This window comes from Drosophila ananassae, chromosome 3R (assembly GCF_017639315.1).
Source record: "Drosophila ananassae strain 14024-0371.13 chromosome 3R, ASM1763931v2, whole genome shotgun sequence".
Classification (NCBI taxonomy): Eukaryota; Metazoa; Arthropoda; class Insecta; order Diptera; family Drosophilidae; genus Drosophila; species Drosophila ananassae.
Genome location: NC_057930.1, coordinates 22,039,072 through 22,273,656, shown reverse-complemented (window position 1 = coordinate 22,273,656; position 234,585 = coordinate 22,039,072). Strand labels below are relative to the sequence as shown.

The 234,585-nt window shown below is 39.6% G+C and overlaps 48 protein-coding genes, 1 long non-coding RNA gene and 2 other non-coding genes across 93 annotated transcripts in view; 27 read left to right on the top strand and 24 right to left on the bottom strand.

Moving 5' to 3' along the window:
• The first annotated feature begins 2,812 nt into the window (after nt 1–2,812).
• LOC6502454 (fez family zinc finger protein erm) lies at nt 2,813–24,498 on the top strand. 3 transcript variants are annotated; one of them, XM_032451748.2, is made up of 2 exons: nt 2,813–3,478; nt 21,837–24,498. In XM_032451748.2, exon 2 carries the CDS (start codon nt 21,849–21,851, stop codon nt 23,691–23,693), a length of 1,845 nt encoding a protein of 614 aa, XP_032307639.1. In that variant the 5' UTR covers nt 2,813–3,478; nt 21,837–21,848; the 3' UTR covers nt 23,694–24,498. The 3 variants fall into 3 exon arrangements, with proteins under 3 accessions (XP_032307639.1, XP_001962135.3, XP_032307640.1); XM_001962099.4 differs by lacking the exon at nt 2,813–3,478 and adding an exon at nt 19,892–20,186; XM_032451749.2 differs by lacking the exon at nt 2,813–3,478 and adding an exon at nt 21,636–21,776.
• Nucleotides 8,038–8,110, bottom strand: Trnar-ucu. Its single transcript has one exon. It is a non-coding gene; the product is annotated as a tRNA-Arg (tRNA).
• Nucleotides 24,499–28,658: 4,160 nt separating the features above from the next.
• LOC6498128 (protein lifeguard 3) lies at nt 28,659–29,686 on the top strand. Its single transcript, XM_001962100.4, has 3 exons — nt 28,659–28,885; nt 28,957–29,205; nt 29,270–29,686. Exons 1-3 carry the CDS (start codon nt 28,775–28,777, stop codon nt 29,633–29,635), a joined length of 726 nt encoding a protein of 241 aa, XP_001962136.2. The 5' UTR covers nt 28,659–28,774; the 3' UTR covers nt 29,636–29,686.
• Nucleotides 29,687–29,738: 52 nt separating this feature from the next.
• On the top strand, nt 29,739–30,212 carry LOC6498129. The gene has a single exon (XM_001962101.4). The coding sequence runs from the start codon at nt 29,811–29,813 to the stop codon at nt 30,153–30,155; it is 345 nt and encodes a 114-aa protein (XP_001962137.1). The 5' UTR covers nt 29,739–29,810; the 3' UTR covers nt 30,156–30,212.
• Nucleotides 30,213–32,973: 2,761 nt separating this feature from the next.
• Nucleotides 32,974–33,640, top strand: LOC123257312. The gene is made up of 3 exons (XM_044715969.1): nt 32,974–33,210; nt 33,270–33,397; nt 33,460–33,640. The coding sequence occupies exons 1-3, from the start codon at nt 33,055–33,057 to the stop codon at nt 33,494–33,496; spliced, it is 321 nt and encodes a 106-aa protein (XP_044571904.1). The 5' UTR covers nt 32,974–33,054; the 3' UTR covers nt 33,497–33,640.
• LOC6497412 (CD109 antigen) lies at nt 33,551–42,719 on the bottom strand. Of its 9 annotated transcripts, none has more exons than XM_001962102.4 (9): nt 42,571–42,719; nt 42,367–42,450; nt 40,533–41,804; nt 40,219–40,480; nt 39,886–40,153; nt 39,548–39,749; nt 35,763–35,941; nt 34,800–35,698; nt 33,551–34,737 (listed from the first exon to the last, which is right to left on the bottom strand). In XM_001962102.4, exons 2-9 carry the CDS (start codon nt 42,426–42,428, stop codon nt 33,643–33,645), a joined length of 4,239 nt encoding a protein of 1,412 aa, XP_001962138.2. In that variant the 5' UTR covers nt 42,429–42,450; nt 42,571–42,719; the 3' UTR covers nt 33,551–33,642. The 9 variants fall into 9 exon arrangements, with proteins under 9 accessions (XP_001962138.2, XP_014761695.1, XP_014761692.1 ...); XM_014906209.3 differs by lacking the exon at nt 39,548–39,749 and adding an exon at nt 38,286–38,463; XM_014906206.3 differs by lacking the exon at nt 39,548–39,749 and adding an exon at nt 37,228–37,390.
• Nucleotides 42,720–43,639: 920 nt separating this feature from the next.
• LOC6498130 (CD109 antigen) lies at nt 43,640–51,815 on the top strand. The gene is made up of 15 exons (XM_001962103.3): nt 43,640–44,065; nt 46,508–46,685; nt 46,750–47,228; nt 47,286–47,616; nt 47,676–47,959; nt 48,021–48,132; nt 48,195–48,341; nt 48,403–49,078; nt 49,153–49,284; nt 49,354–49,772; nt 49,839–50,186; nt 50,252–50,429; nt 50,488–50,843; nt 50,902–51,358; nt 51,416–51,815. Exons 1-15 carry the CDS (start codon nt 43,977–43,979, stop codon nt 51,643–51,645), a joined length of 4,416 nt encoding a protein of 1,471 aa, XP_001962139.2. The 5' UTR covers nt 43,640–43,976; the 3' UTR covers nt 51,646–51,815.
• Nucleotides 51,816–52,706: 891 nt separating this feature from the next.
• LOC6498131 (sodium- and chloride-dependent glycine transporter 1) lies at nt 52,707–55,631 on the top strand. 3 transcript variants are annotated; one of them, XM_014906498.3, is made up of 9 exons: nt 52,710–52,955; nt 53,568–53,863; nt 53,922–53,980; nt 54,061–54,157; nt 54,215–54,548; nt 54,601–54,752; nt 54,816–54,944; nt 55,002–55,202; nt 55,267–55,631. In XM_014906498.3, the coding sequence occupies exons 1-9, from the start codon at nt 52,772–52,774 to the stop codon at nt 55,567–55,569; spliced, it is 1,755 nt and encodes a 584-aa protein (XP_014761984.2). In that variant the 5' UTR covers nt 52,710–52,771; the 3' UTR covers nt 55,570–55,631. The 3 variants fall into 3 exon arrangements, with proteins under 3 accessions (XP_032307357.1, XP_014761984.2, XP_001962140.2); XM_001962104.4 differs by having other exon boundaries at nt 52,711–52,955; nt 54,034–54,157; XM_032451466.2 differs by lacking the exons at nt 54,816–54,944; nt 55,002–55,202; nt 55,267–55,631 and having other exon boundaries at nt 52,707–52,955; nt 54,034–54,157; nt 54,606–54,746.
• On the top strand, nt 53,286–53,477 carry Trnay-gua. The gene is made up of 2 exons: nt 53,286–53,322; nt 53,442–53,477. It is a non-coding gene; the product is annotated as a tRNA-Tyr (tRNA).
• A 28-nt stretch (nt 55,632–55,659) lies between the features above and the next one.
• On the bottom strand, nt 55,660–58,507 carry LOC6497411 (sodium- and chloride-dependent glycine transporter 1). Its single transcript, XM_001962105.4, has 9 exons — nt 58,172–58,507; nt 57,811–57,942; nt 57,587–57,750; nt 57,429–57,529; nt 56,897–57,372; nt 56,695–56,843; nt 56,349–56,477; nt 56,081–56,287; nt 55,660–56,014 (listed from the first exon to the last, which is right to left on the bottom strand). The coding sequence occupies exons 1-9, from the start codon at nt 58,332–58,334 to the stop codon at nt 55,727–55,729; spliced, it is 1,809 nt and encodes a 602-aa protein (XP_001962141.1). The 5' UTR covers nt 58,335–58,507; the 3' UTR covers nt 55,660–55,726.
• A 576-nt stretch (nt 58,508–59,083) lies between these two features.
• Nucleotides 59,084–61,782, bottom strand: LOC6497410 (sodium- and chloride-dependent glycine transporter 1). Its single transcript, XM_001962106.4, has 9 exons — nt 61,443–61,782; nt 61,106–61,237; nt 60,880–61,043; nt 60,728–60,825; nt 60,198–60,673; nt 59,991–60,139; nt 59,798–59,926; nt 59,535–59,741; nt 59,084–59,477 (listed from the first exon to the last, which is right to left on the bottom strand). Exons 1-9 carry the CDS (start codon nt 61,603–61,605, stop codon nt 59,196–59,198), a joined length of 1,800 nt encoding a protein of 599 aa, XP_001962142.1. The 5' UTR covers nt 61,606–61,782; the 3' UTR covers nt 59,084–59,195.
• Nucleotides 61,783–62,707: 925 nt separating this feature from the next.
• Nucleotides 62,708–68,333, bottom strand: LOC6497409 (sodium- and chloride-dependent glycine transporter 1). 3 transcript variants are annotated; one of them, XM_014906203.3, is made up of 11 exons: nt 68,042–68,333; nt 65,659–66,306; nt 64,987–65,118; nt 64,748–64,923; nt 64,647–64,687; nt 64,473–64,593; nt 64,072–64,411; nt 63,853–64,010; nt 63,667–63,795; nt 63,397–63,603; nt 62,708–63,334 (listed from the first exon to the last, which is right to left on the bottom strand). In XM_014906203.3, the coding sequence occupies exons 2-11, from the start codon at nt 66,035–66,037 to the stop codon at nt 63,074–63,076; spliced, it is 1,944 nt and encodes a 647-aa protein (XP_014761689.1). In that variant the 5' UTR covers nt 66,038–66,306; nt 68,042–68,333; the 3' UTR covers nt 62,708–63,073. The 3 variants fall into 3 exon arrangements, with proteins under 3 accessions (XP_014761689.1, XP_001962143.1, XP_044571903.1); XM_001962107.4 differs by having other exon boundaries at nt 65,659–66,298; XM_044715968.1 differs by lacking the exon at nt 68,042–68,333 and having other exon boundaries at nt 65,659–66,745.
• Nucleotides 68,334–70,167: 1,834 nt separating this feature from the next.
• On the bottom strand, nt 70,168–71,261 carry LOC6497408 (adult cuticle protein 1). Its single transcript, XM_001962108.3, has 2 exons — nt 71,160–71,261; nt 70,168–70,969 (listed from the first exon to the last, which is right to left on the bottom strand). The coding sequence occupies exons 1-2, from the start codon at nt 71,163–71,165 to the stop codon at nt 70,571–70,573; spliced, it is 405 nt and encodes a 134-aa protein (XP_001962144.1). The 5' UTR covers nt 71,166–71,261; the 3' UTR covers nt 70,168–70,570.
• Nucleotides 71,262–73,584: 2,323 nt separating this feature from the next.
• Nucleotides 73,585–74,843, bottom strand: LOC6497407 (adult cuticle protein 1). The gene is made up of 2 exons (XM_001962109.4): nt 74,724–74,843; nt 73,585–74,553 (listed from the first exon to the last, which is right to left on the bottom strand). The coding sequence occupies exons 1-2, from the start codon at nt 74,727–74,729 to the stop codon at nt 74,122–74,124; spliced, it is 438 nt and encodes a 145-aa protein (XP_001962145.1). The 5' UTR covers nt 74,730–74,843; the 3' UTR covers nt 73,585–74,121.
• A 2,335-nt stretch (nt 74,844–77,178) lies between these two features.
• LOC6498132 (ATP synthase subunit g, mitochondrial) lies at nt 77,179–77,863 on the top strand. 2 transcript variants are annotated; one of them, XM_001962110.4, is made up of 3 exons: nt 77,179–77,252; nt 77,331–77,373; nt 77,428–77,863. In XM_001962110.4, exons 2-3 carry the CDS (start codon nt 77,334–77,336, stop codon nt 77,715–77,717), a joined length of 330 nt encoding a protein of 109 aa, XP_001962146.1. In that variant the 5' UTR covers nt 77,179–77,252; nt 77,331–77,333; the 3' UTR covers nt 77,718–77,863. The 2 variants fall into 2 exon arrangements, with proteins under 2 accessions (XP_001962146.1, XP_032307483.1); XM_032451592.2 differs by having other exon boundaries at nt 77,214–77,373.
• Nucleotides 77,864–82,280: 4,417 nt separating this feature from the next.
• Nucleotides 82,281–83,154, bottom strand: LOC6497406 (adult cuticle protein 1). The gene is made up of 2 exons (XM_001962111.3): nt 83,045–83,154; nt 82,281–82,740 (listed from the first exon to the last, which is right to left on the bottom strand). Exons 1-2 carry the CDS (start codon nt 83,096–83,098, stop codon nt 82,330–82,332), a joined length of 465 nt encoding a protein of 154 aa, XP_001962147.2. The 5' UTR covers nt 83,099–83,154; the 3' UTR covers nt 82,281–82,329.
• A 1,014-nt stretch (nt 83,155–84,168) lies between these two features.
• LOC6498133 (probable DNA double-strand break repair Rad50 ATPase) lies at nt 84,169–97,346 on the top strand. Of its 2 annotated transcripts, XM_001962112.4 has the most exons (8): nt 84,169–84,379; nt 84,439–84,527; nt 93,344–93,494; nt 94,930–95,064; nt 95,125–95,315; nt 96,194–96,340; nt 96,401–96,791; nt 96,850–97,346. In XM_001962112.4, the coding sequence occupies exons 1-8, from the start codon at nt 84,320–84,322 to the stop codon at nt 97,000–97,002; spliced, it is 1,317 nt and encodes a 438-aa protein (XP_001962148.1). In that variant the 5' UTR covers nt 84,169–84,319; the 3' UTR covers nt 97,003–97,346. The 2 variants fall into 2 exon arrangements, with proteins under 2 accessions (XP_001962148.1, XP_044571901.1); XM_044715966.1 differs by lacking the exons at nt 84,169–84,379; nt 84,439–84,527 and adding an exon at nt 86,420–87,072.
• A 566-nt stretch (nt 97,347–97,912) lies between these two features.
• Nucleotides 97,913–106,682, top strand: LOC6498134. Of its 3 annotated transcripts, none has more exons than XM_044715967.1 (5): nt 97,913–97,931; nt 103,132–103,478; nt 104,788–105,014; nt 105,133–105,326; nt 105,766–106,682. In XM_044715967.1, the coding sequence occupies exons 2-5, from the start codon at nt 103,190–103,192 to the stop codon at nt 105,959–105,961; spliced, it is 906 nt and encodes a 301-aa protein (XP_044571902.1). In that variant the 5' UTR covers nt 97,913–97,931; nt 103,132–103,189; the 3' UTR covers nt 105,962–106,682. The 3 variants fall into 3 exon arrangements, with proteins under 3 accessions (XP_044571902.1, XP_001962149.2, XP_032307651.1); XM_001962113.4 differs by lacking the exon at nt 97,913–97,931 and adding an exon at nt 99,244–99,354 and having other exon boundaries at nt 105,790–106,682; XM_032451760.2 differs by lacking the exon at nt 97,913–97,931 and adding an exon at nt 99,244–99,354.
• Nucleotides 106,683–107,566: 884 nt separating this feature from the next.
• On the bottom strand, nt 107,567–109,716 carry LOC6497405. The gene has a single exon (XM_001962114.3). The coding sequence runs from the start codon at nt 109,636–109,638 to the stop codon at nt 107,590–107,592; it is 2,049 nt and encodes a 682-aa protein (XP_001962150.1). The 5' UTR covers nt 109,639–109,716; the 3' UTR covers nt 107,567–107,589.
• A 1,501-nt stretch (nt 109,717–111,217) lies between these two features.
• On the top strand, nt 111,218–112,477 carry LOC6498135 (uricase). The gene is made up of 2 exons (XM_001962115.4): nt 111,218–111,838; nt 111,908–112,477. The coding sequence occupies exons 1-2, from the start codon at nt 111,268–111,270 to the stop codon at nt 112,390–112,392; spliced, it is 1,056 nt and encodes a 351-aa protein (XP_001962151.1). The 5' UTR covers nt 111,218–111,267; the 3' UTR covers nt 112,393–112,477.
• A 310-nt stretch (nt 112,478–112,787) lies between these two features.
• Nucleotides 112,788–113,868, top strand: LOC6498136 (39S ribosomal protein L4, mitochondrial). Its single transcript, XM_001962116.4, has 2 exons — nt 112,788–113,511; nt 113,568–113,868. The coding sequence occupies exons 1-2, from the start codon at nt 112,841–112,843 to the stop codon at nt 113,785–113,787; spliced, it is 891 nt and encodes a 296-aa protein (XP_001962152.1). The 5' UTR covers nt 112,788–112,840; the 3' UTR covers nt 113,788–113,868.
• A 20-nt stretch (nt 113,869–113,888) lies between these two features.
• On the bottom strand, nt 113,889–114,932 carry LOC6497404 (NIF3-like protein 1). Its single transcript, XM_001962117.4, has one exon. The coding sequence runs from the start codon at nt 114,799–114,801 to the stop codon at nt 113,938–113,940; it is 864 nt and encodes a 287-aa protein (XP_001962153.2). The 5' UTR covers nt 114,802–114,932; the 3' UTR covers nt 113,889–113,937.
• Nucleotides 114,933–115,604: 672 nt separating this feature from the next.
• Nucleotides 115,605–128,525, top strand: LOC6498137 (NF-kappa-B inhibitor cactus). 5 transcript variants are annotated; one of them, XM_032451727.1, is made up of 7 exons: nt 115,605–115,792; nt 117,007–117,606; nt 118,448–118,625; nt 118,837–119,047; nt 126,681–126,769; nt 126,827–127,084; nt 128,159–128,525. In XM_032451727.1, the coding sequence occupies exons 2-7, from the start codon at nt 117,329–117,331 to the stop codon at nt 128,228–128,230; spliced, it is 1,086 nt and encodes a 361-aa protein (XP_032307618.1). In that variant the 5' UTR covers nt 115,605–115,792; nt 117,007–117,328; the 3' UTR covers nt 128,231–128,525. The 5 variants fall into 5 exon arrangements, with proteins under 5 accessions (XP_032307618.1, XP_032307619.1, XP_032307616.1 ...); XM_032451728.1 differs by having other exon boundaries at nt 115,660–115,796; XM_032451725.2 differs by having other exon boundaries at nt 115,697–115,796; nt 116,846–117,606.
• Nucleotides 128,521–130,747, bottom strand: LOC6497403 (cell division cycle protein 20 homolog). The gene is made up of 3 exons (XM_001962119.4): nt 130,237–130,747; nt 129,831–130,155; nt 128,521–129,765 (listed from the first exon to the last, which is right to left on the bottom strand). Exons 1-3 carry the CDS (start codon nt 130,546–130,548, stop codon nt 128,813–128,815), a joined length of 1,590 nt encoding a protein of 529 aa, XP_001962155.1. The 5' UTR covers nt 130,549–130,747; the 3' UTR covers nt 128,521–128,812.
• A 276-nt stretch (nt 130,748–131,023) lies between these two features.
• LOC6498138 (protein cornichon) lies at nt 131,024–132,246 on the top strand. 3 transcript variants are annotated; one of them, XM_014906499.3, is made up of 5 exons: nt 131,024–131,121; nt 131,184–131,366; nt 131,424–131,536; nt 131,697–131,840; nt 131,905–132,246. In XM_014906499.3, the coding sequence occupies exons 2-5, from the start codon at nt 131,217–131,219 to the stop codon at nt 131,930–131,932; spliced, it is 435 nt and encodes a 144-aa protein (XP_014761985.1). In that variant the 5' UTR covers nt 131,024–131,121; nt 131,184–131,216; the 3' UTR covers nt 131,933–132,246. The 3 variants fall into 3 exon arrangements, with proteins under 3 accessions (XP_014761985.1, XP_001962156.1, XP_032307621.1); XM_032451730.2 differs by having other exon boundaries at nt 131,074–131,121; nt 131,167–131,366; XM_001962120.4 differs by having other exon boundaries at nt 131,073–131,366.
• Nucleotides 132,247–132,487: 241 nt separating this feature from the next.
• On the bottom strand, nt 132,488–134,483 carry LOC6497402 (syntaxin-5). 3 transcript variants are annotated; one of them, XM_014906201.3, is made up of 3 exons: nt 134,381–134,483; nt 133,439–134,289; nt 132,488–133,377 (listed from the first exon to the last, which is right to left on the bottom strand). In XM_014906201.3, exons 2-3 carry the CDS (start codon nt 134,103–134,105, stop codon nt 132,641–132,643), a joined length of 1,404 nt encoding a protein of 467 aa, XP_014761687.1. In that variant the 5' UTR covers nt 134,106–134,289; nt 134,381–134,483; the 3' UTR covers nt 132,488–132,640. The 3 variants fall into 3 exon arrangements, with proteins under 3 accessions (XP_014761687.1, XP_014761688.1, XP_044571900.1); XM_014906202.3 differs by having other exon boundaries at nt 134,385–134,463; XM_044715965.1 differs by having other exon boundaries at nt 133,439–134,416.
• Nucleotides 134,484–134,617: 134 nt separating this feature from the next.
• Nucleotides 134,618–135,771, top strand: LOC6498139 (transmembrane protein 147). The gene is made up of 4 exons (XM_001962122.4): nt 134,618–134,808; nt 134,900–135,041; nt 135,101–135,209; nt 135,265–135,771. The coding sequence occupies exons 1-4, from the start codon at nt 134,735–134,737 to the stop codon at nt 135,624–135,626; spliced, it is 687 nt and encodes a 228-aa protein (XP_001962158.1). The 5' UTR covers nt 134,618–134,734; the 3' UTR covers nt 135,627–135,771.
• A 63-nt stretch (nt 135,772–135,834) lies between these two features.
• LOC6497401 lies at nt 135,835–138,188 on the bottom strand. The gene is made up of 8 exons (XM_001962123.4): nt 137,918–138,188; nt 137,706–137,860; nt 137,366–137,649; nt 137,140–137,311; nt 136,684–137,080; nt 136,318–136,628; nt 136,126–136,257; nt 135,835–136,070 (listed from the first exon to the last, which is right to left on the bottom strand). The coding sequence occupies exons 1-8, from the start codon at nt 138,061–138,063 to the stop codon at nt 135,946–135,948; spliced, it is 1,722 nt and encodes a 573-aa protein (XP_001962159.1). The 5' UTR covers nt 138,064–138,188; the 3' UTR covers nt 135,835–135,945.
• A 177-nt stretch (nt 138,189–138,365) lies between these two features.
• LOC6498140 (glia maturation factor beta) lies at nt 138,366–139,413 on the top strand. The gene is made up of 4 exons (XM_001962124.4): nt 138,366–138,536; nt 138,701–138,794; nt 138,917–139,107; nt 139,173–139,413. Exons 1-4 carry the CDS (start codon nt 138,534–138,536, stop codon nt 139,299–139,301), a joined length of 417 nt encoding a protein of 138 aa, XP_001962160.1. The 5' UTR covers nt 138,366–138,533; the 3' UTR covers nt 139,302–139,413.
• A 157-nt stretch (nt 139,414–139,570) lies between these two features.
• Nucleotides 139,571–141,200, bottom strand: LOC6497400 (zinc finger protein 629). The gene is made up of 2 exons (XM_001962125.4): nt 140,969–141,200; nt 139,571–140,908 (listed from the first exon to the last, which is right to left on the bottom strand). Exons 1-2 carry the CDS (start codon nt 141,098–141,100, stop codon nt 139,748–139,750), a joined length of 1,293 nt encoding a protein of 430 aa, XP_001962161.2. The 5' UTR covers nt 141,101–141,200; the 3' UTR covers nt 139,571–139,747.
• Nucleotides 141,201–141,364: 164 nt separating this feature from the next.
• On the top strand, nt 141,365–144,760 carry LOC6498141 (ubiA prenyltransferase domain-containing protein 1 homolog). The gene is made up of 2 exons (XM_001962126.4): nt 141,365–142,522; nt 142,926–144,760. Exons 1-2 carry the CDS (start codon nt 142,049–142,051, stop codon nt 143,562–143,564), a joined length of 1,113 nt encoding a protein of 370 aa, XP_001962162.1. The 5' UTR covers nt 141,365–142,048; the 3' UTR covers nt 143,565–144,760.
• LOC6497399 (probable cytochrome P450 303a1) lies at nt 144,231–146,605 on the bottom strand. The gene has a single exon (XM_001962127.3). It carries the CDS (start codon nt 146,455–146,457, stop codon nt 144,943–144,945), a length of 1,515 nt encoding a protein of 504 aa, XP_001962163.1. The 5' UTR covers nt 146,458–146,605; the 3' UTR covers nt 144,231–144,942.
• A 96-nt stretch (nt 146,606–146,701) lies between these two features.
• Nucleotides 146,702–148,591, top strand: LOC6498142. The gene is made up of 2 exons (XM_001962128.4): nt 146,702–147,751; nt 147,924–148,591. The coding sequence occupies exons 1-2, from the start codon at nt 147,741–147,743 to the stop codon at nt 148,522–148,524; spliced, it is 612 nt and encodes a 203-aa protein (XP_001962164.1). The 5' UTR covers nt 146,702–147,740; the 3' UTR covers nt 148,525–148,591.
• A 144-nt stretch (nt 148,592–148,735) lies between these two features.
• On the bottom strand, nt 148,736–151,683 carry LOC6497398 (A-kinase anchor protein 10, mitochondrial). Its single transcript, XM_001962129.4, has 4 exons — nt 151,493–151,683; nt 151,139–151,378; nt 149,750–150,793; nt 148,736–149,688 (listed from the first exon to the last, which is right to left on the bottom strand). The coding sequence occupies exons 1-4, from the start codon at nt 151,518–151,520 to the stop codon at nt 149,183–149,185; spliced, it is 1,818 nt and encodes a 605-aa protein (XP_001962165.1). The 5' UTR covers nt 151,521–151,683; the 3' UTR covers nt 148,736–149,182.
• Nucleotides 151,684–152,038: 355 nt separating this feature from the next.
• Nucleotides 152,039–153,208, top strand: LOC6498143 (60S ribosomal protein L44). Its single transcript, XM_001962130.4, has 3 exons — nt 152,039–152,158; nt 152,397–152,570; nt 152,962–153,208. Exons 1-3 carry the CDS (start codon nt 152,156–152,158, stop codon nt 153,097–153,099), a joined length of 315 nt encoding a protein of 104 aa, XP_001962166.1. The 5' UTR covers nt 152,039–152,155; the 3' UTR covers nt 153,100–153,208.
• LOC6497397 (WASH complex subunit 3) lies at nt 153,083–154,005 on the bottom strand. The gene is made up of 3 exons (XM_001962131.4): nt 153,876–154,005; nt 153,397–153,818; nt 153,083–153,338 (listed from the first exon to the last, which is right to left on the bottom strand). Exons 1-3 carry the CDS (start codon nt 153,909–153,911, stop codon nt 153,299–153,301), a joined length of 498 nt encoding a protein of 165 aa, XP_001962167.2. The 5' UTR covers nt 153,912–154,005; the 3' UTR covers nt 153,083–153,298.
• A 2,704-nt stretch (nt 154,006–156,709) lies between these two features.
• On the bottom strand, nt 156,710–164,162 carry LOC6497396 (striatin-4). 12 transcript variants are annotated; one of them, XM_014906199.3, is made up of 6 exons: nt 164,018–164,162; nt 162,110–162,745; nt 158,903–159,398; nt 158,624–158,842; nt 158,257–158,313; nt 156,710–158,095 (listed from the first exon to the last, which is right to left on the bottom strand). In XM_014906199.3, the coding sequence occupies exons 2-6, from the start codon at nt 162,497–162,499 to the stop codon at nt 156,984–156,986; spliced, it is 2,274 nt and encodes a 757-aa protein (XP_014761685.1). In that variant the 5' UTR covers nt 162,500–162,745; nt 164,018–164,162; the 3' UTR covers nt 156,710–156,983. The 12 variants fall into 12 exon arrangements, with proteins under 12 accessions (XP_014761685.1, XP_014761681.1, XP_032307332.1 ...); XM_014906195.3 differs by having other exon boundaries at nt 162,110–162,750; nt 164,018–164,158; XM_032451441.2 differs by having other exon boundaries at nt 158,624–158,818; nt 162,110–162,750; nt 164,018–164,158.
• A 528-nt stretch (nt 164,163–164,690) lies between these two features.
• Nucleotides 164,691–165,371, bottom strand: LOC6497395 (barrier-to-autointegration factor). The gene is made up of 2 exons (XM_001962133.4): nt 165,124–165,371; nt 164,691–165,031 (listed from the first exon to the last, which is right to left on the bottom strand). The coding sequence occupies exons 1-2, from the start codon at nt 165,247–165,249 to the stop codon at nt 164,885–164,887; spliced, it is 273 nt and encodes a 90-aa protein (XP_001962169.1). The 5' UTR covers nt 165,250–165,371; the 3' UTR covers nt 164,691–164,884.
• A 445-nt stretch (nt 165,372–165,816) lies between these two features.
• Nucleotides 165,817–167,697, top strand: LOC6498144 (inactive pancreatic lipase-related protein 1). 2 transcript variants are annotated; one of them, XM_014906500.3, is made up of 5 exons: nt 165,817–165,982; nt 166,430–166,592; nt 166,656–166,998; nt 167,058–167,346; nt 167,403–167,697. In XM_014906500.3, exons 1-5 carry the CDS (start codon nt 165,937–165,939, stop codon nt 167,633–167,635), a joined length of 1,074 nt encoding a protein of 357 aa, XP_014761986.1. In that variant the 5' UTR covers nt 165,817–165,936; the 3' UTR covers nt 167,636–167,697. The 2 variants fall into 2 exon arrangements, with proteins under 2 accessions (XP_014761986.1, XP_001962170.2); XM_001962134.3 differs by lacking the exon at nt 165,817–165,982 and adding an exon at nt 166,185–166,366.
• LOC6497394 (annulin) lies at nt 167,645–175,058 on the bottom strand. Of its 2 annotated transcripts, none has more exons than XM_001962135.4 (3): nt 174,600–175,058; nt 170,001–171,967; nt 167,645–167,971 (listed from the first exon to the last, which is right to left on the bottom strand). In XM_001962135.4, the coding sequence occupies exons 1-3, from the start codon at nt 174,733–174,735 to the stop codon at nt 167,747–167,749; spliced, it is 2,328 nt and encodes a 775-aa protein (XP_001962171.1). In that variant the 5' UTR covers nt 174,736–175,058; the 3' UTR covers nt 167,645–167,746. The 2 variants fall into 2 exon arrangements, with proteins under 2 accessions (XP_001962171.1, XP_014761677.1); XM_014906191.3 differs by lacking the exon at nt 174,600–175,058 and adding an exon at nt 173,556–173,908.
• Nucleotides 175,059–175,155: 97 nt separating this feature from the next.
• Nucleotides 175,156–176,876, top strand: LOC6502455 (glycine-N-acyltransferase-like protein 3). Of its 2 annotated transcripts, XM_014906764.3 has the most exons (5): nt 175,156–175,427; nt 175,738–175,960; nt 176,020–176,267; nt 176,328–176,501; nt 176,567–176,876. In XM_014906764.3, the coding sequence occupies exons 2-5, from the start codon at nt 175,763–175,765 to the stop codon at nt 176,781–176,783; spliced, it is 837 nt and encodes a 278-aa protein (XP_014762250.1). In that variant the 5' UTR covers nt 175,156–175,427; nt 175,738–175,762; the 3' UTR covers nt 176,784–176,876. The 2 variants fall into 2 exon arrangements, with proteins under 2 accessions (XP_014762250.1, XP_001962172.2); XM_001962136.4 differs by lacking the exon at nt 175,156–175,427 and having other exon boundaries at nt 175,738–175,967.
• Nucleotides 176,877–176,944: 68 nt separating this feature from the next.
• LOC6498145 lies at nt 176,945–178,068 on the top strand. The gene is made up of 4 exons (XM_001962137.4): nt 176,945–177,206; nt 177,271–177,515; nt 177,569–177,742; nt 177,810–178,068. The coding sequence occupies exons 1-4, from the start codon at nt 177,003–177,005 to the stop codon at nt 178,018–178,020; spliced, it is 834 nt and encodes a 277-aa protein (XP_001962173.1). The 5' UTR covers nt 176,945–177,002; the 3' UTR covers nt 178,021–178,068.
• A 17-nt stretch (nt 178,069–178,085) lies between these two features.
• Nucleotides 178,086–179,219, bottom strand: LOC123257310. Its single transcript, XR_006507351.1, has 2 exons — nt 179,091–179,219; nt 178,086–178,947 (listed from the first exon to the last, which is right to left on the bottom strand). It is a non-coding gene; the product is annotated as an uncharacterized LOC123257310 (long non-coding RNA).
• Nucleotides 179,220–179,289: 70 nt separating this feature from the next.
• On the top strand, nt 179,290–182,142 carry LOC6498146 (serine protease inhibitor 28Dc). Its single transcript, XM_001962138.4, has 2 exons — nt 179,290–180,281; nt 181,122–182,142. The coding sequence occupies exons 1-2, from the start codon at nt 179,446–179,448 to the stop codon at nt 182,050–182,052; spliced, it is 1,767 nt and encodes a 588-aa protein (XP_001962174.2). The 5' UTR covers nt 179,290–179,445; the 3' UTR covers nt 182,053–182,142.
• Nucleotides 182,143–182,380: 238 nt separating this feature from the next.
• On the top strand, nt 182,381–186,760 carry LOC6498147 (WW domain-containing oxidoreductase). Its single transcript, XM_001962139.4, has 6 exons — nt 182,381–182,583; nt 182,642–183,151; nt 183,225–183,404; nt 186,014–186,143; nt 186,209–186,337; nt 186,395–186,760. The coding sequence occupies exons 1-6, from the start codon at nt 182,492–182,494 to the stop codon at nt 186,569–186,571; spliced, it is 1,218 nt and encodes a 405-aa protein (XP_001962175.1). The 5' UTR covers nt 182,381–182,491; the 3' UTR covers nt 186,572–186,760.
• Nucleotides 186,688–187,861, bottom strand: LOC6497393 (succinate dehydrogenase assembly factor 4, mitochondrial). The gene is made up of 3 exons (XM_001962140.4): nt 187,725–187,861; nt 187,236–187,651; nt 186,688–187,154 (listed from the first exon to the last, which is right to left on the bottom strand). Exons 2-3 carry the CDS (start codon nt 187,288–187,290, stop codon nt 186,853–186,855), a joined length of 357 nt encoding a protein of 118 aa, XP_001962176.1. The 5' UTR covers nt 187,291–187,651; nt 187,725–187,861; the 3' UTR covers nt 186,688–186,852.
• On the top strand, nt 187,847–188,973 carry LOC6498148. Its single transcript, XM_001962141.4, has 3 exons — nt 187,847–188,587; nt 188,640–188,747; nt 188,805–188,973. Exons 1-3 carry the CDS (start codon nt 187,847–187,849, stop codon nt 188,919–188,921), a joined length of 966 nt encoding a protein of 321 aa, XP_001962177.1. The 3' UTR covers nt 188,922–188,973.
• Nucleotides 188,974–189,234: 261 nt separating this feature from the next.
• LOC6502456 lies at nt 189,235–190,689 on the top strand. Of its 2 annotated transcripts, none has more exons than XM_014906767.3 (5): nt 189,235–189,385; nt 189,447–189,503; nt 189,560–189,631; nt 189,690–189,755; nt 189,819–190,689. In XM_014906767.3, exons 1-5 carry the CDS (start codon nt 189,333–189,335, stop codon nt 190,414–190,416), a joined length of 846 nt encoding a protein of 281 aa, XP_014762253.1. In that variant the 5' UTR covers nt 189,235–189,332; the 3' UTR covers nt 190,417–190,689. The 2 variants fall into 2 exon arrangements, with proteins under 2 accessions (XP_014762253.1, XP_014762252.1); XM_014906766.3 differs by having other exon boundaries at nt 189,236–189,385; nt 189,554–189,631.
• On the bottom strand, nt 190,648–191,574 carry LOC6497392. Of its 2 annotated transcripts, none has more exons than XM_001962143.4 (3): nt 191,420–191,574; nt 191,243–191,367; nt 190,648–191,191 (listed from the first exon to the last, which is right to left on the bottom strand). In XM_001962143.4, the coding sequence occupies exons 1-3, from the start codon at nt 191,466–191,468 to the stop codon at nt 190,688–190,690; spliced, it is 678 nt and encodes a 225-aa protein (XP_001962179.2). In that variant the 5' UTR covers nt 191,469–191,574; the 3' UTR covers nt 190,648–190,687. The 2 variants fall into 2 exon arrangements, with proteins under 2 accessions (XP_001962179.2, XP_032307336.1); XM_032451445.2 differs by having other exon boundaries at nt 191,243–191,380; nt 191,420–191,542.
• Nucleotides 191,575–224,914: 33,340 nt separating this feature from the next.
• LOC26514660 lies at nt 224,915–225,270 on the top strand. The gene is made up of 2 exons (XM_014906868.3): nt 224,915–225,006; nt 225,055–225,270. The coding sequence occupies exons 1-2, from the start codon at nt 224,970–224,972 to the stop codon at nt 225,216–225,218; spliced, it is 201 nt and encodes a 66-aa protein (XP_014762354.1). The 5' UTR covers nt 224,915–224,969; the 3' UTR covers nt 225,219–225,270.
• An 8,672-nt stretch (nt 225,271–233,942) lies between these two features.
• The window catches only part of LOC6497391 (V-type proton ATPase 116 kDa subunit a1), a 5,174-nt gene continuing 4,531 nt past the window's right edge, over nt 233,943–234,585 (bottom strand). Inside the window, exons 3-4 of the mRNA XM_001962144.4 lie at nt 234,240–234,411; nt 233,943–234,180 (exon numbers count right to left, since the gene is read on the bottom strand). Coding sequence (XP_001962180.1) covers nt 234,087–234,180; nt 234,240–234,411 — 266 coding nt within the window. The 3' untranslated portion in view covers nt 233,943–234,086. The remainder of the gene's footprint in view (nt 234,181–234,239; nt 234,412–234,585) is intronic.

The following is a 234,585-nucleotide window of genomic DNA, read 5'->3' as shown; positions in this document are numbered from 1 at the left end:
TTTGTGGCAATTTTGGGGACTGACAAAGCGATGGGCAACAACAAAGGGCACACATGCAGAACACTTAATTCATAACAGACGACAGCACATAAATAAATAGTGAAAATTTTGGTTTATTTTCGGCAACTTTTTTGCGGTATCGGTATGAAGATACCTTTGTTACCTTGCATCCCTCCATCCTCCATACTCAAAAAATAAAAATCGGGAAAATAATAAAAAATATTTGACAGGTAAGAAGCGTGTGCCACTCATTCAGGACACACATCCCCGTACCCGGGCGTATACAATTGCAATGCAGTGGTGCGAAATTAATCAACGTCGATGCTGTGCGCTTTTACAATATCATGATTTCTTTAGTGGACGAGATTCAGATACTTTATTTTCGATGATGATTTTTCTGAAATGAGTTTTGAGCTAATTGCTACGTAAAATGTATTTCGCATTACCCCAAAATGAAAGTAAAAGCCGGATTTTAAACTAAGTTTTGAATTTGGAACAAAAATGCCGTTGCATAGACCCTTTTTGAGAGATAGAAGTATCATTTATGCGGGTGCCTGTTGAATTTCCCATGGAATTTCCCATGGAAGAGAAAGTGAGTGGGATGGATTGAACGAATGGGACAGGGCTATGGCCACGAGAGAGCAACAGTTACAAAATGTCGAGGCTAATCAAGCTGAGGACACGCCCACCGATTGGCCATTCAAAGATGGATGCTAGAGCAGTATGGCGCATGCGCTGCCCCCACTATTTGATACGCCCACTAACGGTTCTTCCTTATGCTCATCATGGGGTAAAATCCCCACCATTCCCACCTCCATCTTCCTTATCCACACCCACACAGATGACATTACATAGGTGAGGCTACGGCAACGGTTTTATTTACTCACCCGTTGAGCCTTTTGCCTGGAAACCCACCAGGTTCAGTTGGCTCTGTCATTTTGTTGTTGCCGGAGCAGCCATGTGGAGCCAATGCACTGGGATAATAATGTCAAATTTTATTATAAACTAAAATAAAAATACAGTTTATGTACCTTTAGGCATAGAATTGCTTATAATAATAGGAGAAGTTCAGGCTTAATCTTCAGGCTTAATCTACAATTAAAAAAAAAATAACATTCTCTCAGTGTCCTCGCTCATTTCGTTGCGTTCTATGCAGAGAAGGTATCCTACTCTTCACCCTGCATCCCTCTAGCCGCCTCCTTGGACTCCTTCGTTGCGTCTTTTATTTAATATTTTATATGCAAACATTTTATTATCCCTTTTTCAACTGCGAGCTGTGCTATCTGGCAGAGTTGTCGTTTTTTTCCTGCCTTGAATTTGGCTTTTGTCCATTTCAATTGCTGTAATGAATGCCATATCTCCTCTCCTTCCATATCCTTTGTCTTCAGGACATCCCTGCTCCTCCCAGCTCTCCTCTTTTTATTTTTGCAGACACTTGAGGTGTGGAAAATGCAAAAAGTTGATTTCTTCTGGGCGTCTTGTGGAAAATTCTTCTAAAAAAGTTGTCATTACGAAATGGAATCTTTTGGCTAAGGAATCTTAAAAGTTTTTGGCTGTTGGACATAAAATTAAAAAGGATAACATTCTTTGCTGTAGCTTATAGGGAATATTAAATTTTTAGATCATAGATCCTTTGAATAATGCAATAAGTTCCTATAGTAAACCTTAAAAAATCACACCTCTTGACTTAAAAATTTCTCTAAAAAATGTCTTGTTTTATTAAAAGACTTTTTCAGATCGGTTCCCAAACTAACGGGACTAGGGATCTCCCTGTAATTTTGAATTCTCTGTACTGTTCCTCACGCATGGGAATTTCGTTGATTCTTTTGACATTTGCCTTGCATCTAATTACTGTAATTATTTGATTAAAAAATCTCCCAGGGTGCTCAATCGTTTCACCTTTTGCCATCGACGCCGCCCCTTCGCCCCCTTTCACCCTGTCTCCCTCTGGCTCGTTCTTTGTGCCAGGATCTCAGTTACAACAAAACAAAGGACCCCTCGAACACACACGGTTGTATGTGTGTGTGTTTATATTCGGTTGTCATGGATTCGAATGAAAATTCAGATGCGGAGCAGATTTCACATGCCCTCTCGTTGAAAATTGCACAAAAATGTGATTCCAATGGGTATTTTTAGTTTTTTTTTTGCTTTGGCTGTGCCCTCGGAACACGATAATGTCCCAGCAGGATAACAAAATGGGAAAAGCCTGAGGGGGCACCCAAAAAAAAAGGCAAAACTACTGCGAATATTAAGAGCAGTGTGCTACGTCATTAATATTTCATATATACGTTTTAATAAATAAAAAGGAATATATAAAAAGATCCTGAAAATTTAATAGATTTTAGTTTAGATTGAAATCATATCCTTCGATTGTGGGATCACTGTACTCACCTGTGTAAATGAGAGCGCAAAAAGAGGCAAATCAGAAGAGCAGCGGCAGAACAGCCAGCGACGATGCCAAATTGCAGTACAAATATGTACACACCCATCAGGGGCGTAGGGGGAGGGAGAGGGGGCCTCAAGGATATGATAAGGGGAGGTGGGCCGCATGAGGTTATGTAGGGGCAAAAACTTAGTAAAAGGACAGTCAGCAGCTGCCAAATCCTGCAGAGAGCGGGTGGGCGGCAATAGGGTGACGGTCCGCTGAAGATGACGAGCATGATGGCGTTAATAGCACACACACACACACACACATACATAGGCGCACAACAAACACTCACACCAACACATTCAAATAGTCCTATGTGGCATACGGTGCGAGCGGGATGTAAAGATGATAATGATGTTCCGCCTCTCCCGCAGTCGACGGCTCAGCGTCATTTGAACCAGAGCGAGAGAGTGTGTCGGGTGATTTTTGTTGCCTTTCGCATTGGACTTTGCCGTCGGCAAAGGCGGGTGTGCTGAAGTGAGACAGGACATCAGACAGGACGACGAGGACACTGACGAGGAGCAGGCGCGCGCGCTCTCTTATTGATGAAATTTACCGTTTCGCCGTCGCCATATTTTCCGTGACTTTCCGCCAGGACATCGCTGGGGCAACTTTTGCTCCTGGGGTTTTTTGTTTTTGCCTTAATTTGCTTTGGCGCATAAATCAAATATTTACATTCCGAAATTGACGTCTTGAAAGCGCGGTCGCAAAAATCCAGCCATCGTCCTGCCAATAGAGATCCATCGCGTGTGAGCCTGCCTGTTTAACCTGGAGGTGTGTGCGTGTGTGTGTATGTTTGTGTGGGCTTTAATACCAAAAACAAACATTAATTTGACCTGCAGCCGATTAGTGAATAAAAAAGAAAAGGAACAAGACTTGAAAGGAGCTCCGACCCCTAAAATATAAAGACGCTTTGATGTTGAAGAAATCAATTTGCCACGAAATTTCATCTCAATATTAACTCAAGCTCAGGAGATCAAAAAGGATATTAATTGCTGTGGGTAAACATCCAAAGTTTGGATCCTGGCTGGCACTTTCCTCTTCCCATTGGTAAGTTGGCTCCTTCTGTTTGATTTTAATTTGTGAAACTTAATTGTTGTTTATGCAAGAATGCCATAAATTAGCACTCCTAGGTACTTCTTATTGGACGCTACATACTCTAATATTTTTCAAGAAAAATCTCAAAAGAAATCCTTTCAAGAAATGTTCCCCGCTGACCCAAAAGTAGGTCCTTACTTGGCTTGAATAGTGGCCAGAAGTAGGACTAAAATATTTAAGACTCCGCCTGTTAAATGCCAACTAGCCGCTAAGCCCGCCACTCGAAGGGTTTGCCGCTTTCCACTTGCCACCTTCCACTTTTCACAGTTGCCCCAAAAAAAAAAAAAAACCAAGAAGAGAAAAGGGTTGCATAGCGTTTTGGGAAAAAAAAAACCGGGCCACTCGAGGAGGCCAGTGAGTTGCCCCTGAGGGCGGCCAACAAGGATCAGGCGTGTGTGCGAAATGAAATGGAAAGTGCCCTCAGAAGCTGCCAACTGAGCGCGACAATCTGTCAAATGTTGAAATGTTCAGTTCTTGTTGTCGCCTGTCGTCGTCGGTCGTCTATCAATTGTTAATGTCACAGACGCCCAGCGTGCGGAAAGGATGTGGTCCGCCATGGGGGTGTAGAGGCCTCTAAAGTCAAAGCACTGCTCAAAAAAAGCTATTCAATATTTCCATCTTTTTTACTTTAAGAAACCATGAGGGAAACTTATTAAATAAAACAAGTTTCTTAAGAAAGAATAATACGAGTATATTTTTAAAAGTTATAGAATACTATATATTTTAAGAAAACTAAGCATCTATTTTTAGCTTAAGAAGTACCTTAAATAAGTTCTAATATATATATTATTTAATACAAATATTTAATCCTTAATTATCCTTTTTCAAGTGTAAAAGACTAAGCATCTTAACGTGATGTTTTTGGCCTGTTTAACTTTCGCTTGACTGGCGTTGGCTTTCTTTCTTTATTTTTAATTGGGATTTCTGCTCCTGGTGAAGTCCAATGTCTTGGCGGGCAGGATTCGCAGTCGTGGCAGGACTCGCACTCCTGAGGACTTTCGCCCTCACCGTCGCTGTCGCTGTCAATCTTCGATTCAGTGAACAAGGAACTTGGGCCAGAGTCCACGCCACGTGGTAGCTCCTCTTTCCCTCGCATTTCTTACCCCTCCGAAATGCGCTTTTGAATAAAAACACAATGTGCAGTCCTGAGTCCGTGCGGCAAGGACTATGCAGAAGCAAGGGGGTGCACAAAGCGTTTACCGATTTCAACTTTCCATTTTTGTGGTTTCTCGCATTTTTTATTTGGTTTTTGGATTTTTGATTTTCTGACACGGGTACGCTGGCAATCGTTGTGACATTTTAATTGTTTATTTGCGCAGAGTCCTCCGGTTCTCCGGCCTGTCCTCACTTACTCCGCATCCTTCGTGGCCCGAAATCCTTGCATTCGCATCCTGCATCCCACTCAAGTGCTCCGTTTGTGCTTCCGTAAACCCAATACATTTTCCTTCTTTTTTATCCGGCGGGTGAGAGTTGTTCCTCTATTTTGAATTCCCCTCTGAGAAATCGAAATTTGCCTTGTCCTGTGGTGGAGAGTCCTTTGCAGAGTCCTCCAGTTTCGCGTTGCCGGTTAGCGTACATTGGTTAATGTAAATATTTGGCTTTTGTTGTCACTTCAAGTGCTCTTTGCTGCTGTTTATTATTAGTTGGGGTTTTTTTTTATTTATAAGGAAAGGTTTTTTAAAGTCGTCAGGGGAATTGTATAACTGAAGCATAAAGGGAGTAACAAAATGTTCAAAAAAAAAAAAATATAAAATATTACTCTTGCTTATTCAAGTATCCTTGACAACAAGTCTTTGTTTTAATTTATAAAAATTTTAAACTTACATATTTCTAATAACCTTATTCCCCTACCTTAACATGTAACCCCATTTTCCATTTCATAATTCCTAATATTAATAACTTATCACACTATTAATAAAAAAATTGAAAAGAAAACTCCACTACCCGCTCAATTAAACCAGCTTAGCTGCTGTATCTTTTACATGTCGCTGACTTTTTATGATATCAATATTTAATAAACGAAATCCCCGCGCCCCCCTGGCGGCACTTGAGCAGCAGCCTGCGGATAAAGAACTGTTCAAAAATCAACATAATCAACCGGCAATCGCAACAGTGTGCCGGAACAACCACCGAAAACCCTGGGCGCCCTCATAACCTCCTCATAGGGCTTCAATCAAACGGTTCGGGCCTAATAAGCCCAGTGCCCAGTGGCTTGCATATGGCAGTTTATTAGATACAAATTTTTGAATTGGAATTGAGATTTTTGTAGCCACCCTAAAAAAAAATAGATGTCGACCATTTTGCAGCTGGAATAGTTGCTCTATTTATGCTTCGATTCGGTAATGGGTGCAGCAGGGTGACGCCAGCAGGGGTTTGCTGTTAAAGATCGCCATGTGTAGCCATTTTTTCAGTTTTCAGGATTCTTTTGTGATCCTGGAACAGGACTAACCCCTATAAAGGACTTGATTCAAGTGCGCAAAAAAAAACTAATAAAAAGGGAAGTCGCAACATCGAAATCGGGGTTCGTTCGGTCGAAAAACCAGCAATTAAATCAGCGTTTATTTAGTTCTCGGGTGAGACTCAGATGCTCACTCCCCTCTCCGATGGTTGTAACTTTTTGTTTATTATGCCTAATTGCAGTTACTCCATCATCACCATGCCACCATCATTATCATCATTATTATCCTTGTGCGCTTTTGTCGGCTCTCCTTTTGCAGCTGCTTTCATTTTACTTTACTTTGTTCTTTTATTTGCATTCCAGCCGTCCCACATGGCGCATACTTGATATTCTATTTGAGGCAAGTTCTTTTCGAGGCGTTTCCTCGCGCCACTTGCATGCTTAGATATTTGCATTATTTGCCACTTTTTGCGGCACTGCTCTAAAAATAATTTTAGAGCTCGTTAAGGGTCTTTTTTCCTTCTCTGTGCCTCTCTACATTTTTTTCCTGTGGCGCAAATTGTTAGTTTCGAGTAGAGGATAGAGTGGCGAAAAAAATGACTGGCACAGTGGGTGATAATATTTTCTATTTTTTGGTAGTGTTCAGGGAAGGGTTACAAAAAGGGAAGCTACATTATGGCATGTGAAAATTGAAATCGAAGCAGCAGGCTTCTTAGGGGAACTTCAACTTGTTTCGCAAATGGTTGGGTCGACAAGTATTGCGTTTTTAAGGATGGGAATATGTAATTATTAAAATTATTTATTTTATATATATTTTTTGGTGGTATAGCTGATTTGAAAATTAGAACTGAAAACCTGTCACTGGACTGGAAATAATTAATAAACTATAATGTATAAAATTTATAAGAGCTTATTTGAATATTTTGAACATATTTCTTTGAAATATTATTATTAAATCCTTCTAACTGCTTTTATAGACTTATACTATTTAGTAAAAATGACAAAATCCTGGCCCCCCATTTCCCATTTAGTGCCAGACCTAGTCTAGTCCTTGGAAATCATTTAAATAAAGATTACCAACATGCACGTTGGCAGCCCCCATTCCCTCCATAAGGAGGTCGATGAAAAGTAAATTATAGAGTACAATACCACTTGGAGGCGGGACCGAGACTGTCGGCAAATTACGTGGCCGCAAATGGGGGATTTATTTTTAAAACCAGAGGCTAGAAGAACATCGCCGGTTAGAACTGAAATTGGCTGAAAAGTGGGGTTCTATGGTTGCACATTTAAAGGCAAACTATGGGGAAAACAAAATGGCGGATCTGTATCTGTAACTGTATGGGTAGATGTGTGTATGAGTGTGTGTGTGCGGGTAATTTGCGTGTGCGCTGATCATTTGACAAGCGAAAAAGCGACAACAAATTGCCGTGGCACGAAGGAGAGATTCTATGGAATCTCTATGGATAAACCAACAACCCCCTTCCGTAACCCCGTTCCGGTAAACTCGATGAAATGCGGCGGGAAATATGGCTGGGGTATGGCATCAGAGGAGTGCATCATCGTGTCAATATTTGTATTGGTCATGTAAACATTTTTAATAGGCTGTTTATCAGCTAGTTTGCCAATGGGTTCCTCCTGCTCGTCCTGCTTGTCCTGGCTGTACGGATACTTACGTATCTGTTAGATACTTGACAGCTGTTGCAATTTACGCTCGAACTGCGCGATTCAGAAATTTTACGCTTTATTTGCGTTTGGGCTTGCGGCATTCGAGTTTTCTCCACTTTTCTATTTTGTTGAATGTATCTTGTAGATACTTATTTCACTGTTTGCTCTGGGCAAATAGTTTTAAAGAGGGCGCCAATTTGTTTGCCGTTTGTCAGTTTGTTTTAATTGAAAATTACATTTTTTAAAGAAGGATTCCCCCGTGGAAGCGAAGACCACAAAGTGATTTGTTTGCGTTGCTTAATGAGGTTGAAAGTGGGTGGTGTTCGAGGGATTTTTATCCATAAAAAAATAACTTAAAAAATAAATTTAAAAAAAATCCCTGCTCTATTTCCCAACTTAGTATATCAGAGTTACATCTTTTAAATATAAGTAACACAGTTTGTGTTTTCAACCCTTGCGGGGATCGAACCCGCGACCTTTGGATTAGAAGTCCAACGCGCTATCCGCTGCGCCAAAGGGTCTTACAACTTCCGCCCGACTTTTTGCTCATTCATATATTCTACAATTTTCGGACAAATTAAATTTTAAGTATAACACCAACAATAACAAAAAACCAACAAAATTCGAAAGAGAATCTCTTTGTTGAGTTTATTTTTTTCGAGATGCGTACTCTCAGCAAACATCAGACAGCTATTTAAATATATGTTTGTTTGCTGGCTTGTGAGTTTCAATTATTTTTAGAGAAAAGTGAAAGAGATATTCTTTTGAAAAAATAATCTATCTTGGTATTGAAAAAATTCAAAAATTGTCGCCTTTGAGAAGCGTTCTTTTCGGTTAATCAATAGATCTTCCCTGATTAGAGTTTCAAGGAGCCATTCAATCACCCCTCATGGGGGAATCCTTTCCAGTAATTTTGTTGGCGAACATTAAGTGCTCAATTTTTGCCTTTCATTTAGTTTCTTTACAGGCTTCACTTTCTTATCAACTCGTTGGGATCTTCATGCGCTTTTGGCTAATAAAAGGTGGGGGTTGGATTTGGTTTGCTTCCTTTTTTTGTTCATAGGGGTAGCTGTAGGGGGTTTCCTCTCGTGACTCTGAACAATTACTCAACTTGCTTTAGCTGCTGTTGCTACTTTCGGTTTGTTAACGAATTAATCAAATTGAACCAGACCAGGCCAGGCCAGGCCAGGTCAGACCGACCGAGTCAGACAACCCCAAAAATAGAGTAATTTACCCATTTGCAGTCCTGGCGATTTTTTATCTCTCAGCCCTTTCGTTTTCAAGTCCATTGGAAGTGTCCCCTCCTTGTTCCTTATATATATTTTTTTTTTTAGATCAAGGGGGAGTTTTCTCACTTGTTCGGCATTGTCGTCCTGCGTGATTTATCTACACCTTCCGACGGCTTTATTTCGCTCCTTTTTTTTTTTTTGGAGACAACAGAAGAAAAACATGCATATGTATGCTAACCTGGGGGGCAGATTATGCAAAGTATTTCTGGTCGCCGTTGCTTGCAACTCTCGAAACGGATATTAAATTTTATTGCCCGTGTTGCCATGGAATATCCTGGCCCGGAAGGGGAGGGAGTTGCTGATTTTATTGTTGAGCTCATTGAGCACTGAAGTACCTGCCCGGTCAATTAGTCTGTTACAATCGCAGTCCGGAATGTGCGTGCATTTTTAAGTGAGGAATTTCAAAAATTGCATCACAAACTGAATGGGGTTCTTAATACCAGAGCGGCTATTGTCCGAAAAAAATATTCTTTTTTTCGTTGCAGTTTTTTTTACAAATGATTTTTTATACAGAATGTGAAATTCCTAAATCCTTATTTAAAAAGTGATATAATTGAAATAAATTTACTTTTTTAGGCTACTGGTTGATCTGAATATACAACTGAATATATTCAAAAACCACATTTTAGATTTTATTAGTTTCCTTTTTGTTAGAAGCTTAAATTTCATTCAGAAGGTTTCATAAAATTTTACTTATTTATAGACTATAGATTTATAAATAAATTTAAATTACCTATAAATTTCTGTTTGTAAGCTGTATTTATAATTTTTAAAAACAAATCTCTTATAAATACAAACCCTCCGGGCAACAAAATCTTACCTTGAACCGGTTCTCGGCTAAGGACATTCTTAAGGAACTACATCCTGTCGCCCACTCGCATTACAGCAAGCTGGCACGAGCCAAATTATAATGCCAAAATCGTCACCGTCACCGTCACCGCCAACATCGTCATTATCGTCGTCGGGAATGTGAATGAAAAGCGCACAGACCTAGCAATTAATGAGCAGTTGTTTGCCTGGCAAAGCACTCAAAGGACAATGCCAGGACCTGAGTCTGCGAATGCTACTGACAGCCAACTGGTACAATGGAATTCGAATCCAAATAGGGAGCAGGGAGTACAAAAAAAAAACCGAAAACGTAAAACATATGCATTTGATTTTGAAACTGGAAGCGACGATTTTCGCTTTCATTGCGGGGACTTTGTACATTGCGGAATATAATTAACCGGAAGCGCGGCACACGCGCCATGAACAGGACGATGAACAGGACTCGAGGACAGGATGATCAGAACACCGACGCAGGATCGAAAGCAAGGCAGGGATAACAAGGATCGCGTGTCAACAACCGTAGAAAGAAAAAGCATTTCCGCTGCCACGGCCGCCGAAAGCGAAATCAAATGTCAGGACAGTGAAAAAGGACGAATTACGCCCCGAAGGAGCAACCGGTTTTGCGTGAAGGATAATCAAGGCTAGAGATGATCATACACTGAATGAAATCATACCAATTTCATCCGTTTTTTATGATTTTTTTTTAGAAATTGGACTTTGAATTTACTCTACTTTTATTTCACTTTAAGTCCTTTATTCTTATTTTTTTAATAAGTATTTCTCTCGGTGTATTAATGCTCATTCAACATGATCAAGGCAATGGCAAACAAGTCCTTTGATTATCCTTTTCTGCCCACTTCTGCCCGAGAAGCCAGAATCTCTGCCGGCAGCTGCCACAGGATGAAAATAAGCAAAGAAACGAATCTCGATCTTGGTGGCTAAAGAACAATTGTTCGACTGCGCACATTGCTTCCTGTCGTCCTGCGAGCCACCGGAAGGATCAGCGCCGTCTTCGAGGGTTGCTCCTTGGATTGCTCCCGGACTTCTATGCCTCAATCTTTAGAGTACACACTCCCGGATCCTAGCTAGCTCACTTCATCCCCCTCCTGATCCAGATTTCTAATATATTTTTTTTGGAGGCGTGTTCGCTGGTGTGTGTCGCATATGTAGCAATTAACAGGACATGTGCAAAATCCTACCCGCATGTCCTTGAGCGCGTGCCTCGCGTCCTTAGAAAATAGGCGTCATCCGGGGGGCGTAGCGCCTGCTGCAATTCCCTCCCCGAGCCACCAACGTCATCCGATCTCCTTGCAAGGATACGCATTGAAGGAGGTGTGGTTGTGATGCCAAGGAATGATTCTTAGAGAGAAGCAGCTGGCACTCTGTTTAATAAATTTCTTATAACCGGGAAAATCCTTTCAAAGATTTCAAGTAAATAGTTAAGAATAAAGTTCTTTTGGGAGAATAATAGGGTTTTTTGGTTTATTAAAAGGGTTTATCCTAGTGGAGGTTCTGTTAAAATTTTATATATTATATTTATAAACTATAGAACTTGCAAATATTTTAACCAACAAATAATGGCAATCAATTTCAAATCCTTTAAAATCCTATTTCAACTGTCATAACCACTCAGGCCGCTTTCCTCTTCCGCTTAAGCTAATTATCCTGTTAAATATTTCCCCTTTTTTAACGCCGCTTGCCCTTTCACCTTCTCTGGCCTTAAACTGAAATGCGTTTAGCGACAAGCCCTAAAAAAATATTTAACTATCGCGTTGCATGGCTGCAAGGAGGAAAAATAATTCTCCCACGACCGAGGGGGACAAATCATAATAGCAAATAAAACACTTTTCGACCGATTAGCATAAGGATATGAAAAATGTTTCGTGTTCGCTGGAAACATTGTTGAGCCGTGTGCCGCCGCTTCGCTTCCTGTCATAAAATGTAACAACAACAATTTGTGACACTTCCCCCTTCGCGGGCGGGTCACAGGTCACGGCGCTGTTTAGCAGGTCGACGGGTACAAGGGTTGAGGAGTTTGCCGGAAAGAACAAGGAAAAAATAAATATGTTTTTTGAAAAAGTTAAGCGCGTGTCAACGTTTTGGGCGGGAAATTATTAACATGCTCATGTTGGCCGCACCCAGACCCCGTTTCAACCTGCGGTTAAGCGTATTATGCAACATTGTGCCCTGTATCCTGAGTCCTTGGACCTTCGTCAGGACTGGACACGCGACCAGGGCCAATACAATTATAATTGCAACAAATTGAACGCCGCCGGTGGCACGCGTCTCTATTAGCTCATCATCCGGTGGCACGAAAAACAGATTGTCGGATGTTGGGCGGATTGGGTGGTTTTTTTGGTTGATGTGGGCGGTTGGGTGGTGCAACTTGGAAACTTTGTTTCTCCCTCACGGCTCGACTTTTCCCATTTTTTCCTGCCTTCCTCATTGGCTGTTTGCCACACTTCGCCTACGGTTGATTTATTGGCTTTTACTTATTTCCGGCCATGTCCAATGTTTCGATGTCCTCCGGACGGTTTAAGGGCAATTTGGCTTAAGCACTCTTTTATTGGCTTTCGCTTGAGACCCCTCGTATTTTCGTCCTTCCTGGTATTTGACACATGGTGATGACTTTTGGGTAATAAATGGAGCGATTATGGTGACAAGTTTTTATTAACTGTCAGTTATAAATAGACTTGAATGAATACTTAACTCCAAAAATATGAGTTGCAATCCTGGTGGTCTAGCTCATCATATTTGCATAAATAATTACTAAAATTATCCAAAAATAATCTGCAAAAGTAAAACCGCAGCTGGTGGTTGGTCAGTCGAAACCGCAATTAGGTAATTAGTTTTATCAGATCATTGATCAATGTTGTACAAGAATTTTAAAACCCAGTGGCCAGCTGAAAAATCAAAACAATGATTTATCCGGAGTGGAAACGCTCAAAGGATTTCGGCAGTAATTTGTGCTAATTTGGGTCCACACGGATGTGGGTATTGAAAATCATAGAAAGATATATCCCATACAAAGGAGTAGGGATTTATGTTGTGCCGCTGTCTAATAACCCATCAAAATATAGTGGAAACATGTCAAAATACTGTCAATACGTTTCCCAAATCTCTCTATCCAGCCATCTCTTCCCAGCACTTGTTCTATAATTGTTCTCTAGAGAGCCCCTAATAGGGAACTACAATATCTTTGAAAAGGACCGACAAAGGACCGAGGCTACCTACATACACCCGCTTCCATATCCACTAATCTCTATGTGTGGGTCGTGGGTCTCGGTATTGTATCGGACCCAAGTAGGAAAACATGCTTGAAGGATAGGTTCTGGCCGGGATTATACCTGTAATTTGGACTGCTTAGATGCTTAATTGTGCTTAAATGTATGCATAGCTTATAAAATATTTGCCTTAAATATTTTGGTTAATCATGAAAGGGTACAAAGCACTCCCGGCTATACTTCTCAGCATATATCCTGAGGAAAGATAGTGTTTTTGGTGAAATGTGCGGTTGAAAATCCTTTGAAAAATACAGGCTAAAGTTTGTTTGAAAATATTTATAAATAAAAAGAAGAGTTGTAAGAAGCTATGATTTTGTTTAGATAATTATTTAATCCTGTAATCTATTCCAAACATTTGGCTTAATGACAATTGCAGATCTCCAAACAATTTGCGGATTTCCTATTAATAATTCGCTCCCCTTCGCAAAATACCCTTGAGTCCAATCCACTTAACATTCTACCAAACAAAAACCCAATGCGTATAAATTCTGAATGAGTCTTCACAGTCAATTTCGCTAATAAAAGTGTTTTGGCAATGCTGGCGAAAAATAATGCCGCCATCCCCAACTCAACCCAATCTTCCACCCATCCATCCATCCACCCGCCTGATATTTAATTTCCTTCGGCTAAGCCACAATTTCCGGTGACACCTACCTAACGGGAAGCAGAAGGCAACGCCCCCAACAGACATCAAATCAAGGACTCGAAGCTGTCAAAATGCGGCCCACAATACGAAATTATGACAGCAGGGATGGGGAGTACTATTTTATTTCCGTGTATTCCACAAAAATAGGGATGTGTGTTCCATAAATGTGCGTGTGTGACAAAATGCCAGCATACGCATCGAAAGCCAATTAGGGAAAAAATAAATCACGCTTCGAAGGCAGAAGGACTTGTATGAAAAGGCAAAGGATGCACTGGGAATAAAAGTGTCAAATATGAGAGCTTGAAATATGATATCTGAACTACTATATATGAATGTTTAAAGTTCCTTTAAATTTTCAAATATTTAAATTTTTAGTTTTTCTTGCCAAAAAGCCACTATTATATATACTTTGCCCTAATTTAAGTATTTTTCTCAGTGCACTTACCACATCAAACAGCCTCCCACAGACAAAGAAACCCACGAAACCCTAATACACATGCAGAAAACCCGCACACATAGATGCACAAGTACAGTAGACAACGCGCCACACCTCCACCCTCCCGAAAAAAAGGAAACCAAGCAAGTGCCAAAAGCTGATTTCACTGTAATTACAATTCACACTCCCTTAAGGGGGTGGCGGGTTTTTGGCTGTGGGGGGGGGAGCTTGTAATCCCGGCAAGGGGAAATAAAAACATCCTGCAAATGTGTTCTTTTTGTTTGGCAGCACTTAAGCGATGGCCTCCCCCGCAGCCACCGCCCTGGCAGACGTTTTTTTTTGTCAGAAGAGTGAGGGACTGCTTCTGAGGTTTGCTGATGATGATGATGAGTTGGCGAAACCCGCAAAACAGACACACCCACCCGTTCTACGAGGATGTGGAGAAAGGGTGGAAGAAATGGGTGGTTTTTGGGTGGAAACTCTTGCCAATGCACTGGGATTTCTTTTTAAAAGTTTCAAAGGGAAAGGGCTTAGTTATATGATTTAAAGGATTAAGTTATAAGTTTTAAAGGATTTTTTTTTAGCTATTCCAGGTTATCATTTATAAAAATATTATTTTTAAAAGGTATATAAGTTTTACCTTGAAATGTACTTCAAGTTCTTAAAAAAAAGTATTAGTTCATAATATTTATCAATAGTTCTAGACTTATACTCTCCCAATATTTTTTTCAAGTGCCTGGGTTTTTCCACCTTCCTTGTGGGAGGATGAACGCGTGTTAGGCCTACCCACTGAATAAACAAAGACCAGCCTGGGTTGGTCCACCTTAAACCCAGAGACACCATAAACCACCCAATCCCTGGGGGATGCCCCGGCGTTCGGGGTGTAGTGGGGTGTGGGTGGGCAATAGAAATGTCACAAACAAACCGATTAAACAAGTACTTGGCAAACAAACGCCCACAAAAAACCACCAAACCAAACCACCGCCCGACACCGCCCAACCGGCAGGCGAATCAAAGCTGTAAACTGTAGTCCTTAAAACAGAATCAAACAATAACCGAAAAGTTTCCAAGGGTGACGAAGCAAATCTCTCACCTAACTGGAAACCGGAAGGCCCAACAACCCTTTTGTAAAATTCAACTGGTCTATATGAAGGTCCACCTTTTTTTTGGCAGGACTTTCGATTAAGTAGATGGTGACATCGTTTTGTGGGTCACGCGACTCGGCAAAGGCTTCCATCCATTCCATTTTATGGTAATGCCTGCTTAAGCCTATTAGTGTCAATTAAAAAATTATTTCCAAAGGGTTTCCGTAAAGGTTTTGAGAATTGAAAAAGTTTAGAATGAAGTTGGGAAAGTGTCAAATGCATTTTTAGGATGTTTACGAATTTAAGATGCGATTAGACGATTAGTCGGTCAACTGGCTAATCAGTTGTGTGGGAATAAAAAATATAAAATAATGGATTGCTAGGATGGTCTGTCAAATGCAGGATGGCCATAAAGCAATCAAACAATTCCCTACTACGGTCTGAGAAAAAGAGAAAACCCTGTCATGAACTCAGGACTGCCTGACCAGCCACTGGCAGTCTAATTTGTGGGTGTTATGGGGAATTAACCTCTTAATGAACTAATTTACTCAAGATTAAGATGACAAACAAAGGAGGCGGCCGCAGCTAATTGTAAAAAAGGATAGACAGAGCTATAGAGAGAGAGAGTGGGATGGCTGGAGGAGTTTCTGTAGGTAGGAGATCCTGGATCCGAGATAGGAACCTTGCAAATTGCCAGGCGGTTAATCTATTTAAACGCGCCAAATACGCGCGACACAAAAGCAAATCACCGAAAGCAAAAGAATCGCACGGAATAGTGCACGGAGGAGGAGAACATGGTCGAGTGAACAGATTTAAGGATAGAACGGATCAAAGGACGATCGGCCGAGGGAAATCTGTCTGTGTGACCGGTAGCGGACAAAGGACGAAACTCGTCTAATTGCGCGCCTATGAAGGAAGCAAAAGAATCCTAGAACCTAGAACGGGCTAGGATTCCGGCAGAATGCAGAGCGGGAAGACGAAGAGAACCTGCCAATTGTTTGGGAACATCCCTTAATCTGTGTCGGTAATCGGTAATCGGTGAAAATCGCAGGACACGCAGGCACAAAAGCAGAGCGGTCGAGATCCTTTTGAACTTTTTTCCATGGTCGCAAAAGAAGGTTAGCAAAATATTATTACAAACCTACAGAAACGTAACCCACATAAACAAAGTGGGTACACTTGGAGAAAATGATTTTAAGAAAGATTTAAATACATTTAAAACTTATATTTTTAATATTGTTAAAATCACTATAGACGGCAGTCAACGAGGTGACGAACTGCATGCCTTGGCGAGGAGACTTTATGTAAAGCTTTATAATAATGTCTATAAAAATACTACAGAGGTTAAAGAATTATTTAATCATCAAAGAATTAGATTTTTAAATATTCTTAAATGCAACTTTCACCCACACATTTTCTCCATGTGCATCTGATTTCGCATGTGCCTGTGTTTACTCTTGAATGAACTGAAAACATTTCAATTTGACAATCGTAATGGAGGCAAGGATGCTGAAGCCGCTCAGCGCTAATATAGGCGATTTGGGGGATTACATCAATTGTAAAATTGGTCAAACACCGCAATTGTTTCATTCGCAAATCGGATATACGACTGCCCCTGAAAACGCGCTCACCCACACGGTCACAATAGGACGAAAAGGACGAATCCCCGGGCAGCTGTTGAGTTTCCCTTTGAGAGGCCTCTCATCACCGGCCATTGTCCAGTCGTGTTTTCGTCCTAGTTACACATATATGCGTATGAATATGAATGCATTTATGTAGTAGCACTGCTTACGGATGCTTAGGATAGTGAATGTATCTCATGGATACGCAGGACATACAGTCCCCTTGTTCAATGGCATGTAATCGCTTCTGGCTTACCGCAGATTATGCAAGCCGTGTTCTCTATTTCCCATAGAATTGATTCGATTTTCCAAGGAAAAACTCGGCCAAATCTCTGTTGCAATCTGGCATCAGGACTCTCTCCGTCCCGGAGGTGTAAATCTTCAATTTTAAGGTTAATTTTTCGACGAGGTGCGAGAAATGCGAAACTATTTTATTGGTTTAGTAGAGCAGTCAGGGGGCGTAGGAAGGACCTCGTCCACGAGGAGTAGATTAGAACTAGGATGTATAGGGATTGGTATTTTACGGAAAATTAGCAAAATAAACCTTTTGAAACTATCTTCTTGTCATAAAAAATAAATATTAAGCTTTGATTAAGCTTCAAAATATGAAAAAAAAGGTCCATTGCAGCCATTTTGTAAACTCATTAAAAATTAAACAAAAAAGCGCAGAACTTGGCAGCAAAAAAAAAAGGCTTTAAAAAGGACCTTTTTTTTTTAAATTGCACACTTTTGCCCTCTCTTTTTCACTCGTTTATTTACCATTGCACTCTGCACTATTTGCATCCCTTTGCTTTTTTCTTCGATATTTTATTTTTGCACATTTTGCAGGATTTTCAAGTCTTTTTTTCTCTCTCTTGTCATAGTTGTTGTTGTTAAGCTTAGTTCGTCCTGTACTGTTCTGCATTTACAGTTAGTCCACTCTGACCGCCTCTTTTATCCTTGCCACCTTTCCAGCTCCCCAGCTTCCCCTGCTTCCAGCATCCTAGCCTTTGAAAGTGTGTGTTTGGTCATGCTTGCATGTCCTTTGAATGGATGATGAAAACAGAGATAAAAAAAATGGCCAGAGATAGCAGGAGAGATTATATGAAAAGAGAGAAGATGGACAAGAAAAATATATTTAACTTTTTTTATTATATTACAATTATTAATTAAAATAAAGAATGAAAAGCGAGTAGTATTATCCTTCGAAACTTTAACTTCATACTTCAAAATTAGTTAAAATAAGTTAGGAAGCTCTTTATTTTCTCCCAGTGTAATTGAGCTTTAGAGGCCTGTGACATTTTGTTTGTTGAATGTCCAGTTTGTTGTTATTTATGCTGTCGTTGTTTTTTTGTTGCATTTATTTATTCAACTAAATGCAGATTGCACATTTCTGCATCATGTGCAGGTCATTTCGTTTCCAGTTAATAACGCTGTTGTTTTTGGTTCTTTGGCCATAATTGCGATTATCTGCCCGTACTGCCGGGCTTTTTATGATGAGTGACATGTGAGTTTGTTTAAAAAGCACTCAGACATGAGTTTTCAACAAACAAGTGCTCACGACTTGATAGTTATCCAATGTCAATGTGAATAAAGCTTTGACCTTTTTGTGCATTTCATAGGCTATGTATTTTTTAATTTAATAAAATGATATCCCTGGAGAATAGTTAGTCCATTCCTGCTATCTAATCAACAAAGAAACCCTATTTACATATCGATTTCCTTGCACAAAACCAACACAATGAGCCAGTTTACCTGAAAATGCAATGAAAATGGCGGCCAAGGATCCCCCCGTTATCCTGAGTCCCTGAAGGGTTGTGCTTTTGTGCGATTCTGTAGCTGCAACTGCTCAACTCAACTCCTGGAAAGCCAGCCACGGCAGCGATGTGCATTGCAATGCCCAACCAAGGTCCTAGCACTGTAGTCCTGGCTTTGTCCTACACAAGGGGTGTAGGGGGCAGGAGTAGGAGTAGGATGACAGAAACGCTCCAAAAGCAAACAAAGTCAAGAAAGCCGCGCCGGAGACATCGTCAAAATGAATATGAGATTATATTTGAATAGTGCCGGGGTTTCAACTTAAAAGGGTACTTGCAGATACAACAATTTAATGTATATATTTAAGATTAGAAGTTATAAACTATAGTTTGTAAATATATAGTTCTATATAATCTATAAATTCATAAAAAGGATATTTTTGCAAAAAAAGTTTATTTGTTTTTAAACTTTTTAACTCTCTAAGTTTATGTTTAATTTAATTTATCTTGAATTAAATATATTTAGCGTATAATATCACAAATTTAAGACTATATAGTCTAATTCCTTTCATGTTTCGAGCTCTTAGGATGTAAGGATGAGTCTGCCAGAGAATCCTTGCCCGCTGGCGGGCTAAAGGTGAGCAAACAAAGACGCTGATAAAACGAAATGCCAAAACGACAATTGAAACGCCCAACAAAAGGCAGCGACTGTCCATGGGGCGGCAAACGGGGAGGGGAATTAGGGGGATCGGGGTCTCGGGGTCTCGGGGTTTCGAGGATTCAAGGATTCGGGGTTGGGCTACTACATAGAGTAGTGCAAAAAGTCAACTTGTGACGGGAGCCTGGTCTGGTGGCTGCCATTTTTTGGTGTCTGCATCGCATCCAAATCAAGTGTGAACGGAATCCGGCCAAAGGTTGCTCTCCAACGCTCGCCATCTCTTTCCCCATGTAGCCTCTTCTTCACCGGCACTCCAGCACTCCGGACTCTTCAGCATTATCTCTATATAAATATTTTAGGGGCGGTATCTTTGCGCTGCAAGCACGCCTCCCGCTCTTCGGGCTCGCACTCTCTCTGTTCCACCATAATATTCCAATTCGACATTTTGTCCTTTCATTCATAATGCTCTGCCATCGTCGCTGCCGCCGTCGACGTCAGGATATGTGCCATCCAATCTGAACATGATGATGAAGTTCTCCTTTTGCCTGTCGGTCCATCAATCCGTCTCGCTCTGCCATTTGCAAAGTGTTTGTCTCTCTTTTTTATCAGCCGAATACCCTCTCTCACTCTGGCCAAAAGGATACCAGGTGGCAGCGTTTTAGGGGTTGATTCCAGGGGCAACCCTCCGACCTCAGTGTGTGTCCTTTTCATATTTCTTAAGGCCCGCACCGCTCGTTGTTTGCCTTCATTCCGCTTCGGTCGCTTATCCTGTGCTGAACGCATCCTGAACGCGTCCTGTTTATCGCGTTTCGCATTTTCGGAATTTGCATTTGAATTCCACAAACGAACAAATAATACAAAAATATATATCTTTTTACGAAACAAGTGAACTTTAACCTGAATTGATATATAAGTGTGTGTCTTGATAATTATCCTTATACATCCGTGGAGACTGGTCTTCTCCTGCCCAAGGAATTGGATACTCACATAGGCAGTGCCTAAATATGGTTTACTTTGTACGTATTTTTAAATGATTTTTATGAAACTTAAGGGAGAATGTATTAGTTTTCAAATGCCGTCGGAAATTTTGAAATGGGGAATACTTTAAAGGGTCCAAGTGGATTAGTGTCTAGTAACTAAATTTGTATATTAAAAAAAGACAAATTAGTAGTGTTATCTTGAACTATGAAATTGCAACATAAAATGATATCATGAAATATTATTTTTTGTTAATATATCGGAGAACTATTTGAGAATACTACCATATAGAGAATGTTAGAGGAGAACTATATAGAATATTATAAACCTGACATAATATTAGAACCATATAAGTCTATATATTAAAACCAAGCTTTTAAGTCTGACTTATGGAATTGAAGGTTTACTTTGGAAAATTATTCAAATTTTTTACTAGATCAGGATCTTTAATATATATTTTTTCAACATTTGTTATTTGTTCTTTCTTAAATGAACTTAAATGGCTTCTAAAAAGTAAAGTTACTTCAACAAATATGCCATTTTCAAAGTTTTCTTATAGCTCTTCCAAAATTGTATCATGAAATCAACTTGAGACAAAATTGTTCCCCAAAACTTTCTAACTTTATAAGAGCCCACACATTGTTAATAAGCTTGATCCCACATATTCACACTCCTCAAGAGTGATTTCTAAAGTGGCCACTAGAACACCAGCCTAATTCCGACTGTTCAGAAACCAAACTGCCCCAAAACTTATGCGATTATATTATAGTCTGGATGAAAGTTCCGAGGTCGAGGGCTGACCGTTGCTGCCTCCGGGTCAGCGTGTGAAATGGGCTACGCCCCCTTTTTGTTTTAATAAGATTAAATGGCACTGCCAGAGGCCGAGTTCCAGACCTTCCAGAGGAGCGGAGCTTGCCTTGGCGGGAGCTTACTTAGTGAGGCGTCAAATCAAGTTAATTAAAATCGGTAAGGAAGTCGGTAATCGCAACGGATGTCGCACATTAGCCACACTCGAGGGCACATGGGGAAGATGGAGAAAATGGAACTCAAACCCGAGGTCGCAATCTTACACTTGCATTCGAGTGTAAACGATTTAATGATGTGCGAATAAAGCCAAGACCCGCGCCAAAAATAAAACACACATAAAGAATGTTATGATTGATGGCAATATGCTGCTGCTGGCAAGGATTTCCTCCAGCTCTGTTAAAGGATTGGGCCAAAGGATTCAGGTCCTCCTTTGTTTGGGTTAAGTGGACTGTGAGGCGGGGACAAGCACGGGTTAAATGTGAATATGCAAAATCGATTGGGAATAATATTAAACGCATTGCGGTTGCTTTTAATTGCAACCCGCTGACTGGCCATGAATGATCCTGGGTAAATGTCCTGCCGGTGGGAGCACGCCCTCCACTGGCGTTTGTTTATGTGTTTCCACATTATTTGCACTTGACTGATCCGCTTTCAGACCCTATATAAGTACACCGGGGGGGCATTCAAATAATTTATGTCGAGTTTTGGGGTACATTATTGATGAAAAATAGAATTTTAATGTTTGAATTATCCTGCTACCCGCTGCTGTGAGGTTTTTGGCACAAACAAAGGAGGCGTGTCCTTCGATTAATTGATAACCCGTTGCTAAGTTTTGCATACTCAGTTTTTAACCCCATTTTTATTGCCTCTTTCCATTGTAGAGTCCGCGTGGCATGCAACCGTGTAGTCCAGCGGGAGAAGTCGCAATGATGCCGCCCTCGAAGAGTCCTGTCATGGAGAGTGCCGCCTCTGACCAGAATCCCGGCCAGGCCCCGGCAGACCAGAGCGCCAAGCGGGCATGTCCTTTGAAGTTTTCGATCGCCAAAATCATGGAGCCGGATCACAAGCCCACTCAGGCGACAGCAGTGCCGCCTCCCCCATCGCAGCTGCCCCCATCCCTTGTGTTGCAGGACGACAACGAGGATGATGAGGATCCAGAGATCGATGCCGATTCGGAGCGATCCTGCAGCCCCATTGAGGTGACCAGCCTGGAGCAGTCGCCCGTGAACTACGATTCCGCTTTCAAGAAGTACGTGCCGGCTACGTGCGGAGGCGCCACCAACTCGGCCACAGCCGTGCAGCAATTTGTAAACACCCGCCACCAGGAGCTGCTTTCCCAGTATCCCCTGCTGTACTACGCTCCCAACCAGCTGATGTGTGCCGCCGCCGCCGCCCAGTACGCCGCCCTGACTGCCCAGCAGCAGTCGCTGACCCACCTGAGCAGCTTCACCGCCTCGCTGAACGCCAGTCTCCACCACTCGCAGTCGCTGCGCCGCAATCTGGGCCATCCTTTGGCTGCAGCAGCCGCCGCAGCGGCCGTGGCACAGTCCCAGGCGGTAGTGCCGAACATCCAGCAGAGCCTGGAGAAGTCACCGGTGGGACAGAGGGCATCCGGCGGAGCCAGTCATCAGGCTAACCTGAAACGCAAGCGGTCGCCGCAGGATCAGGGCGAGGTCACCCCACCCCCGGTAGGAGCTGCCTCAGCAGCTGGTGGCTCCAATCGCTCCCGATCTCGCTCCCCACGATCCCCTTCGCCGCACGGATCCATAGAAGACAGCAGTCCTGGCTCGGCCAATGGCGGCAAGCCAAAGACCTTCTCATGCCTGGAGTGTGGGAAGGTCTTCAACGCCCACTACAATCTGACACGCCACATGCCGGTCCACACCGGAGCCCGGCCCTTCGTGTGCAAGGTGTGCGGCAAGGGATTCCGGCAGGCGTCGACTCTGTGCCGGCACAAGATCATCCATACGTCCGAGAAGCCCCACAAGTGCCAGACCTGCGGCAAGGCCTTCAATCGCTCCTCCACTCTGAACACCCACGCCCGCATCCATGCCGGCTACAAGCCGTTCGTGTGCGAGTACTGCGGAAAGGGCTTCCACCAGAAGGGCAACTACAAGAACCACAAGCTGACCCACAGCGGCGAGAAGGCCTATAAGTGCAGCATCTGCAACAAGGCCTTCCACCAGATCTACAACCTCACCTTCCACATGCACACGCACAACGACAAAAAGCCCTACACCTGCCGTGTGTGTGCCAAGGGCTTCTGCCGTAACTTCGACCTGAAGAAGCACATGCGGAAGCTGCACGAGATCGGCGGTGACTTGGACCTGGATCTGGACCTGCCGCCGTCCTATGAGCGGAGGAGAGAGTACACCCGACGGGAACCGCTCTCCGGCTCCGGAAGCTATCCCCACGGACAGGCTTCCGGGCAGTTAACGCCAGACTCCAGTTCTGGCAGCATGTCACCGCCCATAAATGTGACCACGCCGCCGCTTTCCAGCGGAGAAACCAGCAATCCCGCCTGGCCTCGCTCCGTGGGAGGAGTTTATCCCACGGCGGGAGGAGCTTACCAACTGGGAGTGCCGCCACCACCGCCGCCACCGGACTACGCCACCGGCTCTGCCTTCTTGCATCATCATCCAGCGCATCAGCAGCAGCCGCAGCTGGCACAGCAGCAGCCTCCACACTTGCCGCAACAGCAGCGGCTCTCCGAGACCTTCATAGCCAAGGTGTTTTGACAGCGCTACTATGCCGATAGCCTGAACAGCTCCACGACGGCCACGTCGAGTTCCATGGCCGCCAGTACCAGTACCAGCACCAGCAATTGCAATTCCAGGAGCGATCTGTTGATCGACTGACTGCAATTTGTGGCAGCGGCAGCCGCTGCAAGCAGCTCGCAGGACACCACCCACAGCCGCAAGGAGTCCTCATCCCCGGAGCTGGAATGTACAGCCCTGGGCAGTGCGGTGAGAGCCTTGAACGGTCTTTTCTAGACGACAGAGGAAGCATAGGAATTAAATCCCCCGAAAGTAAAACCTCAACAGCCACTAAATGGTTTCAAACTGTGCAATATCCCCACACTATACCACCACCAGCTCAAAAACGAATTACTGCAAAACCACAATTATGTATATAGAGAGTAGTCTTAAGTCCGGCCAATGTGTTATCCTTAGACGTAGAATCTCCGAGTTCTCGATGTGTATAGGCTATAGATAAAGCGATTTAACTAGTTAGTTCTAATGGTTAAATGTGTAGCCCCAGCACTGAGTGCCGTGTATCGAAGTACACGGATATTCTCGAGTGCGTTTGGCATTGTGTTTTTTAGCTTTCAACCGAAAATACATAAGAGGATGTGTATCTTAGAGTTGTACTAAATATCTGTACTGTATGTATTTGCATATATGTATCCCTAAGTGTCTGTTTAATCGAAGAAATCAAGCAAAAAATTTTGACGATCGACGAATGCATTGAATTTGTTTAGTCCCTAAGTGATATTATTGATAGTGTTTAAGCAATAAATCAATTCTTCAATCATTAAATGTACATGTGCCTTTTAAATTTGGGGGGTTTAAAGGGGGAAGTTAAAGGTCCTGCAACTCTTTATTTTTGCATATATGCAAATTGCAGAGCAGCGGCAAGGCGTGTCCTTGAGTTCCCACTGTCTGCTGCGATTTAAAACAAGAAGTAGAAGAAAAATCCAGATCTATATGCAAATGAATGCGTAATGAAAACAATTATTGCTGAGCCGCGTTTAATGGGCTCTAAACTGTCGCCATGTCTGCCGCATGACATTTGCAACTTAATTAGTGGCAGCCAGCCCCCTTAAGAGACTCTCCCCACTCGGAAGGAGCTCTGCAGGTGGCAGGACTCTCAAGGCTCACGCCTCAAACATTTGCATACCGCTTTGATCTGCAAGGAATCACAGGATATGGAACTGAAACTGAAACGGAGTTGGTAAGGCGATTCGAGGCCCTTAAAAATATGCAACAAAAAATGCAGCTTTCGTTCCTAATTCTCTGTTTTGTTTAAGGATTTTTCCTTGGTAATTGTTTTATAAATTAAGAGAGATAGTACAAAATATTTTTAATTTAATACCTTACAATGCCATTTTAACAAAATATGAAATGCCAATTTTTTTAGCTTTTGTTTAAAAAACAAAGTCAATTTCATAATCATTTCAAAACTACTTTATTTTATTTATGTCAGCTCCCTCTTTTGTTTATATTTCTAAACACAAATATTTTTCGATTGACTTTGATTTGGTTGAAAAAAGTGGAATCACCCCCGCTTGGGTGGACGCATGTGATGTGACACTCGAGTTGACATTTTTGATTTCTGCTTTTTGAACGGCTTTACGAGTACGTATGAATAATTCAAAGCGAATCGAATCTCGAAAATGGGAACGAAAAGCGAAATCGAGCAGTGAGATGCGTTTGTGTTTTTTTTATGCGTTTTTTATGCAAATAATCAAAGACTGACGTACAGTGGGCCCTCAGCATATGCTCAAGCACACCGCCCACTGATAGTCCTGTCCCCATTCCACTTTTTCCCTTACAGCCATTCAGTTTGAAGGAAGTAGAAGCTTGTGCCCAATTTTTGGATGACTTTTGACACCGCCTTGCGGCGTTCTTTTGAACCCGATTCCTATCATAATGCGATGGAAGGGGGCGAATGTCGAAGGACAACCCCCAATTGTGGAATGACTGTGAATGGTCCTTGAGCTGTTGTCATGTTGTTCGCTTTGGCCAATGCCCCCCTCGTCAGTCGCCCATCGCTCCGTTGAATCCTTTTGATGTTTGCCTTATGCACGCCCAGTCGACCATTCGAGTATCCATCTGTGCTCATCCACAATCTATCCACTGACACAGACTACTGACTTATTTGGCTAATTGAACGCGGTTGGACGGTCGGTGACGCCAGGACATCCACCGACTCGCCACTCCCCACTCACCAATAACCACCCATACACCCACCTCATGCAGATCTATTCCAGATAATTCCGCACTTTTTCCACTTTACGGCTTGCTTATGCATGAAGCCTTGGCACTCCATAAAATCCGCTTCTGGTCACCCAGTCGAATGACATTAATTAAGCTAATTAATAGCCATTGATACGCGACCCAGGCGAAAGTTTTCCATTTATCGATGAAAGAGGGAAGCTGGTAATAAGTTCTGGGCCAGGTGAGAAGTTTATCAAGTGGCCTGGGAGAGGCTTGACAATTGGAATTAATAGGTATCTATACAGATTTTATCTTATTTCACTAGTAAAGAAGTAATTAATGCTTCAAATATATTGATTTAAATATTTAAAGATTGAATATTAATTTGTTTATCTTACATCTTAAGCTTAATAATCTGTTGTATATTAAATAAATCCGTTTTAGACCTTTAATTTTATTTTTAATGCTCTTCACTTTTCCTCCAGACTATCCTTAAGATAGATTTTTTGTTAATCCTCTTCTAGGTCCTATTTGTATTTTAAGGATTTCAAAGATAAATCAATAAGAATCAGTAAGAAAATATCCTTTCTGATATGAACTCTCATACTGTTTCCACTCGCAGTCCAGTAATCTAAAGATTTCACTTCCTTAACAAAGACTCTTTCCAATTTTAATATTAATAGATTGTAAATTATTGAAACCTATTTGATTCATTATAATTGGCTTCATAATTGCAAGACTACCCACCCACTTAATGTTGTATAATAGCTTTTGCCATATTTTCAGGCTACCCACTTGAGAATTCCGTGAATTGTTTACCCGCCATAAACAATTTCCGGAGGCGCCATAATTTCTTGCCCCCACTTCAAAATAAGCATAATAATTTTGTGTTTTGTTTTTAGTATATCAATAGCTCTTATCATCGCTTCGGGCCACCGACAGTGGCATGCCCCTTCGTGCTTGCCACATCAACTCAAGCACGCAACAGGGGCAACAAAAAACCTCGATCGAGAGGAAAAAATCGTACAATAAAAAATTATAATCCAATTCCATTGTCTGGCATCGGCGATGGGGTGGGAAAAACTGCAGACAACGACTGCGCTTATCATCCAGGACAATGAGGACACCCTGGATGGATGCACTGGAGGGGATGCGGCTTAATCTCTTCCGGATACTATAGCTGATGCTGCTGCTGCTGTTGTGACCTATCAGCTTTGTATCTGTATCTTTGTATCTGAGCCGGACTCAGACGCCTTCGGTTCAGCGCAATCTGCTGTGATTACAATTTCTTAAAAAGCTAAAGCTGCATTTTCCTTTCAATTATGAGGCATCCTCGGCACCTCTTAATGGCCATATAAGTGTATCTCATTCACCAGCCCCTGGTGCTCCTTCTCCTGCTCTTGCTCATAGTCCTGTGGTAACAAAAAAAAACACTTAACCCACGCCAGAGCATTCCGCTCAGTAATTGTGCCGTTAATTGTCGACTCTCTGAACTATGACATAATCCCCGGACCGCCCCCGTCCTCCTCCTTCAACGCCTCCACTTCGAATATGTCCCATGCCATTAAGAAAAAAAAAAACGAAACCATGAGGGCTGAAGAGTAGAGCATTATAACATTCTATATGAGTACTTATAGTTTCCAAGTCCTTTTTTAAAGCACCTGGGATGAGGATGTGTGAGGATACACTGTCTGAAATTCAGGTGTTAGAAAAGAAAAGGTGTTTTAAATTCATATATTTAATAACAAGCTTTTATTACCTTTTTTCATTCAGCAGAATATTATTCAAACATTTTATTTGAAAATATGTTATAATGAAATATGGCTAGAGACTCTTTAGAGAGATACTATAGAGAATCGAACATTTTAAAAGTCCTTGTAAACTATTTTATTTCCGTATAACATCACAAAAAAACCAGTCTCAAAATTATCCACCGGATTACTCTATCATTTGGCTTATAAATCTGAAAATTATGAATTCATTACAGCTGACATGGGTCAAGGAGTGTAAGCCATCCTAATCTTTACCTTTTTGAGCAAGTGCAGCTGACTGGGATCAGGAGCTATAGGATATTGGGTGGGTGAACCGGATGGGTCAGGATGTTGCGGTGGTTACGGTGGTGTTTCCGGGCCCCGGCGAGCAGTTGGACGACTTCCCAGACCGTAGAGCGAGGCGAGAAACTGTAAAATGATGACAATATGTGTGATGATGGGCTTGCCGCGCTGCTCGGCAACACTGACACATTGAAATGCATTCGACTCGACGTAACGCGGCTCAATTAGTGCGGTTCAGCGGCTTCCAATGCAGCTTCTCGGGGCCTCATAGTCCTCCGGATATCATTCTAACATTCTGCCATCCTGTCATGCTGCCATCCTGCTGCTACCATTGTCTGGCTTTGTGTCAACTTCTTGCACGCTTTTTCACACCTGAGCACAAAAACCGTCCCGCAGGCTGGCATATTGCTGGGTTTTTTCTACGTTTTTTGCTGCCTGACGTATCACGAATGCCTTTCCGAGAGTTTTCCGGGCCGCATTTTCATATTGGCGGGCAGCGAGGCGTCTCTCATTACGGGAAAAGCCGAGGGCTCGGAGCCACCCACTTTCCATTAATTAGTCTACATATTCATTTCAGTATATCCTACTCAAAAATTGTTTCTAAAAATGTTTAAGATTCTATTTTAAGGAGTGTCTTTTAAGGCAAACCACTCTTTATGGTTGGATTTTTATTGGCTTATTGGTATACATTGAAGATAAAAATCTTTGCATTTTTTGTCACTTAATACTCTTTTTATTACAATTAAATATACAAAATATAGGTTACACGTACATAAGTACATACTTTGGTCAATTGGCTATTGAATTGGACATCTAGTAGAGAATATGGCTTGTTGCGGGGGAGGAGATGCAGATGAAGACACTGGTAGAGTCAATCCCTTTGAGGATCGCTTTACAAGGCGGCAGTTTATCCGAAAAGTTCTAACCTTGGTGACTGTAAGTTATGATTATATAATACTTGAATATCTTGGATATCTAATACTATTTTCTGAAAAATATTATTTTAGATTCTACTGGTGATTACAACAATCGTTACTACTCCCTTTGTGTTTTTGAAAGGACCTCGTCAGTGGGCCAGACGATTTTGGTGGATTTCGTTTATTGGCATGGGGGTTATAACTGTAATACACTTTATTATGTGCTGTTGCAGAAACTGTTTCACTTCGTCGCCTTGTAAGTGGATCCTTTTCGTCCTCTATGTCCTGGCCCATAGCATTGTGGTAGCCATTATGGCAGCCAGGTATGCACCGCGCATTGTAAGTGAATTTTAATTATTTATATGGAATATAATATATACCTTTAATCTGTTTTGATAAACAGATCTTGATGGCCTTTGGGGTTTGTGCAATTTTGGTTCTAGCACTGACCCTTTTTGCGGCATTTGCTCCTTGCGATTTCACAAGCTGCTGGGTGTTTCTCTTCATCTTGGGCCTCGCCATGATGATTATTGGCATTGTTGCCATTTTTTTCTACAGTCGAATTCTGCATCTAATATTTGCCAGCATCGGGATTCTGCTCTATTCCTTATATCTGGTGGTGGACATCCAAATGATAGTCGGTGGCAAAAACCGAAGGCATCAGTTCGATGAAGATGAATACGTCCTGGCAGCCTTGTCCATTTACCATGATATTATATTTTTGTTTATTTACATACTCCAGATAATAGGTCTAATAGATGATTGTTAAGTACGCTTTATTTGTGATAAGCCTGAAAAAATTGAAGAGTGATTAAATTGCTGAGGTATCTAGTATTTTCTTTCTCATATCCCAGTCTAGGAAATATACTTCAAAGACTCTCTAGAATGTCAATATATTATAATATTCTTGAAAAAGAATATATCGATTAATAAAAACTGTAAAAATGTGCGAAGTCCAGGAGTTTCTCGATGGCCTCTGCAAGACCTTTCGGAAGTTCAAGGAGATGCGCCGCCTGGAGATGGTCCAGATTCTTAACCAGGTTCGTTGCTGCGAATGTGGACACAAGATGCGAATGCAGAAGGTGGAGGTGCAGAACTCCCTCGCCCTAAAGACTTCCACTCCGGCCAGGATTAGGAATATCCTTCTTATCAGTTTTCTACTGGTACTCCTGCTCTATGGCTATATCCTTCATGCCGTGAGGCGGCACAATCGCATCAGGACATATGGCAGCAGTGCCTGCGAATCGACATTTCTATATAAGTATACGGATTGCGAAGTGATTTACTGACAGTGTTGATAACTTATATTTTTTATAAAATGGTTTGAATAAATTTTTTAAATCTTATGATTTTTTAAAGGTTTTAATATTTTTTCTCCAATACATAAATGTGATGATTCACCTTAAAAACCAGGCCAGGGCGTGTCTGACACTTATGGAGAATATTTCGTGTACAATTTTTGTCTTTTTTTTTGCACCAGCTTTACGATTGGGCGCTGCCATAAATTATGCAAAAAGCATAAGGCCAGACAGAGAGCGAACGATGTAGCGGAGGAGCTGGCGGGGTGGATTCCCATTCGAGGGTGAGTCCCAATCATCGAACATGGCCATACAGTTTTATTGGGCTCCCCATACCAACCCGGCCATCCCCAATCCACATATTGTCCGGGTTGTTGGCCTAGCTCAATATTGACACAAGTTAATTGAAGCCCAACGGCTGCCAAAAGTATCAATGGCCGCATCCCTTAGCCGTTGGGTCAGCGATGAACTGAACAACCATTGCCTGCTCACATTTTGCAATCTGGGGGATGGGGTGCCGTTATTTCGGTTTGCAGGCTAGACTGGGGTGGGCCTTGGCAGTACACTTCCAAAAACTTATAGATATGAATGTATAATTTAAAAATATCAAGAAATAATATATAGAAAATTTAATTAATGATATTTCAAACTACAGACTGTGGTCCTATATTTCGTAACACATACACACTGTTAAATGAAGCCCAGACACTGAATTTTTTCACTGTCGATAGTACCACCTGCTGATTTCATCCATTCTTTGCTGGCCTAAATAATCCTTATACATATTGCCTTTGGAAACTTTAAACGAACTCTATTGGCTCTTTATTCTGCTTTAAAATTATTGAAAATTCGATACATTATGATAAAGTGGCCAATTGTGCAATTTTTTCTCTCTTTCCCCCTCAAAAGCTAATTCCAAACTACAATTTATTGATTTGAGTCAAATTTTATTGTAATTTTTTGAAAATTAAATGTTCATAACTTGGTTAATACGGGGCCGATCAAGGAATGTTACACCTTCCCGGTCTTAAATGGTCAAGTATTGGCCATTCTGCATCAAAATCTGGCTATCCAAAATCGGAACTATTTTTCGTAATTTTCTAACATCATGGTTTTGGTCAAAAATCGACCCAAAATTTTAATTCTCGATTTTCGTTATATTTTGATGCAGATCGACGGCAATTGGAACCCCGATTTGTAAATGGTATTCCTTTTCCAAATGCGGTGAGAAATAACTAAAATATTGGCTAAAAAGTGTCTCAAGAGTTCCCATTTTGGCCTTCGTGTTCTTAGCTTTTCGTCCGCGAATTATTTCAGAAAAATAGCCATAACTTTGCTAATACTCATCTGATCGACGAATGTTAAACCATACTGATCTTAGATTTTCCAGTAGAATCATTTTCCATCAAAACCTGGCAACATAAAATCTGAACCGATTTTCGTAAATTTCCAAAGGGGTAACATCATGAATTTGGCCAAAAATTTTGTTGTGAGACTTTTACCATATTTTGATGCATATGAAGGGGATTAGAATTCTGATTCATAAGTGGTATTTCGTTTTTAAATCGGCTGTGAAATTGATAAAATATTTGCTAAAAACGAAGTCGAAAGTTAGTTAATATTTTAGTCAAAAACAAGAAAGGAAAGCTAACTTCGGGCGGAGCCGAAGTTTATATACCCTTGCAGTTGAGTCGCAGTTCGCTAGGTGGCTCCACGAATCTTATATAATTAGATATATAGCGGATCGTATTTAGTTGGCCGATCCTTATGGAATTTGGCAAATCGAATTATTTTGCCAAAAGAGGAATCCTTTAAAACTCCCATCCTCCTAACTTGAAAACCAACGAAGTTATAGCATTTCCGATCAATCAGTTATACGGCAGCTATAGGATATAGTCGGCCGATCCTTATGAAATTCGACAAATCAGATTGTTTTTCCCAAAATAGAATCTGTACCAAATCCCATCTTTCTAACTTAAAAAACAACAAAGTTATGCCAATTTCGATCGTTCTATGACAGCTATAGGATATAGTCGGCCGATCCTTATGAAATTTTGTACAGAAGATACTTTGGTTAAATATAACATGTGTGGAAAGTCCCAACCCTCTAACTTAAAAAACACCAAAGTTATGGCATTTCCGATCAATCAGTTATATGGCAGCTATAGGATATAGTCGACCGATCCCGGCCGTTCCGACTTATATACTGCCTGCAACAGAAAGAAGGGTGTGTGCAAAGTTTCAACTCGATAGCTTTAAAACTGAGAGACTAGTTTGCGTAGAAACAGACAGACGGACAGACGGACAGACGGACAGACGGACCGACGGACAGACGGACAGACGGACAGACGGACAGACGGACATGCTCATATCGACTCAGGAGGTGATCCTGATCAAGAATATATATACTTTATAGGGTCGGAGATGTCTCCTTCACTGCGTTGCACACTTTTGACCAAAATTATAATACCCTCTGCAAGGGTATAAAAAAATAAATTAAAAAAAAGCGGAAAAAGTTCCATAACTTGGCCAATAAGTAGCTTAATTAAAATTTAACCTAATATTCGAAATCTTCAAAGGGATTTTTGTGATGAATCTTTTTTATAAGGTGCGATATTATATGATTCTCTGATAAAGTAACCATAATATAACATAAAGTAATTAACATAATGACTAATAGCCTACTTTTTAACTTTTAATTATTTAAACAATAAGTTTTTTTCTTTATTTAAAAAATGTAATGACCTATTAAAATATACCTTAATATTGCTTTTGTACTTGTATAAAGTTTCATTTGTTTGCTTTATTGACTGCAAAAAACAGCTGCCGTGAATCTCAGTTTTAGATTAAAAAAAAGTTTCGCAGTTAAAAAAATTGCAGTCTAGTCATAATGAAGCACTTGATCGCATTCTTATTATTTGTGGCTTGTCTATCCAGGACATTGGCGGATCCTCGCTACTATGACAACTATACGGTTTACAGGGTCCATATTAAAAACTCCCATCAGCAAATAATAATTGATCAGTTGCTGGAACAACATGATAATGTAAATTTTACTATTTAAATACCTCTTATACATATATAATATATTTTATATTTTTCAAGTACAATTTATGGCATCGAACTGTCCGAGAAGTCCATTTGATGGTAAATCCAAGAGTTCAAAGTGAATTTCGCAAAATAATGTTGAAAGAATATATTAAGATTGAAATATTGATACCAAATGTTCAAGCGTAAGTCCAAGCTAATATATATTTTAGTTTAATTTTATATTATGGATATTATTCTTTTGCAGACTTATAGAAAATCAAACAGGATATCGAAGGATATGATAGAACTATAATTTACAGCAATCCTGGTTCTCATTAAAAATTAAAAAAAAAAAATTCATTTATTTATTTTATTTAAGCTTTATTGTTTTCAAGGCCAGTTTATATGACTTTTAACATTATTAAAAAAATATTATTTATTACGGATCTTAGGCACTCTTTTTGCAGCCCTCGCCGCAATCGGATCCTTGGCAAATATCGCACAAGGAGGAGGCCACCTGATAGTACTCGGTGGCTCGGCGCTCGGTGTCGTAATAGTCGTATAGGGACACGGAGGCGGGCTTCTGCTTGGCCACCGCATGGGCCTTGGTGGCCTTGACTGGGAGGCAGCGGACATCGCCGGGGGTCAGGCTATCAAAGTAAACAATAACCGTCGAGTCGGAGTTCTTGGTCTCCACCCTCTTAACCCTGTCGACGTTCTGAATTCCATCCAAAGTATCGGAATCGCTCACAAAACCGGATGGCAGGGCGATCTCCATGACAGCCATGTTTGAGTCCTTCTCCTTGTCGGCCTCTTCCAGGGGCACAAACTCGGCACAGATATCGACGTCAAGGAGCTGGGGGCTGGGGGAGTTCTTCACCGTTGGTGTCACTTTGAAGCTGGGCTTCTTCTCCTTCTCGGCCAGGTTGTAGCGATAGGATAACTGCACCATGGCAGATCCTGTGCCCTTCGCTGTGAAGTCGACCTTGCGCGTATTCTTGGGCAGGACATGAGTCTGCAGGACCAATGAGTTTTCGGGGTTCACTTTGATGGTATCCTTAGTGCCTCCGGCAGGAGTAAATTCAATGTCCATGCTGCCTGAACCAGATCCAGTTTTGTAGGCGAATTTGGTCAGAGCCTGCAGTCCTATCACCGTGTCCTGGGTGGACGAGAATCCTCCGTTGCTGTTTCGCTGCGCTATCAGCCACTTGATAATGGGCAGGGACTTATCCGCCGCCTCCTTTTCGAGAAGAGCCAGCAGGACGTAGGAGGTAATCTCTACATCGTTGCTACGAGGCTTCCAGTAGACGCGGGCAACTTCACTACTCGATGTCGGATCCACCTTGGACCACCATTTGCGATCGTTCTCCTGCCTGGCCAGGGTCTCCAACTTGGCCAGAACCTTTTCGGCCTGCGGATGCTTGGCCAGTTGCAAAGCCACCACGGCGATGGCCAAAGAATAAAGATCATCCGACTTGTCCACCTCCTCGGCGACGTAGTTAACTCCCTTCTGGATGGCGCTCTGATACTTCTCAATGAGTTCCTACAATAAATAAGTATTTTAAGAAATTCAAATCATTTCTAATATATCCTGTTTCCACTTACGTAATTCTCGAAGAAAGCCAGCAGTACAAAGGATGTGAGAGCTAAGGAATTCTGATTGGCGTTGTCAAAGAGTTTTCCCACCTCGGGGAACTCGCCGTTCTCCTTCTGCTTGGACACGAGGAAGTCGAGGCCAGCAATAACGACCTTGGGATCCACATCGGTGTACTTTCCGGCTTGGTGGAAGGACCTCATCACGTAAGCAGTTAGCCAGGTACTGCCAGACTTATCCGATTTTCCAAAGGCACTGTAGGATCCATCGTCGTGCTTGTAAGTCAACTCCCGCTGGTAACCAATCTCCAGGAACTTCTTGGCCTTGGTCTCTACAGCGGGCATTCTTCGTCCCGTCACTTCCAAGTACTTCAGCACCAGGATGTTGGGCACAAAGTTGACCATGTTCTGCTCGCCACATCCGTAGGGCATCCGGACCAGATTGTCCAGATTTTGGAGTGTGGGACCCAGGAGATCGCCCACCACGGAAAACTCAATGAACTCCGATTGAGGTACTGCCTCCTGGGGTATCTCTGCATCCACGGTCTGGGAGAACTCTGGCTGATCCTTCAGGTTAATGAAGACAGCACGGTTCTCAAATTGGGTCACTCCCTCAGGTTCCACCTTCAACTTCTGATGGATGGTATCTCCGGCTAGGGGTGAAGTGGCAGTAATCTTCAAAGTCGTAGTTCCCACATTTTTGGGACGAATCATAAACGAAAGACTTTTGCCACTGTTGGCCGGAACTGTTTCTCGCTTAGTCCTTTGGACGTCATCGCTGGCCTTCTCCAGGACATCGTTGGTGGCCTCCGTGAACTCGTACTCCCCGTCCGAATTGTCCATTGTCACATCGACATCAAGGGCCTTGTCCAAATAGTTGAAAACCACAACAGGCACAGAAATAACCTCACCTTGAAAGGGTTTAAAAAATATTTTCTTAAAAATTGTCTTAAAATAGAGAATATTATAACTTACCCCTCTTGACGGAGTATGGCAAATTGGTGGACACGAAGAATGGCTGGAACACTCGAATCATGCTGGGATTCTTGGTTAAAGCAATTCCGGAAGTTGGATTCAGGGAAAAGCCGGTAATCACCCATGAGGTTATCGTATCAGGTATCTTCTTTGTCAGGGTGAAGCCGCTATCATCGACACTATAAAATTATAAATAAACCATTAATCTTTCAATGATATTAAACCATATTTCCATAAAACAGGACAACAAAAACACGTTGGGTTAAGTATGTGTGCTATTGGGTGTCAGTGGATTAATTTAATTTAATTAACAGACAAGCATGCATAAGGAAAAAAGGGTTAAAAAGCATTTGAAGGGAATTAGTTACTCTGTGAGGATATCTTCTGCCAATTCGTATATCCATGTTTCTGAAAATTTTGATCTCACGCCAAAATCATTATGAGTTTCTTGCCCATCAAATGGGGTTTCTTTTGTGGATTCTGTGGGTGGTTTAATTGTGGTCTTTCGTTTTTTGTTAGAGCCCTGTCTATCCGCACTGGCCTTCATGATGGGAACTGCTGGCAACTGGTCTCCTTTCTGGATATTCCCTTAAAATAATCGAAGTGAAATATGCCCTTTTAACTACTACTTGCTACATGGGAATATAATTGTCTAATAAATCTGGAAAAATAAAAAAAAAGCTCCTTATTCCTTTTTTTGTCGTAGTGGCATGCAATGAACCCCACGGATGGGAATAAAAGCCTTTATAATTAATAATTACTCATACATATTCGCAAACATCCAAGTATCGGGGAACTCTTTTCGTATAATTTCAGGAATTGGTGCTGGTTTTTGAATTTTGGTAGTATTCCAATTAAAGGAAGGCACAAAATTATGACTTCGATCAGCATAAGAATATGAGGAATAAGAAGATGCATAGCTCCTAGAACCGGTATAAGACAAACGGTTTCGAAAGCGTCTACCGGATGGTCTGGTTCGCCATCTTCCATTCCCTGATGTGCTTGGATATCTCACATTGAATGGTATGTTTTCACGGCACCCATGCACGGCACCATAACAGTTTGTACGAAAAACTCCTCCCCCTGGAAGATTTATTACTCTTGGTCCGCCCCACGTATACCTGCGAACTAAGAATTATAATCTTTTTTTAAATATTTAATTTAAATTTAACAATGAATTGAAGTAAGAGCATGCACAACAAATTAGCAATTTTTTAAATAGCAAAGACTGTATTGAATTGACTGTAAGTAAATTCTTGATGAATTCGTTTCTATAGTATGTACTTAATATTTCTAAATTGTATTTAAATAAAACTCCTTAAGGCTCCTAGAAACAACTTCAATAAAAAAAACCCCAATGTATAGATTTGAATTCTGTGTTTAAAGTGTAAAAACAAAGGAATGAGGGCGGTGTTTTGAGAAGCAATTAAAATAATATACAAATCAACGATTAGGTTCGTCATACTTTTTGAAATTCAAGAATATCCAAGTTTCAGGAAACTCTTTACGAATATGGATTTCTGGGATGGAAGCTTGTGTTGCGATTCCAGATGCAGTTAGTCGGTTTATTAGTATCTGATTTTCAATTTGAGGACGCATAAATATGGGTCTTGGGAAAAAGCGTCTCTCTACAAAGCATAAATAGATTCTACCATAAGTTAATAGAAAAGTTTTAATAGCAATGATGTAAGTTAAACTTAAAAATGAACCTCGAATAATTAGTAAATAATTAGAATGCCAGCTAAAACTGAGAGATTTAGAATCCTTTTCATACTTTTTGGCATCATAAAATATCCAATTTTCCGGGAACTCTTTGCGAATTTGCGGAGCCGGCATTGGGGCCGACGGAGGACCCATTGATCCGGGGATTCCTGTTTTTTCATATAAAACAATACCTGGTGCAGGAGCCGCAAGGGAAAATGCTATAGGCGGCCTCATGCCCCAATTGAGTGGGCCACCACCAATAAACCATGGGCGGAAATAGATTTCATCTACAGCGGGGATATATGTGTATGATATTAAGGGGCATTAGTAAAGTATAAAATATGTATCTAGTTTTTCTAAGGGATTCTAGAAATTTATTGACTTTGGATCACATAATGTAACTTGTCTTCTACAACTTGAATCAAGCCCTAAACTTCTACTCTCAATATGTACATTAATTAATTAATTAGATAAATTAGAATAAAGTTAGATCATTTTCATTATTGACAAATTTTGGATAGAACATGTTTACAGAGGGATCATGCTTTATTTAAAACATATTTAACGCACCTTCCATTATTGAAGGATTCCCAAATCCAGACATTTTCAAAATTGATGCGAACCATATCTTTTCGTGTAGTTATTGAATCAACCTCATCATAGTTATTAGGTCTCAAATACATAATACAATTCTCTTCGCAATACAAATACAATCCTTTAAAATAATAAATTAGTCAGCCCTTTACCAAAGAATCTTAACAAATTTTTAGTGATACCCAGTGCCATAATTGTTTTGACGAAAAAATTTGGAAAACCCACCTCCCATTTAAAAATGCTTGCCATATCCAGACTTCAGCAAAATTCTTTCGAACTACTTCCAATATTTGTGGCACTTCTTCTGAATCTAAAAGAACTTCAATTTCTTCATCTTTTTTGACATCCTCTGCATCTTCATCCAAAACAGCGTCTAAGTATTCGTAGTCTTCTAATATTTTAGCTAAAATTATTTATTAGCAACGTGCATAAATGAGAGATTGTGAATGTTTTTGGATAAATTTTAGAAGTTTTGGAAAAATGTGAAATTAGTTTGTAAATTGTATGATATCATACTTTTTCACCTTGTTAATATATGCTAAAATCTCTGGAAATATTTTCCAGACTACTCGAAGCTTTTAGAACATATTAGAAGGCATTTTCCTTTATTCTACTATTACCCATATATGTATCTTGCAAAATAAAAATTATCTTTAATTGGGAAAATGAACGGGCTAATCCAATCGGCATAAACATATAAAAGTTTTGCGAATATGAAAATGGTTTAATTGCGCAGACAGGAGAACTTTTAAATATTAAAAAATTTTAAGCCGTACTTTTCCGTATTTTGAAAAATCCATGTTTCTGGAAACTCTTTTCTAATTTGATCAGTTTTCAAATTTTCTTCATCAAAAAAAATCTCTGGTGATAAATCGGCATCCATTACGGCACGTAGTTCCAGCGTTAAAACTTCGTTGTCATATACTGAATAGTCTTTGATGTGGGATACATCTTGTGTACACACATTGTAAAGTACATACATATTAATATATATTAGGTAGGTTTTATAAGTATGATATTAGGTCCTATTTATGGAAATATTTTCTAACCCACTTTCCATTTAGAAATCGTTGATCATATAAAAACATTGCAAAATTCTTTCAAACTAATGGCACCTGTTCTTCTGAATTTAAAAGCCCTTTCTTTCTAATATAATAAATATATTCAATTATTTTTACATTCTAGATAAAAAGTATATCAACAACTTGCATGAAATGAATATCAATAGGTTCTATGTAGATATTATTGTATTAAAATTTTCGCGAGTCATTGGATTTTTCTTATCACATTCAACAAAATAGTCAAAACTATCTTCACTCCGACTCGTTACATCAAAAGAATCTGTTGGGATATCCAATTATTAGTAAAGTTCGTTTTTTTTTTGCATAAAAAGCCTCATCCTTTTGCAGAATAGTTGAGATTAAAAAGCAGTAAATAGTAGTAGTTGTTAAAATGCTGATCTTGCGAATTTATATTCGAGGACCCACCGATCGTCGATCGATTGCCAGATCCAGATCTCGGCAAAGTTCTTTCGAATTGTGACTGTTTCAGCAGGAACAGGATTCTCTTGTGTGTGTGGAACATAAGCATAAACAGAATTGTCTAAGCCCTCTGTCTGATACTCTGCAATCTCATATTCTTCCGCAATTGGAAAGACTCCAGGGTCATCTTCGACATAATCGGGAAAATCTGGTGATTTAATGAGATTTAAATGCCTTTTTCTCAAACTGTTTCCCTTTAAAATCTAAAATCTTTCTTATTATTAGGTATTTAGGACCAGAAACTTCATTGTGTTACCCTTCCATACTTTTAACTTGAATCTTACCCGTATTGTAGGGATAATTGGCATTGGTGAGTGTTACCAATCCGGAGGTTTGTCCAGGATAACGTCCATATCCACGGAGCCAGGGCGTTGATGTCTTGTACTTGTTGAGGCTATTAAAAATGTCATCCTTATTAAAATCATTGCCGGATTTCAGCAAAAGGACACTCTGGTCCACTCCAAGGAGACCCACAAAAGAGTCGGCATCAGTTTTCACTTTTAGTTTAACTTCCTCACTGGGCTTTGCATTGACAGGAGCCACAATATCGATCTTTTTGAAAAAATACATGAATTTAATCCAAACTTAATATGGAGTTTTAAAAGTCTAAGACTTACAGAGTTACTAAAGTCCTTTTCGAAGTCAATAGTTTTCTCTTCGAATTTGAGATCGTTGTCGATAACATAATGTATGTAGATCGTGGCCTGGGGAACCATATCAAATGTGGGTGTAAACTTCACAGTGTACTTCTTAGTATCTTCGGGAACTACGATATAATCACTAAGGACAATATTACCCCTGGCTACAATTGTGTAGACAAAATAGGGTATATTTCCAGTTGAAATCACATCAAACGAAACTTTCTCGCCCAGTCGAGGTCTGAAAATGAGTTAATCTAAAAACCATTCTAAGTGAAGAGATAAAAACTTACTTTTTGGTGTTAACCTTAATTGTTAGTGGTTCTCTATTCTCCGATTCCTGGAATTTTGAGATAGTTCCGAAGTGTCCTTGTACACCATCAAAATCTGCCAAAATTGCATAGTAGTTCGAAACATTTGCGGGAAGTGTAACCTGGAAAGTGGCGATGCCATTCTCGTTCAAAGGCTCTTCATATTTAATTTGGTGTCCGCTATAGTGAGGCGAAAAGTATCGACCAGGCAAATCAAAAAATAATTTAACCTTTTTCGTAGAACCCAAAACTGGGGAATCATCCACATTCTTGACAGCAACCTGGTACACAAAAGACTTGCTTGGCTTGTAGGTGGTTGGACTATCTACCGACTGCAACTTGTAGCGTTGCTGATGGAGGTTCACCGTAGCGGTTGCATTTTGTTTGTTGCCAGTTAGCTCCTCTGTGACAACAGCAAACAGTTTATAGGGCGGTATATAGGCGGAATTTGCTATAGATCCCGGCAGATTAAACTCAACATGGCCCTTGCCATCGACATCGATGGTCTTCTCTTGCTTGGATGTTGAAGACCAACCATAGTTCGATTCTAGCGAGACTGTGGCCTTTCCCTTAACCGGCTTTCCGTAGGTGTACTTGGCCCGAATGGTGGCCTTGATCAGGTTATCGGCTGCAACCACATCCTTGGCTGTGTCAATTTTTACTTCGAATTTGGGCAGGACATATTTGTCAACCTCAAAGGTTTTGGTTTCCCTGGCCTCTCCATCCACATTGACGGCCAGCTTCCAGGTGCCCAGGACAGGCTGCTCCGAGAGCTGCAGTTCCCCGGTGTACACGCCTTTGGTCAGTTTGACATTAGAAATCTGTTTGATCCTGTTCTGAGCTCCATCGGTAATCACCACAGAAATGGTCCCATCGATCCTGGCCGGCCGGGTGTTCTCATCGAGGAAGAGGACACGGAACTGTACAAGATCAGCCGGCTTATAGGTGGCCTTATCGGTTTGAACAAACACTGAGGGCTTCTCGTCGGCATGATTCAGTTTGGTGGTGTTACGGAACACAACACCCGACACTCCCACAGCTGTCAGATTGTAGTCTCCCGATGCCAGCTTGGGCACTTCGAACTCCACATTCTCAGTAGCCATTGGCAGGACTTCAATCTCTTTGGTTTCATTAAAGGAGGGTCCATTTAGGCTGACATTAATTTTGCTGGGACCCTCGGCCTTGTGGACGGAAACAGCCACATTGTACTTGGAGTTCGATCGGATAGTGCCCGGCCCCACCACAGAATATAAACTGAAAAAAAATAGAATAATCTCTTAGCTTCAGCAGAATAATCATTAGCGGATTGCCAAAGCTTAATTGCAAACTCATGTACCTATATATTTTTATAAATATAGCTAATTAATTATTTTGTTTTATTTTGTTTGTGATTGATTTCAAATGTTCTGATAATGAAATAATAAACAAGCTGGGATTTCCACACTTCCCAGAAATGTAGGTACTTTTTCAATTTTTTGTTATAATGTCATGCCTCATAAAGGAAGAGTGTTTAAATTTTCCATTCATTTGTTTTATGACCATTGCAATTAAATTTGAATATTCTATTAATGTAATGATCTCCCTGTACGATTTCCCCGTTTTTCGGTTTAGAAACAAAATTTTAACTGCAAACCAGCAAGGCTTTCCAACCGGTTTCAAGGGAATCTGAGTCCAAACATTTCGATACGTGGCCAGTAAAATAAATAATCTATATAATATAAACACAGTTTCATATGTATTTTTTATAATATTTGATTTCTGACCCCTGCTTCTTTGTTTGATGATAATGGTGGGCAATTTTCAAGTATAAACTTACCCAGTGGCATTGATAAGCAGGGCATATTGCAGAAGAAACACACACAAAATGAACCTCATCATTTTGAAGTGGATCACACGCGAACTGAAATATAATTTTAAACTATAATTACGGCATAATATGTTTCACTATTGTTTATTTTATCACATATATAATATTTATTATTACTCTAGGCACACAAAAAATCAATAAAACTGAACTGACCTGAAAAAAATGAACCGATCGCCAGCTAGCGACGATCTACAATGAGCTCGGCTTCAGTCCCAGACCGGCTTTAAATACAATCGGGGATCTCTCGTCGGCTTATAGAGATAATGAATGAATCTCGTCACTCTATATTTCTCTCGGGTTTCTCTGCATATACTCGGGGAATTTGGCCAGACATAAAATATTCGTGTCTAATAGATCGGCACATGCCGGCTCACACATTTGTTTATTTACGTCACTGATGATAAATCTGTTGTTTAATGAAATTGCTGAAAAATTGTTATTTGAGCAGGGAGAATACGTTTTTTGTAGCTTCCCTTATCAGCTACGAGTACTGAATGATTTCTTAAGAAATAATAAAGTCAATTGAACGGAAACCCAAGAATCAGACCTCAGACTTTTTGCACAACAGTGTCTTTACAAAATACGAACTTTTGTTTTAATAAATTACCATGCATTGGAACATGATTTAAAGTTTTAAAATATCAATAGCCGTTCCTTTTTTAAACAAACAATGCAGTTTTGCGCTAATTACTAAGTAAACATGCATTTTTTTGTTTACCCGTCTCTTGGCAAGAATATGAGAAAAATAGCATTGTAGAATATTTAAATGGAAATAATATTTATTTTTCCAAAGAAGATAACTTAAATGTATTTAATTAATTTTTTTATTTTATTTATGTGTAGTTGTGTTTTAAAAATAAATTTAAGTAAGATTTAAGCTGAGCTTGGAACCTTAAAACAGATTTTGCCGGTTGTGATAATGACTTAGCCAAGTCACAAACCTTAACATTGAATGGCTTGTGCTTTTTATTGTGGGGTTTGCAACTGGGAAGTTTATTTTTAATGAAAACGGGTCCCCACATTTTTTAACCCATTTTAGATAAGTCTTAAAAACAAGAAATTTGTGTGGTTTATTTTTTTTTATTTTATGTATTTTTCAAGTCCCTCACCCAGAGTGAAATACACCAAAATAACTTTTTGTATTTCTACCCATCAGACATTGGGTCTCCTAGGGTTAAAGCCAGCGTTTTTGGGGCCTGTTCGTTTTGCAACAAACAAATCAGTTGGCAGCGAGCTTACGAGCGGGCAACAGGTGATCGCGAGCGCTCCGCAACGAAAGTGAAAGAAAAACGCTCCAAAAAACGCGACTGGCGCTTCGACTCGAGCGTCTTGGGCAATCTCCGGTGGTGCTGATGCAGTGAGAGCAACAGGGAGGCAGTTATAGAGTGCAAGCGGGATAGAATATCGCCTACCCACAGTATTGAAGTTCGACTTGTGCTTTAATATGTGATGCCAATACAAAATTCGGCAAACGAAAACGAAAAAACGTGTTTACACTTAATTTGCTAAATACGAAAAAATAAAAACAAAATTAAGTGATACAGAGAAAAGTAAATAATATGCACCCGCAGGCAACGGAAATGGAATCCATCCGAGCGGTGATCTTAGTCACCGTCGTTTGTTTATTTTCTCAAACAGCTGCCCAGGGGTTAGTAATTTTTTTTTTAACCAAAACACACACAACCCACACTCTCCTAACCCCAGGTGACACAATGACACAAGCTCATAAAATTTGTTAAAAAATATTTAAAGTGCCGAGGAATGACATCATTCCATCAGATCCAGATGAATTTCGAGCTAAGAAAGCAAAAATAAACTTTGAAAAACAAAAGACTTAGGAAGAGAACTTGCCGCCGAAGATGCCGCCACCTACCGCCAAGATCTGTAATTAACAACATGTAATCAAGGAATTAGCCCTGGCCTTTATTACTGTCATAATAAGCTGACAAGTCTGAAACAAGTTCGGAGATGAAATAACCCGAAGCCAACGCGATTTTTTGGACGTAATTTCAAACTGCCTACGCATTTCAAAATCATTCGGGTGATCCATGGTGGGAAGATGGCAAAAACAAGCTGCATTCCGATTAAGCAAAATCTTTGCAATATAAAGAAAGAAACATGTTAACTAATTTCAACTAAATATGGTTTGGCTTAAAACACCAAACAGCTTGTTACAACAGAGTTTTTTTTTATAGTTATATGACTTTTTTAAGGGGGGAACGGCTTAAGAGGGAACAGAGGAATTGGAACCACCTTAAACTAAATAATTATCTATTTTTAATTTATTACTACACTTCATTACTACCACCTGAATCACCCTAATGCCGTTTATTAAGGTGACACATAAACTCGGACTGCTACTTATGTACTCATTTCCGATGGCTCACCTTGAATGCTGACCAGTCTGGGACAAGATCTTATAATCACTTTGCCAATTTATTCCGTCGCCAAGAACTGTCATTGATCGAACACTCTAGTAAGCCCACTGGAGGCGTCCACTTCTGGAGCTTTCCTTCTCTTACTTCCCAGATCGATGATCTGTCATTGAGTGTTTCGCATTCAATCCGAACTCGATCCATATATGGGCCACTTGTTCAAGGTGCTCATGTAGGTGAATTCTGGGCAATTGAACTCGGAACGAATAGCTTTTTGTGCCGATCGGAGATCGACTATGAAATTCACCTGGTTACATTCGTTTAACATTCCATACAAAAAACTAAAACAAAAAAATAGAAAAATCAATCAGGTGGAACATCTCGAATGCAGTTGCAAGTGGCAACTTTGAAACTTGAAGCCTGCATTTTGCGGCCAATTTAAGCAAAAAGCGAAATTGTTTTTGCCATTTACCTGCTGCTGCTGGTAGCTTTAAACCGTTTTGCGACCACCGGATGAAACCTGTTTTTTTAGGCTAACAAACGTGACATAAACACAAAAGAAAATTGTATTTGGTGGGAACAGGTTAGGCGCTTAGATGGCGGGATTTTTCTGCCCGTCGCCGCCGCCGCTGCCGACCAATTGGAATTAGAACAGGCGGCAAACTGTGAATTACGCCAAGTGCTTGCACAGTTAGGAGCCAGCCCATAAATCTTAAAACTACCAGTTGGCTAACTAAGAAAACACCTAAATAGCAGAGAAATTAACTAAATAAAACAGTGATTAAAAGGGGGTTTTAGTGAAGGTGTTGACTTAAATAGAATTTGAAAGGTGTCGGCTATATAGATTTACTTTCAAATAGAATTGGAAAGTGTTTTGAGACGCCTTGTTGTATCATCAAAAAATTCAGATTTTCAAGTATAGTAACTTGATAGATAAAATATTTCCCACCAAAACCCTTACTTTGTTTCTAAGATTGCGTTTTTGTTTCCCAAAACTTCAATCGCATCTCCGAATAACTGGTTATAGCCAAAGTAGCTCATCCCCATTATATTTAACCAATAATTAAACTTAACAACACAAAAAATACAAAACATATTCAAATGAGATATGAAATCTTCCACTGGCAGCTGCAATTGTTTGGTTTAGCTTTGAGTTTGGTAGCTTTTTGTTGCATTACAAGGAAGAGACAAAAGAAAGCCACAAAAAAATAAAGTATATGGTTATGGCTCGGGCCATTCGGTGGCATTTTCCCCCACTCCAAACCTCTAACCCCAAGCCCCGAAACCATTTCCGACTTCACAGCAATTGATGCTGACCCGAAGAGCCGAAAGTACATTACCCTCCGAGGGATCGGGCACTACGTACTACCACAATATATATTGTCTTCCGTTAGACGCGTGAATGAATGGCGAAGAAAAGATTCAGATAGCATAACAACATAGGTGTAATCCACTTATCTACGACCATTAAATCTGCCGCTCTTTTTGTTTGTTTTTTACCGGCTGCAAAGGTCTTTTGGGTTTTTTAAGGTTTTTTTTTCTCTTTTTGGATGGGTGTAGCATAAACATGTACTTAATTATTTTGTGAAAATTAGAAAAAGGTTTTTAAAACGAAGAAAGTCGTCTTCCATCTTCCAATCTTATCTTATATAAAAACTTTCAAAAACTAGTCAAATTTTTAAACAAGTTTATTTCATGAGTATTTTTTTCTACAGTCTTTATTCCATAATAGCACCGAATACAGTGCGTCCAAATTCACAATTCCATGTGGCAGTGAGTTTGCATAATGCTCCAGAATCTGCCCGATTTAAGGTGGGAATACTGGGCAGTACTTACACGGATTTTAAGACAGTGGAGATACGACCCTTTTCCACACAACTATTGCACTTTGAGGTGGGTATTTATAAATCTGTTGTTATATAAACAATAATTATGTTTTCATATAAAATTTTAACAGATTCCAGATCTAAAACCTGATAGATATCGGCTTACTGCCGAGGGTCAGAGCGGAGTTCAGTTCACAAATGAAACTCGACTCCATTTCGAAGCCAAGCAGCACACGGTTCTAGTCCAAACGGACAAGAGTATCTACAAACCAGGCGACTTGGTTCATTATAGAGTTCTGGTCTTGGACTCTAACTTAAAGCCAGCTCGTGCCTATGGACGTGTCCATGTGGATATCAAGGACTCGGGTGATAACATCATAAGGACCTATAAGGACATACGCCTGACAAATTCAATTTATTCCAATGAGCTTCGTTTGTCGGACTATCCACGATTTGGAACTTGGTCGATTGTTGTGGAAGTTGCAGAACAAACTCATACCCAAACCTTTGAGATTTTGGATCACATTTTACCCAAGTTTGTGGTGGACATTGATACACCTAAGAATACCATTTATAAGGATGGAAAAATTGCGGCCACTGTCAAGGCGCAGTAAGTAAAAAAACTCATTATTTATATTAATTATAAACATTTAAATAATTTCTTTAGCTATGCCTTTGGCCAGCCGATTGTGGGCGAGGCCACCCTCTCCATATACCCGACCTTCTTTGGTTCTCTCCAGCCCTTTGTCAATGATCTCATAACCCGAAAAGTGGTTCCCATTGATGGAAATGCCTACTTTGAATTCGATATTGAAAACGAACTACATCTAAAGCAGGACTACGAACGTCAATATCTACTAGATGCTTTGGTAGAGGAGAAGTCCACAGGTTCTGTGCAAAATTATTCAACAGTTTTGACTCTCCATCTGAATCATTATCGTGTGGAAACCGTCAAAGTTCCCAGTTACTATATTCCAGGAGTACCCTTTGAAGCTACGGTGGGAGATTCCAAGAAAGAAATTTATTTAAAAATTTATAAAATAACTTTATTTTTCAGGCTCGCATAGCCCGTAATGATGGCCAACCCCTGAGGGATTTTAACCCACAAATCACCGCCTATCTGACCAACGTCTATGGTAGCAGCGAAATGTATAATCGTACTACCTATAGCTTGGATGCCAGTGGCGAAATAAAAATGAAATTCACAGTGCCCCTGGGTGATCGTGATGAATTTCATTCTATAATTGTCGACTATCTGGGAGTGATTAGTGAGGTGGGAAAAGTTCCAAGAAAACATTTGCACAGCAAGAGCTTTGTAACAGCCAAGATATTAAACGATAAGTAAGTGAACACCTTTTAGCATAAAGTTATATATTTTAATTTTAAATTCTATGTTTTTCAGGCCCACTGTTAACCAGGAAATATCAGTAGTGGTTCGGACTTACGAGCCCATTAAATACTTTATGTATCAAGTAGTGGGGAGAGGTGATATAATACTTTCGCGTAATGTGGATGTAAGTTTAAAATTATAATTAAAAAATGTATGAATTTATTAAAAAATGTACTCCCGTTTTAGGTATCTCCTGGCACTTTCCATACCATCAAATTCCTGGCCTCCTTTGCCATGATGCCTCGGGCCAAGCTTCTGGTTTACACTGTAATAAATGGAGAATTTGTTTATGACGAACAAGTCATACAATTTGAAGAGAATTTATTAAATGCGGTAGGTGATTATACTATATTTTCCAAAAATTATTTGAATTATAATATATTTCTCTAAAAAGGTTCAAATCGAGGCTCCCATACGTGCTCCTCCTGGCCAGGATATAGATATTGGCATCAGCACTAAGCCCTATTCCTATGTGGGCCTCATGTTGGTGGATCAAAATGCAGCTGCCTTGCGAAGTGACAACGATCTAACCCACAAACGTCTAATGAATGCTTTAAGATCCTACGAACTCAGTGATGTTAACACACCCATGGGCTCTCCGGGCAAAGAATCTGGTGTTATAACCATGTCCAATACGGATTATTTTGTTGAAAAAGAGGCCGAAAGTAATCCAGTACAGGGACGTGAGGCATCCACGGGAGCCGAAGAGGACCGATTAACAACCGTTCGTAAAACCGATATTGGTCCAGCCCATAAAATCGAGGTGAATACCTTGCCACCCGGAAAGGGGCGCTACGCTTTCTCGTACACCCCCAAGCCCTTCTGGCACAATCCCCGGGTCCATGTGATGCGAAATCCGGCAGACACTTGGCTCTTCCTGAACATCTCCGCCAGCAGTGATGGCCGGAACTCGATACACCGCAGGATTCCCAGTGATATGACTTCCTGGGTGGTTTCTGGCTTTGCTCTGGATCCTGTTAATGGCTTGGGGTTGTCGTCGCCAAATGGAAGATTGGAGGCCTACAAGGAATTTTACATTACCACAGAGCTTCCCTATTCCATTCGGAGAGGTGGGTGTATTCTTTATAATGATGGAACAAAACTGATAAGAAAACATTAATTGATCATATTATATTCCCTTTAGATGAACTAATTGCCCTTCCATTTGTGGTTCACAACAACATGGATAGTGACCTGAATGTGGAGGTGACCTTCTACAATTCAGCCTTGGATTTCGATTTCCCGCAACTGGATCCCAAGGATACCAATAAGCCAAGTGGGTAGCATGTTCCTACCAAAAAATTTTTAAAAACTAAAAAATTAAAAAAAAAAAAACTATTTTCAGAGATTGAACTTTACAGAAAACGATCTCTGCAAGTCCCTGGGCGATCGGCCCGTTCTGTTTCCTTTATTGTGACACCGAAGAGGGTGGGTTCCCTTCCAGTCAAAGCCATGGCAGCTTCTTCACAGGCCGGGGATACTGTGGAGCAGAACTTGCTGGTGGAACACCCGGGAGCCACCGAGACGATCAATCGAGGCTTCCTTTTCGAACTGAACTCGAATGCCCAGAATAAGCGAAATGTCACCATCATGGTTCCGCGGAATTCCATTCCCGAATCCACCAGCATCGAAGTCTCGGCTGTGGGAGATCTCATTGGAAGTATTGTTGGAAATCTGGAAAACCTGATCCTACTGCCTTCTGGATGTGGAGAACAGACCATGGTCAAATTTGTGCCCAATCTTATGGTGCTGCGTTACTTGGGGGTACGTTTATTTACTAATATTTCATCCAAAAATAGTTAAATGTGTCTTTTATATCCTGAACCTTAGCGCCTTCGTCAACTTACTCCTGAAATTGAATTAGAGGCTACAAATAATTTGGCTTTGGGCTACCAGAGACTGCTCTACTATCGCCATGACAATGGTGCCTTTAGTGCCTTTGGCTTGGATGCCAAAAAAAGTTCCACTTGGCTAACAGCCTATGTGGCCAGATCCCTCCGACAGGCTGCTCCTTTCATCCAGGTGGACAGTAATGTTCTACAGACTGCTCTGACATACCTGACCAGTGTTCAGTCTTCAAATGGGGGCTTTGAGGAGTACGGCGATGTCTTTGAAAGATTTGGCGATGACGGCATCAGTCTCACTGGCTTTGTTACTCTAGCTCTGATGGAAAATGTGGTAAGAAAAATATATATTTAAAGAATGTAGCTAAATAAATAATCACTCTTTCGTATACTTTTCAGGATCTCTACCCAGAGTATCGTAATAGCATTAACAAGGCTTTAGATTTCATAACCCGAGGACTGGATGGCTCCAACAATCTTCATGCCATGGCTTTGGGAACCTATGTCCTTTCGCGAGCCAATCACAATGCCAAGGCTGCTTTCCTGCAGAGACTAGACTCTATGGCCATAAATGGGGGTATGATTGATTGCTTAAATATGGATATATTAGAACTAGAACTGAATCTTATTTTCAGATGGTCGCAAATGGTGGAACAAAACAGCTCCATCTGGGGAACAGCAATCGCCCTGGTACAATGCCACTCGAAGTGTCAACATTGAAATTTCTGCCTATGCCGCCTTGGCTCTGTTGGAAAATAACCTTGTGGGCGATGCCCTGCCTGTTCTCAATTGGTTGATGGATCAAAGGAATGCCAGAGGTGGCTTTATGGCCTCCCAAGATACGGTCGTGGGCCTGCAGGCTCTGCTCTCCTTTGCCGAACGTTTTTCGAGTCAAGGAAACAATGTCCAAGTGGGTTTCCATTATGGAGAGGGAGCCGAAACCATAATTAATGTGAATGCTCAGAATTCCTTGGCACTGCAAACTGTAGAGGTGAGTTGGAGCTAAAACAATATTAAATAGTACTAGGAATAAAAAAACTCAATTTCAGTTGCCCAATAATCTCAAAAACCTAAGCATTTCGGCCACGGGACGTGGCATGGCATTAGCCCAAGTCAGCTACAAATACAATACAAATGTCACCAGTGCCTGGCCTCGCTTTGTTCTTGATCCCACTGTAAATAGGAACTCCCATGCGGACTATCTTCACCTTTCGGCCTGTGCCAGTTTTGTATCCGTGGCCGGCGAGGCGGAGCAGCGCTCCAATATGGCTGTAATGGAGGTCCAGCTCCCCAGTGGCTTTGTGGTCGACAGGGACACACTTCCTACCCTGGAGTCTAGTGACCGAATCAAGAAGGTGGAGACCCAGAATCGTAACACCAAGGTGGTCATCTATTTCGATTACTTGGATAGGAGGGAGGTGTGTCCCACTCTGCATGCCTACAAGACGGTGAAGGTCACCAAACATCGACCAGTGGCAGTAGTCATGTATGACTACTATGATAATGGTAAGAGCCATGCAAACATTATACTTCTATACCTAAAATAATATCCTTATTTTCCAGCTCGTCGAGCTAGGCAATTCTATAGGGCACCCAAGTCCAATATCTGCGACATTTGCGAACACGCCAACTGCGGTGATCTTTGCGAGAAAGCCCAAAAACGGGAATCTGGTCGACCCGACGATTACATAGCGATAGCAGGACGAAGCTCAGGTCGTGACATTAAGGCTCTTCCAGTCCAAGCGATTTGTTTGCTGGCTCTAATGGTTCTTTTTAAAACTGTGCGCTGCTAGAAATATGTGTGAATTAACCCACTACGGAAATCGAAGCTTTAACAACAACCCACTCACATAGTCCATAAGTTAGTCTAATGAATGCCGTGAACTAAAACCTGAAAGCAAAGTACATTTAATGATGCTAAATTGTTGCCAATAAAATGTTATAACATTTACTAAAAACTTAAGTGTAACAATGTTTCATTTAAAGCGCATAAACTAATAAAAATATAGCTGATTAATTGGGCACATGAGTAAAGCATTCGGCATCATAAAAATTGAAAAAATATCGATCGAAAATTTCGTTCTGGGATTTTGATGCAGATTGATGGAGAATCGAAATACAAATCGTTTAAGGTATTCCGCTCAAGAATCGGATGCGAAATGGCAAAGATATACGCATGGCTTGGGGCCACATACGAAAAACCAGCATTTGGCAAGAGGCTCCATCAGAAAAATTGAAAAAATATCGATCGAAAATTTCGTTTTGGGATTTTGATGCAGATTGATGGAGAATCGAAATACAAATCGTTTGAGGTATTCCGCTCAAGAATCGGATGCGAAATGGCAAAGATATACGCACGGCTTGGGGCCACATACGAAAAACCAGCATTTGGCAAGAGGCTCCATCCGAAAAATTGAAAAAATATCGATCGAAAATTTCGTTCTGGGATTTTGATGCAGATTGATGGAGAATCGAAATACAAATCGTTTGAGGTATTCCGCTCAAGAATCGGATTCCAAATGGCAAAGAAACACTCATAGCCCATCATAATGTATTCCCAGGACATTACTCATCCGCCATGTTGTCTTGTGATAAGCCAGATATAAATCATAAAACCTTATAGACTAGCTTAAGCAATAATATGAGAAGTAGATCCTTCTATTGCAATAAAATAAATTTTTTAATAAACATACAAAATCTCATTCGACGCCTAAAGTAAATAGCCTTTGAGGACATTACCCATCCGCCATGTTGCCTGAAGAAAATATATTCGTTTTAAGCACTGAGTTTGAAATATTCAGTATTAGGGCAATCTTTTATATACACGTGTCACTTTTATCAAAATTTATAAAATTTTTATTTGCTCTAAATCCGAAAAAAAGACAAAAACAGATCTTATAGAGCTTGCCTTGAGTGAAAATGGCGAAGAACCAAAAACAAGCAGAAGGACCGCCACGAGCTATGAAGGAGAAGCGAATTGTGCGCGATGAAGAGCGTGGCCACTGGAATTCCAAAACTGAGTTTATTTTGACGCTCGTCGGATACGCTATTGGTATTGGAAATGTGTGGCGATTTCCATATTTGTGCTACCGAAGCGGCGGTGGTGAGTGCAGCCCACCTTTCCCTCTACCCACTTTCACTCTCTGACTCTCTTTTCAAGCAAATCACTCAAATTTGTCAAAATACACTCGTCCAGTGGAAATTGATGAGGGTTTTGCTCACTCATTTTTATTATAATTATTGTTATTGTTGTTTTTGCTCACACAATACCAAAAATAGCGCACCATTGAATTGCGTCAGCAAGACTGCAGTACCAATGGGGGGGTGTCTGTGACGGTCGAGTGCTATTTTTAGCTTTTATGTTTAGCTTTCGAGTGAAAGCTGTCGAAGCTCCAGCACTTATGAGGGGCCTTTGGATGCCCCATGGGCGTCGCCTTCGATAGCTCAGTTGGTAGAGCGGTGGACTGTAGAGTTTCCAAGACCAGGTGTTTCCGAGGCAAAGTTGGCAGGACACTGGGCCAAACAATACCACGGCTCAGGATATTGCTAAACTCTCGTGTCACACTTGCGCATTCATTTGGATGTTGAAATCCATAGGTCGCTGGTTCAAATCCGGCTCGAAGGATAATAACTTTTTTTTGTTTTTTATTTTATTTTATTAAATTTTTTATTATAAAGAAATCTAACATTGATGTGAAAACTCACCTTTACTTAGCTGCGTTTTTAATACCCTATATACTGATGGTAATTTTTGCCGGAGTTCCCTTATTTTACATGGAGATCTTGATAGGACAATTCTCAAGCACCGGATGCACTGGAATGTGGCGACTAGTGCCCCTATTCAAAGGTGCGGGAATTGCCCAAATAATCGTGAATTCATACTGCATGTGCTACTACTCGGTAATCATTTCATATCCCATCCGAATGATGTCCTATTGTTTCTTTGCCAAAGTGCCATGGATAAGCTGCGACAACTCCTGGAATACAGAAGCCTGTGTCGTAGCCGAACACGTATGTTACCAATGTCATAATTTATTTCATAATATAACCACCAAGGTCGTTTTTATAGATATCTTCAGGTGGTAATAGTTCGGATATTATAGTCACATCCTCCGATGAGTTTTTTCAGTAAGTTTTTTATCAAACATTTCAATATTTGATACGATCTTGTTACGATGCAGCCTGGAAATCCTTCGCATCTCCTCAAGCATATCCGATATAGGCGGCATAGTTTGGGAGCAGTTGGTTGCTCTAATAGTCGTCTGGATAATCGTTTACTTTTGTGTAATGGGCGGTGTAAAGTCAGTAAGTTTATAAATTCCAATTGAAAAAGCAATAAGATACATGCAAAAAATTTCACAGGTTGGCAAGGTCGTCTATTTTACGGCGCCCTTCCCATACATCTTGCTGTTTATCCTTTTCTTGCGAGGAGTCACGCTGCCAGGAGCCTGGTCGGGCATCAAGTACTTTGTGTACCCGGAGTGGAAATACCTGCTGGATCTCAAGGTCTGGGCCGATGCCTCCATACAGATGTTCTTTGGCTTGGGACCCGGCTGGGGTGGTCTCATAAACATGGCCAGCTTCAATAACTTTCGCAATAACGCCAAGTTGGACACATATTTGGTGATTTCTATCAATGTATTCACCAGTTTCTTTGCGGGATTGGTGGTATTTTCGGTTCTCGGCTTTCTCTCTGGTAACTTTTCAGTTTTTATTATCATATTTAATGTCTAACTTTCTATCCAAAGAAAAGTCGGGAGTACCCGTTGAAAATGTCGCCACTGGAGGTGCTGGCTTGGCGTTCATAGCCTATCCAGAAGCCCTGGCATTAATGCCGATTCCTCAGCTCTGGGCCCTCATGTTCTTCTTTATGCTCTTCCTGCTGGGTGTCAGCACTGTGGTATGTTTCATTTAATCCGATTTAAAATTAATAAGTTTATTATAATTTATTAAAAACCTGCAGTTTGTGATATTGGAGTCATTTGTATCCTCTATCCTGGACGAGTGGATGTGGGCAAGGAACTACAAATGGCAACTGACTCTCTGTACTTGCATAACATTCTTAGCTCTTTCCTCCGTAATGTGCACAAATGTAGGTACGCCAGTAGGGATACAAATTCTTCATGGTTTAGTTTCTTTATATTTTAAGGCTGGAATGTTTATCCTTCAATTGTTAGACTGGTACTCTTCAGCTATTGCCGTTATATGCATTTGTTTGGTGGAGATTATTATGGTATCCTGGATATATGGCACCAAGAACTTTATGATGGACGTTGAGTTTATGTTGGGAAAACGACCCAGCCTGTATTGGCAGATCCTGTGGCAATGGATAACTCCTATCGTCATAATTGTAAGTCATATGCATATTTACAATCTTAATACTTATAATTTATACAAAATTATTTCACTTTAAGTTTATATTAATTATGAGCATTGCCTTCATTCGAACCATCACGTATAATGATATTCCTTATCCTTCGTGGGCGATTATTCTTGGTTGGTGCAGCTTTGTATCATCTGTGATGTTTATACCCCTCTACATTATCAACATTATGATTCAAAAACGTGCCACATTCAAGGAAAGTATGCAAAAGCGTCTCAAGCCCCTGGACTGGACTCCGGGCGATCCAAAAGATAGAGAGGAGTACAGTGCCTTCAGAAGACAGCGACGAATGCCGGACTTTATGTCCGAAACCGATGTAGAATCTAGCCGATAGGATTTCTTGAATCTTTTTCAATCGAAATATTTATTATTATTATTACCGTACACTTATTTTTCTATCCCTTAAATTCAAAGTAGAATTTCATTTTCTTGTATATGGCAAATAAGGATATATTTTTTACTACAAAATAATATCATTTTTAACAAAACAATTAACTTAAATTTACGTTAACTTCCTCGCTAACCAGTGTATAGGTCAGCTCCGTATTGCCCACAGACAGCTCGTACCGCTGGCGATGGTCCATTTCCACAGGATACCAATCGGTGGGTCGACAGGTGCGTTTGAAACGCTCGCAAAAGGTGCCAGTGCTCTGGTACAGGTAATAAAATCCATAGCCTGGTATGGACAAAATGGGAACTATCACCAGCATAAAGGATATTGTCATGACCAAGGAGTCGGAGTAGGCATGCTCCATCGCGGAAATAAATATTCCAAAAAGCTGTAATTTTGAATAATAATTTATACTATAACTCATTTTATAAGAATAAGAACGTTTTAGGCATACCAGCGAAATAATCAAAAAAAGGGGACAAATAAAGCGCAATATGAACACTTTCCAGTTGGCAAAAGGTTGACCCAACATGAATTCTATATCTCGCTGGAAACGCACTCGTCCATAAATCCACAAAATCACCAAAATCAAATATAAGTGCAGCACACTGTGTGAAAAAATTGTGTCCAGAGTAATTGCGCCGAAGTGCAAAATTCCATGCTAAAAGACAAAAGAATTATATTAAATTTTATAACCATTATTAGATAATTTCATATCTCACATTTGAGCAGAAGATAAAGGAACACAGGGCAAGACCTCCAATGAAGCCAAAGGTAACCTCTTGTCTTTTGACCCTCAAAGATTCAAATTCATCAAACAAAGTCTGGAGAATGGTAAAGATTTGTGTTGTCTGAAAGTAAAAAATGGCAGTAAAATGACATGTTCCATATTCAAACTGTGCTATTAATAAAACGGGTAACATCAAACGGAAAAAAACAAAGTTATGACATTTTTATAACATTAAAGATGAGACCTAAATAGAAAAGATATCCTATATAGAAATACCTAATCTTCTAATCTTATAACCAAAATTAAAATACATTCCGCAAGCGTATACCATCACATACCATCACAATCAAACCAGCCATTAACAACATGGTGTAGTAAATGAATGTCCACAGATTGGACCAATGCATACCAGCCATGGCACTACCACTTGACAAAAATAGTATCCAATAGCTCATCACATAGCTGTCATAAGACTCAGCCGTTATCTCTATAAGTATATAAGAGGAATAAGATAATAAAAATCCTTTTTAGTATCCTTACCTCTAAAGTGATGCTCTAACATGAAGGACACCATGCCGAACAGGATATAGATGAGCACTTGTCCAAAGGCGGTGATCCAACAGTATGACATGATGTTCGTCTTGAATCCATTAAAACTGGATAATGCTATTACACTACCCCAGCCCGCTCCGAATGCTTGTAGGACCATTATGAAAGTGGATCCAAAACCATTTATAAGCTCTATGGGAGCATTCTTTGGAGTCACATATGAATAAAGTCCTGTTAGTGCTCCAGGCAAGAAGATAAACCGCACGAAGCAAACAACAAGGAGTCCCAGGGTTCCAATCACCATGAAACGGATAAATCTTCCAAACCTGGCAGTTTCCGAGTACTTGTAAAATATAAAGGCAATAAGGGCCCAAACCACAACAAAGTATGCCACAAAATGAAAGGATAGTTCGAAGCCCGATTTTGAATTAGGATCATGAGAGTCAATAGGGGTTGAAACGTGGTCTCTAAAACAAAAAAATAATGCAAAATTGTATAATTCAATATATACGATGTTACTTACTGAAAAAATATAACTGACGGCAGTTGAAACTCTTTTGAGAAAAATATTGTATCATTCTCACTTTCAAATTGTTCGTCCTCACTTAATGTTGTATTACAAATCTAAAGCGATACATACATAGATTGATTATGATTCAGCTAATAAAAGTAAGTCCTTACGGTCGTTTCTCTCTCCGACTCGTTATACCAGCTCTTCAGGCCTTCGCAACTCCAAGGCAAGGTGGGTCGAAATGAGTTCACCATGAAAATAATTGGAACAGCCGCAAAAATTGCATAATATATCAGCATGGCTATACTCAGAAAACAGCTCACATAGCCCATGCCTGAATTTAAATCAATTTAAACTATAATATATAGAAGAAAATATAAATTTCGAATTTTACCTTTGAAAAATGGAGCCACACGGAAGGCTGAGATAAAGCCACTGCTGGAGAATTGTCCCATAAACGAATGTATCACCAATATTGGAACCAGATATATCACCATATAGAGATAATAGGGTAATATTCCAATAACTAAAAAATAATTATTAATTAATAAGGCATTTAAAATCCGATTTGCATATTTTAAACAAAATTAAAGCATCATTTCTTAGAACAAAATGATAATAATTGAAAAATCATAAACATTTTAAATATTCAATAGGTATGTATATGTAGACACAATGACCCTAAAGAGATTAGACTAGCTCTCGAATTTCTTATCGGTCCAAAAGCGATGCCAGTCAATATTCAAGTTACTTACTGCCCATATCGAAGAAGTACCAGTGCGAAGCCACTAGAATATCCAATTTGAAGGCCAATCCGAGACAGGCATAGATAAAATCGGAGGGCTTTTCCCAAGTCCCACGCTTTAGATCGGGCGAGAAGGGCTTTTGCCCAGTGACATACGATGACTCATAGGCCATTTTCTTTGGTTTGATTGTTTTGTGGATTGTCTGCGCAAACAAGATCCGATGAGCGTCTCAGCTGGGTTTATATATAGTATTAGATTCTGTTTGTGCAAGCCGCGATTTTATTTTAAATTAGTGAACTAATTACGAGAGCCGCCGCCGGCATACTGAATCCGAAACCGACTGCGAAGAACGTTTAGCTCATCTCACTAGATTGCTGCTGTGCATACCCTATGGAAAACTATATTTTCTTTGGGAAGCACTTGAACTTGCAAATAAAACAGTTGATAATAAGAACCTAGTATCTGTGGGGTAATGCTTATCTTTTCACACACCACTAACTAAATATTTATAGAATTTACAAAGAAAATCCGACTAATAAAAATCAATCATCATGGAGAGAAGTAGTCGAATAAAATAGAACCAACACGGAAAAATAAATAAAAAATTTCAGTTATAGGGTAATCGCATGTCCATTATTCTTGTAACCCAACAGACTTTGGCAAAGTTGATAACGTCCCATATTGATCTCGCTCCATTTCGAAACCGTGGGGAATTTTTAGCTTATTGTTTTTATATTTCAATGGTTTTATATTGTAAAATATTTTCAATAAAACAGACAGACATGCTTATGCCAACAAACTAGGGGATTCTGTTTCGGTACTGCTAGAAAAACTATTTAAATATATATATATATAGACATATATTAAACTGAAATAAGAATTAGATTTAGAGAATTTAATATCAATAATGAAGAAATTGAATTCTAGAAATAGGAGAGGTTTTTAACTAATCGCGTTTTAATTAATCAAGCTACAAAAAATGTATATTTTATTATACAATAGATGTATTTTTCAATAAAACATTAAATAACAATTAATTAACTTCTTCGGTAACTTCAAAAAGTTGATGGGTCAACTCGGTGCTGCCAACAGTCAGCTCGTACTGCTGGCGATGCTCCATTTCCACGGGATACCAGTCGGTGGGTCGACAGGCGCGTTTGAAACGCTCGCCAATGGTGCCAGTGCTCTGGTACAGGTAATAAAATCCATACCCAGGTATGGCCAAAAAGGGAACCAGCACAATCACGACGGCAACTGCCAGAACCAATGAGGAGGTATAGGAATGCTCCAGTATGCACATGCTGGTTCCAAATAGCTATAAGTGGATAAAATACTTGGTATAAGATAATTTAAATAAAAACTTTAAATATACCAGGGAAATAATCAAAATAAGCGGAGAAATAAAGCGCAAAATTAACACTTTCCAGTTGGCAAAAGGTTGACCCAACATGAACTCTATATCCCGCTGAAAACGCACTCGTCCATAAATCCACAAAATCACCAAAATGAGAAGTAAGTGGAGCACGTTATGTGAGAAAATGGCATCCATGGTAATAGTGCTAAAGTAAACAATGCCATGCTAAGAAAAAAACAATAAGTTAGTTTCTAAAATTATGAAGTTATTTCATATCTCACATTAGTGCAGAAGAAGAAAGAACAAATGGCAAGACCTCCAATTAAGCCAAAGGTAACCTCTTGTTTTTTGATTCTCAAAGCCTCGAACTCGTCAAACAAAGCCTGAAGGATGGTAAAGATTTGTGTTGTCTGGAAGAAAATATTAAAGTTTCTTTATAGAAAGCTCAAGTCACTACAGAATATACCCACGCACCATCACTATTAAAGCAGCCATTAGTAACATGGTGTAATAAATAAACGTCCACAGATTGGCCCAATGCATTCCCGCCATGGCACTGGCACTGGACAAAAATAACAACCAATGGTTGAGCACATGGTTCTCATATGATTCTGTTACTATCTCTGAAAATTCATAACATTAAATACATTTATAGAAAAATTATTTTTGTTCAATCCTGACCTTTATAGTGATTATCTATCATAAAGGAAATCAAGCCAAACAGGATATAGATGAGAATTTGACCAAAGGCGGTGATCCAACTATACGACATGATGTTCGTCTTGAATCCATTAAAACTGGATAATGCTATCACACTACCCCAGCCAGCTCCGAATGCCTGTAAGACCATAATGAAAGTGGATCCGAAACCCATAAATACCTCCTCTACAGGATGCTTTGGTGACACATAAGCAACAAGTCCTCTGAGTGCTCCAGGCAAGAAAATAAACCGCAGGAAACAAACGACAAGGAGTCCCAAGGTTCCAATCACCATGTAACGGATAAATCTTCCAAACTGTGCAACTTCCGAGCACTTGTAAAATATAAGGGCAATAAGGGCCCAAACCACAATAAAGTATGTCACAAAATGAAAGGATAGTTCATATTCCTGCTCTAAATCGGGAAAGTAAGATTCATTCATACTCGAAAAATGGCCCCTAAATAAAAAATTAATGAATATATTATAAAAAAATGTTAAGCTATTTACTTACTGAAAATATAGAACTGATGGAACATGAACCAGTTTTGAGAAGTACGTGACATTCCCACTTTCATATTCTACAGAATCGCCCAATGTTATGTTGCAAACCTAAAGTGAGTCCATTATATATGTCGATTTCAGCTAATAAATTAAAGTCCTTACGGTCGCTGGCCTCTCAAACTCATTATACCAGCTCTTCAGGCCTTCGCAACTCCAGGGCAAGGTGGGTCGAAGTGAGTTCACGATGAAAAGAACTGGAACAGCCGCAAAAATGCCGTAGTATATAAGCATGGCAGTACTCAGGAAGCAGCTTACATAGCCCATGCCTTCAATTTAAGTATTTAACATAAATATTTTATTGTAAGAAAACGGAATCTATCCGGCTTACCTTTAAAAAAGGGCGATACACGGAAGGCTGAGATAAAACCACTGCTTGAAAATTGTCCCATAAACGAATGTATCACCAATATTGGCACCAGATATATCACCATATATAGATAGTAGGGTAGTAATCCAATAACTTCAAATAAATAAAATACCGTTTAATATTAACAGGTGCAATTACATATTTAAAATATGATGATTAAAAAGTCATACACATTCTATATAATTATTGGGTCGTATGTCAGCCTTAGCCGCGATGCAACGCCCCTAAAAAGATTAGACTAGCCCTGGAATCTCTTATCTGTCCAAACCAGACTCCAGTCAATATTCCTGTTACTTACTGCCCATGTCGAAGAAGAACCAATAGGACGCCACAAAAACATCCAATTTGAAGGCCAATCCGAAACAGGCATAGATAAAATCCGTGGGTTTTTCCCAAGTTCCACGCTTTAGATCGGGTGAGAAGGGCTTTTGCCCAGTACCATACGATGACTCATAGACCATTTTCTTTGAATTTGAAAAGTGCTTTGGATTGTTACAAACAAGATCGGATTAGCGTCTCAGCTGGATTTATAATATATATGTTTTGTGTGCAAGTAGCGATCCGTAAGCGTTTTTATTTTAAATTGACGGACTAATTAGTAGAGCCGATGCCGGCATACTGAATCTGAAACCGACTGCAAACGGCCGTTTACCTCATCTGACTAGATGGCTACTGTGTGTATCATAAAGTGAGGTATATCGGTTGTGGTAAGCAGTTGATATTGATGTTTACATTTTGATAAGAAAAAAAATTATTATTTTTTGTGATAATGTTTTAAACATTTCCAAACTTCTTATTAGATAATTTTTCAGTTGAACCTTAAGAAAATGTATATTTTGCTATAGGGTGTGACACTTTCCTAATCAAATAGAAAAATGCATTTATTTTCGCACTATCTGAGCTCTTATATCTGCGTCTCATTTGTGTGCCAGCAGCATCATTCATTTTCAAGTTCATTTCGATGCGGCAAATGGAAATTGATATTTGTGTACGCGGAAAAATGAGGGGAGGAAAATTCACTAGAATAAAAATGAAAATATTTGTTGATATTGACTATTCCGTGATAAGAGGAAACTTGTCTCTCTCATTTAATAGTGAGATCATGAATTTGTTAATTAATAAGCATACCTAAATTAACTCATATTAAGATTATGGAAGAAAATCACAGCTTAATGGGCTTCTACAACTAATTGAGATTTTTTTTATATTAATTTTATTTGATTTCTATTCTAGTGCAGATAATCCAAAGAATTGTGCTTTTATAAAATAAAATTCATAAATTAAATAGGTTTTGCGCTAGTTTGTCGTTTTTAGAGCCATTCTTTAAGGATATACTCTATTTAAATATAAAATAAAAATTAGTGAAAGTTTTTATACCCATTTGTATGTCTAATTTCTAATTAAGAACATTTTTCCTACATATCTTCTCAAGTAATTTATAAATAGAAAATAATCAACATAAAACAATCACTTCAAATGCCGACACCCAAAAGTATGCTAAGAATATTTCTCAAAATGGCCCTCTCAGTACCGTAATATAATATCGTATGAATATACCATTAATGTTTTATAAATAAAATTTAATTTATTTTTGTACATCTTTTAAAAGTAAACTTTTATTAATTCGTAACAATATTTTTTGGCCGAAGCTTGTTAAACTTTTAAGTAGGCAACTACTAAATATCACCAGTTTACTGTTTTTCTATAGCTAGGCATTTGGAAAATATCAGTACAACTTTATTCAAAAATCAACAATCTCCAATTGCACTTGATCTATATATACTAGTGTGCGTGTTTGTGTGTGTGTCTGTATGGGTGTATAATAAAAGTGAGTTCAGTTCAGTTCAGCTTTTACCATTAAGGGCTGAATTCTTTTTATGATTATTTTTTTTTTGTTTTGATTTTAAGAGTATTCGAAATTTTTAGGCACTATGTGGTATTGGCATTGGTATCGATCACTAGCATTTCGGAAATGCCCATGATTTCCTCGTAGAAACGTCGATTATCCGCATCCACAGGATGCCAGTCGTGTGGAGCTAAACACTGTTGGATTCTTTGGCGCCAACTTCCGTTCGTTTGGGATACTTTGTAAACCATATAGGAAAGGGCCATCGCTAAGACCAGTCCCTGACTAATCCAAATAAGAACATGGTGAATTTCATGTAAATCAATGAAGAAACTAACTTGTATCTAAAAAAGAGAAAACAAATCAGTATCATCTAGTTTTGAAGCACCGCAGAAAAAAGTCTTACCAAACAAAATCCCAAAAAAATTGGCGTAGCCAGGCGAATAAAAAATATTTTGACACTTGAGATCGTCTTTCCCAGCATAAACTGCAAATCGCATTGGAAACGTACTCGTCCATAAACCCAGGTAACCATCAGGGCCAGTATTCCCGAAATAATTATATGGGTGAACATGGCCAAGTTTGGCAATATCGTAAATTGACTAAATCCATACTGAAATGCAGATTATAATTATATAAAATTCCTTTTTAAATTAAATATTATTATTATAAATACCTGTGTGCAAAAGAACACTGACGTGCCTGCAAGTACAAAAACCAGTAAACAAACAATGGGTGTTTTCTTTGCTCGCAATATCTCGAATTCATCAAAAAGTGCAGTCAAAATGGACATCATTTGGATTAACTTTAAGAAACAAATATAATACTTTTTTTAAATGTAAAGTATCTATAAAATACTTACCAAGGCACAAAATTCGGATAAAAATATCATGGTAAAGAAGAGAAAAGCCCATAGATTCGGTGTCGTCGTAAAGCGACCAAGAAGATACGAGAAACAGAGATATAGAAATTGCAAAGAATGATTTTCATTCACGTGATAAGGCAGCAAACCGACATGATCTAAAATTATAGAAGTATGATATAGAGTTTTTGAAAACCATCATATATTCCTAATACATACCCTCAAAATGATCGTGGGCAACATTGCAACAGAGCAGAGCCATTAAACCGACCGCAGCATGGGTGATGCAGACCCAAAAGCTCATTCTTTCGGCATCGCTGCGGAAACTATTGTAGCTCGCCAGGGTGATGACGCTGCCCCATCCGGGACCCAAGGCCACGCCGGACATCAGAAAGGCAGTACGTGTTACGCCAAAAAGGCTGCCGAAGCTATCCAGTGAGGGTTTCAGGTTATAATGCAACGTCTCGAAACTGACTTTTTCGTGTATGATAAGGTATGAGAATATGGCCAAAAATATGGTAAACATCAGGACACAAGAACAACGTAGAAATTTACCAATCTAAAATCCATAAGGAAGAAAATTAAATAATGTATTTGATTTAAGTTTTTAATATACCTACAAAATTAACTGACTTGAGCATTAAACCCAAAGCTAATGTCCAAATGGCCAGAACAGATATTAGCATAGAAACGGATATCGTCATGGAGGTAGATCCTGTGGCAGTTGAGGCAATAACCGATCTAGAATAAAGAATAATATTAAAGAAAAACACGTACTGACATTATTAGCTTACCTAAAAAACTCAACTGTGGAATGGGGATCAACATAGTCTTCCTAAATTTAGAAAATAGCTTCATTTCTTATAATCAATAAATAATTAAATGAATAACTCACATTGATATCGTAATTGTCATGGGTTGAACAATCGGGAGTATTCCAAGTGTTGTTGCAACTCATCCAGGGCATCACAGAGTGGAGGGAATTTACGGCAAAGATGAGTGGCACCCCGGCTCCAATACAGTAATAAGTCAGGGTGCCCAGATTAAGGAATAATATAGAATAGCCGATGCCTAAAATGATTGAAACATTAATATTTATCAAAAAATTATACTTTTATAGTATAATAATATAACCTTTAAATATTGGCGACACCCGAAATGCTGATATTGATCCAGAAGATGAGAATTGTCCCAAAAATGCTTGGATCAGAAATATGGGAAGCGAATAAAATATCATGCCCAACAGATAGGCAGCTATGAAAAATACTGAAAGAAAAATAATTATTTATAATTAATCATTAGTCATAATATTAATCATTGTAAATATGAGTAATGAAGGCTAAGGATTATATATTCTTCTATTTCATTTCCCAGTAAGTATTTAAAAGTTGTCTAAAATATTTCGTTAATATTTGTTCAACTATCTCATATACTAGCCATTTATGTAATTAACTAATAATCAACAATGGCTGGCGATTAAATCTCATAGTAACCTGTTTTTGGAGGTAATCGCCTCCCAACTAATGATAGTTTAATTAACAGATCTTAGATTCAGGGATATTTAATTTAGTTTTTGCGGTCTAGTTGATGACAGCTATAGCTTATCGCTTTCAAAGGCGAATATTGTTCATAAAGAATCGAATCAAAAAGCCTTTGGTTGATAACCTTTGCTTTGCTAATTGAATTAAATTGATAAGTAATGGCAATGGGATCGGAAGTGGGTCTACTAAGTATAAACACCTAAAACAATTTTTTTGAAAATAAAAAATACATTAAATTAATGCTTATTCTTTTTAATATACTTACTCCAGCCACCCTGTAGTAATCCAAAGGTGGGGTATTCGGAGAACATGAGGGGATTAAAGGCATGCGTACAGCTGGCAAAATAAAAGTCCGCCGCCTTGGCCCATCGACCCCGGGATTGGTCATGTCGATAGGGTCGCTCCAGGGTATCATAGCCACTGGCGGATCTCACGGCCATACTGTGCACTTGCCGGTTGCGAATCCGGCGGGCGGCAAAAGCCAAAACACCACCCTCTCCGGTAATGCCCTCACCCGACTCCTCCTGTTCCAGGCCAGCATTTCCGGGATAATTTCCTGTCAGTCCTGGTGCTCCATTTTCACTGTCGTCACAATCCCCCACCAGAAGGCAGTTGTTGAACTGCTCACCGCAGATGCCTTTCATTATGGGCTCATCCAGGGGCCACCGGGTTCAAGATTTTATTCACGCTTTATTCTCAGCTTTGTTTTAACAATAATTATTTTTAAAAATAGACACACTGAACTTGAAGTTCATGCCGTTTTGCTCAGCTAATAGTTTTCAGTTTCAGTTTTCAGTTCTTTCTTTGCTGAATTTTTGCTCTTTTTGGCACTCTGACCCAGTTCTCAGTCGCGTTTTTCTGGGTCACTGGTGAAGTATGTAGAAATCCCGGGCACAGATAATCTTCTAAAAGACTTAATAATAATAAGCTGCTTTATAGCTGCGGGACTAATTGAAATCGAGAGACGCGCGTCACGATGCGACACTTCACCCCGGACACTGAACATTAATTCCAAATTAAAACCGATTCGAGCTCCAAGTCCCCGGCAAGCAATCGCCTCCGATGCCTACTCAGTGGCAAATGATGGGGCATAGCGATTGCCGCACTCACCCGATGAGATGTGATATAGAATTATAACCAACAATAACAACAAAGACCCCCAACAAATCACGAATTTAATTAAATATATACAGACGTCTTTTTACGTATATAATTTGTTTTTTTTCTCATTTCTTTTTTTTTGTTTTGTATGCATGCGTATGTGAGAGCGATTGCAATGATTATGGGAGAAGGACAGTGGGGCAAGATGGTGAGAAAATTAATTACAATAAAAACATAAAATCAATATTTACAGATATATATGTTAAATTTCTTGTAAAATTACTTTATATTTTTCAAATAATTATTGATATTAAAAATAAAATTATATATTTATATTAAACAATTTGTTAAAAATTTTTTAATTAGATAATTTACAAATGTTTATTGATATATAAGTTTTATTATCTCTTCATAGAATACATTTTATGATCCCCCAAAATGCAACCTAGCCCACTGTCCTATAGATTATGCTTAGCCATTCTGCTATAGATTTCTACGTATCTGCAAATAGCCCAGTATCTATTATCAGTATCTTGAAACAAAGAAACATTCCAAGTGAACGGGAAAGCAAAACAAATGGAAATTCATTTTCAGACACAAAGCAATCGAACTAAATCGAATTCACTCGCATCGGAACAAAAACAATAAAAACTCAAAGAGAGAGAATGAAAATAAAAACAAAAACCCGGACGAAACGCACAGGGGGCAATGGACAGCTGATGCTGCAGTTCCCCTTCCTCTCCCTCGATCTCATTGCTTTTGAGGTGCTCGGACCTCGGAGCGTATACTTGACATTGCTCATACGCAGCGTTTGCCGAAAGAGAGCCAATCAGGCTGTGATTCTCTCTTAGCCGAAAGTATTTCAACAAGTAAAATCGCGATAAAAAAAGGGGGTGTGAGAAAAGGGTGACATTGTAAACGGGAGCGCGAAAAATCAGCTGTTTTTTGTTTTGATTCGTCAGCATTGTGTAATTGGCCAACTTTATTTGGTTTAGCCTTCGGATTTTGGACATTTTCGCTTTTCCATTTGGTTTACGCGTTTTTTGGCCTCATACCGATGACGTCGTCGGTCTGGTGTGGCTCCGTTTATGAGTAAATTAGCGAGTGCACCGAATGCGATGAACGTGTCCAATTAGCCGAATCGAAATGTTTACAAACAAACATTGAAGTGTGCGCAATAAATTTGCAAGCCACAAAAAAATTGCTTTGAAATGGCCAAGAAGAAAGCACACACACTAAATATCAAGCATACGCTGAGAGAAAAGTGTGATGGCTTTGGAAGAATGTTAAAATTTATTTAAAAAAAGTGTCATTTTAATTCTAATGGTTTATGGAAATAAGTTGAAAAAATATAAATTTAAATATATTAAAAATTCAAATCTATCTTCAAAATAATTTTCAGTGACTGCTTAAATACATATTATTTGTTTGCCAGCCAGAGACGCAAATGGTTGGCGTCTCAAGTGTTGACCAAATCCGTGGGCAGTTCCTACACACGCCTGCCAGCTCCACCCTTTACTTCTTATAGCAAACAAAAGCGCACATACACAAGATATAGATAATCACATTGGCGCCGTTCATACTCGATGCATTTGCTTATCATCGGTTGGCAATCACTTGCATCTAAAATATGCCTGCACCTGCGGACAATGCACTTTTCTATCTAGCCCCGGCGACACTTTTCGCAAATCACGCACGAAACTCCTGCACTAAACTTTGCACTACGCGACTGCTAACAACAGTCCGAATTTCGATCCGAATCCGAATCGGTATATAGTTTGCGGCGACGACGAAGGCGACGCTCTTTGTCGGTCGTCTGCCAGCCAACGACTGAAAAAGTGAAGAGTGAAAACTCAGCCAGATAGTCGCCGAATGTCAGACCAAATGCGAAATGTTGTTTTTGCCTTGGCCGACGACTCTTATCGCAGCTTTAAGCCGCTTTTTGCTGCTCTTCGGGAGAAATGGGAAAGGCCGAGAGCGAAAGAGAGTTGGCGAAAGGAATGGTTTCTTTTCAATTGCTCTACTGGTGAAGTGAGTCAGAAATATGGGTGGGAACTAGACCCAAGGAACCATAAGATACAAGAGACCAAAGATACAAAGATACTTCCAAGTTTACTTTTTATTTACTTTCCTTAATTTATTTAATTTAATAATTTAATTTATTTTAAAATTAAATTGGTATTTATATAATTCTTTTATCATTTTTTTATAATATCTCATATATACTTATGTCTGTTTTTAATAAAATATATTCCCTTAAATAACGTTACGTGCATTTAGGATCATACATATACAAGAATTTAAATAGCTGTTTTTTAATAAATACAAAATTGGTTTTCTTTGTATTTTTAAATAGAAACAATCATAAAACTTTTAATTATATTTTTTTTTAATTTAAAAAAAAGCTCTAAATAATAGCGTAATAGTTATTGCCAATTACTTTGTCTAAAGTATTTATTTTTAAACACACAAATGCTTTGTAAATTCGTCTTGACCCGCTGACTTTCGTATGATTTACTCTTTGTTAGAAAATTACCGCCTATTGCCAAAACGAAGCCCAGTAGGAAATTTCTTGCCATTTTCGAGCTGGAGCTGGGCTCCAGGTAAGGCGAAACGGAGACTGTCGACACGATTGACGCTTGACTCTTGGCCGGCGGCGTACAATAAATCATGGCAGTCAGTTCAATACAGTCGATGGCAAGATGATGCACTGAAAATAATGGTTATAATAAATTAAATAGACTAAAATTAAATATACTTTGGAATATAAAAGCTAATCCTTTTGAAGGTCTGATTATTATGTTAAAATATTTATAGAAAATAGTCTTAGTTTATAGATTTTTTTTTCAGTGCCCTTTGGGGCGGTCTGTTGTTATTGATACACTGACGCACATTCAACAGCCAAATGCGGCAACAAAGGCGCAACATGAAAACATGAAAAACAAGCACAAAGTTTGTAATCCGCAGTTGGAACTTGAAGTGGGAAAAATCAAAATCAATCCGGGGGGGACTTGGAAATAAAATCACGCAATTGTAGCAGGAAAAATAAAGCCTTAACAAGTGTGTGAAGGAGTGGCTTGATTTGATTTGATTTGTGGCCTGCATTTTGCATTCAAGTAAAGAAAAATAAAAGGAAAAACGCAGCTTGAGACTTTGCGCATGCGCATGAACTTGACATTTCAGCTTTCAATTCAATTAACGACACTTTGGATTATTATTATGGAAAGTGGCAGCCGTAACCGTAACAGCGTTGGAAGTGACAATTTCAGTCAATGAATCAATCAAATGTATCCATTCGTATATTGGAAGGCGTGTGGAGATAATAGTTTTAAAAGCTAACGGACTTTGTATACAAATCGGTATTGGGGAATGTCCAACTCAGTAGCGGGTTTCTTTGGCCATCGGTCGTAAGCATTGAACTTGTTTTAGTGGAACCAATTATTCAATAAATTGATCTATTAGTAGCAGAGACAAGTTTGATTCGATCGGAGTCCAATATATGTGCATGTATTACATGAAAATGATCCGTTTTTTTATAACTTGTTTAATGTTAAATATAGGAATGCATAGTTTATATTGCTTCTGTCTGTCTATAGACAAAGATACAAAGATTTCATTACTCAGTCAGACTATATCTTCTTTTATCACATCCCCCCAAAAAAACTGCCAAAACTTTACAGCTTTAGTTACATTTTCTTTATTTTGCAACAAACTTAAACATTTCTCTATAGAATGCTTTCAGCATTCCATTTATAAAGGAAAGTTTTCAGTGTATTTTTCACAGGAATGCTTGGAAAATGTATGCTAAATAAATAGTTAAGCGAGAGATAGAGACAACCACTAAGAAGGCAGTGGAAGAGTGCTAGGATTCGAAAGGGAATTTGGATGGATCTGTTTTTTGGATGTTCCTGTTCAGGTGCTAGGTGCGAGAGTACCCTGTCTATATATATGAAAATATATGTACAAGTATTTACAAACAAATTAAAGGGAGTGATCTCCCTTCAAATGGCAGTTTCCAAGGCAGAGGCGTGGGTCCAATCAGCAAAGGGTTTCAATTTCTTTCGAAACTAATCCATTTACAGGGTTCCGGGAGCGGGGGCAGCGTTGATGGAGGCCACGGACTGGATGTGTCCGGCCAGAGGAGCGGTGTGCACGGCACCACGGGTCTGGGCGGTGTAGACACCCTCATGGGCAACCGGAGCCACAGCCAGTGCGGGAGCAGCGGCCACAACATGGGGAGCGGCGGCATGAACGGCCACGGCGGCAGGGGCATGGATGGCTGCTGGGGGCCAGGCACCGACGGTCACGGCGGCGGGCCAGTGGGCGGCCGGAGCGGCCCAGGGAGCGGCCACCACAGCGGGTCCAGAGACGGCGGTGTAGGAGAGACCATGACCAGCCACCTGGGACAGCAGAGGGATCACCGACGACTGGACGCCCATGGCGAGGGCCAGAGTGAAGACAACGGCGATGGCGAACTGAAAATTAAAGAATTTTATTATTAAAATTATGCTTTTGGGTTTTTTTGTTTGGGAATTTTCACTTAGAATCCTTGGTTGTAAAGATTTTTTGTTTATATATTTTTTTAGGGATTTCAGTCTTTTTAATTTTAATCCACTTGGCAAAGGATCAGGAAGATAATCCTTATATTTTTTTGTGAGGACTCACTTTCATGTTGCTGGTTGTTTGGTTTGGTGCTCTTGGTGAACTCTTGTTCTGAACTGATTTGTTAGCCGCATTGTCGGCCAGTTATATACCCCACATGCTGACCACATCAATGGCAGAACCAAATAGGAAAAAAAATACAAAAAGCCCAGACATGTTGGAGGGTTCATGAAAGTGAGAGTTCACACACCATGACACGGTGGACACCATTGACACTGCTCCGCATGCATATGATCAGCGTTAATGACATGCCTCGGCTCTGATTCAGGTCGGATCGAAGCGGATCGGATCGGGCTGTATTGATCTATCGGTAGTAATATCTCACGGTTGTGACGCAAATGCCTTGACTGCGAAAAAATTCTCAAGTACAGCAGTCGGTTTAAGGAACTAGTTCTAGTTGAATAGTTTTAATCGCCCATTAATAAATACTATCTAATAAATAGTTGTTAATTAAGAATAAAATGAGTTAAAAGTAAAATATGATTATTTATATGCTGTGGTTTTTAATAAAGCCATTTAAAGATATTTCCTATAAAAAACTAGAACCTAATACTAATTGGAAACTAAATAAAAAAGGCGTTATTAAGTCATTAGATTACAACTCTTTGAAGTTTTAATAAAGAGAGCATTTAAGATCTCTTAACCTATGATTTGTATGAGAAATTCTTGATGAAATTTAAATAGAAACTATCATCTCTCTGAACTAGCTCTGTTGAAAAAAACCCTCAACACTTATGAACTTGCACCGCCCCTTGAAAAAATGCATTATCGGTAAGTGTGGTTTCCATCGCTGTTACCATGTAACCCACCATGTGGGTCCAACTATCTGAGTGAGTGGCCCAACCCACTTTTAAGCTGCAGTTCCGGTAAGTTGATTTTCACTCCATCACACTGCCACTTTAATTACTTAATTGTTGTTTATGCCCGATTAGCATTTCAGTATGATTTATAACACGAATCCAATTATGGAGCGATCGGTATCCTGTATAAGGCAGGCTAATAACTGATTTATGTGTCTTAAGGGTTATTGCCATGCATTGAACCGCCCACTAAATTGTGTTCTAATAACATATATTTATTGAAAAATTATTATGCAATAAATTTATTATTTATTTACACAAGAAACATGATTCTAAATAAATGAAAATTATTTTTATTGTACCGTCTTTATCCATGTTACCAACTTATTTCCTTAATGATTTTCCTCATCAATTACCTAATGGTTTTCAGCAATTGACAGAAATTGTGCAACGTTCACCTAGCTAAAATGGATCGGAAGTGTGGGTGTCATTTGGCCTGGAGCAGCCCACATAAATCTGTGGCAAAACCATTAGGTGCAGCAATTAAGCCAACTTTAGTGCAAATGCAGCCCAGCAAAGACAATTCAATTATGCCGAAAAAAGCCGGGACCAAAAATATATGTTAAGCAACTGGTTTTCAATGCAATGTGTAGGTGCCAAACAAAAAAATATCTTTCTGACAAATCGAACACAAAAAAAAGAGAGAATATTGAATGGAATAAGTTCAAGTTGAATTCCTGCGATGCGATGATAATCTGTAATTAGCGGCTACTATAATTTACTCAATATGGCAATTATTTAGTTGTACCTGAAGCACAGGTGCTGACTGAGTGACTGGCACTGTGAATGCTGAGGCTAAAACCGAAACTTGGTCTCTTGCGATCTGTAATTAGCGCTAAGCGTTTGCATAATTAAGCATACGCCCTGTGCTCCCAATACGTGGCACGATCAAACACCCAGACGTTATGAGTTCGCTCCAATTAACTCGATCTAATGACCATTGGCCCCCAACTTGACTACCGTTCAGCGGTGTCTTAATATCGCCAAACAAATTAGGACTGCCACTATACTTGTACTATAATAATAAAGACACACACTTCAAATAAGCACCTTAAATCGAAAGACAAAGACAATTCTTGACAGATATGGAATCAATTGTACAATTTGTTGGCACTTCAAGGTCAAACAGGTGCAACAATGGCCCAAGGTTATAATTATCTAATATAGGTATTTATGATTTAGTTGGGATTTAATTAGATTCCGATGTAGTTGCGATTAAATGCTTTGTCTTGAAAAGAACTCGGATTTCTGGAAGTTTCGTATGAACTACAGTTTTTTAAGCTTTATTAAGTTTCAAGGATAAAATAGTTGATGTCTAAGTAAGTTTTATATTTTCAAGCAGGTTAATATAACAATTTTTCTTTAGGATTTCCTGTATTCTGGAAATGCAAACATTTTCTAAAAATAGTATGTTTTCTGAAATATTTTAGTTTTTATTTAATTTTCAGACTCTTCTGAACTGAATTGGAAGATAAGTATTGCTTTTTCGTTAAAATAAACTAGATATATTAATAAAATTCATAATCTAAGCCTCCTAAAAAACATTTCCAATAAAATACCAAATATTATTCGTATAAAAAACGCTGATTGAGTTTATTTATAACGCTTTCGTCAATCTTTACATTGTTGCAGATTACTAGAGTACAATGGGATATTTACAGGTTGTCAGGACATATCACCCAGAGCTAGGGATATGCCAGAAAGTGATAGATACAGAAAGATATAGTCATAGTGATAGAATAGAAGAGAGAGATACAGGTTTGGATAGAAGATGGATAGCATTTGAAGAATAGTTCTCAAAAAATAAAATTAACATGCTGTCGTTTGTTGGTTTGTTGTAGTTGTTGTAATTGCTGTTGGACTTATATTGCTGAGTGCGTTGAATCGAATATATATATAGATAGTATATATCCAGATCCAAGATCAGGATCGTGTTCGTATCAGGGGGACTAAGAGCGGTGTGCTTAACAATAAGTGTACAGAGAGATGGGGATTAATCCGGTTGGAGTCGTGGCTAAGTCGCTGAAGCAGTTGGAGATCAGTGGTTATCCTGCCGTCCAGCCGCTCCATTTGGCATCTGTGTATGGTGGTGGTTGTCGTCCAACTTACAGGGTTCCGGGAGCAGGGGCCACGTTCACGGAAGTGGCAGAGTTGATGTGTCCGGCGAGGGGAGCGGTGTGGATGGCACCACGGGTCTTGGCCACATAGACACCCTCGTGTCCGAGCAGCTTGCCAGCCAGAGGAGCAGCAGCCAGTCCAGGACCCTGAGCCAGGGCAATTCCGGGAATGGCAGCACCGTGCCATCCGGGAGCAGTCAGACCCCAGGGAGCAGCGCTAGCGTGGACGGCGACGGCGGCAGGTGCGTTCCAGGCGCCATTCCAGGCACCGTTCCAGGCTCCGTTCCAGGCACCACCCCACAGACCGGGTCCATGGGCCACGGAGTTCACATAGGAGACACCGGGGGCAATCTGGGCCACATTCCACGAGGCCTGAGCACCGACCAGGGCGCACACGAACATGACTACGGCAGCGGCGAACTGGAAAAGGATGATTTTCATTAAAAATCTTAATCATGGTATGTTTTTGAGTCTCTGATCCTTTGAACTGAATCTTGAGTTTTACAAACATTTTTTGAAATTTTTAGAATTAAATTTCAAAATGTTTTGTAGGTTATGTTTTCTCGCCTATATCCTTCGAATATCCTTACCTTCATGTTGGTTGTTTTGGGGTGGGTTTTGAAGTGAGGTTGAAGGAAGAGTGGTTGTTGAATACTCAGCGAACGAGTTGATTCTGATTTCGACTACCAAATTGTGGCAACTTATATACGAAAAGCTTGGCACGGACTTTGCTTGCTTTTCCAATTCAAAACCAAAAACGAAACCGAAACCTGCCCCAAGTCGAGAAAATATATCACAAAAAAAAAATTGCTAAGAGAGGAGAATTGCATAGAAAGAGAGGGCTCTGCTGTAGAGACGCCGACGCCCAAGTCTTGAGCAGAATTGGAGTACTGTTAGATTCGCTCCGGGTTTTGGCCTTTCACTGACCAGCTGCTTGAAGATCTCTGCCTTGGGTGTTGCCTTGCCCCATCCCCTCCCCATTGCACCCGGCTGCAGTCTGCCACCCACCCTACCCACCGCACCCCCACTCTCTTCCCTGCTGTCGGAAAAGGGGCGGCAGGCGTCAATGGTTGCGCAAATTACCACAGTGAAGCTTCATTAAGTTGAAAATAAGTGCAACTACGTTCTAATAAATTCATAGGAAAAATTGTCCTTTTATATCGGGATTATCAAAGATCATAAATTATACCCTTTCACCAGATTTTTAAGATATTCTTATTAAAACTTTTAACTTCAAAAATGTTCTCAATCTTCTCAAAAATGTTCTTTTCAAACTCTATATCCTAGACCATTTTAAGATTAATTATATCATAGACTATAGACTCTATAAAAAGAAACTTTTTAAAATCCATTTTAGCCAAGTTCAACCGTTAAAACAAGAATTTAAAACCGAGGGTAAAACACAAATACATACAACTAATCCAACCGACACAATCGGTTCGCTCAATCAATCGGCTTGAAAATTGCCACAAACACCAAATTATATTGATAAAACACAAACACATTTAAAAAGTCATAAGCATGTGGCCCAAAGCATTCAATTTGCAATGCCACAAAGAGCCCAGTTGTTGCTGCATTAGCTTTCAGAATTCTTTGTTGCAATTATATTGTTTTTTTCTTGATATTTTTTGTGACTTGGGGCAAGGAATTTCAGCAAAATAAAGTCGCGTGCCTACACTGCAATTGTTTTCAGCCCAAGGCAGGTTAAGAACTTTACTTTTACAATGTCTTACTTAGTTTATTAATAATTAAGTTATAAATGCCAAAAAGCCAGTCAACTGTTAAAAGTATTTAGGAAATCGATTGAAAAATATTTAAAGTATTGGTAAACCCTTAAAAAAAAGGGAAATAACACCAAACGATTTTATTTGTTTAAAGTAAAACGACCTCAAAGTCCTTCAAATCTTTTCGATTTTTCTATCATTTCTCTTAATCTTCATATTTTAACAAACAAAACAATACTGACGTCAGCAGGGTCGTGATATTGTTGAAATATTTTTTGGAATTCCTCAGTTTTTCGCAGTGTTTTAAATAAACAATTAGCCTTTGCACTTTTTGCCTTGTTTTCGCTGCCCGTTGCTCCATCAAATATAGGAAGGCAATGATCGGGGCAACGCCCAAGAATAAATATAATCAAAAGCTGTCAGCATTGGCAAACAATAAAAATGCAAAATAGCAATACGAATTGTTGGTCTACATTTCCATGTTTGCGGCTAAAATCCCTGACCAATTGCAGATCAAAAAGTTGGCCACGTTTTTCAGACCTCAGGTCAGAGTGTCAAACTGGCCAAATGTGCTGGAATATTCGCGTGAGACTTTGAGTCTATTTTAAAATGGACAGCTGTGGTAAAATATATATACGGAACATTAATCACATCCAATATGATTATGCATAGGGCCGTAACGGGTCTTAATGGAATGTCATACTCGTCTAACTGGGGCAATTAGATCAACTATGCGACAAAACTAAAAAAAAACCAGAGCAATTTTCAGTTGAAGAACGAGCCCTTCACCTCGGACTCAATATCGGTGGTGGTTCTATTAGAGCTTCATTAACAAACCCGACTGCCTAAAATATGCATTATGGCCAAGAAATCCACCCAGTTGATGGTGAAATACTAGCCGTATTATTGCATTATTTTTGAGATTTTTTATTACGATGACCAGTCAGACAGGCCCAGACAACGCTAGCCAATTTTTTAGGGCGTGTTTTTGGCTTTTTTTCGCTTCATATTCTATTTTGAGGCATTGTCTTGCCGCGGCAAGTGGGCGGGAATGCTCTGGTAATAACTATCTTGTCGGTTTGCAAATGATCGGTCAGTTTATCGCCACCAAAATCGGGTAATTGGTGCAGGTTATTTTCGACTAGTCGGCAATTATGCAAATTTTTCTAGCTCTGCATCTGGCATATAAAGTATAATAGTGTAGGCTATTACACATTAAAATAAAATCGTTAATTTTGAATTTACGTTACAAATTTTAAATATTTTATACAACCTAAAAGCCTTGTTATTCTAGTGTTGGAAACCTCAAATGTCCTGAAAATCGTATAGTTTGTAGTAGCCCTTTTGTGGAACTTCAAAGCTCTCCCCATTGACAATTCAGATTTTGATAACTTTGTAAGCACGTGTGCCAGAAAAAATTTATAAAATCCTACGGAGTTACATATTTATTTCTGATTTATTTTTTGACTCTAGAAGATGGCTCAATTGGTAGCAAAGGCCAAAGTGCTGGTCAATCGTAAGTAACTCTGAATTATACAAAATGTGAAAATAATATATGAATCTCGTTAAGAACTCATTGTGGCTGGTCGTCCCAAGTTTGAGGAATTCTTGAAGTATGCCAAAGTGGAGCTAACTCCACCGATGCCCGCTGATTTCAAGACTCTGAAGAAAACCGCCGAAGCTACCGCCAAGGAGGCCAAAAACGTCAAGAACGCTAAAGGAAAGGCCCAAAGGCTGGGCCTCGGCCAGGTTAAGGTTAGGGATGCCTGGTTGAACATCCTGGTCACCGTCGAGGTGATCACCTGGTTCTACATGGGCGAGGTCATCGGACGCCGTCATTTTGTCGGCTACAAGGTCTAAAGACTGGTCGCGACTCTGTTTTCCTTATTTTTGCGTTTTTGTATGCAAATATTTGCATACATATATTTTCTGTGACCAGGTGGTGCTGCTGCACCATTATAACTATATACCAACTCAATAAAGCGGTGCACAGTTCAGCATTACAACTCCCACTCCGGCCATTTATTTCAGCCCCGCCTTGGAATTCCGTAGAACCATTGGTTCGAAATGAGCAGCGCACTCGGCTCTGGGCAAACTGGCATTGATCTTGGCCAGAAACTTCGCGATTCCTCAAGCGCAGGCGTCCAAGCGGCAAAGCGTTATGTTCCTAAACGACTGGGACAGTGGACACCACGGGCGGGTGGTCCGGTCAAGTGGCATAAATCGGATTGACACGGTGGCAGCTGCACAATTCCTATAGCCAAACAATGGCACCTCTAGGTGGGTAACCAAAAAGGTACAGTGAAGCTTAAAAGATACCTTTTTCAACAAAAAAAAGACTAAAAGAACTCTACTTTGTAATCAGTTCGATTGATCCTTTAATTAATTAATGTTTCCCCTTAGAAAGTGCAACACAAACCTCGATTAGTTTATAGAATTTTAATATCCAGTCTTTACTTTGCCCCACTGTATATCAAATTTAACGTTTGGCCCAATTTTAATGGCATTTTAATAACAAAACCAACCTGCCTTTGTTGCAATATCACCGCTCGATTGCATCATGCTGAGGCCGTCGTGGCGCACCATAAAATCCAGCTCCTTATCACACTCGCCCCACAACCCCACAGACAACGCCCACTTTTGGCCAGAATGAAAACTAATTATGTGGACTAAAGGGAGGTAGAGGTAGTAAGCCGGCTGGAAGAGGTGGAAAAACTTGGTGGAAATCAATGTTAGCCACGCTTGAATTCAATTTGGGGCGGCTGCCGATTGTTGTAAGTTGGCACTCATAGAGGGAGGGGTCTTGCCACGAGGTGGTGGGCTCTCGAGCTTTGGTTAACTGCGAATTTGGTTGCCAACATTTGGTAACAAGCGGCGCATTTCCACCCACCCACACCAGTAACTCCTTTGGCTTGCAGCTCATTATTTAATTTGGTTTTTAATACTCTACAAGGTAAATAAATTCCAAAAGGTAAGACTGATTTTGTAAAAGGGAAGGAGGCTAAAATATATTTGATTCTTAGTTGTTATTATAAAAAATAATCTTAAGAAATATTCAAGTTATATGGTTTATTATAATTTTTTCAAAATAAGGTTAAAATAATATATCCCTTTGAAAGACAAAATATAAAATATGATAAGTAACTCCAACGATATACAAATTCTTAACATAGAGAATTAAAGTACCCACCATCTAACTTCCTACCAATTTTTTAATTGTAATCCAAACTAAATGAATTTTTTTAGCCAACTTGCATAGGCAATCACACTTGGACTCTATTAAGGAATTTCGAGTGGGCGGCCTCCAAAAGGCTGTATGCATTTATTTTTATTTTTGGCCAATTGGATTGGCTATAGTATTGTTGGTATGATGATGCAATTGGAATCGTAACGTAATCAATTGGTCAAGTGCCTGCCCGCACTGCGATCGAGATCTGTTGGAGTAATTAATCCAAGTACAATTAGTATGCTAAGCGGACTCTTAATGGTCATTAGGCGAGGCAATAATTAACCACTTTTGTGGCCAAGCTTGTCACAACTAACAGTTTTTGTTGCCAATTCAATGGGTTCTGGGGTCCATAATATGGGCTGGTTAGTGTGTTTGTGGAGTTAGCAAGTGGCTGGCTTTGGAGTTGAACCCTCGAGCACGGAATGTCTGGATTGCCAAGTGGACTCCATTCCTTCCTCCATCTCCAATCTCCATCCCAGTAGTTCAGGTGCCTTACCTGCCGCCTGCCTGCCAGAGAAAAAAATCACAAATCTGAACGAGTGTGTGCAACAAGTTTGTTTGCCGCTGCCGTTCATGCAACACGAGAGTTACTTGTCGCTCACTCGCAACCGGCGAATATTTTGGCCACAGGTTGTTGGCCGTACTATATTTAGGCCACCAAGCCACCAGTTGTGGGTGCGGATAAGAAAGCTGCTCAGTTGCCACATTACGAAATTCGCCTTGTAATGGAGCGTATTTTTTTGTCTTTTTTTTTGACTGGAAATCAATGGTCTCGAAAAAGTCCCCACCTAGTTCTAACTGAAGTTGTTTTACAAAATGAATCACTTCGATCTGCAGAGCTTGTTCAATTCCTGATCTACTGACCTTATTCAATAACTCATCGACCACGCAAAAATATAAACATTCAATGATGTAATAGCACTTGAAAAAATAAGGATTAAAAATATATACCCATTTTTTTAATTTTTAAATAAATTAAATAAAATATTCAGTTTCTCTTCTATATAGAATAGTTATTTTTTTAAAGGAAAATAAGACAGAGATAATGTTTCTTAAATAGGATTTTATTCGAAAACAGATTTTTAAAATAAATTACACATTTTATAGAGCTAGTTCGGATCTGAAATTTTAATTTTCAAAATAAATATAATAAATACAAAGCAATGCTTAAGTCTATTAATTGTCCATATTATATCATTAATCATAGCCAACTTAAAATTTACTAATAGTTTACGGTAATCTGTAGAACTCAAAATTACAAAACTATACCTTTACTAGTTAAATAACAATTACACTCAAACAAAATACTATACTTCCTGTGGAGATATCATTTAACAATTAAAAACTAAACTGCCTTAGCCTTGTCTTGTCTTGTCTTCCAATTGCGTAGACAAAAATAAATCCAAATAAACAAGACTGGGCCAACTTGAACTGGATTCTGCGCATGCGTGACAGACCAGAAACAGATAGTACGGCAGCCAGCAATGCGTTTCAGGTGCGTTTAGGCCAGGTGCATTGAACCCGTTTGAAGCAGGAAGCCACAAAGTGCGTAAACTTGAACTTGCAATGCACCACTCCTATGTTACAAAAAAAAAAAAGTAGATGGTGGTGCGTCATGCGTTGTGGATTTGCGTAAACGCAGCCACCGGTTGGCTTGAATCAAATCGCAGTCGGATCGAGTGGGGGTCTTAACGGCGTATAAAATAAAAAACAAAAAGTGAATGGCTATATGGCTTGCAGCTCTGGTACTTGGGCTCTGGCCAGATTTATGGCCAATTGCTTTGGGGCTTGGCTGCCGACACGACACCGGTACAACGGCGGCAAAATGTTTAGCTGCTGTTTGTTTAGCTGCCACTTGCTGGCCCCCCCGGCAACGCCTACCCCTACCCCTTGGATACTCTCCCCCTCTCTATGTTTTCCGGCGCCAATTGACACTTTTATTGAAAGCCACGGAATTTTTTTGCTTATCATGTTTTTCGGTCAAATCCATTTTCAGTCAACAGCTAGGGCATCAAGTCAGCAGTCAAGCAAGGATAATTGTGTGTCTATTAAATCTGAATTTTTATTACACTATTTGGTTAAGTAATCTTAGGAATTTTTATGTCTTAAGAATCACTAAAACTATGTATTAACTTCTTTATCATTGGGTTTTATTTAATATTAAAATAGGTGCTAAAAAATGTGTGTGGTTTTCTTAAAGAATAATATTAATTGATACGGAATTTCAGCATAACTGAGACTTGCAATAAAATCGATTTATTTTCCTATTTTATTTTTCAAGAAAAACTTCCAATTACCTTTAATAAAAAATCTATTTAATTTAAATTTCAAAAACTAAGTAAAATCTAGCAATCAGGAACAATAGAGTAACGGCTATTAGGAACCCCAAAGACCCCCAAAGTGGGCGTTAAGGCGGATCTGAACTGCATTACTTTGCATGGGCATTACTTAACTCCATCGGGGCCATATCCAGTTTTTTGCAAACACACACTATATATTTTTTTTTCTATTAATAATTGCAAGTGCGAGTGTGCGGCGATCAAGGCAAACCGCCCCTGCTCCAGTTCGCGACAGACTCTCGATTTCAGATCAGAGACCAGTTAGCCGGTTGGCTCAAAGGCTGTGTGTGCTGCTGCCAAGTTACCAAGTTAGCAACAAAGTTGTCCAGCTGCCGCATTGCAGCCGTATTTCTGGAAAAGCTTTTGTTTGTCAACGCCCCAACCTATGTATGGGCCCAAGTCGATGTCGAAGTCGACGCCGAGGCCCCGGAATTGATTAATTGTTGGCATCTGTAATCTAACATCGATCAAGATTGTTGTGAGCCATTTAAGACGTTTAATACTTGCTGTGGGAGTTGGCCCAAAGGTGTGGTCTCCAAAAAAAACCAAGAACACTTTTGGGGTTTAAACAAAAGCCTATTAAAGACCATTATTATTACTAACAAAGACATATTTCCACAATTCACATTCAAAAATTGTATTCCTTTTTTGTTTAAATAACATTTTTTTGTTTTATTTATAAAGAAACAAATTTCCAGGTGACAACAGTGGGTTGGATAAATATGTAGACCAGAATATAAAGCGGAAAGCATTAGAACTGGATAGGATTGACTTAGATTGCTGTAGAAACTCGATCCTCAACGAGGATCTCAGGTGTGATAGAACAAAACCAAAAAAAATAAGGAAAGATGCGAGTACAGTACAGGTCATTCATGTTCATGGAAATATTCGTGGGTGGGTCAATTTACAAAGTTCCTGGTGCGGGTTCCAGATTCACGGAGGCAGCGGACTGGATGTGTCCGGGCAGGGGAGCCACATGGACGGCACCACGGGTCTTGGCAACATAGCTAGCCTCCGGAGCAGCGACGGAAACCACGGCGGGAGCAGGGGCAGCCAGGACGACGGGAGCAGCATGGGCAGCAACCACGGCGGGAGCGTGGGCGGCAACCACAGCAGGGCCGGACTGGATGAGCACTGGTCCTTGGGGGGCGATGGCCACCGGCACGGCAGCGGGCACGGCGGAGGCCTGGATGGCAACGGAACCGGCAACGGCGGGGGCACCAATCACCACACCACCATGGGCGGCGGTCAGCAGGGGCACCACGGAGCAGTTGACTCCCCAGGCCAAAGCGAACAGGACTACGACAACGGCGAACTATAGAGGGACAGAATTTAAGAAATGATTAGTTTTTGGCTTTAAAGTTTATTAAAAAATGTCTAAGAAAACCTATTTTTTTGGGAAGTCAACTGACTAATCAGAGACTTTACTATTAAAGTTAAAAATAGAATCACTTTTTGAGAATCACTTTATAAGAATACTACGTTATTTTCAAGGAAAATAGTTTGTCTCTTCACAGGATCTTTTGTAATGCTACGTCTTTAAAACACATTTTAGAAGAAAGGGCAAAAGGGCCTCTGGAATATACACTTTATCCGATATATTTTTAATGCCTTCTCACCTTCATGTTGGCTTCTGTGATCTCAGCAACGATTGAAACGTAACTAACTGACATCTGCCATCGACCATAGAGCTTTTATAGCTCCGTTTCGATCCAGATCGATTGGTTTCCGAGATTCATAATTCCATTTAGCATATAAGGCCAGTCGGCGGATAGACTAGGTGAGATATGTATATGTTTGCTGCACAAATGCGGCAACTGGACCAGAGAACAAACAGACATAGTAACCACCGGTCAGTATCAATACCACAACCCCAACCCCAACCCCAACCCCAACCCCTTGACCTTCCCCAGATCATTGACAAGAATTCAAGTGCGCAACAATTAGCCACGCTGGGTTGACAAGACCCAACCAACAAGACAGTTCGCATTTGATTCGGCCAATCCATTCAAGCGGCCACAATCAATATACCCAACTTGCTCCATAACTCGAATTCTATATAATAATTCAATAATATATTGTATATCTTGGGGGTACCTAACAACAATGGATAGGCAAATTACAAGCCGGCTTACCCACACTATATAGAATACTATTCAGCGCCAGCACCACTGGCTGTCCATTAAAATTTCATCATCTGAATGTAATTAAATCCACTCCAGTAAGCTCGCCCTGAGATTAATTCTCGGCAGACTGAACCATTTCGGTCTCTGGCTTTTTCATTTGCATATCTAACGTTAGTCTAAAGTGGGTTTTATAAAAATATTACATGGGGGAAAAAGTTTACAAAAATAAATCGATATAAAGTATTTAAAAAAAATATGATAGGGTTGTAGGCAAAATTCTAACTTAAATTTCTAGAAAGAGATCATATTTGTAAGGTATTTGAAGAATGTTAAGAACAAAACAAAAATTAATATTTACTAATTATTTCATGTCTTAAAAAAAATCTAAATCTGTTCTTAGTGTATTCTAATTCACCTACATTAAACATCTATCCTATCCATTACGTAAAACAAACCACTTTCGTTTTTTAATGGAGGAATATTTAAATATTATAAGCAGGTATGACTATTATTTAATCTTATCTCTTAATCGATAAAATACTTTAAAAACCGGCTTACAGTAAAACAAAATTATCAAACTAGGAAATGATTTTATATTTTTCATAGAAACATTTTGAAAAGTTGTCAAAACCAAATCTTCAGTCACTCTACACGAAAAACAATTAAGTTCTCTTGCCTCCAAAACAGCTATACTTTATTTATATATTTCCTACAAGTACACATTTTTCGGGGGATTTAAAAAATAAGATTATCCTGTAAGACAACACCATGGCTCGTCTGGTATTTACTGAGAAAGATCACAATGCCTACGATCCCAAGAAGTACAAGGTAAGTCTTTTAATTTCCCCAACAAATATCATTTGTTTGATTTTTAACTTTTCGAATAGGTGGTTCACAAAAACCATTGGCGCCAAGTGAGCCTCTTGCTTCAGCCTTCAAACAAAAAATGGTGGGAGGATCCCGATGTCATTGTTGCGTGAGTACTGAACATTTTCCAAGAATTCCAAAAGACTGGAAACATTTGGGAGTTGCGAAGGTTCAGGGGGGCAATGCCACACGTGTGCCAACTCCGATTGTTGTCAAGTGTTTTTCCTTGGGTTTATGGCTGCACAGTGAGAAATAATGATATTATACCTGGCAGTAGAACCTGGCATAGACAAATTAAAGAAGTACCGGGTATCAATATAGTCAAGAAACTACTTTTAAGGATTATTATCAATTCTATCTTAAAATCTATTGGAAAATGCTATTTTTTTCTCAGTACTTTTGGTGGTTCAGTGGCTCTGATACCGAATGGCGCCGGTGCAGCCGCTGGTGCTGCCATTCAATTAAGATTCTTTACCATAGCCGTGGCCATAATATTTTATTGCATCCATCAAATTGTCAGGCGTACTCATAAAGTATGGCCCTGCCACTCCCAGAAATACTTCCATGGCAATTAAATCCGCGACGGGAAATACTCACATTCAATTGCATCACATCGTCCGATAAGATGATAGATATTTAGTCCTACTCTCATCCTCAAGTCGAAGACCTCCCACTCCACCCGCCGTGGAGTGTCTTAGTAGAGTTGTTTTGGCCAAAAAAGTTGAGTGGGTGGTGTTAATTTCCGGGCCTGGTTCAGTCACGCGATGCTAACGAAGCCTTTGATAGATGGTTCGAACTTCGGATACTCGAATGCAAATGAACACCCAGGATATGGGAGGAATGTGGGGGAGCAAGTGCAGCCATTTGATGTCGGCGGAACTTTACCAAGTAATTGGGGGGAACTCGAGTGATGGAAAAGGGAAATTGGCTGGTTATTCTCCTCAGTGGGTCGCCGAAAAGCTTCTCAAGTTTCAGGGACTGCCTTTTTGGGGGCGGTTAAGTCAGGATTTGTCGGCTGTCAAGGTTAAGATACTTGACGAAAGTCCAGGGTAGCTGGAACTTATGTTGGTTGTAGTGTTACTTGGTTTTAGATTTGATTTTAGAGTGTAAAAAGGGTAAAGTATTTTTTATTAATTAATAATATATATGGGCCAGTTTTTAATCAGGTTTAAAGGATCTTTTCTCAATAAGATTAATAAGAAAGTTCTATAAATAATAGTTATTTTAATTCGTCATAGATAGCTAAATAATATTAAATAAACATTTCTTAGAAAAAATATATGTTCTTATAAAGTAAAAGCTCTTTAAAACCATGAATTGCTGCCCTCGAAATGGGGCTAATGTGTCTCGTGTTTAAATGAGTCCTTCGTGGTGGAAGCCTATAGGACTATAGAAAGTAGACTTTCCATTAGCACTGTCATAACTCAACTTTTTGAGCTGCGTATCCACAATGTGCGAGGTGGCGGCTAGCATGGCAGCCAAAACAATAACCGAACGGGGTAATGAAAAAGCCATTTGGGTTTGAGGCATGAGATACTATACCATATAGTATACCGTATACCGATGCAATAATGCCGACACTTTGCGTGTTCAATAAAAAGGGAAATCAGAGAGTTTGGTTGGAGGGGAAAATAAAGAGAACTGTGGAAAGCGGAAAATCGGTGTCAGTGCGAGGACAACAATGGAGGAAAGTACTTAAGCGGCGCGTCACTCAATCAGAATGATATTATTTTTAATGGCGCAAAAAATGGATACAATAAACAGAACAGTACGAACGCGTGGCTGCCACGCAACGAGTAAGGAAAGTGCACCGAGGAATATACACGGATACGGATACCGATACGAATACGGATGGATAGCCGTGGTGCTGCCATCATATAAAGTTCAGTTGTCGGCGGCATCGCAGGCAGTATGAGGACGAAGTTTTTAAAACGCGAATACATAGAGCAGTAGTGTAGGAGTCGGAAACTTAATTACATTTCAATTTTTGGAACCCTAAAACAAACTGTTCCGCATATGTCACTCACAGCTGTTAAGATTGATGTTGCCGCCGGGGCGACGGCGGGTATCGGTGTTGTGGGCGTTGGCAGCGGCACTGTTGCACCATCCGAGTCGCGGGAGTGGGCTCCGCCGCCGCCGGGCAAGCGATGTGCCACCGTGACGATGCTCCTGGCCCAGCGGATCGCACGCAACGCTTGCTGGTCAGTCGACGAGGAGCCGTCGTACAGTGCGAACAAAATGAATGTCTGGCAGACATTGGAGTATCTATCGGGTCTCAGCCTCCGGAAGCGCTACAACTACGAGGGCTTCTCGGACACCCAGAATGTGATCCGCACCCTTACCCCCTCCTGGCGGCGGGACAGTTTCTCGGAGAAGGCCAAGGCCGAAGAACTGACCGGTGGGGGTGCCACCTCTTCTGTGGTAAAATATCCGGAGGATCGCACTTCCAGTGCTCCTCTAATCGTCGCCGAGGAGCCGCGTCCTCTGAGTAGTTTCCAAAGTGATAGTGTTCCTTTTGGCGTTAAAAGTTCCGGAAAAACTTCTACCGGAAATCGACGAAAGCTTAGCAGTCGGCCTCGTGGCCGCAATGGCATCCCGTTGGATCCGGAGTACGCACTTTCTCCGGAGGATCTGCAGGATCTGGTCAAGTGCACGTAAGCACGTAGATTTTATATATTTTTTATATCAAAAATAATATATATACTTTAAAATAAGTTATATTTTATATAGTATTTCATAAAAATATTCATTTTCTTAAATGCTATTTTTTTCCTCTCTAAAATGTTTTAAGTGTAGCGAATGGTGAAAAGCTACAAAAGCATTTAGCAAAAACTCAAACTCTTGCCTGTGAGGTGAAAAACTAGTCAAGACGCAAACCAAACATCAAAATTGTTTTTTGTGCTGATGGAATCAAATAGAAATTGGTTTTTCCTATTTTTTAGATTTAAAATAAACAACGTAATCTAAAAATCTAAAAAAAATGGGAAATAAATCAGTAAAAAACAAAGTGATACTGGAATGAAACAAGATAGCAAAATGCCAATTTCGGAATTCGCAAGAACTTAAATTCTGTTGAAAAATATGCTAATAGAAATCCATAGGAGGGAATAGAAACTCTGCCAAAACTTCAACGGCCTTTTAAAAGCACATATCGCGATGCCGGAAGACGTTGCAATTAAAGTTGGCGAAGCAGGAGGTTTGGGAAAGTGGGCGGACCGGAAATCGAATGACGCAACCATCGTGACGCTGATGGCTTAACAAATACTTGAAGTTTTGGCCTTTGGAAATAATTCAGCTTTAAAATTGTTCTTATACCACGCAAGAATGTTTCAAATACCTGCATGAAAGTCATACAACTATTATATGAAAAATCACGTATACGGCATGTGGTCCCTGGAATCAATATCCAACGGGAATTTCGTTTTTAAAATTTTATGGTGGAGTATTCAAATACAAATCGTTTGAGGTATTCCGCTCAAGAATTGAATGCGAATTGACAAAGATTTAGGCATGGCTTGGGGCCACATTCGAAAAACCAGCTTTGGCAAGGGGCTCCATCAAAAAAATTGAAAAAATATCGATCAAAAATTTTGTTCTTGGATTTTGATGCAGATTGGTGGAGAATCGAAATAAAAATCGTTCGAGGTATTCCGCTCAAGAATCGGATGCGAATTGGCAAAGATAAAGGCAAGGATTGGGGCCACATACGAAAATCCAGCATTTGGCAGGGGGCTCCATCAGAAAAATTGAAAAAATATCGATCGAAAATTTTGCTCTGGGATTTTGATGCAGATTGGTGGAGGATCGAAATACAAATCGTTCGAGGTATTCCGCTCAAGAATCGGATACGAAATTCCAAAGATATAGGCAAGGATTGGGGCCACATACGAAAATCCAGCATTTGGCAGGGGGCTCCATCAGAAAAATTGAAAAAATATCGATCGAGAATTTTGCTCTAGGATTTTGATGCAGATTGGTGGAGGATCGAAATACAAATCGTTTGAGGTATTCCGCTCAAGAATTGAATGCGAATTGACAAAGATTTAGGCATGGCTTGGGGCCACATACGAAAATCCAGCATTTGGCAGGGGGCTCCATCAGAAAAATTGAAAAAATATCGATCGAAAATTTTGCTCTGGGATTTTGATGCAGATTGGTGGAGAATCGAAATACAAATCGTTTAAGGTATTCCGCTCAAGAATCGGATACGAAATGGCAAAGATATAGGCATGGGTTGGAGCCACATACGAAAATCCAGCATTTGGCAAGAGGCTCCATCAGAAAAATTGAAAAAATATCGATCGAAAATTTTGTTCTGGGATTTTGATGCAGATTGGTGGAGGATCGAAATACAAATCGTTTGAGGTATTTCGCTCAAGAATCGGATACGAAATGCTAAAGATATAGGCAAGGATTGGGGCCACATACGAAAATTCAGCATTTGGCAGGGGGCTCCATCAGAAAAATTGAAAAAATATCAATCGAAAATTTCGTTCTTAGATTTTGATGCAGATTGATGAAGAATCAAAATACAAATCGTTTAAGGTATTCCGCTCAAGAATCGGATGCGAATTGGCAAAGATATAGGCATAGGTTTGAGCCACATACAAAACATTTGGCAAGGTTTTCGACAATCAACATTACGTATACGACGTGTATGCTCGGTATTGGTTTGTTTTGCTTTTAAAGTTGAGGACTATTTCCTGCACGCGTAGTGTGGGACGAAGTGCACTCAATGCCCATGGAATGTCAAAGTCAAAATTTCTAAATGTCGAAGCCGCCAGTCGCCGAACCATCAAACTCCAGGAACTCCAACTCGATGCAAGTGTTTGCTCAATTTCCGCGCTCCGAGTCGATTAGGGGAAATTATTGTATGCCTTGTTGGCATGAAACGTGGCCATAAAGCGAAATTGTTATCTGGTTTCACGGTAATGTGAGACTCCTCCCACCACCCAAGAAAGACCACCCGCCCAACCACCTTGTGGGAACCCTTCCTCCTGGCACAGATATAGTGTGCCATTCTCTTGGAGAGAACTTTCAGTCAACGTCTTCGTGCTGGAAAAACAAAACAAAGGAAGAGGGCTAAAACGAGATCTAACGGTAAAATAAACACCGACAGTTGTTGGCCATAAACAAGGGCAAAAAGGGGAAAGCCAGTAAGTGAAATATGGACTGGGCTGGAACCAAAATTGTTTTCCATTTCTTCCAATATTCAAATAGACAAATAGAGTTGTCACCTTTAGAACGCAAAGTTTTTCAAACTTTATTCAATTCAAATGCACTGGGAAAAATTAATTGTGATTAGTTATGTTACATATTTTTCTTCAATGACTTAATTGCGAAATAGGTGCTTTTGTTTAATTTTGGATTCATATAGAAGCTATTCCTTTCAGATATCCTTTATAATTCCTTCGATAGAAAGATTAGGAAATATTAGATGAGGAAAATATTAGAAAAATACAAAACCTCCTCTACCCATAGTCTTACCAAACTTTTATAACTATTTAAGTTTAACAATAAACCTTAAACTTAATCTATAAAATAAACAAATAAAAGCCACCCAAATTGTTAACATAAGCCCCTCCTCTTCCGGAGTCGGGAACTTCATGTTGGAAACTTGTTGACACACTACGCCGTACACTTGGTCGTAATATTGACATTGGTGTCATGTCATTACGCCCGGCATTAAACGCTTTAACATGCGATGGGAATTCTGAACCGTACCAAAGTCGAGGGGTCCTGGAATGGGAATCGGAACCAGAAATCCGATTCAGAGTCGAATACCGATTCGGGCTGAAACGCTTAGGGAACATGAAGAAAGAATAAAAAAGTGAAAGTCAAAAAGAAAATGTAAGGTCCTGGGTGGTTTACTTTTTACCCCACGTGCCACTCAACGCCATACACACACGTGTGTGTGGTGGGTGTGTCAACAACAAGAAACACATTCAGGATATTCAAGGAGTCCCAAGGAATTGTGGAAAAGGGCGCCACATTCGCCGGTCGCCTTTGTCGGGTGAAAGTTCCGCAAGTTGCGTTCCCGCTCAAATCGGTGCGAAAATGAGGAACTAAAGTGAACACCTGCCGGGCCTCCAAATAATATTGTTCATATATGTATATATCATGTCGAAAAAGAAGAGAAACAAAAAGATACTACCCATGATGGAGATCAGTGTGGAGGAGGATTTCCTCATTGATTTTGTCCAGTGCACTCTAGAGCCAGACGAGAGGTAATATTTGTTGGAGAGTCTACTCAGAAAATTGTTTTTAATAAATTATTTTTAAACTTTTAAAAATTACCATTTTTATAAAATCCTATCCCACCAAAGGATTAGTAATATTGATGCTGGGAATATGATTTCAATATTCTGTTAGTGCAATCGTATTGCTATAATATTTATGGCCTCTTGGCTACGTGTTGCAATTATCAATTTTAATGGCAAAATGGCGAATGGCAAAGGGCATAAATGTCAGCTCTTCGGAAAATTTATGCACGTCGCAGGCATTAATTAGTGCTGCAAGATGGAGGCGGCTAACAGGCCGAGTGCCTGTGACACGCCTCCCCGCAAGTTCGAGCCTCATAGTTCGCCTTCAATTAGCCAAAGGCAAGGCTGTAAACTAATATGGTTGCCATCGCCATGGAAAATGTCATGCGAGAGCCGCTAATTAAGTCATAAATGTTATCAATGAGACTTTTTCCTCTCGGACACATTGGGCTTTGTGCGATGTAGATGTGGAAAAGTGTGGAAAATTATCATAGAAACTGGCAAAATGTATGCTTTTTAAATAGGACAATTTTATTATTTTTTTTTTTATGACTTTATGTTATAAAAGAACCTTATGAATGTGTGGCTTAAATCTGTAAAATCCGTATCTATCAAAAGGCTTTTAGAGCCCTATTAACCCACATCCAACCACGCAATCTCCCACCACATGGAACAAAAAATCCAGGAGGGGGCGATGTCAAAAGTCGTAAATCAGGGCCCACCTGGACACTCGTGACAGAATCGGATGCGAGTGTTGCAAATGTCACGGGAGTTGCAGTCGGAAAGTTTCGCGGAAGTTGCAATAAAAAGATGTGAATTGCGGCGCCCACAAGAATGGGAAAAGGATACTTCCGTTAGTGTGTCGAAAGGGGGTTAAAAGTGAGCTTTGAGCCTTGGTTTCTGTTTACAGCGAAGGGGTCATAAATCGAAAGGGGTTTTTCTAGGCAGAGCACCCCCACAAACATGACAGATTGCTTTCTTCGGATCGGCGCCCCCTCTATCCGACAGGGCGTATACGTAATTTATGCATGTGGCTCGTATCGAGACGATGGATTCGAGGCAAACATGTGACATGATACGAGAGTTATTGATACGTCGACAACACCCATTGATGTCCTGAAATTTCATTATCAATGTCAATGCTTAAATTTAGGAGGGGAACGTGAAACGTGAAAAACCTTCTCGTAGATTGGAAATTGATTGAATTGAACTTTTGATGACTTTGAACTATTGCGGCTAACGATTTTTGTTGAGACATCAAAGTCAACATTGTATTTGCAGCCATTAAATGCGAGTGCTGTTACGTGAGTGAACGTTTTTTGATTGATACTTGGCTGTAACCTGTGACCCAGAAACAAAAAAAAAAACAAAGAAAATTGCAAACAAACAATTTATTCAACCCTAACATATAAACTAGCCATCTAATTGTCAACTAAACGACAATCATTAACTAGAGCTGACTAATCCCCCGTTGGGAAAAAGAAAGACATACAGTACCATGGGTTTATGTTTGTTGGCTGAGTACACGAGAGTCTCATGACCTGCCTGCATTAAGTTGCTTTATGGCATGTAGAAATAAAATACCTATTTACCATATAGAATACCACATACCGCAAAAATCAAGAAAAGAACAAAAACCGAGACCATGTGAGTCGTTGGTTTTTTGCTAAAAAGCCTAACGAAAGTCTATGAAAGTCTGACGAACTGTGACAGTACTCCCTCTTTATAAGAAACGTTTTGTTCTCTTATTTTTTTGTTGTTCATTACAACTCAGTTTCACTGTGACCTGCATGTCTAAAATTACGCTAAATTGTGGGTTGGAGGTGAGGATATGGGTATACTCGTATTGTTGTTATTCTTGCCGGTTGGTGTGCATATCACGTGAAAAATATGACTGGAATTTGGAAGGACAGTGGAGCAGAATGTTTGTATTTATTTCTAATTTTGAATTTATGAGAGCCTATAAATCAGCTTATTGATCAAATTTTCTAAAGTTCCAAGTAGAAGTGGTTCTTAGGTCCTTTAAAAAATGATTTTTAGAAAAGAACCTTCAGAGAGAACTCTCTCTGACAACTAAATAGTTTCCTTTGACCTACATATTTTTCACCTATTATCTCAAGACTCTTTAATGGTATACCTGGAGCCCATGGTATTTAAGAAAGCTACCAAAACAAAAAAAAGGCAAACAAGTCATAGAACGACTCCTTGTCCTTGTGTTGTCGGTTTCGGGTGTTTGGCAACCAAAATAAAATACTGGCGGCAGTTGGCGAACGCAGCGAGTGAAAAGCGCTATAGTAACAGGGCCAAAATGCGGTCCGACCTCATTCGTTACCAACAGTTACTAGCGCTAAAACGCCTCAGCGGACCCATGTGGGATTTGCCCACCGTCTAGGTGCGGGGGCGGGCGGCTCTGGCGGTTCTGGTGGCTCAGGTGTTCCCGGAGCAGGTGGTGGTACAGGTGAGAGTTCGGGTTACAACTAAACAAAAGACAAACCGAAGGTTGAGCCTGTAATTAAGCGTGAAAATTATTGACTTACATTTGCCAGGGTCATCACAATTAACTCGTCCTTCTTGCTTTTATTTTTTTTTGTTGGAATATTTACGCCTCAAATGGAATTATTTTCGCAGAAAATTTCATTGTGTTTTTCCGTTTCAATTTCAGTTTTAATTTGCCGCGCATTAGCGCTCGTCTGGAGCGTCTGATGGGCACCAATGTGGTCAAGCTGACGGACCGGGCCTACATGAAGGAGCTGCGCGAAAGGATCGACGAGGATTACCGCAAACAGCTGCTATCCCGCATCCGGGCCAGAGAGGTAAGCACCAAGAAAAGGACCCCAATTAAACCCCCGCACTAGACACAAATGTGACCAATTTGTTTTGGCTGGTAATTCAATTTTCATAAAGTTTACTCCTGCCGCCGGCCTGTGGCCTGAGAAATAAGGATAATACAAGACGGGAGTCCTAAACAAATTTTGTCGCAATTTAGAGTCACGTACAAAAACAATCTTTGAGAGGTAGAGAGGATTGTATTGGCCGTGGAAGGCTTAAAGTTTTCACAAATTTGAATATTGATAAGAAAATTGAATTTAAAGATTGGGATATTGACTTTCTGACACTATTTTCAGAAGCCCTTGCCTTTCAAAAAATGACTTTTGAATAAAAACAATTAATAAAAATTTGTTATATAAAGATTTTCTTTAAAATATAAATTAATAAACAAAAAGAACATTTCAGAAAATGTATATAGAAACATGTGACTATAGAACAAATTTGTACTAAAAATTATAATTTATATCTCAATTATATAAATTTTAAAACATTTTATTGTAACCCTTTCTTAAGAAGTATCTTACAGTCTATTTTTATTAAAGTAAGCCCTGAGACTTTTCATTTGTTTATTAGCTGTGATTTCATTTTCTGGCTTACCCTTTTCAAGTTTCCTTTTTTTTCGCGGGAATGGCGAGAAAGTGTCCCAAAGTTTTTCAATGACGCCGACACCGCCTACTTACTTATTTTCTTATATTTTTTTGTGGAGTTCTTTTTGGGTTTCCCTACCCAAAAGAGCACAAACAATTGAATTCAATGAGCCCCTGGCATGAAAATGGCAAATCCAAGCCGTCAAAGTAATAAAAATTAGACCAGAAACAAAATACAAGACTCTCCGGCAAAGTAAAAGTTGAATTTTATGTCAGTGAGACATGCGAGGAGTAGAGTAGAGTCGAAAGTGCTTCAATGCGGATACAGGTACTTAGAGATCTGTCTGTCTGTTATGTCCTTAAATGCAATTGCAGTTGCCCGGAGTCCTGAATAGGCTAAACTTTCTGACACTTCAAATTGCAATTCCGAGTGCTGCGCAATGCGGCAGAAAAAAAAGTAAATAAATAATAAACAAAATATATATTAAATGGTGTTGAAGGGTTGGGGAAATTGAAACTTCCCGAAACTACTTAATTTTGAAACCAAAGACAAAAGATTGTGAACCGCAAAAGAAGCTTGGTTGGCTTAGAAGAAACCGCAACACTTGGCTTTTGTATTTGGCTTTTAATAACATTAATAAAATGGCAAAATTATTTTTGGCCAACAGCTTGTCTTGTCATCAAAAAAGTTGTTCATAAAGAAAAATAACTATAGTATGCGGCTTTAGTAAATTTAATAAGATTTTATTTACTTTTAAGAGGCAAGAGACTCTTAGAAATCCTTGAAATTCCAGAAATTAATACCATGTTAAAATTATATATTATTTTAAAGCTTAAAGAAGTGGAACGTGAACGAATGCTGATAATCGAGGGCAAGTCGGATGTGATCCCAGACGAACTGGCCGACGATCCCATATTTATGGTCAACAAAGATGCCAATTTGGAGATAATGAAAGAGCGCTCCAAGGTGGGAAATCCTAAACAACTAATGCATATCCTAAAGACTTAATCCATTCTTCCCTTACAGCTAAAAACCGCTCGTGAAAAGAATGCCGAACGGCTGAAGCTGCAGGGCGTGAAATGGGAGCGGGAGCGACTGCAACATGCGGCCAAGGAAGCGGAACTTTTGGCCAAGAAACGGGAACGACAACGTCAACAGAAACTGTTGGTGGAGCAGTACAGGACGGAGGATGCCGAACGGGGCATGGACCTTCTGCGGTAAGTCAGTGGAGCTTTAAACTTTTTCTTAATGCCCGTCAAATTAAAAAATAAACAGTGGGCGGAGGGTGTGGGTGTGTGGGGTGTGAGTGGGTGGGTGTGTGGGAAAAGCAACAGCAAAAACAACAATAATAATACATTATTCCACGTTGTCGCTCGACGCCTTCTGGGAAGCCTTTTATCCTTTAAAAAAAAAAAAAGCACGGGAACCGGCTAAGATGCATGTATTGTTAAAAGATGAACCCACTGGCTTAAACGGGCTTCCTTGGGAAAGCAAAAAAATCTGGGTCCTTGCAGGGATATTATAAAGTTTAGGAGAAGGATAGATGCTCTCAGCTTTCAGGGAAAGTAAAATCACATTATTTACTAGTTAGGAAGAGTTCAATGACCCAAAATGCTCTATTAATCTTGATAATTAATATCATATCATATATTTTTATAATCACTCTAATAAACTAAAAATAAATAATGATATTAAATCAGTAATATACAACAAATATAGGCAAATAGTTATTTTTAGACCATTTATTATTTTTTACAATCAAGATTAGTATTCTTTCAGCGGCACTTTGATAAAATAATCAAAAATATACAACAATCATTTAGATATATTATACAATGTTTTCGTGACCCACTAAATTCTAGGTAAAAAATTACCTATATTTAGAATTAAATAGCTATTTACTACAGCCCTTTCCAAGAAAGAGTATAGCAAAAACGATGATAGCAGCGTTTTGTTCCCTTGGCACGTCATTAAAACGTTTGCTTCATCGGGGCCGCCATTAATATGCATGAGTTGAATGTTTAGCGAGTTTGTTTCAGAACCGAGGCTAATGAAAAGAAAATTCTTTCCCTTTTTTTTATTTCATATTTTGCAGCATCGAAAACGAAGACTGGCGAGAGTGCGAAAAGAACCTGAAGGAGTTCCTGGAACAGGAGCGTGCCAAAATGAAGGAGCGCTCCTTGCGCGTCTCCCAGCCGTTCTCATCGGATCCGCTGGATATACAGAATATAGTCAGAGCCAGGTGAGTATTTATTTAATTTATACATAAAGTAATAAAATTTATATTCTCTGTACCCTTTAGACAAAAGTTCCGTGAAACCGAGCTGCGTATTCGCAATCAACTGGATGACAAACTCAAGGATATTAAGACGGCAGTCACCACCCAACAACTCACCGAGCTGATCGAGGATGCCCATCGGGCCAGCGCTGAAATAGTGAGAGAACCTTCCGTAGAGGACGACGATTACCAGGGTGCAGTGCAGCGCAAATACCTGGACGATGTCACCGATGTCTCTGATGAGACGATAATCAGCGAGGATACCATCAGTCTCACACTGGCCAAGCAGCAATATGCCGAAGAACTCGAGGCCGAAATGGAGGACGAGTTCAATCGCGGGCTCCTGATTTCCAAACAACAGTACGACCAACTAAGGTTTGAGGATGAAAAAATTGTGGCTCTTCGAAATGCCAAGGTAAGATTATTGAAAAACCAAAATAATTCCTTAAATCTTATGTATAATTTTGTTACAGGACATTCGAGAGTTGTATCAATTAGCTGAGGAGATAATCATGGGCGAAATATTCGAGGAGGTGCCAGAGGAAGTCGAGGAAGAGGCTGTCGGGGAGGAGCAAGAATTGGAGGCAAGCGACGAGCCAGATCCCCCAGCGCCTCCTCCGGCTTAAGGCCGAAAAAAAACGCTTTCAAATGTTTATTTCTGGCCCGATCATTTCACGTTTTCTTTACAAAGTTTGGCCAAATATTTTGCTTCCCGTCGCAACCACTTGGAAACCAAAATATTTCACCAAATTGTGCAAAAACGTCAACTTGTTATAGAACTCAATAAGAGCACACAGATCAAAAGCGGTATCGATTCTCGTATTAAAATGACAGCGAGTCGGCGGCGTCAGTCAATCACGGCATTTCACGGTTGATAACTGTCAATGAGGTTTAATTAAAGCTGTAACGCGGCACTGATAGTGCCCGCATCCAAACAATAGTAATACGAATAAAGCAACCGAAAAATCCATATACAAACGTATGAGTCAATTCGAATATCAGCCAGTCGACAAATATTTGCTTAATGATTGGAGTCTCTGGATAAATATGCGGGTGTTTAAGAGGAGGGTTCTTCAAAAGGATATCTCCTTAAAACATAACAAGTTTCTATCATTATTTGTACTTCAATAATCATAAAAGGCGAAATCATTTCCCAGAACACCAGCCAAAAATCACAATTAGTTGGCTAATTTATTTATCATTTTTGCTAGCACGTCGAATGGCTTTGCGGGATTGCAGAAATCAGAAAATGTTGTGACGCATTCGGTGGGTGGACATGAACCGGATTGGATTCGATTGGCTGACAACAGGAAAGGCTGTGGGTGTTGGGGTGCCTGATGCAACTTAAGTCGCCCAAACCGCTTAACGTGGCCAAGGGAATGTGTCTGCCATCGAAAGCGAGACTGCCTAAAAATAGCCAAAAAAATGGTACCAAAATATAACTTTCAACGTGGAGAATGGGTGGCTTCCTGTTACGGATCCGGTGTCTCCCTCACATTCCCTCTGCCCTTCAGCACTTAAAACTTTTCAGCGGGCTATTATTGGTTTTCTGAGGGTAAGTGTCATCTTTTCGGTTGCCCCGAGCAATTGGCAAGAAAACCCTATATATGCTTATTTTCCCAGCCCGCCTTTTAGGCCAAAGCAACAAACATACGCACCACACACATATACCATATATATACCCTCGACTCTCGAAACAATAACGAAAACATTGAGGGGGATTCGAAACGAATGCAAATCGTTTGGATTGTCCTCCATTACTCACAGTTGTTTCACTTTAAAGTGTGTTTTTTCTTTTTTGTTTTGAAGCCTCAGGACGATGACGGTTGTTGACATCTGACTAGATGACCTCCAACTTCCACCCATTTGATGGCAATATGGCTAAGAAGATTTAGTTTAGAAAAGTCACAGACAGCACATCTATTTTTGGTAATAGTAATAGTGTTTCTATCACTACCATAATTGCATAATTTCTAATTTAAAACCTATGAGCTCAAAGCTTTTTTATCGCAAAAAAGCAATTAATCAGTCTGACCCAAATAATCAAATCTGATAATCATTTCCGATAATAAAATGCAATATTCAATGTCAATATTTAATTCAACATCATCGAACCAAAAATAAAATAATTGCCTAAGTGGAATATACAGGAAACATGACAATGTAAACAGTGAGTCTTCGCAGAATTTCAAAATAAAAAAAATGTATTTTATATGGAAGTATCTTGCACTCGGCAAGGATTTCCGCGGCGTCATCCTTGGAAAGTCCCCCCAGTGAGGGAGCAACCCAAAAAGCCCACGCTACTGCAGGATTCCAAGAATCTTATGACGCGTCCATTTGGCCTTTTATACCGTAAACTGTATTGTCAACAAACCGTCAATCTATTATGTTTAACCTCTGAATTTTCTTATACGTTTTTGGAGGGAAAATGGCAAGTAGAAATTGTGACGCAATTTCGCGACTTGTTGCCTATTTAACGGCGCATATCCTGGTAAATAATTGCCTGGCTTTTGGCTTTGGGCTTTTAGGTTTTTCACCATTGCTGTGAAATTTTTCATTCGCCAAAATCGCCGGGTACCCGCCAAAACTTTTTAAATCTAACGAATATTTTTCATTGATAAAAAAGCAAAACCCCGTAAATTATTCCCTTATTTCCAAATAGCCTCGGAAAAGCTTGACGAAGCTTTTACGCGAGTTTTTCATTTTTATTTTTTTTTGGCGCGCGTGTCCTCGTCTCTTTTACGGCCAATAGAGATTCCGATTCGGACTCGGTTGGGGATTCGGCTTTCTGGTTTCGGTTCCCACATCGGGGAAGGCCATCTGCGTGGCCTTTATAAAAGGAGGCGGTTTCGCGAGTCAACCACGCAGTGTTCAACAAGTAGCAAGTGCAACAGTTGACAGTTCTAGTCTCCTAGCCAGTTTCCCATTTAAAATTCTGGCTGAAAGTAATTCGAAGCGCATTTCGGTGATATTTAAAAGTGAGCATCTGAAACACAAATCGGTGCATTAAATTCAAATCCTTGGAACTGACATAAAAGACTCCCTTGAAATAAGTAATACCTTTGTGGTCTTTAAGGAGAGAGTATTTCTTAAACAGCAACGGGTACAATTACGCGGCGTGAAATCTTAGAAATGCCGTCGCTTTCGTCATCAATTATATTATAGTGCCGTCCTTTTTAAGACTTAATGAGTGATGGATAAAAAAAAGTCAAATTTTGTGGGTGGATAAATGAATTTAATTCCAAGAAAACGAAGCTAAGTTTTAAGCTTGAAATTTATTGATATTATAATGTCATTATAAAATATGAATCATTACTTTCCTGGTTTTCAATGACTTTCATTTATATTTGAATAACATTTTGTAAAAGTGAGAATTAAAGTATAAAGATGTTTTATTTTTAATCTCTTAAAAAATGTACATGCTGCCTAAAGTCAAAGACAGAGTTTTTTCTGAAACAATTTTATCTAAAAAACTAGCTAACGATAACTCAGCTTTTAAAGAAAAAAAATGTATAAAGAATTTAATGTCTTGAATATTCAGACTCTTTAAAGTTTTTTTAGAAGTTATAAAAATAACAATATAATGAAAGAAATTTTAAAACTGTCTAAAGATTTTCCCATAAACAAATTTGATGGTATATTTTTATTTAACATCCAAATATTTACATCCTTTTAGGTCATAAGCCCATAAAAATCCTTACTCAAATTTCCCTTAAGAAAAATTTTTTAAATTAATTAAACGCAATTTTTCTATGATTTTATAAATATTTTATCAATGTCAATATCAACAACTCGAAGGAATTCCCATTAAGGCCAAACATAAATGTCAAGCGCAAATAAACCAATCAGAAAGACTCTTTGGGAAACAAATAGAAAAAATATATATCAATATTTGCGGAAAATGCTGACAGGCAGGCATTGTTCTTTCCCCTTTATTCCCGTCGAGGTTTATGTGCTAGAAATGCCTTGAAAATAGGAAAAATATATATGTATATAAAAATAAATAAATTTAAAATGAGGAGAATTCGTGGCATTCCAGAGGTGTTTCTATGTCAGAGCTACTCAGCATCCCCTTTGGAATTTATCCTGAGTCCTTGCAGTGGATCAAAAGTGACATGTGTGACTTGGTTAGAGGACTTGGTTACCTTCAACCTAGCAACTAACTAAAGGATCAAATTTAACACCTAGAAGTGGCTTTATATTTTATTTATTTGTATTGAAAATGAAACAAGTTTTCTCTAGAGTATTTTTGAGGGCAAAGGGTTTAAGCTAAGGAATGATTTAAGGTCTATTTCTTTAAAGATTTTTCATCAACTGTTGTCCAATCTTTTTAACCTTTTCCTTTTCAACCTTTCAACCTCTTTGTACAATTTTCGACAATAGTCACAGCTGCCGCGTTCCAATAGCAGTATGAGTTATGCAAGAAGCTTCAATTGGGGAATTATTGCCGAAGGATATGATTCATAATTGGTAGACAACTCGGGCCATGTGTCAGTTGCAGCTGAACAACTACTATTACCATTTTCCTGGCCATCGCTACCCTAATTAACCAAGTTTCTGCACTACACCTGTAAAAGTATGTGGGCGAAAAACCATATTCGGGGCATATCGCCTGGCCAGTGCGTACTCCACTTTCAGTTACATTTCAGCTCAATTTAGCAATTAGCCGTCCGGTTATTGCGAAAATGAAACTCACACAAAAAGAAACACAGGGGACAGGTAAAAATACCGTTATACCTGCCAGCAAATGGACACCCATATATACAGGTGTATACTATACGCCCCCAGGCCACAGAATTAATTTCATTTTACCTTTGGGGACACCACACACACACACAAATGTGGGTGAAACTTCACATTTTTTCGAGTTGGCTTGGCTTGGTCCACTTTTTTTTGGGCTTTGTGTCAACAAGTTAATTAAAGCATTTTAACAACGATTCGTGTTTGCTTTGTTTACTTACTCTTCCCTCTGGTATTTGGCTTTTTCTGCTCCTCCCAGGAAAAAGGAAAGAAAATTCAGGGGCAAGTTCTTCCTTCGGAAGCAAAAGTGTTGCCTACTTTTGAGTGCCAATCAGAGCGTAGTAATTGAAAAAGTTTGTGGCCGGAAACACCCCGCAGTGTATTGCCATTTATGTTACAAATTAACTAAAAAAAGATAAAATAAAATACAGCTTATTTGCAAATATTTAAATAAAATCAGGCTCAATCAATTTCTAGAGAAACGTGCTCGAAAAATCCAATAGAAATACGTCTACGCCCCTTAAGAAAATTTGCGATGAATTTGAACAAAAATTCTTTTTTCTTTTCGGTTAAGGCGTGTCTGTGTTCATTTACTTGTGGCTTGGTTACTTGTGGTTAATTAACCATATAATTTATGGAAATTTAAAATCATTTCTTGGCAGAAAAGCATAAAAATTATATATTTAAAAATTTAACACTGAAATCCTCGTTACAAGGCAAGCCCCAAAATAAACCTCCCAAATAAAGACTAAGCTTTATATCCGACTAAAATTAATATCTTATTTTATGAAAATCTTCACACTTCTTGTCGAAATTTGTAAGGCAAACATTATTTTCAGTTGCGTTGGTTTTTCAAAATTAAACCGAGCCTAGACATCTCAACCATCGAGACCGCAAGTGCCAGAAGTTGCCATGCAGCTCATTTATACGGCTCAGGCAGCCAAAGTTATTAAACTTAGGAGAAGAAAAAAAGACAATAGGATGCTCACCCTCCAGTATCCATATCCCAGACATGGGCCTGAGCTAATGGTCTGAAAATCCGCAGCGAAAGAGTTAAGCCCACCTACCGCCCACTCGCCCATACTTAATTAAATGAAATGGCAGGGCATACACCGAAGGCCTCACAATGAAAACAGGCTGCAGTACATGAAAAAAGTGTAATAAAAACAACAACAACACCTAGGATACAGTGGCCAGGATATAAACCAAAAATAAAATTAAATTAAAAGAATTAAGAGAAAATTAAAAATCATGAAAAGGGTTAAGGTGCTTTTTGGATTAAGTAAAAAGTGAAAACTTATGGGTCTTCCAACTAAAAGTTATGAACTTTACGTTGACTATATTACATTATCTTTGAAAAAGCACATTTTTAAGATATATATATATTTTTTATTAATATGTTTCCTTTTTTTTTAAAGTTAAGTTAAGGTTAGCTTTGAAAGTGAAAATTATATATTTGAAGCAAATGGAGAAAGAACTTTGAAAGCAACTACAATGATATTTTAGGCTTTTCTAGAAGTTCTCAAAAATATCTTCTACTATATTGTCAGGATACATTTCTAGGATATTCTTCAAGGATATGAAAAAAACTCTGAAACTTAAAAATATTATTTTAATTTAATCAACCTGCACCACAGTGCATCGCGAGCTGAAAAGATTAACAAGCCGCGTAAAACAAAAGCCCAAGAATCGAGATGACGTAGAAGTTGAGGAGTCGGCCAAGTTATCTAACAAACGCCTTTTGAGCTGATACCCTCCTTTGTCCCCTTTGGTCCTCAGTATCCTTATTCTCCGACGCGATATACACTTTTTTTTTGTTGGGGTTCCTCGCTTGTTTGCGTGTTTATGTGCGTATTGTTTGCTTAAACACAAAAGGGACACCCACTCGCAGGATTGGCAGATGAGTTGATGGAGGGGATGCCTAGGGGGTGACGAGGGGGTATGGGATCCCTAGCAAGTGATAGTGATGGTAATTACCCTCATGTATATACATCTTCACTTGCCTTGCCTTGCAGATACGACATCGAGACAGCAACCCGCGCATTAATCCCGACGACATTCAGAGCGACCATCATGAAGCCAGATATCCTAGCGCTCTGCATCCTGGCAACAGCGATCCTGGGCAGTGGGACACGTCACGTAGCCGGTTTCCTGGCCCCCCAGCCACCCACAAATGGCAGGGAGTCGGACCCGGCAGTCGGTCTTCTCAAAGGACAAAGCGAATTCCAAGGCGTTGCATCCGCGCCACATCGTCTGCATCTTCCAATTTTTGGGGTGGTGGCACCGCATGCCATGCGCCATGGTCCACCCTCACAGGATGTCCAGGAGGCACAGGAACGCGCTGTTTACGATCCCGGCGATGGTGAGTTATAAACTTTTGGATTACGCCAGCCAGGGCAATCACTAGACGGTGACATATTTTTAAAGACATTTTTATTCTGAGGCTAAGAAAAAACTATGAAGTTTTCTGATTTGTTTTAAATCTCTCTGTTAGAAAGAAAATTTTCCTCATACTTTGAGCTACCTGACCTTTAAACTTTTTACTTTATTATGAAATGGATAAGCTGACGAAAATAAAAAAATTACCATAAAAACCCACCAAAACTCAATTAAAAAGTGTCGAAAACCATACTACTATTTCTAGCAATTTTCATTTGCCGACTTTTAGGCGACTTCACGCAGAAAGGGTGAACTACGTAACTGCGAGTGGGTTAGGATGGCATGTGATGTGCGTGCACTTAGCCGTAACCAACGCCCACCACCATCAATAATGGCCATAATGGTCGCCGAAAATGTTGGGTCAGTGCACAATTTCACAAGTGTCCTGGCCAACACACCAAAATTTGTTTGTAGACCCACTTAACACGCCCATCTAAGCATATGTGATTCCTTTTTTGACGAATTTGATTCGACGTTTGGGTTTTTGGATGCCCCCGCAAAAGTCCTGGCCCACTCTCTGACCCACAAAATGAAAAGTCATATCGAATTTTCAATAAATGGACTTGTTTTCCAAGCAATTGGATACATGAGTAAATGGATTGGAAATTAAACGAATTTCTATTGCTGTTTGTTGGGGTTTGAAGTGAATATCCGTTTGTTAAACCTAGACGGTAGTTTTAGGAAGTTAAGGGTAAATTTTGACAGTCTTTATACAAAAGTATATATCACTTAAAATTTACACAAACATTAAATACCTTAAAGATTTATTATTTATATACAAAATATAAGCCATAACTTAAGCAAAAAAAGGATAATAAACCCCACTTCTGGACAGTGATGTGCCGACTGACCGCTAAAACGAGACAAAAGGCTGGCAGGACACTTTCCCACTGACTGACAGACATGGTCAAAAAGTGCTGGATGCGAGGAGGGAGACGAGTCCTTTGCCAGGAGCTCATTGCCGCCAGTCAATTTCCGCCGTTTCATTGAAACGATGCCAGAGTCGTGGCTATGAAATATGTTTTTAAGCCTCTGACAGACAAAACAGAACTACACAAAACTTTCGAAATGTCAAGAGGCGGAAACTTGCAGGAGAAAATACGGATTGTAAACGGAGGAAGCTGCCTGTTGGGGGTGGGGAGTTGTCTTTTTTCATCGGCCGGATTAGCGGCAGCTTGAATAAACATTTAAATCACAAGTACCGTCTTTGGTTTTTGCTCATTTCACGCCAGAATTACTCCGCGCCTTGAATGTCGAGCAGCAGAAGGAGCAGCAGGAGCAGCGCGAACAGGAACTAGGACTGGCTGGTATTCCACCAGCGGGGCCAGACTATGCGGATCCTGTCTTAAACGAACTGGAATTGGCCAGCAAGTTTGAGGTTCTTAAGAAGCTGGAAGAGGATTTGCGAGCCGAGCAGGAACTGGTGGATAAATCGGCTTTGCTAATGAAAATGCTAGAGGTATGTATATTAAAAAAAAAAATAAAAAACTTCTTAAGCTTCTGAGAACATAAAAATTAGCTTATTATTTTGGCAATTAAAATGTTCAACTGATTGTTCTATAAATACTCCTTTTCAGGACCCTTCACTGGAAACTCTTCCTCTGGTTTATGTTGAGGAAGAGGAACCGGAAGCCCTGATAACTTCCGGTGGAAATGACGACTACTCTGATATAGATAATGCCGTGCAGGAATTGGTTTTGGGTCAAAATAAGCCCAAGCGTTCCCGCTATTACCGCCGATATCCTTGGAAGCGTCACAACAAGAATCGAGGGTATGTTGCATTTCCATATTCTTCAAAATTGAAAATAGCACTGCACATAAGGAGTTGCTTAATTTATTTAAATACAATTTTTCATTTGTAGTTAGTAAATGTTTGTTGTAGTCTCCCACCAGAAAGCCCAATTGGAAATTGCCAGGAAAATGCTTCCTCCCTTCAGCAATCCTGGTAGTTTCTAAATTATCCCCACCTATAGTCTTAGTTTTTAAATATAGAGTAGCTAGTTTAAAACCAAATCTTTTCCAACTTACTGTAATGCATTTTAAAGAGTCTCTCTAGGCCGAAGGCTCCGAAAAAAACGCAGTCACCCCCGATATTTGTAGATCCCCCGAACACGGCCACTGAGAGATCGATTTTATTCCAATAATTTAATAATTATTGATAGACGAGACGTGAACGAATTTGCTAACTACATAATCATTACCATTATCAGTTCTTACATGAATTCTATCAACAGCAACTATGAACCGGAATTACGATACGCCTGTACGCCGAGTAAGGAGGATATTTTCAAGCTTCTGGTGAACCTTCACGAGAATCGCAAAGGGAATCACAGCAAGACGGTCAACTTCTGCAATCGGAAGCGTCCCGCCAAGGCGGTCTTCACCAACATACGATTTTTGGGCTAAACTGAAAGGACTAAAAGGATAACAGATACACTAAAAAAATACACTGAAAAGACACAACTGACACAAGACACATATGTATACCAAGCATCAATTGTACATTTGCTGACCAAGTCGAGCGCAAAACTGGAGAACAACAAGCACTAACAATTAGCCTAACTAACTAGAAACAAACTAACTTACTAACTACCCAACTAAATAAACTACTTATGGTTAAAATACCTGATAATCTTGTAGAAAGTATGATAACCCCCTTGTGTGGCAATTAGAAAATCCCTCCCCCGATTCGTGCCCCAGCCCTTAATTTTAATTGTAGACGATTAAAACTTTTATAGCTCTCAATGTGTTGTATATACAAACTAAAAATAAATAAAGTTCTCTTTGTTAGAATCTTTTTTGTTGTTGTCGCACCTGCTAATCCAAATGTTAATTACCACAAAAACAACTTAAAAAAAAAAAAGAACTTAAAAAACGTTGCCATATCATAAAAAGAAAGTCTCGTAACATCTATCGGTCCATGGCATTATTATTATTATATTATAATAAGAGGAAGGCCAAATATGAATGCTACTTCAATGTGTATATACGAGAATATTGATATATATTCATATATGTATGTATTATCTATTTACTAAACAAAATATATAATTAATATAAAGTCGAGAAATATATATATTTCAAAATAAACTTATAAAATACTATTATTCGTGTGCAATTAAATTTAGATAATGAGTTTTTCAATGGTGGGTTGAGAAGAGTTAACATATCTTTAAATAATTTCATTAATTTTTATTATCGTTAAACCTGTCGATTTTAGTTTTTTAAGTGAGAAAAAATACATATTTGATAATTTAAAAACCTTAAATTCCTTGAAACAATCTTAAAAAATAATTCTAGAAAACTGTTTATTTTTAAATAGGAAACTGTAGAGGAGTTTCATAATTTTCTTTTCCCTAGAAAACATTACCCATTTCCAGAACTTCATACAATCGAATGAACCAATACCTTGAATTTTCCATTTCCCCCACAAATCCATCCCATTGTTAATCCCAACATAAGCACTATGATTGTGTTGGACTCCAGTCGACAAGCTAACACCTTCCGAGTGTGAAGCCCTGACATTGGGATTGAATGGTGCCGAGATTCTCTTCCAGCGATTTCTCAGTTTGTTTGTCGAGACAACAAGGTGGCAAAGGCGGCTATCTCTATCTATTTGAAGAGCATTTGTATCTGTATCTGTATCTGACAACGGCGTTCTGTAAGATGGGTTGGTAACTCGTGCCTGAAACTGGTAATGACCGTAGTGCGTGTGAGCCCCTTTCCGATGACTAAGCGTTGTGAAAAGGCGCATTTTTACTCATATTTTTTTATATATATTGTATTTTTTTCTACACTTACTATGACGTCAACACAATTTCAGAGATACGGATATAAAGAGGACTAAGATTGCAGATTATTACAGGGAAATCCACAAATCATTGTCATCTAATTGATAAAAAGTATGTGTGGTTTGTATTAAAGGTTTATATTCTTTCGGTTTGTGGTGTAATAGAAAGAGCTTTTTGGAAATCCCTTAAAGAAAATAAACTAAAAACTCCATTATTTTAAATATTTTAATGTTTATTTTTTATTTAGCCAAAAATATTTGGAAACCAACTTCTCAAAGGCGAAAAGCACAAGGGTTTCGTCAGCCACAGAGTGTCCACGGAGAGCTTAAGGACCTCCATATAATCAAAACTGCAGCTACTCTTCTCGAAGGCTTTGGTTACCAACTGGGCTTGGGATTGGGAGTCCTGAGGCTTTGGTGTAGCCAAAGGAGTCTTGTCCTCATCCTCATCATCCAAAGCGGCGCGAGCAAAGGCCTCGTCGCCATCAAAGTAGTAGAACTCCTTTCGAGTGGAATTCGTCTCTACCACTCGGGAAGGCTGCTGGGCATCGATGCCACGAGCATAGGAAATCCTTCGAGCCTGGCGATAGGGTGTGGCACTAAATGGAATACCACCGGGATAACCACCGCCCAGATAGCCAGGATACCCGGTTTGTACGGGCCAGATCTGAGGAGTCTGCGGCAGACCCACTTGAGGTGGCAGGCCCACTTGAGGCCATACTCCGAATCCTCTCTGGGGCTGCTGCTGCTGTTGCTGCAAGCCCAGGCCAAATCCTGGAATAGCGTCCTGACGACAGCCATCCGAGTCCTGATCCTGGAAGATCTCCAAGAGGAAGCCATTGGAGGTTGTGCTACTTGACTGTCCGATTCGCATGCGGATTGCTTTCCTGCCCTGCTGCCAGTGAGATTTGTGGACATAGCCGGAACGGCAGCCGCAATATCGCTGACCATCTAGTTCTATGAAGTCACCATTGCAATTGCTTAAGCCTCCGGAAACTCCTCCAGCGAAACCTCCTCCCAATCCTCCATTGAATCCTCCAGAAAATCCTCCATTTAAACCTCCCGAATTTTGTCCAAAATCGAAGAACTTGAACTGAATCCTTAAGCGGCACACATTTGGCGAGCTCTTCTCGATGTAGAAAACACAGTCCCTTTGCTGGTTGGGCAGCAAATAGTTCAAGACAGTCCTTGGGAAGCCAGGACTTGAGAGATAAAAGTGGTTTTGGTTAAAGCCACTGGCACAGCAGAGATCCAGCTGCCCACCAAACTGTTGGAGCGATTGTGAGTCGTAATCCTTGAGGGTGACAGGATGAGGTTGAAAGGAACTCGTTTGATATTGATCGGAAATAAGAGGCAACTCTTGTTGCTGTTGCAGGATCTGCTGGGGTTGCTGTGGCAGAAGGAGCTGTGATTGTTGTTGCTGTTGGAGGAATTGCTGTTGGTGTGGAAGTAGCAACTGTGGTTGCTGCTGCTGGAACTGTTGCTGCAGCAATTGCTGCTGTTGCAGGATTCTCTGTTGTTCGAAGAGTTGCTGCTGCTGTTGCTGAGGATTACAGGGGGCTGTTTGTTGCACTGGTAAGCCTCCAGTAAGTGGAGGATAAAAACCAGCAGGATAAAAAGGACTTTGTGGAAACCCAAAAGGAAAACCGAAACGATTAGCTTGTGTAAAATTCAAGGATGCTTCCTGCAGAGGTTGCTGGGGCTGATGTTGCTGCTGTTGGGGGTGTAGGTGTTGCAAGTGCTGGTGCAACTTCTTTGGCGGAGACTTGGCACTCACTTGCACCGTATCCCCATCCACATCCTCCTCGTCATCATCCACCAGACCCCTGGCTACCAGATCCTCTCTCTCGCAGGCCAATCTCGTGACAAGGAGTCGGAAGCCCCCGTTTGTCGTCCACGGAGAGTCGTCACTCAAGAACCTTAGACGCAGAATACCATCGGGGGTGTGATACTTTTTGATACCCAGGACTTGGCCGCATAAGACTTCCATGTCATCGCCATCATTCTGCAAGCCAATTGCCAAATAATCCCGACTGCAGTTCTCCGAAAGTTCCAGTTGAAAATCAAGAAACTGAATGTGGAATTTGGTGGGACAACGATATGGAGATCGCACCACGTAGTCCCAGCAGGTATTGACAGGATAATTATCCGGATAATTGGGGGATTCGATTAAGCTCTGCCGTTGCCTGTAGACGCCATGCAATCCACACTGTGGGAGCTCATCGTGGACCGCTCCCAAGGATTCGGTTAGAAGGAGTCCCAGAAGGATGACCAAAAAACCGAAAAACTCCATTCCAAAAAAACCCGTCTGTACGCAAAGCGTTCAAAAACCAAACTAACTTGTTGTTTCGCGGTTTGCCTGCCAAAAATTAAAAAATATTTTTTTAAATGGGTGCGTCGGGTGGTTTCACTTGAAAACAATTTGCACTTTTGTTTGCGGAGACGCAACAAAAGCGTTCACTTGTTCAACTCTCATTCATAAGAGACTTTTTTTAGGGTTTTGGGTTTTAGTTCACTGAACCTACGAGAAATTGTAGTTTCTGGTGGACAGCAAGTTTTCAAAAAAGGTGCCAAAAGCTTCATAAAACTAACATCCATTAGATCGCATTCCAAGTGGAAAAATCTTTCAGAAATTAATCATATTTTTCTGGGTATTCTTTTTACAATTATCCATCATCAAGATCATATAGTTTATCATATCATTAGATCAGTAGAATATGCCTAAAAGTTATATCTAGGCATAAAGTTTACGGTGTCTTTTTATCACGTAATCCATTTTATGTTGCACACTTCACTGACGTTGTTTTTTGGTATTTTTTTACAGATAAAATCTAAATAATAATATTTATTTTTTGAATCATTTTACGTGCTGGTTAAAAAAAAAATGAACCAAAATATTTACACCAAACTTCCCCCAACGGATCTTGCATAACACAAAAATATTAACAAATAGAAATGTTTGTTTGGTCGTGGGATCACATCTGGCATACAAATGTTTGTCATTATGTTGGTGTCAAGCCCTAAAAGAAACTTGTGCCAAGCAAACAAACTCTTAAAAGCATAAAATTTATCTGCCGCCACAGTTTGCAGAAGTTTAAAAGTGACTTAACACAAAGCCCCAAATTAAACACCCAAAAAAACACTTAACTGTAGAGAAGCTCGTTTATCTCATATAAATGAGCAGAGAACATCTGTTTTATCTAAATAATATAAATGTTTTTTATTTATTTAAAATTAAGTTAATTCTTGCGTCATCAAGAAACTACTACAAGCTTTTTATTAGACCCTCCATGGATTATTATGAGGGTATATTTTTAAGATAATTGATAATTTAATAATAAGTATTACAATATTTTTAATATATTGGAGAGTTAAGTGTAAAAAGTCTTACTCCTACAAAGGTAATTTAACAAAGTTTAAAACTTAAAAAGTTTGTTTTACATCTTTGGTTTAAAGTTTAAACTTTCAACTAAAAGTAAATTTTTTTTAATAAGTATGAATATGTTAAAAGAAGTTTATAGAAGTGAAATAAATGTTAAAATAAACATTCAAAAGAGAATTTGTCATTATATCTCTTCCTGCACCTGACTTCAAAATGCAAAAACAAGAGGTGCAAACAAGATAGAGACATCTGAAGATAGAAGCTCGGCAACAGAGTCCGAGACCTTGGAACCCATTGAGGCTTTGTCATATTTACTTTGGATTTTTGGACCTAGACTTACCGAGAACAGGCCACAAATGCGGTAAGTCCCTAAGACGTTACTAAGACCAAAAGTGAGAGCACTGATATATGATATGATAAGCTTTATTTTGCGAAAGTTTTGTTGCCCACGTAAGATGTCATCCAGATTACGCGGGTATATAATGGTGGGATGCAAGCTGATGGGTAATCAGTATTCCCGAAAGAGTGATTGCAGTCAGAATGTTTGCCATTCCCTTGAGACAGCCCAGCTCCATGAGCAAGAGCCAGAAGCAATCCTCCAGCATGGATGACCACGACAAACCGTTTCAGTATGAGATTACGGATCATGGTTATGGCAAGGATGCGGTGAAGGTGTTGCATGTGAGTCGCAAAGGACCAGTGCACACCATCCAGGAGTACGAGGTGGGCACCCACCTGAAGTTGTACAGCAAGAAAGACTACTACCAGGGCAACAACTCCGACATTGTGGCAACTGATTCCCAAAAGAATACCGTCTACTTGCTGGCCAAGAAACACGGTGTTGAGAGTCCCGAAAAGTTTGCCATTCTTCTGGCCCAGCACTTTTTAAACAAATATTCTCACGTGGAAGAGGCTCATGTTCATGTGGAGGCTTATCCTTGGCAGAGAGTTTGCCAGGACGAGACCAAGGCCAATGCCAATGGCCTGGCACCAGTTGGTAACCAGGGCTCCTGTAATTTCAGTTCCATTGACAACCGATCCTTGCACAATCATGCCTTTATTTTTACCCCAACTGCCCAGCATTATTGTGATGTAGTTGCCAGGAGGACAGGTGAGTTTCTAGTTGAATAATTATCATACAATATTATAAATCTTAAAACTTTTTAAAACTTTTTCACAGATCCCAAGCAAACAGTGATCACTGGTATTAAGGGACTTCGGGTTCTGAAGACGACCCAATCCTCGTTTGTAAACTTTGTGAATGATGAGTTCCGATCTCTGCCAGATCAATATGACCGCATCTTCAGCACAGTGGTGGACTGCTCCTGGGAGTACTCCAGTACCGACAATTTGGACTTTTTACGTGCCTGGCAAACTGTAAAAAATATCATCTTACGTAACTTTGCCGGTGATCCACAGGTGGGCATTTCTTCGCCCTCCGTTCAACACACACTGTATCTGAGTGAGAGACAGGTCCTGGATGTCCTGCCACAGGTTTCCGTAATCTCAATGACTATGCCGAATAAGCATTATTTCAATTTCGATACAAAGCCCTTCCAAAAAATCGCTCCCGGTGATAACAACGAAGTATTCATTCCCGTGGACAAGCCACATGGCACCATCTACGCTCAACTGGCCCGAAAGAATATCAACAGTCATCTATAAAAATTATATTTTAAAATTTAAATTAGATCTCCATTTGTAATTCTCAAAATCTCAAAAACTAAATAAATGCTTTAAAAATTTTAAATAATTTTTGTTTAGAGGGCTTACACAATGTTGAAAGAAATATAAAAAGAAACAGAATATTGAGCTTTTAAAATAAATAGAAAATTATAATAAATTATGTACATATTTATTAAAAAACTTATTGTAAAGTGTTACAAAATCGTTCAAACTTTACGACTATAAAAACACATTTTCTGTTATTTTAAAATAAAAAATTCTTTTATGAAAATTTCTCTTAGTATTAGTTAATTTTTTGAATTTCCGTTCCAAAGTGTGACCACTAATTCTACAATAAATTCAAAAAACCAAATCAGCTGTTCGCACAACTATTGGGTATTTCACAACATTCCCTATGCGGTCACACTGATTAGCACGCTGCCGGAAAATGTTGAAAAATATTTTGGATAAGTCCAGGCAGGTGGTCTTTCCAGTGGCAAGAACCCTGACAAGAAGCAGCGTACATGGAAATGTGGTCAACGAGTCCCCGGCGGCAGTGGCCACGCCAGCAGGAACAAAGACACCGCTGATTCTGCCTCAAAACTACGGGGAATACGCACCCGTAAGCCGGAATACTCCCCGCCAGGCATGGATCGAGAACACGGATGCTGTTCAAGAAAGGAAAGTGGGTCTTATCGAACTGCATCCGGACGTCTTTGCCGCACAGCCACGGGTGGACATCATCCAGGAGAACGTCGAGTGGCAACGAAAGTATCGTTATGTAAGCTTTGCCCAAACGAAAACCCGGGCGGAGGTGCGGGGTGGTGGACGGAAGCCATGGCCCCAAAAGGGTATGGGCAGGGCACGTCATGGTTCCATCAGATCGCCGCTCTTCAAGGGAGGCGGTGTTGTCCATGGCCCCAGATCCCCAACCACCCATTTTTACATGCTGCCTTTCTACAAGCGAGTTCTGGGCTTAACATCGACTTTAAGCGTTAAACTGGCCCAGGATGATCTACACATCATTGAGAATGTGGACATACCCACCAAGGATGGTCAGTTCCTCAAGGATTTGATAGCCGAACGAAACTGGGGACCCTCTGTCCTGATTGTGGATGAGTAAGTTATTGAAATCTAAGAATACTTCCATATTCTCTAATGTTTCTGCTTTCTAGGGATCACATGTTCCCCGCCAACATTTGCCAAGCCACCGATGAGCTGGGCTATGTCAACTTGATGCCATCCTTCGGCCTCAATGTGTATTCCATGCTGAAGCACGATACCTTGGTCCTAACAGTGGCTGCGGTAAAGCATCTGGAGCAGCGTCTATTATACCAACTGAATCGTAGCGACGCCGCCAGCAAGGGCGGAAAATTCAAGCTGGATCAAGTTTAGATGTTAAGAAAGTTAAAGCCTTTTAGTTTATTTGTTTGTAACATTATGCGAATGCCAGAAAATGCATTGTTTACCCATGAACTGAGGTTTTATTTCACGAATTATTTAGTCAACTTTACTTTATTGTTTATAACAATGCAATTATGTGCTTTATTGTAGAGCTTTATGGGAAAGATCACAAATCGTATCAGTATTGGTCACAGTGACTAAAGGATCCTTGTCCTTTTCAGAGACAAGGATCTCACATTCTTCCTTCAAAAGTTCTCTGAGTTTGGGGGAAAATTCTTTAAGAAACCCTCTTTCCGAGTTGCTATGATTGCAAAGAAGCACCGTGGTATTATTGTGATTGAATTCCAGCAGCTCGTGGTGGGACATCTCCCCAGTAATGATGAGATCTGCTTCGACGCCTTTTAAAAGAGATCCTCCGGAACCGGCACAAATCCCAACGGTCTTGATTAAGGTGTTGGGTGTGTGATTCACCGCCAAAGCAAGGTGCACACTGTTCTGGATGTGTTTTTGGAGGGACTCCACCAACTGACGAACTGTCATGTCAGTCTCTATGAATCGCCCAGATCCGGTGCCTGGGGGAGCGCCCAACTCAGGTTCCAGAGGCCTAATGCTCTGGATGACGACCGCTTTGGAGAGCCAATCGTTGACCGCGCCACAGGTTTTATCCCAGGCAGTATGAGGCGAATAAAGAGCGACATTATTGGCCAAACAGGCGGCCACCACACGTTCCTTCCAGTTGGATTGCGTGATCCTGGTCAGGGGCCTGAATATCGGTGGATGATAGCTGATTATCAGATCTACATTCTTTTCCAAAGCTTCTCCCATCACGGGCTCCGTTAAATCGTTGGTCAGGAGTATCTTTTTAATGGGTTTCTCCTTATGTGGCTCAATGAGCAGTCCCACGTTGTCCCATTTCTCCGCCAACTTTGTGGGTGCATAGTTCTCCAGCTCCTTGACCACTGCCGCCAGCTTCTGACCAGTAAAGGTGCTCATCCTTCTTAGCATTTGACTCTTATGCTCAAAGTCACTAAGCTATATTTTTTATTCAACAATTTAAGAGTTAAAATAAAAACAGGCCGGCTGAGTGCAAAGTCTTCCTCTTTCTTCTTTATTTTCAGAAAAGACATTTTCCAACACTACCATTAGGCGGGAATTTTTTCGAAACTAAAGTATTGAGGAATTTCCTGCCGTTAATCTGTTGGTGCAATATTCCAAATAAAAAAATGTCTCACATCCCATTAGTCAAAACTTTGGAAATTTTAAGATAACAAGAAATACAAAAAAAAATCCCATTAGTGTTTATTCTTTAATTGATTGTCATTTGCGAAAAAAAAAGGAAACTCCAAAAACAGTATCGGCTTGAGTTTAGAGATAAAAAATCAAGTTTGCAATGAATATTGACCTATTAAGTGTTAAAAGGCCAAATTAGTTGTATAAATACTGCTTAATTGTTACTATATCATAAAATATTTAAATTTTAAACTAAATCGCACTATGAAAAAACCAAACGATAATTGGACATAGACCTTATTCAACACATTTATGTGTAATTAAATTATAAAACAATATTGTACTTGTATCTCAATATGATACTATGTATGTATAATTAAAATTTTGGGAAAAACATTCGTTCCACTTTTGGCAGAATGGGGGAATGCCTAAGTGTTATCTCGAACTCGAAGATTTTAAAATGTATTTTACGGGTAATCTTTCATTGAATAACTGAACCAATCATTTCCGATTCCATAAAAAGAGGCACAAATGCATGACAAATCGGTATCCCACAGATCCAAGGGTAAAGTACCGAACGAGAAGAAACCCAGGTAGAAATCTCGAAAGATTATCCTTCACAGCTGACGAGACGGTCACCATGCGAGCGATTTCCGTTTGGTCTGGGGTGTTTTCCCCGATGTTTGTCCGGACGAAATCATCGAGTCATACGCAGTTTGCCCACTGAGAGCTGCACATCGACATCGCTTAGAACTTGGAACTCACCGCAAGTAAAAATAAATAAATTAAGCACTGGCTTGTTGTTGCTGCTGCAAAAGTGTTGCTTTTGTTGCTGTTGGCTGTTTTAAATTTTAAACTTTGATTGGAGCTTTCCTTTTGGCGCTTTTTTCGCGCTCTCCGCATTGGGAGCTGTAGAGTTGCCAGACTGTTTGTAACATGTGGCAGCCCTCCAGCCCCACTCTGGTTTAAGAGCGGCGATAGATGCTCTCATTGTTGTGAAGGTTTTGAAAAAAGCTCCAATCTGGGGGAAACCTATCCCCCACTATATGGATTCATATATTTATATAGATTTTGCTTAGCTCTCATACGAAAACTCTCATTCGAAACGTGAACGGAAGCAGACGTGTTGCACGGCTACTATGCAAATTTCAAAATAATTTGAACAAAAACAGAAAGATAATACCTACGAGTGTGAAAACAATTTATAACCACAATTAACCAGCAAGGTAGTGACCAGAAAAGTGATAATCCTTTTTAATTTTAAAAATTAAAATACATTTAAAACAAAGAACAGGGAAAAAATAAATCAAAAGGAAAAGAAAAAGAAAAATTGGAAAAATGAAGCTGTGCCTGGAGATAAAAGAGATTTCCAATGGCATATGCTAGTGGTGTGTGTGTTTGTGTGCGTGTGAAACAAATACGGATGCTCCACAGGGAAAAAGGCAAAAATAATATTAAATAAAATAATATAAAAAAAATGGGGGATCGGAACAAATCAAAAATAGTCCCCCGTTCCCCAGTGAATCGTTTATTTAATGTCGCTACACATGTATAGTTTATAATTTGCTTTAATCTAAAAAAATGCTGTTATTGCGTTTTCACTTGTAGCTCTATACATTTGTTTCACTCGCACTGCAGCATTGGAGCCCGAGCCCCAAAAGCTCCAAAGAGCAGTTACGTGAACTCGCGAGAGTAAAAGTTAGACTGTGTGTGTGTTTGTGAGAGGGAGTGAGAGAAGGAAGAGAGCGAGCTGAGCTCAAAAGCAAAGTTCAAAATAGCCCAGATTTTTTTCAAAAACGGAAACCCCAATCTTTTGCAGTTATCTGAAATTCGGAAAAGCTCAAAAATGTGGAACCCAAAAAACGCAGAGGCAGCAGCATCAACAGCAACAGCAACAACAAGTGATAGCAGTCAGGAGGATTGCAGCTGCGCTTCCAGTGTTGAGCAGCGCCCCCCTAATCCCCAATCCCCCTCCGACAGTAATAACGGTAAAAACGCAAAGTCAACATTTGGCGGCAAAAAAACAGAAGATCAACCATCGGCCGCCATTGGCAAGCAAAAAGAATTATTTGCACAGAGCGAGACGAGCGATTCGGGTTTCATTTCCGGTGCTCAATCCTCGCAGATCTTCAGCGGGGAGATCATTCCCGATACGGACAGCCAACAGCCAAAGGAGCCAAGGGACCAGGAAGCCAAGGATCCGGAATCAAATAAAAAGGAACAGCCACCGGTGGTTCTCGATTCCGGCATTATTGACGAGGAAGAGGAAGACGACGATCAGGCTCCAACATCCGCCGAACAAATGCAACTTAAAAATAACGCTGACACAGGCATCCCTCAATGGACGGTCCAAAGCAATCTGGCCAGTCGCGGCGAACAGCTAAACAACCTGGGTCAGTCCACCCAGAGCCAGGGTTCATCTGGCACCACCCTGGGCCGCAGCAAGGCCCACTCCACCACAGTCGTTACGCCCACCGCAAATGCACCCTCAACCGGAGGAGCTTCATCCGCTCCACTGAGCAGCATCAACATCATGAATGCCTGGGAGCAGTTCTATCAGCAAAATGACGATGGCGATACGTAAGTTTAAAAATATATAAAATATATTTAATATTTTAAGATAGTTAATATATAATTTAAAACTTGATCTGTAACTCTGGTACTGAAATATTGGCCATTCATTTAATGTTTTTAGTCTGGTCTTTGGCGCCTTTCAACTGTAATATTAAATATCTACTTGATTTAAGCAAATAATCATTAGGTATACCCCAATATGCAAATAATCTTTGAACAAGTATTGCAACTTGATTAGAACGGGAAAAAATATTCCTAAAATATGGCTATATTTTTGCCAATTAACTTTCATAAACTAAGCTTTAAATTCGAAATCTAAAAATAATCTGAAATATTTTTTGTGCAAATCAAGATTAGACTGTTTAATTCATTAAATGGGGATTATAAACCCAAAAAAATTAATGGGTTTCTTTGAAAACTCAATGTATCATTGAATGAGAATTTCCCAAAAAAAAAAAAAAAAAAGAATCTAAGGAACTGACCAAGGGGGAGAGTTTCATGAATCATTTTAAAGACCATTGTTTGAGAGTCAAGAAACGCGACTGACACATGTTTTTAGTCAGGCTTTCGGGGTTTTCCTGGTATGTGGGCAGGTATCATCATCACCTCAGCGAACGAACAGGTTTTCGGGGCACTGCTTCTTTCTTTACTTACCTTTACCTTTACTTTGCCGAACTGAACCGCACCGTACCGTACCTTACCTTGCCGTAACTTGGGTTTTTACGTCGCCATATGACAGACAACAGGTGAACGGCAAGACAGTAAGAGCGAGAGGTGCGGGCATCAGGTAAATAAACCCACAAATTCATTGTTTTTTTTTTGTTGGTTTGCATTTCTCTTACTTTAGGCCTCTGCACCTGGCTTGTATTTCGGGCTCCGTGGACGTGGTGGCCGCATTAATTCGCATGGCCCCGCATCCGTGCCTGCTTAACATCCAGAACGACGTGGCCCAGACGCCCCTCCATCTGGCCGCCCTCACTGCCCAGCCGAACATCATGAGGATGCTCCTTCTATCCGGCGCTGAGGTAAGTCTTCCCAGTAAAATCTGGGTCTTTCCCAATTTCATAAACTTATTTTTTATTTTCTGGAAAATACCTAGCAATTAAATTTCATTACTTTGTAAATAATATTTTTTGCTAGTACTGTGACAGGTTATTTCATTCATAATTTTAATAGGAAAAATTATTTATTATCTATTGAAATCTAATCATTATACAATATTTACCACCCTATTAGCCCACTGTCCGGGATCGTCATGGTAATACGGCACTCCATCTATCCTGCATCGCCGGAGAGAAGCAGTGCGTCCGTGCCCTCACGGAGAAGTTCGGAGCTATGGAGATCCATGAGGCCCACCGTCAGTATGGACATCGTTCCAACGACAAGGCTGTTAGCTCCCTGAGCTACGCCCGCCTACCCGCCGATCTGGAAATTCGCAACTATGATGGTGAGTTCTAAACTCGAAATATTAAAAAATTTATTATACATCCATAAAATATTAATATCAGACATGTTTCCTAAGAAAAATGTTCTAAATAAAGGTTCCTTTTTGCTTCCAAAAGGCAGAGAACGAAAAATATAGTCAGCAATTGGATTATTTTTGGCAACAAAATTATGAATCTGTGCCAAAATGGTACACATTATATTTTCTTTATATATCCAAGATATATATTTTTGTATATATCTTATGTCCCGCCATCGGCTAGCCACATTGCGAGACATTGTCGTCTGGTATATAGTCTATATAGTCCTATAGTCTATATAGACTTTTGAGCAGATGCCAAAAATACATTGGCCTCCCCCAGAACAGTATTCGGTTGAAAATTTTCCCCCCCATCATATGATGATTGTGGAAAGAGCCACCATTTTGGCCTTTGTGTTATTGATTAACCAAAATAAACGAAAACAGGCCATTTGCAAAGTTTCAGACGTCAGCAAAGTACAATAAAAACCCGCCGCTGTACAAGGATAGAAAAAATATTTACTTAGAAATTTTAGGAACACGCTTACATAAGCTAAGGCTATTAGATGGATTTATTTTCGCATTAATTTGGAATGCATTGCATGATGGAAGGAAATCGTTTTCAAATTTAATTTATTTTCCTTTCCACGCGCAAATACAGAAACAAAGGCGTGGCCCCCAAAAATTATCAATTGTTTCCTTATTTGAGTGTACAAACCGGGTATATGGCAGTCCAGAAATCGAAATATCGATTTGCATTTTTCGATGGGGGTGTGGGTGGGAAGGACTTGAATGAGTTCTAAACGGTGTGCGTTGTTAAAAATAATTGTGGCCTATATGTATGCCTTCAGGCATTCAAATAATTGCTTTTCGGAATCTAAAAGGGGAAGCCCAATGTAATCCCAATTTAAGTTTAAACAATAGCCTCCCAAACAAATAAGGTTAATAAACTTGTTTGAATGTATTGCAAGACTCAACCGATTTGCGTTTAACCTTTCGTTTGTTTAATCGATTTTCGGTTGGTTTTTGTTCGTTTTTAGGACTTTTCTCCCACTCGATTTAGTTTTCGGCTATGTATAGTATAACCTTGCCAAAAATAAAATCAAAATGAGTTCGTGAGTGGCAAACATTTGGTGAACAAACATTATTTTTTTTTTACACATTTCATTGGGCAGCTTTAAGCAGCGCCAACCGGTTTGAAAACAGCTGCTACGGGTCTATACTATATATAGATATATAAGATATAGATATATATGAGCTATATAAAAGCAATTCAGACATGGCACATAATGGCTAGCCAGCCGAAAGCAACATCGCAGACATTTCCGACAAAAACTATTAAAAACCAACAAAGCAAACAGAAACGAGACGGTCAGACGCTTTTGAATATTTTTGCCTGTTTGAAATCATTGGGTTTTCCCGATCGGCCAAGTCGAACATATTTTAGCAGCACCCCAGGCTGCTACCACATTGATATCGAAAAATAATTTCAAATATTCGGGGGCAGTTCTGTGTAAACAAAACCACAATATGTTCCAGACGTCAGTGCCTTCAGGGACTTGAAATAATTGTCCAAAAAATTTCATTCATATTTTATATTTTTCTTAAAAAAAATTAGAATTATTTAGTAAACAGGAAAAGCCTTTGGGACTAAGGAATTTAAATCCTACAGATTCCATTCAAAAAATTCCTCTTTTGGTTAAAAATAGGCAACATTTTTTTCGAATTGGCTCAAAGCCAAAATAAAATTAGACAATAAAAGAATGCACCCGAAAAATATATACGGAATCTAGTCCCAGAAATAATGATAACGATTAAAGACGCTCTGACAGTAACGGAAATTGGGGAAGGTTCGTTATCAGAGTCGAACAGAAAGGTGGGGACCTCCCACCTTGGAATCTATATACTATACTTATAATACGCAATTATAGTTTCTGGAAATCCCCACAAGTTGGCCCACAATAGTAATTATGTCAAAATGGAGTCCAAGCCCTAAGCCGTAATCCATTTTGGGGAACCATTAACGCTTCTGGCACGCAACTGGGAAATGGTCTAATTTATAAATAAAATCACGCAAGGCTCGAGGACAGGGCTCTCTATAAATAGGAAATAATGTTCCTTTTGGCCAATCCGGTTCGCTTCACAATTGTGTTTAGTTTGGCCTTTTGGAAAACCGAGAATAACAGAATTTCCCATTTTGGCCAATAAACACTACAAATCGATTGATTGTGATTCGTGTTATCTATGGTACTATAAAATAAAGTATATAAAGTACAATTTTGTGACGTTTTTCGGGCTTATCACAATCGCTTTAATAACAAAAAAAATTCAAGAGAACAGCCAGCTACTGGGTATTTTTATTCTGAGATTCCTTCCTATTTTGTAAAATCCCAAATATTTTAAATTTTCCCCCAAGGCGACAAAACAGTAGCTATCGGAAAGTGGGAATTGTTTAAATTTTTTTTTGGGTTAAACCGATCAGGGAATTTCAAGAAAGCCATATGAATTATTCGTAAAACATTTGTCCTGCACATGTCTGGCATACTATGTACATATATCTCCATATGATTCCAGAACTGAAATGATTCTGTAGCCTGGCAACTGGCAATCATAAGTTAGGAGCAGTCATAGCCGTACTTCCCCGCCTGATAAGCTGGCTGGAGGAAAAAAAAAAGCAAATGAGATATGTCCAGCAGTGTTCTATCGCCGGCAGACATTGGTAACTGGAAATCGGGCCTTATCACCGGGAAGGAAAACCCCATAGGTGGTCGTTTATTGTGCGATTATACGATTCTCCCGTGTGTGTATGTGCATTTGCGCACATTTCCACAAAGTGGTGGGGGCTTCAAGCGAACGTCCTTCTGCCTTCTGCCCCATTGCCATTGAAAAGATAACTGGCTATCAGTCCGTCCGTCCGGGTTTACCACATACCGATATTACCCTATTTACGGAGTGATCTTACCCATATGGGTCCATAAACTTACCGAGTTCCTTGAACTAAACCTTAAAATAAAAAATATACGGACGTAAAAGTGTAGAAACCCGCTACAAAATCATGACTTGACAGAATAAAAATTGACAGAACTAAACTGTTTACGTACTTTTCAAATTGTCACATTAAAATGAATTATAAGTGGGAATTCTAAATGAAGCACTAGATATGCGTCAGCGGAATTTTGAGGAGCAAACATCTTGAACTTTTGACTTTGATTAAAATCTGAGAGATAGACAAACTATAAGATACGGATCATCCAATTTGTTTAGGTCGATCCGATAGGCCGCCCTACACTTACTTTCCCAAAACCGGTTCCTGGCATCAATTAGTGTTTGTTATTTATTGACATATCAAATCTACGACATTCTGGAATCTGTAGTCTATCAATGACTTTACATTAATATATAACATATATAGTATATGTATCTGCCAACAACAATTAGTCATATGATATTGCCACAAGGTTGGACCTGGAACTCTCGATTCTCGCCAGAGAACCAGTCCAAGTATCTCACTCTCTGTCTCATTTCCTTATTGAAATTTTTAAATTAAAACTTAATCCGCTTTAGATTTAAGGAGAGATTCGGAGCTCGGCAAAGATCTCAAAGAATTTATTCACTTTAACGGACAAGGTTAGATGATTCTTTTAACGGAAGTGCTTTCAAATTTCTTTGCTCATTTCCGATAGCTTCAAGTATCTGAGACATCTGAGAGTTTAATGGCTTATTTTTTTTTTCAATTAATGTACTTCCTATTTTTCAATCGTAAAAAAATCTTCAAAGAGCTACCTACCTATCTGATTAATTCTTACAATGAGCTCATGCTAATTGCAAAATAAAAAACAAAAAAAAAACAAATTGCAATGACGGAAGTTAAATAATGCAATGAATAATAACCGACAGTTAAGGAAAGTCCTAAATGAATCGATGTGAGTTGGCTGAAAACAGAAAAACCGAAAACTATACAAGTCACAAAGTGATCTCTTTCCAACAATTGTCTTGACCTCTTCATATAGAAACTCATGGATGGGATTTTCCCCAAATTCCATTTACGCTTTTGTTTCCTTTTTTTTTTAAATTTTTTTATTTTTTTGCATGCCACACGTGGCTGACGATCCCCAACAAGTTGGAAGTTTTTTTTCTTTCTTTTTGGGAACCGATCCAAAACGAGACGGGTGTGATATTTGCATTTTGAATTCACAATCGAGTGTATGTAGCTCGAAAGAAAGTCAACAAGGCAAATCCGCTGACATAACCCAACAGTCAGTAAGCCGGAGAGCGGATCGAGCCAGATATATATACATACTATAATGAAGGGGGAGCTGCTTTCAAAACACTTTCATTGCCAAGTCAGTCGTCGTCGTTGTAGTCATCATGGCTTTGGAAAATCCGTGGCATTAATTGTGCTAAATTGTACTGCTATTTGTTTTCGCTTCATTTGGCGGCCACTCTGGGTTTTTCACTTCAATATACTACTAATTTCCACTTTGGGAAAGTTCGAACCGCACAAAAGATATTGTATTGAAATTGCCCCAAACGGCGCCCAGAAGTCTTGGGGTAAACAGCATTTAATTTGATATTGTCTTACCGACTTGGGTCTTTCTCCGTTTATATTTGTTTTTGGGTATTTGCCCCGACCAGGTCTTATTTAGACAGTTGGCTTTAATTTCATGGGCTCTATATATATATAATATATCAATGTTTGGGTTTTTATTGTGGATTTTGGGCCAGGTAATTCCCCCAATGGCACGGTTACTTCTTTTCTTTTTGGCACGTGCCAGTTGGGTGAAATTGCTAATTAAGTTTTACTTCAAAACTTAACAAAATATAATCAAAAATAAACATTTCTTTCCAATTAGGAATCAATGACCTGACAATTTGAAGGACAAATAAGCCAAAAAAATAATATATATAATTATAAATAAATAAATAAATTAAAGTATATAGAGAGTGGGGTAAAAACCCGTTGTAGAAATACCAAAAGGCTGCTCCAACAATAAACACAATTAATTAAATTTAAGCGAACAGCAACAGCAACAGCATTCCCCTTTAATATTTGCGCTGTCAATAAATTTATGAACTTTGCGACTTTTTCGGTGACTTGTGGAGTACTTTTAACTGCGCCGTTGGGTTTTTCTCATAAGGTCGTTTCCCGATATCGGTATATATTTTATATATATAATAATTATAGTAAATAGTAATAGAAAATCATGCTGGCTGCGATCGATTCGAGTGGGTGGTGGTGGAGCGCTGCCATTTATGAAAGTGTTAAGTTGTCAAGTGCCGGGGAACAAATAGAATTTCCCATAGTGCGCAGTTCAACAGCGATTTCATAAGTGTCATTAATTAATGGCTAAAAAACCAGATACCGATTACAGTAATCCCTGGGGAAGTAGACCTCGTTATGGATTTATGAAAAGATGACATCAAGTTTAAAAATATTTCTGGAATGAAATTTCTGGTTCAACGACGTGATTAAATTGTTCAAAAATCATAAAAACAAATGCTATAAAAAAAAAATGTTCTAATAAAAAAGTATATATATTGATAACAATTGAAAACCATTAACATTTCAGTGGCTTGTTGAGATGAAAACGAATAATGTATACTAAATTATATTCGAGAATGCATCTAAAATCTGAGATGCCTAATTATTGAGCAATCACCGTACATTTTTTATGGCTAATTACCGTGCGTATTCTGGTCGAGCTGGTTTTCGGACTCTCCACCTCAGACTATATGGCTGGCTTAAGTCCAAAGCCTAATCTTAAAGTCAGGGAATTATAACCACAAGATCTTTTTTTTTTTTTATCTTATTGGAGGTGTGACGTAGTTCGGTGATGTCGGGGGAATTCCCAAAACAAAGTTTGAAACAAACTTTTGTATTTCATATTTTATGTTTCATACTGTGAGCCTGATATCTATTAATATCTAATATCGACTTTAATCGTATGCTAACGATTGGCACGTTGCTGTGCTGAAAAGGCAACAACAATGAGGATTGTCTTTTACTAGCTCATCGCCTTCTTCTTTAGTTAGTCGTCGAGCTTTGGCTTTAAAATAAAAATATAAAAAAAAAAAAAATACACACACACTCTATATGTGATCATCGTTTATTTTTAAAACCTGTGACACAATTGTTGCTTTTGTAAGCCGTCAAGTCGGAGATACAACCAAGAAAAGACCCCAAAAACTGGACTCTAGTGGTGACTTTCTTGGATCGCTTTCTTTCGCTCTCTTGGCTTTATCTTTGGCTTAAAAAAAATATTGTATATTTTATGAGAATATATATTGTTTAGCTTGGAATATAATTCCAACATAATCTTAATTCTCAACCGATAACCTTGAACATTCTTAATGCTGGAATTATCAAAAGTTCAAGACCTTCTATATCGCTTATGCTTCTCATGACTCACGATCGGTAATCTTGGGTATGACTATGATATATCCATAGGATTGGCTGGTTCTGGTTCTCAGGCCACTGGCTGATTAAAGACACCAAGAAACTGGCCAGTTGGCTGGGAGTGTGTGTGTGGGTTATATGCAAATGTGGCCACAACCACAACTGTTTGTGTGTGAAAGTCAATCAACAGCACGTGTAGCTTAGCCGGGGAAAAAAAATACGGCAATAACAACAAAGTCTCCGACCACTAATCATAAAGCCATAAAAGCAAACTAAACAGACTGCCTTTGTTTTCAGTTTTTTTTTTTAGTTTCGTGGCTAAGTTAAGTTGAGGATAAAATTTTAAAAAATAAGAGTATCTAGGATCAAAAATAATAATATTTTTTGAAGCTTGAGATTGAGAATATCTGGCGCTCTTGTTTGACTTCAAATGTCAGTTGAAATATTGCAGATTTTATTTTTATTTTTTTGCTAACTTTAAGACACCTGCCAGGTTGTCTGTTTGTCTCTCCATATATCTGATTTCTATAATGGTTTTCAAACCAATTTGAACTTGGCCAAACTTGTTGCCGAAGCCCAAAAAGCCAACTTTGTGTTTGGTTTGTTAACTTAACTGCTTGATTTTTTTTTTTTTAACTCGTCGTCACTCGGTTTTTTTGTTGCTGTTTACTGGTTGTATTATTGCTGCTGTTTTATTGTGGGAATTTCTTGGGTTTTTCAACGCACACCAATGCCTCCATCCGTCGACACAGATACAATATACAGATACAGATACAATACACTTATACAGATACAGATACTTGAACGTGAAGTCAACGGGTTGTCATATTGTCTTATAAGGCAAAAGCCTCCACTTGGCACCCTCCAGCCCCCATTTGCCCCGTCCCGGAAAGCCCCAGCCCCCATCCCGCCCTCCTCCTTCTTCTCAAAAGTGGTCATTGTCGTAATCAAAGCTTTTTTTTTAATATATTTTTTTTTTTCGTATTTGGCTGGTATTATAAAACGCTACTTGTTTTACAACTGAAAGCGATCGCACGGAAGAGCTTTTATTTTTTTTTGTATAGTATTAGTAAGTGTGGGGGCTTCAAAAGTTTTGGAGAAGGAATCGGACATTTCATTCATAAATAAACTGTTGGCCATCTTTAATGGTAGTCACTATTTTTGGCAGCCAATATATCTGAGATGATTAAACAATTTCGGATTTCCCTTTCTATTTTCCAGGTGAACGTTGCGTGCATTTGGCCGCCGAAGCCGGACACATTGATATCTTACGCATTTTGGTATCCCACGGAGCCGACATTAATGCCAGGGTAAGTCCCTAAAAATATCTATACTAATTATAATTATTTAATAATAATTTTTTGTAGGAGGGAAAATCGGGTCGCACACCACTGCACATTGCGATCGAGGGCTGTAACGAGGATCTGGCCAACTTCCTGCTCGACGAGTGCGAGAAGCTCAACCTGGAGACGGCCACCTTTGCCGGATTGACGGCTTATCAGTTCGCTTGCATCATGAACAAGTCCCGGATGCAGAACATCCTTGAGAAGCGCGGCGCAGAGACCATTACGCCACCGGATAGTGATTACGACAGTAGCGATATCGAAGATCTAGACGATACGAAGGTGAGCGTCACTGCATAAAAAAAAAATACGTCCGTCTACAAAAATAGAAAAAAAATCTGAATCAAAGAAAACAGAAAGTAAACTCTAATGGGCCACCACCAGCTTCCAAAATGTTCAAAATTTATATAGAAAATTAAATAAGAAGCAAAAAGATCCACCCCAAAACTGAAAAAAAAAAAAACTGAACTGGTATTCAGTTGTCAAGAAGAGAAAATGTTACACTCTATTGTAACATGTATTATGTATTGTTAACCAAAAAAAAAAAAACAGAAAAAGAAAGAAATTAAAATTATAAAAAAATTAAAGCAAACAACAGAAGAGCAACAAGTTCATTCAGAACACAACAATCGATATAGAGCAGGGATCTATGTTTTAGTAGAACCCATTGAAACTGCAACCATTATAAACAAATTTAAAAAAAACAAACCAAGAACCAACAAAGTAACGAACAAACTATAGTGAAAAAAAACCAATATCTGGAACCAAATTTTGTCTACTAAAAAAAAAAAAAAAAAACAATTTTAAATTAAGAATTGTCGTAATGTAAACTTGATGTTTGTTGCTGTTTCTTTTAAAACTTTATGTATTTTCGTATGCCTGTGTGTCTGTAAGTTTGTAATTTTTGTATCTGTGTGTGTGTGAGTGTGTGTGTGTGCGTGATCCAACTAACACATATAGATTCTAGATCGTAAAATTATATATCCTTAACTCGATAATGATGAAAAATGGAATCATAAATTGTAGTATTAAGCTAGATAAATTTAATTGATGTTTTCATGTTCTGACTGAATGAAATAATGTTGCAAAATAAATATTTTACTCTCAAAAAAAAAAAAAACAAAAAAAAACTATACCTAATCTTTAAATTTGATGTGTTGTGGGTTTTTGTAAAAAAATAAAAAAAAAAGGTTTGTAAATTTGTTTAGAATTTTGTTTAATATTTGAACTGAATTTGTTTGCTTGTTTTGTTGAATTGTTTGCCTTTGTTTGCTTCTGTTTTTTAATTAACACTTATGCCTAAAGATAGTTTAAATTTTAAACTAATTGGTTGTTTAATTTTTTGTGTACTTGCAGATGTACGATCGCTTCGGTGATCCGCGTTATTTTGTCAGCTACAACGGCGGCAATCCAATGACAGTTGCTTGAATAACCCAACCACTTTGTACATACAACCTTAGACTATATATATTCCCAACCTGGTGGGGTTTTAATTGCTGTTCCCGAACGCACGCTTCCTTCTCCTCCTGCCCCCCCGAAATGTATGCAATGTTCCACACGACACACGTTCCCGAAACACCCAGCAAAAATCCTAAAACGAATGTACTTACTATCCTGTCCAGCATGAGGGATCGCCGAATACGAAATTGCTTGTGAATTGTGCTTGTTCTTGTGTAAACGAGATAGTATTTTGAAGCGAAATAAAGCATACACGGATGCCGAATGTCAAGCATTTTATTTATACGCACACAATATTAATTCTAAGTAATAAAATTATTTGACAAAAAATCAATTATTCTCACATTACAATCATCGGTGGGCCGTCACATCAAATCGTTATTTATCCTTAATTAAGCAAAACAGGAATCATCAAATTGTAAAGCATTTAGAAACATATTTGTCTAGTCGGAAAATAAACTATACTATAATCGAGTTGCAAAAGGGTAATCCATCCCTACAAAGGCATTTTCAAAAAATATATATATTAAATAAAATTGGCGGATGCAACAATTAACGAATGCTTTGCCTGAAAACGCTATTCTTTGCTTTACTGTTGGCGGTGGCAGCTGCCTTCTTGGATGCCAGTGGATCGGGAGCGAAACAATTCCACAGACGAAGGGTTTCATCAGCTCCGGCACTGATCACAGTGCTGCCATCCGGCGACATAGCCATTTGCAAGACACGCGACGTGTGTCCAGTTAGGTCCGCTTGCTTCACCATTGTCGGATATTTCCAGATGGTCAGTTGATTGTTAGCGAAGCCGTGGGCCGAAATCAGTTCCTTGTAGTGGCGGGAGAAGAGCAGGGAGCAGACTTGTGATTTGGAATCAACAGATTTCATCAATGACCCATTATTAACGTTCCAGAACTTGATGCATCGATCGGCGGTTCCGCCACCAGATGCCAGGGTACTCGGCTGCCAGGGACACCAGGCCAGAGCTCGCACAGCCGCTTGATGTTCGTTGAATTTATGCAGCGGTTCGGATGCAGTTCCCACTCCACTGCTGGCCAGGGCCCAAACATTGACGAGATTATCGTTGCCACCACTAGCCAGGTATTTGAAATCGGTCGACCACTTGAGACCGCACACCTCCTGCGTGTGGCCGGCCAGGGAAGAGATCTTGTGCTCCCGCGAACGAACATCGTGGTGGATGATAGTGCCATCGCGACTGCCAGAGGATACCAGGAAAGAGTTCCAGGCTAATGAGCCAACCCGAGCACTGTGCCCATCCATAACGCGCAACCTCTTCACTTTGGAGCAGTCCCAGAGCTCCACAGCTCCGGTACTATTGCCAATGGCCAGAATTTGGCCTTCTTGAATCCAGGACAGCGATCCAGCGTAGTCGCCCTCCTCGAACTCGGTCAGCTGCTCGATGTTACCGGAGCTTGCGTTCCACAGATAGACGCAACTTCCCAAAGCAACGGCCACGATGTTGTCGCCGCTCCAATCCATGAGGTTGAGATCTACCAGAGAGCAGAAAACAATGTTAAAAAATATTTTATTGTACGAGTAATAGGGCGAATCATACAGTAATCGTTGATGAAGTCTGGAGCATCGAGTATTCTCTCCGATGTAGTTGGAATATAGCGGGAGCCACTCTTCGTTGAGATGGGCGTCTTAATGGAGTACACAACCTTCAGAGGATTGTTGTGGGTCTCTGGAGCAGCTGGCGCCTTGTTCTGGTAGCACAAGATGCGGCCACCTCCGGTGTTCTCACCAACCTGAGCCACCTCGGAGATGAGTTTCTGCCGTTCGCCCTTGTGGGCAGAAGCCTGGACATTGGCTTGGTTGCTGTTGCTGGTGGTGGCCTTGTCGTTCTCTTCGTCCGATTTATCTCCAGCATCTTTGGTGACCTATAAAAGTTTGTTTTTCATATATTTTATAAATCAATCTCCAGTAAGCATTTGCAACCTATTATAAACCGTAATTCTTACCAAAAAATGCGCCAGCTCAAAATTGGTGGCCGCTCTGTTAGGAATGAACCTATCGCCTCCTCCGGGCGTCTTTGTGGGCGTTGTGGTTGACTTCTTGGACTTTCCCTCGCTGCTCTTGCCAGGGGTCTTGGTGGGCGCTTGCACTCCGGAGAAACTGGTGTTGTACGACACGGATAGAACCGATCTCGTTGTGTTAGCACTCCCGTTGAGTGACGCCTCCAGCTTCTTCTTCCAGCGCGGCGCAGGACCGCGCGTCTCTCCGTCCATGATCAGAGCATTTTGCAAGTCAGATACAAAGTTGAACTGCGACATGGTTTTGGGGTATCAAGTATATATTCTATTTGTATCACACAATTGTCTAGTAATTGCACTAGCGTCCTTGAAATTTCATAGATAACTCAGATTTAGATTTCTTTACGGTTTTTGAGATGCACTATAATGGCGGTTCGATTTGGATTACAGTGTGACCGTAGAAAGATAACGCTGAAATCGTGTCCTGCCAGGTCAGGATTATATAAAAAAATACTAAAAGCGGTTAAAAATTTAAATTAACAAAGTTTTTTTAAATATTAAATTAATTCTTTATAGTAATAGTAAGAGTATTAGTGACTTTTTTATTTTTAAAGATTAAAGTCTAACAATCTCCCGTCCATATCGTCAAACACTTTCGTTATGAGTTTTAGTTGTTTTATTTATTGATTAAAAAGTGAAAGACTGCTAAAAAATTATGCCAAATAAAAACAATCAATGAAATTTAAGCAAATTACTTTATTTTTAAAAACTTTTTAAACATTTTCGAGATACCGCATAAGAAACGTCATTTAAATAAAGTGTGCAGCCCTGGCACACAGCTGTCATCATCGCCGCCCTTGTAAAAAAATACAAGTTAGTTTTTACAATTGAATGCCGAAATTTTACGTAAATAATTAGCAAGTCACTTTGTTTAGAAACGTGCTGGAGTCATAGGAAATTAAGACGAGATGGCCTTCAACTTCACCGCGTTCACCTATATAGTAGCCTTAATCGGCGATGCTTTTTTGATATTTTTCGCCATATTTCATGTGATTGCATTTGACGAGCTGAAAACTGATTATAAAAATCCAATTGACCAGTGCAATAGTCTCAATCCGGTGAGTAAAGCTTCTTTCTTGTCAGATCAACTTTTAACTATTTTAATTTTAATTTAGTTGGTTCTACCGGAGTACCTGCTGCACATCTTCCTCAATTTACTCTTCTTGTTCTGCGGCGAATGGTTTTCTCTGTGCATCAACATTCCCCTCATAGCCTATCATATTTGGCGGTAAGTGACTCACTTAACAACTTAAGGGTAATCGAAAACTCACGGTTATTAGACCAGTTTTAAGGTCATCAAATTGATATGTTTTTGTCCCATATCGAAACTTGTAACTATCACTATGGAATTAGTTCCTGTATGTTATTAATTGCTATCCCCCTTCCAGCTACAAAAACCGCCCAGTGATGTCCGGACCCGGACTCTACGACCCAACCACTGTTCTTAAAACGGACACCCTATCCCGAAATATGCGCGAGGGCTGGATCAAGCTGGCAGTCTACTTGATTAGCTTTTTCTACTACATATACGGGTAATTATAATTATTATCAATTTTGTCGGGATACCGATTGTCTAACATTTCTGGCTAATTTTAGAATGGTTTATTCGCTCATCTCGACATAGAGGCATTGTGGCAGTTGCCTGGGGATCTCGTTGTTGCCGCCAGCGCATCCGCATTGTGTATTAGTTGTCATTTAACTCGGGTCATCCTCCCTGTTTGGCGGGGAGTACCTCCCATAAACCGCGAACAATACTTCACTTGTAAATTTTAGTGTAAATCCATAAAGACATCGATCCGCCTCGTTTTTTTTTATAATTTGTAATCAATTGTGTGAAGTTGGAGACTTGTAACGTATTTTAATTATGATTATTTTTACATTTGCATCTTTGGTGTAGTTGGATTTTAAGCTTAAATAAAAGTCAAACCGAAGTAATAATTATTTATTTTTCACCTTCAGCTTGAGGGACAGCGGAGTCTTTAACTAACAACGAGGAACTTACACTTCAGATAATAAAGATCATAAAAGCTACATCTTATCAGCCAAGTCAGCATAGATATGGCACTGACACACAAACATTTTTATTTTGAGTGTTTTAGTTTACCATTGAGTGCTACAAAAAATGAATATATCGAGATGTAAAAAACTAACACAATTTTCTCAAATAAAAACTCACAAATTTTTGTACGTATTTTTAGAACTTTATTTTACAATATTTCCGGGAGGCCACAGTTTGGACTAAACTATATTGTGATAGAACGTGGTTAAATTAAAATGCTGTATACAGGGGTAGGTACATACATGGGGATGCTGGGCGGGTAACTGGCGTTAATTATGACATAAAAACAACAAAGAACAGGAAGAAGAATATGAGAACGCCGAATATCTTAATCATAAGCCAGCGATTTTTGGAAACAGATTGAAAATATTTAAGAATTTCCCCATGCGCCGCCTCAATGTTTAGCTCAGCATCCGCCACATTCGTATCAATCCGTTCGACGATCTCCTCCTGTTCCTTAACCATATGCGCCAGTTGTTGGAATATGCCACCCAGTTCCACAATCGTAGATTCTATATTTTGCATAGTTTCGGCTCGCTGTTGTACATAGTTATCCGACTCATCGTAGATGGCCATCTGGGTCTGTGTTGACAGGAGAGGCGTTGTATCGCTGCTGCCGCCCATGTCTATGCTCACAGCCTGGTTCTCTTCGCTGAGTAACAGCGATCCTTGCTTTGCAGTTGACGGCGAGACGGTGTGAGCGGCCAGTGGACTTGGTCCCTGACTGAACTGATCCCTCCGTGTTTTCTGCTGCTTCAGGTTTTCGGTTCTCACCTCCAGGATCTGCTTGAAGTCGGTACTCATGCTAGCCAGTTTGGATTGCAGGGCCAGCACCATGTTTGAGGAATGTGAGACCAAATGCTTTCCACTAGTGTGTCGTCGCTGGTCCTTTGAGATGTCCTGTAGCCGGGCAATCTGTTGGTTCAAGGCGTTCAGATCTCCCTTGATGATATAAGTCAGTTCTTGGATCTCCTGCGGTCTGTCGTCAAATAAGCTCTTTTTTTTGGCCACTGAAATGGAAATACATATAAATAATCTAATTTATTGAGAGCTTTAAGGATCAGGACTTACACATTGTGAGCTTCTCTAATTTGGCATAGGTACTGGCTATATTCTTGCCAACAAATCTGGCAACCATCATAAACTCCGAGTAACTCTGCACCTGCTTGGCCTTGCGCGGATCTCGGATATTCACCGCCCGTGTTATGTTTCTCGCCTGCAGCGATCTGATCGCATTGGCGAACTCTCCCGTCCGATCTCGAGCGGCCATCACGAATATTTCTGGTTCGGGTTCGGGTTCAAAGTGTTCCTCTGATTTAATAAACTGGCCACTGGGGGGAATGGAAGCCGAATAGTTATAATTGTCCTGGTTGTTATTATTGGTGCCTGGCTGATTTCCTGTAACAACAGCAGCGGCGGCACTCAATGTACGCAGAGCCTGACCAGAAAAGGCTCGAAGATTCCACTGGCGGGCCGCTTTTCCGTACTTGTCGTCGGAGTCCGGTGCCAAAGATTGACCGGATTCTCCGATTTGGATAGTTGACTCAAAGGCAACGGGTTGGCTAGGATAAACCAGAGGCTGAGCTAGATGACCTCCCGATCCGCCAACTGCTCCTGATCCTCCGAATCCTGTTGCTCCTGCTGGACCTCCCTGCTGATCCGCTCCTGCTTGAATTGTATAGGTGCTGGTGGTGCTGTAATCCTGCTGGTCCGATTGATGAAGGCGTCTTCTTTGCATCTCATTTCAGATTGGAGCTCTTCCCCCGTAGTTGACGTTGCTGTTTTTCATGCACCCCAACACAAAAGCGATCTGTTGGACTTTCCTTCTTAGTGGCGAAATTTTTGGCGTTTGTTTTGGGTCTGGGGCGACTCCTGTTGTCGGTGTTTTTTAGCTAAGCGTTTAATATCCAGTGCAGCGTGTCCTAAGCAGAGTATAATATAAATTTTGTTTATGCATTTTTCTCTGATTTTCCTAAATGTTCATAATAATTGTAAAGATTGCAGAAAACTCACTCACACGAACACACCTCGCAGATGTCAGATGGCGATGACGTGTTGATACGTACGAACTATCGATAACCAGCTCATACAATTTTCCGCTAAAGCTTAGGCAGTTTTGTATATATTTAGTTTGAATTATAGCGTAATTTATAACTAAAAATTTCAAAAATTTAGTTACATAATCTAGTTCTTATTATGATTTTGGTTTTCTCTTAATATTTATTTTTTTGCCAAATATAAATTTATTGGAAGAGCTGGCCATCTCTGAGAGTAATAATCGATAACCGGCGAGTGCATCGCTAATTTTTTCCTGAACATTTAATTTTTCACTTAATTAATCCAAATAACCTTAGTTTATCAAATAAAATGACGCTCTATCACTTTGGAAACTGTGTGGCTCTGCTCACACCGTATTACTTTACCTACAAATACTCCGGCCTGTGGGTTTTCTATAAATTACCATGATATTTTCCCCATGCTCCCCGCTCTTAATCAATAAAAATATTTATAAACTGTCCCGGTTTCTTGCAGGTCCGAATATGGGGCATTCTGGAAGTGTGTACAAGCTGGAGGAATTTACATATTCACGCAACTGTGCAAGATGCTGGTTCTAGCCACGTTTTTCTACTCCGATACCTCCTCCTCCTCCAGCGGCGAGTTCAACTTCTTTGCGGTGAGAGGGATTATCAATATTTACATAGTGCTAAGGTTAAGTTGTGGTCTCTTTTGTAGGAGATCTTCCGTTGCAGTGTGGACATTGCCGATCTGCTGGGATTCGCACTGATCCTCAGTCGTATTCCAGGAAAAGGACACTCCAAACTTATCACTGCTGGACTTGGATGTGAGTTGGTTGTGGATTTTTGAGTGACTTACTTATTGTTTTAATTGATTTGCAGGGGCCACTGCTGAAGTAGTCCTTTCCCGGGGCATAATGCTGTGGGTTGGAGCACGTGGAACGGAATTCAGTTGGATCTACATTCTGAAATGTTTGGAGTCGAATGTGCTTCTGGTCCAGCACATAACCACGGCCACGTTGATCTGGCTGTTCACTCGTCACGACCTGAACAAGGCGCTGAAGCCGCTTGTCAGTCTGCTCCTGGCAGTGACCGTTTTCAAGGGTGTGTGGCTGGAGGGTATGATCCACATCCTGGCCATCGGACCCTGGCTGACGGTGGCGGTTAAGGCGCTGGTGGCTGCCATTATTGGATTCTGCACGCTGCACATTTACTCGGGCCTGGCCCAGCAGATCGGAATTTAGATGAAAGTGTGCCAATAACTCGTATTCCTCTTGTTTTGTAATTTGTTTATTTTTTTGGTGTTGTCACAGAGAGAATGAGATTTTGTAACAAAGACAACAATAATGGTTTAGAGAATTATAGATACGATAACGTAATAGTAACAGATAACAAGTTGTTTTTCGTAACAGGTATATGATGAGAACAATTAATCTTACTCACATTGGAGAGTAGGATAAAAGGAACCTTAATATGCTTTATTGCTTTTTAAATACCCAAATGGTAATGTGTTAAAAATAGGCTTATAAATAGATTAACAATGAAAGGTGATCCTTTGCTTCTTTACAACACAGCATCATTGGCTATGTTTCCAATTAGATTTATGGATTCCTTGCCCAACGATATTTTGTCCATTTCATTCGAATTTGGTTTTTTGGAGATCGTAATCAGTTTATTTCGAACCAGGCCTGAAATTAGAAAGGCCTTTAGTAATAGTAACTATAGGGTAATGGCATTACTTACTTAGTAAGTGACTAAATACCAAGGCTGCTTTCAAACGATCCGGAAAGGAATTAATGTAGTCACTGGCGTCAATTGTGGAGTCTGGATTTTTCCTCCATATGGTCAGCAAGTCCATCATTACTTCAAGTTGATCTATTTTATAATTTTAGTGGAAGTATTAAATATATTTCTTTTTGAATTCTTTTATCTTACTTATATTATTTTCACGGCAAGTGGAAATAGATGCTAGAGCACTAATATTGTTATTATGCTCTTCTGGAGTTGGAACTTGTTCCAAATTATGATTATTATTCTGCTCCATTAGATTATTATCTTCCATTTTAGCTCCATCAATTTCAATTAATGGCTCTAAGGGGTGTAAGTCCTGCCCCAAAATTTCCTTGACTAAATCAGGGTAGAGCTCATCTGCAAAAATGCTTCTAAGAGTTGCCTCACTTTCATCTTCCATTTGATCTACGCCTAAACTAATGGGTATTTGTGTAAGGAGATCTGGGAAAATAGAGCTGCAAAGATAAAACATTAATTATAATTTTAAAGAAGAGAATAGTATATTCCTACGTCTTATTTAATTTTGATAAAAGGAGATCTGCTCCTGGGGGTTGCTTGACGGTCACTGTAATTTTTCTTGCTTGGCAGCAATCAATGTATTTTTGCCGATGCTTTAGCAAACTATTTTTGCAATACTCTATGCATTTGTCAATAATCAACTTTCCTTTTTTAAGTTTCTTGTTACTTTTGAATGGAAAATACATTGGCAAGGGAGACATAAGTACAGGAATCGGAGTCTCACAGATTATGTTCATTTCTTCGACTGTTTCAACACTATTTAAACCATCTTTGGTCATAATAGTATTGTCAGAACTTGCGTCTATCGTCTCTTCTAAACTTTCTTCCAATCTGGGTATTTTATTGGGTAAAATCTCAGTTGAATTCAAGCACGTTGATGGACGTTTTACTGAAAATAAGAAGTAATGAAGAGCTTTTCCTGAGTAGACAACTATTTATTGGTCTTACAGGATCTTTTTCTGGGGAATAGTTCTTCATAAATACTCAAATCCGGGTTGGTTTCTCCAAAACCATCCAATGGACACATAAATGTATGATCTTCATGGATTTCAAGTTCTTCTGTGATGGTTAGGGCTTGATACGAGGTGGAAATGGAACATATTCGAGGAGTTTCAATTGTCTAGGAAAGAAGATTCATTAATGGAACAAAAACTTTAATATTTTACCAACTAACATCGTCAAATTCCTGTGTAAGCTTCTGGGGGCTTTCGATCTGCGGTACATTCACACTCTCATCCAACATACTGGCATAATATTCTCGAACCGATTCTCCTAATAAATCCGGTTCACACATTCGAGGACGCTTTGAAACTGTCACGGTAGACTTCTGGGTGATCACTCTCTTCCGATGGCGATGGGTGGACATCTGTGATTGTCTGACCACGACTGTCTCCGTGGATGAAAGCTCAAAGACTAATTTGGTGCCTTTTATTTGTTCCAGCAAATATTTGGCGTCCCCTATAGGAAACAGTATTGACATTTAAACTAGTCTAGTTCCTTAACACAATACACACCCAAAAGAATATTAATCTGGTGTCTGTAGATGCCCATGGCTCCATATGTCAAACGCGCGATGTCTTTGAAGCTAACACGAAGCCTGCTTCCTGTCAAAAAGTTCTCTTCATCTCGACTGTCAATGACTTGCTGTATTAAATCACTTATTTGTTTGCTAAAAAAAACAGAATATTTTGTTTAAATATTGCAATAGAAGATAGATTTTACTTACCAACAAGCCACTAAATCTACTGCGACGATCTCATCGCACTGGATTTTTAAAGTTTTTGATCTGGAACCCCCATACTTCCAGCATGGCTCCAAAAAACCTCTTTCGAATTTTTCTAAATCCAAATTACGTGAACGAAGCAATTCCATTATGAATGGAATCAATAATAATGCCAGGCATTATGAATCAAAGTCCTGCAATTTGATTTTTATTTGAACGGCTGGCGAGAGCTTAAAAACAACGGTACTATTTGGCAGCCCTGGAAGCCCTGGAAAATTTTTACCAAATGATCAGTATTTTATTTTATTGATTAATATTATGCCTTTATTTTTTTTACAAGACTTTCGAATAAATTTTAAACTTCACTCAAAATCTTAATTTTAAATTTTTAGATCAATTTTTAGACTAAATTTATTTTAATCAGTATTAAAAAAATATACCGCATATTTAGTATTTTTCAGCGTTCGGTATACGGTCGCACTGCAGGACAGGCAAACATTTACAGAAAACAACAAAGAACCGACACACAAATATTAAACAAAAACCCTATATCCACTCCCTAAAGACAACTGCCAAATAATTAGCAGGCTTTTCCCCTAATATTCTTTAAACTAAAACCATGGTAAGTTGTCGTTGTTGATTTAAAAATCAATTTCTAAATTAAAAACATGACTAATGGTCTGTGTGGGCGTGTGTTTTTGTTTTTGTTTCCGATGGAACGATTCTTGTTCACTGATAAGTTGTGTGATTTTTGCCCATTTATCAATTAATATCATTCATTTTCAGGGCGATAACAAAATTTGCGACATTAGCAACGAAGTTCTGGAGGAGTTGAAGAAGTTTCGCTTCAGCAAGAGCAAAAACAATGCTGCTTTGATATGTAAGTGAATATTACCATGGATACGAGGGTTCTAAGCCAGGATTCAGATACATAAGCACCTGTCTAAAAGGTTATTCCTATTTTTAATACTTTAATCACGTTTTTTTCTTTTCTATTTCAAGTGAAAGTAGATCGGGAGAAGCAATCCGTCGTTCTGGATGAGTTTATTGATGACATATCCGTCGACGAGTTGCAGGACACTTTGCCAGGACACCAGCCTCGCTATGTGATTTATACCTACAAAATGGTACATGACGATCAACGTGTGTCCTACCCCATGTGTTTTATATTCTATACACCTAGGGATAGTCAGGTAACAAATAAATAGCTCACCTTTCCATACATCTTAACTTATATTCTATAAAAATCTATTTAAAGATTGAACTGCAGATGATGTACGCTTGCACAAAGAGTGCATTGCAGCGTGAAGTGGATCTCACTCGAGTTTACGAAATACGCGAACTGGAGGAACTGACCGATGACTGGCTGCGGGCCAAACTAAAGTAAATAAATGATGGGATCAATCATTCCGGGCCGATTATAAAAGCAATATTTACAAGAACTCTTGGATTGATTTTGGAGCTTTTTATAGACATATTCAAACTGGATCAAGCCGATACCAACGATGCATACCAATACCAAACAAACCAATATTGAGATACGACAATTTTTACACTCACAAAACACAAATCAAACTAAGTTAATACATTATAATGACAATTTTTTATATAGACGAGGTACGCGGTAAGTGTGCCGATGAGTTTTAGTGATTTTAGTTTTGCATTTAAGTAATGATCTTTATAGAAGCTGTGCTTGCCAAATTTCTACATGTATTTATTGTAAAGATATAAAGCAAACATGACAAAAATATTCCATTTTAAATAGACAAACTAAATAAAAAGTGTTCAATATTATACAAAATACTGATAGAAAATAGTTTACTCTATTATAGTTTAGTAATGTAATCTCTGAGCCGCCGTGTGATGCAGCATCGTATAGCGTCCTTCGCTAGGGGTTGGCGGAGGAGGTGGCGGTGGCGCCAACATATGAGCCATTGCCGCCATGCCCATTTGTGTGGCGGGATTGGGAGGACCCAGGTGGTGCAGCGCATCATGATGATGCATAGCCGAGGTTGGACCCGTACCAGCGGGATGGTGGTGGTGATAGTGATGGGACATTGGAGCAGGGGGCAGTGGGAGATTCAAAAGATTATTATTAACAGCATGTGTGCGGAAGTGCAAGCTCAGACTGTCCGCAGTATCGAAAGCCTTGTCGCAATCCGGGCACTTAAAGTGAGCGTGATCCAGAGTGTCCAGACCCACAGGATCCGTGTCGATGGGCTCGTCATCGTCGTCGTCTACTATGTCATGATTCGTGCTGGATTCTAAGGGATGGAGTTTTAGTTTGTGGGATCGCATATCCCGCCGCCTGCTGAAGGCCTTGCCACAGACATCGCAGTGGTGGTTCTTGATTCCCGTGTGAGTGATCATATGCTTGGAAAGATCCCCAGCCGTATAGAAAGCTTTTTGGCATAACGAACATATTTGATCCCTCACTCCCAAGTGGATCTTCTGGTGAGCTTGAAAGTTACCCAGTGCTGAGAACTGCTTGGAACAGATCTCACATTGAAAGGGTTTATCGCCCGTATGGGTTCTTTCGTGAACCTTTAAATTGTACTTTTGCGCAAAGCGTTGTATGCAGTAAGTGCACTGATAGGGCTTTTCCCCCGTATGAGTTCTAATATGCTGGGTAAGTTGAGCTATGCACTTGAAACTCTTGTGACATTCGTAGCAGGTGTGCGGCATCTTCGGTACTGGCTTTGGACCCCTTTTCTTGTGCTCTTCTGGTGGCTTTCTCTGATAGCGGGAACGTCTTTTGCTGACTTTGGTATCCACCGGCTCTTCGTCATCACTGTCTCGCTGGGGAATGGACTGCTTCTCCAACACAAAGTCCGTATTTGTGGCCGCATCCTGCCGCCAGGATTCGAGGATGCCCAGATATTGGCGCAGGCGGAGATCGCTGTTTTCGCACTCTTGTTTGAAGTGGAATGCCACTCCCAATCTGTAAATACAATTATTGCAGATCACCGAAGGCAGCCCATCCGTTTTGTAAACCTAAAAAACATTAAATTTTATTTATAATTGGGTTTTGTTTGTTTTTTTTTTAAAGCATACCCTTATTTTGGCACACTGCATCAGCATTACGGAGGGCATCATCGCGAAATCTGTACTATATATCGATGTTAATGGTCCTGGGGTGCCTTCTTCCAAACAGACCCGGCATATTTTGTGAATATTGTAATCCATTTTTTATTTGTTTATTACAAAATAGAAAATTTGATATTTCTCTTATCATACAGCTGTTTATTACCAGGGCTTCAGTAATGCACTTCGATTAATAATATCGATAACTAAAGTTACAGTAAAGCTTTCGTTATCTAATACCTGTTACTATATGTTTTTGAATTTTCCACAGCTTATAGTCTTTAGATTTTGCATGAAAAGCTTCTTAATAATTTCTAAAACTAAAATAAAAATAGTTTATTTTCTTTTCGCTAGCTATGGAAGAATCACTGTATCACGTAGTCAGGGATGCACTGATACCAGCAGTGGCTGTTTAGGAAAGGTATGACCTTATTTCGGTCAGCGCTGACGTGACAGTTGATTTGTTTGATTAAAATAAATATAAGAAAAATAGATAAATATATACTCAATTAAAGAGAAATCAATCAATCAAATAAGGCGCCAGAAATCAGAGCTTCAGACGCCATCGAGGAAATCGTCCGAAAAGGAGCTCAGCGTAGTCAGCCAAGAGGTGAAATTGGGAGTGAAATTTCGTGGTTTTTGAAGCTGCAGAGGCGCTCTCCCCCACGGCAGCCCCCTTGGCAACTACGGCGCCCCCCCACAAGATGCTGTGTATACAATATTAGCGATTATTGAAAGCACACGCACATACAGCACCTGGCGAAACATTGTTGGAGGAAGGAAGGAGACGGAGGTGGCGAAAAGCAGGAGGCGGCGGAATAGGCGGAGAAGGTGGCACAGCAAGAAGCAGAAGCAGAGTCGAGAAGCAGGCAGAGCGGTAGCGGCAGTGGCGCAGCGCATGTGCCGGCATCCGAAAAACACTATTTAACATTTAAGCTTTTGTAAACAATTTGCTGGACCGGCGACCAAGGTCAAATACACAACGAAAGTTGGCGATTGGTTCTACTGAGTTATAGACGAGTGCCCGCCAGTATTCCTGTGCAGTTTGCAATGGCAGCAACTAAAGAGGCGGAGACGGAAAACTCTCACTCCCAGCTGTTGTCCAATGGTAATCCCACAACGAATGGGATTCAGAGGAGGGCAGGAAAGGTGGATGCAGAAGCCGAGGCACAAGCGGATGGAACAGATGGAAGATTCCATGGAGGATATGCAGGTTTAGGCATAGATTCAAAAGGACCTCCCACTACCGGAACCTTTATGAAATTGAAAACCTATCTCCTAGCTCTGCGTCCCTGGTCGCTGTCAGCTAGTTTGGTGCCGACACTACTCGGATCGGCACTCGCCTACCGCTCCCAGTGGTCGGCGGAGTTCTCGTTGGCCACCTTCTTCCTCACCGCCTTTACAGTCGTCACAGTCCACTGCGCCGGCAATGTGGTTAACACCTACTTCGACTTCATCAAGGGCATTGACAAGCAAAAAGCCGACGACCGCACCCTGGTGGATCATATTCTAACCAAGGATGAGGTAAGTGCCTCCTCCGAGGAGGGAATAGGTTGGATAATAAATAGAAAAATTCAGAGAAATCGGAGAATTCCAAAATCGACACAACCTTTCTTCCAAAAACAATGTATTTCTTTTTGTTTCAAAAATATTTTCAAGTTTGTTGAACTAAATTGAAACTAGAAATGCACTTTGAAGGTTGCATTCTTTTAATATTTCAATAGTTTTTGGAAAAAAGGAAAATCTATTACCTGCTGGTTTCTTTAGAAATCTTTTTTATGGACTCTGGTGTTTTGAATTAAAAATATTTGCGGCAATTATCACTCTACTAATTAGTAAGAAGGCCATTAATAAAATAACAAACAAACATATAAAGTATATGGTTTTGAGAGAATTTCAAAATTTAAAGTATTGTTTTTATTTCTAGGTGGTGTCACTGGGTGCCATTCTCTATATGGCCGGTTGCGGTGGATTCGTTCTGCTGGCGGTGCTCAGTCCGGCGAAAATGGAACACCTGGCGCTGATCTACTTCGGGGGACTATCTTCGAGCTTTCTGTACACAGGCGGCATTGGTTTCAAGTATATCGCATTGGGCGATCTGGTGATCCTGGTACTGTTCGGACCGATCTCAGTGCTTTTTGCTTTTATGTCGCAAACTGGTCATGTGGACTGGACGACGATGGGCTATGCCATCCCACTGGCCCTCAATACAGAGGCGATATTGCATAGCAATAATACACGAGATGCGGATAACGATCGACGAGCTGGAATTGTAACTCTGGCGATTTTGATAGGACGCACTGCCTCGCACGTTTTATACGCCATGCTGCTGTTTGCCCCCTACTCGCTGTTCTTCATCTTCGGCCTGAAGTACTCTTTGTGGTTCCTGCTGCCACTGGTTACCCTGCCGCAGGCATTTCAAATCGAGAAGAGATTCCGGAACGAACAGACGATGCATCTGGTGCCACGACAAACAGCCAAGCTGAACTTTTTCTTCGGCATCCTGTACATAGTGGCCTGCTGTTGTGCCACCCAGTTGCCCACCTTTGGATTTCGAAAATATTGAATCACACACTCATAACACAGAATCTGATCAGAATCAGAATCAAAATCAGATAAAGAGAAAGAGGAGGAAAAATGCTGCAACGTTTTTAGGGAATTTCATTAGTTTTTAGTCAGTGTGTGAGGTGTATGTGAGTGTGTAGCAGCGAGTCAATTTCAATCCAAAAGTTGCACAACAATTTTCTAATGCTTGCTAGTCGCCCCGTTTAGTGTCTGAATCTTTGAACTGAAACATATCCTAGCCCTAGCAAGGCAAGAACTCTTCTGACAAAGGATCTATGGAGGATAAGCCATTTTGTAATGGAGATTAAACAAGATTACTATTTATTTTCAATGATTTTAAATCAAAACTTATTGTGCTTCCATGACAAAATGTCTTATACAGTTGTCCAAAGATCACTATACCCACTTGCATCCTAGACCTATCGTTCTTAATTTATTTTATCCATCGTCACAACAATCTATAATCTATAATCTTAAATCGTAAAACACAATCTTATCATACTCTTCCTCTCGCGCGTTGGGAATTACGGACCAAGAACCATTAACCAGTAATAGCTAATGCAGACTTAAACTCAATATATATATCATTCGTTATCCCCACACTCATATGGGTGCAAAAAAAATACTTAAGTTTCGCGAATCAAAATGCAGATTTACTTTATACTTGTATACATTATATATTTATATATAGAAGTGCTTGAAATGTGCAGATAAGTTGAAAGTTTTATTTGGCAATAAGAGATGGCTTGCTTTTTGTGTAATGATTGTTAGAGTTTTTTACATAAATATATAATATGTATTTACATAATATACACAAGAAAACACATACATACATATGCATATACATATATTTATATAGACATCTAGATCATTGTAAGCCCAGTGGCGGCCGGTTCAAGAGTGAGAATATCAAAAACAGAACACAAATTTAAATTTTTTAAAGTGCAACTACATATAGTAGGTAGGTCAAGGTCAAGGATCGATGTCAAGGATCAGGAGGAGCAAACCAATTGTTTTCCATTAAACAATAGCATATATGCATATAAACAAATAGCTTTAAAAAAAAAACAAACAACAAACCAGATGACAGGAGGAGACAAGGCCCATTTTCATTATAATCCATGCTAGTTTTTTTTGTATAATGTCTTAAAAAAAAAACACATAAATTATTTATAAATTTATAAATGTTTGTTCAAATTAGAGCTGAGTTTGCTTAGGCCGAGATGTGCTTTTGTTGGAAAAATTGCGAAAAATGGATACCGAACTAAGTGGGAAACATTGTAGACTTAAACCACAACAACAATGAACAATAATAATTATAATGATATTGATAATTAAATGTTTAATTAGAGAATGTAAAAAATCCATTTTTTGATATTTCAATTCTCCCCTCTGGCTACCAACATTATCTCGTATGGCTTCACTGCCGCCGTGGCTCCTTCCAGGGGCTCCTCCTCTGGCATCTGACCGGGAATGGCCACCATCTTGAAGTTCTGCAGCACTGTGGTGGTGAACATGAACAGATTCTGGCGTCCCAACAAGTCTCCCATGCACCGATGTCGTCCAAAGCCAAAGGGATTGAAGGCCTCCGGTAGCTTCAGCTGCCCATCGAACAGGAATCGCTCGGGATTGAAGGTCTCCGGCTCTGGGAAGTCCACCGGATTGATCAGCATACCCCGGAAACAAGCTATGACCATGGTGTCCTTGGGTATCTCGTATCCGGACAAGCGAGTGTCGCAAACAGCCCGGTGGGGGATGCCAAAAGTGTGCAACATAAACATCCTGACTGCCTCTAAGGTGATGGCCTCGCAGTATGGCATCTTGGAGCGATCCCTCGACCATTCAGGGATCCTTTCCAGGCCAACTACCTCCTTGATTTCCTGGTAGGCCTTCTCCTGGATTTCCGGCTGCAGCACCAAGTGCATGAAACAGAAGCCCAGGCTCTTGTTGGTGGTCTCCGAACCGGCCAGAAACATGTCCAAGCAAATGGCCAGAAGACTCTCATCACTGAACATTCCCTTGGGATCATTTCCCGCGTCCTGGGCGCGCAGATACGAGTCCATTAGATCCCTGGGCTCATCGTAGTTCTTGTAGGTCAGTCGATGGAGTTCGATTTCCTTGCTCATAAAGGCGTACAAGTGGCGATGACTCTCCACGAAACCATTGTACCCGGAGTAGTCGGGAGCAATGAATCGCAGGAAGGGAAAATGGCTGAAAAGTGCTCCGACCATGTCGATGTTTTTGAAAAGTTCAAAGAACAATTCCAGGAGCTCAGAGATCTCCGGGGAACCCGGATCGTACCTCCGGCCACTCAACATGCACCAAAGAGTGTTCAACAGATAAACACTGGTCAGATCGTGCATCTCGATCCTGACCTGCTTGCCACCAGCTTTCTGCACCTGATCCTTCAGGTCCTGCAGCAGGCAAGTGGCCTCGTTGTGAACGATGTCCATCATACCGCTCCTGGCGAAGCCAAAGTTCTTCAAATGCCGCAAAATGAATCTTCGCTGCTCCACCCACATTTCCCCATCGGTCAAAAGGACACCCAGTCGGGAGTTGAAGGTCCTTAGGCGATAGAATATTCCATCTGGTCTGCCGTCGATGTCCTCGTTGGTCATCATCTCGTTAATGGCATCGTTCGTGTAGGCAATCACAACTTTGTCCTTGCCGATTTTGAGGCCAAAGAAGCCATAAGGATTCACATACTGCTTGGCCAGGACATCGATCACTTTGCAGAACATGCCCAGCCGACAACGCAGCTGGGAGACTTGAAGGGCACTGCCCACCACCGGATACCAGCGAGGTCCTGGCGGAAATCGCTTGGGCTTCCGAACTCCACCAAACACGATGGCGAACAGAGTGGCGCAGAAAATCCAGATGACCGCATAAAACATGTTTCTATCTTGGTGGCTTTCACTTTTCCCCCGGTTACGCAATCTCGGCTAATGTGGAGTGTTCGAATCGATGCAGTAATCCACGACTTCCTGGTGATCCAGTCAAGACTTTGCTCTCACACCCGACGTCCATCCAGATCGACTGAATCCGTTTGCTGGCTGGGATCTGGCTTTTATAGATACCGCCGGGAAAACAGGTGGAAAGCTTTTGGGCGGAAAACTTTTCGCAAAGAGTTGGGAGTTTTTTTTTTTTGGGAAATGGATGCTGGAGAGTGTCCACTGGAGAGAGGGTGGAGTCATTAATGGATCTTGGAGAATAGGTTTTTGAGATTATTTTTGAAAGACTTTGAGTTATCAATAAAAACTTGAATTAAAAGTTAACTTTTAGAAGTTAAAAAATAGCAAACTTGTTTTTTATTTTAAAAAGGAATCTTTAAAGATCTTTCTTGTATCCTAAAAGTTATTCAGAAATGTCTTAAAGCGAAATAAAAGGTAGGAATATGTATTATTTTACTTCCTAGATTTTAAGATCCTAGAGATCCAAGATCCTAAAACACCATTCCCAGATTGATGATAATGATATAATCATTTAAATATTACCTATAGCTATATAGGATCATGTTATATATCTTAAATATCTTATAACTCCTATAAGTAACCTTTTGAAAATAAAACATTTCACCTCAAAGACCCACATCTCCACCCCGTCTGACCCACTGCCTTGTGAAAATTTCAGTTGAGTTTGAATCCCAAGTTGGATCGCCGCTAACCACCAACCAATGGTCATGAAAACCACCAAGAAACCACCAAAATTACCGGATCAGCGGACCACCAAACCACTGGACACTTAACCAAAGTCAAGGAAAACTAGTTGCTGATGAAAAATCGCGAAAAGTCAAATAGAAAAACCCGTTTGCTCCAAATGAAAGGGAAAACAAATGGACATGTTGGGGGAAGATTGGAGAGAGAGAGGATGAGGAGGAGGTGCTGCCTGGACAACTCGATTCGATGAGGCTATTATGTCATCGGCAAACGCCATAGCCATTGCGGAAAGCGGTGGGATGGACTTTGTTTTGATGATAACTTCGCTGGTTCCGGTTTCTGGGGATAGCGGCTTGGAGCTCAGAGCTTACCGCGTTTTGGGGCGATCAAAGTGGAGCCTGCCTGGCATCGGTTTTTAACATCCAATTTGGTGGCTTTAACATGAGCTCCACTTGCGAAGATCGCCCATTTGAAGGCTGACATTCAAGCTGTTCGGACCTGACAGGATAACGCGCCCAAGGATGGGATTCAGGTGAGAAGAGTGTGTTTAATCTGTCAAGGAGCTCCACCCAGGATGCGGATAAGTGTTGTTTGTCTAAATTATTTATTTAAAATAAGTCTTTAATTCATAATTTGTGTTTAATTGAAAGATATTCCAACTTAAACTATAATTAAATGTTAAAAATTGAATCTTTCCATCTTAGAGTGATACTGCTGGCTGCCACTGGCCTCGGTGCCATGTACATGATGCATCTGCTGGCCCAGGATTGGGTGAAGATCCGACCTATACGAGGGATAACCCAACTGGCTGGGATGGCCGCCCAACCCATCCAAATGGCCATAGCACCCATTCAACAGGCCAGTGCCTCCCTGAATCTTTTCCGAAGCAGAAGATCAGCGATTCAAAGCCACGAACTTGGTTGGCTGAAGAAAGCCCAGGATTCCGGAGGAGGAGACAGTGTCCAAAGGGGAAGGCGAGTTGAGAGACCTCCGCCTGCAATCGACTGGAAGCGAATCCTCTCGAGGGATCCCTTCGAGTGCCTGCAGTCTCTTATCTGCCAGTTGATGTCTGGAGCGGAGGAGGAATCTCCCGAGGCGGAGGTGCTCATGGACTATCTGGAATCTTCGCTGGAAATGGCTCCTGTTAAAATAGGACGGGCTTTCAGTCGAGGATTGGCGCTGAGAGGCTCTACGGAGCTGTGCTTCAATGAGTATCCTTTCTGTCTCTATTCGGCGAAGACCATGTTGAGGATTTTGAGATGGTTCAGTGAGACGGAAGAGGTCCCCATGGAGGAACAAAATTAGTCTGCTTTCAAATGATAATCTTGTTTAATTTTTAATTTAAGTTAATAAAATTACTTTAGAGAGTGAAATGAGGAAGTGAAAATTGTTTATTTCTTTTGGGAAAAGGTGTGAGGTGCGTGTCCGTTTGCGTTTCCAATTTGGAAGTATCCATTTTCAAAACTAGTTTTAGGCCTCCTGGTGGCATTCCCCCCCTAATTATTTAAAACCAATCTTGATTATTGAAAAATTTTATTAATAACAATAAATTTTTCATTGTAGTTCAGTATGCAAAAATATTCATATACAATCTATATTACAAATTATGTTTTTCTTTTTTAATAAAAACGGAATGAAATTAAAACTTCAAAGCGATTAGGCTTCTAGGTTCTATATATATTTGAGATTTGTTGCGTTAAATAACAAATGAGCGAGCGATAGTTTAGTTTATCCATAAAGATAAAGATAAATAGATAAAGATACTTTTGTTTGATTTTTTTTTTCACAAACACAATTTGTACAATAAACAAGTCAAAGATAAATAGTAAAGTGGAGTAGTGGCGTAGAGAGCGTCTGTTGTGACATCGTTTTGTGCACTGTTTGTTTGGAGATTCTCGCATTTGAGCATAAAAATAATAAATAAATAAAATATATGAAATAAATTCAAAAGTTCAATAGCACTTTAGGCCAGGGGAGTTGTCTTTCCACTCAGCGTAACACTGGTGACATCCTTGACGATCATTTCGGCCACTTGCCAGGCAATCTCCTCCTGCACATTGTCCTCCGGTAGATTCACCAGCTTTCTCATCGCATTCTTGATCTTATTGCCGCTGACACTTAGCGACCAAGGCTGCGATTTGTGAGTCACGGCATCCACGGCCTCAAAGTCCCGCTCGTAGCGTCCCAAAGAGTTTACAAAACCGAATTTTAGGGCCCCGCCGGGACGTTGCCATAGCAGCTGGGGATTTGTCAGCTGCCTGGAATCGATGTTTAGGTTTCCACTCTGCTGGTTAAGCGATGCTTTCGACGGCAGCTGGTCCATGGAAGCCAGCAGGGTGTTGTGCTGCGAGATGTGCGTACAATCCGACATTGAGAGGGTCTTCCGGTGGCGCTGTTGGGCACTTGTGGATTTTCCAGTCCTCCGCAGACTTAGCTTGTGCTGAATATTCGAGTTTGTTGTGGATGTTTCTGCGGAAAATGGTTTTAATTTAAAAATTTTCAATAAAATCAAATATCAAATGCATCCTACCCCTTTTAGCTTTCAGTTCGTTGACATAGTTATCAAAGATGTGAGATTTTAGGAAGTCGGTAAAGTATTTCTGTTCCAGATACTTCGCCGTGACCAAGAGAGCCAAGTCAAAGGCTTGCCACAGCTCGCCGGGAGCACAGATGGCCTGTTCGACCCTCAATCGCAGCTTCTGCGACATCCAGAGCCGACAGTCCGACTGCAGGGAGAAGTATCTGTCGTATATGATCATCGCATCGCTCTGGGCTGCCTTACGATCCTCCTCACTATCCTCAGAAGCAAAGCTCTTCCGAAAATTAATGCCTGTTATCCAGAATTCCAGGCATTCTCGCTCCTGTCGCTGCTCCAGGTACTCGGTAAAGTAAAACAAAGCCAATTCGCTGTAGAGGACATCGTAGATGTTAATGGAGCCACCTTCAATCAGCTCCAAGCAGTAAGTGGAATAGTAGCCACTCTGCAGAAAGCCCTGTACATGGTCCCGCTCCAACTGCTCCAGCACATACTCCCGCGCCTCATCGAAGCAACTAGCTGGGATGGGGCTGCTGGGCTGGGTTTTGTCCCGGCCGCAAAGTAGAAGTGATATGTGGGCGAGAATAACAATGGGTAGCTCCACCTGCAGGGTGGCATTCACTATCAAATACTTCTGATAGATGGCGATAGCATCGCTGACACTGGCCCGAGAAAGTTCAGTTCCCGATCCATATTTCTGTCTATTGATCTGTTTATTAGTCTCCGCATAAATCCGGCTCTTCTCGTCGTCGGTAAGCGGATTGCGCATTGAAAGATCGCACAGCGTCTTTAGTTCAGGTACATCGTTGTCATCTTTGTTCGGCGAAGATTGTTCCGTTTTCGTGGTATACTCATCCTGGGGTGATTCTTTTTCTTGTGTGAGCGCCGCTCTCTTGAAATTCTCAATGTCCAGGTAGAATTTAATTAAAGGCAGGGCATGCCGGGTATCTAAATACTGCACAAAGTAGCTCAGGCAGTTTGGTTCACTCACAATAGAAGCCAGATTCATGGAGAGCCGCGAGTTGTATGTAAAAATGTCTGCAAGAAGAGAAAATTCTTAAATAAATAGTCTTAAATGGAGGTGTTAATTAGCCTTAAATGATGTAGCCATCTTAATAGTAGAATTATGAACTAAAAAAGAGCCCAAAAGAGAAGTAGAAAGATAATTAAACCTCACATGATTCGATGTCATTAGTGAAATGGGAAGTTAAACTTTGGACTCCACTTTACAAAACCTTTTTTTGACAATTTGGCACATTCTCCAAAGAATACCGGGAATGACTTCCATAACAATAATTGAATTATTATCATCAGACGTGGGAAGACATACTACGTACATGACAAGGTGCGAACGTGATTGGCAATAATATGAATTATAATTACCATCGTGGCTACAAAGGCTGATGCCATCGGAGGGCCCACCTCCCACTCCCATGCCCCCTCCCCCAACTGAACCATCCTCCTCCGCTTCGAGGAACACTTCATCACAGAAACTGGTTGTGGAGCGCAGCGAGTGACGTTTTTGCGACACCGCTCCATCGATAGCATCGACGTCAACACCGTCGGGTGTGGCGGTACAGGTGGCAGCGGCATCCGTGGCATCTTGGCTGCTGCGGCGACGGCCTGTAACAAATCATTCACAGAATTGGTGTCACTAACTTAATAATAAAGAAATACGCCACAGCCGTGGTGGGGGGTGGTTGGGTGAAAATAGCTGCGGAAAGTTTAGCCACTTACTCGTTTGCCTCTTTATGTATTTTAGCATCTTTACATTCTACGGCTTTGTGTGGCTCCGGGAAGTCTCTGTCTGGATTAATTGTGCTCTTAAATTGCTTATACTGATAGATTCAAGCCGAAATTGCCTATGTTTCGTACAAATATTATGAAAATTACATTCGGTGTGGCAGTAACTATAAAATACCAACATTCCAGGGTATCACAAAGAAAACAATGCTGCCAAATTAAACAATTTTTAATTCAAACAAAATATTTACAAATTACAAAGATTTAAACATTTTGTGTTGGAAAAAAATACAAACTGAAGATAAAAAAAACTTTAAAAAAGATAATAAAATACGAAAAAACTCTATTCGTTTAATACTAGGCCATTTTTGGCCGCATGGATGCGCCTATGGATACTTTTTACACCAAAAATGAATCCAGTAAAATGTTAGGAAATAGAAAAGATGTTTCATTTTGGATAAATGGTAAACAATTTGAGCAAAAAACATGAAAAAACTATTTAAAACAAGGAAAATGGTCATCATTGGAGAAGAAATAGTGTGACCCTCATTAATTTTCAATTTTTAGTGTGGTCAGCCAATTTTACCGATGTTTTGAAAAAGTCTAATTCCCTGCCCATCTCTAATTCCTTCTTTTTGTGCCGCTCAAGAAAACAAGATGGTAAGCACCCTTTTTGCTTCCGTAAAATCGTCGAGCATCGGCTTTAATAATGGATATCTTACGGAAAAGACAATGCGATTGCACAAAGTGCATTTCGGACTGTGTTTTAAGTGGAAAATTTAGTGTCGAGATGTGCTCCGAGTGGGTTTTATTCTGCTACGAAAATTTGCCATTTTGTGGCGCTTGTAAAATTGAAAAATTATTAAACTAATTGTTTGTTTATTGTGTCATTTCATAGGTGAACGTACCAAAACAACGTCGCACTTTCTGCAAGAAGTGCAAGGTCCACAAGCTGCACAAGGTAACGCAGTACAAGAAGTCCAAGGAGCGCAAGGGCGCCCAGGGCAGGAGACGTTACGACAGGAAGCAGCAGGGTTTCGGTGGTCAGACCAAGCCCATCTTCAGGAAGAAGGTAAGATTTTCCAGTTCATCAATGTCTCAAAAAGAATTACTTTTAAAGATGACCGGCAACCGAGACTTTTGAGAGAAGTAAAAAAGATTTCCCTCTTTGGGAGGCTTTGGTAGATTTCCCCACTCCAAGATAACTCTCGAAAGCTTTGGAAATCGGATAATGGCACTTAGTAGAACTAGATTGCTGCGCCCAATGGGCATTCGGCTTTTTGGCGGGATCAAACTGTGCCAGATTAAAACTGTTATTGCACTGGTGTGGCCGCGAAGGCGGCGTTGTGGATGCCACAGACACAACGCCCCACCTGCAGCTTCAGACACTCCATTACCCAAAACTCCTATATAGTATTAAGATATATAATATATATACTAATACCTAATCTTTTGATTTACAGGCCAAGACCACCAAGAAAATTGTGCTGCGTATGGAGTGCACTGAGTGCAAGTACCGCAAGCAGACTCCCCTGAAGCGTTGCAAGCACTTCGAGCTGGGAGGTGACAAGAAGCGCAAGGGACAGATGATCCAGTTCTAAGCTCCTCGTTCCACCCGGAAATCTTTTTTGCTAAACGAAGTGTTTTTTAAGATGTTTTCTTTCACATGCGCCGCTACACACGGCGGGAAATAAAACAAATTAAATTGTAGACGTAAGCTGTACAAAATGTTTATTTGAAGAAAAAAAATGGTAAAAAAGAATGGTAGCAACAAGTGCTATATCACAAAGTGGCAGTCGGTTACTCAAGGATACCGTCGGCAAGGATAAGGTCGGGAGTGCTGAAGGATAAAAGGATTAATATTCATTTTCTGGATGACTGGATTGGGAGGATCTTACTCGAGAATCCTGGGCTCCAGGCCTTCGGATTGCATTTTAATTTTAACGGCTGGCGCCGGGACCCCCACATGCAGCATTTTAAAGAACTTCCTGTACCGCACATCCTCGCAAGCTCGCACGCCGGCAGGTTCCGGCGGCGATTGAGCTTCCGTTTCTGTAAGATCCTCCTCGGTGGGATGGGAGATTGGGTCACTGGCTTTAGCTTCCTCGGGTTTAGATTCTTCGTGGGCAGTTTGTTCGGTGGGTATGGAGGCCAACTTCGCCTCCAGGATTACGAGGGAGGCCTCCGTTTTCTGCAGCTGCCGCTCCATTTGCACAAACTTTGTTTCGCATCCCAGAGCGAATTCATTCAGAAAAGTGCAGGTGCTGACCAGAAAGTGATTCACGAAGGCCAGGATGCGCTTTTGGTTGAGAGGCGGTATCTGAAAGATCCCTACTCCTTTAGCTTTCTGTAATAGGAGCATATGTACTCGCTTTACCTCTGATTTGTCCATATCTCCTACAATATTATCCATAATTTTAATGTTTTTATCATCTGTCCTATTAGAGCTTTCAGTGTGACCAACCTACGTATATGTAATTAGGTCTAAAAATTAGATCACGCAGATATGAGCAAAATAAAAATTTTGTGTCAGTTAAAGTGGGGGCAGCTTTTTGAAATTTAAATTATTATTTTTAATCGCAATGAATTAACTGAAATAAAAAATAAATCTCCATTTTTATGTTTAAATATTTTATTTATTTACTTTATTATATCTTAACATGAAATGTGAATGGTATTTCTTCGAGTATTCTTTTTACTTCATCGATTTGTTATAAAAGTATCGTTATTTTTTTCAGTTAATATGCAATTTTGTTTTTTAACTTTTATATGTATGTATAAACTTATGTGCTGGGTTTTCTGTACCTTTAGGATCCTGGGACCTTTCCTATATGCTCAAATCTACAATGAACTTTTATTACGACTTAGTTGAGTAATGCTTAGCGTTTTCTCCTTGGCTTAGTCAAATTCCATTCTCAATTTATGTTTTTGTATTTAATTATTATTTTATATTTTTATTACAACATTTTAGCTTATTTTTCCTTTCCTCTTTTTTTGTTATATATATAATGTTGGGAGATTCTAGTCATTTGTGAAAAGAAACTCATGCATTTTTTTGCTGGTGTTTTTCCCTTATTACGGCAGTGGATTTTGTAAACGGTTCGAAAAACAAAATATTCGAGTTGTGTGCGATTCGTTTGCCCGGTTTGCATTGCAAAAATTCTGAATGAAAATAAAAAATTTTCGAAAAACCCAAAATGCTGCCAGCAGCGAAAAACTTTTCCAAAAATGAAAAGGCAACCGATTTTTGTTTTTGCGTTTCAATTTAATTTTTTTTTTTAGTTTTTTGTTGCAAACACGAGAGCCAGCTGCAAGTCTACAACGTTTTTTTCGGGTTTTCTAATTAAATCTTTGCTGGTGGAGATTTGGAATCAAAAATAAATGGTTTTTGAAAAATTGGAAAATCAAAAGGCAGGCGCAGGCGCAAGTCACACAGATTCATTTTGTAAAACTTTATTTAAAATAAAAATACATGGTAATAAAAATCAAAAATTTACAATTAAAATTAGAAATCAATAGATTTATGTATAGATAAATGTATATATCTGCTAGATAACTGTTTTTATTTTTTGTGGAGGTAAGTGGATATCTATCTAGAACTAGATATCCATCAGTAACCATCCACTTCAACTATTATCATCGTAATCTTCATTATCGGCTGAACCATCCAGAAGGTGATTCGATTTTCGATCATAACAACTAAGGGTGTAAATTAAAATACATAATTAAAATAAAATAAAAAAGAGGATTTGCTTGGTGTGTACACGTTTGTTTTTTGATTCTGATTCATCGGTTTCGAATATCAACTTTAGCTTTTTTTTATATATATATATATTTATGTTATATATAATGTTTTGTGTGGAGAGTGTCGGTGAAAGGCTTCACATAATTATAATAATTGTTAATACTAAGAACTAATATTGAGTTGCTCGGCTTTCACGTTCAAGTCACATATTTTTTTTGTATATATATCTGATCATCCAACGTTGATTTTTTAATTGATTAAAATTACGAGTACGCATTCATCGATAAGCGAATCTAATTTATATTCAACTACGAAATCCATTGGATCGGCGATTGGCGCCAACATTTTTCTTTTAGTTTTCATTTTTCCATCGTTATAATACTAGGCATAAATTAAATAAATAGCTTAGCATACGGTTTTTATAGCTTGCCTGCAATTATTATTATTTATATCTGTATCTGGTATCTGCATCTGCATCTGCACACCGATCTCATCGTGGTTCTCAATATCAAGCATTGCGTTACTCCCCATTTAAATGACAATTAAAAATTATATATAAGCTTTTTCATGTTTGCACTTAATAATTAGTAAAGTTTGCTCCATTTTCGCATCGCATCGCTACTTTGAAATAAATATATATAAGCCCCGCCTACTTACTCCTTGCCTCATATCTCACCGCAACGACAACTACTACTGCCCTCTAATTAATATTAATTTACAATTTTTTTCTCGACCATCCGCTAATATGGAGTCGGGGGGAAATACATGGTTATATGCATATGCGGTATCCGTTCGCTTAGTCTACAGAATTTGATCGTCTACATATAGTTACGTAAGTGTTTCATTCAATATTCTTCCTTCCAACAGGACTCGCCTTCTGCAGGAGCACTTTCACAGCGAGGGTTCGTGTTAGTTACCATGTGAGACATCGACCAGCCAGGCGATCTACTGATTAAGTATATATGTTATGTATATATGCACATATATATATATATATGGGTGTATATAAAATGTACAGGAAGCCGAGCTGATTTACAGGCAATATATCTGAACAATCGCTGTGCAAGTGCCAGGGAAACTAATATAAAAAAAAAAAGAAATATCAATTTTGAGTATGACTTCCATCATACTGACAAGATCAAGATCCTTTTTTTGTTTTTTTGCTGCTACAGTTGTTTGTTTGTTTGTTTGTTAACAAATACATAATTTTTATTGATGTGTTGCACTTATTTGAGGGTATATATGCTGCACATTAGCATTGCTTCATAGTTACTTTCCTAGATTACACACGTATTATCTCCCTACTTGACTTTCTCGAAATGCCGTTTCACATTTTGAATTAATGTTTTTTCTTTTTTTTATGTTTTTAGTTGCTTAGTTTTTTTTTTATCCCCGCTTGCGTATGCATACTTTGTTTGTTTTTTTGTTTGTTCTCGGTTGAAGTATAATTAGATTTAAATGTATAGTTTATATATATATAATGTATGTATAATTATTTAACTTGAACTCGTAATCGCTTAGCTGTGAGCTGCTGGCTGTGGTTTCTGCATCCTGCAACTGCGTACAGAACATCCTGCAGACTTATTCCTGCACACACGGGTTTTTTTTTTCTTTTTCTTCTTCTGGATACTCTATTCGGAATTCTGAATTCTTACTATCCGTTGGGTGTGCATGGTGGTGGTGGTGGTTGTGGTTGTCGGTTGTGATTGTGGTGTTCGTCTCTATTATCCTTTTTTTTTTTTAGACAAACACCTTGGCGAGGCCATCAGCCCCGGCACTGGCGATATACGGCTTGGTGGCATGGAAGGCCACATCGAATATACTTTCGTCGAACTTCTTGCGGTGCGCTGTTATCTCCTGCACGCACGTTTTATTGTCCAGATTCCACAGCCGTATCGAGCAATCATGCGAGCCGGATAACAAATACAGACCGTGCGCATCCACGGCCAACGAGGTAACTGGCTCCAAATGCGCCACCATTGAATGGATCAGTGTACCGGATGTGTTGTCCCAGAAGCGAATATGACGATCCTCGTGGGCCGTAATCGTGATGGGTAGTGTCGGATGCGATACCACTTTGTTGATGAACTTCCCCGTATTGCCGGACATCTCTTGCGCCGCCTCCAGCCGCACCACTTGCTTGCCCGTTTCCGTATCATAGACGATGCAGTGTGCACTGTTGTACGCCACCACAATGTGATCCACCTCATTCCGCACAAAGTCCACCGACGAGGGCGCACCCTCTGCCTCCGATGCCGAGTAAGTGCGTAGCAGTGGCTCTTTGTTGAACGGCGACCACAGCTTGACAGTGCCATCGGCCGAGCAAGACACAATATTACTCTGCATCGTGGTCAGGCCCCATACGGCATCTGTATGACCCTCGAGGGTGCCGGAGTGTACGTTCGGTTCATAACAGTCGTACGGATCGATATTCGGTGATGGCAGCTGCCAGCATTCAATATTGCCATCCAATCCACCTGAGTAGCATGTCTCGCCGCTGGGCGACATCCCCAAACACAAAACAGGGCCAGTGTGGGCACGGAACGTGTATAGCGGTTCTACGTCCAGGCTGGCTGACTTCTTGGCCTGTACGGTCTTTTGCAGATTCCACAATTTAAGCGTATGATCCTCAGAGGCGGTGATCAGTACCGGCTCCTCCGGATGGAAAATCAACGAGCGTACGCCATCAAAGTGGGAGCGAAGTGTATATTTGGCGTTCCAGGTTTTGCGGTAACCAGCACCGCCGGCACTGCCGCCAGTACCATCCTTAGAGTTTGTGTCGTAAGCTCCATCTGATTCATTATTGACCGTTAGCTGGGCCAGCTCGCCCAGTCCCAGGGAGCCGTCCACCTCTGTGGGAAGATGAACAAAAACTATAATTATTAATAATGTCATTTGAACTTTAAGGTGTCATAAGGGGAGCTATCTATTGTTAGTATGAGATGGACTTCCTTTATGACATCCTTTATGGCAGTTTATTGATTAAAATATAAGCAGATCCATCGCACAGCACCTTCGTTCATAAGATTCATTTCGTTCAAGAGCTGCTCTCCCACTTCGGCCTCAAGATCTACACACACGAGCGTAGCAGAAGGTGTTTGATTGCCAAAGAAACAAAAGCAGAAACAAAAATCATAAGACAATAAGCCAGACAACAGAAGCTACAATTGATTTTCTACAAAGGACATGGGAGCTGGAGCTGGGATAGCTGGAGCAAAACATCGAATTTATTTTTATATCCATATATATGGAATATATGGCTAAGATTTGGCAAAAAATCTCAAGAAAAAATAAACCAAAATGCGTGATTGCGAGGCGGGCCCATGCGGGGAGAGAGGGCTAGGGCTAAACAGGATCTAGATCCTGTAATAAGGACCTACCTTCGGTTAGCATATCCTTGCCAGATTTGGCCCTCTTGGCCATTTTGACATCTGTGTCATCATTGTCGGTTGCCACCATTTCCAGGTCGTCGGATATTTCGTCATCATCGGACATCTCATTGGGGCCCAGGAACTCAAAGTTCGCCATCACAGCCGCCTCGGTGTCCACGATGATCTCGTCGATCGATTGTTGCACTTTTTTAGCGGGAGTATGACGGCCTAATGTGAGCAAATTATTCAAATCTCCCAACAGGGGGGGTATTAACACAATCATCCTACCTTCTGTCTCCGAGGCGCGTTTGTTGCTCTCGTTTCCATTGATGTTCGGATTGAGGTTCTCGCCACCGGTGCCAGTGCCAGTGCCACCAGTTCCACCACCCAATCCGCCCAGTCCACCGCCACTGCCATCATGCTCTGCATTATTATTCAATCCAAGGATCGAACGCACTCGATTCGAGCGTACATCGATGATGTTGTCTGTGTAGCCGATCTCGGCCAGATATTGGCGCAACATTTGTCTGCCCTGTCGCCACGTGGTGTTGGAAACACTGCTGTATGGTACCTCCGAATCGGTGGCCACCTCACCGGCCAAAGATGCATCCTCGTTCGAGGGCTTGAACTCATTAAGTTGCGGCGGATCGGTGCCGTATTTGAGCCGATAAAATTTGGCTCTCTCCTGACGCAGGGCGTACTCCAGCATTTTGATGCGGCGCGTCAGGTCAGATTTGAGGCTTTCCAAGCACTTGCGTTCGCCAAGGAGCATAGCGATGCGAGCCTGCAAAAAATAAGGATATTTTTTAATTAATATTTTTATTACAATTAGCTAGTTAGTGACTAATGTGTGTCATAAATCTCTCATAGAAATTATAGAAACTCAATTAGTATCGCTAGTTAAAACTCTACCATATGGCGTTGTCCCCCCTAATGGCCACCCTAATTTCCTGCCGTTGCATTCCAGTTGCGTTTGCCATAATTGACGCTCCGCTGCGTCAAAAAAACAATTAAATTCAATTAATTATAAAAAAAAAAAGAAAAAAGAAAATAAAAATTACATGCTGGCCCCAATTAGCTGGATGGGGGAGGGAGGGAGGATTTAAGCTTTCTGCGTAAAAATTGCAATGTATAGTTGCTTCACCCCCCTTTTTACATCACCCATCCCACTCCACCCATTTCATGTTCATTCACGAAGCGTAGCAACAGTGTCTGTGTGTGTGCAGTTATGACTGCGCAATTCGGTGAACAGTTGGAAGGGTGGACCCAAAAGTGGGTGGCCCTGCACCTGACACAGTTGCGGGGAGCAAAGGTGCGTAAAGGAATGAAAACTTTTCCTTTTGTTTCTCCTAGTTCTCCCTAGCACCCCCTCCTTCTGCCACACAATAGAGGGAGAAGTGGGCGGCAACCATACAATCAACAGTAGTGGTAGGAAATATAGGACTTTTTTTTTTTATAGATGATATTCTTTAAAAAATATTAAATTTAAACTTTAAAGATAGAATTTTTAACGTATTAATCTCGATTAATTTGATATCAATTGTATATATGAGTAGTTCCTATTTTTTCGCCCTCGCCTGTGATAAGCAAACGCATATCCGCTGAATGAGTGAAGCTCAGAACCAAAACTAACAACAACAATAGAGAGAGAGAGCCGAACTAGAGAGGAGAGAAAAGTGCGATTCTTTGTGCTGGTTTTGTTAATGGAAACATGTTATGCATTTAAATTACAGCTCAATGGCATTTCGTTTGGCTCCTTAAGCTGGCTAATTAGAAGCAGTGCTGTTGGCGGATATTCCAAAATAAATGGAAATATGGTATGGATGGCAACAAAGAGGTACGAAGGTGAGCACGCCAACACGCCTCCTAAGCGGTGGCAGGCTCACCACTAATCATCAGCGGACATGCAACTAGTTCGCACTCCCAAGCAATTAGACATTACGAATTCCATGACAAAGGCGCATTTGTTACCTAATGGCCCTGAAGATGGACCCTTTGATTTACAATTCTGAGGAAATCATTGCCATGGAATAGGTCTTTTTCAAGAATATATTACATAAATGCGTTGGGGGAAATGAATACTACAAGTACTACTAGTTATATAAATAGAATTATTAATATGAAAGCGTTGGTTTTCTCAAAAAATTGCATTCCCACACAGCGAAGTACTTTAGAGAGAAATGATTGAAAATTTATTAGCAGCTGTCGCGTCATTTCTTGACGCCAGTGTTGGGGGCTACAAGTGTTAATTGAATAGTACAGTGGGGGCTGTAAAAGTCTACCTACTAGTTATTTAGAACTTTAATCAAACAGAAAGGAAATGAGAGAGACCTCGCATTAAAAGCAAAATAATCATTAAGTAATTAATAAACAATTATTATCTAGTCCCCACTGTACTTGGTAATTGCCTGACAGATGCCAACAGCAGGAAAAGCCGGCCCAGTAGGAAGTGGAAGTGGATGGATGCATTCACGAGAAGAAACACCAACATTCTGTGAGGCAAGGACGTTGCCATCGGGCAGTGCAGTCGACACTGACACACAAAAATATGTGGACGGAAATAGAAGACGGGCATGGAAGAGGGGGTGGGGGAGGGAGCAAAAGGGAGCGGGAACAGTGCCCCCCCTCGAAACTAAAATGGCGTCCAGTGGGTTGGTTGCTGCTGGTGCTGCTTCTGCCCACTCGAACTTGTGGTTCGTTTTTGGCCAAAACGGCAAACAAGGCGAACAGGTTCATAAATCCCAGCTCCGGCCCGGCTCCACTCGGCGACAAATGTGCGTTGTGTTAACTCGTTTTTTTTTTGCCATTTTCCGCTCGCTTGCGGGAGAGATGCAAAGTGCGAGAGAGAGAAAGATTTGAATGTCACGTTGCATTTGGAGCGTAACGGAATGTCTGAACTCCAGAGGCAGGGGGGATGCGACGTAATAAGTCTGATTGGCTAGGATCAACCCGGTTGACAGGTGAAAGCGATAAGGTGTAAGTAGAGACGTTGAAACTGATGATAAGGGGGTATCACTCTTCACCCCTCTTTTTACAGTTACAAATGTACATTATTTTTGGCTATAAGGCTCTTTTTGGGGGGAGGTGCGGAGGGGAAGCAGAGCAGAAACTCGATTACGCCAATTGGTTGCCTCGATTCGCTTGCATGCAGAGACAAGCCCTCCTCCTTGGCGCTCCTTCCCGTCCCTTTCCCATTTCCTTGCATGTTCGTTCATGCATTAGCACCTCGCTGAAAAAAAATCATTGAAATGGAAAGTGTGCCCTCGGTAAGGTGGACAAGGACACCCCCAAAACCGAACTCCATGGCTAAAAAAAAAAATTTAAAAAAATCGAAATGTCTTAATTGGTGTGACTAAGTTAGTTAGTGATTAAGTTTACTTTCTAAAATACAATGACTAACAAGAAAAATATTTCTTAATTTTTTTTAAACAAACTAAAAACTACAAACTACTTATTGATTTTTAGAGAGATTATAAATAGATATTATGGACTCACCTGCAATTCGGCCCTGTCCACGTCCCATTGTGAGCGCTCCAGTTCAAAACGCGACCATTCGTGCTGAATGAAGTGCAATATGCCCGGTATTGTGTATTGGGGCGTTGTTGCCTGCTGATTGTTTGGTCCGCCGCCACCGGCCATACCGTTATTGCTATCGTCGCCAACGTTTCCCATGCCGGTGACCAAGCCGCCCACATTGGCGTTCTGCCCACCAGCGTTGAGACCGCTGATGCTCAGACCGCCACTGCCGCCGCCTCCTCCGCCGCCCAGGCTGTTGGATAATACACCGCCGATCGACGAATTAACACCGCCAAGGACGCCTGCTCCCGCACCGCCGCCAACCGGCTTGTTATTTATGCCAGCGGTGGCTCCCGAATTGGTGCCCATTGGTTAACGTCGCTCTGGTATGGTTACTTGCTTGCTGCTCCTGCGGCTCCTAAGCTCGTTATCGTGCTGCTGCTGCTGCTCCTCCTGTTCCAGCTTCAAAAAAATATGATTTTTCTTTATCCTGCTGCCGATGCCGCTACCGTTGCCTTCTGCGTGGTGCTGCCCAGTGCGTTATATCCTTTGTTTATTGGCTCTCAAACTTGTTTTTCCGTTGGTCGTTCCTTGTCGCTGGTGTTCCTGTTAGTCCTGTTCTTCGATTTTCGTCGTTTATAGATGGTTGGAGAGTAAGGGGAGAGCGGGGGGGAAAAAAAAGGCAAAGTTCCGTACATGAGACAAATGAGGTCATTGAATTTTCCGCACACAGGAGTGGAGCCGGGGGGACACAGAGAGATGGAGCTCCAACAGGACACTCGCTCTCGCTCTCTTGGACTCCCTGGCTCCTTCTCGCTTGCACGCGCTCACACTAACCGCCCTATCTACTATATTCTTACTACCCTCTCTCGCACCGGAACCGCCCCCGCTCCGTGCTCCGTGCACCGTGCCCTTCAGTGCTTTCTCTCGCCCGCTTTCCAACGACTCTCTCTCTATCTCACTGACTCTCTCACTCGTTTTACGGTACAACAACGTCACACGCGACCCGCGAACAACGGAAAAAGGCTAAATTATAGCACAAAAGGCGGTGCAAAACAGCTGATGTAATGACGGAGTTGGAATTTTTCCGAGGATACCGGAGTATGGATACGGAAAAATTGGCTAGATTTGACGGAAAACTAACTGACACTCACCACTGGCAGGGAAATTTGAATGGCACACAAGGCACGGATTTCGGAGACGATTACGGATTTTGGGCGGAGAGAGCTCTTAATATTGAGTGTTTTGTGTTATTTTCTTTATTATTATTAGTTTTTTTTTAGTGTTTTCTTTGGCTTTTGTCCGTTTCTCTAGCTAGCCCAGTGCACCGCCTTGGGATTTTGGTCGCTGGGCAGCCGCTGCCAACGCACTCGAACTCTCGAACCTTTCAATAGCTTCTGCCCGTTTACTTGACAATTTTGTTTACTATTTACAGCTTTTTCCAAGGAAACGTTGTTGCTACCTTTCGTTTTGGGGCGAGCAAACTAATATCGAGACGGCGAGTCGGGGGCTACGAGGGCTCCCAAAAAACGGCACCGTTTTCGTCCATAGGGCGGGTTTAAGAGCTGGCTGCGCCCGTTTTTTTTTTTTATTTTTAATTACTAATCAACTATGGGGAAAGTCTCGACTCTGATAAAAGTCGATTCAATTCGATTTAATGCGGATTTATTTCAGAATCTGAAATAACACAGCCACACCACAGCAGTCCTCTCGCTCGCACTCGCGGCCCGCCTCGCACGGTTGTCTCAAGTCTATATACAAAGAAAAACACACACACACACCAGCACATAGGACTCTACACCGAATATTTTCACTTTGTTGAATTCGGCGTGTGCGGTTTCTGCATTTGGGGCTTTGCGTTGGCCCAAGCCGATCTGCTTCGCTTACTTTGCACTTTACTGCACCGCTTGGCTATATTGCGAGATTTTCCTCTTGATTTTCATTGGTATTTTCACGCGTAATTCTCGTCAGTAAAATAGAGATGGGAGAGTTAATGTTCCGATACTTGGAACTGCGTTTACAATATCGATATATGGAATTTCTATCGATATACTGATAAATATATAAATGTTTCATACACAATTGGCGGCATTTTTCGCATTCGCTAGGGAATTTTACTTGTTTCGCTAGGAAACTAGAGATGGAAAGAGATGCCGCTCTTAATCGGTTATTCATGGCGGGGAAACTATTCGATAAATTGGTGAAAAATATCGAATAATTGAAGTGTACGTTGAAGTTTGAATTAAAATTTGAATATGATTTCTCGCAATTAACATTGCATGTCAGCTAAATCATACACAGAGAACAGTATTTCATTTCATAGAACCTCTCTGTACATGCTCACATTACAGAATCTGCTGGTGCAGCTGGATGAGATGTAGCAAGCAAGCATCTACCCAGCAAATATCAACGCCCACGGGGAATCAATTATAGCATTTTTTTTTATTCCAATTTTATTACTTAAGAAATACATATAAACTTTATTCACTCTCTTCTCGCTTTGTAAATAATGCAGGATGGTTAATAAATTACATAAACGGAGATATGTGCCAGTGTGGAGTACATTCAGGATATATGCTATTATTTTTTATTGTACAGGTTAAAAAAGATGGAATATAAATTACATTTGTAGCCAAACGGAACTGTACCACAGGCAGGATCTGTGACAACTGAACATTACATCTTAACATTTAAAAAAACCGTGAAGGAAAGTCTTATAATTAATTGCTTTGATTAGCTTCGGGTTAGGATATTTTACAAGAACTCCTCGCACCAATCGTTCAGGCAGTTGTAGCAGTCCGACGCTTGTTTCGAGCTGGCGTGACAGACCTCCTTCATCCAGTCCTTGAAGAGTTCCTCGTCCTTCTTAAGGACCAGATACTGGCCCAGAACAGTGTATGCCTGTGAAAAACAATGTCGGATTGAAAGTGTAAACATTCGGAGGCACTTTGTTTATTTGCGCACATGGCGTCATCATATTTATACATACGCACCTTGTCGAACCCTGCTTCTATGAGCCGTCCACCCAGAGTGTCGCCGATTCCAGCCAACTCAGTCACCGCCTTGTCGCCCATGGGCTCAGCCACGAAATTCCTGTACTTTTGAGAGGTGGCCGACATATTAAGGTTTCGTGTAATTCGGTGTAAGCGGGAGAGATTCTTGTGCAAATAATAACTTCGCGGCGTTTCTAAAAGTGACGCATATCATAGATGAGAGAAGCATCGATGTATCGATATATTCTGGAAACACATCTCTAACGCTGTCTATCGTTTACCGTTTAGTGCTGCCAACTTATGTTAACCTGTTAAATGTTAAACTTTGTTGCCCGCCATATCTTTCTGTTAAATATTCTGTTAAATTAAATAAAATAAATTAACTAATCTTATGTGTAGAACTATTCAAAAAAATTTAAAAAGAGTTAATTTCTTATTTCCTGATTTATATTTGAAAGTTGTTACTTATTTTTTAAAATATTTATTCTGTAAAATAAATTTGTAAAAATTAAGATTTTCTTTTAATTTTAATGGTATTTCCCTCCTAATTAAAAGGGGCAATGTACTTGTTTTTTATTAGTATGCATCGCAAAACTATCTCCAACCTAATTAAACAGTGCCGTACCTTCGACATCCCGCTGAGACCCTTGATAAGACTCCCAAAACAGAGGCTTCAACCTGGCTCATAGTTAAAGCCACACTGCAGTCTTGATTGGCACTTGGCCCTGTTCTAGTTTATCATAGACCAGCTAGGCATTATAAAATACGAACTTGCCTCACTAGAGTTAGAGTTACAGTATAATTGTTAACGAGATGTTGCAACTACACTGGCTTTTTGGGTTAACCCTTGCCTGGATGGGTAAGTTTTCATACGTGGGATCGGCGAATTTGCTGGGATTGGGCTTTTGTCTGCTGACCGAGATTTGAGCCAACACAACCCTGCCCTGCTGCCAGGTTGAGTAATTAAAGTGCTCCAGGCCAAGAATTAATTGCTGGGTCGGAACCGGTTTCGAGGATTACTAATGCGTCAGCCGTCTTAATGAGCTTGAGGCCTCCAGTCCGATGTCCGATCAGTTGAAGATCGACGGTCACCTGGTCAAGATGTCCTCCAATGCGTTAGCTTGCATCTGCAATGTCATAAATCCCTGCCGTAACGAGGTCTCCACCACCTTTGTGGTGGTGCAGTGGCTCATCACCGGGTTTGCGGCCCTAGCCCAGGTGGTGCGACCCGTGCTCCTGCTTTGTAAATTTTCTTTTAAAATAATGTAAGATATTTTATTTACGCCCTTTTCTTGTCTTCTTTCAGTTGGCATACGTGGCGAGGTGGCTCTGAATCAGGAGGATTACAACAAGACCTGGATCTACATGCCCAATGGGGAGGGAAAGCCCGAGGTGGCCTACTTGGTGGAGCCTCCTCCAGAAAATCGCATTAATTTGCCGCAACTTATTAAGTTTGAACTTTATGGAAGGTAAATTTCCATATAAATCTTTAGAAACCTTTTGAAAACTTTCCCCAAACTCTTATTTTTTAGTGACTCCAGTTCCAGTGCCGATTTCTGGATAGATGATAATAATTTCGAGTTCCCCCAGCGACACAAACGCGACACCTGGCAAGAAATGGCCGAGAAGTTTAATCCCGATCTGGACACTAAAATCCTGGTGCATGGCTGGAAGTCCAGCACCATGAGTAATTCCATTCAATCGATTCGTGGAGCCTACATAGAACGGGGTCAGGTGAATGTGTTTGCCATTAATTGGAAGGATCAGGCGGATAATATTTATTATCTCACCCCGGCTCGATATACGGTGCAAGTGGGCAGAGCAGTGGCGAAACTGATAGATCTTCTGGTTGAGGAAAAGGATGCAGATCCAAAGGTAGTGCCTTTTCTTTACAAAATTTAAAAAATGATAAATATTTATTATTATACCGCCAGAGAATACATCTAATAGGTCACAGTCTGGGAGCTCATATAATGGGTTATGCTGGATCCTATACAAAATACAGAGTTAATCGCATAACTGGCTTGGATCCCGCACGTCCCGCTTTTGAAGATTGCATTGGACCCGAAAACCATTTGGACGATACGGATGCCAACTTTGTGGATGTCATTCATAGTTGTGCTGGATATTTGGGTTTCCGGAAACCGATTGGAATGGTAGACTTTTATCCAAACGGAGGCGGACCACCACAACCAGGATGCAAGGAGTTATCTCAGATTTTTAGTAACATTTCCATTTTAGAAATAATTTGGATTTTTGGTAATAATTGTATTTTCCAGCTGGCTGCAGTCATGGACGATCCTATGAATATTATGCGGAATCTATCAACTCGCCAAAAGGATTTTACGGTGTTCCCTGTTCAGGACTTGATGAACTCAAGGGTAAAAACTGTACTGGCGGCAAGATCCTTATGGGCGATCCTGTTCCTCGGAATGCTAGGGGTATATTCTTTGTTAAAACGGCCAACAAACCAACTTATGCCCTGGGAATTGATGAAATTCTAAGCAACTAAACTATTATCTCGTTTTTAAATATCAAAAATTAATATGTATTATTAAATTTATTTACAACAAATAACTATATCTAAAAATACAAAAAGAATCTGGTTTCTAAAGAGGTTAGCTTAGGGAATAACATCGGTGCGTCGGCGAATAATATTGCTTCTACGATGGCTTCCATTGGGCTGGAGAAGATCCTCCGGGCGAGGTTCAATCTCGTAGTGCTTGTAGCCATCCACGTCGTCCAGCTCCTTGGAGGTAAACTTGGCCAGCATGGTGCCACGGCCCGCATAGGGGGGAGTGTACTTAAAAGTTGCTGCCGCAGTGCCACCCACTGGGATCTCGGCGATCTGAAGGGTAAAAATATACCAATTAATTATGGAAAACAGAGGAAAATTTAATTTCTAAGAAACAGACCACAATATTCCAATCAATTCAGTTATTATGTTTAAGAATCGGAAGCTAAATGGCATAGATATAGGCATGGCTTGGGGCCACATACGAAAAACCAGCATTTGGCAAGGGGCTCCATCAGAAAAATTGAAAAAATATCGATCGAAAATTTCGTTCTGGGATTTTGAGGTAGATTGACGGAGAATCGAAATACAAATCGTTTGGGGCATTCCGCTCAAGAATCAGATGCGAAATGGCAAAGATATGGGCATGGCTTGGGGCCACATACGAAAAACCAGCATTTGGCAAGGGGCAAGAAAAATTGAAAAAATATCGATCGAAAATTTTGTTCTGGGATTTTGAGGTAGATTGATGGAGAATCGAAATACAAATCGTTTGGGGTATTCCGCTCAAGAATCGGATGCGAATTGGCAAAAATATGGGCATGGCTTGGGGCCACATACGAAAAACCAGCATTTGGCAAGGGGCTCCATCAGAAAAATTGAAAAAATATCGATCGAAAATGTTGTTCTGGGATTTTGAGGTAGATTGATGGAGAATCGAAATACAAATCGTTTGGGGTATTCCGCTCAAGAATCGGATGCGAAATGGCAAAGATATGGGCATGGCTTGGGGCCACATACGAAAAACCAGCATTTGGCAAGGGGCTCCATCAGAAAAATTGAAAAAATATCGATCGAAAATTTCGTGCTGGGATTTTGGGGTAGATTGATGAGGAATCGAAATACAAATCGTTTGGGGTATTCCGCTCAAGAATCGGATGCGAATTGGCAAAAATATGGGCATGGCTTGGGGCCACATACGAAAAACCAGCATTTGGCAAGGGGCTCCATCAGAAAAATTGAAAAAATATCGATCGAAAATTTCGTTCTGGGATTTTGAGGTAGATTGATGGAGAATCGAAATACAAATCGTTTGAGGTATTCCGCTCAAGAATCGGATGCGAATTGGCAAAAATATGGGCATGGCTTGGGGCCACATACGAAAAACCAGCATTTGGCAAGGGGCTCCATCAGAAAAATTGAAAAAATATCGATCGAAAATTTCGTTCTGGGATTTTGAGGTAGATTGATGGAGAATCGAAATACAAATCGTTTGAGGTATTCCGCGCAAGAATCGGATGCGAAATGGCAAAGATATGGGCATGGCTTGGGGCCACATACGAAAAACCAGCATTTGGCAAGGGGCTCCATCAGAAAAATTGAAAAAATATCGATCGAAAATTTTGTCCTGGGATTTTGAGGTAGATTGATGGAGAATCGAAATACAAATCGTTTGGGGTATTCCGCTCAAGAATCGGATGCGAATTGGCAAAAATATGGGCATGGCTTGGGGCCACATACGAAAAACCAGCATTTGGCAAGGGGCTCCATCAGAAAAATTGAAAAAATATCGATCGAAAATGTTGTTCTGGGATTTTGAGGTAGATTGATGGAGAATCGAAATACAAATCGTTTGGGGTATTCCGCTCAAGAATCAGATGCGAAATGGCAAAGATATGGGCATGGCTTGGGGCCACATACGAAAAACCAGCATTTGGCAAGGGGCTCCATCAGAAAAATTGAAAAAATATCGATCGAAAATTTTGTTCTGGGATTTTGAGGTAGATTGACGGAGAATCGAAATACAAATCGTTTGGGGTATTCCGCTCAAGAATCAGATGCGAAATGGCAAAGATATGGGCATGGCTTGGGGCCACATACGAAAAACCAGCATTTGGCAAGGGGCTCCATCAGAAAAATTGAAAAAATATCGATCGAAAATTTTGTTCTGGGATTTGGACGCAGATTGATGGAGAATCGAAACACAAATCCTTTGGGGTATTCCGCTCAAGAATCGGATGCGAAATGGCAAAGATATGGGCATGGCTTGGGGCCACATACGAAAAACCAGCATTTGGCATATTTCGCTCAAGAATCTAATGTTTTCTGACAAAAATATAGAAGACTGGAAGAACAAGCTTACCTTAAACTTCAGAGGCTGTTCAATGCCAGGACCCTCCACTGTAAAGACTCCTTTGTGCAGGGGAATGGGAAGAGGGTTGACCAGTCGCACAATCACGTCAAGCTCCTTTTGGGCCACAATGCTGGCCTCGCCAAGTTGGAATTTAATGTCCGGCTTGCGAACCCGGAAGTCATCCTGTGCATAGTAGTCGTAGTCCGTGTCCTTGACCTTGGCGGCGACCGAAATTTGGAAGGAGGCCTGGGAGGATAGTTTCTCGTAGTACTCCTCAAAGATGACCTCCATGCGAACGTAGTCGCTGCTCTTGGGTTGAAGGTCCAGTTCAAAGCCCAAGGACTTCACCTCCACGGCGCCCACTCCGGTGTAGAGGACAGCATCGCAACTGATCTGTCCTGTGGCCAAGTGGACGCGACTTTCGCTTTTGTTGGTCACTTTCAGGACCACACTGAAGTTCTCGCCCACCTTGATGTCGTCCTTGAGCTCCATGTCGAATTCAACTTCATTGAAATTGTCATTCAGGTAGTACCGACTGAAGGCGTGACGGGATTGCTTGAGGGCCTTGAGCATAGTGCTCCTCTCCTCCTCGGAGCGTTCGGCGTGTTTGTAGCTGTCCGTGATGTCCTCCCTCTCCCATTTCAGTACAGCCTTGGTGCTTATTAGATGGCCAATGGCCAGAGTATCCTTGCGCAGGAGTTTCAGGGGCTGACTGGGTCCATTGTAGCGCCAGTAGAGCTTGTCCGCATTAACCTCGGCAAAGACGAAGCCTCCATCAAAGGGTCGCAGGATCTCGCCGTGTTTTACGGCCAGGACGGAAGCAGGACCGACGCGGTACATATTGTCGGATGCTTCCTGTGGTGTGGCATCCACCACCTGCCAGCCGTCGTAGGAGCCGTTGACACCCACTCCCAGATCAGGACGCTGCATCCATAGCTCATTCCACACATGGTAGTTCCAAATGGAGTCCGTGGTCTCCGCCTCCAGTTTCTTGTTGTTCTCATCGATGAAAACATCCACAGTTAGGGAGGCCTGGGTGTCGTGGGCGGAGGAGTAGCAGGTGATAATCCTGGCAGGAATACCCAGACTCCTGGCAATGGTGGCCAGTACACCGCTAAAGTTCCAGCACTGGGCGAACTTCACAGATCTCTGGGTTTTGTAGAACTGCTGGAGGATCTCCGCTGAACCGGTCCACTTGGTGGGTGCCACTCCGCCGGAGAAGTCCTCTGACCAATTTCCCAGCAACACACCATCATCGTCCACGGAGTTCACCAAGGCGGACAGGGCTCGGGCGACCCGCACAGGATCGCCCCTGTAGGCCGGTGGAATCCTTCCCACTGTTCCCAGGACCTTCAAGCTGCACTCCAACACATGCCTCTCGAATTGTCCAATTTTCCAGACCGATGGACGCAATCTATTGTAGGATCCTCTCCAAATCAAAGTCGTATCGTGCATCACATATTCCTTTCGCTGATCGTGATCCTTCAGGTACACCTGATCCTCCGGACACCAAGGATTAAAAAGCACATACAAGGGCAGAGGCAAGGGATAGCTTTTGGAGCCATCTCCCAAGAGCTTGGTGTCAATATCCAATCTCCATTCGGTCACCGGGCAAGTCGATGGCGGCTTGATGAGGACGGTAAGGATTTGCCCTTCGTGGGACTCAATTCCAGCTCCCCACTCGAGGGTGTCACCCAGGTAGTCGATACCATCGTGGGGCACCAAGGCTGTGAGCGTTCCATGGCCAGGACTCGGCCTGACATCATCCGCCACACTGAAAATAAAACTTATGGCATCTTTGCTGGGACTATAGTCGCGATTGAAGTGGATGCGGAGTCGGAAGGGTTCTCCTCTCCTCACGATGAGGGCTTCCTTGGCAGCCGCGGCATAAAAGTGGCTCGTATGGTGCTCATCGTGGTTGTCCTCCAGGCAGGGGTCTATCCTTACTACTCCCAGCACAGCAGAGTTGGCAGAATCTAAAAAAAAGGTTAAAGGAATCAGTTTTTTTTAAAGATCAGTGTTTTAAGCTTAAGACCTTCTGGATTGGCGGGAACTACTGCATTTAAAAAATATGTATCTTTAAATTGTTAATCTCTAGATGAGCAATAATTAGCATTTCGACAGGGTCTGAACAAAGTCTGTCATCGGTTTGGGGGCGGGATATCCGACGATCTTATTGTGGCCAATGTTTTCTTGGGAAGACTATGATATCATGAAGCAAATGGCCTGTCAAGACCCGCGAATCCCAGAGACACATATTGACTAATCGCCTTTGGCCATAAACATAGAAAACTTGTGCCGCAGTGACCAAAAGATCAATGCCAAGGCAATTAATTGTCTCGGAAGACAATCAAAGTGACGCCAACGCCTCACTAAAAAACAAATATAGTAACTTAAATAAAAAACACACAAGTAGCTTAAAAAAGAAGCTTTAAGAATTCTATAAGAATTAAGTAATTTTATTTCAAATTTTTAGCTGCAGCTGCTGGGAAACTAAAAGTGAATATTTTGCATGAAATTTTGAAATAAAAGAGAAAAAGTTTCTTGTTATTATGGATTAAGACACCTTGCCTCATAAATCTAAAATTAATATTTTTGAGAAACCAACGATTTATTCTTCTTACTTTGCCAATCAAAATAGATATTTGCTTTTTGCTTATTGGAGGCTAGAATTCTTTGAAAAATAAGTGAAGCTTTTTAAGTGAAGCATTTGATATTTTTTTTGGAAAGTTCAATAAAGGGCATAACTTATCAAAATCAATTTACTTAGGTGGCTTGGGGTCATATAGCTGAATCTAGAAATAGATTTCCCCATGGACATCAAAAGATTCCGACGGAAACTAAGGTATCTATTTCATAAATCATTTCAATTTAAATTTTATTGCATATAGTATAAGTAGTGGCATGTGTTTCATTTTCCTGATAGATGCTGTTTTTAGAAAAAATTCTTAGCAAAGTGTTAAAGCAAATAAATTAAACATATCAAATATTTGTTTGAATATTGAAAGTGTGTAGTTCTGAAATATTGTGTGGATATATGCTAATATTTTTGCAAAATAGCAGAAACCTCCGGAACGTGTCAAACCAGCCAGCAGGCAAATTCCAAAACGGAAACAAAACAAAGGCACATATAATGAAGTCATAGTCTAAAAACTATTTACCAAAAATAAAATAAATAGAGAAAACTATTCAAATTATTTGAAAATAATTATAGCACTTAACAACATGTGTATGTCACTCTCAGAGATCATTAAGGGTGAACTTTTAATCTGACAATGTTTGTCTAAAAACAAAAATAATATATTAAAAATAAAAATAATCAATGAAGTCATCTACCGTGAATTTAAAATCCTCTCTTGATTTGAACAAGTGAATTAAACAAATGTTTATTTTATTTTGTTTTGGTTCTGAAACCTTAAAACCCGTCCGACAGCCAACCGAAAGAATTTAAAATAAAAAACAAAACCCTCGAAAGTGAAGTCATAGGTTTGAATAAAGACCGAACCAATTAAAATCGAATTATTATGATTCACAAATATTTCGTGGAACTTCTTAGAAGAATACCTTCAATATTGGCCAGTGGTCGAGTACTACGAAAGGGATTCACTCTTCGGGGGGGATTATTTGTGTGCCACCATTTCTGTAACCAGCTTGGGGCATAGTTCCGATACCAGTAACTCATTTCTAGTTTCCGGCTTATACGATTCTGGTAACAATAAAGACCGTTTTGAGACGCGATTAATGTGTTACGGTTAGCACAAAAGCCCCAACCAAGGCAGAATGAGACTAACGGAAACGAAACTGCGCTTCGAAGAGCGTTTTGTATCTTTCAGATACTCGGACTGGTACCGTGTTCGTGCGAACAGCGCGACGTTTGAAACTCAACTGATCGGAAATTATTGGTTCTACCAGATAGTTTCGCTTGCGTTCGTCTCTCCAATTTCAAATAAAAAGATACTCATTCTCTCTAAGATTCTCCACATCTCTCGGGTTATTAGTAATTATGTTTTGGCTTTGGATGGACCCGTTGTTGACGGACCACAGAAGCTGTGGTTACCAGCAACTACGTCATCGTTGATTGCCAACATCTTGATTCAAAACGGGTACAGAGTGCTCTCCAAATTGTTTTCTCAAGCGGAACCCCATCATTAATTTGCATTTGGTTATTAAAGGCATCATCGTGCTCTTATTAATCATTTCATTGCATGTTTATCATTAATTTCTATATAAATATCACATTTTTTTGGCCAATTGTTGTTCCAGGCAGGTGTTTGTTTATTTTGGAATTGAATCTTGAAAAATTTGCTGGCATGTTATGAGCAATTTAATGGGTAATACCCCCACTGTGGGCAGTCAACTATGAGTGTCTAACACCCACGGCAACAAATTTGCATTCATAAAAGGCGAAAACTACAGAACAGAATGCATAATTGTTCGACTGCTACAAAGAAAATCAATTTTCGAACGTTTGCCGAGCAAAACTCAAAGATCAAATCAAATTATATGGCACGTAAGCTATAAAATAAATCAATTTTTTGAAAATATGAAAGATTTTATCAAATGGGAACAGGACCTGAAGGTTTTTGAAATTGAAAAATTATTACCAACCTGTTATATCTTTATTGGGACCTACTGCCAAATAATTGGCATTGATATTACGTATACGCAGCTTGGGCTCGTCTTCATTTCTTTGCCAATCCAGCCACTCCTCGCATTTCCTGCAACACGTTAGCTTCTGGCCCATGTCTAAATTGGAACTATTCCAAGTATTATCCAATTGGCGGCTTGAAGTCTATTGGGCAAACCGGTTCGCCTGTCAGTCTATTGATAAGCCCAAGTAAGTCTGTTGATTCTCTGATGAATTTGTAGGAGTGGTATTTGAACTTGGGGTTGTGGCCGTTTTCACTGTAACTCAACGATCACAACGTTTAAGCTGTCCGCAATTAACTGGCGTGTCATTTTTGGGAATGCAAAATTAAGGTGGTTTTTTAAACTGTAACAGCTGCGATCACGTCATCACGACTACGGAGGTAAATAGAACCGGACTATATAGCTCCGACGCTCGAATGATACTGTTTCTGATTAGGCAACTTCTCCGGCGTTTGAAAATCTTTTTCAAAAGTAAATTTTACATACATAGCAGATGCCCGAGCGACCCCAGTGTCAGCTAGTCGATGGCCTCGGGTGTCCAAAAACCAGACATGCGTGAGTAAATTGATCGGTTCGTAAGTAGTATGGACATGGGTAACACTGAATCACTACTTTGACTTTGATTGCCACTTGTGGCATGTGGCTGATGCTATTGGGTAAAGTGGCTTCCAAAAGGTATTTCTAGGATGTCACTGGAGAGGTGTGTCTGGCATTAAATCTTCCCCGTCAACGCAGAAACTCAGAGCTTATTTCTTGGAAAATTAAACACCTCACAAATAATTCAAGGTAATTGATTGATGATTAAGGAACTGCTAATAGACAGTTCATTATTTATTTTTTTAAAATTACATTATAGTTTAAATAAGTAGACAATAATTATTTTCAAAATTTGAATTAAGCCGCCAACTTTAACAGCTTTTAAAAAGAAAACTTTGCTATCGATATATATTTTTAAAACTTAGAACCTCAGAAGATTCAAGTGAGAGAAACTTTTAAAGAATTAAGAGAATAAAGCTTTAAGAGAATAAAATCTTACTCTCCGAGGTTTATATACGTATTTGTGACATCTGTACTTTTTTGTCACGTTTTTTTGTAGCAGTCTCAGCTTTAATTTTACTTCAATGGGTTCTACAACAATGGAAATCACACGAGATCAGTGGGCTGTTCTGAGAGACTTATATGCCGGCGATCGTACAAGTCTCACGGGATACGATCTGTTAGAGTTCTTTATAAACTTCCAGCCTTTATCAGATGTCGAGTCTATTAAGATATATACAACCGATCAGAATTGGTCCGTCCATGGCAGCTACATTATCATTGTACTAAGTATTTTATCCAGAAATTTCATTCATTATTTATTTATGAATTTTATTTTCAGCATAAAATGACCAAAGTGTCATTTTTGTACCTTGATACAATAAAAGGACCCCTCAAGGATCTTGGATCTTTATTATGTGCTATAAATATCAAAGGTTATCATTTAATTAATGCCTATGGGGAAGACTTTAAGCCTCTTGTCGAACAATACTGGTTGAAAAGAGGTCAAGATCTGAATAAATTGGAACATCAGGGTACTGTGGTTTATCACTTGCCCAGTTCTGAAGTTCAAAACTTGAAAACAGAGGAGTAAGTATTATTAAAAACCTTAAGAGTAAATTAAATTGTTAATATTTAATATACTCTTAGTGTAAACCCATCTCATAAAGTTGATTATCTTGGCGAAGAACATGCCGACTTGATAGATCAGCACTGGGCTTATCGCTCCGCCGATTCTTTGACTTTGATAAGAGGACTAATGGCACACCATGTCAGTGCTGGTGTGTTTAATTCTAGCGGAGAGCCTTTAACTTGGTGTCTCAGGTAAAATATACCAGTCGAAACATATTTATATTTTTGAAAAATATTTTTAATTTATTTTCTTATAGATCTCCCCATGGAAGTCTGGGGAACTTGTATGTCTTATCCGATCATAGAAGAAAGGGCTTGGGGTCTATGGTTGTGCGATTTATGGCCAAGGAAATTTTGAAAACTGGCTCTGAGGTTTTGGCCACAGTTGTGTTGGAGAATAAAAGTAGCCGCAACATGTTTGAAAAAATGGGTTTTAGACCCATTAATACACTTTATTGGGCAGTAATTCCATAATGCCAAATTTTTTAAATTTATAATTTTTAATAATTGTACTACACCCTAGTCTAATTTATTTATTGCTTGTAATAAATTTCAAATAATTCTTTATCTTGTACTCTTTTTTCCTTTGTAAATTTTCTCTTAAATCTATAACAAAGAAAAGCATTTCTCTTTACTTCTATATAGTTTTCAAGATCAGTCTTCAATTGGCATTTGCAAAGGAAGGTAGTCGTTATGTCGGAAGAGGATTCATTAATTGAGATTCCCCGCAGTGAATGGACAAAGCTAAGGGCTCTATATGCCCACAAGGATACCGATCCTCAGGGTTATCCTTGCATCAATAATTTCATCAGTTGGGTGGAACAAGAACCCAGTATTCAAGCAAAAATCTTATCTCTAAATGGCAACTGGCAACAAGACGGAACTTTTTTATTAACTGTAAGTGTAGTCGCATTATTATCAGAGTCAGCATGAATTTTAATAAATAGTTTGCACAATTTAGTTGGATGTGGATGTTGGTATCAAGCATCTGTATTTCAATACACTCTCTGATAATTTGGACCGTGTGACGAGAGCTATTGGATGCTTAAAAAACATAGAAAAAGAGTATTTATTCTTTGGATTTTGTTCTCGTCTAAGACCAGTAGTCGAAGCGATTTCTAAAAAATATTACATCAATGAGCTACATATTGTGGATACTGTTTGGTATCAAGTCAGTAAAGATGTGATAGATACATTCAAAATTGAGTAAGTTCTTAGATACTTTTTTTTAAACTATTTTATAATGAATTTCTTTTTAGAGCCCCCACTGGCATTACTCTATCAAACCTGAAAGTAGAAGATGCTGAAACTATCAATGAAATTTGGCCTCATCGTACCGATAAATCGGTAAACTTTGTGCGAAGTCTCATAAAGTATAATGTTAATGTTGGAGCCTACGATGAAAATGGAAAATTGGTTGCCTGGTGTTTGAGGTGGGTTTTTGGAATCAAATTATTTTCCTTGAGAATTAATTTATTTGTATTTGGTATTACGTTTCAGATTACCCATTGGCTCCTTGGGTTTACTGCAAGTTCTTGATACCCACAAACGCCTGGGTCTGGGTAGTTTAATGGTACGATCCATGGCCATCAAAATTTCCGCCTTGGGGGATCAAGTTCTGGCTCCAGTGGTTACTAAAAACATTGCCTCCCGGAGTATGTTTGAAAAGCTCGGATTCCGGTCCATTGATACCATCTATTGGGCTGATTAAGAATGCTATTAAAATTTATAATAAATAAAATGAATCAGCAAACATTTATTTATTTGAATTACTAGTATTATTCAGTTTTTTTTTAATTTTAAAATTTAATTAATAACAGTCACGTTTAGTTTTTATATATTAACTTGGAGCAACGCGAGTAATAATCGCTTTTTGTTTAAAAGTTGTCACAGCCTTATTATTTCCGGTTAAGATGTTTTCTCATGCTCCCACTTAAAAATATAAATTTATACAAAAATTTAACAACCTGCAAAGGGCCTTTGTATCACAATTTCCCAAACACATTGGGTTGCAAGTCAAGTATTAAGGGATTTTAATTAAAATCATTGCGTGATAATTTTTATTCATTTTGTTAATTTTGGGCTAATGTGATCTTAATAATTAAATATTTAACTATAACAAAATTGTATTATTCAGTTTTTATTTTATTTTTCAATTTAATTATTCCCCTTTCTTTCGAATTTTAAAATTATAGTCACGTTTAGTTTTTATTTATTAACTTTGCTCAACGCGTGGTATAATCGCTCTTTGTTTAAAAGTTGTCACAGCCTTATTATTTCCGGTTAAGATGTTTTCTCATGCACCCAGTTAAAAATATTATAAAATTTATTCAAAAATTTAACAACCTGCAAAGGGCCTTTGTATTCCAATTTCCCAAACAAATTGGGATGCAAGTCAGGATTCCGTTGAAGTCGTTACTGATGTTTGAAATGACTTAATTTGAGTCATATAAAGTCATTAGCATTTCTTAAAGTTCTTGAGTAAAAATTCTATGAGTCCCATGGGTTATACCCTGTGTTATCACAGTACAAAAGTGCCAACAAGCTCAGACTTTCCAATGACAAAGCGATAGAATACGCATCTAACATAAATTATAAAATAGAGCTTATAAATATTTCAAATAGGTTCTCGCTGGGTCTGGAAAGATACAATTGAGAGACTTAAAAAAAGTGAGAAAAAAGCTCAAGCATTAACGTCACAAGTCGAGTGAAATCGGAGAGAAACCTGAATGGGATTCCATAATGTGGTTTTAAAGAAAAATCAATACAAAAAGTACCTACCAATCAATAATAACAAGTGCAGAATATTATTGTAAACAAACTCGGGGCATTACCGATGACTCGATTTCAATGAGTTCTCCGGGATCAGCTGAGTACCAGTGGTAATTCGAAGCAAAAATGCTCCACCATGAAGGAGATTTTAGCTTACGATAACGAGTTTGCGATTCCAGTTTTAAAAAGATGAGCACTGAGCGGCATCAGCTCAGTCTGGCTTTAACAATCCAAACAGCCACATCGCGTTCCGTTCATAAAACAAAAAAAAATATACAAAAAAATAGAAAAAATAATCTATATATAGAATAAATATATTATAGTGCTGTGTGTGTAAAAGATTAAGAATTGAAATATTTGTAAAATGTGGCGCTTAGTTTTGGCATCAATGATAATAAGTGCGGTTTGTTGTGAGACGGAGCTTTGGCGAACAGATATAAGGACGCCCGAAACTATGGCCTATGTAGATCGAATTGGTCAAGAATGGAAAGAGCAACAGCAACAATATCAGTTAAAGCTACAAGAAAGACAGCAGCAACAACAGATAATACAGCAACAGATACTACAGGAACAGCAACTGCAACAGCAACAGCAACAGCAACAGCAACAGCAGCAACAAAATAAATTTTGTAAGGACCCACCAAGTGTACCATTACCAACACTGCCTCCCCTTTCCTCTCCCGGCCTTGTCGGTGGCCTTGGAAATAGAGTCGACCCAGTAGGAGCCCATATCGTCCCTCCTACTACTATAATAAATCCATTTCCGGAATCAAATTACGGATATGGCCAGACACGTGTGGATTTAGTCACCTCGGATGCAATAGCCAACAGTGTCCTGCACTTTGCCAATGAATTGGGAAAAAACTTGGGCCACAAGAAAACGGAGATCTTCTCACCACTGAGCATTGTCAATTCCCTGGCACTTTTATATTTGGGCGCCAAGGGCGCTAGTCGCGAGCAATTGTCGTATGTTTTTGAGAAAGCGGATCCCATTAAGTTTCACGAGCAGTTTGGATTAATGCTGAAGGATCTGCAGCAACCGACGAGGGAGCTGGTGTCCCAGGGACGACCACTGGTGAACTGGAGGGCTGTCAATGGAATGCGATCGAATCGCCGGGCCCAGAGGCCAGGAGCCCATGAGGTGCACCTCGCCAATGGAATATTCGCCCAGTCCGGCTATTCGCTCAACCCTGACTACAGGTGAGTGCCGCTGTGGATAATTGAACGCAAACTGGATCCGAAGCGAGATCAGGTTGGGATGGGCGCTGGGAAAAGCCAGACGATAATAGGTTGCCTTGAGGTTCTACACAGTGAAAAAACTAGAATCATTTTTTAATCCAGGGAACTACGGTTTTAAATTGTGGTTTAACGGTTTAGTTAATGAACTATTATTATTTCAAAAGATATATTATATCTATTATATATCCAGTAGTTTAGTAATATTATTATTATACAAAATCGCAGTGCACAGTGAATTCTTGAACAAAGTTTCCATTTAAATACCTCAAAGTTACAATGTTTACGAGTTAATAAGGAAATAAATGCTAATCATATATTCATACAATTTTTGTTGTTTGAGAATTTCCCCATGTGAAAGCTATTGTGAGAAATATTTCCCATTTTAATTTAAACTATTTTTGCGGTTAATTTTATTAAAAAGAGTTAGTGCGACCGGAACTGAAAATGATTTTACGATAAGAAAGTGTTTTTTTAATTATATAGTAATGAGGCATAAAGGTGATGAATCAAAGTTATATAATGTTAAGTAAACTGGTTTTTAAAAAGGGGTAAAGTTTTTGTCTTTTAGATCAGAAAAGTAACATTTTTACGAAAGGGTTATAATTATACTATGGACATGCCTTTAATAATATTTCTAAATAAATATTTTAAGCATGACTCGTCTCTACCCACCCATAGAAATCAATTGTTCCCAACGATCTTGATCCACTTTGCATACCCGAGGATATTTGCATATTAATATTAAATATGTAACACTTTGTTTACTTGATTACTTATTTGTTCTATTTTTCGCAATTTCAGGCAAGCAGCTGCTGAAGTATATGGAGCGGAAATACAGACCCAGAACTTTGAAAGTAGTCCCGCCGAATCCCGGTACAACATTAACAGATGGGTGGCGAAACACACCAATAACCACATTGAGGATATTATTTCGAGCCAAATCCCCCAGAGCACCAAGATGATCCTGGCCAATGCCTTGTACTTTAAGGCATTTTGGGAAACGGACTTCATTGAAACCGCCACCAGGTTGGATAACTTTTATCCGAACGGCGAGGGCACCCACCCGGTGGTGAGGGTTAAGATGATGGCAACTGGAGGCAACTTCCCCTATCACGAGGATCATCAGTTGGGCTGCAAGATCATCGGACTGCCATACAGAGGCAACCTGAGCACCATGTACATTATCCAGCCACTGCAATCCTCCCAGCAGGAACTGATGGCCCTGCAAGGGAAGTTGAATTCGGAAGTAATCGAAGATCTCATTGGCAAAATGTACAGACGATCGGCTCTGGTGGCATTCCCAAAACTACATCTTACGGAGTCTATGAATATGAAAAGCATTCTCCAAAATATGGGCCTAGGTGCCATTTTCAGTGCCGTTCAAAATGATCTCTCCCTGATTGCCACACGAGAGCCTGCGGCGACAAATTATGGTGGCGGCAATAGCCTTCAGAATCTGGAGGCACAGCGTAACGCTCCCGGAGTAGGAGGACGCTCTGATCTGTTTGTGGACGATATTGTCCACAAAGTGGATTTCACGGTCAACGAACAGGGTACAGAGGCGGCGGCGGCCACGGTCACGTACCTAAAGAAATCCGGCCCGGATGTTCTTTTCCGGGGCGATACGCCATTCATGGTCATTGTGCGCCACGATCCCACCAAGCTGGTGCTTTTCTACGGGCTCATCAACCAGCCACCCGCTGATCTTGGTTATTCGAAAACTAGAACCTAAGTTCGTTGACTTTTATTTAGGAACCTATGATATCATTTAAAATGATGCTAAACAATAAATTAAATATTATATTATTTTTAGACCATAAAAGCTTACTTTACTTGCTATATTGGGGAGTATCTTATTTACTTTTAAATTCTAAAGAAATTATGTAAAAAATCATTTTAAATTGGGTTTGGAATTAGGATAAAACTCATTTTTCAAAATCGATTTGAATTTAAAAGTTTTCTCTGTTAACTTTTTGGCACTTAACAGTATATGTTAAGTTAACAGCTGTTAACAAGTCCATCCCTACCTCAAATACAACTCTGGCCGGCGATAACAAAATAGCAAAGACATGCACCCAAACAGCTGATTTTAGTGTATATTTTTATTTACTCGTTTTTAAAGAGTTTATCTTAGTTAAACCTTAAAGAAAAATACATTCCGGTACCTAAAAATGATAGCTTTACCAGATTCAGATAGCGAGGATGAGCTGCCACCCGGCTGGGAAGAGCGCGCCACCGATGACGGTACCGTTTGCTATGTCAAGTAAGCAAAGTAGACACTCCCATGCAAATCTTAATTTAAACCTTAATTTTGTCTTTAGCCAGCAAAGTAAGACTTCCCAATGGACACACCCACGTACAGGGCGCTCAAAAAGGATCACTGGCGAACTTCCTATTGGATGGGAAAAGTATTACGACGAGCAGAGTCGCCGATTTATGTTCCTCAATAAGGAAACGCAGCAAAGAACCAATGTAGATCCCCGACTAGCGTTCGCTGTGGAAGAACCGACACAGGATGTGACCCGAGTAAGGCAAAGGTTCGACTCCTGCTCCACGGCTCTCCAAGTTCTTCACGGAAAGGATTTGCACGGCCGCATTGCCCTCATAACCGGTGCTAATTGTGGGATTGGCTTCGAAACGGCTCGTTCGCTGGCCCAACATGGCTGCGAGATAATCTTTGCCTGCCGGAACAAGGTCTCGGCAGAGGCAGCCATCGAAAGGATTGCCCAGGAGCGACCAGCAGCCCGTTCGCGATGTCGTTTTGTGGCTTTGGACTTGAGTTCCTTGCTCTCAGTGAAGAAGTTTGTTACGGAGATCAAAGAAAGTGTGAGGTGTGTACTCGAATCGAAGCTTATTTTTTAGCCTAATTAATATTTATTTTAAAAACATGTTTCTCTCTACCAGTCACATTGATTACCTAATTCTTAATGCGGGCGTTTTTGCCTTGCCGTATACAAAAACAGAAGATGGTCTGGAAACCACATTCCAGGTCTCCCACCTGTCGCATTTCTACCTGACATTGCAATTGGAGACATTATTTGATTACAAAACACGGATTGTGGTGCTGTCATCCGAGTCACATAGGTAAGTTGGAATTTGAGTACTTAATCACGTAAATAGAACAGGAGTATAATAACAAACTGGTCTTATAACAAACAAGATGTTTCTTTATCAAATAGTAGGAACAAAAATAAAAATAATTACAATTTATTTTCGTTAGAAATTGTGGTTTTTTGGTATTTTAAATTATTTTAACTTAAGGATGTTGAAAATAAATTTTATGAAATATATTCAATAATATTTATATTCATGTGTTCCATTTTTTATGTCCTGCAGTGTAAAGCTTGTTTTGAAGTTTACATTTTTTTTATATTTTTCCGGTAAGCGCTACTCTGTGCTATAAAGAGATTTAAATTCATTAAATTCTACATTAAATCACTTAATTCTAGTATTCAACTATCAATAATACATGGTTCTTATCATATTTTTATTACAAACTGTAACCTTTATACTAATAATGAAAATATGGGTCACATCTTGATTAAAATAATTTGTTTCCTGAATAAATTTACAAAAAAATGATTAAAAAATATAAATTACAGGATAAAGTCTAGTCGATATCTATAGTTTCAGCTATGTGTCTAGCATTCCAAATTGTCGTCTTTTATTTTGGCGAGTTGATTGCACTTTTATGCCTCCACATTTTGGACTTTGGACCGACCGGTTTCTTTTCGCACTTTGGGGCCAGGCCAAACTATTCATAGAGCAGGCCAGAAATAAATATGTATTACTTGCTCAGTTATGTCGGCTAGTGTAGTGTTTTTTCAAATTGTTTTTTTTTGTTTTTCCCCCCAAGTCTCGTGTTTTATTTACAATCGAGATTTTGTTTGTTATAATTTCAAGGTGAAACGCAATTGAACCCAGCTTGGGGAAATATGGTTTCTTATTCCCAGACCCAACTCTTTTGTAAATGAAGAAATCACAATAATAATATAATGTTGATTCTGAAACAGCTGTGATTGTATTATCAGAAGCTCAAAGCCCCCACTTCCAAGCCACCCTCGACTCGCCTTGAACGCTAGTACATAAAAATTATATGATCTCCCTCACGTGCTGGCATGTTAACACAGTGGTATTGGGTTATTTTTAGGTGGAAATTAAAATAATGATTTAAATAAGGGTTTATCATATTTTAAATAGTTTATTTTAATTAAAGAAAAACTATTATTCAAATTATCCAAATTATTCCAAATATTCCCTTCTTAATTTTAAAACTAAATAACTATTTTAATTTATTTTAAAATCTTTCGATCCACTGTGCGTGATGTCACTAATAAATCATCAGCGAACGAATCGCGTGAAGCGGAGGAAGAAACATAAACCAAAAATTGAAGTTGAGTATCTTTGTATCTGTATCTGGTGCTCCACTACTGCGTTCGTTGCTTTTCTCACGTACAACATTTTTGGCTTCACCGAGAGGCAGTTTTGTGCTGGATATCTGGCGAACGTGCAACATAAAGTCTCGTGCGCCACAGCGGTGTACTCGCAGATAGTCATGTATGCCACCAATTGCTTTCCAGATATGACTAATACCACCAAGTTGCTAATGGGGTCAAAGTAGAGTAATCGGAACCGGGTGCTAACTGATAATACAAATCATTAAATAGCTCTACTTTGTATATTGAAAATATTTAAATCATTTAACAAGATGTTGCATATTTTCTAATTACTATTTTTAAAATTTGACATAAATTTGAGAACATGTCCAAGATGTCCATGAATTTTTCTAAAAAAAAACACACTCTAGATAATCAAAAATACTATGAATTATAGGAACTTTTTACCAAGGATTTATTTAAAATATTTTAATATATATTCTTTAGGTTTAAGGTAGAATTATTTGTTGGTTAGTGAACTTTATAAAATCACTTTAAAAGGACAAATAATAAACACGCAATTGATGGCTGATTTGTGCAATTTAAATTCTCTTAGCACCCCGCCAAAGAAATTTTATAATTTATTCAAATACTAACCAGATAAACAATATATGGTATACTGGTCCAGGTAGCACCTACCACAACAAGTTCTACATATCTATCATGGAAAGCGGCGATAGCCTGCCCACTGCCAGTCTTATAAATAAATTGGAATTTGCATACATTTTGCGACGTTATTTTTACATCGCCCCCAAGCCGAGCCAGCCCCAGCCCCAGACCCAGCTCCAGACCCAGCTCGAGCATCGTCGGGTGTCTGAATAATATGAAAACAAATCCAAAGTCCAAAATGTGCGCAGTAGTTTATGTTCCCTGAGGAGTATGCGACATGGGCATCCACTACACGTGACCAGAACATAGGACTTTCCCACTTTTATTACTAGAATGGATAGAATTTATTAAAAGTTCATTGATCATTTCCTAGTGTCCTTGCTTATATCGGGGCTTTGTTTTGCCAGCCACTTGTTGGCGCCTTTGTTGGGTGTAGGGTCTACTCGGGTCTTTGTCAGCGTCCCATCCAGTTCCTCTGCCTGCATCTCATTAATGAAAAGCCACCAACAATGGCAATCAAGACTCGTTTTGCGATTGTGTTGGCCGGCGGGGCAAAGTCCAATGGGTTCAGCTGGATGTGGAGTGAAACAAACAATCCGGTGCAAGAGAATGTGTGGCAAACTAAATACTCCTCTATCCTCTCCCCAGATTCGCCAATCTTCCTGTGGAGAATCTTGCAGTGCATCATCTGTCCCCGCCGCCGGAGAAATTCTGGAGCATGATGGCCTACAACAATGCCAAATTGTGCAATGTCTTGTTTGCCCAAGAATTAGCTCAGGTGAGTCATCAGGCTTAATTATCACCAAATTGGGTTAATTAAATTCTTTTTTCTCCGACTTCCAGCGCTGGAAACAACGAGGCATCTCTGTGTTCAGCGTGCATCCTGGCAATATGGTTTCCACTGATCTCTCCCGCAATTATTGGTTCTACAGGCTACTTTTCGCCATAGTTCGACCCTTTACCAAGTCTTTGGTAAGTCTTCCTCGCCTGAACTTTCCCCAATTACTAATGGATGTCCTCCCCGTTTAGCAACAAGCGGCCGCCACTAGCATTTACTGCGCCACTGCCAATGAACTGACGGGCTTGTCTGGACTGTACTTTAATAATTGCTTTTTCTGTGAACCCAGCAAGTTGTCCAAGAGCGCCTCATTGCAGCGACAGCTCTGGGACGTCAGTGAGAACCTTTTAAAAGAGTTGGTTCAATAAGAACTGTCTATTTTGTTGTTTATATTTTATATTCCATGTATTTCAACAATAAATTATCTGAAAACTAACAAAGAAGATAGATCCCTTTCCAAGTTATGAAGTTCAAAACTCTGTTGTTAAGTTTTCAAAAATATTTTTTTGTATTTTTTATATTTTACACTAAACATTAAACATTATTACTCGAGTATACATGTGCTTCTTTTTGTTTTTTCTTTTTAGTCTTAGTGGGTAGCATTTAAATAACAGCCTATTGTCTAAATAAGGAACTTGTTGGGAAGGGACTAGAAATCCGAGACACGACCTTTGCGCTCCCAGTCACCGTATCGCGTTGGCTCCGGACCAGATGGTCCTCCAATCTCGCCGGTATAGGGATTCGTTTGGTTCGGCCAGGGCTTGAGGGGCTCCTTCTCCTGGAAGGGATGCCTCGAGAATTCGTCCAGCTTGCCCAACGGCGTCTTGGCGCGCAGCTTCTTTTGGAAGGCCATGAGTTTCTCGGAGCGGGTCTTCGGCTCCTTGATCTCCACAACCATGTCGTTGCCACCAGTTGATGCCTTCCAGGAGGCACTGGTCGACAGGTAGCTCACTAATAATAAAATAGATAATAAAAAAATAGATAATTATAATTAATAACACTTCACAATGGTCACTGGGTAGTCGCACACACCTTGTTTTCCCACCTGGGGGAACATTTTAGCGGATTGTCTGGCCATGGATTGCATTTTGTTTTTGTTTTCTAAGTCTTTCGGTTATGCAAGATGCCGGCAAATCTTAAGGGTCCAAACTTTATTGTTTATTTACTTTGAGGTTTCACAGGTGTCTCTTCTTTGAGTTCTTTTCTCTGGCTTGGGTTGCCCACGTCTGAGTTGCATCAATAGCCAGAGTTTTGTTTTTATAGCCCCGGAGAAGCAGTTGGGTGGTTGGGTAAACAGATGTCTCTTTTTCAAATCCAGTGTTGAGCACCGTCGTAACGGTATTTCCCTTGAGCTATCTATTATCTGGCCACATTTCATAAGTGGCGCCAAGTTTGAATAAAAGAGGTGCCGTGCTGCCGGACCACTCAAAATGAATAACGGGATGGCGCTTTTAAAAGTTTTGTAAAAATACAGATTGTTAGTTAAAAAGTTTAAGAAATATTAAATATTGAAACACATACCCAGAGTTTTCGGTGGAATTGATGTATATCCGTGCTTTTTGAGTCACTCCAAATGAAATTCGAGTTCAGATCTATCACATTGTCAACCCAATTCATTGTCCTAGGCCCACGAGGATGACCAAATGCGCCAACCCTTCCGACGAGCATCCCTCTACGTCACCCTGCTGCTGATAACCGAGGCTGTGATCGGATTCCTGTTCCTGGTGATTAGCGCCTACTACCACGTCCTGCTTACCAGCTACCTGGATGAGATTGAGACCAGACTCGTCTTAGGCTACGTGTTCGGTTTGTACATGTACGGTGCCCAGCTTGTGGTGACCTTTCTGGTTAGCATCTCCATGTGGCGGCGACTATGGAGGAGGCGATGTACGCCAAACGTCCACCTGATCCTAGCCGTGTGGCTCTTCTACTCCTGCGTTATCATAGCCTCCGGATTCGGTTGTGTTTGGAACCTGTACCGAGGAGTCGACGTACTGGAGAGTGCAGCCGAAACATCTTTAATCCGAGGTATCGACTTGTACTACTCGTTTCCGGAGTGGAAACTGCTCTGGGACGGTTTGCAGTGGCACAAGGAGTGCTGTGGTGTTCATGACTACAAGGACTGGATGAATGCAGATTGGATGCCCCGTCAGGAGGATAACTGTTCGTTGACAATCCTTGCTCCATATGCCTGTTGCAAACGATCCTGCGAGAGCTGCTACACTAACTATTCACCTGGAGGAGGGATTTCCGAAGGCAGGCCAATCCCTGCCCTCACAGTGGACTCGATTAACACGAATGGGTGTCTGCCGGTATTTAACGGAGCTGTTACGAATTTTGTCTATATTCTTCTAGCTCTGTGGGCTTTATCCTTGAAGTTTCTAGTAAGTAAAAGAGGATAATATAAGACGGTTTATTAATAAACATAATTTTCAGATAATGCTTTGCTGCATCAGCAAGTATATTCTTAATCGGCAGAACCAAGGTGATGGGTGCGACAATGTTGGACTTTCAGATGATGATGGACATCCGCTGGTCGTAGTGGTTGGGTTTAAATTAAACTTGATTTTAAAGTTTTGTTAATTCTTACTGGTGTTTCAGAAATATCCATGTAATGTGCGCTGTGTTACTATTGGCGAGGACGATCTGGGATCAGATATCGCTCCCAATTATTGCAATTGCAATGAGGTGGATGAAGATCACTGCGAAGAATACTAAGCTATTAATTGTTTGATTTCAATTTATATATTTTATATTAATTTTAACATTTAATTGATTAAATTTATTTGGCTATGAAGCTTCAAGCTTGGGGAAAATATAATATATGGTGACACTTATGAGTATGAGCTTTATTTTGGACGTTTTTAAACACTGTTTTCGAAAGCATGGGCGTCGTGGAACGTTTTTAAAGATTTTATACCAATAACCGTTTTTAAATATGAATTCTTTCATTAATAAATTATATTATTATATTATTACGTTTCTAAGGTTTGATTTTTACGAATTTATATTCCACATTCAGGTTTTTCCCTTCCCATAGAACTCAGCGTACCCCTTTGCAATATATTTCAGTGCTAACACACCTATTTTTTTAAAAATTCGGTTCCTGTTTCGACTTTTTCTAGTCACATGCTGTCAATTAGGGAATATATAAATAAAATTAAGAAATTTTTTGCTGAAATGTAATTAAAAATGAAGTTTTAAGTGTGTAGTGCCTAATAATTGAGATCTCTTGAATTGCAGGCCCTTCCCATCAATTGTTCCACACATTGTTGGCGATGATGATTCCGAGACGACCGAGTAAGTTTCCTCAAGACTTTTGCAAATAAAAGAATTTAACTAAATTTCAGGACTAGTGGAAATCCGAGTTCAAAATCTCCCAAGTCACCAAGCTCTTCGGTGTCGTCTTATGAGGAAACTGAGGATGAGTAAGATGAATAATTCTATAGGTGTCTGATTATAAAATTTCTTGTTCTTGTTCTCCAGGGAGGATATGGACAGTTTGGATGAAGCTGACTGGTCAATGAATGTCAGCCACATAGCACGGACACCGTAAATGAATCACATTTTCCTATTGAGTATGATATCCTGTAACATATTGTATCATTTTTACAGCGAACGCCAACCGAGTCCTATTTGTGGAGATAGTATGGAAGATTGCAGCACAATTTCTTCTGTTAAGGAAGAGGATCCTCCCGAAGTCCCCGCAATAGGCCTTAATGAGCCTGGTCCTAGAACTGAGGTTCTAATAAACCCTAATGAAAGCCCTCAAAACATACCAACTGAAAGTCAGGCTGAATTACAATTCTCTGCCAGCAGCTCTCCACAATCGGTCCTTCCACCTAAACTTCGCTTTTTAAGGAAGATGAACGAGTCGCAGCCCTATCCAACTGTGGCCAATCCACTACGCAATTGTGCCTCCCACGCGGATTATTCTTTCCCGGAAACCATTGGCGGACGGGTGGCTAGGCGGGGACGACGCAGCATTTGTCAAGCCATTAGCATTCGGCCAACCGAAGAGGATTCGTCTGTGGCTGTGGCTAAACCACTTGATGTCACTGCTTATTTCCACCAGGTATCGGCGGAGCTAGTCCAGAATCGGGTCAGTCTAGTACATTTCTTGGCTTTGCAAGAGCGACTCGATCGTTTAATGGCCCAGACTTTGGTTGATTCAAAGATGTTGCGCAAACAGCGACCTCCACGTTCTGTTTAGGAGCCGTTGAGTTATCAAGCTTAAGCTTTCTGTGTTATTTAGCTTCAAAATAACTTTTGGGAAAAGCTAAAGCGCTTATTATTCACAACAAAAGTCTTTTTTAAGGAAACTTAAGAAATTCCTACATATTTATTAAGATTATTCTTATTTTTTCAAAAAATTTGTAGATCTTTATTTATATTGTATAGATCTTATATGCTTTTTGTTTATTCGAAACTTTTCTGACTAAAATCGAAAGATTTTTTCCAAATCAATATAATAAAGATCATTCTTAGTTTCCTTGTTCGAGGCTAGAGGAGAAATCTGAAACAGCAGCACTACTGGTGCTGATTAAATGGCGGCTGGGCATTTCGCCGATGGATATCTCGGGGCTGCCTTCCGAACTGAGGCTGGAGAGTGAAATCTCCTGGCTACTGACACCCGAATCGACCACCGATATGGGTGTGGCATCTGGATTATATTCGGGAGGTGCCTCCGGTTGATCGCCACCATCGCGAATGACGATCCTGGCGCGTTTGCCTCCCAAAACATTGCTTGGGCTGATGGCAACAGGAACTCGCTTGGGCAAAGAACGTCGTTGGGATGTGGGGCTCCAGTCGAGTGGATGGTGCACCAATGCCCGGACCGTCATGTGAATGGGTAGAGTTGGAGGACTATCGCAGTCGCGATCATGACTCGGTTCAGGATTTACAATCACGTTATCTTGGTTTGGCACAATCATCGTGGAATTTAGAATGTGAGCGGGATGTAGGTACATGAATTCCAGTTCGCTTTCCTGGAAAATATTGGGGATTAAGTTAAAATATAAATGTTTATTTTAACGTACCAGAATAGCCCTTTCCAAATCCGGATCCACAGAAGGTGGTTGGGGGCAGGTGGTGGACATTTGCATAGCATCGGCCAAGTTCCGCATCTCCTCCATGTCCATCCCCTCCTCATAGACGCCAGCGCCTTCAATGATTCGCTTTTGAAATTTGGAAAATATTCAACACATTTCTATTACCTTTCAGAATGTCAACTAATTTATTAAATTTCTGACTGCGTAATTCCATGATGCTTTTTCTTAATCTCTATAGTTCTAACCTCACTGATTAACGAAATTGGTGGGAAAACAATGTAACAAGATGAAACAAGATGTAACAGAAAACAAAACAAAAACAAAAATTTATCGAAGCTTTCTTCTCTTTTTTAGAGATGGTACTAGATATGACAATTAAGACTTTGTAAGTTTTTGAAATCTATAAACTAAAGAAAATATTTTAGTACTTGGTCTCAAATCATACTTGTATCTAATTGCTTAAAAATGTTTAATGAGATTATTTTATCTCACGATTTACGAAAGAATTGGTGGCTGTATAAACTATGAAATATACAAAAAACGACGACGAAAGAATGCGTGTACTCGGTTTTATGTTATTATTCGTTATATTTCTCGTATTTAAACTTAAGCCTAGCTTATCTTTTGCGGCGAAGTGGGGCGAATTCGCTCAAGAGCGAATCTGAGCTTTTCTGACTCCCGCTCCGCCCTAATTTAACTTATACTAGACTTTAACGATAACAACTCTAATATTATTCAACTAAATCCCAATTTCTATATACTTATCTATATGATAATAATTTATTATAATAGTTTTATTGTAGGGGGAAATGTGATTATGTAGGGTTTTATAGAATATACATATGGTTATTTGTATTATTCACTTTATTATTCTTTTATTTTATAGTTTTAAAAAACAAAAATATTTCTTATTACACATATTTTCTAGTTATGCAAAGCTAATCAAACTCAACGCCCCAAAAGCGGAAATAGAAGCCGGCAAGGAAACAAAATTTGCAACAATGAGCAACACACCCAAGCATATTTATTTTGGCACAAGAACATGGCGGCCAAGAGGGAAATCGCACACAAGCATAAATATAAGCATATGCAATGCACCCACACATGCATTCATTTCATTTTTATTTAGCACTCACTGTTAGTTATGTCTGCTTGCGGTTTCCATCTTATTTATGTTATTTATGTTTATTTGCATATATTTTATTTTATTTTATTTGGCACGGAAACTGAGGAGAGGAAGTGTAACTAAAACACGCTCATTTATCTCAGCGCACACCACGCGAATTTGTGGTGAAGCTATAGCATACATCTAAGCGCCTGGGGCGGATATGCATTTGCATGTGTATCTGCAACTGTATCCTCATCTGACCTCTCATCTGACCCCTGAATTCTGCATCTGTATGTGGAGTTGCTAAATTAGTCGACAAATAGTGCTAATAGCCAGAATGTGAAAAAGTTCACTTTTGTAGCTTAAGCTGAACTCTGCAAAAACAAATAAATAAACAGAATGCAGAAAATTTGCAAAATGTATATATGCATTTGCATTCTATGAGCATTTAAGCTTGTTTACGGTAATGTACCTGCGGTTCATAAGCAGCTTACCGCTGGCCTGGCTATTTCAAGCAAATTCCAAGCACACCAAAAGGGAAAATCAATTAAAAGGGTTAATAAAATGGTGGTCAGGACGTGTATGTGCTTAAATATAATGTTAAATGTCTCTAAGTATGGGATTAGAGTGTAAATACAATTTTCATATTCGAATTCTGTTAGTTTACCTAAATACATTTGAAATTTGTTAACAAAAGTAAATAAGGAAATGTTTTTATACAATTTTCGGTAGTAGGAGTATTTGGTTCTACAAGTAAGAATAAAATTTAAGCAAGCAAAAATTTTCCAGCACCAGCTGTGCAGCATAAACATGAAAAATAACGTATCGAAAAAAAAAAATTTCTAAACATTTTGTTGCCAATTGTAAAGAAATTCCGGTCCCACACATCCCATATACCACCCAGGGATAGCTGGGTGTCCCTTAGTCATGTTTGATTTGCAATTTTGCACAATCAAACTCTTTTGCAAGGCTCGCAGAGGCAGGAACTCGAAATGGAAATGTATCTAGAAGCTGCAGATTGTAGTGCAACAGAGGCAGGCAACAGGCCAACCGAGTCTCTGCAAATCCCAAAAATTGCCAATAAATTTACGCTATTGACTATGTCTGGCAACAAATTTGTTGCTTGCATATTTTATTTGTGCAGCGTATGCTGCAAAAATGCAAATGCAAATACCAAAAACTCAGTTTCTCGGCATGCTACCATAGATATATAGAAAACTGTTCAAATTGTGACAATTATTGGATTTAAATTAAAGAAAAAAATCAAAAAGCTTTATATTTCACTCTTATATGGTCTTGCCAGAGTTACCATTTATTGTTCTTCTTGGCGGTGAACCAACAACGAGTTTTAACGTTTTTATGGATATATTATAGATTTTTGCTGATTATAAATATTTAAGAATGGCTCTACAAAGCTTATATTTTTTACAAGTTTGTATTTCTAAGATTTAAATTAAAGGCGAGCATTCAAATACTAAAGCATAAAATTAATGTTGCGTAAGGAATTTCCGAATCATTGATTAGGCAGCTTGGCGGCCCGGGAATGGCGTATGACCGGAAATGGGTCTACAGTGCGTATGAGTGCTACGCGAATATTTTAGCAACAGTCACGCAGCCCTTTTAACGGTATGTTGCCAAGGTATGTGTGGGTGCAGTCGTGTGTTATTTGGTGTAAATTATATGGCCAAAAGATGCAAAATTAGCCAAATAATGGCTGCCTAATGTTCCGGAAATCTGGCGAACAAAAGTTAATGGCAAAAAGCCTTTACAACCACCAACATGAAAATGAAAACATAAAATTGGGGCTCCACTAAAAGCCAATCGAGAGCGGCACATATTTGCTAATCAAATAAGTGTTAGCTGCCTCACTGACTGCCAAGGGTTAAGGCCAAAGGCGAAAACTGCAGTACATATTTAACGGGCAGTTTAATATTTCTCCCTGGCTTAATATATTTCTTTTATGTTTTTATTTTCCCTGTCAAACTTGTTCAGCCAGCGGTAATTGAACGGACTTTAAATGCCAGCCAAAAAATGTGCAAAATGCGGCTAACACAAACGGCTTACTGTTTTTTCATTTTTTATTTTTATTTTTTACCAAAAAGCTGAGGTTAAGGTGGGGCATTGGGGTTAGTATTGGATGCAGTTGCGACTGCTTGGCGACTTTTATGCAAAAGGAGCACAGCCCGCCAACGCGACGACATCGAAACTTTTTCTGCCTTTTTTTTTTGGTAGCTCTTGTATTATTCGTATTGGCCAGCACAATATTTTGGTTATGTTACGCCAAAAATATAAAACTTTGGTGTGGCTATAAGAGTTAGAAAGTACCCAAACTCGAAGATAAAAAATAATGTATTTTGTGGTATGAAATTAACCATTTTTAAAAGATTTTAAGGCAACTGAGTTGTCTTAATTAAATTTGTTTATTAAAAAGTTACTTAACCATGCATGTTATTCGGTTTTTGAGGATACATGCAGGGTATTTAAACTGAAGAAGTCATGCAGAAAACTGCCCCACACAAAGTCAAATTTGCAGAGGGTGCAAAATGGGGAAAAAACGAGCTGCATGGTAGCGAAAAAGCCAAAACTGACTTCAAGTGGCATTTTGACATTTTGTTGAATTTCAACTCTTGCCTCTCGTTTGAGGTGAAAGGACAGGGGTCAGTGGGTGAGCTGTGGTTTAGACTCGGCGGCCAGTGGGTTTCCCAAAAAAAAAGTGAAAGGAATGGGTACTCGCAGGTGGTTCGCCATGCAAACGAAATGCAGAGAAACGCATTTTTATTTTTCGTTTATTTTTTTTTTTTGGTAAATTAGAAAAACAATTGCCAGCGTTGCGGACAGCAAAAGCTACAACTTTGCTCCACGGGTTGACCACATAAAAAGTTTTGCAAAGCGTTTACTTTTTATACGTTGTATTTCAACTTCGTGGAGCTGGTGTTAAAAGTTGCCACTTTTCAACTCAAGCTTTTTGCAAATAAATTGTTTTTTAAACTAGCCAACACTGAATTCAATTTTTCATTTATTTTTAAACATGTTTTGTATTTGAAAAGAAAGTCCACTTTACATTTCAAATAATCTTAAATTTTTTATTCTTTTTGGGAATATGTAAACTAAAATTTTTTATTTCAAAACTACATTTATTTATCCTTAAATGAAGTGCAGATATTTGTATTCCTTTTCACAATATTTCACTTTATTGCATTTGCATAAGCTTGCACAATGACAACGTCTTGTATCCTTGAGTTATCAACCATGAAGTGTGCTCCTGCGTCCTGTATCTGTCGTTCTTTTTATATCCATTTTCAGGGCATGTGTTTTGCATTTTTTGTGGTTTTTTTCCCTTTTATGCATTTTGAGAGTTTGCACACATTAACACTTTATTGTTGCTCTTGTTGCACATGCACATCGAAAACTTAACGAAGCAAAATATTTTTTTGCTTGTTGCATTTCCATTTTTTTGTTAGCTTTTTATGCAATTTTTTGTTTTGTTTAATTCTTGTCTACGAAGGTTTGCTTTTTTTCGGGCATTGCATATGTAATTGTGAATTTTGTTTGTTTGTTCGACGGGGACGGGCAAAACACAAGCAACAAAGGCAACACTTGTTTAGCAGCTAATATTTGTATGCTAAAGGGAAAAAGGAGGCGGTGTAAGGGTGGTTGTGGCCACAGAATTGTTATCTAAGCTTTGAATATGAGTCTGGTCTGCAAATGCAACAATACATTTTAAAAAATTATTCAAGAAGAGAGAGGTCAAATATTTAAAAAGAGTTTTAATAAAAAAGTAATACAAAATATTTAAGAAATATTTTCAAAAAATGTTTTGTAAAGATTTCTTTCTATCTTTTATCCTTGATAAACCGTCATCAATTTTAAATCAAATCAATCTAAAAAATTTTAAAAATTGTATTAATATTATAATCCTAAATATTTTACTATTTTTTCTAGTGGAAATTTGTTGCAAGCCAAACAACGTCAACAACATCGACATTGACAACTTTGTTGTCTTGCTGTTTGCATGTAATTTCTTTCTGCTGTTGCCGCTTGTTTGGTTTGTGGTTGTTCCTTGGTTGCGTATGTCCTTCGTCTACCATCCTACGTCCTTTGTTCCTCTTTCCTTTTTCCTATTTCTTAGTATCACCGCCAAGAAGCCGTCTGGCTTTAACGTGCATGGCACTTTTGTGTCCCAGCCTTGGTGCACTTTGATTGCTCCACGGCAGCAGGTTTCCGTTTCTAAGGGAAAAGTGTCAAACGCAACTACTAGCTCTTTCCAAAAAAAAAAAAACCAAAGTCAAAAGAACGAACAACACAGGTGGTAAAGAACCATGTATCCGGAAGTTGGCTTATCAGGTGGATAGCTTGTGGTAGAAACTCTCTTCCGGTTATACTACTTTTTGGATTTTAAAGTTTTAAATATGAATATGACTATAAACTATAATTATATTTATGGCACTTTCATTGATGCATTTTTGATTTAAATAGGAATTTGCCGAAAGGCATTACAGGTGCGGAATATCCGTCGCTGACCCGTATAGCGGAATAATCATAATCAATTATAAATATGCATAAATATTGAATGGCGTTTGCTTTTCAACACAATGCATTTCCATATTTTTAGCCACACAAATGGAATGCTTTTATCACTGATTTTGTGTATATAGTAGTTATTTTTGGGTTTTGGGTCGATGACCTCAGCAAATAAAATATGCCCAAATCACCCCAGGGGTATCAATAAACTTGATTAATTTGCAGCAACTGTTGAAAGGAAAGAACATTTTAAAGGGAATATCTCATAGAATTCTACTTTCACCAGACCGCTGGATGAATTTAAGGGTGCAATTAGTTGACCCTAAAACGTTTACACTATAAAATACACGTTTTTTTTTGGTTGGGATAATATAAATTTTTTTAGTGCTACTCCAGCAAGGTGTAAAATGTGTTCAGGCAGCGGGCGGTCCTTGTTGTCGTTGTCCTTGTCATCCTCATTCGCCATTCGCAGGCGACAGTTGCCGGCGTTTGCTTAATGTCTTCTTTATTATACGGAATTTATCACCGAAACTGAAATTGGCCCCGACTCTTGGCTCCCTTGGCTCCTAGTTCCTGCCAGTCCTACCTCCTGGCTCCTCCTCCTGGCTGTGTGTCATGGCTTAAACCAAAGCTGCTATAGAATCTCAAGCGAAAGGAGTCGAAAAGTGGGCATTGGCTTTAATATTGGTTGTGGGGTATATTGTATTATTTGGAAATAATGTCAAAGAACTCTTTAAAGGTTTAAAAATATATAATAATGGTTAAATAGTATATATTCTTTCCTAAATATTTTATAGCTTAATCTCTAAATAATTCTTACTTTTGTGGTATTATAAATTTTGTTCCTTTGAATATTATAGTCTTAAAATATTTCCCATTAAAAATACTGACAGTACCAGGTATCTCATAGTCCCAAAAATCCTTAACTAAAACATATTTATTTTTTTATCTCATGTTTTTGATGCTGCTGCTGCAGTCATGGTGCTACATAAAGTAACTAACACATGCCCACAGACACAGCGTGCTAAAAACACGGCATATATCCTTTATGGCGACACACACCCATGCATGTGACACATACAGGCTTGCATTTTTACTCCCACAAGATTAGCAGCAGTTCGCACACACATACTGGCGGAAAAAAAATTAATGTGTGGGTTTTGTGCTAATGAACGGCCCATGTTTTACGCCACTGTGTGTGTGTCTGTGTTTGTGCGTTGGCGCTGTTTTTGAATTATAGCATAATTTTTAGCATGAAAGTGGTTGGCGCTTTTTTTTCTATACGCTTGGCTTGTAAATTGTTCAAGAAAATTTATATCACATATATTTGGCCAGCGTTTAGAGGAAGAAGTGTAGGAAAAGAAAAATGCAAATGCAATGTGCAGACATATCCTTTTTCATTTTCAATGTTGCTCTTTTGAGGGATTAGAACATTTGAGCTTAATACAATGTATGCCATTTTTCCTTAAAGTCTCCTATTTAAAAAGAAAAAAACAATTTTTAAAAAAGGTAAGTTCAAAATCGCTTTGGTTGGTTAAGAGAAAAGTCAGCAAATGTTTAAGCCACAAAGCAGAAACCGCGCATGTTTAACTTTCGAAAGGAGAAAAGGACATTCGGAGGATGTCCCAATTGCATTCGTCATTTGTTGTCGACATTTTTGGAAAGAGAAGGACGAAGGAAAGGAACTTCATCAGGTATATGACAAGTAACTACATTAACTATGAATTATGATATTTGAAATAAAGATATGATGTGAAAAAGTGACATGAATATTTTAGATAAATGTATAAGGTAAAAAATTGATTTTTATCCACAAAGAAAGTGTATATTATTTTCGACTCTTGTGAAATGAATTTCTTTTCTTGGCCCACTTCACCTGTCACTCACTTGACGATTCGCGACTTTTGAACGCATGTTGCCGTGTTTTTTCGAGCGTTTTTTTCTCGCCCGGTCCTTTGGCCAAATTGAATTTGCATGGCTGGCCGGCTAAGACCCAAAGAGCCAGAACTGCGGCCGGAAGAAGACGACGACGATGGCGAGTTGGTAGCGACAATTGTCGCTTATTGGCCGAAATGGCATTGCATTTTCCGTGTGTTTTTCTCCCGTTAACGTAATGAAAATGCATGGCACTTGTTTGGGGAGTCGGAAAAGGTCTCCTTGGCCATCTGGTCCATTTTTCGGTTAACTGCAGCTGCTTGGCTGGCCATGGCTTGAATGCATTTGCTGCAATTATTTTCGCATTTTTAAGCAATTAAGTGGCCCGACCCTTGGTCACCTTGGCCACAGGTGTGTTCGCTGCATTCAACCATTTTCAACCGGAGATAAGCCAATGGAACAGGTCAAAAGGATGGAAAAGTGAACACCAGCAGAGAGTTGGCCAAAGCAGCTGCCAGTGGCGTTGTTAACCTCTTGTCCTTCGCAACCTAAGTGCAAATAAATTGAGGCTGTTCCGGTTACTTGCTCTTTCTATCTCGTTCTTTCGATTAGCTCTCCCACTGGCAAATGACATGCAACAAAAGCTATTCCACAGACCAAAAAAAAAATGGGTGCAGGAGAAGCTAAAAAAAAAGGAAGATCCTGGCGGTGGAAGAGGAGGAAGCTGTGCTGACAAGCGGCGCGATAAACCGACAGCCATGTCAAAGACAACATTTCAGTTGGTTAGTTCCGCACTGGTCTGCAACTAGAGATGGACGAGCTGGCCAGGATGGCGCTTAAAAAAAGGATTCGTTAATGTTTAATGTATTATTTCTAAAATCATTAAAGACACTTTTAAATAACCCACCCTAATGCCTTTCTGGAATACTTGTTTTAAAATGCAAGCTCCATGCCAAACTCTCATAAAAACTGGCAACAAACTTTCGGTGCACATCTCTAAGCCAAGTCTTTAACGGAGGATGAGGACAAAGTGGTAACCACTGGAGTGTTGGCTGGCTAACTGGCCGAATCCTTTGTGGTGGACACAGACAACCAAACGACTTGACGCTTCGCTTAACTTAAGCGATTTTTTATGCGGCCAGCGATGGCAAGAAGTCCACAGGATCTGCTGTTTGCAAGGGAAGTTTTCGAGAGAAGAAGAGGGAAATATGCCATTCATGTTCTAACTTACGGCTCAGATGTTGCCGGGTGGTTCCTTTGGTTGCAAATCTGCCAGCAGCTAATTAGCGATACTCTCGAGTGGCAAATGTCGACATCGTGTATACGCCCCGTATAACAAGTGCCAAACAAATTGCATTTTCTCTTTCTTTCAATGTTCGCGTTCTTGTATATTTTTTAGTTAATGTTTTTAACTTACTTTTCCCTTTTCTTTGCCTTTCAACCAAAAGGTTAATAGCACAAAGTAAAAATATGTTTTCTGTGACTGAAATTGTGTTGGCGTTTGCTTCGATATCGGAGTGGGGTTTTTTGGGGGGATGGTCCAGTGGGTAGTGGTTCAGTGGGTGGCTCAGTGGGTGGAAATTGCATTAAGCTCCATTACAAGCAAACTGCGTTGCCCTCGTCCGGGAAAACATCTTTGTGAGTTGGACTTGGAAAGCCCTCTTACAACCTCTTGGCCAATATGCCAGTGCATTTACTTTTGCCAAATTTATGTGCGCACTCCGACGCACTCACGGGTAGTCCTGTCAGGAGCGAGGTGGACGGAGAGAGGGTATGAAAGGAGGAGGATGGTGTAATGAAATATTATCGATATATATTATGGGGCTTACACACATGGCGCACATGCTGTTCCCCACTGAAGCGGCACAGGCACAAGAGGTACTCAGATTGGTTTCTCTTGTATCAGGATTCTGCTCCAAGGAAAACACTGGCCTAGTGGTTGGTCCAGATTGCCAAGAATGTCAAATGTTTATTATTAGTTTTACTTAACAGATTAAAATTTGGACAAACTGGGTCAAGAGGATAATGGAAATTGTGCTTTTAATATTAGAGAAAATTATTGAAAGTTAAAAAAAACTTAAAGTTTCTTTTTTAAATTGTTTAAAAATGTATATAGCAAGTCTGTGAGATAAATATGTTACCATTAACAAAATATTTCAACTGATGTGAAACTTTTTAAACCGCAACCGTAAAAAATAATAAAACTCATTCGAGAAAAATGAATATTTGTATTTATGATCTCCTGTGAAAGCTGCCCCTGGTTTTTACTTTCCCGACTTGGATTTTGTTTATGGACAATGTGTATTGATTAACAATTTTGATTTATGCAACTTTCAGTCAAGTAAAAATGCGAAATGCACAATTCCCACACAGGAACACCACACAAAGGCCCAGAATGTGCAACAAAAAAATGCAACAAAAAAAAATAGATGAAATAAATATGGTCGGACTGTCAGGCAGTTTGCTTGTGCGGGAATGTGCAAAGTTTTTGTTGGGAATAGAAATATATATGTATGTGTATATAAATAAAAATTGATTTTTATGTTTTTCATAAATTTAATGAACGGCTGACTGGTTGTCTGGCTGGCTGAGCCAGAACGGCGCCCCATTTGCCAGGACTCGTTGCACAATGAATGAATAATTGACAAAGAAATGATTTTTAATTGAATACAAATTTACAGCTGAACGGTTGTCCATCCGGATATCGGAATGAGGTCGGTTGTACAGCAATGTATGGGAATCACATGGAATCAAAGTTATCAAGAGCAGGTCCTGGTTCTGAAACAGAAAAGGATCTGAAAATGAAGGTAAATACAAGTTTTAAAAATCTCCAAATAAATAAAGCAAAACTAGCATCTTCTCTGGAAACAAAAGTGATTAAGTACTGTCTTAAAATGTAATCAAAGTCAGTGTCAGCTAACAATTAAGTAATTTATTAGCCTGGCTGAAAGGTCGTTCTTCACGGGCTTGCAGTCAACGCAATTTCAGTTTGAATTTGCCGACTTAGAGCCAGAAAGGACAAACAACAAATAGCACAAAAGCCAAGTGCAGCTGCTCATGCCTAAGCCAAACAGGAACAGAAACAGGAACAGGACCCGAAATCAGGCATTTGGAAGTGGCAGACGGGAAGGAGCTGGTGTTGCCCAGTTACCATTGGTAGCGTGGCAATAAATGCCAAATGCAAACCGCTTGCATAGACCAAAAACATCTGCCCTGCCCTGCCCTGCTCGCTCTTTACCTCTTTGCGGACCAAGCAATTGGAAAATCCCCTCACACCCAGACCGGGTCCTGTCCGGAGCCAAGTTGTAAATCTTTGATGCAGTCGAGTGAATTTACAGCTGAGCGACCAATTAAATGTTTTGTGGGGCTCTAAAGTGCGTTGCTGTGTTTTTAGCAGTATACTGTATAGCCATAGCTAACCTGGGCATTGAACACCAGGTATCCATAAAAGGGAAAGCAATCAAGGCCAATAGAATGCCAATAGAATGTAGGTTACTGCCAGACTCGGCCCTCAATCAGTTTTTGGCTTAATAGACCCACCGCCCCTTGGAATTCGAGTTGAGCGTTAATTGATGAACTCATTTGAAGGGCACTTATCCTGAAACCTCAATGCAGTAAATACTCACTAGAAGACCAGCAAAAAGAAAAGGAAACTAAATTCCAACAACTTTGGCTATTTTTCTATGTGGCTTTGAATTGGCTTTGGCTATGGCCAATGAAAAGCAGAGAGGGCGAAATAAAATTGTAAGAAAAAGCAAAGCGACTTCAATAAATAATTGATTAAGCTGAGTTAAAGAAAAAGGGCCAGGACTGGTAACGATGGCAAGGATGTTTAATGCAACTGCATTCGGTCGGTCGGTACAAGGATAAGGTCTGGCGAACCACAATGTTGGCTAATTACTCAACGATGCTCATTAAGAGCGCTGAATTTTCACTTTTCAACGCTTTCCAACTCACCGCTATTGCAGGCAGGGCCCTAATGAAGATTTATGAAGGCCAACCAACGAAGACGACTACGACTACGACGTTGCCCAGGACTTTTACTGGTAACTGGGAATTTGTATTCTTTAAAGTTTAACTGCCCCAGACATTGTGCTCTGGGTATACTGGGTATACTCGCTTACTGAAAGTTTAATGCATTTTTTAGGTTCTTCGCTAATTGTAAGGCAAACGGCTATGAATTATGCATTTGGCAGCAGTGTTCTTTCCTCCCCATTGTCCTTATGCCAGGAACTTTAATCAACTTTTGCATATCGAAACGAAACCCAACAAAACACACACAGTAAACATTCTTAATTCAACATAATTCAAATTCAAATAATCCAAGAACCAGAACCAAGAACCCCAAGCGTGGCAAACTTTGTGTTACATTTTTATTTAATTTCACTATCTGGGTAGCTGGAGGCTTGGCTTGGTCCTTCTAAGCGAAGCTTGCAACTTGGTGCTGCTTAAAAATGCGCCGGCAAAAGCAATTTGATAGCTGCGCGGAATACGTAAAAACAATACACTCGGCCAGCCCTCCAGTCAGGGCAAGAAAAAAAAGAAAAAAATATAAAATACAAAAAATAAGGGAGAAAATGAACCCAATGTTGTGCTTTGTGTGTGTGGTGCTGTAGTTGCGGCGGCTAATTTTCATTATTCTTTCAAAATGCAATCAAGAAATGTTGCTCTATCCAGGCTGCAACATCCTAGCGAGGGGTATCCTCCGGCTGGAGGATAAAAGCTGAAACAAAACAAAAGCTCGAGTCCTGCAGGAGCTTGGTTATGGTCGATGGCACTCTAGAGGTTCTCAAGGCTAATTTTGATGCCTTGGTTTAGTGAATTGGACAACCAGCATTCAGGTTAGATAAACAAAACATTAAATTAAAGTACTCTTCAAGTGTGAGATTACAATTTAAATGGAAGAAGTAGTTTTTGTTATTCGAAAGAGGATTAAATAACAGAAGCCAGTTTAAGGACTTATTGCTTTGAACGCATTCTGCAGGACAGTAAATTCCTATCGAGTAGGATCGAGTAGTATCGAGTAGGCTTGTCTATCCTTGACTAAATAAATATTTTATTAGAGCAACTTAATGTTGAAATTTTCGAATATTAAACCTTCTAATGACCTCTCACTTTACTTGAAAATAAACCAACATCTTGTCCTTTTGAAACCTTTCATAGAACAAGCTTAATCCAATCCAATTACACTTTTTGCGGCTTCCTTTCTTATCCTTTCGTTGCCTTCTAGGTGCACACAATTGAGTCCTTCTCGGCTCCTTGATAGATTGATAAACCAATTTGACAATCAATCAATATTCATAGCCTGCATGCATATTCTTTGTTCCCAACGTACTTTCCCAACAAACTTCCGTACAAGTCAGAGGCAAACAATGCGGCAAATGCAACAATGGGTGCTCTTAATTTATATTTATAACAAAATTGTAGATTGTGCCAGACCCTCAGGTGGGTTACGCCCCTCTCCCGATTCACCCTCACCCACCGCTACACAAACACAGAGAAGAAACCGCTGAGGTAGCCAAACATTAAATGTTATTAAATGCAGAGCATGTGGTTAGGCAAAGCCAAACAATGGGCCAAAACTTTGAAGCGGCCCGAACTTGGGCCAAAGCAATATTACATTTTATAGTGAATTGTAGGCGACTTGATAGGTTTTCTACATAATTTTATGGTGTTTTTAATAAAGGTATTAGCTAAAAATAATTGATAATGTGTGTGCTTTTTCTAAAAATAATTTACTCATATTTTAATTTATAGAAGGATCTTCACTTAAAATATATACCCTACTGTGCCCTTTCCTGTCAAAACAAAATCTTGGTCCTTGGATCTTAGAGTAGCAACCACAGCGCAGGACTTCTAACCACAACAATCACGAAGGCTTGAAACTTTGGGCTGTCGAGGATGTGAACAGGAATCAAGCAGGATAACGATAGTTAGCCACAGGGAATTGGGCCACGCAGACAGACATATTCGTAACCAAAAAGCTAACTAATTTAAACGCTTCCATTGTGCTCCATATAACCTCCCAAATAAAAAAAACAATGAAGGCACAAAAACCACCCAGCCAAGTTGGCGATAAAAGACTTGGCCAAGAAAAAGAAAACCAAGAACCAACATTTGGCGTATTAATGCCACTTCAAAGTTTTTACCAACACCCTGAATTATCAAAATTTACAACAATGCAACGCGGCTGTGGCAGCAGTTGGCTATCAGCAGTCGGGCTGCATTGAAATATGGCCAAAACAGTGGAAAAGTACCTGCGGGCATTTTATAGATAATACCCATTTGGCCACATATGTATGCAGCGATGCAGGCGGGAGTTTTCCAGAGAGGGTGGTGGAGGAAAATCGGAAAAGTGGGTATCGGGTATCGTGCGATGGTGGTAGCGGGAGGCCGGAGGGAGGGACCTGGCCAAGACAAGGGCGAACATTTTCCAAGAAAATGCAATGCAAACGCCGCTGAAAGGCAGCCAATTTTATACGAGATGCACATTGTAAAAGTTCTTGGAGGTTTTCCAGCACTTGAAGAAATTATTAAAAATTATAATAATAAGTATAATTATATTTCTTTTATAACTTTCTTAAGTAATCATAAAGTTTTTAATATTTGAGGTTTAAAACATTAACTTTTTTTATTCAAAAAATGTTTTATTTTACGTATTAAATTTTTTAAAGTGCACTGCTTTATACCAAAAAAAAGTCAAAGGTGTGGGTGGCAAAAGAGAAAGACTTTAGACAAGAAAAGGGACCGGCTTTTTTGGTAGAAAGTTGGTTCGAAGCAATGCATTTGTCTGATTTGCATAGTTTGCGGCTGCGTTGCTGTTGCTCCTGCATTTTTAATGTTGCCACTGTTGCAAACAAGCTGAGGAGAGCAACAAAAAATATTGCAACACGCATGGTATTCCATTTTTTTTTGTACGCGAAGCAAAGTCAAACAAACGTCGCGGTACATGACCAACCATTTTTGCTAATTTTTGCCTGCTGTTGCATTTTAAACAGTATGGGCTTGGCTTTTTCGCGTTGACAGCAGTTACATGAATATTACGCACATGCAATCGGTGTTTTAAAATGGAATATGAATGTTCATGAAATCTACTCTAATATCAGAGAATCTGCGGCATTAAATTTTTATATATTGTGCATGCAGTTGCAACATTGTGAAGGGGGCTCAAGAATCGGATAAGTATTGCCCAAGCTATAGCTTTCGTTGTGGGCCATATTGTGCTCCCAATGAAGTTGCCACATTTTGAAGGGGATAGCCCAGAAAATTTGAGAAAAAACCTAAAAAAAAATTATTTTAGAAATCTAGAAATCGTTTAAGGTATTCCGCTCAAGAATCGGATAAGTATTGACCAAAATATAGCCTTCGTTGTGGGCCATATTGTGCTCCTCATGCAGTTGCCACATTTTGAAGGGGATAGCCCAGAAAATTTGAGAAAAAATCTAAAAAAAAATTATTTTGTAGGTTTTAATGAAAATTGATGGAGAATCGATCTAGAAATCGTTTAAGGTATTCCGTTCAAGAATCGGATAAATATTGCCCAAGATAAAGCTTTCGTTGTGGGCCATATTGTGCTCCCCATGCAGATGCTACATTGTGAAGGGGATAGCCCTGGAAATTTGAGAAAAAATCTTTAAAAAAAATATTTTAAAGATTTTGATGCAGATTGATGGAGAATCGATCTAGAAATCGTTTAAGGTATTCCGCTCAAGAATCGGATAAGTATTGACCAAAATATAGCCTTCGTTGTGGGCCATATTGTGCTCCCCATGCAGTTGCTACATTTTGAAGGGGATAGCCCAGAAAATTTGAGAAAAAATCTTAAAAAAAAATATTTTGTATATTTTGATGCAGATTGATGGAGAATCGAGCTAGAAATCGTTTAAGGTATTCCGCTCAAGATTCGGATAAGTATTGGCCAAGATATAGCCTTCGTTGTGGGCCATATTGTGCTCCCCATGCAGTTGCCACATTTTGAAGGGGATAACCCAGAAAATTTGAGAAAAAATAAAAAAAAAAATTATTTTGTAGGTTTTAATGCAAATTGATGGAGAATCGATCTAGAAATCGTTTAAGGTATTCCGCTCAAGAATCGGATAAGTATTGACCAAAATATAGCCTTCGTTGTGGGCCATATTGTGCTCCCCATGCAGTTGCCACATTTTGAAGGGGATAACCCAGAAAATTTGAGAAAAAATCAAAAAAAAAATTATTTTGTAGGTTTTAATGCAAATTGATGGAGAATCGATCTAGAAATCGTTTAAGGTATTCCGCTCAAGAATCGGATAAGTATTGACCAAAATATAGCCTTCGTTGTGGGCCATATTGTGCTCCCCATGCAATTGCCACATTTTGAAGGGGATAGCCCAGAAAATTTGAGAAAAAATCAAAAAAAAAAATTATTTTGTAGGTTTTAATGCAGATTGATTTAGAATCGATGTACAAATCGTTTAAGGTATTCCGCTCAAGAATCGGATAAGTATTGACCAAGACATAGCCTTTGCCGTGGTCCTTATTGTGCTCCCCATGCTCCCCCCACATTTTGAAAGCCCAGAAAATTTGAGAAAAAATCTAAAAAAAAATTATTTTGTATCACAAAAATCGGATGATTTTTGGCCAACATATGGCCGTCGGCTGTGGGTTCTTTTGCCGTTATTCTTAAAATAATATATTATACACTTGAAACAAACTGTAGCAGGATTGCAAACTCATTTCCTTCTTAAAATATTTTCCCCAAAGACCCAGTTTGAGGCAAGTCAAGTCGGTGTCAAGTCGCAGCAGGACCACAGGACCTGTCGCCCACTTTTGATGAGTTTGGCTTGCGGCCACGCCCTCAATTTCCCAGACTTTTTGTTATTTTTTGTTGTTGGTATAGACGGGTATTACGGGAGTATGTGTGGGAGCTATGGGTTGCAGTTTGCTTGGCATGCAAAGCCCGAGAAAAGTGCCAAAACTAACGAAGATTAAGCATGGCCGAGTGGCACGTGCTGACCTCAAGGAGAGTTGTGAAATATTTTACGTGCTCGCCATTGGCTGGCCATTGATTTATGCCACTCGAGTGGAGCTTCAAAGTGTCAATAGCTGAAACTGCTCGACGACCCCTTGCCTCTGTTGCATTTTAGCCAAATTGCTTGACGACGGAGAAGGGGGTAGAGTAGGGGGTAGAGCGAAGTAAAAGGCCAAGATGCCCAAGAAGCTGCTTCCGGTGTTGTTAAGTGCGCACATGGTTGGCACTTAAAAATAATATAATAGCCCAAGCTCGAGTAAACTTTGTAACTAGATACGAGCGCTCTTTTTCGTGCTTATGCCGTGCACTTGAACACACAAACACTAACAAACGAAAATAGAGATATACCTATATATATATATATGGTATGTGTGTTCAAGGGTCTACAGAAATGTATATAAAACTGTAATTCCATTAAAGTCCATTACATGAAATGCGCTTCGCGAAAACTTGCTCACACAAATACACAGTCCAAAGTGAAAAAAAGGTCTTCGAAAATGATAGACTTTAAGTTTTGGTGTTTTTAAAATAATAAAAATTATACAAAAAAAATGAAAGAAAGATACATTTTAAATGTGTATTTTCAAAAGTATTTAGCTATCTAAATTAGTGTTTTTTTTTGTTTTCTAGTTAAGGATATCCCCTAAAAATCTAGGGTATTTTCCCTCAACTCAAGCAACCAACTGGAGGCATCGTTGCAAGTGAAATTGTAAGTTGAACGAAAATTTCGCCTTTCCACTTGAATTTTTGTTGGTGTTGTGGCATTTTTAGCTACTCTTGCTACGGCTCCTGCCAGTGCCAGTTGTCCTTGGCGGGAGCATAGTATTTCAGCATTGAAAATAATAACTTAAGTAATGTCATTAGCCGGCCAAAATGGATTAGTTGATGCAGCTACCGGATTGCTTTGCAACTCAATTTTTCTAAGGAAAATATATATAGTAGTAACTACATAGTTGGGATATCAAAAATAGATTGTTTAGTTTAACGTATTTGACTTTCAGTTGCATTTCACTTTAAGCTGGCCATAAATACAGGGATTGCCAATGGCAATACGAATATATATGGGTTTGGCTTACATATGCGTGTGTGATTACAAAATCGGAGCAAAGGAAAATTGCAAACGAATCAAATCGAAAACGCATTGCATACGAGAAACCGCATTGATGAAGTTCTCTCTTTCGGGTTGGGTTTTGTGGTTTTTCGAACACCCCTGGTTACCCCCATCTCTGCTGTTGTTTGCGCCATAATGAATAGCTGCTGGTATTGTTTGTTTGTTGTTGGTGTTGTTTTGTTTTTGTGTTTTTGAAAACAAGGAGCCTGTTGCTGACATGAAAACCAGACAACCGTATATGGGCACTCGCAAAAAAAATGTTATAGAAAATGCAGTTTTATTTATTACATATAAACTCAAAGAAAAACTATTAAAATACAAATACTTCGTAATAAAAGTGAAAATATTTTTACTGTATTTCATATTTCTCTTATTTATTTTTTGCCTAAACCTTTACCCTTTAAACTTCCATATTATTTTACATCCTAAAAATATAAATAATATTAAAAATTACCTCAATTTAAACTTTTTCAATATAAAAACTAAATTTTTTCGTCCTGTGCAGTCATATGTTTGTAAATTTCATTGCCTGCTGGGACTCGAGACATTTTTAGCATACTTTTCAGGGTACTCATGCAGTAAGCTTGACGATTATATGATGAATGGCGGCAGGACTGCCCGTCGCTACTCCCCCTCTCTCTCCCAAACTTTCAATCTCTGAATCTATCCCCTTTTAGATTTCCCCATAGGCACCTGTGTGTATCAATCATTTGTCTGCAAGCTATTTTTGATTATCCATCCTGGTATGATTGTCTTTCCCAAAATACGGATACGGCCTTAGTTCGAAGCTGAGCTTCCAAATAATTAACTCGAATTCAAATGGCCTGCAAGTGGCAAGAAGTCCTGGCTTGTAGCACGTGTTTACAATACGCACAGCTGGCATTTCCGACCATCATGCAGAGCATGTAAAAAATTCAAGCACGAGCTTATGAAATATTTGACGCCATGTGCCGGGTGTCGTCACTCGCATTTTACGACATGCCAATGATGGCCGCCATAAAAACCCATAAGAGGTACAAAGAACTCTTGTTACAAGGCATGAAGAACCAGAATGCTAAAGCTAAAAAGTAAGATTAAATATAGGTAGAATTATTAAATTAAACTTCTTTGGCTTTAACTTCTTAAATTTATGCAAAGTGTTTTACTGCTTCTAGTGTCAACAAACTCCACAATTTTAAAGATAATTGCCTTCCTCGGTAAATCTTTCCAAGTACTTCATGGAACTTGAAACTGCAATAGGCAAAATATGTCTGCTTGGACGGTTATGGCTTAGACTCCATCCCGGAAACCGTCATGCGGCGCAAAATGGCGCAACTTCCGCCCGAGACTTGTCAACTAAATACAAAAAAAAAAGTGCCAGACGACTAGGCCCCAGACATTTTTCCTCGCTGGCCGCCTGATTTATTGCACTTTAAAATCGGCGTAATTTTTTCCTTGCATATCGTTTATCTTCATTGCGTGTGCCAGTATGCCAAAAACTAAAGCGTCCAGAATTTCTTCCCACGACCCATAAATATTAGAGCAAAAATTTCTATAGAGTTGAGACAACCCCCTATGAAGCTTTTTCACATTGTAATTTTCCAAATGCGTCCTTTGGAGTCTTGCATATTTTGAATGCAAAATACATCAACATAAAATTTGGAGTTGCTAGGAAACTCGAGACCAGAGCCAGACCAGAACTTTAGTTGCATTTTCTTTACGAAATACAAACTGATTTAATTTTACTTTAAGCTTTACTCTTTAATCCAACAAGAAATTAAATTATAAAATACTAAACTTTTATTTCCGAAACTCTAATATTTATAGATTGAGTCATTGGTCTCTGTATCTTGGCCAAGCCCTGTCAATTTAACCAAATTTGATTTTCCTCAACTGGAATGTCTTGTGGTCATGGCATTTTTGGGCTTGGATGGAAACGGAAACTATAAAAATATCAGCAATTTGCTAAATGCATTCGGTTGGATCGTGCTAACTTTCTGGCATGTCAGATGCACAGCAGATTACTCATACGCCCCCCAAACCAGCATAATGACCAAAACAGTCTTCGGTCTTTGGCATCTTATTTATTATTATTTTCAGCTGCACCTTGTTTCGGCTATCGTTTATATACATAGTATAGACAGCGCGAATAACGCCACTAAATCCTTAGCGCCAATAATTCAATAATTTTACGCTTAAATCATAGCAAATTAACCCATTTCCGGCGTAGACGGCGCCACATAAATTATGACCCGCGACGTGAGACTTGAGACGGCTGACTAAGTGGCGATGATGGCTGTGGTGATACCCTGTATTGGGGTATGCTGAGCATATTTTGGTGTTTATGCAAACGATGGTACTGGCAGTAAGAGGTACAATCCTTTAAAAGATTGTAGTTTAAGATTTTAAGAGTTTAGTTATTGTCAAATACTTCCTTTCTTTTTAGGAAGTATTCACAATATCCAAATCGTCCTACTTACACTTTCTTGGCTGCTTATCTCTTGGGCCAAGGAAGTGGCCAGTCGAGTCGTCGGTTTTGGACGCGTTTTGGTGGATTGCCAGGTGTGAGTCAGTTGATAGTTGTGGCAATGGCAGTAAAATATCTAAAAAAAAAAGGAAACTAAAGCAGCGGAAGCAACGAAAACTTGCTACAAGCATTCGCGTGAGCGTGAAAATGGTTTTTCGTTTCGCTGTCGCCCACGCCCACGCCCTCCTACCATCACCTCTCCATTTTCCTTTCGACTTTTCCTTCCAAGACCTAGAATCTCCAGGGTGATGGGCGATGGTCGGTAGTCGGTTGGCGATGGGCGTTGGCTTTGTGTTGCGCTTCGCCGAAGACAAGCTGACAAATGCTGAAACGTATCGTATGCCATCTATCATCGTGCATTAGAGCAGCGTCCGTCCGTTTGTCCGTTTGTCCGGCTGTCCGCTTGTCCGTCTCGACCGCTTCTCTGTCCGCTTGGATTTCTCAGTTTGCCGGTTAGTTGGCAGCAAGTTAAGTGCCCGTTCAATGGCCAGTTTGGGCCACGTTTTATGTTACAATGTTAATTTCCTTCTTCGGCTTTGGTCTAGACTCTGCTTAAAACTGATTGCTAGCACCACTTAGGGTTCAATTGGGAGGGTTGGGGGGTGTTTGGCGGCCTGGAGCATGGGCTTGAGGGCTGTGTATGCTTGTGTATGAGTGCCAGAGATTTATGCGCCAGTGGGGCAATCATGTGGAATGCATGTTAATTATAGTACGCCGAACGAACCGAACCGAACGGAAACGAAATCAAGCATAGACACACCAAAAAAAAATTAAAAATTGTTTAATATATATAATATAATAATATAAATTAGAAGTTATGATAACATTCAATAAACGTACGGATACTTTATATATTTAATAATAATTCTAAAGAAAGTAGAGCCTTTTACTAAACATTCACATTGGTATCCTATTTACTTTTTCATAAATTACATTAATTTTTCTCAGTGCTAGTGTAACGATGCGAGTGAGCCATGTGGGCACCCGTGATCTCGATGTTGTTGCAAATCAATTTGATGTTATTAGTTAATAATTAGAAGCCGAGGCAGCACCACCAGTACAAGTATAGTAGAATTCCCATCAAGAGCGTCGCGCACTTAACCAGGCAGCCTGGGGTTAATGCATGCGACGTGTTTGAACTGTAAATGAGGTGGAAATGTCAGTTGGTAAGGGCATTGGACTCTTACCTGTACATATAACGCGCCTGTGACGCCCTCGCTTCCTCCTCCAAAGGAGGCTTTAAATCGTTGCCAGTTTGCGGTTCTTATTTATGAGTGGAAAATGTCTGCGAATAATGCCACTTAATGAATAACTCAGCAACAGACGACACAATTTACAGCAGCAGCAACAACTATTTCCAATAATTTGACAATATTTCCGCACGTGCCTAACATTTCGACCACTTATCCCTCACTCCCTTTCCCCCAAAATTACCTTCCCCAACCTTTCACCTTCATCCTACCATTCACCACCCACGCCACCTTCCGTCAGTTCATTTAGACCATCGATCTGCTCTCTCACGCATCCAATTGGCCGGAAATGTTGCTGCGGCATAATTTGTCAATTGTGCGTGTTGATTTCTGAATTAGCTAATTTGGATTTTAGTTATTAGATGCTGATTACGTGTGTTTTCCACCTCAACCCCATAACCCTACCCCACGAAAAATTAGACTATGTGTGTGCCACGCCACTCGCCCACCCGAGTGTGCTCTGTTGCCAAATGAGCTTTATAATTATTTTTTAACTACCAGAATGAGTATCACAGTTTGGCAATTTTGCCTTATTTTTGCGGCTGCGGTTTGTTTTGTTCTGTCCCTGGTCAACCGACATACAAATTTTTAATTTATTGCTACATGTCGGCACTTAAATTATTTTTGTAATGTATTTCATGTTTTTCGCATTTATTTTTCTGTTCTGGTTTTGTCATCAAGGCTTTAAGCTGCCCAAACATTTAATTAGAATTGTTTTGGGGTTTTTAGTTGTATTATCAAATTGCATATATGTCCCAGGTCTAATTAAGCGCAAATTATTATTTTTCGATATTTAGGGGAATTAAACAATATTTAGTTTGTTAACACATTTGTTCGTGACCACGTGTATAATATTATCTACCGAAATGAAATTGGTATTCCCATGCTGAATAATTAGCTCATAATTTATTTTGGAAAAACGGAAATTGATGTTTAATCTATAATGAGTGGGAAATGCATATGTTTATCATATTTGAATTATTGTTTGAACTTGTGTGCTCCAAAAAATAATTTGTAGATTTAAAGAGGGAGGTTAGGTACTTGATATTTATGGCATAATTTATTAAATATTTTTATTTGAAAATGCTTAATGTATAGCTCGAAAACTCTATTAAAATTAAAAAATATATGCCTTCTGTCTAATAATGTCTTAGCTTCAACTCCCAAATCTAAACTGTTCCCATTATCATTTATCCTATCACGGGGTCTCATTCATTTTCCCTACCAAACTCTTATATTTTTTAGAGGGCTTAGCCTGTGAAAGCTTTCGTTCTATTTAATTCGAATCCTGCCTCTCTTTTGCCATTATTATACAATGATTTGGGAGTAAAAGCTTCTACCAAAGCTGCGAAAAAATGTGGTTTGAGCCGAGCGGGAAGTTGGCTTTCTAAAAAAACAGCTGATGACTGACCAAACCCAAGAATTAAATATACTCTTGTGTTTCAGATACATATGTATGTCTTAAAGACAATAAATAAATATTTGAGTAGCTTCCCAAGTTCCAAAAATTCGTGGAAAAATTTTCAAAGTTCCGTTTGGAACAGGTAAGCGGATGCTTCTGCCTTTTATGCCCCAGGCTAGATTATTTTTCCGCCTACACTTGACATTTGGCCCAAAAAGGAACGGTCAACAAGACAAAGTATCTTATTATTGAGAATTATTGTCCATTTTATTATCTTCAATGGGTAGACAGGAGATGTGACTAAAAAATAGCCTTTTCATATGGATAAATATTCATTTTTTTAATCAAAAGTATTGAATGGATGAGATGTGTTGTTTTTTGTATTTTCAAGGACATTTTATAAATATTTTGTATCGTTATTTACCTTGCAGCTTAATCAAAGCATATAAATAAATTCATGGCCATTACTTTTCATATGCATCACTAATAAAAAATTGATTAACTAATGGGCTTGAGAGTTAAAATGTCGAAGTGTTTTTAGTGCCTTTCAGTTTTTTCCTTTTATTATGAATATGAATAGAGATGAAAAGCAGTGACCATAATTGATATATTTATGACTATCCAATTAGTAATATAATCATTCATTTGCTTTTAGTTTTTTGTCGTGATTTTATCGTTTTTTTGGTAGGAATTTTTGTTTTCTGGCCGACAGTGGAAAGCAACAGGGAAAACAAGGATACTCCATGGCTGAACATTTAAGTGGGCTTGTGAGCGTATTATTGGCTTTAAGAGATAAGATGAAAATAAACTGCTTTTACGCTATACAGTGTATCTGTGTGTGATATACACACGTTCAGGCAAATGCAAAACACATTGCACCGCCACCAACCGCAAATTGACTAAAACCATACCCTAAGGGGCATGGGAAAAAGGATTGTGGATGGGTGGCTTGGATACTGGAATACTGGGAGGTAGCCGCAACATCCTCGGCGCCGCTTCTGCAGTTTTCACTGTCTGTCACAAGACAATTTGTGCGCGCAAAACACAAAATAATACACACTACCATACTCACACTTGGACACGTACATCCTGGCAATGAGATGCACATACACAATCAGACACACATACATACATATTTATAGGGACACTCACACCAATGTGCATATGCATGGCACAGTTGTTCAGCTCCAGCCTGGCATCAGGCTCAAGGGACGCTTGGCACACATCGCGTATACGTAACGCAGCCCAACTACAATACGTCTAGGAACCAACAGCCATACTCCTACATATATACGATTCTAGTGGAACTGGGATGTAAAGGATATAAAGGATGCCCAGCTCTGCTGCAACACTGCAACGCTGTACAGATTTCAAGTGAATAACTTGTGCGGGTAAACATTTTAGATTTTGATAAATTGCAACTTATACGTATTCTGTATAAATAAAAGATTTACGTAAATCGCCTGGTAAATGGCTGTAAAGAAAATGTGCGCGGTGTCTTCGCCTTTTTGTTGCTCCTTTTTGTTTGTATATGTCTGTGTGTGTATTTGCCATAACAAATGCTTACCAACTTAGCCACTGACTCATCTGGCAACTGAGCCTCGACAGCTTATATCATAGCCAGCTGGTGGAGAGATAGACTAGGGTTGGAGGGTTGAGACTGTGGTAAGGTAAACCATATCATGAATTTGGCTATAAAATTTTTGCCAAAACCATTCTCATTGCAATTTTCGAAGCTAGAGAAAATATAGCCAACACAATGAAGAATTTAATAAAGCCGACACTTTGATCTATTATATGGTTAGTATGAGAACATATAAAGTAAGAATTTGAGAGAAACAGTACATCATGAAAAAGAAATTAAAATTTTTTAAAATATTTTTTAGATTTTACTCTAGAGAGGGTTGATGTGTCCTTCCTGTTTACTGCCACTGCATTGTGGTATCCTGCAGAGTATCCCTGGAGATTTTCAGGGCCACTGCAACGAGTGCAATCTGCGTCGGGAAGCGTGACTCCGATGCCATTTAATCAACATTAGTGTAACCGCAGAGCCCTCTGCAATTTTTTACGAGGGTGGCGGTGGCAGGTCTGGGGAAAAACACAAACCAAATGGCTTATTAATTGCAGTCAGCTTGCCGGTTTTAAACAACACTTTATTGTTGCCTTCAGCAAATGAACTTGAAAAGGGCAAAGCAAGATGCTAGCAATTATAAAAAATGTATAAATAACCATTAAATGATTGGTTCTCTTACCAGAATTTTTTCTGTGAATTGAAATCGCAATCCGTACTATAGAGGTAACATTTTGTGGTAAGCATTCGAAAATTCAATTTGGATTAGAGCCAAAGTAGAAACTTTGTACATTGCGTAATAGATTTTGTGTTTAAGCTCAACCATTCCGCAACTCATTAAACTATCAAATATAAACCCCAATTTTATCGCTAGGTTTTAGCCAGAAACTCTCGTTTGGGGGCAGAAGCCGCAGCCGCCGCCACTGCTACTGCCGCTGCTTCGCTTCTGCCTCATTTCATCATATCGCATTTCAGCATTTCAACATTTCAGCACTAATGCTGCTGCAACTTTGCTTCCATTTAGCGCTAACTGCCATTATTTTCAGTTTTATTTCCGCACAAGGTCAGCATCCACCGCAACAGCAACAACTGGTTGAAGCTGGAACTCGCGCAAAAGCGACTGAGGTACAAAAAGGGTGAAAATGTGCTTTCCTTTTATGGCAGATGTTTTAAATATACTAACTACAAATAATAGAGATGCTATAAATATTATTAAAATATTATTAGGATATTTTTTTTTTTATTATAAGATGCTTTTGTGGCAGAAATAATTTATTTTCTTATAATACAAATACATATTAGTGGACTAACTATGGAACATTTTCTAAGAGTTTAATTTAATAGTTTTTATATACATATAATCATCATAAAATTTTATAGTTATAATTTTGATTTATTTATTGAAGTTCAATTTGTTTTGTTTAACATTTAAATGGTAGTTTAAATAGTCATTAAAAGTTAAAAGCCCCTTAACTTTTATTAATATTATACTATCCACAATTATGTTTTCAGATGCCCCAAGTTAGGGTATTAAAACTACAGAAAAATGTTATTTACTACACATAAATTACACCGTGGGGGTAGCTGGTGGGATTGGTGCGTCCTAGGGGTTGTTGGGGCCATCTGGGGCGGAGGGATGCTGGAAGTTGGGTAGCCTCAAACAACAAGAAGAACTATCAAACAACTTTTTTTTTTCGTTGATTTTTTTTATTTTCGCAGCATACCGCAGAGCAGAGTTTGTTTAGTGGGCGTGACCTGGTTCTGGAGGGGCACAGGGGGCGTGGCCCGGTGAGGTGCATAGTGCATATGTACATGCTACATTTGACCGCAAAAGTAAAACGGTTTTTTGGTTGAGTAAAACGCTGAGAAGCAATTTCGGACCGAAGTTGCAATGAATGCGAACGTTGCCATGAATGATGGACGCTTTGGCAGAACTTTGATGGGACTTTCAGCTCCATTCCATTTTGAAACGAAACCATCACACCTCATCCCTCTCCTGTCAAGGTCATACTAGCAGCATATCGCAAAATCTGAAAATGTGATTGAAAGCGAACAAATAGAATCTGTCCATGGATTTCCCCCTCAGATCTAATGTCACACAAATGTCAAGCGATGCGTATACGTTTTTGAACATATCCTCCAAATTGCAACTGACGTCAAAGATTCGTTTCTTTTTATCTTTTTTTTGTTGGAGGGGGTAAGAAACTTAATTCCTACGAAAGATAAAAGGGGGATTGTAGATAGTTGGTTTTCCACATTTAAAGATAATATGTTTTTGAAAAGAATGAAGGTTTTTTGGCTTAAAGCTTAAGCTCTGAGGAGTCTCCCCTCTTGATTATTCTTTGAATATCGATATATGCATATAGTTTAATCAGTATTAAACATACTTATCCATGACCCCCTCAAGAAAAGCTTGAAATTCCCATAAGAACCCGCCAACTAATGTTTCTGCAACCATTTTGTGTCCCATTTTTTTGCACACTTTGCCACAAATTTTTTACTACAAACTCAAAGTAGTTTTTATTAACAGTTTACTTCCGATTCATTGAGCAGAGTTCGCTTAAAGTGCAACGCTATACAGTAAAGCTGGAGGGCCATAAAAACTTAATTTGATTTCGTCTTGACTATGTGCTAAATGCATTTTTATATCCAGCGATTTTGAGAAAGTTTCCACCGCCATCCTATCCGCCAATTGCACTTCCCCCGGGTCGGCTACGGCCTAGTTTTTAGTGTTGAAAACTTGGCCCAACTATGCAAACAACAGTCGTAAATAAGTTCGACGACATTTTTAATTACATTTAAAGAAAAGTTATCCACACTAAATGGGCTGGCTGGTGGTGGTTCAAGATCGATCGATATGCAATGCCAGCCATAAATAAGCAATGCCATCGGCAAAGGCAAAAGCAAAGGCAACGAAAACGAGAAACTTAATTTCAAAATAATTTTACCAGTCGACGAGGATGCTGTTGGGGTAAAAGTTTTCGTTTAGCTGAAAGTTTTCAGCTCTATCTAAGTTCGTGTTGACTTGGCCCGACTTGCTTTTGTATTTGTGATTCTCCTACTGCTCCACGGCCACGGCTACTGCTTATGTTTTGTTTATAGTTTTGGAAGCTTGGCACTAAATATTAATAGTTTTATGTTGTTAAAAACGTTAATGAAATGCTCTGCCGCCTTATCATTCACCAGATGGCCAGGCGAGGTCAGGTAAAAGTTTTCACGGCATATTAATAGCTGATTCTGCGAAGGCGGTGACCTGGCCAAAAACAGCTTCACTCGAGGACATGACCGAAAAGTGCTTACCGCAAGCATCCAGCATCCTGCATCTAGCATCCTGCATCCTGCGAAAGCATGCGTGCGTGCAAGGACGACAAACTGCAAAATTTTCAGCGCGTTACGTGTCTATTTCTCTCTCTCTTATATTCACACTCTGGCACTTTTCCCCTCTACCCGGCAAGTGGCATGGCATTAGATTTTTCAACAGGAATTTGCAGCGTTTGTGTATTTTTGTCCATGTTCCATGACCCGTGTGCTCTCATAATAAACACAGGCATATTGGGACTTTAATATTTTTGTGTCTATATAGATTTTAAAACTAACTTTAAAGGCTGATTTAGAAATTTCTTAATTACACCCCACTTTACTTCAAAAATGTCAGAAATTCTTCTGTCAGAAAACAATACATAATCTATAGGTGCAATAAAAAATTGATTGAAAAAAACGTAAGGATCATAGGAAATTCGTGTTATCCTCGGGGGCAATAATTTGTGGTCCTTTGCCAGTTCGGTACTTTTTCTATTTCGTTTTGGGTGGTTCGGTTCGATTCGTTTCGTTTTTGGGGGCTCCTCTGTTTGGGTTTCTGTTATGGGGTTTGGGGTGTTTTTTTTTTTGGGGGAGGCTGGGGGCATCTGTGGGTGTTTTCTATTGCGTTTTGCGACAAATTCAATTGCAGCACGTGTCGTTGGCCATGTACGCAGAGATATGTGGGAGAGTCTGTGTTTTGTAAGCCTCTGGAGTGCGACTACATATATGTATGGGTTTCAATGTTAAAAGCAACTGACGCCAGCAGTTTCGGCCCACAGACCTCCAACACCCATCCATACTTATATAGTATTTTGTGGAAAAGAAATGTGGCTGGAATGCAAAAAATGCAAGGCACAACAAACTTGTTTGTCAACCTTCAAGGCGGGGCGCCAATGGGCGTTGTGGGGTGTGAAGTCCTTATAGAGACCCTCACGTAGTTGTCTGTGGCCACGAAAAAGTTGCATAAAGTCAACAACTTTCAGTGGTTTAGTGATGTGAAAGTTGCTAAGCTCCAAATGCTTTTCAACTCAAATTCCCTCACCTACCCCACTCTCCTCACAAGAAGGTCAATTACTCGAGGAACTTGAGTTAAAAGGCGTGAGAATACACAAACTGGACAAGATAACTTTGCGTTAAGTTCTTTCTATTTTTTGTGTTTTGGCTAAGAAACTTGGTTTATTTGCTAAGAGATTTTCCCAAAAAAGATTGCAACATTCTGTATTTGATATTAAATTCTATGAAAAAGCAGACAATTCAATTTTATTTTCATTTTTCGTTGCATTTTGCATCTAATCCATTGTGAAGTCTGGCCAACCAAAGCTGTCTGGCCAATATCAATCAAAGTTGGTTGCGACCCGAAAATGCCATAAAACTTTCCAGCTTATCAACAGCAATAAAAAATAGAAACAAAAACAACAAGAATAGCAACAAAAATGAAATAACAAAACTACACAATCAGGCAAATTAGCGCAATTTGCGCCACAATTGCAATGGCGAAGGGGCTGCAATTTATTTAAATACATCGGCATGTGCAGCCGTCAAAGTTAACAATGTTGGCCATGGTAACAGCCGAAAGCCCCTTTCCCACCCCAGTGCCATGGGGTTTTGCGCGGTTTTGAGTGAAATAAAATTTAATGCCATCAACAGGCGTGGGAGAAATGGGTTTCTATATTTTTTTTTTGCTTTGTTGCGGGGGCGTGGTGGCGCAAAATGTTTGCGGCGCATAAACAAGAATTGTTGCCACAGTGCGCCGTAACACGCTAAACCATTAACTAAACAGCTGAAAATAAAACAAAAGCAGCCATAAGAATGCAATCGACTGGAAGGCCGCAGAGTGAATGCTCTTTGCAAACCAAATATCCTATAAGTTAAGCCTTACAAAAACCAAATCGAGTAAACAATTGAGAAATGGAATTGCAATATTTTATAGTAGACTCTTCCGCAAATTGTATGGAGAATTATGGTGGGCTCTTAAATGGTTTTCTGTTTCTATTAGAGGGGGTGCATTTTAGTTGGTTCACTTTAGTTAAAACCCCTTTTTAAGTCCTTATCCATTTTAAACTCAATTTCATATTAATTTTCATCCGCGGCAGCCATCAATTTAGAAACTTTCAGTTGCAGGCTGTCGTCTAATTTAGATGATACCCGATAGGAAAAACTAAGTGGACGCCACCCACTAAAAACAATTAAAAATGGAAAGCTCTGGCTTGCCTAGGAAAATTTTTGGGTAGAAATGCACTAATACACACACGCACCCATACTCGTGGTGAGTAATAAAAGTAGCTGTAACCGAAAAATAGCGGCACTTAATAAAATAAGCGTGTGGCATGCCTCACATACACAACCAACACACACACACATATACCATGGTATAGCGGAAGGACCATGGTTCGGCCCACATGTTGTCAATGCATAAAACAATTTTCCACGGAAATTGCAGTAATTAACTTTAGTACCTGCTTGAGTGACATTGTGTGTGGCATTGTCTGCATGAGAGTGTGTGTGACGTTTTGTGATTGTTCGACCAAAAACAGGATGTTTGTTGAAGTGTGTTTGCCTGTTTTATGTCCTTGTTTCTATACATATATTTGTCTTTCACGGTAAAAAATTAAATTATATTTTTTTGAAGAAATTATTAAGATATATTTAAAAATATATATATACTTGGTAGTTATTTAAATACGAAATAATAAATTAATTTCTTTATTCCAATATTTTTTTCCAGTGCCCGTATCTCTATGGTTTGTTTTTCTAATTCAATTAAAATTGGCAGCTCCGGCAGCCAACATGAAGTCCGTTGCAGTGGCGAATCATTAAGCGGTCTGCATATGCTATCGTAGAGACTTACAATCCTCCCAAAAACCCTTTAAGCCCTCATATCCTCCTAAAAACCCCAACCACTGTATGTATCCTGGGGCATCCCTTGCCGCCCCTGCCCCGTGTAAGCATATGTTTACGCTTGTATTGGTGTTAATGTTAACTGTCACTACATTTGCAGCCTGCAGCCTTTTTGGCAATGCCATTCCTCTGTTCTTAACTGGGCTGGCAGGCTGTTCATGTTGTTTGTTACGTAACTGTAAAAACATGTCATACCAGCATGAGTGCATGTATATACGGAGTGGAGTATGTATGTGTGTCCGTGCCCTGTCGCATCCTTTTTGTGTTCCGATGCCTGCACGGGGCACCTTATTCGACTTTATAAATAATTTATTCTCAAAACCTTAAAACGCTAATCCTTTAATAAAATAAATACAAAAAATATAGAAAATAGTATTTAATTAAAGAAATAAATGCTAATGAATGGTTGGAATTTTTAGCATAATTGGTGGTTGTTCTAATTAATTAGCTACAATAATTTTGATGCGTATGTAATTAATTTTTATACCCTTGCAGAGGGTATTATAATTTTGGTCAAAAGTGTGCAACGCAGTGAAGGAGACATCTCCGACCCTATAAAGTATATATATTCTTGATCAGGATCACCTCCTGAGTCGATATGAGCATGTCCGTCTGTCCGTCTGTCCGTTTCTACGCAAACTAGTCTCTCAGTTTTAAAGCTATCGAGTTGAAACTTTGCACACACCCTTCTTTCCTTTGCAGGCAGTATATAAGTCGGAACGGCCGGGATCGGTCGACTATATCCTATAGCTGCCATATAACTGATTGATCGGAAATGCCATAACTTTGGTGTTTTTTAAGTTAGAGGGTTGGGACTTTCCACACATGTTATATTTGACCAAAATATCTTGTGTGCAAAATTTCATAAGGATCGGCCGACTATATCCTATAGCTGTCATAGAACGATCGAAATTGGCATAACTTTGGTGTTTTTTAAGTTAGAAAGATGGGATTTGGTACAGATTATTCTTTTGGCAAAATAATTCGATATGCCAAATTTCATAAGGATCGGCCGACTATATACGATCCGCTATATATCTAATAATATAAGATGCGGATATATAGCGGACTGCGACTGAACTGCAAGGGTATATCAACTTCGGCTCCGCCCGAAGTTAGCTTTCCTTTCTTGTTTTAACTGCCAAAGACAAATTGTTATTAAATAAATGTTCATGTTATCGTTGGTTTTGGCATAAAAAGAGAAATATTTAAAAATTATACTTGGAGAGTCGAACATTTAATCATTTTGCTTTAATTAGAGTATTATCGATTTGGGTCGCTATATGTAAATATTTGCATTTTGTGGCATCTAAGTTCATGTACAGCAAATTTGAAAATGCAAAATTAATTAATGCTGTTTCAGATTTCGTTGTTCAAAACGTAAAATTTGTATTTAGATGTGCATTTGGTAGGTATTCAAGGCAGAAATGTGAAATCTGAAAGTTTTTTTACCATTTTTGAAACTTAAAACCTAAAGTATAAACCTGTAGCTAAAAACATAAAAACGTATATGCTGCAGAAGAATTAAATTGGATTATAAAGTTGTAAGGAAAACATGTTCTCATTCAATACCCATACTTCAATCCAACTGAGTGACTGAGCAATTAAAGACGCACATATAATTTTCGAATTAAGGATTCACAAAATAAATGATAGGCAGCAATTTATTCAAGCATTCATAATATCCTTAATCACACACACACAGATAGTTTCATTTGCTTGAGTTATTGTCAAAATTATCCCCAATGTCTTTTGCATAATTATGTTGAGTTTTAGTTTCTGCCAGATCCTCCGCTTCTCTCCATTATCCTAGCTAAGCCCTAAAAGTTCATTTTAATCGCCCATTCAGGATGTGTTTATAGTTCTCATGTGTGTGTTTGTGATTAATGAAGATTAATAAAGAGGAAAATTGTTACCAATCTGTAAAAGGTTAGTTTGATGTGCTTTGAATATGATTTGGGCTTGACAGTTTATATGCTTGAGTAGATTGAACCCCAACATTTTATAGTCAATATATGATTTCATTAGGCGATTTACTCAAATGAAAACAATGAAAGGATAAAGATGAGTAGTTGAAATAATTTCTTTGAAATGAATTTTAAAGCCACAATGAGCGTATAATTGGAATATCGTGACTCGGCGCCATGGCCACACATAAATGTTATTAAAACTAAGAAAGGCAGAAGGAGAAAGATCTGAAAAACTAGATGTAGGGGGCCATTATAACACCGCTTAAAATTTATGAAAGCACTTGCGGCATTTCTCGTCGAGTTTTGGAATTTTTTATTTATTTATTTCGCTGCTTGCTAGACCATTGTTCGAAATTTTTGCGTGTCGGCAATAAGATTAAATTGCTTTTGTTGTCTTGGCAACAGCAAACAGTGAGCCATAAAGATATCCTCACACGCATCACAGCCAACGGAACAATTGAAAGTCAGGTTTTTTTGTCAACAAAAGTTAACAATACGCACGGTTGGAGATTATTTTTTTTTATTGAGGCTCCTATGGCGTAAATTCAATAACGACCTTTGCTTTAAATATTTATTTATTTAAAGGCAACCATAACTAATTCTATTTTCTATGGCACTTTATTCTTTTTTTTAATACACGATATGCTATAATATTTATTCACTTTTAAAAACACTCATTAATAAGCAATATGAAGTTACTTCTGTTGATATTATTCTTTGCTGTCTGTCATGCAAGAAATTATTCAAAAACAAGCGTTCTAAATGGTTTGTAATTATTTTTGTGATAAACATTATTAATCATTTTTTTATTTAGAATTATGCAAAAGACATAAAAGTGGTCCACCCTGCCTTAAACTGAAAACCTTTTATTGGAGCGTCAAAGCTGGGAAGTGTAAGGCCACAAAATATTTAATCGAGCCTTGTAGTTTCTTTCTTCGATCGGATACCTGCAATAAGATATGTTCCACGCACATCGAATCCTTTGACCAACTAGAGGAATTTGTTCATATTATGTGAAATAAAAAAAGTATAATAAATTAAATAAGAAAGCTCATTAAGAAGTTAATGTATTTGGTCTCAAATCGAATTCATTATTTAAAGTTTAAGACTTTTAATTAAACATTTTAAACAGTCACTATGAAGATCTTGTTTATATTAGTTTCTTTTCTTGTTCTTGGTTTGGTTGAATGTTGGGAAATGTATGCGCATGTTGCCATAAGTCCTATTTACAATAGTAAGTCCATTGTTTTTAACTATTTATAAAATTTAGTAAATTTTTTAGCTGTTTGCAAGCGAACTGGTGGCTCCATAACATGCTACCAAAATAATACTTGGGGCTTTGATGAAAAGACTCGGAAATGCTATTTGGTTCCACAAAATAAAGAACCTTGCGGATTTTTCGATGGAAAAAAAGGATGTCAGGACTTTTGTATTAGAAAACATTAAAAATTATACACTTGTGTTGAAATTAAAATAAATAATTTTTTTTGTAGGGAACTAATAGCTATTGCAAAATTGATTAAAAAATAAGTATTTAGTTGGGAATCTTAAGTTAGTTACCATGAAGTTCTTCGCCCTGCTGGTTCAGTTTTTGGTTAACATTTTCCTTTTTCTGGTGTCTGGTGACACTTCCATTCAAAAACGTATGATATTTTAACTGACGTATAATGGAGTACATTATTATTTATTAATGTTTTTTTCGCAAAGTTCTCTGCAGGATTAATATTGAAGACGGAATGTGCATCGATGATTATGATACATGGGCATTTAACGAGAAAACCCTCACATGCTATCATGTGTCCATGGGCAAAGATCCCTGTGGGAACTTCGATAGTGAGCGTTCCTGTAACGGGTTTTGTTCTCAGAAAAATGATACAGTAGAAAAGAATATATCTATCAATTAAAATATATTTTAGTCCGTATATTATTATGAAGTTTAAAAAATATATTTTTTAAAAGTCTATTTTGCAAATCTTGTTGTTTTGGTTCCTTTTAATAATTAAAGACCATTTTTTAAATTGGAGTGTAAATACGTATTCCTTATCATTAAGTTTGTTTGCCTTTCTCCCATTTGTTTGCTGGTCGTACAAGTATAAAGTTCATCAAGAAACTCCACTGGAGCATGTGTCCTTGGCGGTCCATTGTCCTTTGGCTTTGCTGTTTGTTATTTGTTGTTGTCTGGTTGGCTGTTGTTGCCGCTAATGAAACATACTTCTGGCACTTTATTTCATTTGCTCTCTCGCTTCGCCCTAGAAATAGACCGTCCCCTTAGTTTTTGGCCCTATTCACCCCGCCGTTGTCCCTTTGCAGCATTTAGCTCATTTTCGCCGACTTGGCTCAAGTTTTTGTGTCCTTGGTTTTATTAGATTTTATTTGCTTAGTCTTTATTTGTCTTTTACCGTCGTTTGCCTTCTTCTTCTTGGCATTAAGTGTCCAATTTTAGTTCAGTACTTCCATTTTCCGGATTGCGGCGGGTGCTTATTTTTTCCGTTTTTTTTTTGAGTGATAATATTTTGATACTCATCATTTGGATGGGTTAAGGAATTTAAAAGTTTGTCAACTTTTTAAAGTATTTCAAAGGAGCTCTAACTTTTTAGACAATAGCAAGAATTTCAAGAAATTATTTAAAATTCCTTTTAAAAATATTTCTGATCTTCACATTTCATAACATATTTTTTGAAAATTCCCATTAATGGGTAGTAGTATTTTAGCCAAAGCCCTGGCTTAAGCCACTCCTTTTCCTTTTGGCCTGTTTTCTTTTGTGCCCGGCTTTTACTTGCCACTGCAGAATCCTTGCTCCTGGCTGGTGGCTCCTGTTCTATTTGCTCTGGCCCTTTGTTGGTTTGTTTTGTGATGAAAACTTTGCTCTGCCAGCTGGCCACATATGCCCTACCATCTCATCCTTTCATCAGAGAACCCCCATCTAGCCTCTTCATTCTCATCCTTTTTCTTTTCTTTTTATTTAATTTGCTGCTGTCTACTTTTTTAGTATTTTTTTTTAGCAAATTCGTCAAGTTTGTAAACACAAATTATGACAATTAAGTTGACTGTTGACTTGTTTGAGTTCGTTGTCTGCAAACTTGGCTTGCAATTTAAAAGGCTGACGAAATTGCATTAAATTCCTGCCGAACTCGCTGACGGCAAATTCAATTAGGAATGCGACGTGCAACAAAAAAAAAAAGTAAAGGAAAAAAACCTAAAATAAAATTAATAAAAAATGAAATGCTCGCTTGACATCAGAGGCGAGCTTAATTTTCGTTTTAATCTTGGATGGTGTGGCAGTGTCGGATCGAAAAGTTTAAGGCTGCCATTGGCACACAGGTGCTCTCTGGCACGGGCTCTGGCAGAGTTCTCGTCCTCGGGGCCAGGAGGTGTTAAAGGTGGCCTGCAGCCACAATTGTTCATTAGATTAGCAAGTTGGCAGCAAAAGTTTTTAGCCCGGCTCAAATGCCACTTTCACGGCTGCTGACACACTTGACTTGGATTGCGTTTTCCAGCCTTCTCTCTTTTTTCCCATTTCTGGGTTTTTATTTTTTTGCACCATTTTCAAGAAATTTTATGAATTTTCTTATCAATTCAAAAGGCGAGAGACGACAAAAATTTACGTGCTCAAAGTGGCAAGTTGTCACAACGACAAGCCAATCTATATATCTGGGGGTGTGTGTGTGGGCCAACTTTTTGGCTCGTTTTGGCCCTCTACCGAGTGGTACCCCTCCGCTGCATCGCATCGCTGTCTCAATTTGTCATTGAAGTTGCCGCTGTAGCTGCCGATAAGAAAGTTTTCACTTGATATAAGCAAATGCGGCTATTGATGGTAAATGTTGGCAGTTAGTCTTCTCCCCTGACTCTGTGCCCTGGACCTTGGCTGCTTGTCTCAAGACTTAAATCGAATTTTCAGGATTTTTTTCTTGTCTTGCGTCTAAAGTTGAAAACCTTGGGAATTGTGGCGTTTAATGATGAGAAATTTCTTATGGTTTTCTTGTGAAAAATGAATGTGATTTGTCACTAAACAGACAGGCTCTAAACAGATTAAAATTATCTGTAATTACTATAGACTAGAACTTAAGGAAGTTATTTTTTTAATGAAAAATATTATGGATATGTTAATTCTACCAATTAAATATATATTAGAAACTTCATTTTATCTGTATTAAGGTCACACGTGAAGTCCACGCAACTTAGCTGGCCAGAGGAAATGCGGAAAACCGACCCAGAAATCAAGGGGAAAACGCAAGGAAATGCCACCAAGGTCCGGGGGGCAAGCACAGCAATGGCTGAGGAGCGTGTTACATAATTAAAAGGCTGCCCCGAGGTGGCAAGAGTGTGAAAATAGGGCGAGAGACAAACTATAAAATAAACCAAGAGGGGAGTAACCCACTCGAGCGCATAAAGGAGTTTTTATTACCTGAAACTGGAATTCTAGTCCTGTGTGGCACCCGTGTGCCTTAATAATAGCCACTTCGTCTCATTGTCCTTTTCCGGTAATAATTCCGCATTTATCCCCCCTTCGGGTTACCCTCTCTGACTAGAGTAACCCAACACGTTCCGCTGCTTGGCCGGGCTAAATTAGCTGTGACAGCCGCCGTTCGCCGTTCACCGTCCGACGCGTCCTACAAAATGTCTTCTCGGCCGCAAGGATTCGAGGTCGCAACTGCGGCTCAAGACATACCTGAATGCGACTCCTTGCGACCACGTTATCATTTATAATGAGTTAATTACATTTAATACGCATGTACAATGGCCTGTTGAACATGGCGCACAATTAAATGTGACCCTGGCCAAAGGAGCGTCCGCAGTAATAACAACAAAGGATAACGTGGCTATATCTATATATGTGTGTTTGTGTTTGTGTGTTAAGGCCATAGAGCTTTACGCTTTAAGCAGTAGTTGCGTTTAATTGCTGCTTTGAGGTTTATTAGCTGCTGATTGTCAGCATAATTACATTTGCCTAAGCCAGCCAAATAGTTCGGCTTATATAGGCCAAAATAAAGGATATTAGATAAGGTGGGAACTATTTTTATATTATATAGATATTTGATAAATTTTAGTTTGATTCTAAAACCTTTTCGCAAACTATAATCACTTTTTTGGACACTCGTCATATTTTACTTGATAAACTTGGGGGTAGAACTTTTTGGCAACTAAAGCCATATTGCCATTTATCAATAGACCATTTTTCATATCAACAGGAGGAGTGGAACGGGAGTGGGAGGGTAAGCGAGTGGACAAACTAAAAACATTTATCAACATCTATTCGGGTACCAGAAAAACAACACCCCTTTTGGCGTTGCATACTTTCGGGAGCTGCCATCGGCCATATTACGTATACGTGACAGCAGCTTGAAAATGGAAAATGGAAAATCCATTCCCGACGCCTCCTGGCGACAAATTCTTTGCAGACATCTAAGCATTTAACAATTTGCGACCACACCCACTTTCGACAAACTACGATTGGTATGCCTCCACCCACTTACCACCCACCACCCTCAATATTTGGCTGCTGCCCATTGCATTTCTCAGAATTGTAATAAAAAAAAAATATTTTAAACCACAATTTTGGGTTTTTTTTTTTTAAGTTCGACAAATAAAAATCTTGCTTTGTGCCTCCTGTTGTGCCTCGTGTCCTAGCTCCTGCTCCTGCCACTGACAGCTGCAAAATTTGTGCGCTCTTGTTCATTTGTTTGACTGCCCATTGTTGTGTGTGTGTGGGTGTGTGTGTTGGTTGGTTGTTGGGTGTGTGTGACTGCATGTTTGTTGCTATGCCAAAAATTGAACACACAAAGCAATTGCTATGCAACATTTGTGCAGACATGGCCCCGAGTCAAAAAATAAAAGTAAACAACAGAAAAAAAAAATAAAAAACACATATACAATTGCTGTACAATTGAGAGAGTACTACAAAGGCCTCGCATATGGATGTGTCTGTGTGTTTTGGAACGTTTAATAGTTTTATTGGAAGCCGCAAGCGTTTTTTGATACTCAGCAATCAACGTCGCTCAGAGGTCGGTAATTTCTTAAATATTCATAAAAATTTATGATTTTATATTGATTTATAATGCCAATGATTATTGCTTGATTTTTTTGGATTAAATTATATTAAATATTTAAGAGTAATTAGAAAAATGAAAAAATTACTCAAGTCAAATATACAAATCTCTTAAATTTTCAAATCTTTTGTAAGTTATTTTCAAATATATATTCATAAAAATCTGATAAAAAAGTTAACTGAGAATGGTCTCTAAAATGCCTCTTAAATTAAAAATGAGTTGTTTTCATCGTTTTTAAACATATTTGTAGTTTTAAATTTTTTTAATGGGTATTTCCTAAGTCGTCTTAGCAAGAGCCTCTATAAATTTTTGATGGAAACATACTTGGCCGGCACACTCGTTGCTTGTCATGTTGTATGGTCAATTGTTTATTGTTAACATGGTCAATTCAACACCCCTGCCATCCCTCCCATTCGCTTTCAGCTCGTTTCATACAATCCTATAGCTCACATATATATTTCTAGAAATATCAAATTACTTGGGTTTTCCTTTTGATGCCTCTCAAGAATTTATATCTCGAGCAATTTGTGGCTTTGGCCCGGCTGTCAGCACAGTTCGCATTGGGAGACAAATTAATCCGTTTTCAGCATTCCATCATGGCCAAAAGCGTCCAAACAAAGACGGATGGCCAAATAAGTGGGAGAAAGTGGAAAGGCGACATTTTAACACTTTAATACAATCAGAATGCAGCTGCACATTAAGCTAATTAGAGAAGGGGGCAGGTTTCGGATTAAACAATGGTGGGTTTCGGATGAATATGCGTCGGCTGCCAAAATGGCTAATGCACTTTTCAGCTCCCACTGACAGCCCAAAAAGCAGGAAGCACACAGCACACAGCTGAAAAACATAAAGCAATCCCCTCCCACAATAGACGTGGGCGGTGGAATATTTTATGGGCTGACAAAAGACAGGCCACCGCACTGAGATGACCGACTTCATCGTCAACAAAGCTGGCGCCTTGGGCGCAAATTTCAATGCGTTTTAAGCATAAAATAAATGTCCACTAAAAATGTCTCTGGCATTGTTGTTTCAGCCTTCTAGTGGGCGTGCCAGCGTTGTGCAGCCAGCCAGTGGGCAAAATATGAAAGAAAAAAAATATTTCACGAATGTGTTGAGATTTTATAAAGCACTGAAAACAAAATATATTATAATAAATGCTGAAAGGAGAGTGTGAAAATATTTTGAAAATTATAAATTAAATATTCCTTTAATGCTATTTGTCTCAGTGTAATAACGAGCTCTCTAACATGTCTCAAGGACATGTTCATGGCTGACTGCCTCGGAGTCCTCGCTGAACTGAACTGAGTAGGAACGGTACAGGACCTGAACTGGACTGAGTTGGCCCAAATCGCTGCAAGTGCTTTTAAGTCGTTGTCAAATGCAAAGAGCACAATAATTCAAATTTATGACGCGCAATTGTGCTCACACACTTTCCCCGCTTTCACCCACCGACCCTCTTGGGGCTATCCAGGACTTTGTCCTTTTTTTAGCCAAGGCATAAATAAAGTAAAAGTTGGAACGTGCGTCCAGCTGGGTGGGTGGATCGTCATGGAGTATGTAAATTTAGTAACCCCAGGGCCGGGAAAAAATTTTATAATTTGTGGCTCTCTCACTGAACAATTATTTTATGCCTTCGCTGTCCATTTCAGTGAAATCACTGGTAACGTGGTAAGGTGGTCAGGACGGCAAGAAGAAAGTGAAGCTGTTGGAAAATTATCTGCTTTTGATTTACGGACTTTGTTGGACGCGGTGTCGTAAAATCTGGTAAAGCCCAAGCCCAAGTCGGATAATTTGGGATTCGGTGATTTGGACGTGGTCTTTCTGTGTTTCTGAAAGTGATAATAAAAGTGGGACACCAAGAAGTTGATCTAGATTTCAGATTTGAGCTTATGCTCTGATTTTCGATGGTTATAAAAGCCAGCAAATAAATCCCCAATAAAAGTAAAGAACTAGCCATTTTATGGGCGGCATATTTCATTAATTTTATATCAAAGCAATTCAACAAATTGCATATTTATTTAATTGTTTCGAATAAATCCAGAAATAAAAGCCGGGCCTCCAGAGGAATTTATGTACGGAATCTATACAATAAAGGAAATATTTTGCCATGGCATTCAATTAGAAAGCTGCATATGTCAGACAACAAAATAAACAAAAACACAAAAAAATAAGTTGAAAAATTATAAAGAAAATATGAAATGTAGGAACAATTAAAAAGCAATATCTATGGATTCGTGTATGTGGCCAGGAATAAAACTATTATTTCGATATCGTGTATTTTAGCGGATTTATAAACAAATCCCAATGCAAATCAGCGACACTGAACAAATGCAGTTTGATTTATATTTACCCTGGTACGGTCCTGGCATAAAAAATCAAATGACAACTGGCAATACAAAAAAAATGTGGCCGAAATGTTCAAAAGAAACTTTGGAAAAACTAAATGCAAATAAATGTGTTCGAGAAAATAAATTAAAACAAATGCACGAGCAAATGCGGCAGTTGTCCATAAAGTGGCGCCCAGGACGGGCGAAAAAAAAAAATGGAGGCCAAACACAGAGCAGCACAAACATTGATTAATACGAGGCCAAATGCATTAGGCCAGAGAACATAATTTACGACCAACTGCCACACAGTCCCGCTGTCTATGTATGGACAAATATTTATTTGTTTAATGTATTTTGCAGCAATATTTATATGCCGTTTCGATTTCGGGCATTTATTTCCGATTCTGCCAATGCCGATTCTGATGTCGATGGTTATATGTAGCGTATACGTAATGTTTCTTGTTTTTTTTTTTGAGCAAACGCGTGAGGAACCGAAAAACTTGACCAGAATGTCAGCTGCTCAAACAAGACCATGATAGCCACTATTGCCATCAGCGATTGGGATGACAGATAAATAATAGTCTATTTTTGCAGTGTAGGTCTACTCTAAAATAATGGGTTATAGTAGTTTTGATAAGTTTGTTAAGAAAGTATCTATAAGTAAAGTATCTATTCTACCATTTATGTATACCATATTATATATATTATATTATATTATACCATTTTGTTCTTTTTTTTTAAATATTTATTCAACAAACCCTTATTTGTTCCTCTTAAGAATTTTTAATATTTATTTGTTGATGTTTTTAAGATCCAAGGGTATTCCTATTCCAAAACTCCCATGGAACACCTCCTACTTGTTCTCTTAGTCGCTGTATCCTGCTGTTGTTTGGTTGTTTTGAAAACAGCATTTGACATGCGGGTTCAAAGCGTTTGGCCGACAGTTTCAATTCCTATTTGCATTGCGTGTGTTTTGGCCGGATCACCTCTCCACTCACCTGCCTGCGTGCCATTTTCTATGGCCAGCCAGTTGTCAGCACTGCAATACTCACAAAAATATATTTTTTGGCACACATGCCATAGATGGGACACTGGAAGCTCCAAAAAAGATCAACACGCGAACTCGAACACGTTGAATTTGGCCAACGAGCAAAATACCATAAATACAAAACGCAATCAATTGAGTTCGAATGCAAATATTTAGCAAAAAGTACAGGGAAGAGGAAAAACAAAGGAAACACAGGACTTTAGCAAAGCAGGAGCCTGGAGCTAAGGGTTTACATTCAATATACCCATTTAAAGGATTTATTTTTTTTGTTTAAGAAGCCTTCCTCTTTAAAGACTTTCGCTGCCAAGGTTTCTACTTAACCGTATTGAACTATCATTTTCGTACTGATATGACCTCCCACTAGTTTGTGGAGTGTGTGAACTACCTTTTTATTATTATTTAAATTGTCCAGTGTGCAATTTCACAACTCAATGCCCATTGGACAGTCGAACTGACAACATCATTTCGGCAAATGACAACTTTTCTAATGCCAAAAAAAAGGCAGACACAGGAGCTCAAACACAAGCTTGCTTTTTAGGATGAAAAGCAATTTGCTTTGAGATTGTCCGGAATATGTGCAGTTCCTACTAGTGTATGGGATCACTTGTATGGATATATGAATATATATAGTCAGTGTCTGCAGATGTCACTTGGGTGACCATAGAGAGATTGTCAGAAAGCATATGACAAACATTTGTCGTCAGCCGACAAAACCAGAAATGAGCCAACTAAAGGGAAATATTCAGGATTCAGTATGCATATCAAACGAAAATTTATTTTTTCGTATAAAAAAAATCCAAAGCGAAAGGAAACGAAATAAAAAGAAAATACTTGAAGGATAGTGCGTCCTGCGCTGTTTCACTATCCCTTTTGCAGCCATCTTCCCTACTCTCTAGTCGTCGTCGCTGACATCCAGGATAGTCTTGAAGGCGAAGGGCTCGAAGGCGTAACCAGCGCCCTCATAGAACTTGCTCATGAACTCCACCCTAAAAAATACATTTATTAATAATTTGCAAAAAAAATGATATTTAATTGAAGTTTTTACCAGTGCAAGCGAAGAGTGTGCAGGAAGGCGGAGAGTCCTTCGATGAGCACCAGGATGCCGACTGTCAGAAGAGCCCAGGCTCCAAAGAACACATAAATGAGTATGCTGCCGATGTAGCTATCATAACCGAAGCCCATCGAGAAAACCATGCTCCATAGCACCTCAGATAGCTCTGAAAATAAAAAAATAAATATTTTTAATTATTTATTTCTAGCACGGGTTAAATTTGTAATTTGTATGGCAAACATGCTTCTATAAAAAACTGAGTTGTTTTTTTATAGCCTGATTTGGTTTCGTTGATAGAGAATATATGAGCTCATAAATGATAAACTTGTTATCACTAATT

Bases quoted from the DNA above. Each gene is read 5' to 3' on its own strand.
- LOC6498128 (XM_001962100.4), top strand. From the start codon at position 28,775: ATGGCTTGTTGCGGGGGAGGAGATGCAGATGAAGACACTGGTAGAGTC. The intron at 28,886-28,956 runs GTAAGTTATGAT...ATATTATTTTAG, and splicing joins AAGTTCTAACCTTGGTGACT to ATTCTACTGGTGATTACAAC. The intron at 29,206-29,269 runs GTAAGTGAATTT...TTTGATAAACAG, and splicing joins CCAGGTATGCACCGCGCATT to ATCTTGATGGCCTTTGGGGT.
- LOC6498129 (XM_001962101.4), top strand. From the start codon at position 29,811: ATGTGCGAAGTCCAGGAGTTTCTCGATGGCCTCTGCAAGACCTTTCGG.
- LOC123257312 (XM_044715969.1), top strand. From the start codon at position 33,055: ATGAAGCACTTGATCGCATTCTTATTATTTGTGGCTTGTCTATCCAGG. The intron at 33,211-33,269 runs GTAAATTTTACT...ATATTTTTCAAG, and splicing joins TGCTGGAACAACATGATAAT to TACAATTTATGGCATCGAAC. The intron at 33,398-33,459 runs GTAAGTCCAAGC...ATTCTTTTGCAG, and splicing joins TTGATACCAAATGTTCAAGC to ACTTATAGAAAATCAAACAG.
- LOC6497412 (XM_014906211.3), bottom strand. From the start codon at position 42,428: ATGATGAGGTTCATTTTGTGTGTGTTTCTTCTGCAATATGCCCTGCTT. The intron at 41,805-42,366 runs GTAAGTTTATAC...ATTTTTTTTCAG, and splicing joins CTGCTTATCAATGCCACTGG to TTTATATTCTGTGGTGGGGC. The intron at 40,154-40,218 runs GTAAGTCTTAGA...TTTTTCAAAAAG, and splicing joins AAAAGGACTTTAGTAACTCT to ATCGATATTGTGGCTCCTGT.
- LOC6498130 (XM_001962103.3), top strand. From the start codon at position 43,977: ATGCACCCGCAGGCAACGGAAATGGAATCCATCCGAGCGGTGATCTTA. The intron at 47,229-47,285 runs GTAAGTAAAAAA...TAATTTCTTTAG, and splicing joins GCGGCCACTGTCAAGGCGCA to CTATGCCTTTGGCCAGCCGA. The intron at 51,359-51,415 runs GTAAGAGCCATG...CTTATTTTCCAG, and splicing joins GTATGACTACTATGATAATG to CTCGTCGAGCTAGGCAATTC.
- LOC6498131 (XM_001962104.4), top strand. From the start codon at position 52,772: ATGGCGAAGAACCAAAAACAAGCAGAAGGACCGCCACGAGCTATGAAG. The intron at 52,956-53,567 runs GTGAGTGCAGCC...ACCTTTACTTAG, and splicing joins GTGCTACCGAAGCGGCGGTG to CTGCGTTTTTAATACCCTAT. The intron at 55,203-55,266 runs GTAAGTCATATG...TTTCACTTTAAG, and splicing joins TAACTCCTATCGTCATAATT to TTTATATTAATTATGAGCAT.
- LOC6497411 (XM_001962105.4), bottom strand. From the start codon at position 58,334: ATGGCCTATGAGTCATCGTATGTCACTGGGCAAAAGCCCTTCTCGCCC. The intron at 56,478-56,694 runs GTATGTGATGGT...TTTTACTTTCAG, and splicing joins TGGCTGGTTTGATTGTGATG to ACAACACAAATCTTTACCAT. The intron at 56,288-56,348 runs GTGAGATATGAA...TTTGTCTTTTAG, and splicing joins CCTTTATCTTCTGCTCAAAT to CATGGAATTTTGCACTTCGG.
- LOC6497410 (XM_001962106.4), bottom strand. From the start codon at position 61,605: ATGGTCTATGAGTCATCGTATGGTACTGGGCAAAAGCCCTTCTCACCC. The intron at 60,140-60,197 runs GTCAGGATTGAA...ATGAATTTTCAG, and splicing joins GATAGATAATCACTATAAAG to AGATAGTAACAGAATCATAT. The intron at 59,742-59,797 runs GTGAGATATGAA...TTTTTTTCTTAG, and splicing joins CTTTCTTCTTCTGCACTAAT to CATGGCATTGTTTACTTTAG.
- LOC6497409 (XM_014906203.3), bottom strand. From the start codon at position 66,037: ATGAAAGGCATCTGCGGTGAGCAGTTCAACAACTGCCTTCTGGTGGGG. The intron at 65,119-65,658 runs GTAAGTATATTA...TTTTTCTTTCAG, and splicing joins ATTACTACAGGGTGGCTGGA to TATTTTTCATAGCTGCCTAT. The intron at 64,011-64,071 runs GTATGTATTAGG...CTATAATTTTAG, and splicing joins TGCCCACGATCATTTTGAGG to ATCATGTCGGTTTGCTGCCT.
- LOC6498132 (XM_001962110.4), top strand. From the start codon at position 77,334: ATGGCTCAATTGGTAGCAAAGGCCAAAGTGCTGGTCAATC. The intron at 77,374-77,427 runs GTAAGTAACTCT...AATCTCGTTAAG, and splicing joins GGCCAAAGTGCTGGTCAATC to AACTCATTGTGGCTGGTCGT.
- LOC6497406 (XM_001962111.3), bottom strand. From the start codon at position 83,098: ATGTCAGTTAGTTACGTTTCAATCGTTGCTGAGATCACAGAAGCCAAC. The intron at 82,741-83,044 runs GTGAGAAGGCAT...GTCCCTCTATAG, and splicing joins TCACAGAAGCCAACATGAAG to TTCGCCGTTGTCGTAGTCCT.
- LOC6498133 (XM_044715966.1), top strand. From the start codon at position 86,435: ATGTCACTCACAGCTGTTAAGATTGATGTTGCCGCCGGGGCGACGGCG. The intron at 95,316-96,193 runs GTAAGTCAGTGG...CATATTTTGCAG, and splicing joins CGGGGCATGGACCTTCTGCG to CATCGAAAACGAAGACTGGC. The intron at 96,792-96,849 runs GTAAGATTATTG...ATTTTGTTACAG, and splicing joins TGGCTCTTCGAAATGCCAAG to GACATTCGAGAGTTGTATCA.
- LOC6498134 (XM_044715967.1), top strand. From the start codon at position 103,190: ATGAAGCCAGATATCCTAGCGCTCTGCATCCTGGCAACAGCGATCCTG. The intron at 105,015-105,132 runs GTATGTATATTA...ACTCCTTTTCAG, and splicing joins TGCTAATGAAAATGCTAGAG to GACCCTTCACTGGAAACTCT. The intron at 105,327-105,765 runs GTATGTTGCATT...TACCATTATCAG, and splicing joins CGTCACAACAAGAATCGAGG to TTCTTACATGAATTCTATCA.
- LOC6497405 (XM_001962114.3), bottom strand. From the start codon at position 109,638: ATGGAGTTTTTCGGTTTTTTGGTCATCCTTCTGGGACTCCTTCTAACC.
- LOC6498135 (XM_001962115.4), top strand. From the start codon at position 111,268: ATGTTTGCCATTCCCTTGAGACAGCCCAGCTCCATGAGCAAGAGCCAG. The intron at 111,839-111,907 runs GTGAGTTTCTAG...ACTTTTTCACAG, and splicing joins TGTAGTTGCCAGGAGGACAG to ATCCCAAGCAAACAGTGATC.
- LOC6498136 (XM_001962116.4), top strand. From the start codon at position 112,841: ATGTTGAAAAATATTTTGGATAAGTCCAGGCAGGTGGTCTTTCCAGTG. The intron at 113,512-113,567 runs GTAAGTTATTGA...TCTGCTTTCTAG, and splicing joins TCTGTCCTGATTGTGGATGA to GGATCACATGTTCCCCGCCA.
- LOC6497404 (XM_001962117.4), bottom strand. From the start codon at position 114,801: ATGCTAAGAAGGATGAGCACCTTTACTGGTCAGAAGCTGGCGGCAGTG.
- LOC6498137 (XM_032451725.2), top strand. From the start codon at position 116,873: ATGTGGAACCCAAAAAACGCAGAGGCAGCAGCATCAACAGCAACAGCA. The intron at 119,048-126,680 runs GTGAGTTCTAAA...TCTATTTTCCAG, and splicing joins GGAAATTCGCAACTATGATG to GTGAACGTTGCGTGCATTTG. The intron at 127,085-128,158 runs GTGAGCGTCACT...GTGTACTTGCAG, and splicing joins AAGATCTAGACGATACGAAG to ATGTACGATCGCTTCGGTGA.
- LOC6497403 (XM_001962119.4), bottom strand. From the start codon at position 130,548: ATGTCGCAGTTCAACTTTGTATCTGACTTGCAAAATGCTCTGATCATG. The intron at 130,156-130,236 runs GTAAGAATTACG...AAACTTTTATAG, and splicing joins TTGAGCTGGCGCATTTTTTG to GTCACCAAAGATGCTGGAGA. The intron at 129,766-129,830 runs GTATGATTCGCC...GCTCTCTGGTAG, and splicing joins AGACTTCATCAACGATTACT to ATCTCAACCTCATGGATTGG.
- LOC6498138 (XM_014906499.3), top strand. From the start codon at position 131,217: ATGGCCTTCAACTTCACCGCGTTCACCTATATAGTAGCCTTAATCGGC. The intron at 131,367-131,423 runs GTGAGTAAAGCT...ATTTTAATTTAG, and splicing joins AGTGCAATAGTCTCAATCCG to TTGGTTCTACCGGAGTACCT. The intron at 131,841-131,904 runs GTAATTATAATT...GGCTAATTTTAG, and splicing joins TTTTTCTACTACATATACGG to AATGGTTTATTCGCTCATCT.
- LOC6497402 (XM_014906201.3), bottom strand. From the start codon at position 134,105: ATGCAAAGAAGACGCCTTCATCAATCGGACCAGCAGGATTACAGCACC. The intron at 133,378-133,438 runs GTAAGTCCTGAT...TTTCCATTTCAG, and splicing joins ATTAGAGAAGCTCACAATGT to TGGCCAAAAAAAAGAGCTTA.
- LOC6498139 (XM_001962122.4), top strand. From the start codon at position 134,735: ATGACGCTCTATCACTTTGGAAACTGTGTGGCTCTGCTCACACCGTAT. The intron at 134,809-134,899 runs GTGGGTTTTCTA...GGTTTCTTGCAG, and splicing joins ACCTACAAATACTCCGGCCT to GTCCGAATATGGGGCATTCT. The intron at 135,210-135,264 runs GTGAGTTGGTTG...ATTGATTTGCAG, and splicing joins TATCACTGCTGGACTTGGAT to GGGCCACTGCTGAAGTAGTC.
- LOC6497401 (XM_001962123.4), bottom strand. From the start codon at position 138,063: ATGGAATTGCTTCGTTCACGTAATTTGGATTTAGAAAAATTCGAAAGA. The intron at 137,312-137,365 runs GTTAGTTGGTAA...CTTCTTTCCTAG, and splicing joins TTACACAGGAATTTGACGAT to ACAATTGAAACTCCTCGAAT. The intron at 136,629-136,683 runs GTAGGAATATAC...TTATCTTTGCAG, and splicing joins TTATCAAAATTAAATAAGAC to CTCTATTTTCCCAGATCTCC.
- LOC6498140 (XM_001962124.4), top strand. The intron at 138,795-138,916 runs GTAAGTGAATAT...TTCTATTTCAAG, and splicing joins AAACAATGCTGCTTTGATAT to TGAAAGTAGATCGGGAGAAG. The intron at 139,108-139,172 runs GTAACAAATAAA...ATCTATTTAAAG, and splicing joins ATACACCTAGGGATAGTCAG to ATTGAACTGCAGATGATGTA.
- LOC6497400 (XM_001962125.4), bottom strand. From the start codon at position 141,100: ATGGATTACAATATTCACAAAATATGCCGGGTCTGTTTGGAAGAAGGC. The intron at 140,909-140,968 runs GTATGCTTTAAA...AATGTTTTTTAG, and splicing joins TGCAGTGTGCCAAAATAAGG to GTTTACAAAACGGATGGGCT.
- LOC6498141 (XM_001962126.4), top strand. From the start codon at position 142,049: ATGGCAGCAACTAAAGAGGCGGAGACGGAAAACTCTCACTCCCAGCTG. The intron at 142,523-142,925 runs GTAAGTGCCTCC...TTTTATTTCTAG, and splicing joins ATATTCTAACCAAGGATGAG to GTGGTGTCACTGGGTGCCAT.
- LOC6497399 (XM_001962127.3), bottom strand. From the start codon at position 146,457: ATGTTTTATGCGGTCATCTGGATTTTCTGCGCCACTCTGTTCGCCATC.
- LOC6497398 (XM_001962129.4), bottom strand. From the start codon at position 151,520: ATGCTAAAATACATAAAGAGGCAAACGA. The intron at 150,794-151,138 runs GTAATTATAATT...CTCTTCTTGCAG, and splicing joins CAGCCTTTGTAGCCACGATG to ACATTTTTACATACAACTCG. The intron at 149,689-149,749 runs GTAGGATGCATT...CATTTTCCGCAG, and splicing joins CGAACTGAAAGCTAAAAGGG to AAACATCCACAACAAACTCG.
- LOC6498143 (XM_001962130.4), top strand. The intron at 152,571-152,961 runs GTAAGATTTTCC...TTTGATTTACAG, and splicing joins AGCCCATCTTCAGGAAGAAG to GCCAAGACCACCAAGAAAAT.
- LOC6497397 (XM_001962131.4), bottom strand. From the start codon at position 153,911: ATGGATAATATTGTAGGAGATATGGACAAATCAGAG. The intron at 153,819-153,875 runs GTAAAGCGAGTA...GGGATCTTTCAG, and splicing joins GAGATATGGACAAATCAGAG to ATACCGCCTCTCAACCAAAA. The intron at 153,339-153,396 runs GTAAGATCCTCC...TTTATCCTTCAG, and splicing joins CTGGAGCCCAGGATTCTCGA to CACTCCCGACCTTATCCTTG.
- LOC6497396 (XM_014906199.3), bottom strand. From the start codon at position 162,499: ATGGGCACCAATTCGGGAGCCACCGCTGGCATAAATAACAAGCCGGTT. The intron at 159,399-162,109 runs GTGAGTCCATAA...TATTTTTTGCAG, and splicing joins TGGACAGGGCCGAATTGCAG to GCTCGCATCGCTATGCTCCT. The intron at 158,843-158,902 runs GTAGGATGATTG...TGCTCACATTAG, and splicing joins ACGCGCCTCGGAGACAGAAG to GCCGTCATACTCCCGCTAAA.
- LOC6497395 (XM_001962133.4), bottom strand. From the start codon at position 165,249: ATGTCGGCCACCTCTCAAAAGTACAGGAATTTCGTGGCTGAGCCCATG. The intron at 165,032-165,123 runs GTGCGTATGTAT...TGTTTTTCACAG, and splicing joins TAGAAGCAGGGTTCGACAAG to GCATACACTGTTCTGGGCCA.
- LOC6498144 (XM_001962134.3), top strand. From the start codon at position 166,186: ATGTCCGATCAGTTGAAGATCGACGGTCACCTGGTCAAGATGTCCTCC. The intron at 166,593-166,655 runs GTAAATTTCCAT...CTTATTTTTTAG, and splicing joins AAGTTTGAACTTTATGGAAG to TGACTCCAGTTCCAGTGCCG. The intron at 167,347-167,402 runs GTAACATTTCCA...TGTATTTTCCAG, and splicing joins GGAGTTATCTCAGATTTTTA to CTGGCTGCAGTCATGGACGA.
- LOC6497394 (XM_001962135.4), bottom strand. From the start codon at position 174,735: ATGGGCCAGAAGCTAACGTGTTGCAGGAAATGCGAGGAGTGGCTGGAT. The intron at 171,968-174,599 runs GTTGGTAATAAT...CCTTTTTTTTAG, and splicing joins TCCCAATAAAGATATAACAG to ATTCTGCCAACTCTGCTGTG. The intron at 167,972-170,000 runs GTAAGCTTGTTC...TTTACCCTTCAG, and splicing joins AACAGCCTCTGAAGTTTAAG to ATCGCCGAGATCCCAGTGGG.
- LOC6502455 (XM_014906764.3), top strand. From the start codon at position 175,763: ATGGGTTCTACAACAATGGAAATCACACGAGATCAGTGGGCTGTTCTG. The intron at 175,961-176,019 runs GTACTAAGTATT...TTTTATTTTCAG, and splicing joins ATGGCAGCTACATTATCATT to CATAAAATGACCAAAGTGTC. The intron at 176,502-176,566 runs GTAAAATATACC...ATTTTCTTATAG, and splicing joins CCTTTAACTTGGTGTCTCAG to ATCTCCCCATGGAAGTCTGG.
- LOC6498145 (XM_001962137.4), top strand. From the start codon at position 177,003: ATGTCGGAAGAGGATTCATTAATTGAGATTCCCCGCAGTGAATGGACA. The intron at 177,516-177,568 runs GTAAGTTCTTAG...ATTTCTTTTTAG, and splicing joins ATAGATACATTCAAAATTGA to AGCCCCCACTGGCATTACTC. The intron at 177,743-177,809 runs GTGGGTTTTTGG...ATTACGTTTCAG, and splicing joins TTGGTTGCCTGGTGTTTGAG to ATTACCCATTGGCTCCTTGG.
- LOC6498146 (XM_001962138.4), top strand. From the start codon at position 179,446: ATGTGGCGCTTAGTTTTGGCATCAATGATAATAAGTGCGGTTTGTTGT. The intron at 180,282-181,121 runs GTGAGTGCCGCT...TCGCAATTTCAG, and splicing joins TCGCTCAACCCTGACTACAG to GCAAGCAGCTGCTGAAGTAT.
- LOC6498147 (XM_001962139.4), top strand. From the start codon at position 182,492: ATGATAGCTTTACCAGATTCAGATAGCGAGGATGAGCTGCCACCCGGC. The intron at 182,584-182,641 runs GTAAGCAAAGTA...TTTTGTCTTTAG, and splicing joins GGTACCGTTTGCTATGTCAA to CCAGCAAAGTAAGACTTCCC. The intron at 186,338-186,394 runs GTAAGTCTTCCT...CTCCCCGTTTAG, and splicing joins GACCCTTTACCAAGTCTTTG to CAACAAGCGGCCGCCACTAG.
- LOC6497393 (XM_001962140.4), bottom strand. From the start codon at position 187,290: ATGCAATCCATGGCCAGACAATCCGCTAAAATGTTCCCCCAGGTGGGA. The intron at 187,155-187,235 runs GTGTGTGCGACT...TTTTATTATTAG, and splicing joins CCCCCAGGTGGGAAAACAAG to TGAGCTACCTGTCGACCAGT.
- LOC6498148 (XM_001962141.4), top strand. From the start codon at position 187,847: ATGCGCCAACCCTTCCGACGAGCATCCCTCTACGTCACCCTGCTGCTG. The intron at 188,588-188,639 runs GTAAGTAAAAGA...CATAATTTTCAG, and splicing joins CTTTATCCTTGAAGTTTCTA to ATAATGCTTTGCTGCATCAG. The intron at 188,748-188,804 runs GTTGGGTTTAAA...CTGGTGTTTCAG, and splicing joins GACATCCGCTGGTCGTAGTG to AAATATCCATGTAATGTGCG.
- LOC6502456 (XM_014906766.3), top strand. From the start codon at position 189,333: ATGCTGTCAATTAGGGAATATATAAATAAAATTAAGAAATTTTTTGCT. The intron at 189,504-189,553 runs GTAAGTTTCCTC...ACTAAATTTCAG, and splicing joins GATGATTCCGAGACGACCGA to GACTAGTGGAAATCCGAGTT. The intron at 189,632-189,689 runs GTAAGATGAATA...CTTGTTCTCCAG, and splicing joins TATGAGGAAACTGAGGATGA to GGAGGATATGGACAGTTTGG.
- LOC6497392 (XM_001962143.4), bottom strand. From the start codon at position 191,468: ATGGAATTACGCAGTCAGAAATTTAATAAATTAGTTGACATTCTGAAA. The intron at 191,368-191,419 runs GTAATAGAAATG...GAATCATTGAAG, and splicing joins ATTAGTTGACATTCTGAAAG to GCGCTGGCGTCTATGAGGAG. The intron at 191,192-191,242 runs GTACGTTAAAAT...AATATTTTCCAG, and splicing joins ATTTGGAAAGGGCTATTCTG to GAAAGCGAACTGGAATTCAT.
- LOC26514660 (XM_014906868.3), top strand. From the start codon at position 224,970: ATGTATGCGCATGTTGCCATAAGTCCTATTTACAATA. The intron at 225,007-225,054 runs GTAAGTCCATTG...TAAATTTTTTAG, and splicing joins CATAAGTCCTATTTACAATA to CTGTTTGCAAGCGAACTGGT.